Raw genomic sequence first — 286834 nt, forward strand, 5'->3', positions numbered from 1 at the left:
ACAAATTTTGATGGGGTCATACTGGGGTCGGGTGGGCCCTTATAAATCCAACATGACTGGTTCCTTAGAGGGCAGAGACACGAATGGTGGACAGGAGGGGAGGACACCCTGCCACGGTGGGGGCAGAGACCGGAGGGCTCCCGGGGTCAGGCACACGACAGGGACAATTGCCAGCAGTGGCCAGAGGCAGGAACAGGCAAGGAGATGTGCCTCCAGAGCCTCCAGAGGGAGCCGGGCCTGCCCACACCGCCACACTAGACCGCCATCCTCTGGATCTGGGACACGAGGCCTGGCTGCTGCATGAGTACCCCCAACCTGAGGGGCTCTGTTAAAGGACCCGCCGGAAATGAGACCCCCACCGTGGAGACAGTAGACGGTTCGGGGAGAAGTGTGGGCTCTTCTGTCCCTCGGCTTCCAGATCCATGGCTCACTCACGTCCTGGAGAGACGTGCGCTGCTGCTTCCCACCTGCCTCCAAAAATTCCCGTGGGCTTTAAATGCTGGAAGAGGAGAGAGAAAAGCTCCCGACGTACAGACGCCTCTTAGGTAGATGCGGAGGGATCCCCGAGGACTTGGCAATGGGGGGAGGCCCACGTGAACACCGACTCCGCTGCACTCAGATCAGAGAGGTGCGCACCTGCTGGAGGGGACACTCCTTCGTGGGGCTGATTCCTGCGAATCTCCAAGAACGTCAGGACCAGGGCTCGTATGGAAGCCACGGGCGGGTCTGAGAAGAGGCGCTGAAGCAAGTGTAGGAGGCACCTCCCGGGGAGGGAGGTGGACCAGGCCGTGGTGGCGATCAGTCCTCTCCGCCGGGCTGCGCTTTCGGTGTGAGCCGGGCCGCACGGGGCTTTGTAGTCAAGACACCAGGAGGCCGATGTTCGCGGCCAGCTCTGCCTGAGGAGGGCAAGGCGTGCCGGGCACCCTGCAGCCCCCCGGTCTCTGTGTTTCTGGTGGGGAGTGGGTCCGCGGCCCCCGATCCCGAGCGGGCTTCCCACGTAAGCACGGATGGTGCACACCCGGGCGTCCCAGTCTCTGCGGCAGGAAATCTCGTGGCCGACTGATGCTCCGGGCTTCCATGTTTACTCTCGTCTCGTTCTTGTGCCAGTTGGCATGAGTCTGCCCGTTCAGGCCTGACGAAAGTCACATCCGGATGGCCTCTCCCTAGACCTGGTGTCTACACCACCCCAGATGCGGGTCCTCTGGCAGCTCTGCCCCAGGCACTGGGCCCAGCCGCACACAGGCATAGCCTTCTTTTGGTCCCAACAATCCCGTGTATCAGGGACAACGCCCTTGCTCCTCCCCCATTTTAAGATGGAGAAATGGAGGCCCAGACAGATCGATAACTTGCCCGAGGCCACACACAGGTCATCAGCCAAGGCAGGATTGGAATCCTGGTTGGTTTGACTCTAACGCAAGGCCCCTTCGACTTTGCCTCACCAAGAGCTGTCATGTAACCCAGCAGGTGCAAACCCAGGGGACACCGAGAAGGGAGATTCCTGAGCCCACTGCTCTATGGCTTTGCCTTGAACACATGGGTCCTGTTTCCAGCCTTACCCCAGGCAGACCCAGGTAGAAAACATCACCATGGTAACCCTTGTTTCCGAGGGGCAGCATGTTGCTTCTGGAAAACATGACACCTTGGTTCCCAACACTTAGTGCTCCCTGGGTCTGCAGGACGAGTTTAATTGGCACTGCTCACGGTTGGCTCGGTGGCTACGCTTCTCAGCTTTATGTCCCTGATGCGGTATCCAGGAGACCAGGAAACATGATGTGTTTGCTCCTAGAGAAGAGGGAGAAGGGGAGTCGGGTGTGTCGTCTGCATTGGCTCCAGGCTGTCTGATGAGAGGAGCTGGCAGGGCTGGTGCTCTGGCTGGGCTATGGGGACACCTGGGCTGCGTCCCACCTGTGTCCCCCAGGAGGGTCACCTGGGCTGGGTCCCACCTGCGTCCCGGAGGAGGGTTGCCTCTCCTTGTCATCACCTGTTCCATGTGGAAACCTGCATGACCCCCCTCAATTTCCACTGGCCCTGAGGAGACAGAGAAGAGAGGGGTGCCATCGAACACTTGAAAGACAGCTATGGCACACATTGTCAGTCAGCCCACAGGGATTCCCCTTTCTTGCTTCCTGAAAGCGTCTGTCATGATAACCGCTTTCCCTTTTGCCGGGTGCCAGTTCTCCCAGACTCCTTGCAGCCCAGGTGGCCTCAAGACAGAGTGCTGGCCAGGGAGATATTTGGGGACATCTCCTAGGAGGCTTCTGAGGCAATTACTCCCTTCCTAGTAAAAGGACCAGATCCTGGAAAAGAGTGTCTTTCTGCCTCCTGTCAGGCAGGGATCACTCATGTGAGGACGTGCCATTCGCAGCCATCTTGGGATCAGGAGGATTGCAGACACAGCATCTTGACATGACTGGGCTGCAAACTGCCCTGCATCTTTCCATTTCAGGCCTCTTGCCTGGTGACATAATGAAGTACCTCGTATGGTCTGAGCCCTTGCTACTCCCAGTGTGATCCCAGACCAACAGCTTTGTTATCACCTAGGAGAGTGTTAGAAATACAGACGCTCAGGCCTGGCCCCAGACCTAGTGAAAGAGAATATACATTTAAAAAAGATATCCAGGGGCGCCTGGATAGCGCAGTCGTTAAAGCGTCTGCCTTCGGCTCAGGGTGTGATCCCGGCGTTCTGGGATCGAGTCCCACATCGGGCTCCTCCGCTGGGAGCCTGCTTCTTCCTCTCCCACTCCCTGCTGTGTTCCCTCTCTCGCTGGCTGTCTCTCTGTCACATAAATAAATAAAATCTTTAAAAAAATAAATAAATAAAAAATAAAAAAGATATCCAAGTGATTTGTATGTACATAAAAGTGTGAGAAACACTGACCTCAGAGTGGGGGGTGGGGTGGATATAAACATCTTGTAAGAGCTGAGATTTTTCTGGAGATTAATTTTCTTGGTGGTATTTTTGTGTTTATGCCTCTTTGAGCTAGGAACAATGAAATCTTAATTCTGTTAGAAGGCAGGCAAGGCATCCCCATCCCTTTAGCACCTCCTCCCCATCCAGTTGCAGAAATGCGAGGGGTGGGCGGGGCTCACGGGGCCATGATTGATGGCTGTGAGCAAAGGGCCCCTTTGAACTTGGCTTATTGCTCTTAGGGTTCAATCATCCCTCATTTTTTCTAAAGTCTGAGCTTTACACTTAGAATGATTAAAACCTGCGTGTTCAAAAGAGAGCCCTGAGAAGTAAAAAGTGTTGCCTGAGGCCTTTTCCTTTAAAAAGCTTGTTTCCCTTCTCAGACAAGCTGTCAGGATGCTTGGAGGAGGAAACTCAGTGTGGATTTTAGCTTCAAGAAACAGGAGACTTTGTGGAAAAGTGGAGTTCTTTCATGAGGAAGGGTATTTGATTCCTGGAAGTACGCACAGAGAGCTCAAATCCTGTGGAGTTTCTCTCCACAACGTCAGGATTTTAATGTTTGGTTTTGCCCTTGTAACAGGGCTCACGGCTGGAGAAGCACGCTGGCTAATAGTAGGGGGGATGGAGGAAGCTCAGGTTTTCAGGCCATCAGAGAGGATGCTCGGTACCAGCGCGAGAAGGGAGGCACCCCAGCCTCTAGTTCAGCGCCTTCTGCTCCAACCCCCCACACAGAGAAGGAGGTATGAGGCCATGAGGGAACCAGGGCTTTCCAGAGTGTGGAGTCGGGTCCAGAACCCAAGGCCACCTTAGCACCGCCCCCATGCCTGAGTTATCAGGAGAGGAACTTGGAGGCCACCTGGACTCCCCTGTAGTTTGTCAGGGAGGCCAAGGCCCAGAGAAGGGGCATTGCTGGTGCTTCACATTTGGAAGAGGTTCCAACTTTGCTCCTTCTGGCTGCCCCTGCTCTCTCAGAGTCTCCATTCCCTCCTCTGGTTGAGATGACAAGAGGCACCATGTTTACAACCTTCCCCACCCACCTTCCAGGGAGGGGCCTTGACTTGTGGCACTTGCTGCCTGGTCTTCCCCCTGGCGAATGAGGTGATGGGTTCAGATGTTGAAGAAGGAGCCAAGGGAAGGGAGCTGATGAGTGCTTGCAGAGGAAGAGAAAAGATCAGGTCGTGGCCCGAGAACCAGGGAGTGGGAGTATGGGGAGAGAGGGGAGGGGAAATGCCGCTGTGTGCGATATTTGAGGACAGTAGAGAATGTTTTAAAGATATCTTGAGTATCCTGTGATTTAATTCTCCCTTGGGACAAGACATTCAGCCAAGACTTTCATTCCTTTTCATGGCTTATTGGAAGTGTATTTCCATTTTGTTTGGATGCACGTTGGTGGTGATGAAATGGGGCTCAAAGTAGCCTCGATTTACTTGGAAGACATGTAAAATGTGGGTAATACCTCTTCTGTGTGCCTGTTGCCCAGAAACAGAACCCTTACACCAGCCTGAGGCTCCCACACTGCAGGAAGCTGGTGTGCAGCCAAGAAGAGCCACAGACGCTTCTGGAATCTTCTGAGTAATCATCAGTTTCCGACCCATCTGCTCCTGTAGTTACTGATGGACCTTCAGATGGCAGTAAGGCATGGTGGTTCACACCATATGCTCTGGAGTCAGGCAGATATGGCTTCAATTTCTAGACTGCTCCTTGCTGCCTGGTGACTTTGGAAAGTTGAGTTGCTGCCGTTGAGCCTTTGTTTCCTCGTCTGTAAAATGGGGATGATAAAGCTGACCTCACAGGGTTGTTTGGGGGGTTAAATTAAATAATAGATATAAAGGACAGTGCCTAATCCTTGGTAAAAAATTCAGTAATCATTGATGAGGATGATGATGGTAATGGTGATGATTATGATGATGATGGTGGTGGTGAAGATGGTGATGGTGGTGATGATGATGGTGTTGATGATGATGGTGACAATTATGATGATGATATGATGGTGATGATATGGGGGTGATGGTTGTGGTGATGGTGGTGATTATGGTGGTGATGATGATGGTGGTGGTGATGATGGTGATGATGGTGATGTTGATGGTGGTGATGGTGGTGATGGTGACAGTGGTGAAGATGATGATGGTGGTGATGATGGTGGTGAAGATGAAGATGGTGGTGATGATGGTGGTGAAGATGAAGATGGTGGTGATGATGGTGGTGAAGATGAAGATGGTGGTGATGATGGTGGTGAAGATGATGGTGGTGGTGATGATGGTGGTGAAGATGATGATGGTGGTGATGATGGTGGTGAAGATGAAGATGGTGGTGATGATGGTGGTGAAGATGAAGATGGTGGTGATGATGGTGGTGAAGATGATGGTGGTGGTGATGATGATGATGGTGATGATGATGGTGGTGATGATGATGGTGGTGGTGATGGTGATGATGGTGATGTTGATGGTGGTGATGGTGACAGTGGTGAAGATGAAGATGGTGGTGATGATGGTGGTGAAGATGATGGTGGTGGTGATGATGGTGGTGAAGATGATGATGGTGGTGATGATGGTGGTGATGGTGGTGATGGTGGTGATGGTGACAGTGGTGATGGTGATGATGATGATGGTGATGATGGTGGTGATGATGATGATGATGGTAATGATGACACTTGTTTCTCTGGCCAGATCTTTGCTCAGAGTCCCTCCCTGACCCTCTTGCTCACCTTGGCTCCTTTTCCTCCTAACTGCCTTGGGTGGTTCCAGGCCTGGACTGCCATCCCCTGCACCAGCTTGAAAGTGTCTGGCACCTAACTTACCAGCCACAGTGGGAAGTGCAGTTAGGCCATGAAGTGGGGTGAGGGGATCCTTTATCTCCCTGCTGGAGCTGTTGAAGCTGGCCATGGGCTGTCTCCTCAGTTTCTGAGCTGGAACGGGCAGCTGCTGCCTCGCCTGATGGTTCCCACCTGGAGGGGCTTTGTTGGGGCATAGCCCCTCAGTTTCCTGTTCCCAACCAGAGGGCTGCTGCCTCTGCTCGAGGCCCCCGGGCAAGGGGAACGGCCCCAGTTCAAGTCTTTATTCATTGAGAACATAGCTCTCCCCGAGACGGCCATGCTTGAAGCCAGGCGTGTCGAACCTTGTGAATTCTGGCCACCATGTTCATTGCCGCTCCGGGCAGCAGCATTAATAGCTCACAACTACCCGGACTGAGCATGCTCTCTGCATCAGGCTTGGTGGCAGGCCGCTTACCCATTCTCTCCTGCTGCACACGCCCCTCCCTTTAGAGAGAAAGAGACCGAGGAAGTGAAGCTGAGTAACTTGCTAGTAGATGCTGGAACCTGGGCCAAGATGGGCAAACATATACAGAATGGAACAACCGAGAACTTTCTAGCTGGCTTGTGCCTGCCTTACAGTTTTGCCTCAAGAGGGCTTTGGCTGCTTCTTCTAATTTCAGGTAGTGAGGCACTCACCTGACTGCAGCCTGACAGAACGTGATGGCTCAGCACTGGGATCAAGGGGAACGTGAAACAAAGCCCATGTGACACCGAGCCAACAGGGTGCACAGTTGCCAACCTTGTGCACAGAGTGAGGTTTAAGTGAGAGACCGTGCAAGGGAAATCCAGATGCAGGGAGAGAGGTCATGTGTTCCAGGGGACGGGGTCCTGCTCGTTGTCTGCCAGCACGTTTCTTCCTTCTCCTTTGCTAACAGAACCTTACGTTTGCTCAGTACGTTACCCCCGTCCCCTGCTCCAGCATGAACAGAGGAAGATGATTTGCCCTGGCCCCGGAGCAGCCCCAGGTCCCCTGACTCAGGCCGGGGCCTGTCGCCCAGTGTCCCCGCCTGTGCCTAGTTTTGGGGCAACAAGACAGGAGGGGAGTCAGTGGTGGGTGGTCATGGTTTCTGGTCAGAAACGTGTCCTCTCTCTCACGAAGGAGCCTCCAGGGAAGAAGATGGCCCCTTCCTCCTGTGAGCCTTGAATCTTGCTGAGGGTGTCATGGCCTTTCACGGCCTGCCGGGGGGGCGGGCAAGAGAGGGGCCAGCACAGGCCAGCCTGGGGCTCCATCTTGTGAGATAATGATTCATTATTGTTGAAGCCAATTTGAGTTGGGGGTTTCTGTTTTGCGGCCCAAGGCGTCCTGACTGACCCCCAGGCCTGGATGCAGAGTAAGGCAGGTAAGACAGGGCGCTGTGGCCAAGTAGGAGAGAAGAGAAATTGTTGTTAGCCCAGCTGCCCACACAGCTGCCGCCCAGATTTTGGTGTGCCTCCTTCTCTGTCTCTTGAAGTACAAATACGGTGACATCACTTTTTGGCTTTCTTCCTGTTCCCTCTAACAGCTCGTCCGTGTTGAAGTATCCCCTCCTCTTGCAGGATCGGAACACCTGGGATTTATTTAATCCAAAGGCAACCAGTCCGGGGTCCATGCAGACGAGGGGACCTGGACGTGAGGTGGTCAGTGTGGGACTGCTGCCACTTGCTGCCACGTGGTGTTGCTGTTGGAGATTGGCCCTGCTTGTCTGCCCTTGTGGCGCCCTCGCTGTCTGCTCCCCACGCAGGCCACGGCGGGGCCCCGAGCTTGGTTCCAAGGCCATACGCAAGGTGACCGCTAATTTACATCTCCTTGGTCAGCTATTGTCCCTAACGCATAATCACTGTACCAGGCTGGTTTGGTCTCGAGATCTAGTCTCTGCCACAGGTCCCAGCTCCAGGGGACACAGGCACACTGTATTTCGGAGTCGCGCTCTAGGTGTCCTGTTGCTACAGCTCACGGTGCTTTATAGAACTACCCCTCCCGTGTCGGCCTGGGGCCCTGTGGGCCACCAGTCCAGCCCCTCCCTGCTGTGCATTCCTCACAGGGGCCTTGGTCCGTTTCAGACCTGCCGCACTAGGGAAGCGTCTTCACTGACACCGGGTTTTGTTTTTGGTTTTTTTTTTTTAAGATTTTTAAAATTTATTTATTGGGCAGAGAGAGAGAGAGCTCAAGCAGGGGGAGTGGCAGAGGGAGAGGGAAAAGCAGGCTCCCCGTTGAGCAAAGAGCCCGACGTGGGACTTGATCCCAGGACGCTGGGATCATGACCCGAGCCCAAGGCAGACGCTTCACCGACTGAGTCACCCAGGGCGCCCTTGGCACTAACTCTTTTGGGTCCCTGGATGCAATTCCAATGTGGGGGTCCCCCCACAACACCAAGCCATTCTCAGACACCAGCTGGGTGTCCAAGAATTCAGGGGCGCCTGGGTGGCACAGCAGTTAAGCGTGTGCCTTCGGCTCAGGGCGTGATCCCGGCGTTATGGGATCGAGCCCCACAACGGGCTCTTCTGCTGTGAGCCTGCTTCTTCCTCTCCCACTCCCTCTGCCTGTGTTCCCTCTCTCGCTAGCTGTCTCTATCTCTGTCGAATAAATAAATAAAATCTTAAAAAAAAAAAAAAAGAATTCAACTCAGTTTTGGCGCTGTCCACCCGGAGGTAGCATCAGCGTCCACGGGCTCAGGGCTCAGTGTTACAAGACTGCCCCCACCCTTCCCTTCAGAAACTAGATGCAAGCCCCGGGCTGCTACCTGTGATCCTAACCGACTGGTACAGTTTGGAGGTTCCAGTGATCTCCTTACGGTAGCTTAATTTGCTAGAACGGCATGCGGAGCTCAGGGAAACGCTTATGCTTACCAGTCTATCGAAGGATATAATAAAGGATATGAATCAATAGGCAGATGAAGGAATACATAGGATGAGGTCCTGAACACAGGACATCGTGAGGCTCTGGGCCTGGCTTGGTGGCACGTGGAAGCCTTCCAGTTCCCCAAGAAGGAAGCTCTCCAAAGAAGAAAGGCCAAAAGCTGTCCTCTTGGGTTTTGATGGACTACTAGGCAGTCACGATTGGCTAAGGCATTGGCTATTGGCTGATTCAACCTCCAGCCCCTCTCCCCCCTCCCTTTCCCGGAGGTGGGGGCGCTGATCATTCCAACCCTCAAATCATATGGTTGGTCCTCCTTCAACCAGCCCCACCCCTGGGTGGGCTCCAACAGTTACCTTCATTAATAACAAAAAACAAATCACCGATTTCCCCTTTCTGGCTCTGAAGTGTTTTCAGGAACTGTGTGTGAAGACCAAATGTAGCTGAGCAATATGTATTTGGTCATCTGAGTGATTTCCCATGAATCACTCTGTCTTGGCATCTCTTAGTTTACCCCCACGTTTCCTGCGCTTGGAGCTCCGGGTAGAGGCATCAGAGTTCTCAGCCCTCCTGCCCCAGAGGCTCTTGTGTCCCTTGCCAACTGGTCCACTGTGTACGCAGAGCCTTGCATTCAAGGAGGAGAAGCAAACTGAAGCAGGCACTGTCTTAGCCCTGTCAGCAACGAGATCGCAAGGAGCGGAGTGGGGGGCGGGGGGTACCCAGGAGGATGGAGAGTCTGCACAAGGATGCGTATTGAGTTGGCCCCTGCCAAAGGCAGCTAGTTAGTTGCCCAATCCTTCAGCCTTTCTGAACATTCTATGGAACGTGTTTTGGAATTGCTACACCCAGCAAAGTGGGAAACACTCGGCTAGCTCCTGACCCCATTGGCCAAGGGTGTCTCGCAGGGTATTAACTAGCAAGTTGACGGCGAGGGTGCTCGGGTTCACTTAAAGCCCACTCAGAGCTGGTGGGGCAGCAAAGGTGGAGTGAGCAGTGGGCTGAGAGCCCTCTCAAGGGTGCCAAGAGCAGTGGGATACCGCCCCTCACCACGAGAGGATGCTTGGCCTCTTGACCTTGCTCCCGCAAACCAAGCGTGGAGTCTGGACAGAGCCCTGGACGAAGATGATGGGCTTCCCTGTGGCCACCTGTGCCTGGAGAGGCAGCGGGCATGGCCCTTGTGCTGGTCCACCTGCACCTTCCTAAGATTCACATTCTTTAATTGAATCGGGACCTTGTTGCCCTGGTTAAAAAAACAACAACTCAGACTCATCTTCTGGATATGGTCCCGAATCCTGATTTTTCAACTTACTACGGCAGCAGAAGTATTTCTCACGTTATGTCAAACTCTTGTGATTTCGTCATCAGGGGCCACCTGCTGTTCCCCGTGCGGCACACAGTTTGGGAACGGTGCTGCTCCAACCCTCCCCGCCACGTGGTGGGCAGCCTTCCTTAGAAGTTGTCTTCTCTCCCATTTAATGGGTAGACAATGACTATCCTCCTTTTTTTAAAAAAAAAAAGATTTTATTTATTTGAGAGAGAGAGAGAGCACGCGCGAGAGAGCGTGCAAGCAGGGGGAGGGGCAGAGGGAGAGAGAGACTCTCCAGCAGATGCCCCACTGGGCACAGCACGAAACAGGGGGCTTGATCTCACGACCCTGAGATCATGACCTGAGCCTAAACCAAGAGAGTCGGACACTTTGCTGACTGAGCCACCCCGGCGCCCCCATCCTACTTCTGTTTGCTCAGTGTGAGGGGAGCGGGAGGAGTGGGTGAGCACGATCGTCCCTTTCTGCTGAAGTGCGGTTCCCCAGTGTTGCACCTGTTGCTTGCTTCTGAGTTGTGGGGCTGCCTTCCCCCACTGGAGCCGCAAGTCTCTTCTAGCCCCAGAGACCCTTGCGTTTGACCGTTCCCCGGAAGAACCACAGAACACACCGAAAGCGATTACACACACGGTCGTGGTTTATTACAGGCAAAGGACACAGATTAAAACCAGCCAAGGGAGGAGCCATGTGGGCAGAGTCCAGGAGCGTTCCAGCCACGAAGCGCCCAGATGTTCTCTCCCAGGGGAGCCATGGCCTTTCCTTGCAGCAACAGGAATAACACTCCCGTTCGCTGACCAGGGAAGCTCACCTGAGCCTTGGTGCCCGGTGCTTTTATAGCATCTGGGAACGGCGGACCTGGCTGGGTGCTCACGGCTGACCTCGGTCTGCCGTCTCTCTGGAGCCGAGCCGATCACGCAAGGCCCAAAGAAGGCGCCCCCCGTATATCACAGAGTCAGATTATCTGCTGTGGCCCAGGGTCTCCAGATAAGCAGACGCTGTTATCAGGCAGGACATTCCAAGGGTTTGGAGGTCGCCTCCCAGGAGCCGAGGGCAGAGGCCAGATCTCTCTGGACAAGGTTAATCCTAAACGCACAGTCCCTGAGTACACACGTGTCCACGGAGACACGTGTGCGTAGACATCCAGGAATGCAAGTTCCATTAGCTCGGGGTTGTTCAAGGAGTCATTTCCCGAGAAGTTCTCCTTGCCTGCCTTTCTCCTTTGTTTAGTAACAGACACCTCGAGGCTCTCCCTTGTCACCCCCTCCCTCCCACTGGTGGCCAGTCCCTGCCCTACGTTTTTGGGGCCCTCACTGCCTGGTGCCTCAGTCTGTGGGGGCTGCTAGAACATAGTACCACCCACTGGGGGCCCGATGAACAACGAAATTTATTTCGCACCGAGCTGGAGGCTGAGAGTCTCCCATCAGTCAGGTTCTGGCAAGGGTCCTCTCCTCGCATGCGCGCGAGAGAGGCGGGGCCCGAGAGGGGGAGCAGGCAGGCTGGCGGCTCTCACAAGGGCACTAATCCCATCCATGGAGGCTCCACCATGACCTCACCAGACCCACTTCACCTTCCAAGGCCCCACCTCCTCATACCACCACCCCAAGGGGTCGAGTTTCAACACGAGTGGGGTGGGTCGCCAACATTCAGCCCATAACCACTGGGAGCCTCAGTGGTCCACGCTCTCTGTTGCGGTTGCCAAGGTCAAGTTGTCCTCTGGGATATAGCTGGATCCTCAAGCCTGGGCCAGGGACCAGGACATCACGGCAAACCCAGCGTGGGTAAGTTTCCGCCCCCCCCCCCCATCCGCACTCGGATCTGCTGCTTTGCGGATGAAAGATTTATTAGCTCATTACCCAGTGCTGGCGACTTCCTGGGTCGCTCATGGTCTACAGCTGTGAAAGGGCTGTGATCATCAAACATTAAACTATCCAATTAAAATTCACGCCAGGAAATGCCATTGCGAATTGTTTGGGGAGCTTTCTTTTAGTGACTTGTTGGACCCACTCTTTGGATGTCTTTTTTCCCGGCTTTTACCATTAACGGGAAAATTAAAAGCACATGGCAGCTCGCAGGCCTGTTTTGAATTTTCGAATCCCGGCTCCCCAACGGGAGGTCTGCGGGGCCGGTTAGCTCTCGGTCGCGTGCACTTTGAGGCTCTGATGGCCGTCGGAGGCCAGGCCGCTGGGAAGGTGGGTGTGCCGGCCCCAAGGGAGCACCAGGCATCCTGTGCGGGTCCCAGCAAGACGAGCGCTCTCAGGCCTGCTCTGCCCGGCCAGCCGCCCCCCTGGCCAGGGGAGGACTGCGTTCCTTTGGAATGTTCAGGCCCAAGATAAACTAAAGCCGGAGCCACGCGGCTGCTGGAAGCTGCACAGCCCGGTTTGTTTTTACTCTCAGACGGCGCAGCAGAGAGCAAACGGAAGACCTCTGATCTGCAAACGGAAAGCAGGGCTGGGAGGCCAGGGGAAGAGTCTGGGGTTCCCTTGCAGGTCCCCTGTGTGACGCTGGGCACAGATTTTCCCAAGCAAGGCCACTAAGCCAGCAAGGTGTTTCGCGTTGAGTGGGCCTTTTCGGGTGTAGCCTTTATCTGGGTGAGAAGGGGCCAGGGTGGCAGCTAGGCCCGGGAGAGGCGCTGGGCTCCCCAGGGAAGGGTCGTGGATGGGGGGGGCAGCATGTGTTTGTCAAGTCCACTTTCGCAGGGGCTCAAGGCAACACAAGGAGGCCCCGGACGTAGGGGAGCAGACCCGGCATTTGGGAATGTGTGTTTCTGATGCTTCACCCCTTCCCACAGATTATGGGTGGGGTATTTGGACATGAGGGAGGGCTGGCTGGGGGCAGGCTATACATAGGGGTGGTGTATACTCGCCCCCCAAGGAGGGCTGCTGGCCTCCCTGGGCTATCATCAAAGCAGGCGCTCTTGGGTGGCAGGTCATGTGGAGGTAGCCATTTTAGATAAGTTTGTAGAAGCCAGAGGAACATCCCCTGCAGGAGCAGAGACAGGGCGGAGAGGAGCCATGGCCAGGGCTTCGGCTGGAGCACCCACTTCAATGCAGGATCTAAAGGGAAGTGGAACATCTGGTGCAGGGGCAAATGAGGCTTCCTCCAGGGTGGCGTCCTGGCTTTCTTCCTCCTAGACCTATTGTCTGCTCGGTTTTCAGTGTCCCTGGTGTCTGCTCAGGTGCAGGTGCTATTCTATAATTTTTCTTTTGGCAGGGACCCCAGAGACTCTACCCCGTAAAGCCCACAGGGGGGCCAACCAGGAAGGCCCCAGCTCCGTCAGGCTCAGTCAGCCTCGTTCCCTCCAGGGGCTGATCTGCTGGTGCCCCAGCCCATTGGCTTCTCAGAGCCCTGACTGTGTGCATCCCAATCGCAGTCCAGCTTGCATTCTGAGCCATCACCTGTCCTGGTACTGCCTGCCCTGCCCCACCACCCAGGACAGCTTTCTTTCTCAGCTCTTCTGACAAGGACCTCAAGCTGTCTTCTCACTTCAAGCCTGCTGGCTTCTTGAGGATTCTCTGGCCCAGCCTCCTGTCCAGCAGAGGGACCAGCTGCGGGCTGCCTTGGGAGTGTCCCCTGCTCACTCAGGATCACTAGTGGCTTCCCAGGCACCCACTGGGGCGGCCCCATATCCTAGTTACTACTGTTGTGTAACTGACCACCCCAAACTTAGGGGCCTGCAGCGTCTACCTTTTTATGCTTCCAGATCCTGTGGGCCGGGAGTCTGTAAAGAAGTCTGTGGGGATGACTCGTCTCTATTTTCAGTTGTCTGAGAAGATTCAAAGGCTGTGATCCCTTGGGCAGGGTGCTTCACCTCTCCGTGCCTCAGTTTCCCCATCTCTAAAGTGAGGGTGACATCAGTTCTCATGGGGTCACAGGGAAGAGTAAAGGAATTACTGCGAGCAAGGGTTTAGAGTCAGGCCCGGCCAGTGGTAGGTGCTGTGTAAGCCTCTGCTGTTCTGACGGTTTGTGAGGATCGGCTGATTGATTTCTCACAACAACTCTTCAAGGCAGATGCCATTAGCATACCCATTTTATGGATGAGGACACTGAGGCGCAGGGGCATGTTGTGGGTCTAGTATCAGTGGAGGGTGGGGCCCAGGAGGTTGCCAGAGAAGGAACCTAGAGGAGGCCTCAAGGGAGATAAGAGGAGAGACACTGCTTCTTGTTAAGGGAGCAACGTCTGCAAAGGCCCTGGGGTGAGCCAGAGCATCGGGCACAGAAGGCACCGTGTGCGGAGTGTGGCTGAACCTGGAAATCAAGAGAGAGATGACAAGGAGCTGAGAAAGTTGACAGAGGTTTAGCAGGGCCCGCCCTCCACACATGAGCATTTTCTGGGCTCTTATTAGGAGCTGGGCCCTGTACTTCAACTGAGAGGCTCTATCGGTTAGGGCGCATTTGGCTGGGACTCAGGAAACCAGATCGGCAATGACTGAAGGCAGTGAAGGAAGTTTCCTCACATCACAATAAATCTGAAGCCACACAGTACAGAGCTGATGCAGAAGCTTAGAAGCCACTGGGGGCTCCATTCTCTTCCAATCTTTTTGCTATGCCTTGTGGTTATAGTCCAGGAGGCTGCAGTCCTCATGGTTGCAATTTGGTTGTTGCATCTCCAGACATCACATCATGTTCCACGCTCTCTCATGCGTGCGCGTACCGACCCCCCTCACCCGCCCCAACAAAGGCAAAGAGTAAAGGCCAAAACCAAAAGGGAACCAGGCTAGCTGAGTCTATCTCCTTCAAGAAAGCTTTGCAGTAAGCCAGGCCACGTGTGGAGTCAGCCTACTTGCAAGAGAATCAATCGAGGAAGGTGAATAGTTTTATCAGGACTCATTGCCATTTTGTCTACTGCCCTGTACAAAAATGATGTTCTCCAAGTTCTGAAGGAGGGGAGAGTGGATGTTGGGGAGTTCAGGTTGAGGGAAAGAGGCGAACACGTGAACAGATGGTTCCAATCAACCCTGGTCAGTGGGTGATAGAGGGAAGCCGAGGTCACTGGGGGCCCATCAAGAGGTGTCCAGCCCAAGTAGGGCTTCTCAGAGATGGTGGTGTCTGGGTTAAATCTTAGGGACGGTAGGAGCGAGCAGAGACTGCAAGACTGGTCCTTGGAAGACCAGGTTAGCGTTCCCAGGTCCTCGCTGCCCCCCAGTGACTTGCTTTGGCCAGTGGAACATTGCAAACATGGCACAGGCACTGCTGGCCTTGCCCTCTGGCCCTCCCGTGACCCACCATGAGAAGGGCACATCCTGGGTAGCTTCTAAAAACGCAGCGGTCTTGGGGTATATGACCTCTGGGGTCCTTCTGGCCCCGCGATCCTGTCATGCTTTCAAAGCATTATATGCACATATCCGTTACTGGGGTTTCATTGGGAGTCAGTGAAAATAGGGCAATTTTGCCTAATGTGCAGATCTCGGAAGCTAATTTTGACTGTATTAAGTTATTGCAACTTGTTATCGTTGCAACTTTAAACTCCATGAGTTTCGTTCACCACCTCATCTCTGGTTTCCAGAACCGAACCTTGACACTTCGCAGGTTGTCAACAAGTATTTGATGAATGAATGAATGAATGAAGGAATGAATGAATGAATGAATCTTACAGTCCAGAGGAGGAGCTCACAGGTACCTGGAAGACGAAAACCTTGTGGCCAGAGTGGGGGGCGGGGAAGCACAGCGCGGCCGGAGCTGGAACACACAAGAGAGAGATTTGGGCGACGCCCGTTCTGCTGGATGTGTACAACTCACAAACATTCTGGCGTAGGCATAGATTTCCAAGAGGATGTTTACCCATTAGAATGTTTTTGAAATTTATGCATTTCAATTACATTCACTCTATTATGTGAAATTGTTGTTGAAGCCACTATTTCTCTCCGTGCACTAATTAGCAATCAAAATGCTGATGTGTTTTGCCGATTTAACAAAGCCTGGCAACGATGATCTTTGATTCACTGGAAAAAAAATTAATAAGCGTGTGAGATGCTTTCTAATAATCTCCACTACTTAATGAGCTCTGGAAACTTGCCGAAGAACTAGGCAAGCATTCAAGCCTGACTTCCTGGATTGTTTTAAAGTGATATAGTTTTTACAGGTTAGAGGTTTCACTGAATTGAGAAAAATAGCCAATGGGTGGTACCCCCAAATCTTTTGCTGCTAAAACCTTATGGGTGAAGCAGTGGAAAAAGCAACAGATTTGGGGCTTAACTTGGTTCCATTAGCCTCGTCTTCCTCCCCCTCTCTGTAGGTGGTAGGCTTCTTGAGGTCCGCTGAGGTTGCTGGACTGAATCGAGCAGGTGCTCACGGTCATATCTGAACGGATCCGTTAATGAATTGCTATGGGAACTGGAACCCCTAATCCTTAATGAAATTTGTCAAATTCACAGAATGTACACTTCACCTAGATTCATTTGAACATTTGCCATAGTTGATTGCTCTCCCTGTAGGACCGTATCTACATCTGGTTCCTGACTGTAGATACATATTTGCACACACACACACACACACACACACACACACACACACACACGTATCATTTGTAAGTAAGTTCTATTATGACATTTCACACCTAAATTCTGTTTCTTCAGTATGTATCTCTTGAGAACAAAGACACTTTCCTGTATCAACCAATATTTCTGTTACACTGAAAATAATTATTTTAACTATCTGATAAATAAATCCCGGAATGCCGGGATCACGCCCTGAGCCGAAGGCAGACGCCTAATGACTGCGCTGCCCAGGTGCCCCTATCACGTTATGTTTCTTGTACCGAAACCGAGACACACAGCCTCCACCTTTTTTCCCAAACTAACTAAGGCTTTAGAAGGAATTATTTGAACATTATAAAAATAGTTGATCGCCTACTGAAATTTTGGAGAAAAAAATAATGAAGAGCAAAATTACCAATAGTTTTTTTTACCAAAAGAAGTCCTAGTAACCCTTTATTTTCCTCACATCCAGCCCTTTCGCTATGAAGAAGCACGTTGCAATCATGCTATTGGACATAACCGCGATCGCATGTTTATTCAAATCTGTATCATGACAGTTTAAAACATTAGGTCACGGGAACTTTTCAAGGTTATTACCAACCCTTCGTAAAATAATTTTGTAGTGTTCTGACTTTCACAGTTTATTTTGTAATGTGTCCACTGCCGGTGATAAATTCTCTTGGTTTTACGTCTTCACTTCCCTTCCTAAGCAATATTTGTGCTACATTGAGGATTCTGGCTTGACAGCTCTTGCCTTTAAAAACTGAAAAAAATAATTTCCAACTGTCCTCTGGGCTCCCAGGTTTCTGATGAGCAATCTGCTGTTGTTCAATTGCTGCTCCCCTATGTGTAATGCATCATTTCTCAGACTGATTTCAGGAATTTTTCTTTATCTTTGGTTTTCAGCAGTTTAATGATGATGTATCCTAACATGGTTTTATTTGAGCTTATTTTGCCTGAATTTTGCTGAGTTTCTTGAATCTTTAAATTTATGTCTTTTAGCACATTTGAGAATTTAAAAATATTTTGTATTCTTTTCTTTTTTTAATATCACACTCTCTCTGGGTCTCCAATGACATGAATACTAGACCTTGTGGTATTGTCCCAAAGGATTCTGAGACTTTTTTTTTTTCTGATCTTTTTTCTCCCGGTCAGTGGATCATTTCTATTGATCTATCTTCACATTAACCATTCATTCCTTTGTCATCTCCATTCCGTTGTGCTCCTCTAGTGATTAAAAAAAAAAGTTTTTTTTTTTTTTTGGCTGTTGTATTTTTCAGTTTTAAAATCTCCACTTGGTTCTTTCTTATTGGTTCTATTCCTTTGCTGCGAACTTTTGACTTTGTATTTGTTTCAACAGTGTTTTTCCCTACTTCGTGGAGCATGGTTGCCTACTTATGTTAACTCTTTTGTCTGATCGTGCCTCCAACTGGGTCATCTTGCGGTTGGCTTGTCCTGATTGTCTTTTGCCTTGAGAGTTGTTGGGGTTTCCCCGGTTCTTTGTATGCCGCATGATCTCAGATCGTGTCTTGGATAATTTGAATACTATGTCGTGAGACTCCGCGTGCTGTAAAAAGCCTCTGGTAAATGTTGTTTTTTGTGGGTTGGCTGGTTGGTTTTAGTGGGCAACGAACCTGCTTAGGGTGGACCACAAGTCCCCCCCATCTTCTGTGGGCTGCGGTTTCAACGTCAGCTTACGTTTCAAAGCCTTCGCAGTGCTCTTCAGATGCGTCCTGCGTGGGCACCCCGTGGGGTCCGGCCTGGCGTCTGGACTGTGCTCGTACCGCAGTCAAGTTCTGGAAGACTTGTCGCTGCTGCTTTGTGTCAATTCCACACACACACACACACACACACACACACACACACACGTGGTTCAGAGATGAGCCTGGGCTTCATACACACATCCAAGGGATCTCTTGCTCCAGCTTCCTCCACACATTCCAGCTCCCAGGGCCGCCTCTCCTGGTGCCCTGACTGGAAAGCTGGGGCTTTTAGCTTCCTTATAGTCTCACACACACCCCATGCCTGGGTCCACCTTGGGGACAAAGCAGGTAGGAAAGGAAAAAATAGAAAGAAAAAGTCACGGGCATTCTTCCTGCCTCACTTTGAACCCTAGGGACCCCTCTTCCAGCTTCCTCTGGTCAGAGAAAATAGTGTTCTTCGAATTTTAAGCATGACCGCCACGCTGACGGATGCAAAAGGGCTACAGCATCCTGACGGAGGCTCGCTCGGGGCGGGCTGGAGAGGAAAAGGAGAAGACTGTGAAACAGATTGGGGATTCTCCCCACTCTGTACTGCAGGGGCCGCCCTGCTGGTCTCCCACCAGAAAGAGAGGACTTCTCCCAGAATTTATTTTGTCTACATCTGCTGCATGGTTTGGGGATTTGACTGCCTTCATGTCGAAGCCGGAAATACGGGAGGGGACCCCAAGATGCTCACTACTATATTTGTAGTTTTTCAAGTTCTGATTTCTCTCTCCACTCTGCTTTTTCTTATTTATTTTTTAGAGTACTCTGATAGTCGTTCCATATAGTCTACCAAGGTTTTTAGTTGTAATCAGTGGGAGGGATGGAGTGGGGTATACCTCTCAGCCAGAATCAAGGCCTGTAAGATTATTTTTCACGGCTGCATAATATTTCATCGAACACGTGCGTCATGCGTGTTCCTTGAAATTTTCTCCTATTAGGCTTTAGGCCATTTTCATTTGTTTCCATTATTATGAACAGGCCATAGAGAGTCCCTTTTTCTGTGTTAAGAATTATTGTCTTACAGCAGCTATTCAGGAGTAGAATTACTGAGCTCAATAAGGTAAATATTTTTAGACCTTGTGTTTTCTTCCATCTGGATTGCTCTGCCCTATTTCTTCCTGCGAATGGGTCCTTCTTGTCATTCAGCCGTCAATTTAAACGTCACCTCCTCAGGGAGCCCGACTCCTCCATCACCTGCCATATACTCTTGATCACGACGTATGATTTTAATTTCTTCCTGGCTCATTTCACTGTATAAAGTTGTCACATTTGTCATTTCCCTGGTGAGTGTCCCTACTATAATGTCATCCAGTCCAGGGACCTGTCTCTCTCACTCCCTGCTGCTCGCTGGCACCCAGCCCGGTGTCTGGCACACAGTAAGTGCTCAATAAATGTTTATCAAACAGATGATGTAGCTTAGTGTTTAAGCACCTGGGTTCTTGGACTGCCTGGGTTGGAATCCTCGCTCAGAACTCCAAAACTGTTGGGGGTAAGGACGATAATGTATGAGAAGGTCAGTGCCCGGGGCGTGGCAAACATCCAGGGAACGTCTGTGATTACTGTGTGCTAGCCTCGAATTGCTACTTCTGTAAAATGGGGCTACTAATCCTTCTCCCCTCTGCAATGACAAAAAGGGAATGTTAGTGGGAACACATTTGGTTGTTAGGTAAAAAGGGGCCATTAAAATCGGAGGCATTTTGGCTATTATGCATACAAAATAGTAAGAAAATTTCAAATGGATTGTGAAGCCCATTACATCCGTCTGCTTAGAGCGGCCGTTGAAATGAAGGTTCTGTCCGCAGGCTCTCTCCAACTCCCCAGTGTCTTTGCAATGTTTCATTTTGAAAGAAAGTGTTGAAAAAAGTCCACGCGGGTGTAAGAAATGACTGTGTCATTTAATTATTTTAATGACATTAAAAATATTAGTCACTGTAACTTTCCTTCCTGTGGCTGGGTACCTCAAAGTGGTACCTTAATTAGAAATGGAACGAAGGATCTTTTCTAGAGGCTTCTCTCGAGAGATGTTCCAGGGAGACTCAGGACATTCTGAATATTTTGGCATCTGGTGATTGTACAGATGTGTTTTCATCTCCCACTAAGGCCTCTCTGCCTCAAGCTTTTTCTGCCTCCACCCAACCTTGCTCAACTTCAAGAAAGCCTGGCTCAGCCTCCCTCCCCACCCTCCCTCTCCTCACTCCCTCCTGGCTTCTATTTTTTCCATCTCTCCTTTTCCCCACCCCCTTCCTCTCTATCTCCCTCTGGGCCCCAGGGCAGGTGGGAGGCAGCTTGAGCCAGAGCTGGAAGGGGCCCTCGAGGTAATGTAGGCAGATCAAACCAACTTGATGTGCGTTGTATGCCAGGCTCTGAGCTGAGGGTAGTTGAGATCCAAGGTCCCTACCCTTGAGGAGCTCCTGAGTCCATGAAATTAGACGCCTGCTCGTGCATGCGTGCGCGCACACACACACACAGACACACACACACGAAAACTTAACAGAGAGAGCTTAAGGCAGTCTGAGAAAAATGGCCAGCTGCAGTGAGTAGAAACTCCGATGGGACTGGGGGAAGGAGCAGTCCCTGTCATTCCTAGTTGGTGTTGAACCGGGTAGCTTGGTGGCTGGGCTGTCTCAGGCTTACAGACCTGGACTGAGAAGCCCAGAACAACTCAGGGCCTTGTGCACCTTATGGCCTGTCAGTGCAGAGTAGCTTCTGCACCCCCGGACCCCGCCCCTCACCCCATGGGTCCCTTCTCCTCTTCTCCCTTCACCCAGGAAACCCCTGTCACACAAATCATGGCATTTTGCCCCTACCCCTGGGATGCAATTCTGGCTCGATAGTGGCCAACACAGTGCTCCCAGGGCTGGAAATGAGTGATGGCTGAGATGGTCTCCCTCCTGCGGGAATTTGGATTTGCACCCAACTTCAAGCCTGAGAGCAGAACGAGTCCTATGCCCAGTGTCCCTAAATCCACGAGCTTCCAGAGCTGGAGGCTGGCTCCGCAGAGGGCATGGAGAGGGGCTCTGGCCTGGGAACTAGAGCCCCAAAAGGGGGCTCTGGCCTGGGAACTAGAGCCCCAGAAGGGGGCTTTACTGGAAGATTCCAGAAGTCTTCAGGGGGAACTCCAGGGCTGGGGCTGCACACCGGCTTCTGGAGCAACCAGAACTAGAACCGGAGCTGTCTGGGTCTCCTGTAGTCTGCTTAGCTTTCAGAGGAGCACAGACCGAATGTCGACTCTATAAAGAGTCTGAATGACAGTAAGTCAGACACGGTCCCGTCTTCAGGGAGCTGCGGACAAGCAAGGAAGGTTGATGTTACACAAGGCAACAAGCTAATACAAAATGACCAGCATGCTAAGTGCCAGGAAGGATGCAAGCAGCCCGAGGAGATGGAGAACAGTAGGCGGGGCTTATTTTGAAAAGAGGGAGGGAGGCGGTCTCTCTGGGGGATAAAGTGCAAACAGAGGAGGAAGAAGCAGGTGCACGAAGGGCAGGGCAAAGAACATACAGGCAGAGAATCAGTGAGTGCAAAGGCTTGGAGGCAGGAAGACCCCACATTTTTGAGAAAATACAAGAACCTGAGTGCAGGGAGGGTTGGGGAAGAGCCAAGGAAGCATTTGGCGGGAACAGGTCCAATCTCAAATGCCTGAGAAAGGAGTAGCACTTGATTCTTAATGTGATGCGGGTCATTGAAAGGCTTTAAAGCAGGGGGATGGCTTGATCCAATTCTTGCAAAGTGATTCCATGCAGAGCAAACTGGGGGGAACAAGAGTGGGCATCAGAACTGGTTAGGAGGCCATTGAGCAAACTCAGGCTGGAAACAGTGGTGGCCAGGACGGGAGTGTGGATTTTAGAGGACAGGAGGAGAAAACGGACTCATGGTCATTTTGGAAGTTGAGTGGACAGCCATGGCGTGCTGATGGCGGTTGTGCTGGGGGTGTGGAAATAGAGCTGAGTGCCAGGTTTCCGGTTTAAGTCACCATCCGGGAATAGGATGGTGTCATTTACTGAGAAGAGAAAACAAGTTTGGGGGAGCCAATCAAGAATTTGCTTTGGATTTCCGTCTGGGATGTTGACGCAATGTCTAAGTGGAGACGTCCAGGAGGCTGTGGACATACCGACCTGGATTTTGGGGAGCCGCTGGGGCCTGGGGTCTACTTGCGCTATGTGCTGTTTATATCCACAGGAAAGAAGGCAAGCCCCCGGAGAGAGGAGCGGGAGAACTAGAAGAACAAGGGGCCCACCGTGGGCTGTGGGCAAGACGGTCTGAGGTCTCGGCAAAGGACGAGGAGGCAGAGCCGGCTTGGTCAGGGCGGTGGGAGGAGAGCCGAGGAAGTCAGGCATTCAGCATCCAAGATGGGGGAGTATTTGGGAAGCAAGCCACAGTCCCCAGTGTCCAACGTTGCTGAGAGATTGAGGAAGAAGAGGACGGTCATGTCTGGCCACAGGGAGTCCATGGCCGACTTTGGCAAGAGCTGTGTTGACCTTCAATTTGACTATATCCACTTTCCTGGCTTCTCAGTCCACAGAGCAGCTTAGAATCCCTCTGAGCTCACTCGCTTCATCCACAGAATAAGCCACCACCTAATACAACTGCCCCTCTTTCGGGTGGAACCCAGATCCTCAAGGAAGGGGGTGTGTGGTGGTCACCCCGGGGCCGGCAGGTGCAGCCGGGGCCGAGGGCAGCTCCCAGCCTCTGGGGTGCAGGAGGCTGCTGCCTTCTGGGCTGGACCAACGGCTGGAAGGAGGCCCACTGCCTGCGGTTAGACCACTGGTCCCCAGCATCTTCCTGAGCGGAGCGTCAGAGCCTCCTCTCCATGGTCCTGGAGCTGCTGGTCACCATGGAAACAGAAGCTTTGTTCACCACTTCCCCTTCTCTCTCCCTCCTCCTCCCCCCGATCCGGTTTTCCCTTCTTTCCTGTCTTTACAGCCACTCCAGTCTCCCCTCTCCTTTTCCTTCCTAGATTTTTATTCCTCGTTTTCTAATGCGCTTGCCCTGATTTTCTCATTTATTATTTTATTATTCTATTATGTGTAGCTTTGTTAGGCACCTTTCATTCCCTCCGTGGGCTTAAAGTGGTGAATACATGGCTGTGTTCATTTAGACATGTGCGCATACCCATCTACACGCATAAGCACATTCGTGATTCGAGAACCCTGGTGCTCTTTGACCGCACCGGTGCTAGCCCAACAATTACTAGAAAGAGAATAAAGAGTGGGGAACGTGCATTCTAGCCTCGCCATTCTCAAATGCTACTCGGAGTACAGGATTTTCTTTTCGATTTTCCTGAGACCCGTGTTTAGATAAGACAGCTTCTTTGGCATATCCGTGAACAAGTTAAAACAGCCAGGGTTTGATTGCTCCTCTCTTTACAAGCACAGCTATCAGTCATGCTCAGCTAAAAACACCCACAGCGCGTCTTTTATTTTATGCACACACACAACCAATCCAGGTTCTTGCAAGCACACAGCTGCCAAAGTCTATCCACATTAATCAAATCAAGGCTGAGAGCCCAACAACCAGCTCCAGGGACAGTCGTGCAGATCAAGAGCTCCCACCTCTCCAGAGCGGCGCCCGGAGGCTTCTCCATCAGTAGGTGGTCCCCCAGCGCAGCAGGAGTTCCGGACTGCCAGGGAGCTCCCCCAGCGGGCTAGCCCCTTCGTCGGCGGGGCATCCCACCCAGGGAGGCCAGAGGACCAGCGCGACTACCTCCCTCACACCCTGCAGAGCCAGTCGGCGAATGAAACAGCAACAGAACAATTGAGCTGGTGAGCTTGGCTTCAGAGAGACAAAAATAACTCGATGGTCAGCTGGATTGGGAATATTTTTTTAAAAAGATGGTAAGTCCTGGGACTCAAAATGGCCAGAGTGGATCGTTTACAAGGGTCCAGCACCAAACGAGGTCATTGCCCTTCAGCGCTGGGCTGGATCGGGGGTGGGTGTGTTTAACGTCATGCTCCTGACCCCTGGCAGGTGTCCGTCAAGGCGTGAGCCCCAGGGCAAGTGCCCCAGAGGCTGTTAAGAATGAACACAAACTGCCCATGGCCGTCAGCCTACTCTCTCTTTCCCCCTTGAGGACCATCTCCGGAGGGCCAGTCTGCAGGTGTGGCCTGGGGCCTGGGCTTTGCAGCAGGGTCCCGGGGTCCAGCCTTTGCTACCGCTCACGTGATCAGGGGAGATGGGCCTATTTCCTCAACCATGCGGTGAACATGAGAACCCTCCCCGGCAGGGCTGCTGTGGGGTCCGGGTGCTGATGCGAGCCCAGCAGCTGACTCACGGGGGTGGGCAACAACGGTACCCAGGGGCACTCTGGGATGCCTTGGCCTTCACCGTGACCTGGCAGGTGCCTCCTGTGACCTCTACACACCTTTGTGCCACCCTACACACCTCTGACCACCTCTCTGTTTCAGCGGTGCTGACTCTCCCGGTTCCTAAAGGCTCTATGCTTCTCTTTTCTGGGTTCTTGGAACTCCCCCGGGGCCTCAGGGCCTGGATAGCTGGTATTCAGCTGCCGTCCTCAGCTCTGTCGCTGTCCCCTCCCCCACGAGAAGCCCCTGGATGCTCAAAGACCGGAAGAAGAACCCCACCAGGGAGAGGGGCTGCCGTGCCCCCGAGGGTCCCAGCTCTGCCCTGCATTGCAGTTGTCTGCTCCCTTGTCTCCTGGCTCATGAGGCTTTGAGGCCAGGGGTCCCCACACTTAGCACGGGGCCTGGAACATAATAGACTCTCCATAAATATTTGCCAAATGACTTAGTGAATGAAAGAGTCATCACACTAGATATATCAAGGGAAACATAATTCAGGTTCGTTCTGGGCTGAATTGTGTTCCCACAAAAAAGACATGTGGAAGCCCTAACCTCCAGTATCTATGAACGTGACCTTATTTGGAAATAGGGTCTTGGCAGATTTAATCACGTTAAGATGAGGTCATTAGGGTGGGCCTTCACCCCGTGCCGCTGCTGTCCTTATAAGAGGCGGGAGATTAGGACAGAGACTCGGACACACAGAATGCGTGTGACAGCAGAAGGGGACAGACAGGTGAGATGGCTGTGTAGGGCTGGTGGCAGAGATTGGAGCGATGCGGACACACGCGGGGCCGCAGAAGCTGGAGGAGGCAGAAGGGACCCTCCCCTAGAGTCTTTGGAGGAAGCAGCTCTGCAGACACCTTGCGTTTGGACTTCCGGTCCCCGGAACACCGAGAGGACAATTTCGTGTTCTTTGAAACGACCCAGTTCATGGGACTTTGCTATAGCACTCTGGGAGACTGATCCAGGGTCCGTGGTGGGTCAGAGGTGAGGTGCGGTTGGCCGAGAAACTGTTGCTACCTCTATTTTCTATTACAATCTGGCTGTCAGGTTTGATTAATGCTGAGATGGCATTGGAAGGCCTCTACTGGGGGAGGGCACGTGGTCTTGGTCATTCACTCGAAGAAGAACCCAAGTCCAAGGCCGTGGATGCACAGAAGGGGAAGGAGTGAAAGAGCCCAGCCAGGTGTCCCAGGGGAGGCCCTGGCCCAGGCCTCCCACATTAGAGCAAGACACCAGTGCGGTGCAGCTGAGAGAGGACAGGGCTGCCTCGGGAATGAGACAGGCTCGCAGGGCCCGAGGGCGCAGGTTGGCCAATACAGTGGGGTTGGGCTCAGGGGGCGCGTGGCTATCCGAGGCTCACCCCGGTGTTCCAGGCCTGTCTGCAGAGTGGGCCTGTGGTGGTGCTGCCTACTGACCTCTGCATGGCTGTCCTGCGTGGGACCGTCCCTGGACACTGAGGAAGCTCCGACTCCTCCCCTCTATCGTCCAAGAACATGATGGGAGAGAAGCATGTCTATAGTTCTCCACTCATCCCTCGCCTTCTTGGCTGATTTTAAATGAAATCAGAATGACTTGTTGAAAGCTGTTCCTGAGGGAGCTTTTACTGGCTTTCCATTTGAGTCATGCTTTAGACTTAAGCCCAGACTACCAACTTCTGCATGGGGGTACGTCTCAGTAGAGACGCAGCGACGTGTGGTGGAAAGAGAAATACTCCGGGGTCATCGACGAGCCCAGCAAGGAAACATCACTGGATATGAGCAGCCCTGGACAAAGGCATTTAGAACTAAATGCCCAGCGGGGGAAGTCACAAATGGCAGGCACACAAGCTCTGATTTGTTACAAGTGACTGTGCAGAACATAAATTATATAGCTGTTTCTGGGCAGGGCCCCAGTTAATTACTTTATTCAACCCAGATTTGTACTTTGGCAAAAGATGTTCTTAAAAAACAGTTAAGCCTGGTGTGGAGTGCAGTCTGAATTTACAGAAGCAGAATTTGGGAGGTGGAGGGAACTTGCCAAGGGAAAGTCATACCCGCAGGCCCAAAAGACCTGTCACAGGTGGGACGTGGGTCAGTGGCACATTCCCTGGAAGCCTTTCCTGGACGTAGAAACTCGAGGTAGATGGAAAGCAAGTGTCTTGTGATGTAGGCAATGCCTAGATCCTGCTCTTCGGTGAGGGCTTCTTTTTAAAAAAATATGTATTTATTTATTGGAGGTGGGGGCAGAGGGAGAAAGAGAAGCGGACTCCCTGCTGAGCGGGGAGCCCGACTCAGAGCTCCAACCCGGACTCTGGGATCATGACCTCAGCCGAAGGCAGACACTTAACCGACTGAGCCACCCAGGCATCCTGTGTTCACGGTTTTAAATCCTTTTTTTAAAAAACAAAATTAAGGTCATGTACTCTGTATAACAAGGGAGACAAGTCATTTATATGTTTGTCCAAACCCCTAGAACGTACAATACCAGGGGTGAGCCCGGATGCGAACTACAGACTGTGGGGGAGACACATGTATCAGAGTCAGCACAGATTCATCGGTGGTAACAAGCGTACCGCTTTGCTGGGGGTTGTTGATAGCGGGGAAGGCTGTGTGTGCGTGGAGGGGCGGGGGGTATATGGGAATCTCCGTACCTTCCTCTAAATTTTACTGTGAGCCTGAAACTGCTCTTAAAAAAGCAAAGTCTTTAATTGAAAAAGAAAATCCAGGCATAATGTAAGGATGGTGGAATTTACATCTAGTAAAATAAGTGTACAGTGTGGTGAGTTTCAACAAATGTATAACCAGCACCCAAATCAGGGTGTGGAATGTTTCCGTCACAGCAGGACATTCCTGGGCACGTTGTTGCAGTCAGTAATTTCACAGCTGTTTAACCATCAACTTTGAGCATGTGGACAGATTCTGCCAACTCCAGATGCTCTGCAAGCCTCCACTTGGTTGCCTGGCCCTTGTGCAGCTGTCCCTAACACCTTAGCCAGATGGGCCAGGTGGCCCTCGAGACTTCCTCAGAGAGGGCTTCCCCGCCCAATGTTACCTCAAAGAGGACCCCTCTTCTCTCTGTCACCACTCCCTGCCTCCCTCCCCCTGCTTCCCTGCCTCCCTTCCCCCTGTCTCCCTGCCCCCTCCCTCTTGCCTCCTGGCCTCCCTCATCCCCTGCCTCCCTGTCCCTCCTCTTGCTCCCTCCCCTTCTCCCTGTGTCCCTCCTCTATTCCTTGCCCCTCCCTGCCAACCTCTCTCACTTCCTCTCTTTCTTCCTTTTTCTAAGTATTTATCCAAAGCTGTAGGTTTTCTTGATGCATTGGTTTATTTCCTTAACACCTCCCTCTCTCTAGAATATAAGCTCCCCGGGGGCAGTAGAGAGGCCCCTTGTGCACACCCATGCATCCCAGGCCCTCGGGGTCGCGTCCCTCTCTTGGCACCCAGCAGACATGCACGGACCATTTCTGAATGCACGAGTGAACCTAGGGGAGGGGATCTGCGATTCTAGGATGGGAACAGTGGAAGAAACATTTAAAAATTACTCTCCACGTGGGCCAATGCTCTCTGGAGCTCTTAGCTGGTTCCTAAGAGAAAAGTACAGAGGGACCGCTCTGTGTCACCTGCTGTAACCTCTGCAGGGCCCAGGTGGGCTGTGGAGTGGTGGCAGGGAGCCTGAGGTACTGACACCATCCTCCCTCTGCCGCACAGGGGTGGTGAGGACAGCACGGGTGCCCTGCTGAGCTCACCCCAGCAGCGCTGCTTGCTCTGCTGTATGTTCCAAGTAGATGCATTTTCATGATAACATCGTACAAAGCACAGACATTTGAGAAAAAAGATCTGGCTTGAAGAATAGTCTCTCCTAATTACAGAAAGCTGTGTGGTTTGAATGGGAAAGAGTTTTCCATTTGGAGGCCTCTAGAAACAGTCATTGTGATTTGAACCACTTCTTCATTTCCAGCGCGAACGTTAATTACGTTAGCAAATCATTTTGGCGGCTGGAACAGGTATCCCCGCCATCCACGGCCGCCTCTCGTAAACACTCCGTGCCGATGGGAGCCCTCCGGAAACGCAGCTCTCTAAAACGCATATGCATGCACACGCACACACGTGCACACACGCACTCCCAGCGCCTTCTGGCGCTTCGCACAGGTGTCTCCCAGCGTGAAGTTCACTGTGCTGAACTCGTGGGGGCAGAAACTCAAATCCTCAAGGTGAGCTCTAGACCATACAGACATCCACCAGGCAGCTGCTGGGCAGCTGGAAATCTCGGTGGGAGAGAAGGCAGGGGCTGGTTCTGGCGGGGGGGTTGGGGGCAGCCGCATGGAAAGCAGTGCCGGCATCCTCCCTAAGCCCCCCCCCCCCCCCGGGTACTGCGTGGGGGGTGCTCTCCATCATTCTGGCCCATGGTGGCTTGGGACCCTGCTTCCCTCTCCCTTTCTAGAAAATGCACAGGAACAACACGAATTCCTGCACAGATTTCTTATCTTTGGAACGTCCCCAGGTCTTACGGAGCCAAGTTTGGGAGAATTTAGCGCCCATGGGGGAAAATGTAGTATTTATTTATTATTATTATTTTGGTTTGGCATTCCATGGCAGGGGATTTGCAGTGTGAGTTTTATGAAGCGTTACAGCTTCTGGATTTAATTTAAACTTTATTCCGATATTGTGCACACATGGCCAGAGGCTCAGAGACCGCTGAGGGGGGCTGACATGATTTATGGCAGGGATGTTTGGGGAGCGGCAATCGGGCAGACCGCTCAGGATCCTGCGGCGGTCTGAAGACGGGCCATATCTGCTGGAGTGGGGAGGCTACCTCGGGCGGGAGGGGAAGCCAGCCTTGGCTTAGCATCAGCCCGACCTTTGTGAGGTATTTCCCATTTGTGAAGCACCTTTGATTCCATCTCCTTTCTGAGCTTGGTCGGCACTAGTTTCCTATTTTATACATGAGGAGCCTGAGGCTCGGTAAGGTGAAATGATGAGGTTAGCAGGTGGTCTGCCCATGACTCCCTTTCTCATACGTTTCTAAGGAGACTTCTGGAATGAAGTTCAGAGACATAGGAATCTGGAATGGGAGCAGGTGAAGGCGCTGGCAGGGGAGGCTTCCTGCAGCAGGGGGGGTGGGGGGTGGGATATGGGCGAGCAGGAATGTGCAAGAGCCATGGGGACGCTGTGACTTTGTTTCCTATCTGGCCAACACCAGGGCGGGGAGGGGGAAGGGAGAGCTTGGGGAGGTGAGGCTTGGCCAGTGCATGCAGACCAGGGGTCTGGACATCATCTTCCAGATAGCAGGGAAGCACCCAAGCATTTGACTTGGGCACTGACAGAGGCGGAGAAGGCAGACTTTCAGGGAGAGCAGGACGCAGGATGGAGTGGGGTGAGTTTGCGGGGGGAGGCCGGGAGGCAGTGAAATGAGAGAAGTCACTGGCAGGAGGGTCTATGACTCTGCTGACTGGGTGACCTGACGCCGGGGCATACAGAGCCAGAGAAGGGGGTGGCCGGGTGGGAAGAAGGAGGAGCCGTGAACGTGATGGTCTGCAAGCTTGAAGTGGTCCGGCTCCCGGGGCCACGAGGAAGTCTGGAGCTCGGTGTGGTGAGTTGAGCCACTTCTGGGTCATTGGCGTCCTCTGTCCTGGACTGAAAGCTTCAGGAGAACAGTCACATTGCATCGGAAGGTCAGGGACTGAAGGAGGAGCCTCCAGGGTCACCTGCTGAACCGCCTAGTTTGCAGACGGGGCGACCAAGGCTCTGAAAGACGAAGGCAGAGAGAGTGGTGTCCCTAGAACCAAAGTGACTCGGGTCCAGTGCCCTCTCTTTAGACTGCTCTCTCTGGGACCATGTCTTCAGCGTCAAGGTCACACCGTCCGGAAATCTGGAAACACTTGGCTGCAACGCCCAGCGGCCAGGCTGCTGTGTCCCTCATCCTTCTGTCCTGTTCCCTCTTTGCCTTCGTTGGAAGGCCGCGTCACTCCACGTGCCCTTTAGAAGTAGCCCGGCGGAGGGCAGCACGGGCGTTTGAATGCAAGCACCTCAGAAGAGAACTGCAAAGCCCTGCTCTGTCCTGGTCTTAGGGTCACTTCCCTGCACGGCTGCCACCTGCCTGGCCCCGAGCATGGTCACTGGACGCACTCTCAGGGACTCCGGCTTCCCAGGGCCAGCAGGGCGGTGTCTCCACGAGGAAGGTGGAGCAGGGCAGTGCTTGGCGCCCCAGTGGGCAGGCGAGGTGGGGAAATGGGGGAGGGGTGAAAGAACAGGAAGCCAGGATGGGACAAGTGGTGGCGGAGGGGACAGCGCTGGTGTAGGGGGGCAGGGAGCCCAATGTATGAATGCAGAAGAGACACTCAGTTTGGCCAGAGAAGGGCTTCACGAATAAAGAGGTAGGGGTGAATTTGGAAACACAGGTTAAGGCCAGAGTCGGGGAGAGCCTGTGCCAGCCCTTATGGAACCCTGACCCCACGCCAGAAATTGCGCTCAGTGTGGTCACGCCTCAGCGAAGAAGACATATGAAGTTAACAGTGGGGGAGGTGATAATATAATTAAATCCTTCCCAGGCTCTGTTCTCAACACTTCACACATATTAACTCATTTACCAGCCCCCACCAGTCTGTGCGGTGGGGACTATTATTGTCCCCATTTTCCAGAAGGGGAAACCGAGGCACAGAGAGCTGAGGGACCTGCTCCAGGACACAGCTGGTGAGTGACTGAGCCAGCATCTGAACTCAGGCATGGCTCCAGGGCCGACTCTCTCAGCCACTGAACCCGCCCGTCTCTTAGCTACTCACGCATCAGGGCGATCGATCGGGAGAGAATGACCAAGTGTGGTGGGTGCCGTGAAGAAAACGAACAGGATGCAGAACCAGGAAATGAGGGGAGAAGGGTGAGTCCTATCTGAAATAGAATTGTCCAGAAAGGACTCTCTGAGGAAGGGACATTTAAACGGAGCCCTGAATGGGGCGCCTGCTGCCTCCTGGTCTTGGGTCGTGAGTTCCAGCCCCACGCTGGGTGTAGAGATTACTTTAAAAAACACCAACCAAACAAAAAACCGAGTGCTGAAGGATGAAAGGGATAGTACATGTTTAAGAATTATTATTTGGAGGGATTTAACGAATACTGGGGAAGGCTTCATTTGAAAAAGAAAATACTGCATATTGATTTTAGTCGTTGTTTTGCTGTTTTTACTTCACCTCATCAGCCTTATTTTTTTTTTCTCCAAAGAGGGAGCTAACCACTCTACTAGCTGGAGGGGAGTAAACCCACGAAGCTCAATGGGGCAGGTGCAGGTCCTGACCAGGCTGACCCACACCAGAGGCGGAGAACTTCCCAGAAAGTCTCCTATTTTTGTCAGGCTGTAGCTATGTCTGGCAAACCGTGTTTAATTTGGATCTCTGGGGTGTTTAAAAAATTAATTGGTTTGGCTCCAGCTTTCCTCCTTTGAGAACAAGATCCCTTGTAAAATTAAAGTGGCTCTGCCAACGGGGGAATGTTCTCCGCACCTCCGCTCCCCACCGGGGCGCCGCCACTGGGAGAAGGAAAGACTGTGCCCTGGGCTCAGGGGAGGAGTGGCTGTGCACCCGTCCCTGGGAGGGCTCCGACCACGCCAGGTGGGGTGGGGGGAGGGGACCCGAGGACCGGGTACTGATACAGGTGGGGGGATGGGATAGGATAGGAGGGTGTCCCAGGTCTTCAGGCTGCGGCAGGAGGCCGGGAGGGGCCCCTTGGACAAGTCGATGTGGACTTTGAAAGTCAGTTTCAATGCACAACCGTTCGTTGAGCCCCTACTGTCAGCCAGTCCCTGGGATAGACCCTGGAGGGGACACACAGAGCAATCAGGCTCCAGACTCTGCTCTCAAGTTCTTTTCGTGCTGCCATGCAGGTAGCATTTACTGAGCACCTTCTGCATGCAGGAGAGATGCCAACTGCTTTCCAATGTTTTCTCCCTTGGAGGCGATCACCGGGGAGTGAGGAAATCAGTGTTGTGCCTACATGCAATGTCCTGAGGGCCGTGGAAGCCATGTGCAGGAAGCCATGTGCAGGACGCCACGGGAGCCCATGGGGCAGGGGGGGAGTGGGCAGGGGGAGAGGAGCTCCCCACCCGGCAGGGAGGAGGGTTTCCCCAGGTGTGGCACCTAGGAGTGCGGGCAGGAGTTTGCCAGGAAAGGAAGGGCCAGAGAGCAGCCAGGTAGTGGAACGGTGCGCACAAGTGGGGGTAGCCTGTGGGGGGTGATGAAGAGGCAAAGAAGGGCCTGACGTGGGGATCTCTTTCCTCCACTAGGCAGTGATGAGCATGAGCCTTGCTCCGATAGGGCAAGGAAACAACGCCAAGGATCAGCCACAAACTATGTGCCCACCTTTATGCTAAGCGGTCACGTAGATGACAGTGCTAGCGTCTGACCACAGTTCTCTGCTAGGTCAGGATGCAAGTCTGCCACTTCCCAGATGTGCAGACGGACGCAGGGGTGGTGCCGTCCGTCCCTGCCCCGGTCTGACAGCTCGTAAAAGGTTGGGTCAGGACGAGAGGTCCTACCACCCATGTTGGTCTGACCTGGTGGGTGACCTGCCTCTGGTCTGGGCTGCACAGCCCCAGATGGACCAGTCCTGGTTGGGAAACTGCGTTTGCAGGCTGTTTATATATTAAAATATACAATGTAAACACTGCAATACCGACCGCGCCTCGCTCCCACCTCCCGGATGGAGAATGGAAACAAGGACAAGCATACTTTCTGTTTTATCCATTGGACTATGGAAGCTTGGGTTTAAAAAAAGATTTAAGAATTTGATCCAGGTTGTCCCAGTGGCCGCCAACTTTGGTTGGATACACAGAGCATCGCATTTTCGGCCTTGAAAGTCTACCCTCTTAGAAATAGAAATGGATTCTTAGCATAAACGTTGTAACTGGATGTGACAACTTAGCTTCCTTCGCACAAGGAGGGAGCAAAGGGGGTGAAAGGAGAGGGAGTGTTTGCTGCTCCCAAGAGCTCCCCATCTTTTATGCCTGAGCCCCTCCGAAGCGGCGTTTCAGCGCGTGATTTAGGACTTGGAGGGAGTCGGCAGCAAAGCCCAGGTGTGAAGGAAAGATGCCAACACTTCTAAAAAAATGTGTTTCCTGATTGTGCCCCTAAGGGTAGATGTAATTAAGCTGAATTTTAAAAACCACTATGCCTCTGCTTTTGGTGGATGCTCAGTGTTATGATCTTAATCAAGTAATTGTAGCTTGAGAGCAGGGATCTGTTTTTCTCACTGTATGGGGGGTATTTATGCAATTTAGTCCCCCGATGGCAAAAGGGCGTATCACAAATGATTTTCATATACTGTGCTTGCTTACCTGCACAGACAGCCGTTCCTCCCTAGAAGTAATGAGAAAGGTAAGGAAGAATAAAAAGGTCACGCCACGCTACCAAATAATTAATTAATTTGGACTGACTCGAGAAGGTAGTACCGTAAAATTGGTTGGTTTATTTAGCTCAGTGGAAAAGAAAAACAATACCAGTTCAGTCCTGTTTTCCAATGGCAACGTGGATGTTGTTTCTGTGGGGGTACATCCTGAGTTAATGAACTACCCTCTGTTGATGCCAGCATTTGAGCAGGAAAAACCGCTTCTCAGCTGAATTTTTCTTTGTCATTGGGTTCGTCATTTTCTCTTAAACAAATGATGGGCGTTCAAGCTTGGTGGCCGTGTGTTCATGAGGAATGCATCAGGACACATGAGTCTAGTCTGCCTGTCAGATTGGTGTCACCTGTCTCCATGCCCCCCACCCCTGGCAGTGCTTGGGGGTTCCTGTGACCCCCACCTCGTCATCAACACTGGACATGACCCAGCTTTCTCATTTCCATCCGGCGGATGGCTGCCAGTGGATACCTCCTCGTTGAAATGTGAATTTCCCAGATTACTAAGGACTATGCGTCTCCTTATAGATCATTAGCCTTTTGAATTTTCTCTTTATAAGTAGCCTGTTCCTATTCTTTGCTGTTTTTCTCCTTCGTTAGGGATCATGGATGTGATCTTTGGGTCCGATTGAGCTGTTGCTGGGTCACCTCCTAATGTGTTAGCTGCCCGCCCATTTGTGTCCTTTGGGGGGAAAAAAAGGGTTTCTCAACGTAAGCAAGTTCACCAATTATTCCTGTTCTTATTTTTTCCTTGTGGTTTGTACTTTTGAGGTTTTGTTTAAGAAGTTTGTCCCTTCTCTAGGTCCCAAAGATATTTCCCCTCTATTATTTTTATGACCTCACTTTTCACCTTTAGTTCATTCTTCATTTGGAGTTCGCCTCTGTGAGTGGTTAGAGCAGGAACCAGGCTGAGTTTTCTGCCCCCGAGAGCTGGATCTCCCAGGGCCGTACGGGGAGGATTCTACCTGGATTCATAATGTTCTCATGTTGGGCTTCGCTCCCGACGTACTACACGGAACTCGGTACCTAGTCCCTCCCCTTTGCTCCATGAGTCTGTGGCTCAATTTGTGCTCGTACCATGCATTCTATTCCTTTTTCTCTCTTCCCTTTTCTCAGCTCTGGCTTTGTAAGGTGTCCTGATATCTAGTCGGGTAAATGTAGGCTATTTTAGCTATTTTAGGACTTCTTTCTTCCATATATATATTTTAAAATAAGCTTATTGAATTTCTCAAACAATCCAACTGGATTTTTTCTTGCATGTAACTTACTTATAATTATTTAATTTCTAGATTAATTTTTGTGTGTGGCGGTGGGGGGTGGGTGGGGAAGAACTGAATCTCTATAGTTGCTAAGTTGGCCAAGAAAGAGCATGGAGTATCTTGCCATTTGCTCAGGACAACTCCCATGTACTTTATTAAATTTCAAGTCTGCTTCTTTGCAGAGCTCCTGTATTCTTGGTTAGATAAATTCCAAAATAATTCCAGTCATAATTAGCTATTATTGTGAATTTACCTTGTATTATATCTTCTGGTTTGTTATTATTGGTGTAGAGAAATGTTCCTGATTTTTTTTTAATTTGCCTTTTATCAATCAATCTTGCAAAACTATGTTTCATTTTGTTTGATGATTCTAATGGTCTTTCCTGGAGAAATGATCAATTATTAATCTCTAATAATAAAGTTTTTTTCTTTCCTTCTTAAATGTACACATTTCCTGTCCTTTTCTTTCCCTGTAGCATTGCCTACAGCTTCAAGGACCAGAGGAAGCAATTATAATGATGGTGGACATCCGGCCTTGCATCCAGTCTTAAAGAGAATGCATCTGAATTGACTCCATTACTTACCATATTTGCTGTGGATTTTTGATATATAGTCTTTATCAAGATAAGAAAGTTCCCTTTTATTTGTAGTTTGCTAAGGGTTTCTTCCCTAAATAGGTGTTGAATTTTAAGAAATGCTTTTCTGATTCAGACACTTCATTGACAATTCATTGATTCATAGAATCATACAGATGAAGTGACTTGAATGAAGCCCAGATGCATGGGCGGGATTGAGGGGACAAAAAGGGGATACTGAGGCACCAGAGACTAGCGACCTCGGGCTTAAGCCTGCAGGCAGTCATTACTGCTATGGATATTAATCAAGGGAGTCCTCCCTAAAATGGAGTCAGGGGCCGGCAGGGGGTGTACTCACGCCCCACCACTTGTCTGTCCTCAACTGCAAATCCAAAAGGAAGAGACAGACCTTGCCAGGTGGGTACTACTTTGTTACCCAGCAGAGGAAGAAAGTTTTTCCTTCTCCCCTGGCAACACCCCAGCCAATGAGAGATGGCCACAAATCAGCCAAGGAAAAGCCACCATACTTCAAAACTCCAATGGACATTTTGTTTATAAGAGCTCTCCCGACATCCCCTTTTCCTCTATAAAGGAGTATTCCTCTCCTTTGTTCTCTGGACTTGCCTGTGCTTCGGCCATAGCTGATTCCAGATTGTAATTCTCTGCTATTGCTGAATAAACGGATGTTTTGCTGGTGACATAACTGTCAGTTTTATTTTTTAAGGTTAACACCGCCCACTAGCCTGCAAAACCTGGAGCTAAGGGGGGGGCTTCAGGGCAGCAACAAATGTGCAGCCCCACCAGCACCCTTGGGGCCTAAGTAGAGAGGGATGGGGAAGGGTTGTGGGGAAAGGAAAGAAGTACCCAGATAGATCTCTCTCTCTCCTCTCTCCTGCTGGCACCTCCCATCGATCATACCCAATCAGAAACCAGAGGGCAGGGGTACTCAAGCGTGAAGGTCAAGTTCCAGGATGCAGAGGGCTGAGAGGAACAGGGACTGGACAACGTGCAAACTGACAAAAACCAGCACAAAGCTTAGACGCGGTCATATCTGCTAGCTGTCTTGCACATAGTAGGTGGCCAGGAAAGGATGGCTCTCCAGGACCGCTGAGCAGCCTCTGGCCATTTGGAGTCCGGTGTCTCCCCAGGTGTCCATGGCCATGGTTTCTTAACAGTTTCACAACAGCATCTTATGTTTACAAATGGAATCTCTCAAGCCAAAGCCAACTTCCCCAGGTCAAAATGAAAATGAAATCGGAGTAGAGACACCAGTGAGGAAGGGATCTGGGTTGCAGGGGGACCCATGAACTAAGATTAAGGCTCTATCAGAAGATGCCGAATCTACAGAGCATAGGAGTAAGAACAAACATGCTGAAAATTCAATATGAAATGGGTAATTATGTAGTAATGAGACTGAGGACATTACAAAGGACGCTGTCATTTAAACCACCACATCTCAACGCAGTAATGAACGGGAAAAACCCTCCAGCTTCGTAATTATAATCATAGTTGCCATAACAACTTAGTATCTCTCTCTGTGAACATCTATCTCAAGACTGTATTTTTAGCAATGACTGTGCCTGAGCATGTATTTTTCTTTATATAGCAGCTAATTTTTCAAATTACTGATCTTAAAAAAAAAAAAAACACCCCACTATTCCATCTTCATTCTCTCTGGGTGTAAAAGTCTCCAGGATAATTAGGGAAATGAGCAGGTGTGAAAGTCCTTATGAAAAATGCTATAAAAGTATTGATGTCTTGACAACATTTGTTTCAACAGAATGTTCTCTGGACCTATACACTCTGTTGTTCCTTGTCAAGCAGCTTAACATAAATCTTTGCTGTGCAGCTCATAAATATTTGAAAAATTATTAGCTCTGTAAGGTGTTTGAGGATTATTTGACAAGTACAGATTTCTGTTGTGTAACAGAAATTGGCTTAATGGACTCCTGAGTCTCAGAAACGAATGAATGCGTAAATAAACAGGGGCTTACCTTGCTTAACAGAAATGCCCATAACAGATTCCCAGCTGAAGCAAGCAATGGGTTGACTTTAAAGGACACCATTTTAAAAACTCAGAAAAACCAGGCGGGATTCTGAGCTGCCATTTTGGTTTCTAAGTCTGTCCCCAGCTGCTGCACCCTGCTGGAAGGTTTGGTTTTATAGCATGGCACACGTCCAATAAAAGTTAGCACTTTACCAAGCTCCACTTACACTCTCGGGAGATGCCAACAGCCCTTTGTTAGGATCCCAGACTTAAACTAAATAGACAAATTGGTAGATTGAGAACAAAAAGATCTCAGAAAGAAGCACTCTCTGACGATGCTACAAAAATCCTTAGCCAAGATTAGGCAGGCAACGAGAATTTATTGACAAGTTTCTGTCTTTCTTGTACTCTCTTTTTCTGCGGAAGATGTAAAATTAGCAGGTTAGAATAATCACTGGTTTATAAAGGGCTTGTAAACTCTGCCTAAGGGGAAATGAAGAGCGTGCCCTATGGTTTGGGGCCACGGAGAGCCAAGTGTGGGTGAGCCGGTGAACCCGAATCCCACGTGGAGGGATTACGTGGGATCCGTAAGCACTCGGTCCCTCAGTAGGACAGCAGCATTAGAAACGGGGGTCTTGGGGAGAAAGCTCGGTAGCTTCTCCTGTGGGGCGGACAGCAAGTCACAGAGGCCAGAGGCCGGGAGGCCTGCTGAGCACGTGTTCCAACAATCTGGCGCCGGGCTCTGAACAATGGGAACATTGTTCCCATTGCCAGAGGGAGCAGAGGAAGAGGTGAGTTCAAGAAAATGCACCACGAGAAGCACTAGGACTTTCCGAGGTGTCAGACGCAGGAGAAAGTAAAGCGTAAATGGGACACAGTCTGGATCTGGGGGGCTGAAGGCTGAGCGGCGCCCCCGGGGCTGATGATGGCTGGGTTGAGAAGCAGGATGAGGCCTGGGGATGAAGAGCACTTGTAAGCTTGGCCATCCTGTCTTTCTAAACTTCATGAACTGCTGGCTGTGCTCTGCCCATTTCCAGGCGAGCAGCGTGGGAGGGAGGGAGACAAAGACAGCTCCGGGAACCACGCAAGAGGCAAGAGGCAGCTGTGTGTTGGGAGAATTGGCGTCGATGCGATCAATTCTTGTTCTCTTTGTTCTGCTTGCTTTAATGATGTGTCTCTCGGTGGAAAACAAACAAGCAAGCCGTACGGGGGAGAGCAGTGATTAGTGGGATTTGTTTCCTGATTGTAGGGATGTGTAGAGACTCACGTTTGGGTGGGGGCATTCTCGGAACGTTCACCAGACACTGCACAGCACGCGTATGTTATTTTATTTGTCTAAGCGGTGCCAGGAAAGTAAAATGTTTTCAGAACTTATGCGTGTGGGGTTACCAAGAGTCATACGGCCTGACTTGAGTTATTTTATAAAGGTTAGTCTTGCCTGTAGGTAGTTGGCTATGGGTCCTCGCGTGAGGCTGGGCTTCACTTGCCTCCTCTGTAAAATGGGAGGGAGAAGGTCAGTCTCAGGTTTTAACTGTATCAGAATGATGTGAGGAGCTTCTTGGACATGCCCGTGCTCAATCCCACCTCTCCGAAGATTCTGTAAGTCTGGGGTGGGGCCTGGGCCCCTGCATGTTTAGCAGGCTCTGGGGTCTCCGATGGAAGTGGTGCAGGGTGCCACCCTGCCTGGATGGGCTCTAGGCCCCTTGGGGCCAGGATTCTAGACGGTCCTCTTGCTTGTGCTTCATACAGCTGGCTGCAACTTCTGAGTGTACCACTTGCCCCTGAAGCCCTGTTTTGTAGTCGGCTTCGGATGAAAGAGCCCCACATGGGTGAGCCCTGGGGATATATCACAGGTGAGGGTGGGCAAGCATCCACTGGGGGTCATGAACCAGGCCCAGACCAGGCCTACACGGAGAGTGGTGGGAGGGGAAGGGGGCCCTTCTCTGTCACTCTGGAGACCTCTGCTGGCTCTGGAGTCCAGAATTTTCTGCAGGAGCCGGGGTTGTCGATAGTCACGTCCAAGGCTTCCTGGCCCTTGTAGACAGGGCAGGGCCCTGCCCCAGCCTGTAGCTTCCTGTTCTCATTCTGGCCATTCTCTTTGGTCTGCGGCCTGGGACCCCAGAAGACCTGCGCTAAAGGATGGCCTAGTTAGGCGGCCTGTGTGAGGACAATGAGAGAAAACGAGGTGGCGAATGGAGAGGCTGGCGGTAGAGGACGGCAGCTGGCCAGGCCCGAACCCTGCCCACCGTGTGGGCACAAAAGTGAGACTCCAGGGAAATGGGGAGGCCATGCCTGGATGCCTGGACTCAGCTCAGTGGTATCCTGAGATGTCAGGGCCCAAAGGGACTGGGACAGTGATAGCCTGAGTGAGGGTCGAGGCTCTGTCTGTTCCTGGGGTAGGCAGAATGGCCCCTGAAGACCTCCCTAGCAGAATGCTAGGGACCTGTGAATGGGTTACCCAGCAAAATGGATTGTATAGATGTGACTGAAGTTACGTGAAGACACGGGATTATCCTGGATGATCTGGGTGGGCCCATCTAATCACAGGAGCCCTTCCTCCAACCGGAAGGAGGGAAGATGTGGCAAAAGGGGAGGTGAGAGAGATTTGAAGCCATGGGTGTGTGTGTGGGGCAGGGAGCAGTGTGCCAGTGCTGGCTCTGAGGTGTAAGGCCCACATACAAGGACCAGGAAGAAGCTACTAGAACTCATGGAAAGCATGAGTAGGAATGCAGCCAGTCAGGGGGCATCAAGAGCGGTGGTGCCGACAGCCAGCAAGTACTCGGGACCTGGGTGCTCCCACCTGGCAGAACCGAACTGGGCCAGCCCCCGACGGAGCCTGGAAGGGGGTTCTGCCCCAGAGGCTCCCCTGGGGAATGCAGCCTGCTGATTTCAGCCCAGTGACACGGCTCACACATCTAACCTGCAGAGCTGTGAAGATAATAAATAGGGGTTGTTTTAAACCACGAAAACTGCGGGACTTTGTTACAGCAGCAAGAGGAAACCAGTGCAGGCTTCGTTTCCCCAATCCCAGCCTGAAGGACCAAAACAAAGTTGTCCAAGGACGGAAGGTACTTTCTTAAAAGTGAATGAGCTCCCTGCCTCTCCAACTAGAAAACCCTCTGGCAGGAGCCAGCTCTTTGGATGAACCGAATGTCCTCTGTGACTCTAAGGGTAACTCGGCTTTCTCTCTCTGGTCAGACAGAGTCCCTGTCTCAGGAGCTGGGGCCCTCCAGGGTCACCAGGGCCCCGCCTTCACGGAAACATTACTCCTTGGAGCCCTGGGGACCCGGGGTCTCAGGAATTCCTTATTCACAGTTCCTGAAATAGGATCATGGTAAAGTCGAGCGAAAGGTTGGTATGGTCAGTGGAGAACCGTGTCTGGTGTGCAGCCAGGGACAGAGCAGCGGTCAGGAGAGCTGGAGGCTAGGTTCCGCCCCTAATTGGCTTTAGGGCATTGGGCAAATCCTTTCTCGGGGCGGGTCGCGCTTCTCCAACCTGTGAACCCGCTCGAGCTTCCTCCCGGGTGGAAACTCCTTTGAGACTCTGGGGAAGCAGGCGCCCAGCAGGGCAGCTCACCCGGCCGGCGTCGGGGCAGCGGGACGGGGCAAGGGTTGGAGACGGCCGACGGGATGAAGGGGGCCCCAACACCTGCCTCCCGGGGCCGGCCTCCGCGGGGTCAGCGCGGAGAGGGAGGGCAGACGGAAGGGCGGGGCCGGCCCCCTGCGCCCGCCCCGCGCCTCGGCGCGCCCCTGCCCGCCCCCGGCCCGGCCCAGCCCAGCCCAGCCCGGCCCAGCCCCGCGGGCCGGTCACACGCGCCGCCGGCCGGCCGCCTCCAGCGCCCCGTGCGCCGAGCTGCCGTCCCGGCGCCCCTGCCCCGCGCAGCCGCCCGCGCCCGCCGCCCGCCCGGCGCTCCCGGCGCCCGTGACCCTGCCCGGGGCGCGGGGCGGAGCGGGCATGGCCCGCCGGGGGGCCGCCGCGCTGGCACTGGCCCTCGCGCTGCTGGCGGTGGTCCTGGCCGGGGTGGGCGCCCAGGGCGCAGCCCTCCCGGCCCCGGACTACTACGTGCAGGAGACCTGGAGCCGGGAGCCCTACTACGCGCGCCGGCAGCCCGAGCCCGAGCCCTTTTCGCCGCCGCTGCCCGCGGGGACCCGGGACGGGGAGCGGGAGCCGCGCCCGCCCGAGCCTAGGCCGCCCAAGAAGGCGACCAAGCCCAAGAAAGCTCCCAAGAGGGACAAGTTGGCTCAGGAGACGCCTCCACCAGGTAAGTAACTTCGTGCGCGGGGCGGCCCAAGGGGGCGCCCGAGGCTGCGCGCCTCTCCCAGCGGTGGCCCGCTGCTCTGAGCGTACAGCTGGCTTCCAGGCCCGTGTGCCGGCTACACCAGAGCCCTCGAACCCACCCATCGCCCCCCACCCCCCGCGCCTCCCTGGGGACTGTGTCGCGCATCCCTCTGGCCGCTCTGGAACGTCCCGGACCGACACCGGACGGCATCCCCCACAGGTAGAGGCGCAGCAGTGCAGTAGGGAAGCTGCCCGCGGAGCTGGTGGCCCAGGTCTGAAATGGGCTGGGCAAAGCTCTTTCCGCCGGACACCCCTTAAAGTTCCCACAGGGCGTTTTCTTGGGAGTGAATTTACGATTTGGCCACGTGAAGGGCTGGCTGGCTTTGGCACAATGGCCTTCTGGGGCAAAATCTAGCCAGTGTCCCCTCTCAGCTCCCTCCCTCCCACTTTTTGTGGGTCCCTGGAATCCCCCCCCCCCCCCCGCGGCTTGGGGCAGGATGGCAGAGCCTCTGCTGGGAGGCTCCAGTGCCCGTGGAGAGGGGGCGGGCTGCAGATGGTGGGAAAGCCCAGGGGGGGCTGGCAGCCTGCAATGCCCCGCTTCCATCCCTACTCACACCCCTCTCCCATCCGCGCCTCTGCCAGCCCTGTCTTGGCAAATGACTTCCATTCGGTTTCACTCCTTGTGAAGGGGGGACTTTCATCTTAATTGTTCCAAATGTTCTTTGCTCAAATTGCAGAGGGCTGTGGTCCTAGTATTTCAGGGTTGGGGAGTGAGCCGGGTTGTAGCCAAGCTCCCTGGCCTTGTAATGGCCTTCCTTGAAAGGAGATACAAGCTGGTGGCACCGTTACAGGGCTCCTGGCATGGAAGGAATTGCTTTTGTTTGGTTAAACTCTTCAGAAAGTCAGCAGGAGGCAGCGGGAGAGGGGAGGAGGTGGGGACACAGATCTCTTGAATGTGTGGACCGATCCCAGCAGCCCCTCTGCACATGGGCGGAGGTGGGGGGGGTTGTCCTGCCATGCTCCCGGGTGTGAGCGACTGTGCCAGCGGGCAGGCGGTTCTGTGAGTTGTGCAATCCCGAACAGAACCATCCAGAACTTCCAATATCGACTGGAGAATTATGGGAATTCAGATGTGTAAAACCACAGCGGTTTAATAGCAGGAGTATGAAGAGACAGTCGTGATTGTAGGACATCTGCTGGGACTCCGTTAGGAGCTTCCTGTACAACTGTCTCGTCTAATTCTTTCAGTGGCTCTGAGGGGTGGGTGTTCTTTTTATTTTACAGATGAGGAGATGAGGAACCGTAGGCGCTGACAGTTTAAGTAACTTAGTGTCACTTGCTGGCTTGGGAGAGTTGAAAGCCCTTCTGTGCTTATTTTTAACTCAAGGCCTTTTTTGTTTGGTGGTTTGAATCAGATCTGCATGTGTTTTTGGTTTTTAGGATGTGCTGTGTGATTAGCGCAGTGCCGGGCCCGCTGGGTGAGAGACGCGTCTGTGAGGTTCTGGTACTTGCTGGGGGGAGTGCAGGGGGAGTGTGGAAGAAGCCCCGGACTGAGTCTGAAGACCCCAGGTCTGGGGCTCAGCACTCAGCTTCCTGGCACTGGGTGTCTTCATCTGCAAAGGACGCCTGCACCTGCTACCTCTCTTTACTTGGACAGTTGCTGTAAAAGTTTTTCCACGAAAGCTTTGAGTGTGTCAGCTGAGGATTGGGCTAGTCCATCGGTGAGCCGTTATTCATTCCGCAGGTGGTTTCCCAAGAACCTGTCCGACGCCAGGTGCTGGGTGAGGTCCTGGGAGTAGAGAGCCCAGGTCACCCCCTGCCCCTGTAAGTCACATAGAAGTTGGGGGGGGGGCGTTGAAAAAGTGACCACAGTTGTGCTGAGGGCTGGATCGCTAATCCCCAAACTAGAAAAAGGTCCTTGGAAATTCTAGACTCATCTTCGAGGCCTCCTGGGAGAGCTGCCTCCCCAGGCCTGTCACTCTTTCTAAGGACCTGCGTGGGCTTTTAAGAGCCCACCAACTGGGACAGGCAAAGTGGGACATTCATCCCAACTTAAAACTCCTGTCCTCTTTCTCCCCCTGTTTTTGGGTGTTTGGCCAGTGGAACCCTCCTCCCTGGACTCTTACATGCAGGAGACTGGTTTAAGAATGACTCGATCAGAGGAGTCAGTGGTAGTTGTGTTCAGTGAACCTGTGCTGAGAAAATTCATCCCTGCATTGGACTGTCTCACACGCAGGTGGTCATCAGGTCATGGGGAGACATCAGTGGAGGCAGGAACCTTGTACAGCAGCCTGGGGTGTGGAGTGTGGGCTTCCGGACCTGGCTCCACAGGGTCGATGATACACGCTATGTGGCAGGCTCTGCTGGGCTAACCCGGGAGTGAGGGGTTGGATTTAAAGATGGATAAGAAGGCAAACGTGTATGACTAATTTAAAAGTCAATTATGTGCTTTGTCTTTATAGACAATAACCTCATTTTCGGATAGCACTTGTCTTGCGTCAAGATCTGGCTCAAGAGAAGATGGAAGGCAAATGTTCTGTGTGGCGGACTCTGGAAGGAGTCTTGTCTTAATCCCAGAGGAAGGTTTGCTTAAGGAGCCTAGGATACTGGGGACTTGATCTTGGTGTAAGTTTGGCCCTGGCCCGTGGCTCTTCCTTCATGCCACCACAAAAATGTGCAGTGGATGTCCCATGCTGTCATTCTCCTGGAGGTGGCTTGGGCAGCTGAATCCTTCGGTTGATTGAGACCATTGCATTTTTCCAGGAGGGGCTGACAGATTCCCGGAGAAGTAGAGCTCTGAGATGCTCAACAGAGTGGGATCTTCAAAGAATTTTTAGATTCTTTTGTTTTGAAACAATTATAGACTCACAAGCAATTGCAAACATAGTACATTGAGGTCCTGTGTACTCCAATGGTAACGCTTTCTAGAACTGTAGTACGGGATTTCTCTCCCTTGGCAGTATGGACATTTTGTGCCAACTGTGTATGCCGTGGGGGGGGGGGGTTGGGGGGGCGGTCCTGTGCATTGTGCGATGTGTAGCGGCCTCCCTGGTCTTAACCCCCTGGCCTCCAGTAGCACCCTCCTCTTAGCTGTGACCACCAAAAATGTCTCTAGATATTGTCAGATGCCCCCAGTGGGTTGAGGATCGCTGTTCTGTACACTCTCAAAACAGGAAGTTGACATTGGTACGATACTATTAACTAGATTACATACTAAATATTTCCGCAGCTTTTATGTGCACTTGTGTGTGTGTGTGTGTGTGTGTGTAAGTTCTCGCAGTTTTATCACATGTACAGATTCCTGGAACAACTCTTAGCATCAGGATACAGACCTGATCTCTTATTTATTATTAATTAATTAATTAATTTTAATTCTATAGAGAGAACACTAGAGAGAGAACAAGCACGAGTCAGGGGCAGAGGGAGAGGGAGAAGCAGGCTCCCTGCAGAGCAGGGAGCCCGACATGGGTCTTGATCCCAGGCCCCCAGGATCATGGCCTGAACTGCAGGCAGACACTTAACCGACTGAGCCACCCAGGTGCCCCTGAGGACCTCTTTTTTTGAGGTTGAGTGGGCCTCACCGTCGGACAGTTTCTGAGGTCCTCATTGTGAACATCGATTAATCCCGGAATTTCAGAACTTGGAGGAAACCATGTAGTAATTGTGCGCAGATCCTTGTTCACTGTAGGATTCCAACCCCGGGCTGCCCGGTCTCTGCTCACACACGTCCCTCGATGGGCTCTTCCTACCGTGTTCATTGCATGAGCAGTATTGATTGCTAGAGTGTTCTTTCTTGTAGAGACCTGACTACCTGCTTCTTTCTAATTCCATTTATTCAGCGGTTGCTAGGCAAATTCAATAGTTTCTAGGTCTTTGCGGTTGGAATGCTTTGGGACCCAGAGACTGAGTCCCAGGTCGCTGCTTCCATTATCCCAGCATGAGGAATAAAATAGGGACACATTTTTGGCATGTGGGTGGGTTTGCAGTGTACTTACCTTGTATGTCAACTCAAAGTGACAAGCTTGGTTTGTGGCCATACTTTGGTAGAGAATCAAATGGAACAGAGCTGTAACCCATAGGTAGTGTAAGTCGTTTACCTTTTCCCTCCCAAGTGGTAGTATGAAACAGACCCGTTAATCAGACTCCAAAAGGGTGATCTGAAGATTTTTTTTTTCTTCCCCGCAATTGGGCCTTGGGTTGCTTTTGGGTTCCTGCTTGTTTGTTTGTTGCTTTCTTCCAGTAGTGGCAAGAATGTGTCACTGTTTTGAGTATGGGCACGCCCGCATCACACCGTGGGCCTGCTCCATAGTCCTGAGCCCGTGGAATTTGCAGAGTGGGCGGCGAGCCACGTTAGTTTGTATGTCTGTGCCGGGAATCAGCGAGTTTGCGTTTTATCCTGTGTTGTGCCCCAGCCACGGGGGGGAAATAGCCAAAGACTTGTTATTTGAGCCTATGTGGTTGTAAACAAAAGCCCTTTCTGTTGTGTGCTGCAGGCCAGTTGCTGGAAAGGGCCTCACTTTTGAGCTTTGTCTAGTCGCTCTTCAGTGTCTTGTTGTGTTTGGCCTTTGGAAGGAAACGTCTTCTCTTGGGCCAAGCTGGAGCGTGAGGATCGGGAGAGTGTTTTTGTCAATATTTTCACTATTTCACTATGTATTTTAAAAGCAATCACAGTGTTATCAGCACAGGTGAACAAAAAGCAGGAACTCTTTACATCAGGATATTAAACGCTCGCTTGAAGAGTTAAATCCAAAGTGTTTTCCAGATAACTCCCTATAGAAACCTGAGGGAAAGGACGTTTAAAAAAAAAAGGTTGCTTGAGGGGCACCTGGGTGGCTCAGTCGGTTAAGTGTCTGCCTTCAGCTCAGGTCATGATCCTGGGTCCTGGGATGGAGCGCCCCCCCCCCCCCAAAAATCAGGCTCCCTGCTCAGCGGGGAGTCTGCTTCTCCCTCTGCCCCTCAGCCCACTCCTGCTCGCTCGCTCTTTCAAATAAATAAATAAAATCTTTTAAAAAAAAAAAAAGGTCGCTTGATGTGTATCGGCAAGCAGCTTTCTAAGACACCACCTCTCTTTCCAAGATGCTTTCCAAAGTCAGCTATTCATGCTGGCAAGTCCCTGGCCTGTGCCCCTCATTCCAGAAGCCAGCGTCTGTGCGTGGATCATGGAGGGGAGACACTGCCATGTTAGGGGAAGCCGGACTAGGTGCTGTGGTGCCTAAAACCAGCCATCATGTTCTTCAGGGGCCTCAGGCGTCCATGGCTGCCAGATCTCACGGCAGATGGTGCTGTCAGTGCCGGGACAAGGGCAGCCGGGGACCCGGAGGCGGGAGTGTGGAGGGGAGGCTCTCCTTCAGATATCCCCAATGGGGCCGGGGAGGCTTGGCATCTCCAGCCATGGCTCTGGCCTCTGTGGCCTTTTGAGGTCCCTGCCACCATCACTGCCACTCTGGGCTCACGAAACACATGGAATTAGGGTATCTTTGGACGGCCAGGGGGAAGGGCTGGTGTCCATAACCGGCTGGCATCCAGTTGGCTACTCCTCCAGGCATCATAGACGGTCGGAGGGGCGCAAAACACCTCCAGAGTGTTAACTGAAGACTCCAGTGTCCCGGATTTTTATGGCGTGCTCGGTCATGCAAACCACATGTGCTTGTTTGGCAGTCTGTTCAGGATTCAGACAGAGCTGGGACCAGAATCTGGCTCTGCCATTCACGGGCACGCGTGACTTCTCCAAGCCTTGGCTTCCTCACCGTGACACGGGAAGGGTGATAAAGCCTTGCTTCCAGACGTGCGATGGGTCCACCTCCAGCCTCCCGCGTTCAGAGACATGGTTGGGGGCACCTTCTACCCTCTTCCCCAGGGTCCCCAGCTGGGCGGAGTCCTGGGGGGTCCTGCTCTGCACACAGCCTGGGTTGCTGGAGTTCCCTTCTCTGGGTCTTTCTCCTTCCACTTCTTTACTGGAACTTCATGAAGTCCCTTCCCAGATCCATGCCTGCACCTAAGTCAGGCTGCATCTTGGGCTCTTTCCAGATGGAAGCCACACTGAGTCAGGCAAGTGCTGGCGGTGGCTTACCCAGCCCCCTGTGCGTCCGCACCTGCTCCTCTTACTGGCTCTAGAAAAGCAAGGGGCTTCTTACTTGGTTGTAAGTCAGGAAGGTGTCTGCTGCTGCGTAGAGGTTGGGAGGGCAGGCCCTCCCTGGGGCCCTGAGGGAGACCCGAGTCGGCACAGAAGGCTAGCCCAGAGCAGCAGAGGACGGCCAGCTGGTTTCCCAGGGAGGACACAGCTGAGCGGGCAGGGGAAAGCTGTAGATTGTTTGGTTGACTGGTTGATTTTGGTCTGGCCCTGGTAAAAAGTACTTAGAACACTGCACTCGTGCCCCCATCTCCAGCGCAGGCCTTCAAGGTCACCGATGAACGGAGGCAAGCATCTCATCCAATCACTCAGCCTGCCTTTCAGGATCTACCCGCCTGCCCCGATTCCTGTTTCCACCAGTAGCTTGCCTTTCTCCAAACTGGATAAAACACAGGCTGTTCCCTCCTGTGTCATGACCCTCGGCCTGCTCACAGCCGCGTGGAGCACGCATTTCTAACCACTGCTGCTGAGGCCTTCCCGTTCATCTGCAAAGTCCTGCCGGCCCTCGCTCGAGAGAGTTCTCTGCAGGCATGCACGTGTCAAGGTGCTTTAGAAAGCCGTGATTGCTGTCTGGCCTGTGAGTCTGCACTTCTGGGAAGCTCCTGAGAACCCGCTGTGTGTTCGGGGGAGGCCCTTCTTCTCCTGCAGTTTCCTTTAGCAAGAGACAGGAGAGGAGCCTAGGGCCCTGGGCCGAATCCCTCACGAGAGAGAGTGCAGATGCTGTTGGACTGGAATTTCCTGGGGAAAATGCAAATATGCAGCAAAGAATTTTTTCAGTTTCAGGGGGGGGGGGGTTGCTACTGTAAGCTCCTTGTATAGAGAGGGGAAAAAATAGTTTCCTATCAACCCAGAAGCATGGTGTTTATCACCATAGACCAGAACATGTGGCCCGCGTCCGCACTTCGCTCGCTACTTTTAAGGAATTCAGTTTTGTCACGCAGCCCAGATGGAGTTGTTGATTTCCTTCTGTGCACGCTTCTTCCGCTGTACGTTCCCCTTTCATCTCTGCAGACCGTGTGCGGCCTTTCTTGCGGTGAGAGAGGACGGGCCCGGGCAGGGCCTCGCCTTGGAGTCTGATACCCGCTCTGCTGCCTGCTGGTGCTGTCGCAGACCTTGGTGGGTCTCTTCCCGCTCTGTGCCCCAGTGCCCCCATCTGTAAAGTCACGTTCGTTGCAAGCTTCCTGCCCGCTGGGTACTTGCCGAGGTCCAGTGTCACAATCCCCGTGAAGATGCCGCCTTGCAGATGGTGAATCAGGCTCCACGTGTGAGCCGTGAGTCTTCAGCCCCTGGGATGGCGCTTTGTGACGCGCGGGGGCTTGAGGACAGATCCGTGGCGGAAGGAGAGACGCTGTCTTCTGTTTGGTGGTTGCTGCAGGCCCGACACGGCCCTAAGGGCTCGATATACAGTTTATTTCCTCCCCATAACTTCGTGGAAGCAGGTACTTGTCTGGTTGATGAGGGAACGGCTCCTCGAGAGGTGGAGTGGGTCCCCCGAGGACACGCCGTGGTCCGTGCGGTGGCAGAGCCCGGCCGCCTCGGGCTGGGGCTGGGGCTGGGGCTGGGACCGGACCCATCAGGCCGCGATGAGGTGGAAGTGTGCCCCCTGGAGAAGGTGGCAGGGCCTCTGCCTGTGGTCTCTGCTCCTCGCCACCCCCTTGGGGATTCTGTTCCCCACTCAGGGATTCTGTTCCCTACATGTCGGGGGCCTGGGAAGTCAGACTCTCAGGGCTTTGACATCTGCCCCACATCTGGGCCTTTACTGGCTGCGCAGAGCTGCGTGGGGACATATGTGTCACAGGCGTGGATCTGGCACATGGCGGGAGAGGCCGAGGGTGTCACTGCGCCGTGCTCTTTGACTCTTGCTCCTGTGTTGTGATGGAGGCTCCAGGGACGTTGCCCTGGGAGACAGAAGGCTTGCAACCAATGGCTGACTTTTGGGGAGGGCTGGGATAGAACATTCTTTTCCAGAACTTTGGCTTTTTCCTCACATATTTTGTAAAACTTTATTCCCCCTTAACATCTTATCTTTCTGCCAAATCAGACTCCACACTCTTAAAGGTGACGTCGCCAGTTTTTCTGAACAATCAAGATCTTTACAGACCCTTAGTCGGGCCCCTTCAGAAGAGGCCATCTTTGGAGGTCACCGGCCATGACATTCTGATGCACAGAAGTGGGACACATGCTGAGGTGACATCAGGCTGATGTCAGGTGCTCCTGGGTCCTCCGGGTCAGCTGTCTTCCTCTGGCCTTTCTGAACATTTCGGTGTTTCGACTTTCTGGACGTGAGGGGGACATTTACATGAAAAATGAATGCTACTCCCAGCAGGCATCACCCCAGAAGATGATAGAGAGAGCATTACTCTTGGCTGGACCCCATGTGGCCTTTGAATTTTTTGAAGATTTAAGGTTTTCTCGATGAGTCTCTTTTTGGTGTGGGGGGAGGGGGAAGACTGTAGAACAGTCTGAAATGATTCATTCATTGGCACACAGTCCACTAGATGTTTTTGGTATTTCGACTTGCTTTTTAAAGTCCAAGCTAAGTATCCTTCTCCTGCCCCTCCTCTTATTTTTGTCTGTTTGTCGTTCGGTGACTCATGAGTATGTTCGTTCACTCATTCATCACAGCTTGTTATACACCAGACTCCAGAGACAGAGCAGTAAGCAAAACCAGACACCGTCCCTGCCCTCACGAACAGACCAGCACATGTTCCGTGCATGCGATGATGCGGGACAGCACAGGCGTGTGCACCTGCGGTGGGGGCTGCTGGTATCCCGCCCGGGCCCTTTTCCCGCAGGTACACCCATTTCCCAGCCGCTGGGGTCTTGACTGTGATGGCTCATTGCTGATCCCTTCTCTGGAGCATTGCCCCTGGAAGCCTGGTTCGCACTCCCCAGTTGGTCCATCTGTAGCCAGAGGCTAACCAGCAGTAGAAAAGGTGGCTTCTTGTCTCAAGGTGGGGACAATACTGTGTGTAGTTCCCACTGCAGAGCTCCCTATGGGATCAGGCCGAGTCAGCCTCGAGCTGAGAGGGAGGACAGCCTTGCTTTGCTCCTTCCTCTGCCCCATCCTGCTTCTCCCTCCCCTTTCCCTCTAGAGCCCTCCCCCAACTGAACCCCTACATCAAGCTCTGCTTAGAGGCAAGTCGACCTAAGACAGGCGCTATCAGAGCCCATTAAAGGAGGCATTGATTTAGGTGGGGAGTTCAGGAAAGCCAGAAGAGGAGCTATCAGAGCTGCGATTTGCAAGATTAGCAGGAGTTAATTAGAGATGAATGGAAGGGTGCTCCAGGAAGAGGAACAGCACATGAGATGAAGGCTGCGAAGAGGCTGGTGTTTCAGGAGTAGAGAGAGGGAGCTCAGTGTGAGAGGAAGCTGAAGGGGCCAGGGGCATGAGCAGGTAGCTTTCCTAGGCCCTGGTAAGGATCTTTCCAATTGGTGGGAGCATCATTACCCCCCACTCTCACCCCCAGGTACCCAGCCAGGGCCCTTGGAGAGAACTGGAAGGAGGAGCCCAGCATGGTGGGAAATGCTAGCTCTGGGGTCAGAAGTCCGGAGTTCCAGCTCCGTTTTATCAATTAGGTGTGGTGTTACTCTCTGGGCCCCAGAGCGGGTCAAAGTACTACCATAGCGTATTTTTGCAGTCTTAGAATAGTGAAGACATGCAAGTATACATTGTCTTTATTAGGAGTATTTCTTTTTTTTTTAATTTAATTTGATTTTATTTGATTTCAGTTAATTAACATACAGTGTATTATTAGTTTAGAGGTAGAGTTTAGTGATTCATCAGTTGCATATAACACCCAGTGCTCATTACATCACCTGCCCTCCTTAATGCCCATCACCCAGTTACCCCATTCCTCCACTCCCCTCCCCTCCCCTCCCCTCGCCTCCCCTCCCCTCCCCTCCCCTCCCCGCAACCCTCAGTTTGTTTCCTATGGTTAAGAATCTCTTTGGTTTGTCTCCCTCCCTGAAGGAGTGTTTATTTTCCTGGGTGTTCATAATAAGATGCCTTATCTCCTGTAATCTCCAGCAAGCACCTCAGAGTTCGGGTGCCATCGCTGGGGACAGGGGTCGCAGGGGCGGGGGGCAGACACTGCTTTGCAGAAGATGGTTGAGCTCTCACCATCCTGGGAGGACTCTGACATATGTGGAAGTAAAGCATTTCTCTCTCTCCTTCTTTTTAGGTAAAAATAGCAACAGAAAAGGCGTGAGAACCAAGAGCTCTGAGAAGGCTGCCAGTGATGATCACAGCGTTCCCGTGGCCCGTGTCGATGTCAGAGAGGGTAAGTGAGGCTCTGCAGAGACCTCCTGCTGGTTCCATCACCGGCCCACGGAGGGCGGAGGCCCCTGGAGCAGCTGCCAGCTGCAGATCCTCCTGGGGCTGCCTGGGGAGGCCTGCGGCCTGTCTGGCCTCTCCTTTGCCACTATTGTTTGGGGGCACAAACATTCTGAGCCACCCTCTCCCCCGCAGTGCACAATAATCCACAGCCACCTTTTCCCCACTGGCTCAACTGAAGTCATTTCTGAATCTCCTGGAACCCTGGGTTGTTTCCCAGCCCTTTCCCCTCAATCCCAAAACAATCTCATTTCCTTTGTTGTGAGGCCTCACAACTGCCCATGTACATTGCATGTACATTTCTTGTCTCCTAATCAGCCCCCCGAGCCTCTGGAGTCAGAGAGCAAGTCTTCTATTTACAGGCCACATGATGCTAGTCTTGGGGTCTTACTCCCTTGTAAAAATACTAGTCTTTTAATTATTTACCTTAGGATGGTCGAAGCATTACTTCTAGACTCCCGGGCCAATTCTGGCCCATTTCCAATAGCTCTTACTGTGCTTGACTACTAGCATTACGATTATTGTATGTATTATTCTAAGCTCTGGTATCCAGGATCGCACTTCTGCTAATGCTAATAGTAAGCGTTTCTTAAATGCTTCAGACTGTAGCTTAAGGCCGGGCACTGGGCCTCCCGTTTGGTATCTCCCCATGCCTCTCTGCATGCGGTGGACATTATCAGTGTCATCATCACCAGTATCCGTAGTTTATGGATAAGGAGGACGAGACTTGGTAGTATGTGCCATTTGCCTGGGGTTATGTAGCCTCTAACTGGCAGAACAGGGATCTGAACCCAAGATGTTCTAGATCCCCCTAGGCTTTCTGCTCAGCAGTACAGAGGCTTAAATAAACACAGCATTTCACAGATACGCATTTACGGAGGCTGGGGCTGTGGTCAGCTGCTGTGTGAGCCCGTACACCGTGTCACGGCGTCACTTGTCATAAAGGGAATGGTGTGTTCCCTTAGGCAGTGGTTGGGGGCTGTGCTTCCAACCAGACGCTCGCCGTCAGAGTCATCCTAGGGTATGACTAACAGTGCATCCTAAAATCAAAACAAATTCAGCAACAGGGACCTTCTGCAGTCACTTAACAAATGAGCGTTCTATTCCATCTTAAAGCAGGCGGGCCTGTAGGGTACCCACGGCCCCCGGGAGGACCCAGCGCTGCCAGGGGGTTGTGTTGAGGACATGTGTGATGCGGGGCTGTGCCGCTGCTTGTTCACCCTGGTGAGCCCTGGTGACCTTTGGGGTCTCAAGGAGATGGGTGGTAATACGACTCCCAGCTCGGGTGGGCCTTGGGCATGACTTCTGTTCCCTTGTCCCAGCAGGCTGATCCCACCAGCTGTTCCTTCAGGATCTCAGATGCCCCAGGGCAAGGCAGCTCCCAGTGCTGGCCTCCCCTCTCTGGGCTCTTGCTCCCTCCTGCTTGGGCCTCAGGCTCCCTTACTTGTTAATTTTTAAGTACTTTAAACATTTAAAAAATATCTTGTCTAGGTCTTGTTTTTTTTTAGCCTCAGCACAAGGGTTGGTTTGAATTATTTTAGTTATTCATTACCAGAATTGGAAGTTATTAAAATCTGGGGAGGCATTTTCAAAGAGAGTTTTCAAGGCCCATTTCTCTACACACACACACACACACATTTACATGCTAGCCCAGGCACAATTGCTCCCCTGGCCTTAGCCTCAGAGCTCTGTCTGAATGGGCTGGGGTCTCTGGTCTCCAGGGCAGCCACTGTGGCTCTGATTCACTGGGTGCACGACAAGTGATTCTGGTCTACGAAACTTGTTTATACTGCTCTTCCGTTAAAACAAAATTGAGGAACTGGGCATGAGCCGGGAGGGCAGAGACGCTGTGGGGGCTGTGATATGCACTATGGAAGGGAGAGAGAGGACTGTGGCCAGGGAGGTGGCGTGCGTGGAAGCAGGTAGCCACGGCAGTTAGGAACACTGGCCTGGGGTCAGGCGGGGGCGCCTGGGGGGTGGTGCTGGGTGGGACGCGGCCTCAGATATATAGCCGGGCACTCTCAGGGCCCTGTGCTCAGCCTCCTCTCTCTCTCTGCGCGGGTCTCCCTGGGGGCCTTGCTGGAGAGGTGGCAGAATGAAGGGGTCGGGTGGCGGGTTCAGCCACCTACGTCATGCGCAAGGTAGCAGGTGGAACGGACGTCACCTGTGTCGTGTGCAAGGTGGCAGATGGAGGAGATGTGACCCGCTTCGTTTTCAAGGTAGTGGGTGGTGCAGATATTAAACACCCCCCCCCCCCCGTCATGTGAGCGGATGGCATCGCGAGTTTGCGTCAGATGCGGACTCTCCCCGTAGGAACTTTCGCTTCGAGGGAGAGAACACGCACATGGGCTGGGGAGCAGCGTCGGCTCGGGCAAGAATCCAGAATGCATCTTGGATATCGTCCTAAAATAATTGGCCCAGCTGGTTGAATTATTGCTGCAGTTCTTCACCTCCCCTTGGGCCCAGCCCTTTGCCGTGTGACTTTTCAGGTCCCTTCATGAAAGGTGAGAGGCCCTGGACTTTGGGCCGGTCTGTGTGCCTCGCCGCGTCCCGTGGAGTAAGGAGGAGTGCCAGGGTTGCCCATCCTGAGCTGAGGGCTTCAGAGGATTTGCTTGTTCCTATTTGCTTCTCCTCTGGCCTCTGCCTCCTTTTCCCCCCCAGCCAGACAGGCTTGTTTCTCACACCATGTCCTGTGCCGAAACCCATGGCTCACGTGTTTTCTCCAAAGGGAACGGGAAAGCATCTAAGCTGGTGATTGAGAGGACAGCTTTGGATCAGGCTGTACTCTCACTGCCTGTGCGTCTCTGGGCAAGCTCCTAACTTCTCGGTGACTCAGTTTCCTCCCCTGCAAGAGTGGGGAAGAGATCCCTATATAGGATTATTTTGAAGATTCAATAGTGTCCGAAGGGTACAGCACCCGCAGCCCACAGCAAGCTCTCAGCGAGCGTTAGCGATGGTTTTTATTTGGGGTTTTTTTTTTTTTTTTTTTTTTTTTGTGCCTCAGAGAAGTTGGCAGACATTTTTAAAGGATCAGATTGTAAATATATGGTTTATTGGCCAAGAAGCAAAATTGAGGATATTATGTTGTTACTTAAATAACCATTTAAAATGTAACCATTAAAAAAATACCAAACTATTCTTACGTCTTGGGCCATACAGACAGACACAGGTGGTGGCCTGGATCTGGCCATCACAGGGGCTGAGGCTCGCCAGCCCCTGCCATGGAACTTGACTTTTCTGCAAATGCTGCCTCCAGGAAGACTGCCTTGATCACCTCTCTTATTTCCCTGCAAACCCTCCTCAGGGTCCCCAGCCCTTCCTGTCTCACGTCCTCGTGATTCCTACAGGCAGCTCTTCTCCTCTGTGAGGATATGAGTACTCAAAAGTTGGTCTCCTCTGATTCTTCTCAGGACACCCGCAGCCTTGGAATAGCCCTCGACAAGAATGGCAGACTCGTTTACTGAGCACCTGCCCTGTGCTGTCACCAGTGTTCTGGGCTCTAGGGCAGGTATTCCACGTATGTTCCAGTGGATTCTTCATGACCCAGAACAGCAGGGCTAGCCTCCACAGGAAATGCTCTTGGATCTGTAGGAAAGGGACGTGACTTCCCGCCATCATGAAAGTAGAATGGTTTTCCCAAAACGATGCACGTTGGTGAACAAGAGCTCCCTCATGCCTGGGCTGGGTGGGATTTGAGGCCTCAGCCAGGTATCATGCCTGGGGATTGATCTACTGAGTGTGTGTGTGTGTGTGTGTGTGTGTAAGAGAGAGACACTTGACAGTTTTTCATTGTAGCAGAAACAGTTTGGTTTTTCATCCAAGCCCTTGTTGTGAGCCTTTCCCCGGTGTTGCATGGCCAGGCGCCTCTGGGGGGCTCAGCTCTGGTCTCCCCCAGACATCTGGCACAGCTGGCAAGGGCAGGGGAGTGCGTCCTGGCTGACCTGGCAGACGCTATGCTACACGGCCGCATCTGCTCCAGGGGTATCGAGGGGAGGCGAGGGGCCAGAACTGGGACAGGGTCACAGCCCTCTCAGACACACCTTATTTGGGAAGCCTGATGCATGTGGACAGTTGGGACACCAAGGGCTCCTCCACACCTGGCTATCTCCCCCACTTTCCACTGTGTCTCAAACATGCCTAGAAAGTTATTCTTCAGTCTCTAACATGAAATGTGTCTTGTGAGGATTTTCTGGCCTTCCTTTGCAATGGGGAGAGATTTATTTTGTTCTTCCAATGGTTTTGTGGCAGGGCCTTTGCTGGGTTCGATGAGGGGTCCTGGGCTCACTGCTGCCCGCGAGTGTAAACTGAGTTCTGTTAATGCCGTGTGGGCAGTGTGGCGAGCCTGGGGCCACAGGCTGCAGAAGCTTTCGTTTGGAATCCGGGCCACGGTGGACTTGCCGGCATAGAAATTCCTCCCAGACAAGGGGTCGGGGGCCAGAGCTCTGATGTGCTTGGGAGCTCCGCTCATGTCTGTCACCCAGCTGACCCCAGGTGTGGCTCTGGTTGACCAAGGTCACATGAGTCCATTTACAAAGTAGAAATTCTAGCTGCAGCTCCTTTGAGTCCATGCAGCAAAGGTCAGCACACGTGCTGCTTGTTCTTGGGACTTTGTTCACGTGACAATCTGCCTGTCTTCTTTCCATCCTCTCAGCCTTCCTGTGATGAGATCCTCTTCTTTACTTCTACGTCACTGACTCAGGGCTGATTTAGCAGGAAACCGAATTCGCCACATCATACCCTAAAACTTAAAAAAAAATTAGAAACTTAACTCAGAGTGGAAGCTGTTCTAAAATGGATTTCTTTCCTGGCTTTCGAAGCGTTTTGACTATGAAAGTAATGGAGGCACCTTGTAGAAAATGTGGAACACATATAAAAACAAAGAGGGGACTATAACAACGCACAGTCTCATCTTCCAGGGATAACCATAGTCAGCACTTGGAGTCTGGCTCTCCACTCTTGTCACTCCGTGTGTGTGTGTGTGCGCACACATACACGTGTGCACGCTCATGCATCAGGAACAAAATTACAGGTATGTGTGTAGATGACACACGCACTTTCTACAAAACCGTACTCGTCTGGTTTTGTAACCTTCTATTCTCAATGTGCTACTGTTACGTTCTTATGTCATTAAATGCTCTTTTATGACATGATGTGAAATGTTTTCCATTTTGTGATGGAGTCGTAACTGTTCTTCCCAGGCTGTGAGCATTTCTGCACCCCTCCTTCTGTCTCTGTCTGTGTGCTCGCTCGTTCCTTGAGTTCATGCTTCCTGGAGGAGGAACTGCAAAGAGTCATCACTGCTCTCTCGAAAGGTTTATGCCAACTTTTACATTCTTTTTTTTTTTTTTAAGATTTTATTTATTGATTCGACAGAGATAGAGACAGCTAGCGAGAGATGGAACACAAGCAGGGGGAGTGGGAGAGGAAGAAGCAGGCTCATAGCGGAGGAGCCTGATGTGGGGCTCGATCCCACAACGCCGGGATCACGCCCTGAGCCGAAGGCAGACGCTTAACTGCTGTGCCACCCAGGCGCCCCAACTTTTACATTCTTTTGCCCATTTTCTCCTTGTGTGTGTGTGTTGTTTTAAAAGAGCTCCCTATATGTGAGGGACAAGGGACCCTCTGTTTATACATCGCAGTGTAGGGGAGTTAAGAAGTCTGGAACAGCACTGAGTGGAGCTCAAAGCCCAGGCCACTGTTGACTAGCTGTGTGGTCTTGAGTGTGTTATTTAACCTCTTTGTGCCTCAATTTTCTCAAATACAAAACGGGGGTTATAAATGGACATACCCGTAAGATTGGGATAAGTATTTAATAAGATCACTTGAGTAAAGCACTCACAACAGTGACTTGGCCAACGCGTTGCATTGTGGGAACTTCGTATCGGTCATTCGTTTGGGCACTTGACTCATTTTTTAAAGGCCTGTAATAGTGCAGGAACGCAGAATGATCTATTCCTGGAAAGTCTGAAAGAACGAGACCGTAAATTCATTGGAACTAGGCATTTTCCATTGAAGAAGTTCTTTGGTACATCTACTTTCTTTCATGGTTCTTGATCTATCAGATTTTTTATTCTTTTTTTTTTTTTAAAGATTTTTATTTATTTATTTGACAGAGAGAGAGAGAGAGACAGCCAGCGAGAGAGGGAACACAAGCAGGGGGAGTGGGAGAGGAAGAAGCAGGCTCCCAGCAGAGGAGCCTGATGTGGGGCTCGATCCCAGAACGCCGGGATCACGCCCTGAGCCGAAGGCAGACGCTTAACCGCTGTGCCACCCAGGCGCCCCAGATTTTTTATTCTTTTAGTTAATTTTGTTAAGGTTTATTTTGAAGACATCACCACTCTGTTGATGTATTCCTTTTTGCAATTTATGTACTTATGTTTTGTTAGTTTGTCAGCTAGTTTATTTATTTATCTTAGAGAAGTTTTAGATTTTGGATTTTGAAAAAATAAAGGCAGAATACAGGGAGTTCCCCTATATCTCTGCTCCTCCTCTGGGCTCCCTTATTATAATAGCTTCCATTCGTGTGATACTTTGTTACAAGTGATGGGAATTTTGATACGTTCTTCGTTAACTGAAGTCCTTGGTTTACATGAAAGTTCACTCTTTTTGTCGTATGTTCCGAGGGTTTTGACAAACGTGTAATGACACACAGCTACCATTACAGTACCATCCAGAATAGTTTCACTGCCCTAGAAATCCCCGGTGCTCTGCCTACTTATTTCTGTTTCCCTTCCCTGCTCTTCTGACAACCGCTGATCTTTTTACTGTCTTCAGAGGTTTGCCTTTTCCACAATCTCATACGGTTGGAATCACACAGCATCTAGCTTTCTCATTTCTTTCGCTTAGTCATATGCACTCAAAGTTCCTCCATGCCTTTTCATGGCTTGACAGCTCATTTCTTTTTATCACTGAATAATATTCCATTGTCTGCATACATTTGTTTATCCACTCCTGTGTGCAAGGACATCTTGGTTGCTTCCAACTTTTGACAATTATGAATAAAGCTGCTATAAATATTCACAGGCAGGTTTTTGTGTGGCCACGTTTTCAACTCACTTGGGCAGATACTGGGGAGCACAATTACTGGATCATCTGGTAAAAGTATTTTACGTTTTATAAGGGATTTTTTTTGTCTCTTTTTATAGTACCCTCCTCACTAACAAAAAAAAAAAGGTTACTATTGGTTTTTTTTTTTTGTCCTTTCAGTATGCATTCTGAAATCTTTACAAATTTGTTAGCACATCACTGATGTGATTTTCTGTGTAATATTTCACTCTTACTGCTTCACGTAGAATATTTCCTACTTTTATTTGAAATAAGGCGGACATAGAAAAGTTACATAATGTTACATATGTTCTTCTAACAAATATTTGTAAAGCCAGTCCCTGTGTCACCATCACCTGAGTCAAGAGCCTTGTCAATCTTCTCTATCACGTCTTTATCCCTTCCACTCTAGAGGCGAACTCTACCCAATTTTAAAAGATTTTCTTCAGAGCTTTACCACTTACGTTGGTATCTCTAAATAAGTTAGTTTGGCCTGATTTTGAAATTTATATAAATGGAATTCTGCTGTGTATATTCAGTCCTACACACCTTATAATTTCCTGTTAACGTTATATATTTGTGTAGTTCCTTCATTTTCATCACTGGATAGGATTCCATCATCGGACTACACAACAATTTTTTTTATCCATTTCAGTGCCGATGGATGTTTGACTTATTTCCGGTTTTTGTATTTTATGCAAAGCACCACCTTGCAAACTCCTGTGCATACATCCTAACACCCATGGGCTTAAGTGTCTCCATGTATATATACATTTAGATGTGGAGTGGGTGGGTTTAGCTTCACTGTTGAACACATGCTCAGTCATTTTTCTCCTTGGGGGGGGCACGCCATTCTGACTTCCTGTGGGCATTTCGTAGGCTCCAGGCTTCACGTTCTGAATAACTGTTGTATGATCAGACATCAGTGTTTGCCAGTCTGGCTGGTGTATCGTGGTGACTCCCTGTGATTTAATTTGCATTTCCTCATTATTAATGAGGTTCAGCATCTTCTCATAGATTTATTTGTCATTTGAATATCTTTTCTGGTGACATTTCTGTTCTATTTCTTTCCTTATAGATTTATCCATTCTGAGTTTGGATTTTGGTTTTCTAATGTTGGTGGCAAATATGTTCTCTGTTTTTTGCTTTTCATTCTGTGGGGTCCTAATGAACAGAAGTTCTTAATTATAATGTAGCCAAATATATCACTTTTTTTTTTTGGTTGCTACTAGTTGTGACTTGTGTAAGAAATCCCTTCTTACTCCTAAGTCATAAAGATATTTTATATTGTCTTCTAAAGCTCTCTTTCCTTTTTTATTTTCCACAGTTAGGTCTTCAGACACCTGGAATGGATTTTGTTTCAATTTTATTTTTTCCTTAATTGCGTCCCCGCTGTTTTGCAGTGCTGCCTCTGTCTGCTGGGGATTAAGAGTCCCTGTATGTATGACTTTGTTTTCAGGCTTGCTGTTCTTTATTGTTAATTCATTTTTCTACCCATACACGAAATACCTTGCTGTCTTAACTACTATAACATTATAACACATCATGATATCCAGTAGAGCAGGACCTAGTTCTTCTTCAAAAGTTGTGGTTATTCTTGACTCATTGTGTGCACGTGTATGTGTGCACACACATATATTTACACCAGCCAGTCAGGTTCTTCAAATACCTTCAAATACCTTTCCAAAAACTTGTGGAGTTTTGATGACAGTCTCATAGATTCCATAAATCAACTTGGGGAGAATTAACATATTTACAGCATTAAGGCTTCTAATCCATGAACATGGTATATCTCCCCACCTGTTAAATCTTTTTAAATGTCTCCCCATAAATGGATCTTGCCTGTCTTTACTAGATTTATTCTTAGATATTTGCTAGTTTATGATGCTTTTAATTTCAATTTTCTAACTCTTTATTGCTAGTATATGGGAGGACGGTTGATTTTTTCTATGCTGATTTATATCCAGCAACATTGCTAAACTCTTATTAAACAATTATTTATATATTTACTTGGATTTGGGTACAAAATTATAATACATGTTAAATAATGACAATTTTGTTTTTTCTTTCCATTTCTTATACTTTTTACTTATTTTTCTTTACTTCATTTGCAAAGATCCCAGGTTAAAAATTATGGGTCTTTCCATACGTTTTAATTCTGTTTTGGGGTTTGTAGTTTTATTTTTTTAATATTTGGCCTTATTTTCTTTTAAAGATTTGTTTATTTATTTTAGAGAAAGGGAGGGAGAGCACGAGAGAGAGAGAAGAGGGGCAGAGGGAGAGGGAGAGAATCTCAAGCAGACTCCCTGATGAATGTAGAACCTGACATGGGGCTTGATCCTAAGACCCCAAGACTATGACCTGAGCCAAAATTAAGAGTTGCACCCCTAACCAACCGAACCACCCAGGCGCCCCCCCCCCCGCCTTATTTTAAATATTTTGTCTATACATTGGATGAACAATTTCTAGGGAAAATATTTTCCTTGTTATTACATGAAATCACTTTCAAAGGTACATTATTGCTTGGAGTCTTTTGGGTGTTATATCTCAGGTTCTTTTTTGTGGAATTTTGTCCTTCATAGATGGCATATCAGTGTTTATTCGTTACTCATCTTTCAACAAGGCAAAATGCAGCCAGATTTTCTCCACTGGGGGGCAGTTGCAGCCCTTTCTCAGATCTACAGATGTTGACTGGGTCGCCATGCAACCGCCCAGTACAGTTTTCAGTTTCAAGCAGCTCTTTATCTTCTACATATTTTTGCCTCCCTGGGGTGCTGTTTGCTTCCCTGGCTGCAGTTCTTAGATCCTCTTTTCTGATGGGATATGTGGGGGAACCGTAATTACCTTCCTATGCTGTCATCAGTGTTCTTGTCTTTGCCCCACATTGTCCTTCTGTGTGACAATTGTCCCTCCTTCCTGTCCAGTTGTTTTCTGAGAGTTTCTGATCCAAACAGTTCTGGAAAGCTGATGGGGGGTGGGGAGGACAGATGAGCACATGGCCACCTCAGAAGGCCAGATCTGAGCTTTAGCGATGGTGTCCCATTTTCAATTTTCTTGTTGCTGCAGACCCTGGACTTCAAAATGGAGGCACGCAAAAGGGTTGAAGGTTTTCTGTCCCTCCTCTGGTCATCTCCATTTTTTCCCCAGCTGCCTCCATCGGACTCAGCTGTGGGGAATATTCTTGCCCATCTGGCACTAGGTTGAAGCATTGTTGCGAATCTTTCCTTTTGAGAGTCTTGTAGGTTTTTATGTTTGTGTTTGGGGGATGTTGCAAAGGTTTAAACTGGAAGTCCCCGAAGTCTGTGACACTTCTGTACAGCTGGTGATTTTATGAGATACATTAAATCACCTGGAACACGTTGTGAGAAAGTTTTTTTTTTTTTAAGGGATCTTAAAAAAAAAACCAAAAAAAACCCTTTATTTTGAAATAATTAGAGATCCATTAGAAGTTGCAAACAAATGGGTCCCACACACCCTTCACCCTGCCTCTTCCGGTGCTGCCATTTTGCATAACTGTGGTACAGTAACAAGACTTAGAGAGCATGTTCAGATCCCATCCGTTATCCGTGTGTGTGTGTGTGCATTAGTTCTGCGTGCTTGTACCACATCTGCCATTTCGTGGGCATACTGTCACAGGGAGATACAGGGCTGTCCCTTCACCGCGGGGCTTCCTTGTGACATCCCTTTCTAGCCACATCCCCCCTCCCGCAGTCCCTAACTCCTCACAACCTCTAAGCTGCTCTCCTTCTCTATAATTTTGTGTTTTCAAAAATGTTAGATGAAGTAAACCATATGGTATATAACTTTGAGATTGGCTTTTTTCACTCAGCGTAATAATTATCTTTTCCTCTTTCCACATTGGACAAATAGACTTAGTTGGTGTATGAGGTAGATAGTCAGGAAAGGCAGTTTTTTTATTATTACTATTGTTACTACTACTATTGCTACTATTATTATTATTATTGAAGTATAACACACACACAGAAAACTCTAGAAATCTTAAGAGCATAACACATTGGATTGTCATATGAACCACTCACATGTAATGTTAATGCACTATCTTCGCTGTCCTTTAGATAAGAAATCGATGACCAGACCAATGAGGCCCCCCTCCCACCCCGGTTAGTCACTAACCCTGTTCTCTCTCAAGGGTGATCACCCTCAGAGATTACTTTTGCCTGTGTTTGAACTTCATATCCATGGAACTGTACGCTGTGTCTGATGGCTGTCACTTAATAGCGTGGTTATGAGATTTCTCCAGGTTATTGTGTATAGTTATGGTTCATGTATATTCAAGGATTTATAGTATTCTGTGGCATGGCTGTACCACAATTTACTTATTCATTCCCATATTAATGGGCATTTGGGTTGTCTTCAGTGTTCGGCTATCACAAATGCGTATGGGATAATTCGTGCATATAAGTCTTTTGGTGTATGTGCGAGTGTGTTTCTGTTGGGTATCTGCACCTCGGTAGAATTGCTGTGTCACAGGACCTGCACGTTTATATCTTTAGTAAATTCCTAGAGAGTTTTCCAGATCGGTGGTCCCCGTTAACACTTCTCTAGCAGTATTGTTGCTTTGCCTCCTGCCAGTATTTGATATGTGTCTTTTTAATCGTATTCCTGTCAGTGTGTGTGTCCTAGCATCTCGTGGTTTTCATTGGAATTTTCCTGAAGACAAATGACTAATGCTCATTCACCATCAGATTATCTTCTTTCATGAATGCCTGCTCAGATCTTTTGCTCATTGCTTCTCTTATTGATTTATTGGACTTTTTTCCTTTTGTTTGTCTTTCTTAAAAATACTGTGGATGCGAGTCCTTTGTCAGATGTACACACGGCAATATTTTCTCGCGCTTCCTGATTCACCTTTGAACTCTAGTAACACTGTCTTTTGAATAACAGATGTTCTTAAATTTAATACAGACAAATCATCAGTATTTGCCTTTAGTGCTTTTTGTTGTATGTTTAAATTTTTTCTGCCTACTGCAAGATCATAAAGACATTTTCTTATGTTGTCTTCTAGAAAAAGACTTCCTTTTGCACTCATTTATTTCCATTAAAATTCTTGATTTAAATAAAAATACGAAATAAGAGTGCAGGTGGTACTTGGATATGGAAAAATTCACAAAGATAATAGCAGGTGGTTGAGGTTTGAGAAGTGCTATTTTGGAACAATAATTCCTCCTCTTTTGGCCTGATAAGCGATATAGAAAGAACAGAATAACTAGTTTTCCACAGCATGCAGGCTAATTATCAGTTCTGTTGGATCATAAGACGCGTTCATTCATTTCCTTGGGAAATATTGACGACTTTGGGGATTCAGTGATGGACGCTCATGGTTGCTGCCCTGTGAAGTCAACAGTGTGCTTTGTACCTTTGTTAGCCCTGCGGGGGGGGTAGGATGAGAGGGGTGGGTGTCAGTCTTGGTGGCTTTTCAAGTGAGCAGCCACTGATAGACGTCAGAGGCTCTGTGACGCAGGTGCTGTGGGTGCAGTCCGGGCATGAGGCTTCAGCCCACGGACACGGCTCCCTGCGGATTTCCTGTGTGATCCATAGGGCCTGCGCAAGGGGGGCTCTGAGCCTGTGTAGGTTCAAGGGAAGAGACACCAGCCAGATTCTGAGGGTCTCAGAAGAGCACCTGGGAGCCTCAGAGACCGGGGCCCCTCTGCAGCCCTGTCCATCAGAGCCTCTGGGGAGGGCTCTGAACAGCAGTTTTTTAAAGCTCCCCAGGGGATTCGGATTCTGATGTCGGGTCAGGGTGAGGACGCTGTGGGAGGGAGTCCTGCGGTCAGGGAGGTCCTTCCCAAGGGTGGCTGGATAAGGCTGACAGTAACTCCTTTTCCCAAGAGCCTGGGGGTGGGGGGGTGTGCCTCTCTGGGAAGCTGGGCATGTCTGAGACAGCAGGAAGCTGCCTCCACACTCTGATCCGTCAAAGGGAATGCCAGGTTGAGAAAGGTGAAGGGTAGAATGTCAGACGTCCGAGCTGTTCGATTTATGGTGGCAGCGCGGCTGTGCGCTTGTCCCCGCCAGCACTCTGGAGGTCTTGGGGAATTCTTTGCTCTGCTTCCAGCAGACGATCACAGCAGGCCTGATGGCCTGGGACTCGAGCTCCCCTCGGCCAGCTGGTGACGCCTGTCCTGGCTCCACTGCCTTTCTCTGGTGTGACCCCAGACACCAGCACGAAACTCGCATTTGCTTTACCCTCTTGCATTTTGAAGTCAAGCAGGTGACATACCAACCGAGGTTATACGTCCCACGCGATCTTCAAATTTCAGCCTGTGTGCTTCGCTGTTTAACCGCGTAAGACGCCTCCAGTCTTAGTTTGTGTACTTGGAAAACGGGGATGATGACACCCTTCTCTCACGGTCCTTAGGAAGATGAAATCACGAAATGTCTGCAGAGCCTCGGGCTCATGGTGTTTGCCCACACGTTAGTCCCATCGCTCCCCAGATCATTCGTCTTTTAAAATCATTTTCGTGACTTGTCCGTCATGACCACTGCCCCCAGACGGACTGGGGTTTTGGGGGTGGGGTGTTGAGGTTGGTGCTGCAGACCCAGAATTCTAACTTTCGGACGTCACCCTGTAACTCTGGGCCACTGAGGCCTCCCCTGGGGGACCAGTGCCTCGTGCTTGGTCCTCACAGCTGTTTTGTGACGTGGCCACAGCACAGAATTTAAGCATGGGACAGACCGAATGAAGCGCGCATGCGCGCGCGTGTGTGCTTGTCAGAGGGGGGAGGTAGAGCAGGGCGCAGGCCTGGCGGATGGTGCCCGCTCCCCACAGGGCCTTCTCGTAGAGTCATGCTGCCTTGAGGAGCCCAGTGGAGCCATCTTTGGTGACTGTCACCCTCTGTCCTCTGGGTTAGGACATGTCTCCCATCTTTAATACCTTCCCGAAGTCGTCTTTGTCACACCCATTTTCATGTTCTCCTCCCGCAGCTGCTTCCGAGCATTAATCTTTTTCCTTTTAGAAACAACAAAAACTTGATTTGCTGATACAGGGTTTTTTGTGGGTTTGTTCTGTAGGAGGGGCAGGGAGCAGCGCTGCGGGGGGCTCTGTGGCTGCGGTGGGGTCCCTACGGAGTCCCTGGCCGCGGCTTCAGTGCTGGGGCTGAGCCCGGAGGTGGGGGGGGGGGGGGTTGCTGAGCCTTCCCGCGGATTCCCAGCACTCCGTGAGCCTGGCGGTGAGCTCCTCCGTGGACGTTACAGGCTTGGCTGTAATACAAGCTGATTTCAGTTCTGGCTTCTGGCATCTTGACTTTCTGATTGTGGACCTTTAAGTGAGCTTCGAAGCACTTGTTTCTTCTCTGTTTCCTTGCTCACTGGGGCAGCACTCCTGGCCCCTCCGTGAAGTGTCCCGAAGGATGCGGAGGAGCCCTCCCTAGCGGTGTTGGGGCGGAGAGTATTGGGGTGGACAGTTTCTCGGCAGGGCGGGATGTTTCTCTGAGAATTTAAAACCGAAGGAATTCGCACTTCTTGTTCTAACCTTGCACCGCTGGAGGGCTTTGTTTGCAGAGTTCTCTGGGCTTCTTTTAGGGGAAATTGCTGCATGGAGTACTCTTCTCTTCCCATCTGCTGTGTGTGTCTGTGTGTCTGTGTGTCTCTGCTCCTTATTCCAGAAGTTCTTTTCAGTGAGAGTCTCTGGGTCTGGTCAGAAAGGATACATTTTCTAAGTATTACAGCTCTGAAAATGCCCTTAGTCACCTGGGCTGTTGACTGGTAGTGGATTCTAGATTCTCATTTGCTCTTCCTGAGCCCTGGGGTGCACAGGTCGCCAATGACAAGTCTCGTGTTGGTCTGATTATCAGTGTCTTGATCCTCTCCAGTAGTCGGATAAGCCCGGGGCTGGAGCTGGGCTGGTGTGTTTGTCTCCTTTCTACCCTCTCTGCCCTCCCCAAGTTCTGGTTTTGAAGATGCAGAGGCTGATTCATTCTGTGGATTTTGTTTGGCTGCTTTCTGCCCCTGGGGTTATAATGTTAGCAGCAGTCCCCTGTTGTGTCCAAAACCAGGGACCAGCTGAGTCACTGAAATTCTGCAGCTGTCACCTCAAGGAGTGGGAGGCGGTCAGGAGCTTTGGCCTGAGGTCGTGGAGCTGGTGGCCAGATGTGGTCAGCCTGCCATTTCCGGCTCCTTTTCTTTGTGTGACTCTTCGATCTTTGATAGCTTGGGGTGCAGCTGGGGGGAGGAGTGGTCCCCGTGCCCCTCTGTGGGATGCTGCAGGGTGGGGGACCCGAGGTGCTTTTAGTGTTTCAGCAACATGGGACACATGCCTCGCCCACGTAGGTCTGAGGCTTCCAGACTATTCTGTATGTTTTCGATTTCCTACCTGCACCTATCTCACGAGTGGCTAAGTGCACTTGGCAGTGGTTCCTTAATTGTCCTCTGCAGTTTTATTTCCAATGCAGTATTGTTCCACTTTGCGGGCGAACCCCAGGTGGAGGGGCCGTTCATTTTGCTCATGGTGGACGTTGACTAGCCCTGCCCAAAGTCTTGAGGGTGATGTCACAAGGGTAGAAAGCAGAGGGGAAAATGCATCAGGTGGAAATATACTGAAATTCATCAGAGTTAAGGATTTAATATGGACATTGTTATATTCTGTATTTTGAATTAATTTGGAATCTCTAAATCAAAAGGTATTTGTCCCGTCCTTCATTGTCCCGTCCTTCAGTATAGGAAAACCCTTCATTTTTCTAAATGTGGAGACTCCTGTGTCAGACTTTTAGCATAAACCATTAAGATAGGCCTAGGAACTTTTTGTCCAGAATAATGTGGTTTTGACCCGGGATTTTTGCCTCGTCGATCCTTGCATCAAGTCATGTGGGATAGAGAGTTTGTGCTGAACTACTTTATGTGTAAACATTGTATTAATTAAAAAAAAAAGTTGTAAATGTGATTCTGGGAAGGCAGGGAACTCCCTGCTGGTGTAGCGTTTAGTTTCGGCCCAGCCCAGTGGGCATCGTGCACCGCGCCCTGCGTGTGGGGATGTGCGGAATGTGTGCTGAGCTCCATGGCGCGGATGGCCGTGGGGATCGAAGCCAAGCCCATGTGGAGCAGACACGTCGTGGCAGGAAAGGAGTGGAGGAACTCCAAGGAAGGAGAACGTCCAGTGTGGGAGGGGGGCAGAGGGGAATTTCGCGGGTGAAGACGGCACTAGCGCTGTGTCTCCGTGACCCTGCCCAGGCTTCTGCCATCTGAGTGTGCGGGGACAGCGTGCTGAGCAGGAGGAGAAAGTCACTGCAGCCTCGGAGAGCTGCTCCAGCAGTGGGCTGTGGAAGACGGTGGGGACACATCAGGGGAGATATTCACACCCACAGCTGGCCGGGCTTCTGCTGCCAAGCAGGCCTCACGTATGGAAGGTTGTGGAATGGTCTGGTCTCCAGAGACACTCACGGGAGGGGTCCTGAGTTGAAACGTCAAACGTGTGACTTGCCTCCTGCTGGCGGAGCTGGCATCTGTCATTGCAGGGATGAAGCCGTGGGCCTATGCGGATTTTTCAGGGGGAAGGGAAGGACGATTGTCTAGGAGCCGGAGGGGGACAGCTCTGAGCTGCCGGGGAGGAAAAGGCTCCAAGAACCAGGAAGAAGGAAGGGGAGAAACAGGGAAGTATCATGGCCTGGCCCGAATGTTTGTGTCCCCGCACCCCCAGAATTCCTCTGCTGAAATCCTGGCCCCGAAGGTGATGGTCTGAGGAGGCAGGGGCTTTGGCTTCTGTCCGGAGGACAGAGCCCTCGCTGGCAGGATTAGTGTTCTAGTAAGAGCCCTAGAGGGGCCCCTTGCCTCTTCTACCAGGTGCAGTAGAAGCTGTGCTGGGGCCTTCATCATGGGTGTTCCAGCCTGCAGACGCGTGAGCCATAAACCTCTGTGCATAAGCCACCTGCCCTCGGGGTTCCGTTACAGCGGCCCGAGCGGACTAAGACGGGCATGTTCTGGCAACCACGGGGCGCGAGTAGCCAAGAGGGAGTGGACTCGGGGGGACGGAGAGGAGGCCACCAAAGAAGGAGAGCTGCCATGCCTGGGGACAGCAACCAGAGTGCAGAATGCAAAATCCAGAAGGGGATGGGTGGAGGGGAGGGGGATGTGGGGCTGGGCGATGGGGGCAGGTGGCAGGAGAACCCATAGCACCACAGCGTGCAGGGCGGTGCAGGGCGGTGCAGGGCGGTACAGGGAGGTACAGGGCGAGGCAGGGTGGTGTGGGGGTGGGGGGGCCTGCAGGGCTGCACAGGCAGCTCCAGACGCCCCTCCCATTGCACGCGCAGTTGGGAACCACAGACCGGCATCGGGCTTCTTCCAACAGTACCTGACTTTGGTGGGCAGACTGGTGATGCAGGGGCCAGGTCCTCTCTGGGGTCTGCTGGGTGCAGACCCTTGGGAGGGGAGAGGTGGCCAGAAGTGCTATCGGGACCTGTCTGGTCCTCTGGTGGCACACGGTTCCTGGTTTCTGCTGCCTGGGTGATGAGAGCTCTTGGGGCTCCACTCTGCACCTGACCCATGCTCCTGCCTTGGCCCCTTCTGGGAGCTTCCTGCCATGCTCCCACTGATCCCGATTCCTGCTTTAAGTTGACCATTGTTGGTTTCTAACAACCAGAGATGCCTCACCGACCTCCGCGCCTCGGTGACTTTGCCATGGCCTTACTCAGTGTGGGTCTGTCTCTAGTGTCTTTAGTAAGGGCATGGACGACAAACAAAACCAAATTCTCTGAAGATGGTGTCTTCTGATAAGGAAAAAAAAAATCCTTATTAGGATTCAGGGAAGAGGGCGTTTGTGTGCAGGCCGAGTGTGTGTGTGTGTTTATCTGGGCTCCTCACCAAAGGCGTCGTCAGCTGTGCTGCGGACCGAAGGAGTGGCTCTTCTGGCCTGTGCTGTCACATCATCTCAAGAGTGGGCAAGAGCGGACATTGTCCGATGGGCAGTTGACGGCGGTGCTGGCGGTGTGGGACCCCACATTTGCATGGTGTACGTGATGGTCGAGCCCCTCGAGAGGGCAGGCGTTGAGCTTTTGGGTTGGTATTAGATGTGCAATCAGTAAGCACCCCACTTATGGGCACTTTCTTTTCACCCCTTGTGTATCCGGTGGGAGGATGTGTGGAGCTTCAACTTACCAATGTGAGTGGTTTTGATGAATATGCAATTTTATCTGGGTAGTTCCTTTTTTTTTTTAAAGATTTTATTCATTTATTTGAGAGAGAGAGACAGAGCGTGTATGTGTGAGAGAGCCAGCATGAGAGGGGGAGGGGGCAGGGCAGAGGGAAAGGGAGAAGCAGGGTCCCCGCTGAGCAGGGAGGCCGATGTGGGGCTTGATCCCAGGACGCTGGGATCATGACCTGAGCCGAGAGCGGACGCTTCACCGACTGAGCCACCGTGGCGTCCCCGGGTTGTTCCTTTTTGAATTCAGATATTCATGTGCATATGAGATGTTCTCTTTTCCTGGAAGAAATGCTTTGGATAGCAATTATTCTTCCTTATTTAACGAGCAAATAATAGGTGTTCGTGTCGTTCATCTGTCAGTTTGCCTATCTGACAATGTAGATGAGAAGTGGTAGGTGTTACCTCGGTGAAGTCCCCGGAATTCACCACCTGCTGTGTTTTCTGCTAAGAAGGTGGGGCCAGGGGATGTGGACATGTTTGGAACAGCTGTGCAAGAGTTTCACTGAAATGGCAGTGAATTCTCTTTGCATTTCTGATGCCTGCTTATGTGAGAACACTGGGCTTCTGAACGGAGCCCCGGGACATGGGAGGGAGAGACCAGCGCCCTGTTCCCCGTCAGGGTCTGAAACCAAAGCTGGCATTCCTGGCAGAATTGAGATGCAGAACCACTGACCAGCCAGTTTGGTGTCAGGGCCCAGGAGATGTGGATGTTGATGTCTCTGAAGCAGGGCGGGCTGGGACTAGGTGACAAGGAGGAGAGTGGGTAAGAACTGGGGACAGTGGGCAGCATCTCCAGCCGAGGCTGAGTGGCAAGTTGAAGGACATTCTGGAATCTAACCTCCCAGAGAGTATAGGAAGTGATCCTGACCCTCAGTCCCTGCCCTGAATCTGGACCATGGCCTCAGGTGCCCACCAGTGACCACTGGGGCCTGAGAGGCTGGAGGGAAATGGCTCAGAGAGGCGAGTGGCATGGAGAGGAGGTGCTGTCCGTCCTGAGGCCACAGTGGGACCGTGTGGGGGCTCGGGCTCCTGCTCTCTGACAGCCTGGGCCCAGGGGCTGAGCTGCGGAGGGGCAGGTGTGGCTGCTGCTGGGTCAGCATGAACAGGTTCCATGACTAGGCATGGCTGGTGGAGGCAGGCAGCATGGATTTCTGAATACGCATGTAAGAAATATCTTCGCTCAGTCATCAGACACTTGGTCAATTTCCAGTAGGCATGATGGAGAATTACTCTTTTAGCACAAGGAAATGCCACCCATGTATGTCAGACCCCTGTGTCCTCCAGGCCTGGAAAGTGCTCAGGGTAGAGCCTAGTGGGGGAAAGGGCTTACGATAACTAGAGTGCCCTCTGTGAGATCAGCCTTGGGTGGTTAGGGATGCTTGCTGCATGGATCCCTGCTGGCCACATGCCCTGCTCTGGCTGCATGCCCTCCCCATTCATTCTCTGGTGCCCGCTGGACCACACCCTCTGCCCCCGTTCAATGCCTGGTTCCTGCTCCCACGGCCCCCCACCGGAGGCACGGCCCCCTCTGGCAGAATCCAGCTGGAGCGCCATTGCTCATGGGGCCCCCCGAAGCCTCCTGGGGTCTCCTGCAGCATCAGGTGGGTGGCAGTGGCACTGTTACCCCCCTCTTGGTGCTCCTCACCACGCTGGGGACCAATACCTCTGCCTCCCCAGCACGGATGGCTGATGCATGTGTACCAACCCAGGCAGCCACGTGGCTGACGCGGGCAGGGCCAGGGAAGGAGCGTGGCAGTGTTTGAAAGCCCGGAGCCGAGAATCTGGAGGCTAGGATCCGAGATCCAGCTCTGCTGCCGGCAGGGCAGGGATGCCTGGGAAGGCTCACCTCCAGTCTTGGGGCCTCGGCTTCCTCTCTGAGGACTCAAGGGGAGGACTGAATGGTGTCTGGGGCCTGGCGGGTCTGAGTCTCTCTGACAGCATTCCCCGGGCCGACTTACTTACTTTCTTTTTCTTTTCTTTTCTTTTCTTTTCTTTTCTTTTCTTTTCTTTTCTTTTCTTTTCTTTTCTTTTCTTCTCTTCTCTTCTCTTCTCTTCTCTTCTCTTTTCTTTCTGTCTTTTTTTAAAGATTTTATTTATTTGAGTGGGGGGGGAGAGAGCACGAGTGGGGGGAGGGGCACAGGGAGAAGCGCACCCCCCGGCCCCAGACTGACTTTCTTCCCCAGTGGCCCACAGAGCACTGGTGCTGGCTCCTGTCTGCAGCTCCCCCAGCATCCTAAGGGCTTTTCTTCCTGCAGGGGTTTGTCATGGATGGACAGATTCCCCCGTCTCCTCAGGTTCCCCGGGGGCATGCCCATCTCAGCAGTGAGCTGCACAGCTTTTTAAATGTGCCTCTTACATGAGGGATTTCTCACACTTCTAGTAGACACAGATTTTGCTTCTCCTCCAGAGTTTGTGTTTTCTTTTACCAGGGTCAGATTTGAGGAGACAGATAGCATCGTTTGGAGACTTCCAGCCCCAAGGCGGGGAGGGTGGTGAGAACAGCAGCCTGGGAGTCAGGAGGCCTGGGATCCGGCCCCAGAGCTGCTGTTAAAGCTCTTACCCACAGGGACACTGGTCTGGACAGGGAGGCTTGCCAGGGGCCTGCCCAAGTGCCAGCTTCTTATTCCAGGGGCAGCTTGGACCAAACTGTAGCTGGTAGCTGTTCTCAAAACTACCAGTTTTGCCAAGAATGGAAAACAATAGATTTTCTTCTATTTATATTGTCTTGCTCATTAGCATGCATAATACAAAGGCCAGAGTTGCTGAAGCAAAATCAACAAGTTCTGATTAATTTGCAGAGCTCAACCACGGGATCGCTCCGAAATTTCTAACCAATAGCGCTCCCTGGCTGAGTCACACTGTGGAAGGATCCTTAATTGGAAACAGCCTCAGACAGTAGCATGGACAGCGACAGAGAGAAGGAATATCAGAGCACAACAGCCAGAGAGGAAATGCCGACGAGAGAGGCAGTTGCACACTGTTGACGGTTGAGTTGACCGCATATGTCTGGATGCACTGGACATGCCCGAGGGGTGGGGGACAGGGGTTCAGGGTCCAATGGGAAAGCGGGAGGCCAGATTTAGAAAGCCAGAAACTTGCCTTTGAACATCTGTCTTTGTTTTTAACAAGCGTTGTCCTTTCTAGGTTGCCCACCTCTCGGTCTGGAAACCTTAAAAATCACAGACTTCCAGCTTCACGCGTCTACTTCGAAGCGCTATGGCCTCGGGGCCCATCGAGGGAGACTCAACATCCAGGTACCGGCTGCGCAGGAAGGATTCTGATTGCATTGCTAGTTTCTCTGGCAGGAGACGCAGCCCGTGGTTCATTGAGCTTAGGTCGGATAACCCACGCGGCATTTCAAATGCATTAGCTCCACCTTTCCCACCAGGAAGGGCGATGCCTCAGATCCTCATCTTTGAGAGGGAGCCCTGAGATGGGACTCAGGGTCTGTGTCTTCTACAAAGAGCCCTTAGTACAAAGGATGCTGCCGGTACGTGGTCCCAGGTCGGCTGGCCTCCACCTCTTGAGCTCTTGCCCTTTGTGGGATCTGTCTGGACCGGGCAGGAGGAGGGCGCTGAACTCCAGCAAGTATCGGCAGCCAGTGGCTTTTGTCCTCTTCCCCCCAACCAGGGCTTCTCCCCACCACACATACCTCTTCCAGGCTGTTCTGTGGCTCCCCACAGGTCAAACCCTTAGTGGCTCTCTGGGGCCCAGTACCTCGTGTCTTAGCCTCCTCCTCTGAGGCTCAAGGGTCATGTGACCTTGGCCACCACTCCTGTCAAGGTCCTGCTCCAGGAGGGTGAGCTCCTTCTCGCACAATTTATACACCATGGGGTTCTTGACTTCTTGCCTTGCCTCAGGCAGGTCCCCCTGCCTGCAACCCCTTACCCTCCACCCTGCCAGGCAGCATGAGTCCCGCAGCACCCATGATGATCGATTTCTTGGACTGCTCTGACGACTTATCATAAATGCAGGCACGTAGGCCACACACACCTATTCTCTTCTAGTTCCGGAGGACAGAAGCCCCATTGGGCTAAGTCAAGGTGTGGGCAGGGCTGTGTTCCTTCTGGAGCTGGAGGGTTGGGTCCATGTCTTTGCCTTTTCCAGATTCTAGAGGTACCTGCATTCCTTCTAAGCCTCTGGATCCTTCTTCTGCTTCCCTCTTCCACTTTTAAGGAGGCTCATGATGACACTGGACCCTAGTGGATGCTCCGGGATCATCTCCCATCTTAAGCAACCTTATTGACATCTGCAAGCTTCATTTCCTTTTACCAGGTAGCCCCGAGCATTCCCGGGTTCCAGGATTAGTGTTGGCATCTCTGCTGGGGAGGGGACCTTATCCTACCAGCGCAACCATGAGGCCTTTTCCCTCCTGCTCGAGCTCCTGCCGTTCCATCTTTGGGTCCTGCGCTGTCCTGGGTGCGTCTCTGGCATTTTAGCTGTCTTTCCCCAGCTGCTCCATAACTCCGCGTGTGTGTCCCAAACCCCTTCTGCATGCGCGCCATCTCATCTAGCCTCCTGGGGGGAGGTGGTCCTTCATCCTTGAGACGTGGGGCCATGAAGGGTAACAGCTTCTGAGCGGCAGCGCCAACACCTCATGCCCTCGGCGGTCCCCATAAGCACGCTGCAGGCAGCCACTGTGCTGGGAACTGGACGAGGGTGGACGAGGCCCCTGCCCGGGAGCTCACGGGCTCAGACTCCCAGCGTCGGCTCTTCCCTCCTCTCTCAACACTCAGCTGCACCCCATAGACTTTGAAGCCGCTCAACCGGCACCACTTTGCAGGCCAGGATTCCGGTAGAACATTTCCAGAACTAACTTTAATGAAGTCCAAAGTTTGGTTTATATAAGTAGGATTGTTTTTTAATAACAGCTGATGAAAAACATTTGGATGTGTACAACTGGACATTGTGTTTTTCAAGAGGGTGGCATCTCCAAGTTTCACAAGAGTGACCAGTACTAACGTGAGTGCCTGCAGTTCTGTGAACACGGTCCAGGCTTCCGTGGAAGTAAAGTCGGGGCTAGCAGGGCCGAATCCCAGTGGGTGTGGGCCTGTTCCGTGCAGCAGTGAGAGGAGCTGTCAGCTAATGCCTTGCACGCTCTCTCTATAAATGAAGCTATCCTTTATTAAAGAGGAAGTGTCACATTTATCCATGCTTTCAGTCAAAAATTGGAAAGCTTTGTTAGTCCTGAATTTGTTGGTGGGGGTAGGGGGTGGGAGTTGTGTTGCTCCAGTTGGGAATTCTACTCCCAGAGCATGGGGAGGAGTGGTCATAGTGCAGGGGTCCTAGGCGTGTGGAGGTCAGACCTTGGCCTTGACACTTCTAGATTCTGGGGTCTTGGAATTATTGTCTTATGGCTCCAGGCCTTCCCTGCCTCACCAGAGAAGATGGAGTCCTGAGAACTTAGAGGATTTATTGAGCAGTGAAATTAAGTAGTTTATAATTTTAAAACATTTACCGGGTCATTTCACGTCTCTGCTTATAGCTTTCGGTAGCTTCCAGGTTCTCTTGGAGACTCCCAGCCAGCCCTGTGTGACTGGCCCGTCTTAATTCTTGTGGGACACTGTTCCTCCCTAAATGCTCTGACTTGTTTCCTTGGGTGTCATCTGCCCCTCCTTGAGCAGAAGACCCAGGTTAGAAGGGGCTTGGTCTCTCCTCCTCTCCCTTCCTCCCAGCCCAGAACGTCGTCCGGCACACAGGACATGCACAGAGAGGGTCAGGCGAGGACCTGGCTGAAGGGAAGATGGTGGGCGTTCGCTGCCCCGCCTTTCCTGGGCCCCACAGGAGGCCCCCTTGGTGGACAGTCATCCAGTAGGGAGCAGCTGGCTGGGCTGTCCTTAGGTCCTTGTCATCCCTACTTCATCCTTCACCCAAGGGAGGCACAGCCCAGGGAGGAGGCAAGTGCCCTGGCCTGGAAGTGTGGACAGACCCACCCTCCTGACTTCGGGCAAGAGGAAGTAGGAGAGTCATTGAAAACCACTTTAGTGCTGTTTGTCCTTATGGGATTTATGTTTTTTCTTCAATGGTCTATCATTTCCCCAAATGCCCTCTGAACAAAATCTCTGCACCTGCTCTTACACTGTGAATTAGCTGCTTTAACAGGGAGTTGGGGGCCTCCGCCCCGTGGCTGAGGGGGTGTTCAGCACACAGAGTCGAGTGTTGCTTGCAGCTGTGTGAGGGGCCTTGGCACAGCCCCCACGGGGGAATAATGACTAGGTCGGGGCCCCTATTGTGGTTCTTACCTTCCAGAAGCAGCGTCCCGTGAAGCCTGCTTTCACCGCCACAGGTGCTCTAAAATACATCTTCCCACACATACTGTTTGAAATGCGGTTTAAAAACAGCATCTCGTCTCCCTTAGGACTATTCTGTAGGTGTGTCAAGCGAATGGGGTTTGATGTGTGAGAAACACCAAGGTGTCAGAATTAGAAACTGTTCAAACGCTGTCGTTCAGGATGCGAGCGGGGTGGCCCAGCCTTGTGCCGCCCGCCCCAGCGCCCCCCAGGCTCGGCCGTGGTCCATGTGGGGCGCCCAGGGCATGCAGGCTCGGCTGCGGGTCCTGGTTCCGCTGATGACCAGCCGAGCGCCTGTAGGCAAGAGGCTGCCTTGTCGGAGGCTGGGTGTCTCCATCAGAGAATCGAGGCCCCGCCACCAGCACTGCCACCTTCTCAGAATGGGAGGATCCAGCAGAGTGAAGAAAGAGAACGGTCCTCAGCAATGTCCAAATGCCGTACTGGCGCCCGTCAGAATTCATGCACTCCGCCCAGCCCTGAGAAGTGCCCATTATGTGCCGGGAACCGTGCTGGACCGTGGAAGAGCAAAGGCGAGGCGCTCGGTGTACCCTCTTTCCTCAAATGCGGAGGGAGAGCGGACTTGGCTCCAGGCCGAGCGCATTCTGCCCAGTATTTCATTTATGCCACGACAGGAGACAAGCACTATTATTATTATTACCTCTATCTTAGAGAAAACGGACACACAGATTGGTAGAGCAGCTCGGTTAAGATTCCCCAGGAGAGGCAGTTCGCCAATCCCAGTTACTCTCAACCTGGAGCGGCTGCCCCTAAGGACTCCGCAAAACTGCCCCGGAGTCAGCAGACGGGAGTGTCTGCGGTGTGTGGGGCAGGATGATTCGACCGCGTACACCTCTCTCTCTTTTCCGACCGTGATTTCGCACCGATCGACGCACCTGTCCCCCTCACCAAATGATCTTGCAGACCATGTGAATCTTGCTTTTCTGCATATTCCCACACTTGTTTCCGCTGCATCTGCACACAGGTGTGTGCTTAATAGGCGTGTCTGGGCAGGTACGGCGATGCAGGGGTCACGAGGGGGCCGGCTGGCGCGCTGTGGTTCTGCTCTTGCAGATTCGCTTGGCAAGTGCAGGACTGACGTCGTTTTGACCCAGAAGTAGCCCTGGTTCGTGTGCCATCGTTGCCAGTACGTGAATGATCCGTGGGACCCGGTACCAGCCCCTGACCCCAGAGGGCAGCCACGCGGCTGAGTGCGGAGCCTCAGAGGCCCCCCCTCCTGCATGTGGTGCTTGCCACTTGGTGTTCTCTGGCCCACAGGGGTCGTGCGCTCCATTTCCGGGTGCTTGCAGCTCAGTTCCTTTGCCCGAGGGCCGTTGTCCCGGCAGCCAAGCTGCTTCCTCTGTTCCTTCCACCCTCTTCTAGATTGCTGCTTTCAGTTGTAGTCCCCCCCCCCTTTTTTAGAGTCCAGTCCTATCACTGTGGCTATATTTAATTTTTTAAAGCAACTCCTATGTTCTCTTAAGTGTGCCACTGTTTTGTAGAATTTTTTTTTTAAGTCTTCTGATTACATAGATTTTGAGTAGTCTGGCTAGAACTCTTATTTTTTCTGTGACGTCAGTTTTTAGAGTGCACGTTTTGCAGACGGAGCTATAATTGAATTGCATCTGCCACATTATAGCAGAAACACGTTTGTCTTTGTTCTCTTGAGCCGCTCTGACGATATCCTATCTCCAGGGGCTTGTAAACTACACGGCCTTCTTTCTCACGGTCCTGGAGGCTGGGAGGTCCGAGGTCAAGATGCCGGCAGACCGGGTGTCTGGAGAGGGCTGGCTTCCTGGCTCACAGATGGCCACCTTCTTCACCTTCTTCTGTGTCCTCAGGTGGTGGAAAGCACTAGGGGCTCTGGAGCCCTCTTTTATAAGGGCTCTAATCCCACTCACAAAGGCTCCACCCTCATGCCTCCTCACTTCCCTGAGACCCTGCCTCCCCACACCATCACCTTAGTTTTTTAACATACGGACACGCACGGTCTGTCTGCGGCACTCTTCCTCATTTTGAGCAGGAGACTTTGGAAGAATAAAAGCACCTTATTACTCCACTTAAAACCTCTTTTTTTTTTTTTTGCAAGTGGAATTTTACTGATGTTGATTTAAAAATACAAGCTTAGAGGGGTGCCTGGGTGGCACAGCGGTTAAGCGTCTGCCTTCGGCTCAGGGCGTGATCCCGGCGTTCTGGGATCGAGCCCCACATCAGGCTCCTCCGCTAGGAGCCTGCTTCTTCCTCTCCCACTCCCCACGCTTGTGTTCCCTCTCTCGCTGGCTGTCTCTATCTCTGTCGAATAAATAAATAAAATCTTAAAAAAAAAATACAAGCTTAGAGAAGAAACCCAAGTTCACAGTTCTTCATATTGAGGGAAGATAGATCTTCCAAGAATTCGAGGAAGAGATCTAGTTCAGCAGGCTGGCAGAGGCTTATCCTCTCACCTGTGATTGTTCTTCCAGCCTGCCCACGATCCTCTAACACCGACCCACTTGGGAGCACGTGATCTTGTGGACTTCTGCTCCAGGAACAGCCACAGGCAGAATAGAAATGAGCATTTCAAGTCTCAAAGAGAAAGTTTTGGCAATGACCTCTAAAGTCACTCTTGAATCATCCTTTGCCTCTAGTCGGTCTGAGGAGGTGGCTCTGTACTCAGGTGGGTCGTTTAATGGCAGCTCATCACGTGTCCTGTCCTTCCAGAATCTTCTGAAGACCCCAAGAGATTTTCCATGGCTCGTAAAGTAAGCAAGGTGGAGTCCAAGATGGCGCCACTCCCTGAGTGATTTATCCCCCCGTTATGATGTCAGATGCTTCCATCGCCGCAAATCGTTGAGCAAATTAAAGCCACACTTGCCACTTCTGAGGGCTGGGTTTCTATTTCATTCTTGAGACTCCAAAACTATGGTAGGTAGGAGCCTGACATGGATCAGAAGAGCATGGCTGGAACTCAGGATACTACCACGATTCGTGCCTAGAGCTGGGAATGCAAGACAGTCGGTACTCAGATCAGAGTTTTGAAGAAAGAGTTGACATTTTGAGGTCACAAGAACAAACTTGGCTCCCTGCATGAACACCTCCAGATGTCTCTTTGGTGCCTGCTCATGGTCACGTGGCGTTCTGAGGCCCATGTCTTGTCTCGCTGGAGTTTGACCCCCAAGAGAAGTTCACCTCTGGTACCTCTCCGTCGAGGAAATGTCTGGTTATAATGAGAGCATCTGTCCGAGCCATTTCTCAGTACCACTGACACCCACCACAGTGCCTCTTGTTAGTCATGCCATTAAAGGAATCCTCTGGAGCACCTGGATGCTGAGATTAGGATCCAGTTCCAATGTTCGGATAATCTTTTTACCTGAAATGAAGTGTAAGCCTTGAAGACGGCCGAAGCCCGTGGCTTCAGATGCAGACCCTGGGAAGGCGGGAAGATGCTTATAGAACATCGAGCCGGCCTTCATCATGGTGTCTAAGCTGGTGTGCGTGGGCACATCCCGTCGTCTGTCTCCCTGTCTCCTTTGCCCTTGAGACACCTGGGGCTCCACTTTGCCCAAATGTGGGGGCCACCTAGGGCAGCACTCTTTCCTCAGGTGTCACCCCGTGCCTGTCCCGCTCCTGCTTATCAGTGGAGTCGTCTGCACCCAGAGTCCTCCGACCCCACAGCCTGTCTTCTCTGGGTCCCGCTGCTCTGGGTGCTTGGCCTCCGGTCTGTTTCTGGCTGCACAAAACCCTGCCGTACCTCTCCGGGTCCTAGGGGGGGCTGTAAGTGGGCTAAGTGCTGCAGAGACAGAAGTAATCGCGGTGGGGATCGCTTCCAAACCGAGGAATGTCCTGCTTGCTCCGATAAAGGGATTTTGTGCTCTCTCTGGCTTTAAGAAGCAGTCTGGGAGACGGCGTTTGGAGGCCAAAATGCTGGAATTTTGGATGTTTGGATTTTTATGGGAATAACAGGACCAAATATTCTAAATCATGAGTCTCTTGGAAAATTGAAAAGGAGAATTTACCAGAATGATGATAATGCACTGTTCTTATTCTCCAGAAGCTTGCGTCATGAACACCCGAGCAGGAAAAGGGCAAAGAATAGAAGAACAGGGAAACAAAAGGAAGGGGCCCTTTGGGGCTCCCCAGCCTGTGAACCGCAGATTATTAAGAAACCACAGGTCTTTCTGGTTCGGATGCCTATTCTGTTATTTGCTGTGTGAATTTTCTGGACTATTTTATTAAATCTCATTAAATTGATGTTTCATTTCATCTTCAATGTACTTGGAGGGAAACTCTGTTTTGGAGATAAGGAAATTGGAGTCAGAGGTTAAATGACCTGCCCCAACCCCACAGCTAATAAATGCCGAGCTGAGACTCGAATGCAAGGTTTCTGGCCGCATTTTCACCCTTTGTTATCTCCGGTACCCACGAGAAGGTTCGGCGTGTTCTCCAGCTGTGGCCTTGGCTGGCATCCCATCCTGTGACTCATCTCCCTGACTGCTGACTTGAGCGTCCCCCAGTACCTTCCAGGCCCCACCCTGGCAGGGCCCAGAGGAGCCTAAGGGGCGCCAGCAGTCCCGGGCACGGGCCTCGCGTCCATTCGGCTGGCACGAGCAAACTCGGCCTCTGCAAATACTGACTCGTGGGGGTGGGTTGTCTGCGTAGCCACGCGCGGGCCAGCCTGGCTATCTTCTGGACGTGGACAGGTGGGAGGCGGTGTGCTGGGCATTTTACGCCAGGGCTTCCATGAGCACAACACGGCACAGGTGGAGAGGCCTGTGTGAGGAGGGGATGGAGGAGAGGGACAGAGCGAGGAGAAGAGAAAGAAAGGAGATCAGAGCAGATGCTTTGATTGACTGGGAGATCGGTCGATTGATTGATTTCATTAACACAAACCCACCTCTAGTCCTGGGGAAACCGTGAGGAGCAAGAATAGAAATAGTTCTGATATTTTAGCAGATCTTTAGGGAGGATCTGCCATACGCTGCGCCCTGTCTAGCCGCTCGGGATACTTCAGAGACCCCACGGACACAGATCCTTGCCATCTGAAACCTTCCATTCTAGTGGGGGAGGCACGTAAAAGCAGGGAATGTAATAAAATAGAGCTTTTCTAGTGTGTCAGAAGGTGGCGAGTGTTCTGGAAAGAACACACGACAAACTTAGAGCTGGCAGTGGGGGTTAGGAGGGCTAGCTCTCGGGAGGGGGCAGGCTGTCCTTAAAGGTAAGCAAGGGAAGCTTCATTGAGGAGGTGGTACTGAGGCTGAGTTGGCTTGAAGGAGATCATCAGGGAGTCAGGCAGCTGTGGGAGGAGCACTCCAGGCAGTGGGAATGGCTTGAGCAAAGGTCCTGTGGTGACCGCATACATGGTAGCACGGAGGAGCAGAAGGCTGGTGTGGCTGGAGCAGGGTGAGCCTGCGGGGAAGAAGGCTCAGGCCTGGCGGGAGCACTGGAAGGACTTTGCCTTTGGCTTTTATTCTTAAGTCAATTGGGGGAGCGCTGGCAAGTTTTGGGGCACAGGAATGACATCCTGTGATTTCCAGGTGAGAAGGACCAACCCAGTTGTTGTGTTGACTTAGGGGAGCAGTGTGGAAGCAGGGAGGCCTGTTGGGTTGTGGCTTCGGCATCCCAGACCGGAGACGGTGCAGGCTCTGGCTGTGACAGGAGCGGCGGAGGCGGTGGGAGGTGGTGGTGTTTTGGATATTTTGAAAGCAGGATTTTCTGATGGGGCTGGATGACATCCGGATGAGAGGTGTGAGAGAGAAGAAGGGGAGTCAAGGATGCCTCTGGTGTTTTTTGGCCTAGCCCTTTGACAATCTAATGGGGAAGTGAAACTATTAAAAAGAGAGATCAAGGGACGCCCGGGTGGCTCAGTCGGTGAAGCATCTGCCTTCGGCTCAGGTCATGAGCCCGGGTCCTGGGATCGAGTCCCGCATCGGGCTCCCTGCTCAGCGGGGAGCCTGCTTCTCCTTCTGCTTGTGGCTCCTCCTGCTTGTGCTCTCTCTCCCTCTCTGACAAATAAATAAGTGAAGTCTTAAAAAAAAAAAAAAAAGAGCGAAACACCAGTGAAGGCATGACCAGAGCCTGGGATGAGCCTGAGAAGGAAGCACCGTGTTTTCGTTTCCTTGGGCAACAGGAAAAGCCCCACAAACTGGGCAGCTGAAAACAACAGACGTTTATTCTGTCACAATTCTGGAGGCTGGAGGACCAACACTGAAGTGTTAGCAGGGCTGCTCTCCCTCCAAAGCCTCTGGGGACGAGGCAAGGCTCCTTATGTGCCTCCTCCGGCCTCTGGTGGCCCGGGCATCCTGTGGTGTCCCTGGGCTTATAGCTGCACCACTCGCGTCTCCGTCTCCAGGGTCACATGGGGGACTCCGCGTGCCCCTGCATCATCTTCCCTCTATGTGTGTCTGTCTCGGTGTCCAAATTTCCCCTTCTTGTAAGGACACCAGTCATCAGATTTAGGGCCCACCCTACTTCACTGAGCTAATTTCATCGGCCATGACCCCTTTCCCAAATAAGGTCACACTCTGAAGTTGCAGGGGTTAGGACTCGTATATATCTTTAATTGAACCCGTAACACTGCGGTTCTCTATGCTCAGTAAACCTGCCTCAGACTGCAGATCGGGGAGACTTCCCTGTGGGTGGGTCCTTGGGCTAAGACTTGAAGTAGGACGATCACCAAAGAGGTTATCAGACGAAAGGTTGGTGGAGGGGGGCAAGAATTCCAAGTCGAAGGGAATGGTATGTACAAAGGCCCTGTGGTTGTAGGGAACAAGGCAAGATGTTCTCTATCATTACTCATCTAGGAAATACAAGATACACAATGACGTATGGCACATAGGCACCAGAATGGCTTTAAGGAAAAAGGACAGTATGAAGTGTAGGCGAAGAAGGGGGACAACAGGAACTTCTATACAGTGCTAAAAATGTAAAATAGTACAGATTTGGAAATGTTTTTGGAATATCTACTGAAGCTCAACATTCTCATACCTGTTCGTCTAACAAATTCACCCTTATGCCTAAAAGAAACGCATTCTTATGTACACGATAAGGCCGGGACAGGTAGGTTCATGGCATCATTATTCATGATAATCCAAAATGGTAACAAGATACGTGTCCATCAACATACAATGAATGAGTCACGCTATATGCACCCGATGGAATACTTTACACCAGCAAAAAGGAATACGTGCTTGCTATCCGTGATAATATGGATTGATCTCACAGATAGAACATCGAGCATAAGAAGCCAGACACAACAGAGTAGTTATAGTATGTTTCATTTACATAAATTTTTTAAAAAGATTTTATTTATTTATTTGAGAGAGAGTGAGAAAGCGGGAGAGAGAGAGAGAGAGCGTATGAGCAGAGGTGGAGGGGCAGAGGGAGAAGCAGACTCCCCTCTGAGCAGGGAGCCTGTTGTGGAACTCGATCCCAGGACCCCGGGATCATGACCTGAGCCGAAGGCAGACACTTGACCGACTGAGACACCCAGGTGTCCCATGTACATAAAATTAAAAAACAGAAAAACCAATCTCTGGAAATGGAAGTCAGAGTAGAGGTTATCTTTGGCAGGTGATACCGGGAGGTGGCCAAAGGGAGGCCATGGCAAGCTGGTTGTGTTTATACCTTGATCTGGGTGTGGACACATGGGTGAGTGTGCAGTAAAATTTATCGAATCTCGGACTCACGCACTTTTTTGTATATATTTTATTTGTAAAAATTTTATTTCAACTTTTATTGAAACTTGAAATAACAATAAAGTCATATATCTATTCTCTTGCTTTACCATCATATTTCAGAATTACCTTTTCTTTGGTTCTTAATAATTTTAATTCCAGTACACGCATACCTTGGAGATATTGTGGGTTCGGTTCTAGGCCACCTCAATAAAGTGAATGTTGCTGTAAATGGGGGTCAAATGAATTTTTTGGCTTCCCGTTGCATGTAAAAGTTATGTTGACACTATACCATAATCTATTAAGTGGGCAACAGCATTATATCTAAAAAATAAAGTGTATACCTTAATTAAAAAATACTTTATTATTAAAAAATGCTAACCATCATCTGAGCTTTCGGGGAGTCATAATTACTGATCACAGATCACTGAAACAAATACAATAATGAAGAAGTCTGAAATACTGTGAGAATTACCAACATGTGACACAGAGACATGGAATAAGCAAATGTAATTGGAAAAATGTCACCAATAGACTTGTTCGATGCAGGGTTGCCACAAAACTTCAATCTGTAAAAAAACCCACAATATCTGTGACATGCGATAAAGTGAAGCACAATGAAACCGGGTATGCCTGGGCAGGACTACCATTTAGTTACTAAAATGATTTTAATATTTTTACATAACGTAAACATCAGATTCTTTAGGGGAGTAATTTTTAAAAATTTTTAATTGAGGTGTAATTGACATACAACATTACATACTTTCAGGTGTACAATACAATGATAGGATATTCGTACATATTGTTGTTATTTGTATATATTGCGAAATAATCACCATAGTAAGTCTGGTTAATATCCATCCTTATACATAGAAACATTTATTTAATTCAATGAAAACTGTATTAAAAAGCTGGTAAATCATAGGAGGTATATTTGATTTAAACTTTAAAAGTGAATGTTAAGAATATGGTGAATGAAATTAGGTGATGAAGGAGAGGAAGGGGACATAGCAGGGGGTAGAAATGAATTCATTACTGCCTATAGTAGGGAGTCAACAGAGACTTTCTAAGAAAATATAGAATTAAGCATGTTGCACAAAGGTGTGTAAGTTATGTAGTTATTAAATTAACCACTGAAACAAAGACACACCTTTAAAATTTTTAGAGGATAAGAAAGGAAACTGGTGAACATGGGGGGGAAGAGAGAGGCAAACCAGGAAACAGACTCTTAACTAGAGAGAACAAATTGAGGGTTGCTGGAGGGGAGGTGGGCGGGGGGATGGATGACATGGCTGTGGGGATTAGGAGGGCACTTGTGATGAACACCGGGGGATGTGGGGGAAGTGTTGAATCACTAAATTCTACACCTGCTACTAATATCACACTCTATGTTAACTAACTGGAATTTAAATAAAAACTTGAAACAACAACCACAGAAAAACCAGAAACAAACAACCCCCAAAAAGAGTAATAGAGTAAAAAATCACTTATAGTGCCAACAAAAAATAAAGTATTTCAGAGGAAGCATGGACTTAAAACCAAGAAAACAGCTCAGTAGTCAAAGATGAAGCACCAGCAAAAGAAGCAGGAAAAATACAGTATCTGAGAAAAGCTGATGACTCTTGATGACAAAGAACATTCGTCTGTGGGCTAAGTTGACCGCTCACTTGTTAGTAGAAGAAAACTAACTTAGGTTGTATCATAAAGCGAATTCAGCCACAGATGTCAGCAGATAATGAGCCTGGAACAAAGTGAGTCATGCTTGTACCCCCGTGGCTCCGTCTACTGAGTGTGGACTGTGTGCCAGGCACAGTACAGGACTTCCATAGGACTTGTGAAGTCCTTCCTATGCTCTATTTCTGTCCCTATGTTACAGCCCAATGGCGGTATCCAGATAATGAGCCATGGCCAGGACTTGAACTTAGCCCCCATGGGACCCCAGAGGCTGTTCCGTGCTGTGCTGCCTCCCTAGAGTGTAGGAGCAAATCTCTATCTTTATGTGGATTGCTGACAGGTGAATAAATAATTGTTTGAGAATTAAACTAGTTATTCCTTTGAGAGGCGATGTTTCCCGTGTTTTAGTGGAATTGAATTAGAATATTGACGTGAAAATCCTTTACCATCTTTTTCCATTAGTACATTCCTTCCCCTGTCTTTTCTTTTTTTAAACAAGTGGCTTATGGTGTATTTAATAGATTTTACTTTAAGATGTTTTACATTTCAAGCTCTAGGTCTTTGTTGTTTTCCTTGACCAGTGCAAGGACCTATTTAAGATATGATTTTGGGTTTTAAAAATCACTTCAAAAACAATGAATATTTCTTTTCAACCAGCTCTACTGAGGATTGAAGTCTGAACTGGGACAAGATAGTCTGCTGATTTGCAGAAGAATCAGCTGATTTGTACCTGGGCAGTTCAACGGGTTTATCAAAGGTCTATCACAGAGGTTTACCGAAGGAGATATGCTGGGCAGATGATGGCCAGGATGGGAGGTGTGGGAGGGGTGTGGGAGATTAACTGTATTGATCATATGTCACACCTGACATTTTTAGGTAATGCCCCCCTCCAGCGGAGGTACCTCGTTGGTAACATGTAAAGTTTCAGCCCCTGCTTCTAAGATTTTCCTCAAAGATATTTTAAAATAACTAGCACATTATTCTGTTTTTGTCCTAATAGTCCTGGGCTATGTCTGCACAGTGGCAGCTGTAAATCAATTATCCTGGAATTGCTAAAGAGTTATATTCACTTGGATATCGCTTTTTAATTCATTCCAGATGCTTCTGTAGGGAGGCAGCCCATGATTATGAATTACAGTGCAGATCAGTGACTTTACAACAGCATAGTAATTTTGAGATTCATTGTTTTCTTTTCTTTCTTTTTTTCTTTTTAAGATTTTATTTATTTATTTGACAGAGACAGCCAGCGAGAGAGGGAACACAGCAGGGGAGTGGGAGAGGAAGAAGCAGGCTCCCAGCAGAGGAGCCCGATGTGGGACTCGATCCCGGAACACTAGGATCACACCCTGAGCCAAAGGCAGACGCTTAACGACTGCCCTACCCAGGCGCCCCGCGATTCATTGTTTTCTGCATATACTGTAAGGCAGAGCGCTTTTCATGATGCCCAGTGTGTAGCAGGAGCTCTGTCGACACCCGGAAAATGGAAGAGTAAACAAAGCAGGCTTTACGCCAGTCGCCCTCTGGATCCGTGCATGCCTTTCCCTTCGCTTTTTAAAATTCAAATTTATATTAATCAGTTTTGTAAGCAAGTAGTTTGACAAATCAGAGTGTTAAAGGATGATTTAAAAAACCCCAGAGAATGGTGGTTGCCAGGGGCTGGGGAAGGGCAGGTGGGGGCGGGTAGGACAAAGGATACTGACTTTCAATTATAAGGGGAATAAGTTCAGAGGATTTAACGCACAGTGCGTTACTGTGGTTAATTATATGGTACTGTGCACTTGTAAGTTGTTGAGGGCCGATCTTAAGCATTCTCAGCACATAAAAAGTTAACCCGGAGGTAATCGATGTGTTAATTATCTTGATCTTGGTAATCATTTCACAGTGTATATGTACATTGTACACTTAAAGTAGAGCAGATATTTATGCCTGATATAGTTACGTAATATATTAAATACAGAATTATGTTTGTCAATTATTCCTCAATAAAATGGGAAAAAACAAAAACAAAACAAAGGTGCCTTGCCAGAGGACCCCCATACCTACCCACCCCCTGAAGCCATCACATGTTGTAAATGAGGCAACTTACTCCAAACTCCTTTTAATTGTTTCTTTGGGAATTTAAATATTTCTACTTTATTAAGTGGGTGGGGGTAGGGGGAGAGGGAGAGGGAGAGAGAGAATCTTAAGTAGTCTCCACGCCCGGCATAGAGCCCAGTGCGGGGCTCAATCTCATGACTCTGAGATGACGACGTGAGTCGGAACCAAGAGTTGGATGCTTCCCCGACTGAGCCACCCAGGTGCCCCAAATATTTATTTCTAAATAGTATGCACGTATTGATATGTATTGATTTGTAGATTTTTGACTTTTTATTCTGAATTCCTATTATAGGATGAAAGTTTCAGCTCACTGTTATGACCCCTTTACCTTAGCCTCTTTAACCCTTTCAGTAAAATTATATCTCAAATTTTGGTAAATCTACATTAAAGGTTTTCATTATTAGGACTGTGTAAATATGCTTACTACTTGAGCCAAGAAATAGTGCAGTTTTGAGCCAAGAGAGACACACTGTATATCCTTTCTTGACAACTTTTTGTTTTCCTAAAGCTGCTTATATTTTTTTAAAAAAAATTCCCATGCCCTGTAATAGGTCGGGGTCTGTAAAATACCCTTTAATACGATTTTCTATAAGGTCAAACCTGTTCAGTGATTTTTAGTCTCACAGTTGTTTTTTATGTTTCTGTAAGACATTCCTCCAGGAGCCCTTGACCTGCCGTGTTGTGAATGGCTTGCTTTCCAGGTCTTGATACAGCTGTTCTCCTGGGACTATCTCCTCCCTCATTCTGGAAATTCTCTCCTATGTTGGCGCCCTTGATTTTTGGATCTCGTATCTTCTTTTTAGTGTTCTGCCTCATTTTTGCGGAACGCATTCATTTTACAGCTTTATGGAATTGGTGCGTGAGGAATTTTTGGAGAATCTTTGAATCCAAAAACGTCTTTATTTTACCATCGCAATGGACAGTTCGGCCGAGTGTAAAATTCATGGTGAAAAGTCTTTTCCTTCAGGATTTTGAAGTCATTATCCCTCCGTTCTTTGAGCTTCAGATGTTGCTACTAGGAATTCTGGTACTATGCTGGTTCCTTTGGCTTGGTTTTATATGTTTTATTTTTTGTTTCCTCTTTGGAATCTTCTAGAATCTTCTCCATGTGTGATGTTTTGAAGTTTCACAGAGATATGTCTGGGTGTGGGTCTTATTCATCATAGTGGATTCTTAGTGTTTTGGTGACTTAAAACTTACAGATGTGGGACATTATTCGCTTATAGTATTTTTTTTTTGTAACTTCCTTCTCCGCTCTTACTTTTCTTTGATTGCCCATTGTTGCTGGAATGTTCACATTGCAAGAGTTCCTTTTTCCTTTCTAAGAATATCCTTCTTTTGTTTTACGCAAGAGCTTCTTTTTCAAGGGATAGTCATCACAATTTCTTTGAGATTTTCTTCTGTTCCCCATTATATTTTTAGTTTATTTAATTTCTGTTTGTTGGAAGCCTGGTTGCCTTGTGTCCTGGAGCTGGAAGGAGGAGGGGAGCTGGGTGTCTCACTCTTCAATCTGCTGCTACCCACTGACTGAGTTCCCGTGTTTATCTGTCATGTCATCCCTGCCCTCCAGTGTCTGGAGCCCCCAAATGCAGAGCCTTTAGGATTGTTTGTTTTCTTTAAGAGAAAATTTTCAGGTCTTCTGTGGGGTGGGGAGCTCTGTAGACAGAGCTCTGTGGGAATCTATTTTTTTTTTTAAAGGTTTTATTTATTTATTCGACAGAGATAGAGACAGCCAGCGAGAGAGGGAACACAAGCAGGGGAGTGGGAGAGGAAGAAGCAGGCTCCCAGCGGAGGAGCCTGATGTGGGGCTCGATCCCATAACGCCGGAATCACGCCCTGAGCCGAAGGCAGACGTTTAACCGCTGTGCCACCCAGGCGCTCCGGGAATCTATTTTTTTATACAAATTTTGAATCCGTTCCCTGTTTTCAGCCCTGCCTTGCCTTTCAAGCTACCTAGGAGTCTAGTTTCTGAGCTTTTTGAAGCTCTGACTTGCTTCTCACCCGTGTTCCCCTCGTAAGCTCGCATCTCCTTCTCTTGCTGGGTCATTCGGGACGCCTCCATCTGATTTCTGTCTTCATATGTTATACTTTGGAGATGATAAATGTCTCCTAGTTTTGTCAGAGATCAAGGTTGTATTTCTTTATCTTGTTTTCTTTGGGGGGAATTTTTGAGAACAGAGCACAGAGAAATCAACATTTATTCTATCATCTTGAAACAGAAAACTCCCATTTGTTTTTTGTTTTGTTTTAGAGAGAGAGAGATTGGGGGGAAGGGGCAGAGGGAGAGGGAGAGGGAGAGAATCTTAGGCAGGCTTCACACTCAGTGCAGAGCCTGACTCAGGGCTCGATCTCACAACCCCGAGATCACAACCTGAGCTGAAATCAAGAGTTAGTCTTTTAACCATCTGAGCCACCCAGGCACCTCAGAAGAATCCCATTTAATCTAAAATAGATAGTATCAGGTTTTCTTTTTGTCATGGATTTAATAATTTCCACATTTAGCTTAAGCAAAATTTAGTCTGTTAGATACATTTTTTTTAAGGTAAAGAAATGATGAATATGACTTAATTGCCTGGAGAAAATTACATTAATTCTTAATTTATTGAGCCCTGTAGTACAAATTATCATTCCACCTTAGTGCTGTTTTCAGGACTAGCTTATACTCTAAGGAATCCCACTTTTTATTCCATCAACTTCTGATAGAAATTTCTCCATCATTGTGAAGTCTCCCCTGCATTTTTGAACAGAACGGGATGAGTGTACCCGTCTCTTGGTCTCCAAGACGTCGTCCTGGCGTCACGGATTGCGCCATGCTGGACTTCGGTGACACCTCTGGGACTGGCCCCTCCTCTTTCACCAAATCCTTCCAGGCGCTTGCTTTATAAATTCGTAATTGATTTTGCAGAGGCAGCTGTCACTTCCCTGTGAGTCAGCTTCGGAAAGGGCCTTCCAGTCCCCTGACACCTTACTGCATTTAATTGAATGTCTAGTGTGGCTCAGGAAGAGCTGAGATCAGCAGCAGAAACAAAATACCCAGGCTGGCAGAACCAGGAGCCCCCAGTTTAATTCCAAGTCTGAGTCAAGTAGGCTTCGGTCGAATAGCACGGGGCGGGGGGGGGGGGGAGCTCCTCTGCGTTGTGATTCTCTCAGGCTGAGAATCCCAGGCTCTGTGGCAGCTCTGTTCTCGTCTGCGTAGCCATTGACCAGGTAATCTCCATCTTGGCATGGCTGCCATTTTGTCTGAAACCCTTCTTTTTGGGTCGGGGCTGTCCTGTGTGTTGCACGATGGTTAGCAGCACGCATCCCTGGTCTCTGCCCATCAGTCGTTAGTAGCACACACATCTTCCAGCGGGGACAGCCAAAAATGTCTTCAGACATCGCCAACTCTCCCCTGGGGGGCGACATGGTGGATTCTTGTTGAGGACTTTAGACTACAAGTCTCCTCTTTTTGCAGATTTTGTAGCTCTGTTCCGAATATTGTAGAAAATGTGGCAGCTAGTGCCTGGAATAGTATTGTAATACTTTATAATTTTGTAGAATGTGGGATAATTCATAAAGCACCCATGTTTCCATAATTTGCCAAATAGTCATTGTTTTACATATATTGATAACTTTTATCACGTGCTCATTTTTTTTTTTTTTTAGCCCACACACAGTATGCTGGGGCCTGTCGGAAGCCCTGTCAGTACTCTAAGGGAGAAATGAGTGTTGTCCCCATTTTGGCAGATGGGGAAACTGAGGCACAGAGCATTTAGGCAAATTGCCTGGGTTTATACGGGGTGCAAGTGGCGGGACTGGGATTCACACCGAGGCAGGAGGACTTCAGAGCACAAGCTCTTAACCAGCACTTCGTGCAGTGCTTGGTTTCAAGGTGCCAAGACCAAACCACGAGCTGTGCACGTAGACTTTAGCCCGTCTGCCCGTTCTGAGCACCAAGGGGGCAGGACTGCACATGTTTTCCAGCTTTCCATTCCTCTTACCCGGGCCAGTACCTGGCAGATAGTAGAGGCAAGGTGAAGGTTGATTTTAATAAATTAAATAAACACCAGTCTTGTGGGCTGTTTATGCAAAAAGAGGAGCCCAGCAAAAACTCAGTATTACGGTTTCTTGGAAGAAGCTAAATGGTGGAATTGTAAGTGTTGACGTGCTAGACGGTTCTCTGTCACTGGGAGGACCCGGCCTTCGGTGCAGAAATGCAGGGACTGTACCATTAAAACCTCCAGCCGGGGGCAGTGGTCTCCTTGTTGGTGGGAAGTTTTGGGAAATGAGAGCTCCTGTATCAAAGAGTCACCCTCACTTTAACAAAACCCACCGAAGCATGCGTGTGTCCCAGCAGGACACACTTGCACAATTTAGCCTTTCTTGGATGGTTCTCGAAGGCGGAACCTTGTAGCACTGCCAGGTCCTTATCACAGATGCCCCGGACGCCATGAGACCCTGAGGTGCTGGTTAATTGAGAGCTTGAGTTTCTGGAGAATGTTGACTAATGGGTGTTTCTAGTCAGCTTCCCTTGAGATGGTCGTGCTTTCAGGAGATCAAGATATGTGAGTGTTCTGACATTTGCCCTCAAAGCTCTTTCCAGATTGTTTCAGGAGGGGGTGGGAGTGCACGGACTATAGTTTGGTCCTGATATGAGGCTGATGTTCGCTGGTGCAGAGATGGTAGGGCCCTGCTCACGGAAGCCTTGGCCATGTTGTTTGTCTGCTCTAGCCGGACTGTGAGTTTCACATCACTGTTGCCCATTAGAAGGAAGGCTGCCCTAGAATTTGAGCTGAAAGGTGCTCAGAGGGAGGAAAGATGGGCTGGCCTGTCTTTCAAATATCACTTAGACTTTTTTCCTGATTCTGTATTTGTGAAATAGCTATGGGAATAGCCACGGGGTTCGTGTAGAAAGGGTCTTAGTAAATTAGGAAGCTTCACTTAGTTCAGATGTTCTTTCTTTTTCTTTCTTTCTTTCTTTCTTTCTTTCTTTCTTTCTTTCTTTCTTTCTTTCTTTCTTTCTGTTTTTCTTTCGTCAGGGAATCCTCTTTTGAAATGGTGATAATATAGGGAAAATTCCAGAGCAGAAACACCATATACCTTGTAAATTCAGATCAAAAGACTCTTTGATAGCAATAGTAGCCCAAACTCAACACATCAAGTGCCTTAAACACCAGTAAATAAATATTCACTAGATAAACTTACCGTTCAACACTCAGCTCACATAGCACCCCGAACCAGATCTCCCCCAGACCAAGTTAGCCATTATCCTTAAATGCTCCTGTAGCAGTTTGTTCTGTTCCAGAAATAACACAGGCCCCATTGTGTTTCTAATTCATCTGTTTTCATGTCTTTCTTCTTGCCTGGATGGTGAGGTTCTGGGAGGGAACGATTCACCTTTGTATCCCCAGCACCTGGCATGTGTAGGCTGGTATGTAGGAGACGGTCTGTGCCTGCTGGATGCATGAGTAATAGGGGAGCTCATTAAATTTCATCTTCCACACTGGGCAAGAAGAGGACATATCATATTGAAATATTTCCAACTCGTTAATAACAAGCCACTCCATTTTATGATTTAGGATAAGGAGTGTTCAGGGCATGGTGATTTTTTTTTTTTATTTGTCCCCTGCTCATTTTCTTCTACCCACCCCCCACCCCAACCCCTGCAAGTCACATGAAAATATTCATTGATTTTGGGTCTTTCTGAAGAACATTTCTCTTTCTTTCCAGGCAGGTATTAATGAAAATGATTTTTACGATGGGGCGTGGTGTGCAGGAAGGAATGACCTCCATCAGTGGATTGAAGTGGATGCTAGACGTCTGACCAAATTCACTGGTGTCATCACTCAAGGAAGGAACTCACTTTGGCTGTAAGTGTGGGTGGACCTGTGTTTTTCTCGACTCCATGCCTTGGGTCTGATGTTCTAGGGTTTATACAGAGACAGGAAAGATGCAGAGAAGTATCTCGTGATAAGCAATAGAAGGGAAGAAAATTGGAATCTGGACAGGATGCTGGGCGTGCTGTAGACATGAGCATCTCTTGAATGATATTGTCCCCTGTACAAGAACAGAGAGAAGGACCCACATGGCAGGTTGGGCTGAGTAGACAAAGGTGTTATTAAAACAATGCAGTTTAGGCAGGTGGCTGCCATCTTGGATCTGTGATGAATTACTGGTACCCTGACTGGTAGACTGAGCACAGCCTGAGGTGGGAACTCTGAGCAAGCAGTGAGCAATAGGTAACAGGTCCAAGCCACTGTTCTGGAGTAGACGGTATTAATCCTTTAGAATCTGAGGACTGGAAGCTGACAGAGGTTCCCAAATGAAGGACTACCAGAGAAGTAGTAGAAGTGAAGGGTGAGCCAGTGTGAGGCCTGAGAACGAGATGGAGCCCATTTCTCAGAATTGACCTTGGGCCTAGGGTTGGGTCAGTAACAAGATGACCCAGTAGTAATCCTAAGAGAGGTAGTCTCCATCCTGTGGTACACACATACAATGGAATATTATTCAGCCTTAAAAGGGGCGGACATTCTGACACCTGCTACACCATGGATGAGCCTTGAGGACATTACGCTAAGTGGGATACACCAGTCACAAAAGGACAAACGTTGTGTGATCCCAATGTGAGATTCCTTGGTGGCTTCCAGGGCCTGGAGGAGGGGGAATGGGGAGTTATTGTTTAATGGGTGCAGAGTTTGGGGTGATGGAAAGTTCTGGAGCTGGATGGAGGCAATGGTTGCACAAAGATGTGAATGCACTGAATGCCACTGAATAGTACACTTAAAAATGGCTGAAAAGGCATGCAGAGACTGGGCGCTAGGCAAGGCCTAGAAGGGTCCACAGGACCTTGGGTGCTTTCTGAATTTAAGTGAGAATTTTCAATTCCTCTAACATCTGATTACAACTGAGAAGCCAAGGGCACAGATGCCTTCCACGCTGACATAGGAAACTGGCCCAGTTAGCGAAGACCCCTCCTGCCCTGCCTGCCTCACCTTTCTGTCTGTGCCACACTCTCGAATTTCATTTCAGCATTTGCTCATTACCTCTTGGCAGTCGTGTAAAATCTGTCTGTAATTTGTTGATTCGATTAATTTTTAATTCCTGCAAAGGTCAACATTAATAAATAAACCAGGATAAAGGAAGGGAACCTGACATCTGTGCCCACATTTAACTGCCTGTCATTGTCACTATAAAGGGGACTTTCTTACATAGTGACAATTGTCAGGCAGTGACTCATCATCTGTTTTCCTCTGAGCTTTTTTATTGTAAAGATGATATTGTAACATCCAGCAACATTTAAAAACATTACCCATGGTTCCACTGTCCTTAGACAAACATAGTTTTTTTTGGACATATTTGTAATCTTATTACATATGCAATCATGTTATTTTAACTTAAGACTGTATCAAAGCATTTTTCATGCTGTTACTGAGATTTCATAATGATCATTTTTTAATAGCCTGTAATTTACCCAGCCGTGGGCCGGCCACCTTCTCAGTTTTCTGGTATCACATATCATTTTGCAAGAAAGCATTTTCATACTTGTTTCCTCCCTTGAATTATGTCCTTCAAATACATTTCTGGAGCTGGGGTAATGTGCATTTTGACAACATTTGGTTATGTATTTGTGATGTTTTGTGTAGAGCATTTTTTTTCACTTTGCTTTTCATCAGCGCCTATATCTGTGCTCGTAATGATGATTTTCGCTCTGTGGTGTACTTTGTGCTCTAATCAGCTTTATTACCACGACAATTGTTTTCACTGTTTAGTTTCTGAAAGGCAAGAATTTGGGGGAAGAAAATGTTGAATTGCTCAAGGGGAATGGAAACTTGGACAGAAAGATTGGTCTGAGATTATCCATAGGGATGAATGAAGGGATTTTACCTTAATGCTTGGATATTAACCCATCTAACCACTGTCATTAGAGAGCCAGTAGTCGAGTTATTGGAGTAGAAAGACAGAGGAGGGTAGGAATAACACTCACATTCCATTTCATCTAGAGCACAAAAGCATTTTGGGTAAACAAGAAATTGTGATAGGACAGTACCTTTCTTTGACTTAGCCCAGGACAGGAACATCTTAAAGGGAAGACAAGGGATAGAATTGCTTTTAAGAGTCAGGTGGGTTTTGCTTTGTTTTGGTTTTTCGGTCTAAATATATTTCAAGTCCCATTGTTCTTCAAGGACGTTGGAAAGAAATTTGATGAGTTTCAGTTTGTCTTACCTCCTGGAATAGGACTGTCTCCACTAAGAGCTGAAGAAGAAATAGGACAAGGATACATTTTGGTATCTGAACCTTTTTTCCCCCAGAGGCATGAATAATGCTGGAAGCATTGGGATCTGTCCCAGTATGACCAGAAAACATGTCAACCATAGCAACCATCAAATACTAACAGTAATGAAGGCAGCAGGTGTCCCTCATTCCCTCTCCCCGTGACCTTGGCCCCACACTGTTCCCAGGACAGGCATCTACGGTGCTGTGTTTAATATTCCTGTTAACAGGCTTCTGTATTTCTCCCTGCTGGTCTGGGCGTACCTTCATGATAGAGGCAATGCCTGGTGGCCTCGCCCTGTACCAGGCATCTATTAGATGCTCAAGTAATGATTTTTTAATGAACGAATATTGTTAGGAAGTAACAAATTGACAAAGGTTCGTTCACAGGGAATGGTAATGAGTTCATTAATCTGCGAGTGTCGGTGACTGAGAACAAGCTTGCAATGGGAGTCGGGACAGGAGAGGGGCCGTGGAAGATTGAGGAGTGACAATTTCTAGCGATGGACGACAGCACGGACAACAGAGTGCCTTTGGAGTCATGTCACGGCTCTTGACTCTTGTGGGTTATGAGATTTCCCTTCTTGGAACCTCAGTTTGCTGCCTGAAATAAGATAGCTATTCTCTTATCAGGTGAAGATCTGGTGGAGGTCAAATGAATTGTTACAATGTTTTAAAATTACCCTGCACATAGTAAGTGCTCAGTAAATGTTAGTTTCATCCCTCTGCATCTCTTTGGATTTATTTAAAACAGTGGCTTGGAAGCTTTATTTTTAGCCACAGAAACCTTTGGAGGATACAGGAGGCGAGGCTGCCCTGTGCCAATCTGGGGGGTGGAGGGGAGCTTTGCCTGCCTGGCCCTCCCTTCCGCCCATCGTGAAGCAGCCCTGGAGGAAGCCTTCATCCAAGTAGCTCCAGTAACAAGCATACTGAACAGCCCGTGGGCCCTCTGTGCCGCTTACAACCCTGCCAGCTCCTCCAAAGGCCCATGGTGCTTCCTGAATCTTGCTGGGTAAAGGGAAAATGTGGAATTCAAACCAAGACAAGCAAAGGCCGAGTAGGAATTAGAGCTTGATTTTTCTAGTTAAACATGCAGAGCCTACCCTCATCCCAGGGGGTTGCATTTTGGCTGGGAATGTTTTAGGAACGGAAGGGCAAGGGGTTGCTGGCCCTTTGAGGTCGGGGCTAGATGGATATTGCTGTTTATAAAGGCTTCTGTCTGGTTGTTAGAATAGGGGAGCATTTTGGGGTTACAGTACATATATATTTAATGCCTTTCATCTATAGGACTTTCATAGTTAGTATTTGTAAGTGAACAGCCATAATCTTTGTTGTTTCTGACATTCTCTTCGTGTGTTTATGGATTCATTCATCTGTCATTGAGCACTCTGTACTAAGCACTAGGGATACGTGGGGGAGCCAGGAGTGGCCTGCCTGCAGGGAGCTTTCAGTCTGGTGGAAGAATCCAGCATGTTCACAGACCCACTAGCACCTGCAAAGTACCCGCCGATGAGGAATGGGGATAGAGCTGTTAACAGATTTGGGATGTAGGCATGAAGGACCATATGGCAGGTCACAAGGTTTAGCTCAGGTCTGTGACTAGTTCATAATCCAGTCGATGAAAAACTATATAATTCTAGTTTTAATAGTTTTTCTATTTGAAAGTAACAAAATAGAATTATTTTCATGATATTGAATAATTTATATTTTTCACCAGTAGAAATTATCCTTCTCCACTGCACTTCGATTTAGTGAAATGTTAGTATACTAATAAAAGCCAATCTTTAATTTCCCTAATTTCGGAAAGTATATTAGACATATGGGTGTTACAGTTACAACCAATGTGATGATTGAAAAGTTAATTATTCTGCTGGAGGTGAGTAGATGCTATAACAACGTGGGCAAGATACAGGCGATTAAAAATAACCAAATGTTTTAAATTTTATTTGTTAATAAACAAAACGATTCTCATTCTCTTGAGAGTCTATAAATGTGTCCTTAAAGTGAGGTAGCAGTTTGACTGATGGGTTTGTAAGGTGAGGACTGGGAGGTTTCGGCTGGTTGGCTGAATTTTTAAAAAGCAGTCAGGCTCAGTAGAGCCAGAGGAGCCGGGCCCGGCAGTGAGCCAGGCTTGTGACCGAGGACAGGGGGATGGCAGAGCTGGCTTTATATTTGTCCGTGGAAGGCTGTAGGAAAGGTTCTGAGGGTGCGCCTCCCGGTGCCCAGTTCTGATGGTGAAAGAAAGGAGATGAGGTGCCCCAGGGAGAGGCTTGACTCCCCCTTCTGCGCTGGAGACAGCTGTATTCACAGCAGGGGCTGGTGGCCGATGGGGCATATCGCGGAGGGGCTCGGGGGTGGCTGGGAGGAGTGGGACTGACGCTGGTGGGGGAGCTCACCCTGGAAAGGAAGAGGGTCTCCTTGTCCCTTGAGATACTGAAGGTCGGGGAGAAACCCTGAGGTGGATTCACAGCCCTCGCAGCAGAGGGTTGGTCTTACATTCTTACTGGAGCAGGAGGCGGGGTCCTCTGCAGACAGTGGGTGTGGCTGGTTTAGAGGTTGGAAGCTTCTAGCAAGAGGACAGGGAGTGCTCCGCTGGTGTCGGAGCTCATCAAATTGTAATGGTCCCACTTGGCACTGGGGGCACTTTCTCCACTAGGGGGCGGTAGAGTTGGTGGCTGTTTCCCTGGAGGAGGTTCAGGGACAAGGGCATTTTGGGAGCTGGTAGGGCACAGAGCACCTTTCGAAGGAAGGGTGTGAGGTTCCGCTCCAGGGCTGAAGCAAAGGCAGAGGCCCGATTTCCTGGAAGTGAAGGGCAAGTTCAAGGAGCCATTGGGGATGACGAGGCTTTAAAAGTGACACAGGCTTGGCTGGGAGGACAGGGGTCATCTGAAGACTCTACAGGGTCAGTAGAGGTGATGGGCTGGGGGCTGGGGGGCGTGTGAGCGGAGGGTCAGAGAGGAGCGGACGTCTGGAACTCTTGAGGCTGCAGGGTTGGCGCTCCGTGCTGTCCCTGTTGGGAGCATCTGCAGGACACGCGGGACCCCAGCTCAGGAGAGGTGAGGAGGGGGCGCCTGAAGAGACGGTGGAGTCTGGGAAGGAGGGAAACACAGGGGAGAAGAGACAGAGGCGAACAGAGACGCCACTGGACGGTGTTCATCCAGAGATGGGGCTGGAGAGGGGACCTTCCCGGCACCTGCCTGGCCCGGGGTTCCACCCAGTGACTGGACCTCTGGCTCCCCAATGGGAAGTGTTCACCCAGGCCTCCCTTTCTCTTCAGCTCGTCTGGTGTTTTCTGCCTTCCTGGCTTTCTCATCCCCCCCACCCCCGCCTCCCAGAAGGCGCAGCGGCTGCCCACCAGGGCGCAGAGGGCAGGGGTGCCGGGGCTGGGGCCGGGAGCTCGGAGGGACGCCCAGCAGTGCCTGGAGCAGAGCTGGAAGGGAGGCTGGCTGGCACATCACCACTCACCTCCTGTTGAGTGTGTGTGTGTGTGTGTGTGTGTGTGTGTGTGTGTGTTCGGAACGCCTGGTGCTGTGTCTCCTCACTTACTGGCAACACGAGATGTTTGCCACCTGTGGGGGGCTGGGAAGACAGAAGCTTCCAAACTCCTTTCTAACTTCTTTGAAAACTGACAGTTTTGAATTGCTGACTTTGGCACGAAATGCAGGGGTTTTCATGCAAACCTCTGCAAGTTCAAGCAGAAGGCCAGGCATGCAACCATTTCTTCACGGTGTGTTTCCCCAATGCAGGGAGAGTTTGAAATTTAGTAAAACTCTCACTAATGCCCGCATGGCTCGTTCGTGGTTTCCTGGGTGCCAGCGACTGAGAGGGAGGCTCTCAGAAGGTAAAATCCTTGAAATGGAAACAACTCCAGAGCTCCTTCCCGGGGATGGAACTTCTACCTTGCTTTATTCAAGGGTCTTCGTTCCCTAGCTGTGACTCCCCAGGAAACCCTCCAGAAGGTTGCTGGGTACACCCCATCTTTTCTCTCATCTGTTTCCTGGTGGAGGGAGCCCTGCCTGCAGTGGGACCCCTCCCCTGCTTGGCTCACTTCATGCTTCCACCCCTGGACCCACATAGACTTCGTGGATTGCCCCGCTATCTGTCTGACTCATTCCCTTTGCTCCCTGCACCCCTAGCAGGAGCCTCCTCTTTGTTCCATAGATAAAGCAAGCACACTCCTGCCTCAGGGCCTTTGCACTTGCCATTCTGGCTAAAGCTCCACCCTCTTGCATTCAGAGGCTTTTTTCTGACCATTCTTTTGAAACCCACTCTTAATCGCTCTGTGTCCTCACTTGGCTTTATTTGATGACCTATTTATTGTTGGTACTTGTCCTAATATCACTCCCAGGCAGCAGGTAGGACCTAACTCTTATTTGCCACTGAACCCCCAGTGCTACATAGTGCCCTCCAGAGGGAAAGCCTCAGTGACCGCCGCTCCTGCTGCATCATTCAAAACTGTTCAGATCAGGTCCCGACTCTCTCCTATCCAGAGGCTGCCCAGAATGCACCCCAAGTATGGGGGCTCTTGCATGTGCAGACCACTGAGAAGGAACTTTTCACACCCTCTGGGGATGCAGCTCTCGCATGTCTTCGCTGTCCTTCCTTTTCCGATGACCAGGTCCTCAGGTGGTGTGGGAGGGCGGCCAGGAGCACAGATTCCAGGGTGAGACGGGGATTCCAGACTTCCTAGTTGGCATGGCCCTGCCTATGTTTCTGAGCCTTTCTGTGCCTCAGTTTCTTTATCTATAAAATGATGACAATAGTACCTGCCCCGTGAGGTGGCTGAGGGGACTGAATGAGTTAATACACAGCAGGCAGTTAAGATAGTCCTTGGCACGCAGTGAGTGCCCGGTGGCTGCTGATTTCTTGGTATTTCTTCTGGTCTTTTGTAGAAGGTCCTGCTCACGTGCCAGCCCCTGCCCCAACCCCTCTTTCTTCTCCCCAGCCAGCCCTCTTAGGGCCCTCGGACCACGTCCTCTCTGCTTTCTGATGGCCCTCGCTCCTTCTGTGTGGTCTTCGAGTCCTGAACCTGGGGGCAGCCGCCACCAGCCCGGAGTGGGTCGGTGGTCCAGGTGGGCTCCCAGCCCTTCCCAGCCTGTTTCCTGGTCTGTAGGGAGAGGTGACGACTGCCTCTCTCAGCTTGTTATAATGGAAGATGGAAGCAGTAGCACATTGGGGCCACAGCAGAGACTCCGTGGACCGTGGCCAATGTGATTTATAAAGTGGCCTCACCCTCCCTCTTCCTTGGAGCCCCCTCCCCTAGCGCTTCACAGCTTGAACCTCCAGTGCCTCCTCGTCCCCAGAGGGCACCCAGGAAAGACTAGAACTGGATCAGTCACATTGGAGTGAAGAAGTCGAGCCTGACATTTTGTGAAAACGTTCCTGTGACACATCTGTGTGTTGTTGACATTAATTTGGCTGGCAGGAAATTTCTTTAAATAAAACCACGCTGCTTCCCCATACCAGGGTGGCTGAGCTCTCTGCCTTACTGTACGAGGTGCTGTCAGTAACTCTGCCAGGAACATCCCTGTCTTGTCCCCACTGTGGGGATGAAGAAACTGAGGTTTGGAGAACACAGGTAACTTGATTCTCTCTCTCTGCCTCAGAGCGACTGTACCTGTACTTTCTGCTCCCCCCTCCTCCCACTGTTGCTCACGGTGTTCTCCTGCACCTTGAGGCCTCAAGCCCCGTGAATGGACTCGTGGGTGCTTCTGCTTGCAGGGGCTGGGGCCAAAGGGCTTTGCTGGCTGCATCCAGGGCTCACTTACCCTTCGGACACAGCAGGCCCGGTGCCAGGGCCTGGAGACTTTTAGGGGCCTGTGAAAATGTTTAACCTCTTTGAGAAGCTGAATAAAATAGATGAGCTTTTAGATGGAAGAAAATGTTTTAATAGATAATGTTCATATATTCGTCTTTATACTCATGTAGTCAAAAAATGGTTTTTAAAGGAATTTTTTATGGAGGAAGTGGCCTGTGCTCAGCAGAATAGTGGCCTGCCCAGATGTTTATGTCCTAGTCCCAAGAATCTGTGAACGTGCTAGGTTTCATGTCACAGGGGCCTCAAGGTTGCACATGGAATTAAGATTGCTAATCAGCTGACCTTAAAATAGAGAGATGATCCTGGGTTGTCTGGGTGGGCCCAGGGTAGACACAGGGGTCCTTAAAAGTGGAAGGGGGTGGGCACAAGGACAGCTAACGGGACGGCAGCTGTTGCTGGCTTTGGGGCTGGAGGAAGGGGCCCTGAGCTGGGAATGTGGGTGGCTTCTAGAAGCTTCCAGGAGATGCACAGCTCTGCTGACATCTTGACCTCAGGACTTCTGGCCCGCAGAACGGTAAGATAATACATGTATACTATTTAAACCACTAAGTCCGTAGTGACTTTACAGCAGCCATAGAAAACACAGCACCCACAAAGGCAAAAGTTTCTTGGGCCTCCAAAAGTCCTCACGAGGCCTGGCTGCCCCACGGCTTTGCTCTCTGATGCAAGGTCATGCCATGCTAGAGAGCTCCAGCTGCAGGCAGGGACTGCCAGTTAGCTCCATGCTCGACACACGTTTTAACTGAACGGAATTGGGGCCAATTCTCTTCTATTTTTTAGGATTCTTGTGCGCCATTTCTTTGCTTCCTTTTGTCCTGGTCTCTTGAGTGACTTCCAGATTTAAAGGGCTTTAAATATCTTCTTTTTACTTTAAGTTCTCTGCTGTGGAGCCCCTCAACTAGGGGAACTGCCTCATCCTTTACCCAAATTTATTGGACTTGGCCCCCAAAGTGGTATTTTTCCCCTTTTACCCTGGTAGACATTTTTTACTGGAGGTAATGGAAACTGGATAGTATTTCTAAGTTTATAACATTCCCTCCTATGGTCTGCATTTTCGAAAGGCCACGGTAACTGGTCCAAAGTGAAAAATCTAATAAATCAATGGGCTGATCTTTCAGTGCCCAGCATTTGTCTGTACTGGGAATATAGCAGACCCATTTAACCGTGTGACCGATTCCAGCAGAGAGAGGAGGCGGGACGGAGGGAGGGAATAAGGAGGATGCATTTGTGTTCTTGAGTGTTGTGGGTACCACGCCTATTAGAGACAAAAGGCAACACTCCCCCCACCCCCCATACTGTTTCAAGATGCTACAAAAGGCAACTTTAGACCTCTGGGGAGCAGTGGTCTTGCCAGTGTAGCTTGGCCACAGCCAGAATTTGAGCCTGCAAAGCCCTGTCAAGGAGGTGATGGACAGGAAGAGGAAGCTGCCAGCCTCCCCATGGTTCCAGCAGATAATTGGCCTAAACACTGGGAGAGATTGTTGGGCCCTTCCTTCTCTGACTGAAAAGGGGTTTAATGGTGCTTTCCCTGCTTGCATGAGAAAAGTGGACAACACTCAGTGCTAGTTACAGCTGGGGTTGTGGCTTATTCGTGGTCCTTCTGGTTGACTGATTTGCTCGTTTGCCATAGCCAGTGGTGTTTGTTGAAGCAGATGGTGGTTGTTGGTGAGGATTTGGGGGGATTCTGTCCTGTGAGGTGGAAGGAGAGAAGAATCTGACTAGCAAGACCAAGTGTCATGAAACTCCACTGTGGTAGACCCCCAATGGGTGCGTCGGATCTTACCCTGTGTCCACCCGAAATTAGTTCTTTGACTGATGTGAGCTACTCATGTTTTCCCCAGTTATTCCCTTTCTTGTCACTTTGCCTTTTGCTGTACAAAAACTTTGCATTTTTATGTGGCTGATATAATTAGTCTCCGAAGGTTTATGTCATACTTAGAAAGGCATTGTCCCTTCTGAGGATGTAAATAATCTCCCCCATATTTTCTTTGAGCACTTTTATGATTTCGACTTCTACATTGAAGACTTTGAACCATTGTATTTTGGGATGTGTGTTGGCATATGTGTGATAGATCAAATGGCCACTAGGACGTCCCAACATTATTTTTTCCCCCCATATCTTCTCCAACTGCTGTGGCCTGAATGTCCGTGTCCTCTCAGAGTTTGTATGTTAAATCCTAATACCTGATGTGGTAGTGTTTGTGGGTAGAGCCTTTGGAAAGTGATTAGGTCACGAGGGTGAAGCCCCCATGATGGGGATTATAAAAGAGGCCCCACCAAGCTCCCTAAGCCCTTCTGCCATGGGAGGTTGTAAGGAGAATCTGTGACCGCCCGGCACCCTTGAGCTTCTCAGACTTCCCAGCCTCCAGAACTGTGAGAAATGAGTTGCTGTTATTTATAAGCCACTCAGTCTGTGGTGTTTGGTTATAGGAGCCCACAGGGACTCAGAATGCAACTGAAGGGCCTCCAACTTGATATATTCTAAATTCCTGTCTCTCATGGGGTTGATAAATTCTAGATATGTCTTTTCCCAGATTTATGGTTTGCAAATATTTTCTCCTAGTCTGTAGCTTATTTTTTAATCTTTTCCACATTTGCCTTCACATGGTAACCTCTTAGAGAAAAGGTTTTAATTTCAATCAAGTCTATTTTATTGATTTTTTTTTCCTTTATGGGTTGTGTTTTGGGGTCATGTCTAAGAGGTCTTTACGAAGCTCTAGACCCCAAAGACTTTCTTGTATATTATCCTCTAAAGTTTTATAGTTTTACGTTTTACATTTAAATGTATGATCCATTTTGAGTTAATTTTTATATATACTGTGAGGTTTAATGGGGTTTAATGATGTATCTCCTTAAACCTGAGGCTGTATAATTGTGTATAGATATATATTTGCTTCCTCACCAAAGTTGAACAGACTGTCTCTCCACCGTAAAATTGCTTTTGCACCTTTGTTTAAAGTCAGTTGGCCGTGGGGCACCCGGTCTGGCTCGGTTAGTAAAATATGGGATTCTTTTTTTTTTTTTTTTAAAGATTTTATTTATTTATTCGACAGAGATAGAGACAGCCAGCGAGAGAGGGAACACAAGCACAAGCAGGGGGAGTGGGAGAGGAAGAAGCAGGCTCATAGCGGAGGAGCTTGATGTGGGGCTCGATCCCATAACGCCAGGATCACGCCCTGAGCCGAAGGCAGACGCTTAACCGTTGTGCCACCCAGGCGCCCCAAAATATGGGATTCTTGATCTCGGAGTGGTAAGTTTGAGCCCCACATTGGGCATAGAGATTACTTAAACATAAAATCTTTTAAAAAAAATGTTAGTTGGCCATATTTGTGTGGGTTTATTTCTGAGTTCTCTGCTCTGTTCCACTGATACGTGGAATCCATACCCCCTTGTCTTTATTAGTGTAGCTGGTGTACCTAGCTATATAATGTCTTACAACAGGGTAGATGGCTTTTCTCACTTTATTCCTTTTCAAAATTGTTTTAGCGTTTCTAGTTCCTTTGCCTTCCTATATTAATTTTAGATTAATATTGTTTATATCTACAAAAAATCCTAAGAGGATTTAACAGGAATTGCATTAAACCTGTCTACTAACTTGGGGGAGAGTTGACAGCTTCACCATACTGAATCTTCTTATCCACAAACAGGGAATGTTTTCTCATTTATTTAGAATTCTTTGAACTCCCTTGCCAGTGTTTCATGGTTTTGAGTATACAAATCCAGTACCTGTTTTATTAGGTTGACACCTAAGAATTTCCTCTCTTTTGAGCAAATGTGAGTGGTATTGTTTGCTCATATTTTATTTAGGATTTTTGCATCAATATTCATATGTGACATTACGTTAAAGTTTCCTTTCTGTGAGCCGTCTGTTGATTTTTGGTATCAAATCTTCCAAGTGACGCAGGGAAGATTTCCTTGCTTTTTGGTGCTTTGAGTACATCCAGGCATGAGCTTTCAGCGGGGCTGGGGCAGCTCTTGCAAGACTTCCTCTGCCCCAGTGCTCAGGCTGCTAAGATTTTCTGTCTCTTTAGTGGGTTTTGATAAATTCTATTGTCCTAGAAAATTTGTGTTTTGAAATATATTTGATTTGGCAGAATTGTGTAAGGATTCATTTCTTCTGGTCGGTGATTATTTTCTCATGATTTTGAAATATTTGTGCATTTCCTTCTTTTACTTCCCTAGACTATCTAATGCATTGTCTATCTTACCATTTTCCCCTCCTTTTTTTTTTTTTAAAGATTTATTTATTTTGGGGGGGGCACATGAGTGGGGGAGGGGCAGAGGGTGAGAATCTTCAAGCAGACTCCCCACTGAGCGTGGAGCCTGACGCAGGGCTTGATCTCATGACCCTGAGATCACGACCTAAGCAGAAACCAAAAGCTGGATGCTCAACCGACTGAGCCACCCAGACGCCCTTTTCCCTTCCTTTATTAAGAAGAGCATTCCTTGTAATTATTTATTAGTTCTGCAATTTTTCTGTTTCTTGAACTCATTAATTTCTTTAGATCAAGTCTTTCCTTTTGCTTTGTTTAGATTTATTATTCCATTAACTTTCTGAGTTGGATTCTTCATCCATTCATTTCTTTTTCTCCCCCTTATTTAGTGATGTCACTTTGTAAGACCAAGACACCTCGGCTAAGTACTGCTTATCTCTGTCCTGGTGGTGCTGACATATGATGTCTTATTACTGTTATTTTCTAGATGTCCTTTAGTTTCAATTTTCGTTTTCTATTGGATCAAAGATTGTTTAGGAAACTGGTTCACATTTCCTGGGACAAGAAGGTTTTGGAGTTTTAATTTCATTCATGGCTCATTGTGTCAGAGAATATTGTCTCTACTTTCTAATTTCTTGGTATTTGGGAAGTTTCTTTTGAGATCTAAAATGGAAGGACTATTGTTGTTTTCAGACTACAGAACCCATGCATAGCCATTAGATTTACTTTATTAATCATGGTGTTTAATCTCCTTCGTGCTGATCCATCATGGCGGATGTGTCTCCTGTAATTAGTTTCGTTAATGTTGGCGCTATGTTTTAGTGCATAGAGATTCATGACTGCTTACTGCCTTATTGTGAGCTCTATCCTTTGGAATTACGTGGTGTCATGTTTTGGTCTGGCTTAATGCTTTTTTCCCCGCTGAATTCGACATGCAGACTTCACAATTGCAATCTTGGCTTTCTCTGTGTTTGCATTTGCTGATATCTATGTGTCCCTACTTCTGTTTCAACGTTTCTGACTCACTTTGTGTGTTTCTTGTGTATATCCATAGAGTTGTGTTTCCTCTGATGATTAGGAAGGACTGTAATGTAGTTCTCGTGGCTCTTTCTCTGACTACAATTTTCTATAATGCCCCAATGCAGTATCTCTTCAGACACTACCAATGAACACCGTATTATGAACAAATGATTAAATGTGTGTAATTCTCCTTCATATCCTCCCCTCTCCCTCTGCTCCTTCCAATTTTAGCTGACTTGTTACCTGGCTTACTGGTCACCTCTGCATGGTAAATGTTCCTAAGCCTCCACTATCTAATTTATTACTTTTAATATCTTTTAATTGCCCTTCTTCTTGAGCTATTTGGAGCAGATTAAAAACCACCAGGATACTTGGGTCTGAGGTCTCATTCCACCTCTAAGTGAACTGTGAAAGCCTCTGGAACTTTCTATGCCCAGTAGCACCACCTTCCTAAGGAGGCAGTGATCCTGCCAGGTGCTGCCTTCTGTGTATGGGACAGAGAACTGTCCATCCTCTCTGTGACCACAAGCGAGAGACTGGACTTCTTGCTTCTGTTTCCTTATGCAAAATGCGAATAATGATAGTACTGACCTCATAGTGTTGATTAAATGAAATAAAATAAGTATCAGAGCTAGAACTGTGGCTGGCACATAGTTCCTGTCTGGTGGGTGTTCCTGATAATACACAATGATCCCGGTTCCTGGAACCAAAGGAAGCTAGTAGTGGAAAGTGGGCATCCCAGAAGGTGTCCGCACGAGATACCTCTGAGGGCTGTAAGAAAAACCGTGGGGCTCTCCTGCTTCCCAGGAGAGCCCTTTCTGTGGCAAAGATGGCGCACTAGAAATAATGGAGCTTATTTGGGCCGACCTCACAAAACCCAAGTGGCATGGAACCAGAACACAATGAAAACTGACAACAGTCCTAATAAAAAGACCAGCAGCAGCATGTTACATCCGACAGTCAAGTACGTAAAGGGTACTACTTTGAACAGAAGGGTGAAGTTAGCTGGGAAGGGTTGGGGCTGCTGTGTTATGTTTGGGAGACAGGGGTAGATCGGACATCATCGTCAGAAGGTAGGGTGGAGGCTAGCAGCTGCAGACTCCGGCCAGGTGTTGTGGGGACAGAGCTGAAAGCTCTCGCTCAGTATCTTTTGCTTGTTTCTTTTGCGTAAAGATAGTAAATAACTGTGCAACGAACTTCTAAGTTTATCTAACTTCTAAGTTAGAGGTCATGGCCAAACCGAGCAGAGAGGAAGAAGGAGCGTGGGTATCCTTGGAGGTTGGAATCCTTGGCGGCCTGCTGCAGTCAGCTGAGTTAGTGCGGCTTCTGTTTGGCTGCTGTGACTCAGTGGTACAAATATTAACATGCTGGGGAAACCATCATGTATGAGCCACAGTGAATTCTGCCTTCTACTGGCATTATTCCTCTCTCTTCTCTGATGAGTACACGTGCGTGCACACACACACACACATGCACACACGCGCACACACACTGAATATCTGTGTGTAACACATGGTGTGAGAGCTTCTGTGAAACCTAGTCAGGGGATACTCTGTCTTATGAAGTCCATTCTGAATTGTGGTCTCGAGGCACAGTTGAGGTCCAGAAAAATGAGTGTTTTCCCTTCATAGCCCTCAACCCAGAAGCTTCTGGTCTTTCTGGAATTTCTGGTAGGTGTCCAACCATCTCAGCAGAAATTTCCAAACCATGTTTGGTAATTCTGATTTGGGAGAAAGGAGACTTTCAAACAGGAAAAGACACGATTCGCCGGGGTCCGTGTTCTCCCGTGTCGGCTTGGCCTCTCCCACCCATGCTGGCAAGATGGCCGTCGGCGCCATGTCTGGGCGTCCTTCAGCGCTCGAAGCTGTCACATCTCATTACAGAGCAGTCGTGATGAAAGTAGCTACCACATGGCGATCTACTTCAGTCGGATGTGCTGACTCCGTGCCTTACGACGCCCCTGGAAGTCAGAATTCAACAATTCAGTCTTACAGGGGACCGCCCAGGGTTAGTCCACAGCAGAGCGGGTGCCAGGTCTGCAGCCCGTTCCCAGGACGCCGTCCGCTGCAGGAATTGTGGGCAGCAGCTCGGCCTGCTCTCCTGGGACACTCCAGCCGGGCCTGGGAACGTCTCACTCTCCTGGTGTGGATTTGCTCCCTTGATACCATCTTTCCTGCCTGGTAGGAAGGTTCCTATTTTCTTGTTAAAAGAGAGACTTGGTGGGGGGAGACTTTCCATGCGGTGCTAGCTTCAGCCCAGGTGGGGGGAGTGGTTGAGCCCGTGTTTTTTTTCTAAGCATTTTTAAAAGTTAACATCTTTGCTAGGTTTCAGAAAGCCACTGTTTTTCTTCTTTTTAAATAACCTTCTGATCTCCCGTGTTTCTTTAAAGTCTATTTAAAAAAATAACATCAGCACGGCCAACAGACCAGTCAATTGGCAATACATTTAGAACCCAAGGCGGGCAATAGGAAGTAAAAAGCAAAATGTTTTCCAATTTTACTCCTAAAATTCCACTGACTTTCTCTCCAGAGTCCCATAGTAAACTGTGAGCTCTTCAAAGAAAAATAAAAAAGGAATCCTTGTTTTTTAATCCTGCTTTGAATTTATAACTGGGATGTAAATTGGCCTCCATTCTTGCACGCGTTGATGGAAATGACCAACTGGGTGGCGAAATTGAGAAAGTGCCAGAGCACAGCAGACATGAGAAAGAAATATGCGCATTAATTTTTTAATTAAAAAATCATGTGTGTAGTTTTAAAAGTCAAATAATACTACTTAAAATTAAAAACAGTAGCCTCCAGGGGCACCTCAGTGGCTCCATCAGCTAAGCGTCCAAATCTTGATCTCAGCTCAGGTCTTGATCTCAGGGTCATGAGTTCAAGCCCCGAGTTGGGCTCCATGCTGAGTGTGGAGCCTCCTTAAAAAAAAAAAAAAGAAGTAGCCTCTGTCCCATACCCTTGGTCCCGATTCCTGGTGTCCCAAGCCAACTACTGCTGTCTCTTCTATTTTATTTATCATAACGCTTGTTTTTTTGAACAGATGCTTTTAGTTCTCTTGCATGATTGTTTTATTTATTTTATTTATTTTTTAAAGGTTTTATTTACTTATTTGAGAGAGAGGGAGAGAGAGAGTGAGCAGGGGGAAGGGAGGAGGGGGGAAATGAATTTCAAGCAGTCTCCTGGCTGAATACAGAGCCTGATGCAGGGCTCAATCTCATGACCCTGAGATCACGACCTGAGCCGAAATCAAGAGTTGGATACTTAACCAACTGAGCCACCCAGTTGCCTGGAGAATGTCTTTTATTGACCTCCCTCCAACATGCATGCACACGCAGACACACGCAGACACACACACACATTTTCTGTCTCCGTCTCTGTGTCTCTGCCCATCCTCCCAAAGGAGTTATTTTACCAACTTCAGCTAGCTCAGTATTTAATGTTTGCATCAAGGTCGTTGTTGAACTATTATTTATAGCTCGGTCACATGATATACTATAACTATACTAACTTTCCTCTATAGCTTTTTGGCTTTTCCTGGAGGTAATAATCACTTCTTTTTAATGGTTCCTTGGTTTTCTAGGTACCTATTGCCAACTCACTCCAAAGCTTTCTGATAGACCTGAAAATCTCCCCTGAATACACCTATAATACCAGCAGTTGAGTCTTTCCTTGTCCTCCTGGAGATCCCCCTTCTGGAGTCATGTGGCCTCTGCTGGCATTTGAGCTTGTCTGGTCTGCAGGCCCACGGCCGAGCTCTGGCTGGCCAGCGTTCCTGCTGAAATTCTCTTCACCTGTCTCCTGACTTGTATTCTGTGTTTCATAGATCCCGTGTCTCTCGATTTCCCATTTATTTTGGCGGCCTCTGTCTCCTGGGAATGGAGCTTGGGAGGTAAAATTCTGGATTCCTTGAATGTCAGCATAGACATTTTTGTTGAACTTACCCTCAATGGGTAGTTTGGAAATAATTTTCCCTAACAATTTTTTTTTTAAGATTTTATTTATTTATTCGACAGAGATAGAGACAGCCAGCGAGAGAGGGAACACAGGCAGGGGGAGTGGGAGAGGAAGAAGCAGGCTCATAGCGGAAGAGCCTGATGTGGGGCTCGATCCCATAACACCGGGATCACGCCCTGAGCCGAAGGCAGACGCTCAACCGCTGTGCCACCCAGGCGCCCCTTTCCCTAACAATTTTTAACAATTTTATTGAGATAATAGTTCCCATACCATATAATTTACCATATAATTCACGTGTATAATTCACTGGTGTTTAATATATTCATGGAGTTGTGGAATCATCACAGTAACCATTTTGAGAGCATTTTCATCATCCTGAAAAGAAACCTCTTAGTTGTTATCCCTCAAAACGTGGAAACATTTTCCATTGCCTCTTTACCTTCAGTGTTATAATATAGGCATCTGAGGATATTCATACTTGTAATTTTTGAATTATTTTTCCTCAGTAAAGTTTTAGGGTTTTTTCTATATCCCTTGTGCTAAAAACCACTCAATGTGTGCTGTGTAGCTGCCACTTGTCATGACCTGGAAATATGGAAAATCATATTTTTCAGTTTGGGGAAATTCTGATTTTTCTTCTTCTTCTTCTTCCTCCTTCTGCCCCCTCCTCTTCCTCTTGTCTTCCTTCTCCTTTTCTCCTTTCTCCTCCACTTCCTCCTCCTCCTATTCACCTACTCTTCCTCTCCTTCTCCTCCTCCTTCTGCCTCTTCCTCCTCCTCCTCTAACTTTTCCTCTTCTTCCCTCCATTTTCTCCTGCCAATGTTTTTGAAATTACTATTATTTGCATGTTGAATATCTTGCATTATTTATTTCTTTCTGGCTTAAAATGCTGACCAATCTTTACCTTGTTACCTCCTTTTCATCCTCCTCATCTCAGCTCACACACCGCTTCCCAGGAACATCTTCCCCGTCCAGCCCTAGACTAAGTCAGCCCATCCCCACCCCCGCCACTTACAAGCTGTCTGTGTTTCCCCTTTGAATAGTGTCACAGTTGCAGTTCCGTAATTAACTGTGTAATTAGTTATACAATCCCTGTCTTCCCCACCAGACGAAGCTCTCTGGGGCCAGGAACCAGGTTTGCGTTGGGATTCCCTCTGCCCCAGTGCCCGGCACACCCTCCCTCTACCTGCTACTGACAAAAATTTGGTGCACGAGCGAACGAAGGCGGCATCTGTGCTAGGATGAGCAAGGTTTGCGCCGAGTTTGGCACAGTTTGTAAAGACAAGTTTCAGTAAGCAGAACAACAATGTTTACCCTGTCCAGGGGCTGTCCAGACGTTTGGGAGAAAGCCAGTTTCTATCCACTGAACAGCTGTTTATTGCACGAGGCTGTCAGGAGGCTGAGCTGTGTTCCGTGAGGTCCCTACAGTCCCCACCTTCTTCATGGGTCATATGTTTGTTTCTGAGTCTTTCCTGTTATTTAGGCAAATTAACAGAAGCATGTGGAGGAAGCTTGTATCACGTGATACCCACCCCAATTAGGTAAACTGTCATAAGCCCCTGAAAACTCCGTGGCTCAGTTTCCTCACTAATTAATCACCAGTGACACCCCTTCCTCAAAATGGGTTGGAGCAAAGCAAATGAAGAATGACCGTTTTTTTTTTTTTAAGATTTTATTTATTTATTCGATAGAGATAGAGACAGCCAGCGAGAGAGGGAACACAAGCAGGGGGAGTGGGAGAGGAAGAAGCAGGCTCCCAGCAGAAGAGCCCGATGTGGGGCTCGATCCCATAACTACGGGATCACGCCCTGAGCTGAAGGCAGACGCTTAACCGCTGTGCCACCCAGGCGCCCCGACCGTGTTGTTTTTGAAGGGTCAGATTGGGGTTTTTAAACTTAGGTATTGATAGCACCTTGGGCTGGAGACCTCTTTGCTGGGGAGTCTGTCCTGTGCATTTTAGGATGTCCTGCGGCATTCCTGGCCCCTGCCCACTAGAGGGCCCCCTGGTAGCACCCTACTTGGCACCCTAACCCCCAGTCATAATAGTCAGAAATATCTCTAGATGTTGCCAAATGTCCCCTGGGGGGCAAAACAAGCCCTAGTTGAGAAACATTGTGGTACCCATGGACTTGGGGTCTTTTTCCAGTCAGATACGACTGGTGATAGTGTCCAGGGCCAGTTGGCGTTCCCCAGTAGAGGAGAGACACAATCACACAGTTGCTGGAGTGCACAGAAGAGCATATCAAGCGTTGGGCTGGCTTTGGAAGAGTTTTCAGAAGTCTCCCATGGCCAGTACAATGACCTACTTGTTCTTCCCAGTTGGGCTCATGATAGGCACTTCTTTCTGGAAGTGTTTCTAACATTGTGTAGAAACAGAGGCCAGATGTTTTGAGAAACACCAGGTAACTTAAACTATGGTAAGTGGACCATGACGTCAAACATTGATTTGTTGTATTGGAAGGAATTTCCTTAGTGTTTGAACGCTACTATCCACTCTTGGAGAGAGACTGGTGTGTTGGGGTGGGCGGTGACTTAGATTTCTGTGGCTGCCATTTTCTGGCTAAGTCCTCAGCTTCCCACTCATTGCCTAGAATTAGGTAACCATTGTTTATCCTGCTGGGACCAAAATGGTAGGATTTGTTGGGACCCACAAGCCTAGGGAAGGAGAAAAAGGGTCTGGAATGAGTCTATGAATGGAGCCAGAATCGGAATGGGGTTCTTGTGGTACGCGGATGTTCCTCCCACAAGATGTCCATATTCTAATCCCTGGAACATGAGAATATGCTACCTTATTGGCAAAGGGGACTTTGCAGTTGTGATTGAGTGGAGGACTTCGAGATGGAGAGAGGATCCTGAAGCAAGCGGGGGTCCTCCAGAAGCTGGACAAGGCAAAGAAACAGATTCTCTCCTAGGGCCTCCAGAAAGGAACCAGCCTGCTGACACCTTGACCTTAGCCCAGTGATACTTCGGCCCTACAGAACTGTGAGATGATAAATATGTGTTGTTTTAGGCCACCAAATTTGTGGTAGTTCGTTACACCTGCCATAGGAAATTCACATAGCTCTCTTTGGAAGTCAGAACAAGAGTCCATAAAGCCCAAAGCAGGGCACTTAGGAGCAGACGTTCTGGAGCGAGTGCTGATCCTTGTTTCACATGGTAACCCTTGGCCTGCTAGAGCGGTGATTTGTGTCTGTGCATGCGTGTGTATGTGTGTGTGTGCCTGTTTGCACTGCCCAGAATACAGAGCCTTGCAGGATGGAGACATGGCCTACCCTGAGCAGAAACCCAAATCCCAGCTTACCTGGAAGGACTCAGGTCCAACCACTCAGAGCATGACAGATGCACATCTCTATTCCACTTTGGTGCTTACGTATTCTTTGTCTGGTCCTGCTATTATTTATTATTTTATTTTGGGGGGAACATGGGGAAGGGCAGAGGGAGAGGGAGAGAGAAAGAATCTTAAGCAGGCTCCATGCCCAGCCTAGAGATCGACATGGGACTCGATCTCACAACCCTGAGATCATGACCTGAACCAAGATCAAGAGTTATTAATCAACTGTGCCACCCAGATGCCCCATGGTCCTATTATTTTTATCAAGACGTTTGAAAGAAGATGATATTATATTTGTAGTACATCTGTATTTCTGAGTACAAGAGTTGATGCATATATATATGTGCATATATATACATATACATATATATATATACACACACACTATGTATGTATATATATGCTCATTTGGTCTTGACAAATGGCAGACATTACAGTATAGTAATAATGCTGATCTGCCTTTTCCCCGCACTCAGTTTTGCTGGAAAGCATGTTGAAAAGTGTAGGATTTGGGAGACGAGGCTGCGGGGTTTCTTTTGGCTCCTCTCAAAAATCCTTATAATAATGGTAGCGATCTCCGTTTCCTAATCCACCTACTTTCTTCAAGCTGCGGTGGGGAATTTGGCTGCTGGCTGCCCGGGCACTTGACTATCTGCCCTCTGCAGGCTTCGGTTGCTTGGTGGGGCCAATAGGGCTTTCTGACAACAATTCCCCTTGCCTTGCTGTTCCCTGCCTGTTTCCAGGTACACCAGTCTGGACTGGAGGTTGTCTCCCCTTATGACACATACGTTATTGAAGTCAAAAGATATAGCCAACCCACTCCAGGATCTTAATCATAGCTATGTTGTCCCAGCCTCATTGGGTCTATGGACTGAATCACAAAACACAGCCAGCCTCAGTTTCAGTGCTTTGCTCGTGCAGAAGTTACCAGCTTCCTAGCCTGGGCTTATCCTCTCTGCCTTCCCCAGATTTTAGCAAGCTCCTAAATTCATTTTTGAGTAGGACTTCCTTGGGTGACAATTACCAAATCGTACCTTGAGACACACTGTGTGTCTCAGGGACCTTAAGAGCAGGAGTGGAGGTTGTGAACTCCGGCTTCTCTGCTGGAACCTGGGGTCCAAGCACTGTTGGGACTGTCTCTGAGGGTCTTGATTTCGAGCTTCTCTGTGCTTCTGGCTCACTCTTCTCTCTCTGTAGACTGGCCTCTGCTCTCCAGCTACCCGATGGGAAATGGGCCTGCCATCAGCACCCAAGGTCTACAACTTACAATTGCAGCTATGTCTTGGTTTCAAATCCAGAATCCCAGGGAAGAATGTATTGGCCCCATTTGGGTCAAGTGTCAAGTGTAAGCACATCAGCTGGGCACATCGTCAAGGTACTGTAATTGGCCTAGGACCCACCATTAGGCTGTTCAGCTGTGGCCAAGGTGCAGCATCCTGCTGCCTAAAACATCTGCTCCAAAGGTAATCGTGTAGAAGGATATGGTGAAAACGTAACTCCCGAAAATGATAGGGCTGAACACACCAAATAATGCGTTTGGGCAGGTATAATTATATCTGTCAGGCCACTGCTATTTTTGGAACACCTTCAAATACTTGAGATTCTCATCTCTGTATTTTTTGAAAACAACGGACGTTACATAAAATTCGTTAGAAAAGTTTCAGGTATAGATTTCATGTTTAGTTCATGTTTTTAATGTTCAATTTCGTAAGTTTTGAAAGTTATTTTAGCGACCGCACATCATCCTGTGTTTGTGTTTGTAGCAAGTGAGATGATTTGCAAGGATGGAGAAATGCTGACGATAGGGTTAAGATGTAAGCATTTGTGACTGAGAGCAATTGCTATGCATCCAGGCACAGCTCCAGAGAACTTGTGTGAACGCCCCCAACATTGGGTGATTGATCTGGGGGTACTAACATCCTGTAGGTAGAGCCTGGGGAAAAGAGGAGTATGATGAAGACCAAAGGATGGGAGGTGGGAACATCCAGGTGTGGAGAAACAGCAATACGAGCGAGCCGACCCTTTCCTCCTGACCAGCCCAGTTAGCAGCCACGTCCTTCACGAGAAACTTGGCTTGTTCTTCTCAGATCAAGTTAGACCCTGTGTGGGCGGCGGCCTTTTGTAAACCGAAGTGCCATATGAACTCTGAACAGAAAATGCTAGTATAGTTGCTCTTTCAAGAAAAAATTGTATTTATATGAAATTACAAGGGCAAAGATCTTACTTTTTTTTCTTAAAATATGTCTTTTACGAGATGAATGTGGCGTCTTCACCTACGTCTCTTCACAAGAGATAGTTGTGACATTTTCCTGTGCAGAAGCCTATTAGACAGCATTAAATAAAGGTTTTAGCTCTCTCATTATGTAATATTTGATGGATACGGAAGAATCGATGTACTATATATAAACGTAAGGTATAAAGCATTACAGTGAAACCAACACTCATGAACCCACTTATGTCAGTAATACAGAAATTCTCTATGCGCTCTTTCCTGATGCCACCCATGTGCCTCCTCCCAGAAATGGAACCTTTCTCTTTCTGAAGGATTCATCATTCCCTTGCCTTTTAAAAACAGTCTTACCGCTGTGCATCACACATGCAAAAGATTCTCTTTCTTGGGGCGCCTGGGTGGCACAGCGGTTAAGTGTCTGCCTTCGGCTCAGGGCGTGATCCCGGCGTTATGGGATCGAGCCCCATATCAGGCTCTTCTGCTGTGAGCCTGCTTCTTCCTCTCCCACTCCCCCTGCTTGTGTTCCTCTCTCGCTGGCTGTCTCTATCTCTGTCCAATAAATAAATAAAATCTTTAAAAAAAAAATAAAGTACTGATGTATTTAAAAAAAAAAAAGATTCTCTTTCTTGTGTTGACCTTTACAAAAATGATTTTATACTTTAGGTAGCTTTTGGAAATTAGCTTTGTTCACTCAACATTACACTTCAGAGCTCATCCATGTTTTTGCCTGTAGTTGTGATTCATTCATTTGTATTATTTAGCCCTGTGACTATGCCATCTACCCACGCTTCCTTGATGTAGACTGGATTTCTCCCTTTTCAACTTTTCATTATTTTATTTTATTAGTAGTACTATTTTTGCTCTTAAAAATAATGTTGCTCTTTACATTCTTGTATCTGTCTCCTGGAGCACGTGTACAAGGAGATCTCCATGATCTACATTTAGGAGCAGAATGTCTGAGTTGAAAAGTATGCAGATGTGGAGTTGAATAGGAAAATGACAAATTGTTTTCCAGAGTGGTTACCCGAGTAGCCTCTTTCTCCAGCGGTGTTTTTGAGTGCTTCGCGTCCTCCCCGACATTTGGTATTGCCATTCTCCTTAATTTTCAATATAAAGAGTCTGAAGCCATGTCTTTCATCGTAGACCTAACTTGCATTTCCCTACCACTCATAAGGATGAACTTTTCCTATGTTTACTTACCATTTGTGTTATCTTTACCATGAAATACCTGTCATGTTTCTCCTTGTTTACATTGTGGTTTTTTTCTTTGTTTCATTGATTTATAGAATTAAAAAAAACCATATTCTGAATGTTCATCCTTACGTTAGCTAAATGTGCTCAAAATACTTTCTCCCAGCTTAAAGTGTCTCTCGCTGGTTTCTTTCCGATGTCTTTTGAAAAATAAAAGTTTTTAATTTTTTTGGTTTATTTTAAATTTATTTTTAATTTTAATTTTTTAGAGAGAGAAAGAGAGAGAGAGTGCACATGAGCATGCAAATGGGGGCCGGGATAGAGGGAAAGGGAGAAAGAATCTTAAGCAGACTCCATACTCAGCATGGAGCCCCACACAGGGCTCAGTCTCACAACCCTGAGATCATGACCTGAGCCAAGATCAAGAGTTGGAAGCTTAACTAACTGAGCCACCCAGATGTCCCTAAAAGTTTTTAATTTTAATGTAGCTCAATTTATTTGTCTTTTACGGCTAGACTGATCATGTCTTATATATAAGATCCTTCCACGCCTCATGGTTATGGGGTAATTCTCCTATATATTCTTTAGTTTTTTTTAAGTTTTTCAAGTAGTTTATCAATTGAGTAATGATTTTTCTGAAAGATGTGAAACATAAGGCCAAATTTCAATTTCTTTTAATATTAATATCCTTGTTTAGTTAATATCCTTTATATTTATATTTAGTTAATATTTTTAATATCCTTTTTTAGTTTGAGATCATTTATTTAATAGTTCATTTATTTCCCACTGATATGCAAGACATCTTTATCAAGTTTATGTATGTGCATGGGTCGTTTTGGCTCTCAATTTTGTTCCATTTATAAATTTGTCTGTATGTCCATCATTGTCACAATATTTTAATTACTATAGCTCTTTAAAGTAAGTTCTAATATCTTGATAGGACAATTCCCTCCACTATTTCTTCTTTTCTTTTTTTTTTTTTAAAAGATTTTATTTATTTATTTGACAGAGAGAGATAGCCAGCGAGAGAGGGAACACAGCAGGGGAGTGGGAGAGGAAGAAGCAGGCTCCCAGCAGAGAAGCCTGATGTGGGGCTCGATCCCAGAACGCCGGGATCACGCCCTGGGCCGAAGGCAGACGCTTAACGACTGTGCCACCCAGGCACCCCTGTTTCTTCTTTTCATAAAATGTCTTGATTATTTTCCTCCATATAAATTTTAAGATCGGTTTGTCAAATTTCTTTAATATACTGTTGGGATTTTTGGTGAGAACTGACATGTTTACGGTATTTTTCTATCCACACACATGGTATGGATCTCCACTTATTTATAGCCTTTAAAATATCTTTTAATGACGTTCTCTCCATAAATGTCTTCCACATCTTTTGTTCATTTTATCTCTAAGTACCTGATTTTGGGCTGCTGGTGTATAGAACTCTAATGAGTTTCGTATAGTAGCCCTATATCCAGTCACTTTGCTGAACTATCTTAGCAATAATAATTTTCCTAGTTTCTTTTGAGTCTTCTCTGTAGACAGTTAAGTTCTTTAGGATTTACATTTGTTGCTGTTTCTTTCTCATGGAGAATGTAGTCGTGTGTGTTTCACGGTTTTTAAAAATTGTGAGCTCCCGTGTGATTGAATTTAGCAAAACCTCTGAAAGCTTAAACTGAAGACTGCTTTAGAGAGGATTTGTATTTGCTTCTTTGGGGAGCCAAGTAGACACTACTGTTCTGAGACCATGCCAGTCCTCTTTGAGGATCCAGGGAAAAGTCACTGGTTCAACTTCTCTAGCTTTTGTTGTCCTAGGCTTTGCGTTTTGATCCCAGCACCGTTCTGTGCATGTGCGTTTTTCCTTAAGGCAACCCCCTCCCCCCACCCTTCACAGCTCTTTTCTTTTCCTTGGAGATTTCCTTTACTTGCTTGCAAGCCTACTGATGGTTTAAAACATTCCTTTGTTTTAGCGTAACCAGGATCCACTTGTATTGTAGCAGAAGACTTGGCAAGCATTTAGTCTGCCATTTTGGTGGTAGTGGACATTCTCGGTTTTTATTTAAACCAAAGAGGTGTCAGGTAGTAAAACATCTGAATGTGTCCCAGTTGTTTGTTTGTTTGTTTGTTTGTTTTCGTAGCCCCCCCTTCTCTATTTTCCTGATCTGAAGAAAGGCTGAGTTGGTAGGGAATGTGGTAATCTCATACAAGGTTAGTATTTTTGCTTTTTGTTTTGGTTTGGTTGTTATTTTTGTTTTTGTTTCACGTGAGAGAGCTGGTAGAGCCCAGAGGAGAGTCCCCTCCCTCCTTCTGCAGTCCAGGAAGTCTTTGACACAAATACTTCTTTACTTGGGCTGCATTGCTTTGAGTTGAAATCTCCAGCCACAGAGAATTAAATGTCAAGGTGGTTTTGTGATGTGGAAAAATCTCTCCGAGGCAAGCGGAAAAAAGCCACAAAGTGCTGTGAATTTCAAACCTTACCCAAGGATTAAGAGGCCAGGAAACGTGGACATTATAGCTCCAAGAACTTTGAAGCTGGCTTTGTAATAACAATAGATGTGCTTGTAACAAAAAAGTAAAATATGCAGCTTTTGTATGAGATGAGGAGTACGTAGCACTCCCTAGCCTGCCCCCCTTCATTCCTCGAAGCCACGCCCTCTTCCTCTGTACCCCTACCACTGGCCTCATCATAACATTTAATCATACTCTCTTCAGATTTCCAGCTTACCTCCCTGTCTTCCTCATTAACCTCTAAAACCCTTGAGTAAAGAGATCATGTATAATTAACCTTTATTTTTTCCGAGGCTGGCATGATATTTGTAATACAGTAGCTGCAGGGTGAGGAGTAGGACTTAACCCATTCCATAATGTTTTCATGTGGATAGAACTTTCGGGCATCATTCCGTCCTCCTACAGCATTACTGGTTGGCGCAAATACCTCTTCTGTCATCCTGGATGATCAACCCTCTTAATTTTAATTACGATTTAATTAATTAATTCTTAATTTCTTTATGGCTGTGTCAGATTGTTACTATTACTGGGGTACAAAGGGTTAAGCTGGAGGATTAGTCACTTCCCGGAAGTGTCTGGAGGAGCACCTGAATTATGTTTACACTTCAGCTGCAGTCCTGTATGTTGTATAGCATTTGACATTGTCTTCATTATGATAGTGTCATTCTTCTTAAGAGCTGGGGTTTATGGATCAATTACTATGTTTCAGGCATTATACTCAGACCGTACATGCATTACCTCATTCTGAGCATAAGATTGTCACCTGGTTTCACGGCTGGAGCGCAGAGGTCACATCACTCTGATACAGGTCACAGCTAGTAAGTGGAAGAGCTAGCATTTTACTTTGGGCTTCTTGACCTCAAAGCCCGAGGTTTTAACCACTATAGTAATACATCTCTCAATCTGTAAATTAAGATATAACCACCTTGTAGGTATCCTTATTGTTTTCAGAAGGTTTGGCAGTTTGTCAAGTTTATACAGTTAGTAATTGACAAAGCTGGATCTGAGCTAACATGCTTATTAGCACTCCTTTCTCGACTCATACTCTTATTGTACATTTACTAAATGTCATAACAGTAGCTTCAAGTTGTGTGTGAAATTAAACAGTGCCTCAGAAGCCAGTGTAATGAAATTTTTAAAGTACTGAAAGAAATAAATGTCAACCTAGGATTGCCAGCAAGAATATCATTCAAAAACGAAGATGAAATAAAGCCATGTTCAGACAATAAGGACTGAAAACATTTATTGCCAGCATACCTGATTTAAAATAAATATCTCAGGGAGTTCTTCAAGCAGAAAGAAAATGATCCAGATGGAAATATGGAAATGCAAAAATAAATGAAGACTACCAGAAAGGGTGGGGCACCTGGGTGCTCAGTCAAATTTCAGGCTCATGGTTTTGGCTCAGGTCATGATCTCAGGGTTGTGGGATCGAGTTCCACCTTGGCCTCCATGCTCAGCGTGGCTTCTGCTACAGATTCTCTCTCCCTCTCCCTCCCACTCTCTCTGTCTCTCTCAAATAAGTAAAATCTTAAAAAAAAAAAAGATACCAAAAATGGTAAATAAGTAGGCTTATGAATATTAACTGTATGAAACAATAATAATTTGCTACAAACTTTAAAAAAATGTATAGAAGAAAAATGAATTAAATATTAACTATAAATATACTTAATATAGAATTAAAAATTAAAATTGCGTTCCAAAATAATGCAAAAGATAGGAAAATGGACTTAAAGTGTTGGATGGTTCTAGTGTTATCATGGAAATGGTGGAATTATAATTTGAATAAGACTAGTAACTTAAATATACATATTGAAATATTTAGTGTAATCATGAAAAGAATAACATAAGTGTATAACTAGTAAGTTAATAAAGAGAAAATAGAATAATAAGGCTATTTGATTATCAAATAAAAATGCAAAAAAAGAAAGGGATATGAAACAGATGGGTCAAATAGAAAACAAATAGTAAGATGGTAGATATTAATCCAGATATAACACTGATTACATTACCTTTAAATGAACTACAGTCTCCAGGAGAAGAATAATAAGATCATACTGTACTTAAAGAGAAACCTCATAAAACTGAAGTATATGCTATTTACAGGAGACATAGTTTAAATTTAAGGAGACAGACGGTTCACTGTAAAAGAATGGAAAGAAATACATATATCCTAACCAAAATAAAACAGGTTAGCTATCCTAATTTCGGACAAAGTTGACTTTAAGGCAAGAAACATTGATAGAAATAAAAACAGGACATTTTTTAATCATGAAAGAGTCAATCTACTGGTACTATAGGACAGTCTTAAATCTGTATGCACTCAATAACCACTTCGCTTTGTACATATCCATATATGGCAAAGGTTTAGAGAACTAGAAGGAGAAACAGATAAATTCACAGTCAGATTGATATTCTTTTATACACATCCTTCCAAAACCGATAGAATAAGAAAGAAAGGGATAAAGAAAGGGGGGGTAATCAGAAGGGGGAATGAAACATGAGAGACTATGGACTCTGAGAAACAAACTGAGGGCCTCAGAGGGGAGGGGGGTAGGGGAATGGGATAGGCTGGTGATGGGTAGTAAGGAGGGCACGTATTGCATGGTGCACTGGGTGTTATACGCAACTAATGAATCATCGAGCCTTACATTGGAAACCGGGGATGTACTGTATGGTGACTAACATAATATAATAAAAAATCATTAAAAAAAAGAAGAAGAAGCAGACCCAGATTCATTAAGTATACAGAAGATGTGAATAACACAATTAGTACATTCGATCAAAATTTATATGTGGAACATTGTACATAAAAATTACAGAACTGACATTGGTTTCAAGTGCACATGGAACATTAGCCCAGACTGACCACATGCTGAGCCATAAAGGACATCTCAACAAATGTCAAAGGACTGACATGATTCAAAGTTTGTTCTCTGTCCACGATGGAGTTAAACTAGAAATCAATAATAAAAAGATAACTGGAAAAAACCCCAGACCGGAAATTTAAAATTACACTCCTAAATAGTCCATCGTTCAAGGAGAAATTACAACCGGAATTAATATTTTGAACTAAATGATAATGAAGATATGACATATAAAATTATGGCATGTAGGTAAAGCAGTGCTCAGAAAGAACTTGAAGCTTAAATGCATATATTAGGATTGAAGACTGAAAATTAATGGTCACAAGGAACTATACAAAATGAACAGATCAGACCTAAAGAATGTACCAAGAAGAAAACGGTAAAGAGTAGAAATGAATAAAATGCTAGTTTGCACCTTAGGAAATTGCTGCTTGTCAGCAATTTTGGTCTGTAAAAATGGTAGTTTTATATGGGTCATATGGTTCCTAACAAGAGACACGTGGTTTTATATGGTTCCTATAGGAAACAAATAGTAGAGAGGGTAAACAAAGCCAAAAGTTGATTCTTTGAAAAGATTAATAAAATTAATAAACTCTTGGCTGATTAGGAAAAGAGAAAAAAATCAACTATCAATGTCAAAACTGTCAAAGGGGACATCACTAAAAATGCTACGGATGTTATGTTAGGAAGACAATAAAGTCATACTAAGAACAGGTTTATGCCAGTAACATTGAAAAGAGCAGAAATGCAAGAATTCTTCAAAAAGCACAAGTTACTAAAACTGACAGAATAGAATATCAGAATAGTCTAATATCAACTAAAAATATCAATTCATTATCAAATATTGCCCCCCTGCAAAACCTCTTAATCTCAAAAAGTTTGATTGAATTCTTCCAAACATTTAAGAAAGAAATGGCACTTAAAAAACTGCAGAGAATGGAAACAGGGAAGCATTCCCCAACTATGAGTTTGTATAACCTTGATATCGAAATCTGATGAAGACATTACAAAAAGCAAAATTATGGAAAATTTTTTTCATGAGCATAGATAGTAAAAATGCTAAGCAATATATTACTAATTGGGTTCAGCAGTATATTTAAAAAGGGTCACGTATCACCACCAAATGGGGTTTATTCCAGGAATATAAGGTTGAGCCACAATTGTAACCAAACTCTGTAATTCACCACGTAAACAGAACCAAAGAGAAAAATCATATGATCACTCTGATAAATGCAGAAAAGGCATCGAAGAAAATTCTGTGGTCATTTGTGTTTAAAAGAAAAAACTCCTTTAAAGCTGGGAGTAAATAATAACTTCCTTAACCTGAAAAAACATGTGTAAAGAAAACCTGTGGTAGAGTATCGCCAAGCCCCTTGCAGTGAGGGGCCCCAGGGCACATACCCTAGCATCTGCTTGGAGCTTCTGCAGTGGGTCCAGAGTTTGCACGTACTGACTCATTTCAAGAACGGTAAGATTTTATAATGTGAAAAAGAAGCGCCCAAACAATAGGAATTGACATTGTCCTGTTATGTCATTAGAAGGTAGTTGGATAGAAACCAAAAGACTTTATCCAGTGTTTTCTGAACGTGGATATAATATGGAGCTGCAGCAACTATATTACAGCCCAAAGACGACATTCTCTTAGGGCTCTGAGATAACAAGCAAGACAAATGAATGTCTACTGAGGTTGACCCTGGCACAATCAACCAGCGGAGTAAGTCCCAGCAGCTGCAAACATCCAGATTCTCTTGTTATTTGAAAAATAACGAACTCATACTTCGTTAAAATAAAAACAAATAAACAAAGGAGAAAATCTTACGGGAAACATCTTACCCAGTGGTGGAATAAATACCTAAACCTTTCCTTCAATCTCAGGAATCAGACAAGAAAAGCTATTAGTGCCACTTCTTTCAGTGTTGAACTGGAGATCCTAACCAGTGTAACAAATAAGCAAGAAAAAGAAAGAATAGACTTAACATTTGGGAATAAAGAAGCAGAACTGTCATAGGGCTCAGATGACGTTGCCGTGTCCTTAACAACATCCAAGGGAATCCCAGACTATTAGAATTAATTAATGAATTAACAAAATAGCTGTCTATAAAATCAACATACAAAAAGCATTTGTATTTCTACATACCAGCAACAAACAAGGAGAAAATAAAATTTAAAGTAATATCATTTATAAAATCATCAAAAACATCAACTAGTTAGGAATAAATCCAGCAAAAGGTAAGTAAAATAAGACCTGAGTAAGTAAAGGGATATACCATGTTTATGGATTAGGAGATTTAATATTGAAAGATGTTGATTCCCTTAAAACTGACCTATATATTTAGTGCCATTTCAATTAAAATCCAAAAATCCTTGTTTTGGAAATTGACAAGGTGATTCTAAAATTTATATGGGAACACAAAGGGCTAGTGTAGGGAACTGCGAAAAGCAAAAACAAAATGGGAAAATGTACCCTAGCAGATATAAAGACGTACTATAAAGCTGTAGAAATCAAGACAAGATGGGTTTAGCACCAGATAGAAAATAGACCAATGGAAGAGAATAGACTGTCAAGAAACAAGCCTACCCATATATAGCCCCATGATCTATAGCAAATGTGTCACTGATGTGCAGTAGAAAAATAACCACATAAATGGTTCTACCTCTGTAGGTAGTGGCAGTGAAAATGGAGAGAGTTGGGTAGATTCTAGAAAAATGTGGGAGGCGACATTGACAGAACTTGGTCAGCTGGAAGCCCTTAAAGAAAAAAAGGTATCTTGACCCCTCACACCATATAATAGTCAACTCTGTGTGGGCTGCACATCTAAATGTGAGAGGTAAAGCAATAAAGCTTTTAGAAGAACGCCTAGGAGAGTATCTTTATGATCGTGGAATAGGCAAAAATGTACTGAAAAGAGCACAGATACTGAAAACTGTAAAGAAAACAGGTTAATTGGACTATGTAAAGATTAAGACATTCTGTTTATTAAAAAATACCACAAAGATGGGGTGCCCGGGTGGCTCAGTCAGTTAGGCATCTGCCTGCAGCTCAGGTCCTGATCTCAGGGGATCGAGCCCTGCATTGGCTCCCTGCTCAGCGGAGAGTCTGCTTCTCCCTCTGCTCCTACCTCCGCTTGTGCTCTCTCTCTTTCTCTCTCAAATAAATAAATAAAATTTTTAAAAAGATACCACAAAGAGAATGAAAAGGAGGATGCAAACTGGGGAAGGTATTAGCAATCTATATACTCAACAAAAAACTCCTAGCTAGAATATATAAAGAGCTCTTACAAATCAAAATAAGAAAGACAATTTAATTAAAAAGGGGGGAATTTTGAATAAGCATTTCACAGAAGTTGCTTACACTCCAGTGGAATATAAAAACACTATCAGATAATTCTGGAAAGGGGTATAACATTATAAGTGGAATTAAACTATGAAAGAAGGGAACATATAAGAGAAGAAATTGGCCAGATTGGAGGATTAGGCCTGCCTTGTCTGATAAGATTTGAGGTCTGAATGATTTAGAGGCAGACAGGATGGGAGAGGAGGAAGATGAAAACAGTATGTGCAAAGGCCCTGAGGCAAGAGAGTATAATCGTTATCAGGAATTGAAAGAAAGAGCCCAGAAAACAAAAGGTAAACAAGATTATCCTCATAGAACCTGATGAGGTCTTACTACCGAGGAACAGTGATATTTTAAGCAGGTGGTGACACGATCATACTTCATTAGAAAAACCAGTCTCTAACTGCTGGATAGATGGGGAGGCAGAGGGAACGGCTGCAGTCCTGGCCAGAGAGAATGGGCTGGGGTAGTGGCAGTGAAAATGGAGAGAGTTGGGTAGATTCTAGAAAAATGTGGGAGGCGACATTGACAGAACTTGGTGATGGTCTCAGTGGAGGCATGGGGTGGGGGGGTGCAGAGAAAGTACAGTGCCACAGAGGACCCTGGGATTTTGTTCCCCTGGGGGGGGGGATGCCAGTACCTTTTCTGAGGCAGGAGCTCGGTCTGGCCCAGGTCGGGGTGCAGAGCAGGAGCCATGCCTCCATCGGTTGGGGTGGGGTAAATCTGAGATGTTGCTGGGACATGAGAAGTGGTGAGAGGTCAGACAGGCAGAGCAAGGGACGGAGGTCTGCAGTCCAGAGGGGAGGTCAGAACCACGTACACAATGAATTGCCCTTCAAACGTAAGTGCTGGATTTGTCCACGTTTGTTTTAAGTTTGAGAAATTATTTGGTTTTCATTTCTTTGTGTTCCTCCCCTTTTCTTTGGACAGCTTGTTTTAATTTTTCTTTCTACTCCTCCCTTATGGTGTGTGTGTTTCTCATGACCGAGAGGCTTCCTAAGGCCATCGCCTCCATCTCTGTAGGTAGGCTGTGCCCCTCGCCTCGGCAGGCTGCCTTGCCAGATCCCTGTGGGCCTTAGCGGCAGACAGGCAGACAGACAGACAGACAGCAAAAGGGACCGCAGTTGCAAAGTGTTTAGAGATTGTTCGGATGTGGGACATAGGTAGCTATTTAGGGTGAGGGTGTTTTCCAGTGCAGAGGACACGAGCTGTGCCTAGGTGCCTGTCAGAAGACATGCCTGATGCCTCCGGGTCTGCCGGCGTGGGTTCGGCCTTCCCCCTCGCAGGGGGAACCCGTTGTTTGACAGCTCCCAGCGCCTGGCGGGGCTTCAGCCAAAGCTGGTAAGGAGGAGAGCGAAGAGAGAAGGCTCGAGGGGAGGGTTTGTTTCCAAGCACCTCTAAAAGCACCTAGGAATAATTTTCACAAGTCAGTCAGATGAACGAGAATGAAGCGAAGCAGCTCGTCTTTTCTAAAGGAACTTTACTAGGCCGTGCTGCCTCGGAAACTCAGACTGTATGGGATATATCTGGATCCCGAATCCCGGGAGACTTCACAGTAGGACAAGAAGGGCTCCAAGAGCTTCAGCTGGCAGAATGTTCTAAAGGATTACTGAATTGGTGTTTCGTTCCAGTATTTTAAAAATTAAAAAGGATGATGTTCCGTAAGAATCTTCTATATTGGTTAACGATTAATGTTATAAACAGCTGAGGCTTGAGGGACAAATGTGTTTTCCTCATGAGGGTTGTCTGTTGATGTGGCCTGTCAGACTGACCCCCACTCCGGGAAGTCTGTTGATGGCTGTTGTCACCTCAGTGATTTCTGTGCAGTAGGCCGTGATGGCGGGTCTGGCTTCGGGCCCAGCTAGCACCGGATTATCACAAGGCGGGGGGATTGTCTGCACGGCTCTGACAGCCAAGGAGAAGCCCAGTGTCTCTTAGACAGTCAAGCTGTTATTTTTGTGGTTGGTGGCATCTAGTTTGTTATGTCCCCAGATCATTTTCCAAATGAAATTTCTAGACCAACTCGCAGTTTTTACTGAGGTGACTTTTCCGTGTGGCACTGTCTACCGTGTGTATACGCTCGGTATAAAGAAACACGTGTTCCTTGCGACCAGCACGCAGTGCTTACTTGGGACCACACTCTGTCCTAAGCGTTTAAGGAGTATTAAACCACTGGGGGTTCACATTAATCCTTCAAGCTTGGTGATTTTAGGGTCCTCATCTTACAGATGAGTCAACATTGGCATAGATGGGTCGGTCAGCCGGCCGAGGCCACAGGGAGGGTGAGCAGTGGGGCCAGGCTGTGATCCAATGTTGTCCACTGCTGGGACCGAGCGTTGACCCTTGAATGTAGGGGTTAGGGGCACTGACACCCTGTACAGTCGAAAACCTGTGTATAACTTTTGACTGTCCCAAAACTAATAGCCTACTGTTGACCAGCAGGGAGCCTTACCTAAGTTAACGTAGTGGTCACTTAATTCATATTTTGTATATGTATTCTTTTTTTAAAGGTTTTATTTATTTGAGAGAGAGAGTGAGAGAGAGAGGGAGAGAACGAGCAGGGGAGAGGGGCAGAGCAAGAGGGAGAAGCAGGCTCCCCACTGAACAAGGAGCCGGACGTGGGGCTTGAGCCCGGGACCCTGGGATCGTGACCTGAGCTGAAGGCAGACACTTAATCAGCTGAGCCACCCAGGCGCCCCTGTATACTGTATTCTTACGAGAAAGTAAGCTAGAGAAAAGACGCCATTGAGAAAATCGCAAGGAGAGAAAATACATTTATAGTACTGTACTGTATTTATCAAGAAAAACCCACGTATGAGGGGACCTGTGTAGTTCACACCCATTTGCTCGGGGGCCAGCTGCACCTTCCTTAATGCTGCACCTCTAGATAGAAGAGGTGAACAATGTAAAGATTTATTTATTTATTTGAGAGAGAGACTGAAAGGCGGGGGGCGGGGGAGTGGTGGGAGTCGGCAGAGGGAGAGAGAGAGAGTCTTAAGCAGATTCCGCACGGAGCGCAGCTCAGTCCCACGACCCCGAGATCCCGACCTGACCTAAAGCCAAGAGTCAGATGCTCAGCTGACTGCACCACCCAGGCTCCTCAAAGGTGACTATTCTAAAATGTGTGGTTCCAGTGATGTTTTGTTTTCTTTTAGGAGTGACTGGGTGACCTCCTACAAGGTCATGGTGAGCAATGACAGCCACACGTGGGTCACCGTTAAGAACGGATCTGGAGACATGGTGAGTTTCGCGTTCCCCCATCCATGCCCTTGGTGTCTGGCTGTGTGGGTCTCTGCAAAGAGAGGCAACGTGTGCCCCCCAACGTCTGCTGATACTGCGTCAACTCAAACCGATGCTGGATAATGCCCCCTAACCCCCCGTTTAGAGCCAACGTGAAATTCTGAGCTGCTGGGATGTAGTTTCTTCCACAATCCACAGGTCAGCCTCGGGGGTCCTGTGGCACAGGCGGTATGCTGGCACCCCTCACAGCTACTCGGTTGCAGCAGTTCTCCAACTTTCTTTAATAATCCAGCTTTCTGCTCCATGATTCACTCCAGATTAGCCAGTTCTGATCATGTCACACTCATCCTCAGGTTCTCAAGCACAGCCTTCCTCATGGTATCCAGAGCCTTCCACCATCTTTCGGCATCTTTGGTTTCAACCTTCTTTCTCTTTCTTACCCCCTGCGCACACTCCCTCTGTGTTCCCGGAAGAGCGGGCCAGCTGCTCTGTTCCTTCTGAAGCCCACCTCTGGGCTTCTCCAGTCATTCCTGCTGCTTTTCTCTAGAATCCTTCCCATCCCACAGATCTAAAGAGTTTTCCTTCAAGGCCAGTTCAGATGCCACCTGCTCCCTAAAGCTCTGCCTGGTCCTTTCCTTCTTCTGAAATCCCAAAGCTCCGTGGCTATCCCTCTGCCATGGCACTAATAGGTTTCACCCAGATTATCAAAGTATTCCCTCCTCCTCCTCTCTCCGCTACCCCGGTAGATGGGGGCTTCCTGAGGGCAGGCTCCATGCCTGATTCATTTCTCTTTTCCCCTCCATGCCCAGCACACATTGGGTGTTCCTCAGTGAGGTCTTATGGAATGAGTGAATTACTCTTTTATCCCTTGACAACGGAGCCCTAAAAGATTCGCCTCCCCCCCCTTGTGTACAAGTAGATATTTGAAGGAAACAGTGAAAAGGAGATCCCTGTTCTCAACGAGCTGCCCGTCCCCATGGTGGCCCGCTACATCCGCATCAATCCGCGGTCCTGGTTCGACAACGGGAGCATCTGTATGAGGATGGAGATCCTTGGCTGTCCGCTGCCAGGTGAGCCTGCCCTTCTCGACTTGCTGCGGGGGCGGGGGGTGCTGATGGAGAACAGGCGCCTAGCTGAAGTGACCACAAACACACCAAGCAATCTCGTTCTCATGCAAAACAACAACAACAACAAAAACCCGAAAACTACATCTATTGCAGAATATTTCGAAAACCTAGCTAAGCAGAAAGAAACAAAATAAAACCCTCCCCTAATCCCACTCAGAAACACCATGAATATTTGAGGGTAGCCAAGTGACGTGCCAACTGTGGTTTAGCCTACCGGGATTTTAAGATGATGAGCGTTTCGAGGCTGAAAATTCACTCAACGCTACCACTTGGAGGCAAGCAAGCAAAAAAATTAGAGAAAAATTTTCGTAGCATATTTAATTGTCCTTGAGTGCTCCCACTACTCGGAGTAGAGGAGGTGGCTGGAGTTAATTTTAAATGTGACCATGTACCCAGTCTCTTTCTGTTTAAGTCGCTTTGCTTGGGGGCCCGTGTCTTTGGGTAGATGACTCTTTATTTCCCGTGGCCTGCTTTCACACGATGATAGCTGGGTGTGACCTCAGGGTGGCAGGAAGAAGGGGGCTTGAGTTCACGTGTGTGTCATCTGGAGCCCTGCCGGTGTCTGCCTTGGACAGGCTAATCGGGTCTGGCTCATGGCTGGCTCGGCCCGGCCTTTGGGAACTTGTGAGTCTGTGCCTATATGGAGCCTGTAGAAGGCAGCCCCTCCATCCCCACCCCCCCCGCCCCGGGCATCTGCGGGGCAGGAAGCTAGCTCCCAGCACATTCCAAAGGCTCTCCATTAGGGCCTGTAGGCATTTCCACAACCCTGTCCACCCGTGGTCCGTCCTTGGGGAGCAAGGAACACGGCTTTGGGTTATAGCTTTCTTTACCAGTCTTATCTTGTGGGAGAGGGAGGCCTTGTTCCTTTGGGGCTCACCCAGCCCGGGGCGGGGGGGGTGGGGGTGTACCAACAGCTCTGATGCTCCAGGAGCCACTGTAGCCATCAGGCTCTTTCTGTAGCCATCCAACCGTCCCTCCCCCACCATGAACTTACATTTATTGCTTTTCAAAGCACATTTAATGTCATTTATTGCTTTCTCTCAATCCCATCATATCCAAGTTCTTGCTTTGCCAAGTATGAGTTTTTAGAACACAAACTCTGTATTGGTGAGAAACATGGGTCTATCTGCCTACCTCCTCACGCTCACACCAGACAGATTCTTTGTTATATATTTGGACTTACTAGCTTGCAAAACTTTTTTTTTTATGTCATTAAAACTATTAGAGACCATCTGTCTTGTGGATGCATTTATCTAGTCTATAGACAAAAATCCTGTCTTTAATCTGCCTTCCAGTGGGAAGTTAGTGGTTTCCAATATTTTGGTTCCATAAAGAGCCACACAAGGACATCTTTGTTTCTGTGTCATGGTGCGCGTGCATGACTGCTGTGTAAATTACCGGATTATTCAGTTACAGGATGAGTGCTGACATTAGATTATGATAAATCGGGTCACTGGTGCAAAGGGTGTGTGTGTTTTCAAGGCTGATCCAGAGACGATGTTGAAGGCCAGCCTGTTTCGGGACCTGGGCCTCCTTTTGTGGCTGGTTGGTCCTGGAGTGGTCACCACAGGTCCCGCCTGCTGCCACCCAGGGCCTGCTGGGCTGTCCAGAGGACAGAGAGTCTGTGGACACAGACGCAGGCGGGTGTCTGAGAGGCCCTCTTTGTGCCAGGCCAGGAGGCTTGCTCTCCGGTGTCACTCAGCATAGCCTCCGTCTGCTTGCTTGAAAGAGCACGGTCATGGTTTCTCTCTGTGGGCGTGAATTCATCCATTGTTGGTAAAGGGCAAAGGGCAGCCTGTGAGAGTCTCATGAAATAAATATTTCCCTGTGAAATTATTCTTGGTGTGTGTGTGTGTTTGAAGATAGGTCCTTGAGGCCATTTAAACTCCAAGACTGAGTTACAATGTGAATTCCAGGTGGGTTTCAAGTATAGACTTGGAATGGCTCTATTTCCAACCCCAAGTATTTAGGGCCATTTCTCTTCTAGAAGTTACTTAGCAGTCTGCCCAGAGGGGAACTGGCCTTTGTGCGTGCCACCTGGGGGCGGTCACATCTGAGGGACTGGGACGGCACAGGGACCCCCACATCCATGTGCGTGAGTGAACCTTGCTCATTGCCCTGCTGTTGGCACAGTCCCTTTATGCAAGTTAATGAGGCCAAAGACAGAGACGACCCAACCAACTCAGCTGCTCAATCCCAAGGTGACCTCGTGGTCTAAATGCAACTGCCCAGAGTCTTTCTTTCCTGGAACACTTGTTTATGAAAAATCCATTTACCTTTTGCTTCTGCTCTCTTTGTTCTGTGCTTGCCATCTTCCTGAGGACTCTCAGGGCAGGGCAGAGGAAGGTGGTGATTCTTTTCAAGCTTTCATGAGTAATGTGTCCAGAAATTTTTGAACTGGAAAATGAATTACTGCATGCCATGGTCTATTAATAGGATTTTAAAAGCTCAAAAGGAAAGGAAAATGGAGTGTTGTTTATGGTTACAGTTTCAGTTTTGCAAGATGAGAAAGTCCTAGAGATCTGTCTCACAACGACGGGGATATACTTAGCACTATTGAACTGGACTCTTAAAGATGGTTAGGATGCTAACTTAGATATGTATTGTACCACAATTAAAATTTTTTTAATTCAAAAAATGTCTTATTATCCTTTTCTTTTTTCAAATTTGAGCATAGTTGACACACAGTGTCACGTGCGTTTCGGGTGTAGAGCATGGTGGGTACGCTGTGCTCACCACGGGTGGAGCTCCCATCTGTCACCGTAAATGCCGTTGCAGGATCACGGGCTGTCTCCCCTATGCTGTGCCTTTTATTCCCGTGACTTACTCACCGCATAACTGTAAGCCTGGATCTCCCGCTCCCCTTCCCCCGTGTTTGCCCAGCCCCCACCCCCCTCCCCTCTGGCAGCCACCAGTTTGTTCTCTGTACTTAGAGGTCTGATTCTGCTTTTTGTTTGCTTGTTTACACATTTGGTTTTTTTAAGATTCCACATATGAGTGAAATCATATGGTATTTGTCTTTCTCAGTCTGACTTATTTCACTTAACATAATACCCTCTAGGTTGTTCACTATTTAAAAAGTAAAAAAAAACAAGTCGGGGCGCCTGGGTGGCTTAGTTGGTTAAGCGGCTGACTCTTGATTTTGGCTCAGGTCGTGATCCTCAGGGTCCTGGGATCAAGCCCCACGTCGGGCTCCACGCTCAGTGGGGAGACTGCTTGAGATTCTCTCCCTCTCCCTCTGCCTCCCCCACCCCACTCATGTTCTCTTTCTCTCTAAAATAAATACATAAAAGTAAAAAGAAGTCCTCTTCCCCAAATTTGAATGGACTTGCCCATTTTGGATGAGTATGCATAAAGATCTATGCATACCGGAAGCTGGGGAGAGCTTCCTAAGATACACTTTTAATAATGAATAGTTCAGGCTGAGACACACACTGGCCGACTTCGAGGTCACAGAGGTGGTTTTCAGCTCTTTCGCTGTTGTAAACAATACTGCCATGTGTGCTCTCTGTCTCTGAAAAGGACCCCATTATGCCGCACATGATTTCACCACAGGGCAACAGGAGCGTGCGCAGGGGCCCAGGCAGTGACTTTCAGGGCCAGGGATGGCAACGCTTGAGCCCCGGTGCAGCTCAGCAGCTCCTGCTGTGGTGTGATTCCGACCTCCCCGGGGAGAGCGCCACTCCTCGCACCTCGTCTTCCCTGCCGCCGGGTCTGAGCAACCGCCCTCCATCTGCATAGGGCTGAGGTGTCTGGGGTTCTTGGAGCCGGGCAGAGGTCTGGGGGCAGGGGCTTGTTTTCCCTCCAGCACGGAGGAGCTGCTAAGGGCAGATACCCCACAGTCATTCCTGCGGGGGGACCAGGAGCACTGGACACGCAGCATCGCCTTCCTTCCTCCTGATGTGCATGCCCTCGCAGGTATAAATCCCTGAGAAGATATTTCAGTTGCAAGACCACCACCTGTCTTGTTGACCTGTTTCAGCCAGCCCCACCCCCACCCTCATCAATATGGAGAAATCAGGGACGGGATGGATGGGCTCGGATGGGTCAGCAGAGCTGCAAGAGACTTCATCAGTCTAGTCCCTTTGCTGTCTTCCACTTTTCTTCACAAAGGCCACAATCTGAATACCTACCATCCCGTGGAACTGGTCATTATTTTGGGCCCTGGCCTGGGTTTTGAAAAGAGAGGCATCAGAACACAGAGTTGCAGTGGCCCTTATTTTTTCTTGCTTTGCTAAGGGTGACGTGTTCAACCTCTTTTGGATGAAACTAGAAGCGCTCATGGGAAGGGCTGTGTCCCAGCTGCAGACTGCCTTTGCTGTTACTGGTGGCCTGGGCCTTGTGTGATCTGGAAAAAAAAAAAAAGAGAGAGAGAGAAGAATTCATGTCCCTATCGGGGAAGCTGGGTGGACAGAAAGAGCACGAGCTCTGGCCTAGATCAGGTTCACGGTCTACTATCATCCCCCGGCACCTGGGGTCTCGCGAAACTTGTAGAAATGCCCCGTGCCTTGCTTTTCTCATGTCTGAAGTGGAGATAAGAGCTTCCCTGTAGAATTGGGACTAAGTCCTTCCACTCCTGTGTCACGCTTTCCTAAAGCATCCCCGTGAGATGACTCAAGCCCTCCCCGTGTGCCTGTGGAAGGTCCTGAGTCTCCCTTCCTCTCCCGCCCCCCAGTATTTCTGGGGCTACCTGGGGTGGTCTCCTGCACTTGCCAGGGGGTTGCTTTCTGCCTTCTGCTTTCCGTGCCTTCTCCCAGCGCTGCTCCTGGTTGGCTCATCATCCCCGTTCCCCTTGGATTTGAGAGCAACAGTCTCCGAGGATAACTCACATGAAGGCTGACCACTGAGGTTTGGGGATAAAAATGGGGTTTTGCTGCATGTAACCACACAGACCTGACAGTCAACATTTTGTCCCTAAGACTCCTGGTCATCCCAGCAAATGGGATCCATGGCCCGCCGCCATGCTGCTGAGATGGTGCTCTTCAGCCTAGACCTTTCCTCTGCTTTCCGTTTCCTGTCTGGCTCAGTCTTCCTCTGACTTCCTGTCTCTCGGGCTTCTGGGTTGGGAGACGGGAACGATTGGGATTGAAACATCTGTTTCTTTTTTAGACAGAGACCGGGAACTCCCTTCCCCTCCCTCCTCCCACCCTGGCTTGATGGAACCTTGCCTTTCGAAGCCATGAGTTCCACGAGCAGGTCGCTATTGTTCGCCTGGAATGCATGCGGGCTGGGCTCTTTCTTCCTTGTCATTGTTCATCTGCTCTTCCATTCCTGATGCACAGACCCCCAAAGGCTAAGCAAGAGCCATTTGTAGAGTGCCCTTACTTGGTCAGTGCAGAACAAATGTCATTTCCCCCACTTTCCCCTCCCCCCATCTTTTACTGCCCTTGGTTGGACCATTTGGTTCTATGACTAACTCATTTCTAAGGCCAGTAGCCCCCATAGACAGTGGGAGGATGGGAGAGAAGATGTCTCATTTCTTCTCGTCCTGGTTTTGTTTTGTCCTCTGTGTGTAATGTGCAGGCTACTGGTGCTCTTAGACCTGCTGATGGGGATAAGCCTCTACTTTTCGAGAAACCAGAATGCCTCCCTCTCATGTCTCCCCCTTGTGCAGAGGACTCTGAGATTTGGGGATGAGATAGCAGGTCACATGGGGAACCACAGACTTCCCTTCTGCCCTGGGTTCAGGAACATGGCAAGAAGCCTACCTCTTACTGCACCAAAGTAGCTCCATTCAGAAAGGTGGGCGGTCCTCCCCCAGTGGCCTTTGTATCGGGCGTGCCATGAGGGACTGCATTGGGTTGAATAGCGTCCCCCCATTCCTATCCATCAGGGACCTCAGAATGTGATCTTATTTGGAAAGAGGGTCTTTGCAGATGTGATTAAGATCAGGGTGGGCCCTAAATCCAATCACTGGTGTCCTTAGGAAGAGAAAACAGAGAGACAGAGGGACAAGACCATTTGACGACAGGGGCAGAGATTGACATGATATGGCTATAAGCCAAGGTGGCCAGCAGCTTCCAGAAGCTAGGAAGAGGCAAGAAATCTCCTCTCCTTGACCCTTGAGCATGCACAGCTCCCCCCACGCCTTGATCCTTCAGAACTGTGAGAGGGTACTTTGGTCCAAGCTGCCTAGTTTGTGATATTTTGTCCTGGCAGTCCTAGAAAACTAGCACACTGGAGACCCAGAAATGGCATAATGTCCCATAATTGTCCTCAGTCCCGAGGATGTGGCTGGCATTCACCAGCCCCTCCGCCCTACCTCCCTGTCTTCGTTCCGCCATGGAGATAGGGAATAGCATCACAGCATGAAGTGGGCCCCTTCTCAGAGCTCTCCTGGCTCCAGAGAGTGTTATCCTTTTCATAAGTAGTCTTTCCTAGATAACTTGATTGGGGTCTCTGTGCATCCGTCCACCCATTCATTCATTCCTCACTCATGCATTCGTACATCAAAGATGTAAGATGTGCCGTTCTTCTGAGGCAGGGCCCAGGGATTCTGGGAGAAGACAGACACCTTTGCTGCCCCCGGAGCTCTCGCAGTGTAACTGAGGGAGCGTGTCGGCATCCTTTCCCCCAGGGAACCCTTCTCAATTCAGGGGGGCCCAGCGCCTGTCCTCCATGCAACTGAGGGCAACGTGCCCTAGTTGAGTATAAATAAACCTGCGGTTTCTCTTCTTGGTCCAACCACCCCGTGTTGATTATTGGGGAACTGTAAAAAAAACCTCAGCACTCTTGACAACTGTCTTTTCTGAGAGTTCCTCCTGTCAGGCTGCAGCTTGGCCCCAGGACTATCTGGAGAGGCAGTGTCCGCGGAGCGATCCAAGGGGTTGCGGGCTTCTGCGTGCAGCCCAGCGGAGCTGTTATGCGGCAGGAGTATAGGAAGTGGGGGGGAAAGGAAAATAAGCCTGAGTGACGTGCTGCTCCTCGCTTGGAGCCACTTGCAGCTACGGGTTTGATGCTTCCACAGACGGTAGTGACCTGCCATCAACACGGGCTCTGCCAGAGGCCCCAGCTCTCCTCCTGGCTCCTCTTGGAACGACCTTGTCATAAGAACAGGCAGGTGGGGCGTGGGCAGAGGTGACTTCTTGTCACCAGGGGCCCAGCCCTTGGGCGCTCAGTCTGCAGTTGGTACCAGGCCGTCTGCACCCAGGCATCTCTGCTGGGGGTGTTGGGGCTTCGGGAGGGCCCAGGGCTACAGTGGCAGCCCTTCTGGGGAGAGGCTGGCCTTGAGGCAGGCAGAGGGAGAGCTGCTGTCACTCTGTGCCTCTGGTGGCCTTGTCGTCCTCAGACAGCACTCTATGAGGCAGGCAGCCCTTTTTTTAAAATAATGAGGTGAAACTTGTGTAACGTCCAGTGAACATGTTAAAGGTACAGCTCAGTGGTATTTAGTGTATTTGCAACGTGCTGCAAGCACCAGCTCTGTCTGCTTTCCAAGCTTCGTCGTGGACGCGCTTCCAATCCCCTCCACCATCCCTATGACCTCCATCTCTGCCCCTATGGATTGCCTGCTCTGGACGGGAAAGTCAAAGGCGTCGTGAGTCCCCGTCTTGATTGCATGTGAACCTCCTTTCCAGCAAAGGTAGCGTCTCCTCTCCCCACTGAGCACCCGCTCCCGTTGAGCAAGGTCCCCAAAGAAGCAGATAACAAAACAGAACCGTCCAAGAATCTCGGTGTACTCCCCTGAATTTCCAGGGATGCGGTGTGGTCTGGATTTTCACTGTTGTCATGAAAAGAGCCCTGTGGAGGGAGCTGGCAGGTATGTCCACAGTGGTAAGGAGGCTGGAGTGTCCCAGGTTCCTAGCAGTGTCCTAGGGCTGCCGTAAAGAGTGCCCCAACCTGGGTGGTTTGGAGTAATAGAAAGTTATCGTCTCAGTCCTGGAGGCCAGAAGTTGTACCTAGATCAAAGCATCAGCGGGCCTGGCTCCTTCGGGGGCTGTGAGGGAAAATCTGCTCCCTGTCTCTACCCCAGCTTCTGGGCGGTCTGCTGGCAGTCTTTGGGTTCCCTGTCTTGTAGATACATCACCCCATCTGTGCCCTCACCTCCACAGAGCCTTCTCCCTGCATGCTGACCTCTGTGTCTGCACCCCCCTTGCTAGAGACACCAGGCACAATGGGTCAGGGCCCACTCTAATGACCTCATTTTAACTCGCTGACCTCTGTAAAAACCCTTTCTCCAAGTAAGGTCCCATTTGGAAGTGCCTCGTTTAGAACTCCCACATATATTTTTTGGGGGAGGGGACAGAATTCAACCCCAAAAGGTACAATCAGTAGACAGGTTCAGGCAGAGCAGGACTTTAAATGGCTGAATAAGAGAAGAAAAGTTGGGGGGATGGTTTTAGGCTCCACATGCCCCGTCAGGAGTTTGTCCCTGTAACTTAGGTATTCTGGAAGGAATCTGCTGGTGTTCAGCGCATGACATGTGAAAACACACACTCGAAAGGAAGCAGGAGACTGATTGTCCCAAGCTCCATCTGCGTGGATAAAGGCCTCAAACACTGAATCAGGACTTCTGTTTCAAATGCCAGAAGCCCTATTCTAATTAGCTTAATGGGGGGAGGGATTTTGGCTCATATAAGTGAAAATTCCAGGGCTGGATCTGACTCTGACTCTGGCTTCAGGCAAGAACAAGTCTCCGATGTCAGGATCTTCTTGGGGAGTCAGGCCTCTCCTTCTGTCCATCTCACAGACAGGGAGATCAACACCCCAAGCTTATCCCATCACCTGAGCAACTCCGGTGGAAGGAGACTCTTCTCCTACAGCTCTGGGAGGAAAGGCCTCTGATTCCCAGCTTGGATCCTAGGATCTGGGGGTCACCTCTGAGCCAGTGACTATGGGTAGAGGATACGTGTTTTATGGTTGGACCTAGGTCACATACTCATAACTGGGCATGCTGGGCTAGGCAATTTGATCTGGAACATCTGCAAGAGATTCCCCACAGGAAAAGGGGGTCTTTTGCCCACAGAAAGAGGAAGGGGCCAGTGGTTTGACTAACTGCCTGGAATTGCAGACTCTGGGCCCCAAGAGGGCCAGATTTGGCTCCTACTCATCTCTTTACCTGCAGTACTGAGCTTTTAATAGGTTCTCAATAAAATTTTATCTAATCAGAATCAATTGACAAAGAATTATTTGCTCAAAATGTGGTTGTTGGGAAATTGTGAAGAATACTGACCTGTGGTTTTGAGACAGTTCTGGAACTTGTACCCTTGTCCCTAGGCAAATTGATTAGTCTTATGGAAGGCAGAACGTTGCCAAATGTGGAGCTCCTTTGTACTTAGAGTTCTGAGTTTTTCTTCAATCCTTTTTAAGAACCTTGAAGGCATAACTTGTGTTTGAAGACAAAGGGGCTTTAAAGAGTTTTGGAAAGAGGCCTCTGGGACTTGGGGAGTGTTGAGTAGTTCTTAGAGAACATCATAGGGATAAATGAAGTGTAAATTACTGTGAAAACTCTGCTTTATCTTTGCTTTGGAACATACAGCTTTGGAAACCCAAGGGCGGCAGCTTGGGCGTGGTCAGCCCGCGCTCCGAGAAGGAAAGTGCGTGGAACGTGTTTGGGCGCCTGTGCCAAACCTGATGGGCTTCCGCTCTTTCCTGGACAAAATGCCAGCCTGCCTTCCCATTTCCTCCCTTTCAGTGACAGTCCTTGTTTCTCATGGTATTATTGGCAAATGATACTTTTGCGGATATTAAAATCTGGCTTTTGGTGTGTGGGTCTTTATGTGATTTTCATTACACGGAGCCTCAGTTCTCGAGGTGAAAACTGAGTGACCCCTGAGGGTCGGTTACGTGTGGCTGTGTGCAATGAGCCTCGAGGGCCTCGTTCCTACTGGCAGCATGCTCGGTCCTTTAACACGGTGCTCCTCAGACTTGCGAGCCTATGGAGTCAGTGGGGATTGTTTTTCTGGTGGATTCTGATTCAGTAGGTCTGGGCAGGGTCGAACAGGCAGTCAGAGTGCTGGTTTGAGGAACACCTTTGATGGCATGAAGGGGGACCCGCTGTTCCCAATACCACTCGGGGCAAACGCTTATCCCTCTGTCACCCACCACTCTGCCACTGCCTCTGGAATCCCCCTTCAAGCCTCTTGGATCAAACCCACAGCTGCTGTCTCCAGCCTTGCTTACAGGGTGTCTGGGTTAGGAGAGCCAGCTGTCTAAAACACCTCTTCTCTCAGTGTCGGAAGCTGGCCAGGATTTCTGGCTTCATCCCCCAGAGGGAGATGCCCTCGGGCTAACTGTGGGTCAGGTCTGGGGAAAGACCTCCAGACCCACTGAGGGCTCTTCCCCTTTATCCTCCTCCTCACTCTTCTTCCCAAGCCTGTCCTTTCTTCTGAGTGTCCTTTGTTCTTATAATTATATTAACAACAGGGTTTATATGTATTAAAGAAAAAGGTCAACTTATATGAGGAAGAGAATCAAGTCAAGAGCAGACATCTCCTTCCAGACCCCCAAATCCCGGTCCCCATAGGCCACCAGTGTTAAAATACCCTGATCATGGCCTGCTGGGGTGCTCCAGCTCCAACAACAGAAACCCCAGACCCTGGCTTAGTGAGTCAGGGAATTGGACAAGTCACGTGATTGGAAGTAGCTCCTGATGCTGGTGGGGTTCCCTCTGCCCCCTACTCTGGAGAGATTCTCACTCACTCTTCTGTGCCACTAAAGTCCTTCCCTTCAATCTGGACCAGGAAGAATGGCCAGGACGTTGCTGGGCTCTGATTGGTTGACACCAGTCACGCTGGCTCCCTGAGCTGGGATGCGAGGTCTGTTTCCTGGAAGCACTGGGGTGATTCCCAAACCACACAGGGTTTCTGTTAGGAAAGATGGAAGTGGACTGACTGAATGCTGGGTGAGTAACTAATAGTGTGCACCGTATTTCCAGAAGCTTCCATTTATGTATATAGTTGTGATATTCATTTGCTGATTCATTCATTCACTCATTCATTCATTCAGAGCCAACAGTTTGCCAGGCACATAGATTATGCCAACTCATACCAACAGTGAACCAATGAGGGAAGTACCTAAGAAGAAACTAAGGCAGAGACTACTCCAGTGACTTATCCAAGGTCACACAGCACTTATGTAGAAGAGTGGAGATTTGAACCAAGCATTCTGGCTCCAGGCCCCTTTCCAGCACTGGCTGATCCTGACTCCTGAGATGCTTCTCGAAAGTTGGCTCTCTCACCTCTGTGCATATGTTAGAAGCTGGAGATTGGGTTGTGTCTCCATATGACACAGGCAAACAGAGCTACCACAAGTAACCGAATTACGTGAGTGAATTCAAAACCCTATTTCTGTCCCTAGATCCGAATAACTATTATCACCGACGGAATGAAATGACCACCACCGACGACCTGGATTTTAAGCACCACAACTATAAGGAAATGCGCCAGGTAAGTTCCAGATTTCTCAAAGAGCATTCTGCCCTGGGCCCCGAAGAACAGAGTTGTTTGTTTTTGGTTTTGTTTTTTTCCTTTCTAGAAATTAGGATGGTGCTTTGGTATAGGACTCTGAATGATCTGGTTTTCTGAAGCCACACTGAATGCTTGTAGTTTCTAGGTTGAGAATGCCTCCTTGGGGTTCCAGGGACCAGAGGAAGGCTCCCTCTCCAGCAACTGGTTGAAACAGAATTTTCTGGACCCAAACTTTTTTGATTTAATAATAGTTCTTAAGACTCACTGTGTGTGTGAGGCATAACTGACTTGAGGATGTTCGCCATAGGCAGAGTTAAAGAAGAAAAAGGATCTAGAACACCACGGATGAAAGTAACAGCAGGAAGCCTTCACGCAGGACCTGTGTTAATTTACTGTGTTAGCAGTTCACTTGCGTCAACGTGGTCAGCCCTCCTGACTACCCTAGGAGGGCGGGGACTGTTTCCTGACCTTACTGATGGGGAAGCCCGGTCACCAAGGAAATCTAGAACTCCACCCCTTGTTATTCATTCTCTCATTCTCTACCTTGGTTGTATAACAGAATCACCTAGGGAAATTTGGGAAAATATCTGTACTGGAACTCCATCTCAGGCCACTTTTTAAAGCAGAATCCTTAGGAGAAGGGCCTGGAGGTCTAAATTGTTAAAAGCTCTCCTTGGGTTTCTAACGTATGGCAGACGTCAGAACTACTGCCTGATACCTTTATATCTCTTAGTACTTTAGTGCCCTTAGGAGCAAAGTCCATCCCAGCCAAGACTGTCCCCAGATTTAGTAACAGAAACCAAGTAATCCCGAGCTGTGGACAGTGTTTGCATGCTGGGCCCGAAGGGAGAGGGGCCAGCATTTATTAGGACAGACTAAAAGAGCAGTGCCTATGTGGAGTGCTTTGCCTATGAAATCCTGTTCAGCCTTTGCCCCCGGTGTGGTGCTTGGAAAGCTCAGGGGGCGCTGACCAATAAGAAACCCTTGGATACCTGAGAATCTGGTTGAAGAGACAGAATGGAGAGATAGCCTCACGAACACATTTACAGAACAAGGATTCGCCAAGGGCAGATTGGCCAGGCTCAAAGCACGGGCTCACGGGTGCCGAGAGAAGGAGCCAGCCGCCCAGTCCAAGTGCCAGAGACGTCCCTGAGGTTGGAGCCATTAGACTAAGCCCAGAGGCCTCTCCGCCTCATCCCAGGGAATCAACAAACCCAGTTTGTCTCAACGTCATTTAATCTGAGACACGCACACAGAGCTTCCAGACACCTGTCAGCCTAGACCGAGAGGTGGGACATGCTAAGGAGATTGTCTTGCTCTCTTGCTCTTCGGAAATCAGGACAGTGCATCTGGGCCTGAGCTCTGTGAATCGTCCCTGCTGCTCTGCATTCTTTGGCATTCGTAAGACCCTGCTCACCGTTCCATTTTACGGAGCACTTGTGGGTTAATTCAGCTTTGCTCACTGCACATCTCAGGCTATCTTTGCGAGCCCAGAAGCTGGGCAAATATCCACTCAGCTGGTGCAATTAGTGTCAAAAGCAATGAATCTAAATGCATGTAAAATGAGCCACTGCACAGAGACTCTGGGTAGCTGGTGTCTTTAAATAGTTGTTCCGTGTGGCAGACCGGAGTCCTTCCAGAAAAGGAGTGCTAGTGGAGTGTACTTTATTGCCCTGGGCAACTCTGCTCACCATCACTTGGTGATGTAGAGCCAAGGGGACACTTGGAATGGTCGGTGCAGCCCCTGCAGGGGATGGTGGGTGACCCCCAGGTGGAAACTGTTCGGGGGAACAGCTATCAATCTTGAAGGGTGTTCAAGCCGGAAGCGATTTGCCATTTGGATTCCTGGCTCCCAGGGACGAGAAAGAAGCCAGCATTTTTAGCAATTCCCCGTATGGAGTCTGCTGGGTTACTATAGAAATCTTTCTACTTCAGAAAAAAAAAAATGTTAGTTTATCCTAGTATTGAGAGAGACATTTCCAACAAACAAAAAAAAAAAAAAAAAAGAGAGAGAGAGAGAGAGAGAGAAACAGCAGTGGAGCAGGAAGAGAAAAGAGAAAATAGAAAAACATATTGCATGGGAAATGCTAAGAATGTGCGCAGGAAATATTTCTAGAGCACTGACTTAAGGCGCTGTTCTCCTGCAGGGGGAGCCCCAGCGGGTGGGATGGGAAGGGAAGGGGAGGGCAAAGAGCAGGTTGCAGGTCATTGATGTCGCCAGGCAGAGTGAGTCTGTCCCTCTAGGAGTGCTCCAGCCTTCACAGCATGTGACACCCTTTCTAACTTCTGGGTCACCTCTTTGTCTATATACTTCTCCTTCATTTAGGACCACGAGGGCAGAGACTGTCACTTTGTCATAAACCGGTAATGTGTACTAGATAAATATGTACATCGGAGGTCCTTCCAGGGGAGATATTTGGGGGTAGGAGGGAGAAATGACTGGCCCAGTGGGCCTGGTTGGGGAGGGTTTGGGTGCAGATGGGGTCGGCCGTGGTCCAGGGCCTTTGGCCAGCCTTAGGTGGGTGGAGACAGAAGGGAGGGCACTCCAGGCAGCCAAGAGCAAGGGGATGGTGGTAGGAGCAGAATGGCATGCTTCTGGAACAGTCTGCTGGGAGAGGAGGTTTGCCTGCGTGCTGGGAGAAGCTTTTGTCTGGAGTCTGAGGATCAGAGGAGGTTTTTACATGGCACAACAGTGTTTTGGGGAGATCCATCTGGAAGGCATGTGGGGAGTGGACTGGTGGGGACGGCCGCGGTCCCCAGGAGAGCAGCCACCAGGCCTGAAGAGGGATGAGAGAGAGGCAGCTCTGAGGAGGACTGGCTAGTCCTAGGTCCCCTGTTGGAATGAGTTGGGGGAGAGAGAGGGGTCTGGCAAGGTTCTGAGGAGGGTGGGGTACCGTCCACAAAGGGAGGAAAATAAGTGGTTTTGAAGAAAAGGTTCATGATTTGACTTTGGTGTTGGGCATGATGCTGTCAGGGCGCCATGTCCAGGAAGTCGGGTTGGCTGGCCATGAGGTAGGGTGTAATGCAGACATGGGTCGAAGGCGGCCAGCTAAGGGCGTTGTTTCCAGGGCAGTGAAGGCGGGTCAGGGGCACCAGGCTGTGGGGCAGCAGCTGAGCCTGCCCAGGCGGGGGAGGGCGATGGTGGCAAGATGCCAGGGCAGGGCAGCCGGCCTGTGGACCCGGACAAGCCCACCTCCTACCACCCCCCCCCGCCCTCTGAGATTCCTTCTCCACGGGACCAGATGCAGTGCCTGTTTCTCAGGCAAATGAATAAAGCTGGTGGAAGGGGATTTTTTCTCTTCTCCCCCACCCCCTTTTTTTTTTTAAGATTTTTTATTTATTTGAGAGAGAGAGCGCACAAGACAGAGAGCGAGCAGGGGGGAGGAGCAGAGGGAGAGGGAGAAACAGGCTCCAAGCGGAGCAGGGAGCCTGACATGGGGCTCGATCCCAGGACCCTGGGATCATGACCTGAGCCGAAGGCAGACGCCCAACCAACTGAGCCACCCAGGCAGCCCCCCCTCCTCCGCCCGCCGATACCCTTTTTAAAAACATTTTAATTCTTTGGAGAAACCATGTTATGTCAACATCAAATGCAAACCCAAAGTCTAAGGTCAATGTCCCTTGAACCCACTGACCCTTGAAAATCAACCATCTGCATATCCCCCCCATTCCTGTCCAGAGTTTCAGGTTCTGCATTCACAGAGTTCATACGATTTTAATGCGAGGATGGTGATAATTTTGCCTTGCTTCCCTGACTTAATTTTGGATCACAAGCCATATTCCACACTGTCCCCATAGTTGTAATTGTGATGCTGCAGAACTCCCAGGGTGCGGAGGGGGCAGATGGAGCGTGCTCTCCCCGCTGCCTTCCTGCCCTGGAGCACTGGGACATCTCCGGGCTTAGTGCCCCCGGGAAAGGGTGAAACACCACAGCAAGTGCCGTCGTGCCTGTCATCGTAGCGTCCTTTATGCAGAAGTCCCTTCTTGTCTATTACTGGAAGCTGAGCTGCTAGAGGAAGGGGCTCTGTTTCTCTGTCCTGCAGAGGAGGAGGGCAGCAGAGCCCAGGATTCAGTAGATACGAGGTCGGCAAAGTGTATGCGCATCTTGGGGATGAGGAAACAGAGTCTCAATGAGGCTCAGACTCTGCAGACCCAGGCGCTGTGTAGTGATCATTCTCAACCTGGTTTCATTATCACCCCCCCCCTGAGGCTTTTTAGACACTTTCTTAATTATCCTCCACCCATTATATTAAATATTAACGAGTAAATTTGTTGGGTAGGGCTGAGCTTTGGAGGGCCACAAAGCATTGTGGTGTGTGAGGCCTTTCGCCCAGACAACCAGTTTTTGCCTCCTGGGGGGTAATGTTGCCCCCACTGAGAATGCATGCTCTGATGGGGTGCCTGGGTGGCACAGCGGTTAAGCGTCTGCCTTCGGCTCAGGGCGTGATCCCAGTGTTATGGGATCGAGCCCCACGTCAGGCTCCTCTGCTATGAGCCTGCTTCTTCCTCTCCCACTCCCCCTGCTTGTGTTCCCTCTCTCGCTGGCTGTCTCTGTCTCTGTCGAATAAATAAATAAAATCTTAAAAAAAAAAAAAAAAAGAGAGAATGCATGCTCTGAGGCCAGGAAGAAGTTCTAGTCTTTACTGTCATTTTAACCATCAAGACTGCAACTCCAATAAGACATCTTTGACTCTTTTCAGGAATAAGCAAGGTGGACCCCCAGCCAGGTCTTTAATGGGGAGGGTGGCCACTGGAGAAACCCTTCCTGGCATTTCAGAGAGAATTTCTGTCTGTGCAGAGAGAACTGTAAAGAACCTTCATAAAGGAGATTCCTGAAATGCCTGTGTCCTCATTCTCATGTGTAAAGGTGCCCGTGACACCTCAGCACAAGGAGGGAATGTGGGCCGGAGGAAAGTGCTAGGATGGCTGCAGTATGCAGAGGTGACTGGTGAGTCATGGCTGAGGCCATCCCATACCGACAGATGTCTCCATGGCTAAGTGTGCATCCAGCAGAAGGCGGAGTTTGTTCTCCAGTGTCAAGGTCACAATCTCTAACACAGGTGGCATGTTGCTCCTGCAGCTGATTGGATGGAGGAGGAGGGTGGGCATTAAGGGACAGCCAAGCTCCATGCTGAGTGGTTGTGTTTGCTGTGTTTTTAAGGGTGACTCGAGGGGCTGTGCGTGCAGAACTAGTCATTGATCCGAACCAAGGCAGTGGATCACCTTCTGCTCAGGATTTGCTGAGGTCGATGCTGGTAGATGAGGATGACTGCAGTCTGCAGGGACAAGGATGCGGGGCCTCAGATCAGCTGGCGATGGCGCTGCGGCCATTTTCAGAACGGTCGTGATGTGCAGCTGACAAAACAGGCGGCAGAGATGTGCTCATGTCATTGCTTTGCTGCACCTTCAGGGACAGAGAAGAGCCCTGAGTCTGAAGCACCTGGTACCAGCTGGGTGACCGTGGGCAAATCACTCCATGTCTCTCTGAGCCTCAGTCTCCGTATCTGTAGCATGGGGACTGTCACCTCTGCCTTACCTACTTCACCGGGTGGTCATGACAGTGAAATTCAGGGAAGGAGTAGAATGTGTGGCTAATGTAATGGTTGACATCATTAGTGACATTATCTCTGTGTCCCTTGGGAAGATGTGATGCTGTGCGCGTGGTCACACTTCAGCCCTGCAACATGTATGTGTCCCCACCGTGACGGGCCTGGAAGCTACGTTTCCCTCGCGTGCGGTCTCTCCACTGAGGGTGGGTTTCTGCTTTTGCCCTGCTGCGGACGAGAGTCCTTTATCATCAGCCCCCCCTTCCTCTCGAGGGCAGCCTGTGCTCCTGTGACTAGCAGAGCCCTCCTTACCTCCTCTGGCAGCTCGTCTCATCCCCTCAAACCGAAGCTGTCTGTCTAACGAGTTCAACTTCAAACATAAAATTCAGGAAATAACATATATCTAATTTGACTTTCTCATCAAAGCCCCCTTTCCTCACTCTTTCACCATGTGACCCACCATTATCATGGCTTCCCTGCACCCTCTTACTTAGCATCCGTGAATTGGGTCATCAAACGGCTCCCCTCTGTTGCTGCACTGTGAGCTCCAGGAGGGTGGGAGCCGTGTCTTTCCCCAGCCTGACACATCAAAGATGCTCATTAAATTGTGAGAAAAAATTGATATTCAGGAATAAATATTTATTTAGGCAGCGTTATGGAGATCGAAGGCTCAGTCTGTCCCTTAAAGGATCTGTAGTCTTGCGACGCCTGGGTGGCCCAGTCAGTTAAGCGTCTGCCTCTGGCTCAGGTCATGATCCCAGGGTGCTGGGATCGAGGCCCACATCGGGCTCCTTGCTGCGCGGGCAGCCTGCTTCTCCCTGTCTCTCTGCCTGCTGCTCCCCCTGCTTGTGCTCTCTCTCTCTCTCTCTGTGTCAAATGAATAAATAAAATCTTTTAAAAAAAAGGATCTGTAGTCTAGTGAGGAGACAAAAGGAAAACAGGAAACCACAGTAAAAGGGTAAGACCCCAGCCAAAGGAGGTGATAAGCACAACCCGAGGAGAATATTCCAGGCAGAGGGGTTAGCGCTGGTGTTTAGGGAGGGTGAGGGCATGCAGGGGGGCCGTGGGAGGGGAACAGCAGGTGGCTGTCTTGGGAGCTCTGTGCCGTTCATGCACAGCCATCATTGCTTCGAGCCTTAACTTGGTTTCGTTTTTCAGCTGATGAAGGTTGTGAACGAAATGTGCCCTAACATCACCAGAATTTACAACATCGGCAAGAGCCACCAGGGCCTGAAGCTGTATGCCGTGGAGATCTCCGACCACCCTGGGGAGCACGAAGTCGGTGAGGTTGCCCCTCTGTGATCCACCTGTTCCTCCATGCCCGGTGCCTTCTTAAAGAGCCAGGAGATGGCTTACCCCTGTGAGAACATTCCTGAAACAGGCCAGGAGCTGTCCACGCACCACTTGCACACAGACAGGTTCTGCAGATTTTGGTTCTGTGAAGCGCTCTCTTATCTTGTGATATGAGCTGTTGACTTATTTAAGGTAGGGATACCTGCCTTTTCTCCAACTGAACCACATTTATTTATTTATTTTAAAGATTTTATTTATTTATTGGACAGAGATAGAGACAGCCAGCGAGAGAGGGAACACAAGCAGGGGCAGTGGGAGAGGAAGAAGCAGGCTCATAGCAGAGGAGCCTGACGTGGGGCTCGATCCCAGATCGCCGGGATCGCACCCTGAGCCGAAGGCAGATGTTTAACGACTGAGCCACCCAGGCGCCCCTGAACCACATTTAATTCTGTTCTCCAGCTCTGAGGCCACACTTTGGTCACACTGACCAAAGAAAAAAGTGGCCAGAGACGGTTAGGACCAAATCCTTTTATGGAAGGAAATTCTGGACTTCAGGCCTTCATGGCTTAAGTTTTGAGGGAGGTCCCCTAATATTTTTTTATTTCAATTCCATTTTTGAGCATTTCCTATCTTTAGCCGTTTCTTTTTCAGTTACTCCTGAATCCCAGTTCCTTGGATTCTGCTCTGGGTCAGAGGGGTTTCTCTGGTTTTCTTTTCGGGAAATCTATGAGTCCTTTAGAAATCCACCAATTTTTAAGTCTGAGATTTGTCTGCTTCATTCAACTACAAAGTTGTCACTATTTCAGGAGTTCCTCGTAGGAGTTTCTTTGAAAGGGTAAGGACTTTATCTGCAGGTAAAATCACATTTCCTCAAAAGCAGTAGCTTTGCCTGTGAGAGAAGAAGTATTGTCAGCCCCTGCCGGGCACTGATAAGCCCAACGCTGGGAAAGCTGAGCTCGGAGGAGGAAAAACTCAAAGGAGCCCCCTTACAAAATTGTGTCAGTGCCAGTGTCCCTGCTGATCTGTTTCCTGCTTCTATTTACCCATCTTTGTGTCCTTGTAAAGTTTAATAGGACCTTCTTTTGAGAAGAATGATTGCCTCCCAAAAGAGAAAAATCATGGCTTGTGTTTAATTTGTAAATTTTAAACCTTACGCACTGTGTTCCTTTCTCCCTTCTTGCTGAATAAGAATAAACATGATTACCCAGGGGCTGGTATCGCTGAAGATTTTCTACACATTTTCTTATATGCCTATTTGGGAATTTTAAAAAAGTGTAGTGATATAATTTGGGGGCCTATTTGAAAGAAGAGATGCGGTAAAATTGTAGGTTGATACTACTTACTACTCAGATTTTTTTTTTCCTAAATGGTAAGGGCTGGGGCGCCTGGGTGGCTCAGTCATTTAAGCGTCTGCCTTCGGCTCGGGGCGTGATCCCAGGGTTCTGGGATCAAGCCCCGCATCGGGCTCCCTGCTCCGCTGGGAGCCTGCTTCTTCCTCTCCTACGCCCCCTGCTTGTGTTCCCTCTCTCGCCTGCTGTCTCTCTCTCCGTCAAATAAATAAATAAAATGTTTTTAAAAAAATGGTAAGGGCTGTTCTGCTAGAAGCATCGATAAGAACCTGTGTTTTTTCCCGTCTTTGAGTAAAGGCGAGCCGGAGTTCCACTACATCGCCGGGGCCCACGGCAACGAGGTGCTGGGCCGGGAGCTGACCCTTCTGCTGATGCAGTTTCTGTGCCAAGAGTACTTGGCCCACAACGCACGCATCGTCCATCTGGTGGAGGAGACCCGGATTCACATCCTCCCCTCCCTCAACCCCGACGGCTACGAGAAGGCCTACGAAGGGGTAAGGATGCCACTCCCCTCGCCCAGGGCAGCAGTTAGGCCCCCGCCGCAGAGCACGCTGGGCCTTGAGTCGATTTCAGTCTCATATCACTGGCTTCCCTGTCAGTGTCTCTCTGCTGAGACAGGGAAGCTCACAGGGTTCATGAGAGACGCAAAGCAGGAGTTGAGAACCGTGGGCAGTGGAGAGGTGGACTTGCCAACAAACTGGAAAAAATGAACACGAAGGAGTAATACAGATTGCATTTTCAATGATTACAATAGGACAGAATAAAAATAACAACATTGATGGAGCACATAATCAAGGCGGCCCTTTAATTCGATTGTTGCCTATAATCCTCTCAGTGCTCTGAGAAGAGTTGTTTTGATTATTCCGATACATCATTTACATTTCATGTTCTGCTTACGATGTCGACTTTGTGTAGGTTACAGTTATGTGTAGACTATTACTAGTATTATCTGGGAATAAAGTGGAAAACTGTACTTGGTACCTATCACATGCAAGCCTTAGAATATAGAATTATGGTTGTGTTTGTGGGTACAGTGTTGGTTGGGGATTTTCAGTGCCCAATTTGCAAGGTCCCTTGGTCAGGGTTTGTGAGCCAGACTCGTGGACACGGCAGGGAGAGTGCATTAGCCAGGTGATGGTTGATTTTGCAATGTTGGGCTCTTGGATTCGTTCCTACTCAGAGTTTCATCTGACTAGTCTAGAAGCTCTCTGGGGGTGGGGGGTAGAAGGGAAGGGATGTAATACTTCTTGAACATGGCCATGTGTCTGGGGCGAGGCTCTACATTCCTTCTTGGGGTGATTTGGTGATATAACCCACCACCCACCAAGCAGTACTAGAAGATGCTTCAGTGTTCCCTTCTGGGTGCTGTCTTTGGACCAGAGGACCTGTGAGGCTTAGAGACACACCCGGGTGGGGATGGTGGGCGTGGAGATGGGGACATCTTGTGTGAGAGAAGTCTGGAAGCCTGCGGGTCCCTCACCTTTGGAATTGTCTCCCAGGGCTCAGAGCTGGGTGGCTGGTCCCTGGGGCGCTGGACCCATGATGGCATCGACATCAACAACAACTTCCCCGACCTAAACACACTGCTCTGGGAGGCAGAGGACCGAAAGAACATTGCAAGGAAAGTTCCCAATCACTATATTGCAATCCCTGAGTGGTTTCTGTCTGAAAATGCCACGGTGAGTAAAAATACCCCATCATCTGCAGAGCAGTGGAAGGCCAAAGTTAACACCCGCTGGTATTTGCGGCGGATCTGACATTTAAGAACAAGACAAAACCATTTTTTTTCTTTCATGTTTTCTCCCAGAGTGGGGAAGTGTGCTAGATAATAACTACCTTTAACGTTGATATTTGCAGATATTCTTCATAAAAGAGAAATCATTGAATTAGATTTCTTTACAACCACACAGGGCTTTAAAAACAACAACAACAGGGACACCTGGGTGGCACAGCGGTTAAGCGTCTGTCTTCGGCTCAGGGCATGATCCCGGCGTTATGGGATCGAGCCCCACATCAGGCTCCTCCGCTATGAGCCTGCTTCTTCCTTTCCCACTCCCCCTGCTTGTGTTCCCTCTCTCGCTGGCTGTCTCTATCTCTGTCAAATAAATAAATAAAATCTTTAAAAAAATAAAAAATAAATAAAAAAAATAAATAAAAACAACAACAACAACAACAACAAAAAGCCGAAAACCCTGCCCCTGAATTCTGTGGCGTCATTACTATCCTATTATCTGCAGCCTTGGCAGTGCTATGGAATTGCTATGAAATTGTCCTTAGACCTTACCAATTGCTTGAGAGACCTTAATTTTATTTTAATAAGTCCCCACAGATTATGTATGTGTGTAGTGCTTCTTTGGAAAGAAAAAAAAATCATTGAATGAGAAATGTTTCCCCCCAATTTTCCCGTCTTCTTTTGTAGAGTGTGTTGGAGAAAGAATTTTCAGAAAATTTTGCACACCTTTCATTGCCTCTTCTACGCATAGCCGCCTACCTCTACCCCTGACCTCTGATTGTGTTTGTCCTTCAGGAGGGCTGCCTTGCTTGCTTATGTGAGTTAGGGTTAGGTTCAGTGGGAACAATGGAAAAACCAAAATAACAGCCTAATGAGGACCGTAAAGGCAGATGATAGAAGCCCGGCCCGCCAGAAGCCCCGTGAGCATCAAGAACCAATGACTCATCTGTCTTTCTGCCTCCGCCATGTTAGCACGTGACTTCCATTCTCAAGATCAAAATCCAAGATGGCAGCGGGTGCTCCAACTGTCATGTCTGTGAAGGAAGAGGGGAGCAAGAGTTAAGAAAAAAACAAAAAAGAAAAAAGAAGGCCCTCCTTTTAGACAACGCGGTTAATTTTAAGAGTCGTTCCTAGAGTTCCTCCATAATGCTTATGCTTCAATCTCATTGGCCAGAATTTAGTCAAAACATGCTATCAACCCACTGCGGGGAAGGCTGGAAAATGCTGTGTTTTAGACAAGCACATTGCAAGCTCAAGAAAAACAAAAATAAAAATAACTTGCTTCTGTTCCTGAGGAATCAAGGAAGAAATGAGGAATGGATAGAAAGCAACTCCCCCGCTCTGTCTTGGGGCTCCAGCCCGCTGCATGGGTGGGCACCACTTACTGGAGGAAGGCCAGCACAATTGCCTCATTTAGGGATGTGCAGGATGGTGTTATCCAGGCCCTCAAGAAGCAACCAGTGAAGTGGTATAGACAGACAGTGGCAGTATCTGTGGTTAGGGGGCCCACGGGTAGCTTATGGGGGTAAAGAGTTCAAGGCCATGGAGTCTTTTGTGTTCTCTCTCAGATTTCCTAATTCCATCCTATACAATCCCCCCTACACCCACATACACTTTTCTTTCAAACTAATGTACTGGGGCGCCTGGGTGGCACAGCGGTTAAGTGTCTGCCTTCGGCTCAGGGCGTGATCCCGGCGTTCTGGGATCGAGCCCCACATCAGGCTCCTCCGGTATGAGCCTGCTTCTTCCTCTCCCACTCCCCCTGCTTGTGTTCCCTCTCTCACTGGCTGTCTCTATCTTTGTCAAATAAATAAATAAAATCTTTTAAAAAAAACAAAAAAACCCCTAACGTTCTAATGACGACTGGTAAAGCTGAGAATTCAAGTGATGTAATTTGGGAACTCTTGGACCAGAATTGGAATATGGTTGCCAGCGTTCTTGGCCCTGAGGCTATGAGAAATAAGGAATTATTCAGCATAGTCATAGAAAGTCCTTGACTATCAGTCTTTGCTTTAAGACTAGAATTTAGCTTTCTGAGCTGCTTGCTTTTGGGAAACACACGGGGAATCTCACAGATCTGCCACCACCAATATCTTTTTCAGTTGTGCTTATGTTAGGTAAGAAGTCAGCAAAGAAAACGACTTGAAAAGCGGTCAACAGGCTTGACGTAGGAATCTGTAAGAATTCTACAACCACTAGGCAGGTAATAATATAGTGTATAATATAAAAAAAACTATAATATAGTTTTCAAAAATTGATGATGTCTGGGCTGTAAAGGAAATCTCAACCAGTTTCAGAGAATAGGAGACCATCGTGCTCTCACCAACATACTGTCCAACCAGAAGATAGTAATAAGGTTAATGAAAATATCACCACGTCTTTAAGAAAATTAAAAAAAAAACACATACTTCTAAATAACGAGTCAACAAAAAAGATTGTACTGGCAAGTAAAAAATAGTTAGAACCCAACAGTAATGAAAACGTTACATATCAAAATCTGCGGTGTGCCACAAAAACTCATGTGCTTTCAGGAATTTTATACTTTTCAATGATTATATTCCAAAGAAGAAAGGCTAAAAATTAGCTAAAGAAACTAGCACGCAAATAACAGAAGAGCCCCCCCCCCAATGTATAAAGATCGTGATTGAAAATCAGAGCAGAAACCAGTGAAATGATAGAAACACCAAGAAGAAAAATATGAAAAGGGATTTGTCTGTAGAAAGAATCATTTGGTAGGATTTAATAATCACTCCCAGTAAAATCTCTTAGTGAAATTTTATAATACAGATAACTAGTTTCAGGGTGAAGAAGGCTATTTTAAATGACATTAATCATAAAATAAAAGATTAATAAACTCAACTGCATCGAAATAAGAAAGCTTGCTCATCAAAATTTTTAAAACCGTAAGAGAGAAGCTAAAAACCGAGAGAAATTATTTGCAAATTAGGTAATTGGAAAAGAATTAAAACTTTAAAATACACAGAGAATAACAAATAAGAAAAATATAAATGGCCCAATAGAAAAATGGGAAAAAGAATAGGAAGAGGCAATTTGTGGAAGAGGAAACATGGTTAATAAACATGAAAATATGTTCAGCCTTCCTAGTACTAAGGAATGCAAATAAGAGAACAGTTTACACCCACTGGTTGGCAAATTAAGAAGTCTGACGGTAGGTAGCTGAGCGTTGGAGAGGGTATGGGGCCAGGGGGTCTCTCAGGCATGGTGGGTGCAAGTGTAAATTAGCACCGTGACTTCGGAAAATAATTTGACTATCTTGTAAAGTGAAATATGTGTATTTCCTATGACTCTGCCGTCCCACTTCTGGTGATTTATGCAAGATAAATTTCAGCACATGTATGCCAGAAGAAAGCTCAAACAACACTGTTCGGTACAGCAAAAAATGGAAAATTACCTGTATGCCCACCATCACAAGGACAGATTAGACGATGACATCCTCATACCAGAGTGGAAAGGGCTGAGCTACAGCTTTAGGCAATAATCCAGACGTGCCTTGGAAACATGAATCGAGAGAAACAAATGGCAGAAGACAACAGTCAGTGTGGTTACCCCCTTTTTAAAAGATCAAAAGCAAGTAAAACCAAATAATATATTCTTAAGCATACACATATAGGATAAAACAAAAAGAATGAGAAGCATGTCATTGAGGATACGTTACCTCTGAGTGGGAAGCAGGAGGATGGGGCAGAGGGAATCACGTATTATGCAGAAATTGTCCGTAAGATCTGGTTTGGGGCGTGGATGGTGGGTTTACGGGTGTTTATTGTATCAACGTAGAGAAGAGGACAAGCATGGACCAGCAATGATACTGTGTAATGAGCCAAGTGCTACATGGAGTCCCATCCAGAGCCCTGATGTGTTTAGGAACAAAAACCTTAATGAATCCTATCAAGTCAGTTTCATTCCTCAATCAGCTTTCTGTACTGCGTAGCTAAGCCATTTCCAGTGTTTATTTCTTTACCATTATCAAATTTTATTCTGCTGGAATTCTCTTCACAGGAATCAGTAACTTAGGATAAATTTTTGAATTCATATCAGTATTGACCATGTCAGGCTTTCTAATTTTTGCTTCTAACATTGTCAGTTCCTCCCTCCCTTCCTCCCTCCCTCTCTCTCTCTTTCTTTCTTTCAACTTTTTACCATAAAAAAAATGCCAGTCATACAGAATTGGAGCAAAAGCTTTCAGGGCCCCCGTGTGCTCATTTCAATTTCAACACCTGTCCGTTCACGTACCATCTGCATCTGTACCCACTTTCTCCTCCTCTCCAGAATTACTGAGGCAAATCCCAGGAGTGGTGTCATTTCATTTGCAAATATTTCAGTAAGTATTTCTAAAAGCTCAGAGTCTCTTTTAAAACCGTGAACAGTTACCATTATCATATCAAGCTCAATTATTTCTTAGTATTATAAAATATCCAGTCAGGGTTCACATTTGCCCTATTATCATTCTCCCTCTCATAGGTGTTTTTTTTTTTTTAAGATTTATTTATTTGTTTTGGAGAGACAGAGCGGGCAAGGGGCAGAGAGAGAGGGAGAGAGAGAATCTCAAGCAGTCTCCGCACTGAGTGCAGAGCCCGGGGGGTGGGGGGGCTCAGTCTCACAACCCATGAGATCACGACCTGAGCCGAACTCAAGAGTTGGCTGCTTACCCGACTAGCCAGCCAGGCGCCCCTCCTGTGGTTTAGCCAACTCAAGCTTCCTCATTGTGATCAGGTGTGTTGACTTTCCAGTTTCCTTTAACCTTTAGTTTTCTCCTGTTTCACTTCCTGCCTTTATCCTTGAAATTTTGCTGTCGTTCAGCTCATTGCTTATCTTGTAACAACTAGGCTATCAGCGACTAGATCATCTTGTCGCATTTTCCACTGTCTGGGTGCTGCCAGCCGTATACTTACCATGTCATGTAACCTGTGCTTCTGTGTTTCCTATAAATTGGCAACGAGATGTAGACCAGCCTAGGCTCCATGGAACAGGGGTGGCAAGTGACAGCCTGTAGGTGGGCTACTCCCGCCCAGGCTTGTTGGTATAAATGGTGCTTTATTGGAATGCAGCCCTGTTCATCTGCATATTGTCTCTGGTGCGTTCCCTGCTACAAGGACAGCGTTGGGTAGCTGGGACAGAGACCGCAGGGCCCTCAAAACCTAAAGTATTTCCCATCTGGTCCTTTGCAGAGAAAGGCTGCCAGCCCCTGGGTGATGAGAGGCTCGGTCCTCTTCCTGGTTGATATTTTTCTTTGAGGTGTATATTCTTCTCTTGGGAGATACATTGTGTTGGTTCTCGCTCCTTCTCTGCTCTTTGGAGCCAGGGATGAACATGCCTGGTCCATTGATTCATTGGTGTTGCCAAATGTTGTTAGGCTAACTCTGTCTTTCCCTCTGGGCGTTAACTAAAATATTCCTACAAAAAAGAAACTTCCCTAGATTTCTCTTTCTTTATCCATGATTTGCACCAAGTCCAGTTTTCCTCGGACCGATTTTGAAACTCTGCATTTTTGCTACAAGTATTCCATAAATCGGTTGCTCTTTCAACTCTGTCGCTGTTTGGAAAGTAGGGAGAGAAAGCAGTTTCCTTCCTGTTGTATTCATCAAAGCCTGTTTAAATCTGCCGTGCTCGCAGGTGGCGGTGGAGACCAGGGCTGTCATAGCCTGGATGGAAAAAATTCCCTTTGTACTGGGCGGCAACCTGCAGGGGGGCGAGCTGGTGGTGGCGTACCCCTACGACATGGTGCGGTCCTTGTGGAAGACGCAGGAGCCCAGCCCCACGCCCGACGACCACGTGTTCCGCTGGCTGGCCTACTCTTATGCCTCCACGCACCGCCTCATGACCGATGCCAGGCGGAGGGTGTGTCACACAGAGGACTTCCAGAAAGAGGACGGGACTGTCAATGGGGCCTCCTGGCACACTGTCGCCGGAAGTAAGTCTCTGATGGCCTTGCTGTCGCTGTGGAGCTCAATGTAATGGACGGCGGGGACAGGGGGGGACCCAGCCTGCCCTTATCATCTGTCATGGGGATAGTAGCGACTGCAGTCGGCCTTTGACAGGGTGCCAGCGCTCCTGACTCCTGCACAGACTCCTCCTTAATCCTTCTGATAGTCTTGGGGGGATGTGGCTACTCCCTGTTTCATGAACGAGATCACCAGGGCTTGGAGGTCTGGAGGGATCTCTCCAAGCAAGAGGGGGCAGAGCCAGGTCTGTTTGGCTCTGTGGTCTGCTCTTAGCACCAAGCTGTTTGGATTCTGTAGGGTCCGAGATGGGTAAATATAGACTTGGAAGGAAGTATCAGACCAAAAAGCTGGGGCCAGGTGTTTTCACCCAGAGCTGTGCCCATCATGGGAACATCCCATGCTGTAGGTCCCCAGAAGGGCCGGCATTGATCCCATGCTCAGGTGTGAAGTGACTCCAAGCTGCAGGTGTGTCCTGAGGCCCGACTCATAGTGAACACCATTTCACACACCGCCCCTCTGCCAGACGTTGGTGGCCTGGCCTCCCAGGCAGAACAGGGCGTTTGGTCGAAGCCCGCCTGTGTGCGATGCGGGGAATATGCGGTTTTGCGCCTGGCATCCACGCAAGACCAGAGAGGGCTCCAGCAGGGACTTTGGGAATTCCTTCACAGCAGCCACGGAGGACCCCAGGGTCCCATTTCAGGATAAGCTTTCTTTGCTGTGTCCGGGCTGTGCTGGCCCAGGGCTCCCAGACGAGGAGGGATGAGGATGTCACATTCCCTAAGGTCCCTCAGCTTTGGGATGGCAAGACCCCAAGCATAATGCTCATTGCTTATTTTCTTGACTTTGTGGGGGTTGTCGAACCACTTTTGAATTTGAAAAATGTTCCATGTCAGCTAGACCTAGATTCACATTCCAGTTCATCACTCAGATGCTGTATGACCCCAGGGGAGTTCCTTGACCTCTCTGAACCCCATATTTTCCGTTTGTGAAATGGGCACGATGGTAACGATGAAGATGGTGAGCCCTTTGGGACTGTCGTGAGGCTCACGTGGGTGGCAGGTGTGGGGTGTTTTTTTGTCTAGCTTACCAGGGAAGCGCACAGCTGGGACCCCCTCCCCTGTCCACCTTCTCCCCCTCCCTGTAGTATGCTCACCATCACCCCTCCTGCTCTCTGTTTCCCTAATTAATTGTCATATCATTTTCCTCTGCTAGATTCAGGCTTCATGTGCTTTTCAGGTATGTGTCTGTGCTTGGGAAGAGAAACTCAAAAAGTAGTGAATAGATTTGTTCCTGTGGCCATGTTTTAACATGTACAGAAAGCTTGCCATTTTCTTCTGGATTCCCTACCCAGCAGAGATGTTTATATGCCGTTGTAGTTTTGCCCTGCATAAAATTAAAAAAGAATGGCAAATCCCTGTCGATCTAGAGAATTTTCTCATGGCCAAAAACCATTCTCGCTTCTCAATTCTGCCCTGAAATCCCGCAACAGCCTTAACGTGAAAGATCTGTTTGTTTGTCGCGGCTGCTGCGACTACCTCAGGTCCAGACCCAGCCGGATTCGCCAGTGCCAGGTCAACAGTCACGTTTTGAAAAGTTGGCTGCCACATAATCACATAGGCAGCATTTGATTTTTTCCTATCAATTATATTTTCCATTATTTCAGGGACTTCTGTGGCAGAGCCGTGCGGCGGCTCGAACCTTCTTAATCATTCTTCCTCCCGGCGGTGTGAGGAAGTGTGCGGATGCCTCTCTTTGTAGATTAATGAAATGTGACTTCTAATTTCCTTCCCTCCCCCTCCAACTCCGCTCCATCTTTCTGTTCGGTTCTTGCTCGCTCATTAGCAGTGACTGACAGGCATTAGTTAATGGAGATGGGGCCGTCGAGAGCAGGCTTCGAGAAGGCTCAAAACACACATCATTTGTAGCGTGTGCGTTTCAACTCCAGAGTGACGCCAGGCCCCCTTGGCTCCCGGGCTGCCATCCCGCGTCCTCTGCCCACGATGACGCGCACGGGCCTTAAGGCAGTTGCAGCTCCGTGCCCCACGCAGAAGCCGTGACGGTAGGACGCTAGGCCAGGAGAGCAGAGAGGAACGTCTCGTCCACCCAGCTGGGACCTGGGGTGTGTGGGGGTCTGTCTGGGTCACGTCACAGGTCCCTGCCCCACATCGTGCTTTTGAAGCTGTTCTTCACCAAATATTCTCGGCTCCCACCATTTGCTGCCAGGCCAGAAGTCAGCAGCAAAGCTAGCCTGACTCAAGCTTTTCCACCCTTCTCCTGGCTTCTCAGCCTCTCACCGACTCGTCGGCACTTCTAGTGCTTTGAAGACACGTTGCAAGGTGGCAGGCCCACTCTACAGTTTCATGCGTAGCATTGATTTATTTCTGTGCCAACAAGGCCTAAAAGGTTGGGAGTAATGAAAATGTTGTGTGCACAGACATCCAGTCCTGTCATCATGTCCTGCCTGTGCTCACTAGCGGCCATGGTGTCTGTCGGCCACGCCGTGCCCGCTTGTGATTCCTCCTTCGGGTTCAAGTGGATGCATTGACGCGGGGTTTTGACCAACCTTCTCCAACCAGACCAGGCCCCTGTGAAGGATGTTCCATTAACGTGACAGGGTCCCACCCCTTCCATCCCTCAGCTCTCTGCCTCTGTCTTCTCACAAATGTGGTCCAAGGCCAATCTGGTGACATGTGTGTAGTTCAAATCTGGAATCCGCCAGAGAGAGTGGCTGTATGTTTTGTATCATTTTGCCCATGCCTTTCGTGATTAGGCAGATCGATGCGGAATTGCTGCTGCCCCCCAAAGCCGTGACTTTCAATCAGGCCTCTATACTGAGCAGTGCATCACTGAGCGTGATGGCGAGGTAGGCAAGAGGGAGGGAAGACGCGTGGTGAGGACCGAGGCTGGTTATGTAGGAGGACCTGCTCCTTTGCTCAGTCACCACAGAGAAAACCCAGTGCACCCCACTCTGCTCTTTTAGCCTGGACCCTCGGAACCCGAGGGGGCTCGTGGAGGGGCCTCCTGCCAGGCACGTGCTTCCTGTGGTCACGCACAGCATAGCTGCACCGTGTTCTTGCTAATCACCCTATTCCCCCAAAATAAAAATGTCAGGAAGAACTTCATGCCACCTAACATTCGTTTCTTTCCTTCACAAATATTGGGTGCTGTAGTGGGTTGAATGGTGCCCACCTCTGAAAAAAAAATCTATCTGTTTCCTAATCTCTGCTGCCTGTGAATGTAACCTTATGTGAAAAATGGGTCTTTGCAGGTGTAATTAGACAAGATTGGGCGTGTTCAGGGTAGTATGGCTGTAGACATTGCAGGTGTAATTAAATTAAGGGTCTCAAGGTGAGGTCGTCCTGGGTTACCCAGATGGGCCCTAAGATCATTGACAAATGTACTTATAAGGGACAGAGGAGGAGAGACACACACAGAGGAGAAGGCCAGGTGAAGACAGAGGGAGAGGTTAGAGCAACATGGCCACAAACTCTGGGCGCTACCAGAAGCTAGAGAAGGTGAGAAAGTTTCCTCCGCTGGAGCCTCTGGAGGGAGCACAGTGCTGCCAACACCTCGATTTCAGACTTCCAGCCTCTAGAACTATGGGAGGATACATTTCTGTTGTTTAAGCCCCCCAGTTTATGGTCATTCGTAACAGCAGCCCTAGGATGTTCACGCAGGGCCCGACTCCACGCCAGGCTGGGCGCTCCACGGCCTGTTGCAGTAGTGTCAGGATGTTCGAGATCCATCTGCTGTCAGGCTCTGTGGGTGAGTGCGTTTGCCCTGCGGCCCCCAAGCAGCCAAGCCCTGGAGATAAGAGCAAGGTCTTGGCATCACACACACCTAGGTTCAAACCCCGACTCTGGCCCTTTTCAGACACATGGGTCTGGATACATTTCTTAGCTGTTCTCTACCTCTATTTTCTTAGTTGTGAAATTGTGCTCTGCTGCCTCCCTCTCTGCTGAGCTTGTGTTCTGTGGGTGCAGAGCGCTAAGGACAGGTGCTGGCTCATGGATGGCACTCAGCGGAGGGCGGTCGGGGTAGCTCCTGGTAAGAATTAGAACGGAACACTATTCCAGAACTGTAGCTGAGAGAGCGTAACTATAGAGAGAAACTTAATCAAACACTTAGAATCCATACTGTTAATTCTCAGTAATTTTATTCTAAAAATAGTACATTAAACCAAGTTTAATAAGCAGAACTTTATCTGAAAAGCACCTATTTCAGTCTTCCTTTTATCAGAGGTGTTTCCGTATACACCTGCCTTGCCCTGAAACCATTCTGGCTGCATCCTCTCTCCCTCCCCCACCCCCTCCCCTCATCTTTGCTGTAATTCATTCGTGGTTTACAGTAGATACTGGACACCTCCTTGTTCAAGTGAGGTCTTCTGGATCCCGTTCTTGAACATTCTCCCTGTCTCCCTCCTGCCCCCTTGGAAAACTGTTTGGTGACAGTGTCGTCTGATTGGCTTGGCAGGTCTCAACGATTTCAGCTACCTTCACACCAACTGCTTCGAGCTGTCCATCTATGTGGGCTGTGATAAGTATCCGCACGAGAGCGAGCTGCCCGAGGAGTGGGAGAATAATCGAGAATCCTTAATCGTGTTCATGGAGCAGGTATGGCACGAGCACGCATCCGGGTGGGGCTGGCAAAGGAATGGGGCCGATTAGGGGGCTGAAAGTCTGAGACCAGGTTAGTGCTGTCATGCTGGGCCGGCCCCAAATAGTGCTGGAGGGACCATCGTCTGTCTGCACTCGATTCAGCCCCACAAAGTGAGCCGCAAAGCCTTGTTGATACACTGGGTCATGGTGAGTATGACCGGATGCTGCCCTGGGGGGAGAGGGTGACATGGTCCGAGCCAGCGTGCCCAGGCCCCTTATGCTAGTCTGCTAGGGTCGCATAAAAACATAGACACCCGGGGGGCTCAAGCAACAGAAATTACAGTTCTGGAGGCAGGAAGTCCAAGGTCAAGGTGTCGGCAGGTTGGTTTCATTCGGGGGAGCCTCCTTGGCTGGCAGATGGCCATCTGCTCCCCGTGTCCTCACGTGGTCTTTCCTTCATGCACACATGCTCCTGGTGTCTCTGGGGGTCCACGTTTCCTCTTATAAGGGAGTCAGATTGGATCAGAGCCCATCCGAATGACCTCATTTTAACTTCATCACCTGATTAAAGACACAGTCTCCAGATACGGTCATGTTCTAAGGTCCCAGGAGTAAGGACTTCACCATGGGGATTTTTGGAGGACGCCATGGTGTCCACCACGGCTGTGATCAGAGGCCCTGCTGCAGGTGTGGGAGGCTCCTGGGTTCCGCTTGCAGCTGGTGAGGAAGCCCTGCTGGGTCCACAAGGAACCTCCTTCGCCTTCCCTTCCTCCTGCTCTCAAGGACACGCCCATCCAGGAGCATCGAGTAAACCAATCCTAGTTCGGTGCTACAGCGAATCCAATAACATCCATGCCCCGCTAAGGAACAGACTAACGGGAAGCCAGAGGAATAACAAAGGAACCCTGGGCCTCAATTATGCGACTCTGCCGTGACTCCCATCCATTAGGAAGTGTGGTCCTGAGGCTTTCAGGATCGTGCGCGGAGGCCACGCCTTCCACGGGTTGTTGTAGATGAATCAGAAGAAACTTTCAGGCAATGGCTCAACTGACAGCTTCCTGGTCTCTGTACCTTCACCTCCACTGACCTTGGCAGAGGTCAGCCCTGGCACCTAATGCCCCAGTCTGCCCCACGAGGGTCCCCGGAGACTCTGTGCAGCCCCCAGTACACTTCCCTGGCACAGCTGGTATGAACCTGTTCTTCCCTCTTGGGAAGCTCTGAGCATGCTCTCTGTCCGCACCTTGGAATTTTGTGAGGGCAAGCTCTTTTTCATTTCATCTATGAAAAGAGAAAAGTCTCTGGTCATTCTAAAGTAATCCCATGTCGCCAAGTCACCTGCTATGGATAAAATGCTTAGGCACGGTAATACATATAGTGTCATAGGAAATAATGGTATGCCACCTGGGATTGTCACGTTGTTCTATGGATGGGGAAACTGAGGCACGACGTTCAGAGTGCTGTATGTTGCGTGACACAGCTCATCAGCGGAAGGGCCCTGTGGATTGAGTTGTAGTTTATAGGAATGCCTTTGACTCTTTTCTTTTCTCTCTGACTCTTAAGTCGTTGGGTCTACATCTTAGGTCCATAGAGTTCAGGAAAGTCATCACAAATGTGCCTATAAAAAATTAAATTCCATTTTTACTGGGTGTGCTTGATACGAACCACCTCAGATGCTAATATATTTTAAGCCTCTGGGATATCTGAATTCTGATGGAAGCCTTCCCAGTACGCGGACCCAAAAGGAAGACAGAAATTTACACACCAGATCCAGGCACAGCCAGGGAGCTTTCGAGCCAGATAAGGCTTGGAGAGAGTTCCGGGTGGTGCCGGGGTGGCGTTCGGCTTACAGCCCCCTTCACTGTGCGCACCGGGTGGAGTGCGTCATGAGCTCACCCCGTTTCTTGTCATGTTTGCTGAGCAGGTCCATCGCGGCATCAAAGGCGTGGTGAGGGACTTCCATGGAAAAGGAATCCCGAGTGCCGTTATCTCTGTGGAAGGCGTTAATCATGACATCCGAACAGGTAACCGCGAGCATCGATGAACTCTCGGTAGGGAATGCCTGTTTTTTCGAACTGTTTTACTTCGGTTTAAATCACACGTCGAGCACCAGAAACTTCTTACGGAGAGTTGAATTATCCTCAGACTCCCCATGGAGACCCTGGAAAGCAAGGTTTTCTACCTGTGCTTTGTGGTTTCTCCCTTATTCAGTTGAAAACCAAAGGCGCAGGGAGGTGAAAGGACCCGCTGGTGGTTTAAGAGGCAGGTGGGGCCCGGGTTCGAGTGTCTGGCTCCCAGCCCCGGGCGCTGCTGGGAAACCCATGTACGTTTCCCTTGTGCCCAGAACCGTCGTCACCCGGGATGGTGCTCGGAGTGTCCAGCGCCACATGAGGAAGCAGTGGTCTTGACTGTGACAGGGGACATGGGCAGCATGAGGCAATGACAGGTACATGGGGAAGAGAATTAGCCAGACGCCTAAAGCAGGTTGTCTGCAGGGGTTCTGGTGCAGATGGTGTGTCCAGGGGCCTGTTGACACCCACGCACAGAGGATTCAGCCGCCAGGAGACTCTCTGGAGCATTGTGTCACAGCCGTGGGCGGATGGCTTTGCTTTGGTGTTGGCTGCAGTGAGCGGGGCGTTGGGTCCTGTGTTGGTTTCCAGTGGGTGTTGTGACGAATGACCACAGACTTAAAAAGTCAGGAATGTATTCTCTCACAGTTCTGGAGGCCGGAGGTGTGAAATCCTGGTGTCAGCAGGGCAGTGCTCCCTCCGGAGCCCCCAGGGAGGACCCTTCCTTGGCTCTTGTAGCTTCCCTGGCCACATCACTCCACTTCTGCCTCCATCTCTGTGGCCTCCTCCTGTGTCTCCTCTCTGTCTCTTATAAGGACACCTGTCATTGGATTTAGGGCCCACCCAGGTCATACAGGATGATCTCATCTGGAGACCCTTAGTTATATCTGCAAAGATAATTTTCCCAAACAAGGTCACATTCCTAGGGTCTGGGTAGTAGATGTGGGCTTCTGGGAGCTGTCATTCAGCCTACTCCAGGTCTCACGTGGGCACAGAGCAGACTCAGCAGCAGGAGAGGGGAAAGCATGATGGCCACAAGAAAGACCTATTAGCCCTTCGACACCCTCGAACAACTGGGAGAAACAGGATATGAGGCCGATACGGCGAGTGTTTAATGCGGCCTGACCTGGACCTGTTGGTTCAAAGAGCTTACACTGGATGGGGCAGCCAGTGGCCTGGGGCTGAGGGGGTTCCCAGGACGTGTGACTGTCGGATTTAAAACGGGGGCAATCCAGGGAAACTGGGCCAAGTCCGTCTTGCTCCTGTGCTCCCCACGTGTTATCACCTATACGGCCTGTGATGGCTGAAGTGATCCCCGGGTGCAGACGAGGAGCAGAGCCTGAGCCTTGGTTCTGCCCCCTGCCCCCACTCTGTCAGCACGCAGATGCAGAACCTATGCCCACTCGGCGCCACCTCGGCTGCTAGCCGGTCTCAGCCGCAGCCCCTGCTGGGGTCACTGTGGTCCCCCCCAGGGGCCATATGGGATTGGGCTGCCACTTACCTCCCAAACCGCTTCTTCTGGGGCGACCATCTCTCTCGGTTTGCCCAGGACTGTCCATCTAAAACTGAACATCACGAGTCCTGGTTTGGGTGGAGCAGGAATAACTTCTCCCCTGTGCTTCTGCCCCCCTCTGACACCCCTGCAGGCTCCTTCCTAGAGGACTCAGGCCACACACCGGGGGTCCTCGCTCTAGTGCCTCCTGCCGCCTGAACCTCCTTCCCTTGAGAATCCCTTGGTTCCTTCCTCATTGTTCAGATGTCACTATGTCAACAAGGCCAAGCACGGTGACCGCCTTTTCTAACACTGCACACCTGCCCCGACCGCCTGCCGATTCCTCTCGGCCTCCCCCCTTCTCCTCCCATCACGCCTCCACACCTGACATCTGGGAGGAGAAGCTGGGACCTACGGTCCTTCTGGTGTTTCTGCCCCTCCCCCATGGGCTCCTAGACCAGGGATCCTTGACCCTTTTGTGCCTTAATGAAGTACAGGCCCACTGCCTGGCATTCAGTAGGTGCTTAATAAATATTTGTTGAATGAATGAATGAGTTCAAATGAATGAATGGACATGACATGATGTTGCTGGGGGTGCGCGCAGAGGGGCTGAGTCTGAATTTGAGCCAGGGGCTAGGGACTGCGAATGCGGTGCCCCTGCCCTTAACCCCCATGCTGTCCCTCCTGAGGGGACGGGAGCCTCTTCTCCAGACTGTTCACATACAGTAACAGACCCGGTCCTTCCGACAAGCGATCTCATTTGACCTTCAAGGAAATAGAGCCTCTGGGACGGTAGGAGGGGGTAGGCTGGGCTTCAGACTTCACCCACGTGATCTTCAGTGCCAGGCTGACACGACTGCCTACTGACATGCCCCGTACGGAAGGCCAGTAATCGTTTAAGTGGGTGGATTATAGCTGACACACCATAAAAGATTAGCCCGCTGTGTAAAGCCATGACGCACCTTCGCGTTTTCTGAACCTGCCTGCTGTTTGTCCTTGAGGACCTCACAGCCACTGCCCGGGAGCTTTCCCACCGCACACATGGCATTCGGTACATAGCAGCCCTTCACCTGCGACCGCAGGACTGTGCGTTCATTCACGGACTCATTCACTCGCTCGACAGATGCAGGTTCTGAACTTGTGACGGATGGGATCGCCACGGGGTGCTGGCGACCGTCACGAATAGAAGGGGCTGCTGTTTCTGGCTCCGCGTAGGACTTGTATTTTAAATATTGCTAACAAGCTCCTATAAAAGAAGGATTCACAAAAGAGCCTAGAACATTCTTGGGACTATTAGTGCTTTGTACACCATGTGAGAAAACAGGAAGGTTGTAAAGGCGGTGGGAGAGAAAGGGTCCCCCGGGCCCCACAAGCCAGAAGAGAGTGCTGTGTCTAATGAGCTCGGAACCTCAAGGCCCTGTGATCACGGAGGCGGTGTGGGTGAGCCGATGGGAGCCACCTCCCCCTCTCCCTTTAGTTCCCCCCTAAAATAATTTCCCAGTGTATTCTCATGATACATAAACCCCGTACTTTACATGTGGTTCCTTATCGTACTTATTTCGGCGTCTTTCAGTGCTCAGCATGTGCTCTGAATTTGCCTTGATCTCTCTCCGAGGCTTCTGTGATCTGACAAGTTTTCTTTCAGGAGGGATTTTGCATCCAGTCCACAGGGGAACTGAAGTCTAAGGAGAGAGCAGCTAGTCCGAGTCCTTCTTTCTAAATGCATGCAAATACGTTGGCCAAACACCTGGCTCGGAATGCACCGTGACTGTCCTCTGTTTGGTGGACACTCACCTGACCGGCTACCGAATGGACATTTGTGAGATCTGGGTTGTCCCTCTGTCCACCGTGCTGAGCGACCCCAGCTGCATACCCACCTCCCCCTGCAGCCCCACAGAACATTCACCCTTAAACAAGGACCTGGTCACCCTGTGGGGTAGTAACCTAACATGCTGACCCCTGAGGTGGATGATTCTAGACTTTACTGGTGGTCAGGGGAAGAAGCCGAGATTACAAGAGCCTTGGGAAGAAGTGTGGGGAAAGCCTAACCAAGAGCTGCTGGGGGAGAGGGTGCATTGCCAGGCCCGTGAGGGCATCAGGCTCTCCACGTTTCAGAAGCGCACACTTGCAGATTGCAGAGCTGACACCCCTCATTCTCATTCTGTGAACCTGCACAAATTCCGGATCGTTCCATTCATTCTTCGAACGCGTCCTACAGAGCACTTCCTGCGTGCGGGCCTAGCTACTGTGGCGAAGGAGACGGATATGGCCGCTCACCTCAGAGAGTAGACATTCTAGCGGGGCAGGTCTACAAACAATTACACAGGAAGACTTAAAAGCTAATTGCAGACTAGGGTGAGAGCCAAGGAAGAAAGAATTTGGATAATCTGTAGGAACCAGGGGGAAAGCCAAGGAAGTCTCCCTCTCCAAAGGGTGAATTGCATCGTGAGGCCCAGGCCGGCTGACGGCACGACAGAGAAGACTCGATGGGCTCTTGCCTTCTGGAAAGCATGAGGTGACATTTTATTTCATTGAAAAGCTCGCATTTTTACCAAAGGAAGACGCAGGGCACAGCGCCGAGGAACCGGGGAGCCAGCTGCCTGTGCTGTGTGGACCCCGACCCCTGACACCGAGGCGTGTTTACCAGGGAGCCCCCCATGTACGTGTGGCAGACAGCTGCCTACGGAGTTCATTTTTCATGTGTTCTCATGAGCTCACTCGCTTGCGTGGGGGCGTCTCAGATGAATGAAGATGGTGACTTGGACCTGATGCTTCAGAGCGTCCTCCGTGTGTCTGGGGAGCTAGTCACACACACACAGCGCTGCCCCTGTCCCTCAGAAGACTTCAGAGCTCGTGTCCGCAAGGGAGCCTTGCCCGGGGGCCTCCTTACCCCTTTCCTCTTTCTCTTCCGACACCAAAGCCTCACACCGAGTGGGGCACTCAGGTTGCCCTGAGAGAGCGAGCCGAGCCTGCCGCTGGGGGGGCCTGCTGGTGGCGGGCCGTGTGACCTCGTGCCGGACATCGTGCCTCCCTGGGCATCAGGTTTCTCACGTGGAAAGGGGACTCATCATACAACCGGCCTCAGAAGTTTGCCTGGAGATTCAGCAGATCAGTGCCTGCCTCGACCTCCTGGGCACCACGTCCTTCACGGGGCAGGTGGGGGGGTGTCGCTGCTGACCCCTTTTTTGCCTCAAAGCCTCTTTTAGGTCAGGGGTCTAAGGGTCCTCAGCAGGTTGTAGGCTCCTGGGAGGAGAGCCTTAGCCTGGAACCCTTCTCGGCAACGGAGACGGAGCCCAGAGCTAAGAGTGGACGTGGGGTCCGTGACGTGTCTGTTGGGTGGCTGAGCAGCAGAGCCACGGGGAGCCCCCCCCCAGGTCAGGGAATGCAGATACCAGGCCTCCTCCCAGATCCTTTGGCCCTGGTCCCCTGGAGTCTTTTATTTCTCTTTTCCGAAGTGAAGAGCCCCACCTCTTAAAAGAATTACTCTTCTGTATTTATCGCCAGGCTAAGGGAGGCCAGGAAGCCAGGTGCTGATGGCTTTTCAAGATGGCATTTTGTGGTGAGGGCACAGCATTTGGAAGCTCGCGTTCATAATGAATGGTGTGTATTGTCGCAGAGGAAGGAGCGTGAGTGATCATTTCTCCGTCTCCACTCGTGTGTGAACACTGCAGGGAGCCTACCCCCCAACCCTCTGCCTGTTAAAACCATTTAGGGGGCTTCCAAAGAGGAAAACATTCAAAATGCAGTAAGAATTTGGAAAAAAAAAAAAAAAAAGAATTTGCCTCTGCAGAGGCTCGAATTCCACGAGGCCAGCCTGAGTGTCTCTCTGGCTGGGAGGCCAGTCCTGGAATAGCCGGGCTGGTGGTATCTGCCTTAGAAGAGAACTGCTCTGAATTCCCCTCCTTTCTCTTCACAGCCAGCGATGGGGATTACTGGCGCCTCCTGAACCCCGGAGAGTATGTGGTCACAGCCAAGGCGGAAGGGTTCACCTCCTCCACCAAGAACTGCATGGTCGGCTATGACATGGGGGCCACTCAGTGCGACTTCACACTCAGCAAAACCAACCTGGCGAGGATCAGGGAGATCATGGAAAAGTTCGGGAAGCAGCCCATCAGCCTGCCAGCCAGGCGGCTGAAGCTGCGGGGGCGGAAGAGACGACAGCGCGGGTGACCTCCCAACACTTAAGACCTGTCCCGGACCCCTGCAAATTAAACCACCACCACCCCCCACCCCCCGTCGTAACTCCATAGAGGACTCGCTCTCTGTTGTTTTCTCTGTAATTCCAGAAGGCCTGGGAGAATGTGTGTATTGCAAGGCTGTTCCCGAGGGGAGGGCTGAAAGCTTAGGATATTTTTATTGTCTTTGTTCCATTTATCCAAATAGGTCGGACAGATCAACAGAGAAAGGCTGGTAAGAGTGAGAATTCAGAACTCAACCTGGGAATTAGAGACAGAGAGGGGGCTTGCCAGCTCAGGGCCTCCCAGCTGCACAGGAAGCATTGGCTTCCCCACCCCCCACTTGCTTGCGTGACAGCAAGAGTTCCAAGTTCCCTGTGCGTTTGCATTTTGCATGGCTGCAATTGCAGCACTCCCGGGCCTTGCAGTCCCAGAAGTTACCATTTGAGATGCTCACAGGCATTCTGAGAGAATCCACCCTCTCTGGCCCCGGGACATTGCAAGCTGCCGCAGATTAATACCACACTCTGTCGACAATAAAGACATTACCAAGTGAGCATCAGGGAGCCTCTTGAACCCGCTAGTCCCCCTTTCCACAAAGGGCTGTGTTTATAAAAGGAGAAAAATGCTGAGCTAGTTCACCGGTGATTGGTGGGCAGCTGGAGGGCAGGGTCCACACAGCACCGGGTGCTGCCTGGACAGGGGCAAGTGGGAGGTGCTGCCCTCCCAAAGGGAGTCGATCACTCCACCTGGCTCCCCTCTTTGACCTGCAAGAACTTGAGAAGAGCCAGAAGGAAGCTGACTTGCACCCCTCTCTCTGCTCAAGATGTCCCTCCTTTCATAGAAATGAGCGCTCATAAGTTGGCCTAACATCCTCAAGGGAGTTATTTTTGATGTGTGGGATGTCAGACCTTCCAATTAGGCCAAATGTGATGAAAAGCTCTTAGAATTATCTGTGGAATATTGGTTTGGGAGGGGTGATACAAGAGAACAGTTTGTCTTCTTTTTATTAACGTTGCTGTCTCACTGACTTGGGGAGAGTGAGAAAAATAAAGCAAGCTAATGGTGAGATCCTTCCAGCGTGTGGTTTTCGTGGGCAGACTCGCAGCCAGCCAAATGCCATGCCCCACTGCCTCTCCCTGAGGTCGGTCCTTCCAGAGGCGGTGCCAGCCTGGGGAGGGGTATCCTGTGCCCTTACCAAGCTTGGTACTGCTGCTGACAGCTGTGTGTCCCCTGCCTCCTTCCCAGGAGAGCCACGTGCCTGGGTAAAACCATCCTGATGCTGGGGATCCACTAGTGACTGCTGGGGATGCCAGCGAGCAGCTTTCCAGAAAAGATCCTTATGCAACTTTCTGACAGTCTACACCAGAGATGGCAAACTTGCCTTATAAAGAATCAGATGGTAAAGATTGCAGGCTTTGCAGCCAGTTTCCGCCCTGGGTACTCAGCTCTCCTGTGGTAGCACAGAAGCAGATAGGCATTCAGTGCACAAAAGAGCAAGCATGGCTATGTTTCAATAAAACTTTATTTACAAAAACACATGGTAGTAGGATTTGAACCCCAGGCTGGGGCACAGCTCGCTGACCCCTCTTCCGAATCAGTGCTATACAGTAGCACTTCCTGCGATGATGGAAACGTTCTATTCCGTGCGCTCTAACGCAGCAGTCACTGGCCACGCGTGCGTGGCTAGCGAGTGCTGGAAACGTGGCTTGTGCAGCTGGGGGCCAGGATTTCTGGTGGTATATCATTTACATTAATTTAAATTTCGCTTGTAATAGCCCTGTTCGCCCGTGCAGCTCTCCATCTGGCCCACGGTAGGTAGCGCCTGGCGTTATCAGAGGGGGTGGGCGGGGACGTCAGTAACACCCCGGCGGTGGTGAACCAGGGCTACCATTCCGAAGGGCTGTCGCCGTTCCAAGGGCCTCAGCAGACCGGATTTGTCAGGGCCCTGCACTTGGTGCCAGCGTGACTCAGTCTTCCTGCTGGCGACCAGCGCTGTCCCCTTGGGTGACAGGACACAGCCTGAGTGTCCACACCAAGCTCTGCCATCTGCAGGCCTGCCATTGGTGCTAACCCACCAACCGGCATCCTGGGCTTGCAGGCCAGTGCTGTGGGCTCTGGGCTTGTGCCGTTCCCGGCGTGTGGCCTTGGACCCGGCAGCCTCTCTCTACTCTCCCATTGGTTCCTGCAACGTAAAGCTGTGGCCTTGATGGGCCCCAAAGGCCAGGCTGGCTGTGGTGTCCCCTGATTTCTGGTGGAGAACAGACCCTGGATTCCTCACGCTCTGTTCCATTGGAGCAGGTTCTGGACTCGGGCCTTCCAGTGGGCGCTCTGCACCTCTGTGATAGGAGCCACTGCTCCTCTCTAAGCCTTCAAGCCCCGAACGCCTTTCCTGACCTAGTGTCTGGAGCTTCTCTGCTATCTGGTTTCTACCTGCTTTCAGCCAGAATTACCCCTCCTGGATCTTGCTCCCGGGCTCAGCATGGGCCTCTGCATATCTCTCCCCAGGCTGAAAACCCTCCTGCCTCTCTCTCAAGACCTGTCTGAGATGCTGCCTCCTACAGGAAGCCTTCCACACTCTCCTGACCTGGACATGTTTCAATGGGCCTGCAGAGCCCTCAGGGCCTCTCAGAGGGACAGCTCTGCATCCTTTTCCACTGGAAAATTTTCTTCTGGTTCTCTCTGCCTTTGGACTGGAAGCTCTGCAAGGGCAGGAACGATGCCCCCTGATACCTGCTCCGCTGGGGCTGTCTTGGCTCCGTCCTCCCAGCAGGTGCTCCACAAACACGTATGGAGGTGAACGGCCTTCTGCCACGTGGCGCTTTGCTTTTAGGATTCCCTTATAAGCTAAGAAAATGTGACTCCAGAAATTGAAAATTCGCCGCTTGAATTTCGTGTCTTTACCTTGTCAGTGAGGTCTGGTATTTCGCTGAGTGGAACGACACGTCTAGAAAACGTATAGGCTTTGCTTTCTATCTGGGTGTTTTTCGCCAGCATAAACTCAACACAAAACCTCTGTTTCTGGCAGATAATCCTCCGTCTGTTTATCCTGTCGTCCTACTCAAGGCCAGTGGGGGGCACAGCCACGCGGCTCTTGTTAACGCTCGCTATGTTTTGTGTTGAAGGGCACTTAAGGAGCTGCCCCAAATCTTCTGCAGCCATCACAGCTCATTTTCTGTGACTGTAACAGGAAACCGCAGGATTTCTTCAGTCTTGGTCTCACAAAGCCCTTAGGAACCGCTTTAGAACGACATCAAGCTATTGACGTATACGGTGGCCCCGTGGTAGCAAGGATGCTGCTTGGATGTGGGGTTTTAGGTGGCCGGGCCCGAAGAGGGTCTCACGTGTGCAGCTTCTGAATTGGCTCTGGTGGTCCCCCCTGCCTGGAGGAGCTCAAGCCCCCATGCCACTCTGTGTCGGTGTCCTCCTACTAGCGGTTAGCATAGCTGCCACCGGCAAAGCCACACTCGGCAGGAAATGGCCAGAAAGCTGCAGAGACTAGTTCCCCACGGCCCGATTCTGCAGCTGAGCTCTGAGAACCAGGACAACCTCTCCCGAGGCCGTGGGAGCTCTTCCTCCTGCCTGTCTATCCCCTGCCACGTAAACACAGCCCCCGCTTCCCAGCCAAGGCACAAGGAGTCCAGGGAAACCTAGACAAAAGGAACGAGGGGACAGACATATGGGGCACAGAGGAGAATGACAGAATCTTTAGAGCTGAGGGAGGCCTCGAGATGAATGTGTCCGAGGGCGGCAACCAGATTTCCTCTTGTAAGCTGACTGATCTATCGGTAGTAGTTGCTTGGAGCTCTGTGTTAAGAAGGGTTCTGAGGCAGAGTCCTGGCTCAGTGGGATCGAATGGTGTAACTTCTCCGGGCACGGAAAGGGCTGGCAGCCCTGTTCGTTCTCATCCCCAAACTAGTTCCAGTCCTCGTGGGGTTAGAGGGAGGAAAACTGAGGTCCAGGGAGAGGCCTCAAGTGTCCAGAGCTGTGTTTCAGTCTGTGACAGAGGCAGGACTCAGGGCAATGCTCCTTCCTGTGTCCTAGGAGAAAACTCGAATTCGATCCCGGAGCAGCCAGCCCCAGGGCTGTGCCTCTTGGCCGAGTTTCTCAAAAACAGATCAAGCTCCCAGGCAGTGATGGAAGCCTTGGGAGCCCCAGGTGCGTTTCAGAAATCAGAGGACAAAAGATGGGAATCCTTGTTTGATCAGCTGACCCGGGAGACCGTTAGCGAGGAGCTCAGGACATGTGTGCCGCAGGCCCACCTCTGCAGGCTTTCTTTACCTCCTAGCTCCCTGTCTGCTTCAGGTGACCTAACAGCGAGGCGCTGTCCCGACTCCCCGGCCTTGTTTGGTTTCAGGTTGGAGACGCTCATGTGGGTACAGCTTCTGTGTTCTTGGCGGCCTGTTCTGAGCAGCCGGAGCTCAGCACCATGCCGGGGTTTCTTGTCCTCTCTCACGAGAGCAAACCCCACAGAGGAAGAAGGGGACAGGGACCCCCCTCACGCTCCCGAGTGCCGCCGTTAGTGGGCTCTGTCCACGCCCCATCCGCTTGTGGATCCACGACCTGTGCATCCACGACCAGCAGTCAGCTCCGCCTGACCCAGCCACAGGCCGTCAGATAGCAAAGTGTAGCGAGAGCCTTGTCTTTGGAGTCAGGAAGGCTGGGTTGTAGTCCCAGCCCTGCGTCCTACTCCCTGCACAGCCTTATCACCTCTGAGTCTCGGTCTTCTCATCGGCAGAGTGGGTGTAACAGGGCTGCACACACGTCTGGAACGAGGGTCCCCATCGTGAGCATTTAGGCCAGGAGCTGGCACACTGCCAGCGCCAAGATGCAGACAAGAGACCAAATGTGTATCTTTGGGTACTGTGTTCCCAGCACGAGCAATGTGACTTTTCATCCCCACAGCTGCATTAGAGGCAAATATTATTTATTTTTCAAATGAGGAAACAGGCCTAGGGCTTGCCTAGGTATAGGTAGCCAGATCATCTCCTTTGATTTTTTTATGTTAATCTCTCTGATGGAATCACTCTGATCAACTTAATCTGTTCTCGAGACCTGCACCAGCTGAGCGGTGAGGAAGGAAGAGGGGAGCCGAAGAGACGGACCCCAAGAGCTACAGAAGAGACCTCTTTGCCATGCGGAGCCCTTATGCTCTTGCTTTCAGACTCCCCAGATGGGCCGGGGGTCACAACAAAGCCCACTGTCCTCTGGATGTCAACCCGTTCTAGTTCTGGCAAGCCCAAAGCCTCGAGGACACCAGGATCTGACTCTGTGTCTCTGCTGGCTCATACGAAACACGCTGCTCAGGGTCTGGGGGATTCGCTTGGGCAAGAAGAGGAGGGAGAGGAAGTTTCCATGGCACCCCTACGCCTGTGGAGGAAGGAAAGGGCCCACCAAACACTCACCTCCTTAGGGAGCAGTGGGAGCCAGAGGGGAGGGACGGAGCATTGGGTTTGAATGGACTTAAGTGTGTCCCAGGGTCGCCTCTTACCATCTGAGTGACAAGGAGCCTCATCTGTAAGATGGGCCGAGTAACCCCTGCCCTGCAGGGATTTGTTGTGGAGATTCAGACAATGCTAATAAATTCATAGCGCTTGGAACCTTTGGCATTGAAAAGATCTAGAAATAAAAATGGGCAATCTTTAGAGAAAAGTACAGCCACTTCTGAAAACAGTCTGGCAGTTTCACGAAATGTTCAATGTGCAGTTACCACGTGACCCGGCCATTCTACTCCTAGGTCCACACCCAAGAGAAGTGAAAACATAGGCCCGCAAGGAACTGGTCCGGGATTGTTCACAGCAGCCCTTGTCACAGTAGTCAAAAGGAGAAGACAATCCAAATGGCCATCTACTTACCAATGGGTAAGTGAAACGTAACAAGCCACACAATGGAATATTATTCAGCCAGAAAAAGGACTGAGGCCATTACAACGTGGATGAACTTGGCGCTAAGTCAAAAGAGCTGGGCACAAAAGACCACATGTTGTGTGATTACGTTTATGCAAACTGTCCAGAAGAGGCAAATCCGTAGAGACAGAACCGTGGTTGCCCAGGACTGGGGGGATTGGGAGACTGGGGTGGCGTAGTGGCTAAGGGGGATGGGGTTTCCTTTGGGGGTAACGGAATGTTCTAGAACTGTGCACAACTCTGAACAACCACTGAGTTGTATACTTGGAATGAGTGATTTGCCCACTGCAGGTTATATCTCATGAAAGCTCTTTTTTCCAAAAAGCGTGGCCACACCGAATCAATAAGCACCATTTTCAAATATGACCTTCTAGGCAAGACCTTTGTTGCATAACCGACTTTTCCAATTATATCCTAGTAACAAGGAGGACAAGTTCCTCTCAAACCTCTACAGATAACGACGCAAGCACACAAAGTCGGGAGACTCAGTTGGAATTTCTGAATTCAGGTACTAAAACCCAAACCACATGAAAACTCCAAGTTTGTCCTTCGTTAGTGCCTGTGTGTTCCGGAATCCACGGACACTTTACTCGAGGGCAGGCATCAGGGCTCATCGAGGAAGGACTAGCTTAATAATACTAAGAGGTGATTAACATGCAGGGCATTCTCTGTCCTCTTCAAATGTATCCAGAAATAAACATTTAAAAAATTCTCAGGTGCCATTTCCCCTACAGGAAACATTCGTGGTTCTAATAACGAATAAGAAAAGACATGCCATTTTTAGTAAATCAAAATGATTAAACCAGTCTCATCTGCCAAAGAGTTACCTTAATTACATGGATTCCTCAAATGCTTTGAAGTTAGTTCCAGTAACATAGTAGAAGTATTAGAAGTTTAATGTTCTTATTTTCTAACAATTTTAGGAAATAATCTCTGTAAGTATTTATTTCTGTAAGCCAACCAGATCCTCACTTCTTTAATTTAAGAGACTTTGTACTTGAATTTATGAATACCCTCTGGAGGAAAGAAAACACCAAATACACAATGAACGGTAGAATTCTTTCGAATTACAGACACACAGACACGAATGTCCCTAGAGGAGGACCTACAGCTTCGACTCTGCCATTTTAACCACCTTTTATAAAAAGTCACAGATCCAAATATCAAAGATATTTTTGTTTTCTTTCCTGGTAGGCACACGATTCTTAGTTGATATGACCTGAAAGTAGACAAATGGACACACGAAAGACTGCTTATAGGTGAGCTCCTACTTTCCACCGCCAGTAATGGCCTTTCTAGGCACTGGGCTGCCCTCAAATTTCGGGGTTCATTTTGCTTGTGCTTGTAGAGCCAGACTGTCTAGGAGCACATCCCCCCTGGAGCATCCCCTCCTCCATGAGTGAGGGGTGTGCACGTGTAAATATTCCCGTTCCTTTGACCCTGATCAGGACTTTTCTGAGTGGACCCTACATTGTCCCAGAGCTCTCGGTGGGACCGGTGAAAGTTGCCCTTGGTGGGACATGGCTTAATTTAACATCACATCCTACCTTAGGTCCTTCTCCTGATCCGAGGTCTCCATGTCCCTGCCAGGTTTTCCTGGACTCATTTCCCAGTAAATCTCCCTTTTATACAAATTCGCTTTTCAGAAGCTGCGTCCGGAGAGACCCCCGTCAGTTTCTACCTAATATCCGCTTCATGTTTAGTAGATGAACCTGGGTACGTTCAGGGGTTATTTTATATGGACAAGAAAAAGTCTCCGTTTCTAAACTGTCCTTGTGGGGAGGGGTGGCACCACGCTATAAAAAAGTTCTGGATAAGAAGATGTGAAAATTCTAAGAAGTGTGAATAAGAAGAAGGCGTACCTTTTTTGATCCTTTCTCCTTCTGTCAGCCTGGAACAGAGGCATGAAGGCTGGCACCCCAGCAGCCATCCTTGATACTGACCTTGAAGATAAGAAACCAAGAATTGAGGCTGGCAGAGCCCGGAGCCAGGAGATACCCAAGTGCCACCTATCAGTCCCCAGCTGTCTCCCTCTCGATGTTTCCAACCTCATGTCAGCCACGGGGAGAGGGGGTTTTACGTTATACACTGCAGGTCTTCATCCTAATTGACGTAAAGCTCAATTTCAGGTCCCTCTGATGCAAAAGTCAGCATCTCCAACTCAGAAGCAATGCTGAACTCAGGAACATTTTTGCATATATTTTTCTAATTTAGTCTGTCTCCAAGCTTTAGAAACCAAAAGCCAAAATGCTAAACTGTGACTAAAAAGAAGAACCGTGTTGCTGGGGTATTTTCAGCTCGTGTTCAGATGTTCGTTTTGCACGGAGGTCCTTTCTGAACATCCCCACCGAGTCGCCTGCTATTTCTAATGTTCCTCAAGCTGTCGCTGGACAGCGCCTCCTCCCGCAGCACCATTGTTAGGGATTATAGAGCAAGAATGTGGCTCTTCAGTGCGCCGACCTCGTGGAGCTGGAACGCTGCTGCGCTCACACATTTGGGTGGGAACTTTCAGCATGAGGAATCCTTATCCGTGACCCCGGGTCATTTTGTACTCGCAGAGAATATAAGCGCCATGTTTCAAAACTTTGCTTCACACCTTGTAGCTGATCAATAAAGAAAGAACTTTCCAAGATACTTCTTTTTTTTTAAGATTTTATTTATTTATTTATTTATTTATTTATTTATTTATTTATTTATTTGACAGAGAGCAAGGACAAGCAGGGGGATCTGCAGAAGGTGAAGCAGGCTCCGCACTGAGCAGGGAGCCTGATGGGGGGCTTGATCCCAGATCCTGGGATCATGACCTGAGCCGAAGGCAGATGCTTAACTGACTGAGCCACCCAGGCGCCCCTCTTTTGGTTAACAGAAAGGTCGTGAGCTGCCAAGGGCGTTTGCTTGTGTGTTCAGTTGCTTCATCAGGGATCGAATTGCCTGTGTTCTCTTAAAACCCCAGGAAAGCAACGTGTCCCGTTTTGTAGGGCATACGTTTTGAGTCAGGTGGTGGAGGGGAGTGAGGCACTGAATGTACACATGGACCACAGCCAGACCAGATATAAAAGTAGAATTCTGACCTACAATCTGTAGAATCCAGCCCAGGAAACCAGCCTGCTGTCTGCGAGTCAGACTTGTAGGAAGTTAGACTTCTATCTCTTGTCGTCACGCAGGATCAAACATTAAAGCCCCGAAGCCATCACCACAAAGTGGCCAGGACGTGATCAGTAACTGTCCTCACCTGTGAAATGGGCCAGCAAAGGTCACCATGTAGTGTCTCTTTATTTTTTTATTTTTTATTTTTAAAGATTATTTATTTATTTATCTGACAGAGAGACAGCCAGCGAGAGAGGGAACACAAGCAGGGGGAGTGGGAGAGGAAGAAGCAGGCTCCTAGCAGAGCAGGGAGCCCGATGTGGGGCTCGATCCCAGAACCCTGGGATCACGCCCTGGGCCAAAGGCAGACGCTTAGCAACTGAGCCACCCAGGCGCCCCAGCGTCTCTTTAATGATCTGTAAGGAGGCGGTGATACAAATCGTCCTGCCTGGTGCTGACACAGAACAGGCGTGCAGGAAGTGAAGAATCCTTCTGCGTTGCTAAAGTCACTTCCTAAAAATCAATTCTATTACTTTCAGACTCCTTTCTTTTCTTTATTTTTTAGGAACACTGGGTAAATAATTTTTTTTCCCATTTACATGCAGTTTGCCATTTACAGAGGATTTGCATGTCCATTATTTTATCTATCCTTCCCAGCAACCCCCTGGGTTCTGATCAGCTCTGTGATGCAGCTGGGGAAGTGAGGCTGGAGCAGACGCTGGTAGACCAGTTGCCTCACTAGCAAGGGCTGTGCAGGCAGAGTTAGGCAAAGGCTCTTATCCGCCCTGTCCCTGTTAGCACCAAGAGCCAAACCAAGCATGTTTGCTTAACTTCTGGGAGTATGTTCTTAGGATTTACAGCCTGCGAATATGGAATGTGGACCCTGATTCAGAATAGATCTTCCTTCCATGATGCTCCCAACTCCTGGGCTTCCTCCACATGCAGCCCTCCAGTCGCTTCTTAGGACCTCGTTCTAGTTCACTCTCTGGTCTGTTGTGCTGACACTCTGTTATCAATGCAACAGGCACCATTCGAGTTGGAAATGGGATACTGGTGCTCTTGGCCAGGAGGTGCAGAGATGTCCGGGTCCTTCTGTGTCACTCACCTCTTCCCCATCCCTAGAGGGTCCATGAGAAGGGGTGCAATCATGCCACAGGAGTCATGGCCACTTTTTCAAGATCTGAGCCAGTGACGGCTCCTGTGGTCACAAACCAAGCCCTGCCCCACCCCCAATGGCAGTGCTGAACCAGTGATTTTAGCAGGGCTCAGTGCCCTGTGCAATGAACAGGGAATCCAAGTGAGGGCCTGCCTAGGTCTGCGTGGGGGCTCAAGAGGGAAAGAGAATAGAGGTTTGTGCCTTTAAACGTGTAACCCCACCCAGGGCAAAAACACAGACTTGTGATCGTCATGTATTCTGGCCAAGCAACAACCAGCTCAGCCCTCAGGAGCGACCGGGGAACAAGGAAAGGGGAAAGTTTGGGGTACACTTTGAACTGGAAGAGACCAAAGGATCTGCTGTAGCTCCTGGGATGGGTTATAGCTAAGATGTAAAGCCATCCTACACAGAAATGGAACCCGACAGTTCCAACCACCATGTGGATTATCTTACCTTCTTCTCTGAAGAAACTCTGTCCTGCCTGTAGCAATTTATTGTGGATTCCCTTGAAACGAAGGTTTGTCATAGGATGAACTTTGTTATCAAAAGCCTTTATCAAGCATCTGCCAGGGGCCCATATTGGGAGGCCCTATGGCCTTACGATGGAAAAGACCCCAGCCTGGCTGTTGGAACACAGGCTAAAACAGGGCAGCCAATATCCTTTGATGGCCTTCCTAAAGACTGGCCAGTTCTCTCTGGTGACTTGGGGTGGTGTTGGGCAGGGAAGGTGACCTTCAGCTGCATTTGGAAGATAAACCAGAGATCGCCTGGCAGACCAGGAGACAAAGAGCAGGACTCTTGGGGAGAGGGGACAGTCTACAGTGGCACAAAGACGACCAAGGTGTATTGTATTTGAGGCATTGTGAAAGGACCCCACATTCGAGGGAGACAACCATCAGGTAAGGGAAGGCCGAGCATGACCAAGAGGAGAGTAGGGGCGGGATCGTGCCAGGCTCAGGTGCTGGGTTAGGTTTTAAGCAGGACGCTGTGGGTGCCTGGGGGAGGACTCAGCAAAGGGCACGCAACCGATTCCAGGAAATAGAAGAGAGCAGGAACACGGCTTCTCACTGAGAAGTAATGGGGCAATTTTGGTGAATGGTTACTTCAGTCTAAAAATATCCCCCTTAAAAACCTTCCTTTTAATAAATGGAATGGAAAAATTGTTCAGTTCTTAAAAAAGAAAGATAAATAGGCTTTTTTTTTTTTAAATCAAGAAACTGCAGCATTTCATTGCAAACCTGAGTTTGGCAAATCTGGTACCTTTGCAACCACTTCTCACACAGTAGCCTGCCCTGTGCTGTTTGCCAGGACCGCGGTGAAACTGGGGAAGATGGGTGTGATTATTGTCATTTTATCGATGGGGAAATGAAGCTTGGGAGTGGTCAGGAACTTGCCGAAGTTTATCCAAAAGCAGAAATTTTGAGAGGACAGCCTTTGGTAATAAGATGGATACTTGAAAAGTTTGCAAGATGGGAATTTGGGGCAGGAAACGTCCACAATGGAATATTTTGTCTAATGGTGTGCCTTGGTTTGGGTTCTGTGGAGGTGAAGTCCGGGATGAACACTTGGGTGCAGGGAGTTTATTTGGGGGTTGATGCCAGGAAGCACGAGTGAAGGAGGCAGGAAAGGGTCTCTGGGAAGAAGCCACATGAGGCCACTGCTGTAGGCAATGGTGGCCCACGCCCCCAGGGACTTTGAGAAGCATGTGACAGCCTCCTGCTTGTGTCCACCTGCGGGACAGGAAACTGGAGCTGGTGTGAAGCCTGGTGGGCTCCTGGGTGTCCGAGGAGGGCCTGTGTGTGAGAAGCAAGCAGCACAGAGCCTGGAAGGGGACACTTCCAGCAGGAGGTGCGTGTGAAGGTCTTTGGCAGGTGGACCTGGGGGCGTGGGCGTGAGCCGTCAAATGCGTCCGTGACCCCAGAAATGCACAGGGGACAGGTGGGTGCAGGAAACTGATCCATGCACGCGATGGCTGAGTGGAAGATGCTCCGAATTCACACCTCAGTGCCCTGGACTGGGGAAGACCCGGGTGATCTCTGTCCCCTCATCAACCTGACACAGTGTTGATTATAAGGAATCAAAACCTCTGGTAAGTAGAAGGCAAGAAATGAAGGGAAAGTGTGGCCGAACACTTCTATTTGTTGCCTCATTCACATAACCAAGGTTCACTGAAACCTCCTGTTTGCTGGGCACTGTGCTGGGGCTCAGGGGGTACAGCAGGGAAGGAAGGCAGAAGGTCCCTGTCCTCACGATGTCCTGGTGTTTCAACTCACCTGGGTTCTCTGTGGATGCAGAGAAGCTGGGATGTGAACTTGCAGGGGGAGGGAATCAGGTGAGGCGGCTCCTTGTCAAAGGTAGTGACGTTCCTGGCTACTTGAAGTCATCCAGGGAAAAGATGTGGGCAAAGGCCTGTAGGGTGTGGATTCTGGAGGGAGATGTGAGGCTGGGAGTCAATCTCAAGTCTTCCTGATGGGGTCAGGAGGCGAAGGGATTAGGAGGAGATGGGGGCCCTTTCACTGCAGGGGAATAAGATGTTCTAGGGAAAAAATACACCCTCCAGCCCTGCGAGGTCCAGCTAAGTTGATGGATCAGGTGGTCATTTCTTCACACATGTGGTTGAGCGACCCTGAAGACGGCTATAGATCAAGGAGGAGCAGTCTTTCGCCATTTCTTTTGTTCTATATTTTAGGAAGAAAGTTTTGACAGCAGCAGGAAGGATGGCATTGGTGGGGGTGGGGAGCGGGGGAAAGACTGCGGGGAATGAGGAGCCAATTGGAAGCTATTCTCCCAGTCCCCGTGAGAGATGATAAAAGTCTGGAGCAGAGCCGGAGCCATGGCAGGAAGTGACATCACATTTTGGACATTCTAGGGCTTGCTCAGAGGGATTCTCTGCTTCACGTTCCGATGGAAACGTCAAGTCTCGAGTCCAATGCATCTAACTTGCCCTATCGGTACTTAAAAATCTTGAAGCTCGGCGTGGCCTCTGGTGTCTCCAAGCCAATCCCTCTTTCCCCCCATCAGGTAGGACGGATGCCAAAGCCATGACTCCCCAAGGGCTCGGGATCAGCGAGGCTACCATTGATCATCCCCGTCCTTCCCACTCATGTCCAGACCACAGTTCTTTGAGTTGAGCGGATGAAATCCACTGGCTTTAGCCAAAAACACCAGGAGGCTGTTACCACATTTTAAAAGCTGCCTTCAGGCAGGATTCTCTTCCACTCTTCAAAACCTTGAGCAAAACCCGCTCTCCCTCCCCTTTGGACTAATGGGAAGAAAACGTGAATCATCATATTCTCAGAAGAAGAACATATGCTACCATTGTATTAATTGGCTATGCTTTCTGGAGACGAAAGCATGGTATTTTTCTGTACGTTGGGAACAGATTTAAAAGGGTGCCAATTTTTCCAGTACAGTGGATCGGTCCCATGTGGGGCAGCCAACAAGAGGATCTAATGAGCGGTATAGTCCTTGCCTGTTCAAATATCTCTACATCCCATGCGTCACGTAGCGTTTCCCACACAAAACAACTAATATCCTTCCGGAAAAGCAATGTGCCTTCTGCGGGAAGGAAAACGCTGTTGACAGTAGCTGTGTCCTAAAAGAAAATGACGTGTTCTCCTGGGGACACGTCAAGCTCCTGAAAAATTAGCGGTATCGGCTCACACATTTAAGTTACCAACTACCAATCACCCCACTCAGCATAGATGCCAGAGGCTGGTTCACATTCTTGCTCCTGACACGCATTCTGGGTTTCACATTTAATCGGGCGATTGAAAAATGATGGTAGGCGAGAGAAATGTGAGGTTCTTTCTAGGGGTGCCCTTCTGTGGGCACACTTGCCAATTCCCAGCCTCCACACCATGAGGGGTGGCCCTCCCAAAGCCCAAAACTCCTAGAGGACTAGGTGTTCGCGGGAGTGGTTTCCACACATCCCCATGCTCTTCCCAAAGGGTGAGTTCACCTGTTTGCCCGGCAGGCTCCCAGGCCAGGCAGTGGTTCGGGAGAGGAGAAGCCAAGCTGCTTTCATTCAGGCTGACTCGGGACAGGGGTGGCGGTCGAGTGAGCCAGGCCAGGAACAGGTGGATCAGTAGCGGGTGTGCCCAGCCTGGAATTACCGAGCACCCTGTACAAACGGAGCTCAGCAGGACCAGATCTGCTGACTTCTCAAGAAACAATGGAAATCAGGATTTTTTTTCTTTTTTCTTTTATTATTATGATATGCATTTTGGGGGGGAATGTATCTGTTGGTCATGAATTCAAATAAAAATAACGTCTGGGGCCAGATTTGGTTTGTGGGCATGAGTTTGTGACTTCTGATCAGAAACAACTCTGTTAATATTTCCTTTCCTTTTTCCTCCTTCCTGCCCCACATCCGGAGAAACAGTGCATGGGAACTAAGCCTCTAAAACCATAGTATAAGTCTAGGAAACAAGGGCATCTTCATTTAAACTTTTAGGGTCTGATTTAATCTTTACAAAGCATTTAACTCAATTACGATTTAAGCCAATCCCCGAAACATTGTTGCTGGAAATATGAACGGTAAGAGAACATGAGACTACCAAGATGATTTGGGTTTTTTAAAATTAACTTTTAGGGGAACAAGTCACTTTTGTCGCTAAGGAATTCAAATAAAGGATCTTCTGTGTTCAAACCTGTTTGTAACCCCTACTATCTGCTGATCCTTAGTAGGAAGAGCAATATTCTTCATTTCTTGGGATTTCTCTCTCTCTCTCTCTCTCTCTTTTTTTTTTTTTTTTGCCTTTTCTGACCTAGAAAAGCTCAGTGAGATAGTACATGTGACTTCCATCTGATCTCTCCTGGTGGGGAGGTTCCCTGGGTCCAGGAAAGGAAGTAGGAGAGAGGCCTCTCCCAGAACTGTGGTTCCGGTACCAAATATGATTCTGAGGGAAAGGGACAGGGGTGGGGAGATGGCTACCCCAAACAGGCTGACAATGGAGAAAGGTCTGGGATATTGGGAGTGGAGGTGGGGTACAAGTGGGGGAGGGAGGGAGTGCTGGTTATTGGGGGTGGAGAAGAGGAGAGTGATAGAAAAGCAACTGAAATGGGCTTTAGATACAAGGGAATTTATTAACTAATGCAAATGAAACTTTAGAAGTATGTGGACATCAGGCATGGCTGTATCTGGGCACAGATGAGATCATGGGGCACCTGTCTCCAACTCTTGTGTTGCTTCATGGTGGGAGGGTTCTCAACATGTATTATTAGAGATAAATCTTAGTAGTGCCAGACTTCCATTCTACCAGCTTAACAACACCAGGAGAGGAGAGCGCTTCTTTCCTGATAATTCCGGGAAAGTCTTCAGATTGACCAGGATTCTCCAAACTTGGGTTGTGTCTAGGAAGAAGGCAGTTTTCTTTTAGCTTCACACTAAATACTTCTGAAACCAGATGCATGGGTTTTTTCCACACCAACCAGTTCTCCAACACCAGCTGGGTGTCCTACAATCCAATTCGGTTCTAACACTATCAACCTGGAGTTCGTGTTAGATCCAACAAATTAAAGGCCCAAACCCACAAGGCAACCTCACTCAGATGCCAATACCAAGTCAACTTAACTTCTGACCGATTGGCTATAAATTGAGGTTTCCATGACTTCCTCCTTGGGTTTGATGGTTTGCTAGAATGGCTGACAGAATGCAGAGAAACATTTACTTACATTTACTGGCTTATGACGTCATAAAGGATGTGATGAACGATGCAGATAAACAGCCAGATGAAGAGATACGTAGGGAGAGGTCCAGGGGGGGTCCTGAGTGCAGGAACTTCTGTCCCCATGGAGTTGGGGTACAGTCTCCTCCCAGTACATGAACACCTTCACCCACCTGGAAGGCCCCTAAAACGTGTGCTCTTGGGGTTTTTGTGGAGGCTTCATCAAGGGGATGTGACCAATTATTAATTAAATTTCCAGCCCCTCCCCCCTCTCCCAAGAATGGCGGGAGGGGCTGGAAATTCCAAGCTTCTAATCACAGCTTGGCCTCTTTGTAAAATCCATATCCAGGAGCCCACTCAGAGTCACCTCATCAGAACAAAAGACATTCTATCACCCAGCAAACTCTGAGGGATTTAGGAGCCCTGTGTCAGGATCTGGGGTTCAAAACCAATTATTAGTAGGAACTGGGGGCAGAGACCAAAATAGATGGTTCTTAAAAAATGTTTAATCTTTTCTCATTGAAGTGTAATTAACAGCCAGTGTCACATTAGTTTCAGGTGTACAACGTCATCACGCAACAGTTCTGTACGTTCCTCCGCTCACACATAAGTGTGCTCACCATCTGTCACTGAACAGCATTCTTGTAATCATCGACTACATTCCTTATGCTAACTTCACATCTTCGTGACTTATTTTATAACTGGAAGTTTGTACCTCTGTTTCCCCCATTCCACCCCCCCACCTCCCCCCTGGCAACCACCAGTTTGTTCTCTGTCGGTAAGAATCAGTGTTTTTTTTGTTTCTTTGTTCATTGGTTTTGGTTTTTCAGATTCTACATTATAAGTGAAATCATATGGGGTCTTTCTCTGTCTGACTTCTTTCACTTAGTGTAATACCCTTTAGGTCCATCCACGTTGTTCGTTTCTTACTCTTTTCCAGATCGCATGCCCATCTCTGACCCAGTTTCTTTGGCACAGGGGATGAGGTGTTCCCGGGGCCATGCCTGGGTCATGTGTCCACCTCCCGGGCTGGGAAGGGGGGTCATGTCTATCCTAAGAACAGAATGGGAGAATGGGGGAGAGGGTGGTTCTACAAAGGAAACCAGGGTGCTCTTCTCAGAAAAGGGGGATCGTCTGGCTGCAAAAGCAACATATTAGCTCCGTGAAAACAGGGACTCCCGCTGTTTTGTTGACCAATATGTCACTGGTGCCGTGTGTTCACTCTGTTGCAGACACGACTGGGAGCGGGAACGTGGTGATCTGGTCCTTGCTGCAAGTTCTCGTAAGGGATCTTACACAACAAGGCCCTCTCTGTTCCCTTCAAGCACTAGATTGTCTCTGAGTCTGGTTAATAAGATTCCACAAGCCTCCCAGGGAAATTTGCTTCCTCCCTGCTGGGTGTACCCCACGCCGGTACCCGATATGTGTGTGGCGGGAGTATGTGGACTGAGCCCCAAGTTAACTGCACTTGCTAGAGTAGACGAGCCCCCCTGTGGGGTCTACATGAATAGCACCTGTGGGCAGATGGCACACCCCCCCCCATTTGCTCTCTGCTTGCTCTGCCGTGACCTGGGGAAGGCTCTTTCCCTTGGACATTTAATGGCCCTAAAGGATTTGCCATCTTGGATGAGAGGCAGCTGGGACATGGGGCTCCTGGATGTGAATGGAGCAAGCCCAGAAGACACATTTCTTTGCTTCTGGTTGTGCCTGCAGCCTCCGTTTACAGATGCATTTATTTGCTCGTATTTTCCAAATCCCAGCAATCGACTCATGCACCTTTGCATCGCTGGTTGACTGTACTTCCTGAGTCTGTGTCTGAGGAAATGAGAAGAAATCCTTGGATCTGTAACAATACATTTCTGCCATCAAAACTCAGGCTGTGGGTTTTCTTTTTTAACTAAGAATTTCTGTCTCAAACTGTACTTTGTAATGTCAAGAGGACTCTAACTCGGGGGTGGGGTATAGAAGGACCCGAACAAGGACTTTATTTGAAGATCTAGTAAAGGACAAAAGCACAGTTGTGAGTGGAAATGTAGGTCATTCTGTCCTCCATCCACCTGCTGATTTCTCATCTCCTGACCCTGAACATGACCAGGGCAGAGTCAGGCTAAGAAACTGGGGATGCGGCTTTGCACAGTCCCTGTGGGAAGGTCTTGGTAGTATCAAGGAACGCCTGGAGTCAGGTAATCTAGGGTAGGGAGATCAGGCATTGCCTCTGCCTTAGAACCAGCTGACCCCCAGGGGAGCTTGGAGCTCAGATAGTTTTGGGTTACTGAGGACAGTCTGGGCACCATGTTTGTTTTCAACAAAAATCCACAGTCCTAGAGAGAGCACACTTGCAGTGACAGCACGCTGGGCCAGAGTTCTCAGGAGCACATGGGCCTCACTCGAGGTTCTCCTGTAGCGTCTGCTGCTGAGCACCCAGAGGTCACTACCCCTTGCCATGTCCTTGACTGGCTTGAAATGGGTGCAGGAGAAAGCAGACCCATACTGTATCCACACTGTCACTCCCCACACCTGCTCCCTCCACTCCTGCCTTCCCGCCTACTGCCCCGCCTGCTACAGTGCTAATCAGGGCTGTGTCTGCATGACCCCCGGGGTGCACTGGTTTATACCAGTGTCTTTTCTCCCATTGATGGCCCAGACCTCCCTGAGGTACAGCGGAACAGTTGCGTTTGAATCTGGATTCACCACTTAGTAAGTCTGAGACCCTAACCTCTCCAGGGTAAACCGTTTTCAGCTTCTAAAATGGGGATTGATCATAATACCAACATTACAGGGCTATTAAAAGATTGAATATGATAATGTTTATAAAGTGCTTGACACATGCAAAATAGTTCTTAGTACCTATGAGCTCTTCTCTAAGAAACATTTACCTACGAAAATCCATCAGTGTTGGTGTCATGCTGATTAAAACGGTGTCTACAAAAGCAGCAGTGCTCATAGAGGAAGGCTCCCTCACCCCTTCACCTCCTGTCATGTTTATGCACAACGCCTCCTGACATTTCTAGACCAAGAGAATTGCTCACTTTTCCCTTCCCTTCTACCAGGGCTCCATCTGAGTCCACTTTGTCCTCTCAGAATGGCCCTGATGCTTATTTTAACCTTGGTTCTTGTGTGCAGGAGCCGTGTGGAGAGGGCTTCGGTGGGCATGATACCATCACGGGTCCCAGCCAAGTCTTACCTCGCAGCTCTCGTGGCCTCGACCTGGAGAGCTGGTCTTCTCCACCGGCCGACACGTGAGGGTGCTAAGCACCTGCAAAGGAGGGACCACCTTTGGAGTCTGGGCTGGAAACCATTTTTCTAACGCAAAGCTCACCCTCTCCTCCTAAGAGGCTGAAAGGGTTATCATTTCACAGGTTCCGGAGGATAGAATGTTGAGTCTGTTGATGGAGTTCTTAAGTTTCTTTTCCCCCCCTCAAACATGTGTGTCTTCTTTTTTTCTTCTCTTTTTGGATTTTGAAAATGTTTCAGAGAGTTTCACCCTCTCTGAATTACTGGAAAGTGCTTTAAAGGGTTGACCCCATTTTCTAAAGAGGAAATTGAGACACAGTACATTCCAAGGAAATGCCAGAGGGAAACTGTGTAAGACTATGCAGTTTTGAGGGACGCCTGGGTGGCTCTGTAGGTTGTCTGACTTCGGTTCAGGTCATGATCTCAGGGTCCTGGGATCGAGCCCTGCGTCAGGGTGCCCACTCAGCAGGGAGTCTGGTTCTCCCTCTTCCTCTGCCCTTCCCGCTGCCCATGCTCTCTCTCCCTCTGTTCCTCAAATAAATACATGCAATCTTTAAAAAGAAAAAGGAGAATGCTGTTTAAAATGCCCCACAGTCAGGTTCGGGTCTGGATCCTCACATCCTGGAAGAGTCACCTTAAGCAAATCACTTGGTCTTCATGAGACTCAACATACTCACTTATGAAAGCCAATAAAATTAGCTTCAACATTTTTATTCTCTTAAACTTGTCTTCTGAAGAGCAGTTTTTAATTTTATGAAGTCTGGTTTATCCATTTGTTGTGTGATGGATCACGACTTTGGTTTTGTATTAAAAAATATTTACCTAACCTGAGCTCACAAATATTTTCTCCTCTGTCTTCTTTTTCTTCTTCTTTTTAAATATTATATTAAAAAATAAAATCTTTTTATTCTCCTCTGTCTTCTTCTATGAGTCTTATGGTTTTAGGTTTTATATTTAGGTCTGTGATCCAGTCCTGGGAGAAAAATCTTCGCAAAGTTTCCATCTGACAAAGATTATGTATTCCAAATATATTTTTAAAAAACCCTCAAAACTCAACAAGAAAAAGACCTAAACAGCCCAATTAAAGAAATAGACAAAAAAGTTGAACAAGCTTTATTAAAGAAGATATAGGGAGGGCAAATCAGCACACACACAAAAAATATAATGAACTTCATAGTCATTAGAGAAATGCAAATTGAAACCACAATGAGAAACCATGACACACCTATGAGAATGACTAAAATAAAAAACCAACTGTACTAAGTGTCAGTGAGGATGTGGAGGACCTAGAATTCTCATACGCTGCTCACAGGAGTGTAAAATGGTACAATTACTTCGGAAACAGTTTGGTCATTTCTTGAGAAGTTACACTTAGACTTACTAACGAATCCAGCAATTCCACTCATAGCTATTGACCCAGGAGAAATGAAAGCATACGTTCATACAAAGATGGGTAGATAAATGTTCATCGTAGCTTTGTTTGGAATATCCCCAAACTGGAAACAACCTGAATGCCCATCAACAAGTGAATGGATAAAGAAGACTGTGGTACACCCATGCCATGGCATACTACCTATTGGTAATACATAACCAACTGGGTGAACCTCAAGGTCATTATGTGAGTGGAAAAAACCAAGCTCGAGAAGTTACATACGGTATGATCTTGCTTATATACCAATCATGAAATCGCAAGAAGAGACGTGATAGACACTTGCCCACTGGGGCTTTTCCTTTTCGAACACTAGCTCTTGGAGCTCATTCACCACCCGGTGAAGCTCGGGCCCCATGAAGCAGCCCCAGCGGAGCTCCCGGCCAACAGCCAGCATCACCTGCCATCTTGGACGTTCCAGCCCAGTAGAAGCCCAGGAAGGCTGCAGCCCAACCGTCATCACAGGGGGCAGAAGAACTTCCCCTTTGATCCCAGGCCAATCACCAAATTGTGAGAGATAATGATATGGTTGTTGCCTTAAGCCTTTAAGTTTTGGGGTGGTTTTTTGTATAACAATAGAGAACCCAAATAGGTTCCTACATCCTACTCGCTTAGTGATCCTGGTCTCAAGCCTGTTTATAAGCAATTCCTGTGAATGTCCTGGAGTCACCCCACATAGGACTGACTTGAGCCAGTGTCCATCCATGAACTAGTATGACCACAGCCAAGGAAGGTGCCGGTCAACTAGACCTGGGTCATACATCCAGCCCTGGATCTGGAATGGAGTCAGCTCTCAAACAGTGCTGCCCAGCTTCCCCAGTGGGGAAGACCCTTTCCCAAGGGAAGACCAAGGTATGGTTTCCAGAAGAAGGGCATTGGGTACGGGCAGAGCAGACCGAAAGCAAGAGCCCAGCCTGCTACAGCTCGACCACGGAGGACTCCCAGAAGAGGGAGGACATGAATGAATCTGGGGATCCGAGAGGGTTGACATAACTACAGGAGATTCATCTTTGTGCAGATCACGGGAGATAATTTTAGGTGAAGCATTTCACCTAGTGTCTGGCACATAGTAAGTGCTCAAGTCTTGATAGTTGTTATTTTTTGGTATGTGTTATCATCACTAAACTGTAGCTGTAAATTTTTAAGATACCCTTTCCTCTGCAGACATTAGCCCATATTTGGTCCCAGCACTGGCCGTATTTACATAGAAGTACATTTGGCTTTATTTGAAGGACTCTCCCCAGACTACGAGGCCCCAGTAATCAGAGGCAGAGAAGTGTTGCGCTTGTCTATTTGAAAAGCTGTTGTCTTATTAACTCTTAGCCCCAGGGACCGGACTCCACTCTGTAGCTCCTCATTTAGGAGACAAATAACTCAGCCTGGCCTAGTCCTGTCTGGTTTCAAGGTTTCCATGGAGACGGGGATGGAGACAGAGGTAGCTTTGGAAGCCCTGACACCTTCTCTTGTAGCCAGGAGCCCAGCAGTCCTGCGGGCTCTTCTGTGCGATCAGAGATAGGTTGCGAGGGGTGTGCGTGTGTGCACGTGTGTGCGTGTGTGCACAAGTGTGTGTATGTTAGAGACTTGCCCTTATGTAGCCACGTGTGCACAGGGGATCCTTACCTATGAGAGACAAAGTACTCCTGGAAGTCACAGCGGAGAGCCACCACTCATGCCCTGGATGATGTAAGAGAAATCTCCCGGCTGGCTGAGCACAAAGCCTCCCATGAACGGGGCCCCGCTGCTGAAGACTAGCTGGCTACTTGGCGCCTAGCATTTGTTAACCTTTAAGATCGGAGGTTGAACTGCACCCTCGTTCCAGCTATGTGAATGTCCCTGGCTTGGGTGCCTGCCCTTGGTCTGCTGCAGAGGCGAAGGTGGGAGCTGTGACTTCGGAGTGTTGGAGCCTGGACTTCTTGCTGTCGCAGGCGGCACGTGGCTTGGGAGCGGAGATGAAAAGGAGGAGGTGTCTGTGTGTGCCTGGCATATGCGCCCCATGTAGGAATCTATGTCTGTTGTTTCCCTGCAAAACTTTTCCTGCACACCTACTGTTCGCCTGGCGCGGTTCCGCCCGCTGCTAAGTAAGATGCGGCCCTTTGCCTTAAGAAGCACACAGTCTGCATGGCGAGGTAGACAAGCAAACCAGGAATTGGAGCCCACGGGCTACAAACTGCTGGAGAGCCGAGAATAGAGCCACCCCCATGCCCCCGGGGACCACTGTTTGCAGAGACCTGCTTAGCTCCCTATCTGCTGAGACTGGCACCTTCTAACCACCCAGAGAATGGTGTATGAACCTTCTTCCAGACCCCACCGGCTGTCGGAGGGATCTGCCATGTGACCCGCCATGTGACCCGCCATCCTCCCCTGACACGTCTCCTCCCGCCTATGATTTGCTGACTCAAGCCTGTAACGCCCCCCCCAACACACCCTTTTCCTAACCTAGATTGAGTGTGTTTCCTGAAACTTGCAGCCCCCCCAAAATTCAACTAACCCAGGACATGACTTGTGACCTGGTTCCTAGACAAGGCAGCGCTTGTCATCTGGGGAAACGGGGAAGAGCTCCTCAAAGAGGAGACCAGAGAGGAGGACAGCGTGGAGGCGTCTGGCCAGGATTGCCGAGGGTGACCAGGGTGGGCTGTCAGGGAGGGCTGGGGAATGCATTAATGCTGGACTGTGGAGCCTCGTAATCAGCCATCAAATCGGGATTCACAGGTGTCTGCCTAGACGGCAGTTGTGGAAGCTTTGAACTTTATTTTATTTTATTTTATTTTATTTATTTTTAAGATTTTATCTGTTTATTTGAGAGAGAGAAAGAGAGGGAGGGAGAGAGCACAGGCAAGGGAAGTGACAGGCAGAGGGCAGTAGGCTCCCCACTGAGCAGAGAGCCCAACGCAGAGCTGGATCCCAGGACCTCAGCCGAAGGCAGATGCTTAACCCACTGAGCCCCCCAGGCACCCCTCTGAACTATTTTATTTTATTTTAATTTTTTAAAAAGATTTTATTTATTTATTCGACAGAGAGAGAGACAGCCAGTGAGAGAGGGAACACAAGCAGGGGGAGTGGGAGAGGAAGAAGCAGGCTCATAGTGGAGGAGCCCGATGTGGGACTCGATCCCGGAACGCCGGGATCACGCCCTGAGCCAAAGGCAGACGCTTAACTGCTGAGCCCCCCAGGCGCCTCTCTGAACTATTTTAAAAGGCTACGCCAATATCCAGGTAGTACCATTGCATCACATACTTATTGCTATGCATGTGGGGGGTTGGGGGCTGGGCTCAGATCTCAACCCCTTCTGTCCTCTAACTAGACTCGGCCCCAGTACACGGGGGAGTCCAAAGTCACCGGACATCCCACTGACATGCTGCTTCACCATCCCGCACTCCATGAGCCGAGCCCCTGACCTCTCCTCACCCAACGTGTCGTCCCTGCCACATCAGGTTGGTGGAAATTCCGTCCTTCTGTTGTCCTGGGTGAAAACCCTGGAGTCCTTCAACTTGACCCCCTCCTTCTTGCACACCCCCAGCCAATTCCTCAGTCCGACACATTGGTGCTACTCTCCAAATCTTTCCAGACGGGTCGGGTAAACATCGCTTTGCTTCTAGCCATGCTTGCTGTGGACAGTGACTGTTCCCGTTGACCATATTCCGTTGGGACCAAGAGCATCTTTCGGGGGTGGCCGTGTGGGCATCTCAGAGCGTATCATATTGTGAAAATGGAAGAGCAGCCCTCAAGGAAGATCCACTTGAGCTGCTGATCGTTGACATTAAAAGAAGGGAGGAAAAAAAACAACAAGCAAGCACGCTCGACCAATTTAGCCTTGTTAAACGCACCATAAGAACGGAGTGTGGGAGGGAGCACTTTATCAGCTGCCCGACTGCTTGTCATTGACAAGGCGCCTGTTGCTAACACGTCGTGGAGAAAGTCACTTCGAAGAGTACAACTGTTGGGTAAATAATAAGATGTTTCCTTGAATCTTATAGGTCGTGTGGGGCGAGTTTCGAAGAAGCTGAAAATTGCCCAAAAAGGTGGAGTTGCAGCTTTTTCTGTTTGTTTGTTTTTTTCATGACTTCTTGAGGGGCCATGGAAGGTTCCCAAGTCCTCCTTCCGTTTTCCAATGTTTTATCAAAGGGGTATGAGATAGATGGATAAGTGTTTGCATCCACTCGGCCGGGCCAGAGCTGCCAGCTACTTAGCCAAACGCTGGTCTATGTGTGGTTGTCAAGGGCTTTTGTAGATGCTCTTAACATCTCAATCAACGGACCCGTCAATAAAGGAGATTCTTGTCCTCAGTAATGTGGGGGTTGGGGTGGGGTGGGGGGGACTCATCCAGTCAGTTGAAGGCCTTGAGAGCCAAAATTGAGGTTTCCCAGAAAAGCAATTCTGTCGGAAGACGGCCTGAGTTTCCAGCCTGCCAGCCTTAAGAATTTCAGACCTGCTAGCCCCCATAATCACATGAGCTAATTCCTTAAAATAAATCTCTTACTATAGTTAGTTCTGCTTCCCTAGAGAACCCTGACTGATACGCATTTAAAAAAAAATTTTTTTTTGCTTTTAAGTAGTTTTAAGGCAAGAATCTGAAAGCGAAGTGACTTAAACACGGCGCATACCACCCCCTCCCCAGTCTATGAGGCTGAAGAGGAGGTCTCCCCGAAGTGAGGGATTGGGAAACAGGGGCATTAGGCTTTCTTAGTTTATTGTCAACCTTATTTAGGGTTTGGAGAGAGTGGCCTCTTCTCTCATTCTTTTGCGGGAGGGAGCCCTGCCCCAGCTCCCATTCTTGGCTCTGTCTTCTGTGTTCTGACTTTCACCTCCAGCCTGCTCCCCGAATCACACTGGCACCGTTTCCGCAGACCCCTCACTCCTCGGGCCAAGGTTACTGAGATGGCCAGGTCTTTCTGGTCCTTTCTGCCATATTTCTCTCCTTCTCGAAACTTCTCCCGCCTTGGTCTCTGTGGCACCCCCAGCTCCCTCCTCCTCTCTCCTGTCTTCCCTGGGTCCCATCACCTGGGGATCCAGCTGGGTCTTCTCTGGGTCTCCCTCTGAGCACACAGTTGCTGAGTGATCCCTTCATTTATACAGTTTCAACCACCACCTGGATCTGATGGTTCCCAATTCTCTTCTCCAACCGAGAACCTTCTCTCCTTTTTCAAGTCATCTCACCAGCTGTGCCCTGGACGTCCCCACCGGAACACCCCCAGCATCTTGGACTAGACATATCGCCAGCAGACCCATCATCCCACCCCGTGTTCCTGATCTCAGTGGGCAGAATTTCTCTCCACCAGCCGCCAAGCCAGTGTCTCCCTGATCACAAGTCAGTCACTTTTGTTCATGTCCTATTTCCTCACGGGCAATACAAATGCTTCCACTTTATTTGGGCGAGTGGAATTGTTTGACCCGAGGCATGAGGTGCCTGCTTTCTGTAATGGCCCAATGGGCTTCCTCTGCCCGCAGATGACACTTGAAGTAGGCATGTGTGCCCCTGTGTTTTTAATCAAAGAGCAAAATAATAACCAGGGGCAGTCGAGAAGCACAGTTGATGTGTTTGCAGTGCTTCTGATCAGTTCCCAGCCGTAGGGAGCTGGAAGGCATCCTAGGGAGCGAGAGGGCCAGGGCGTGTTCTGGAGAGCAGCAGAGAACAGAACTCGGGGGGACTTCAGGCTTGGAGAGGACACAGTGTGTCCTGCCTACAATGGGAGGGGTTGTGAGATGCTCAGGTTGGTGCTGTAGACGGTCGCTCCAAGATCCAGGTGGGGAAGGATTAGAAGGGCCAGAATGGTGGGGCGCCTGGGTGGCATAGCGGTTAAGCGTCTGCCTTCGGCTCAGGGCGTGATCCCGGTGTTGTGGGATCAAGCCCCACATCAGGCTCCTCTGCTATGAGCCTGCTTCTTCCTCTCCCACTCCCCCTGCTTGTGTTCCCTCTCTCGCTGGCTGTCTCTATCTCTGTCGAATAAATAAATAAAAAATCTTTAAAAAAAAAAAAAAGGGCCAGAATGGAGCCCAGATTCCCTCTGGGGAGTTAGCGGCTCTGGGGTGGAACCCCCCAAGAATGATTTGTGCAGCCTCCACCTGGCCAGCCTGGCAGCCGGAGACATGCCGTCCTCGCTGGGGCAGCCTGGCTCCCCTCTGGGCGGCTCTGATGCAGGGGCGCTGCCAGGTGAGGGGACTCCCCGAAGTCACACGTCGTCATCGGGCTCTGAAGCCACCACTCTTTGCACTGCAGCAGCTGTGCTAACGTCATGCGTCCAGCCCACGCAGCGTCTCTAACAGAAGTCCTCGCAACTCTTTTCCTCTGTGGGTTTCCAGAGCCGCCCATGCCCCCAGGCTACTGATGTGGGTCAGAATGAACCTTCCCGTTTACCAGTTCGTAGAGCTCGTTCCCATGCCTCAACCACCCAGAACTCACCACAACCTCATGAGCTGAGCTGGGCAAGCCTGGGGCAGGATCTCCAAATCCTTGGCGGTCCCCCCGGCGGGGGGGGGGGGGGGGGCTCAGAGATGGGGGATGGGGACCATGGCCAAGGTCACAGGAGACTCAAACCCACAGGCTCCTCTCACTGACCCTCACTGTCTCTTCCAGAGAGGCTGCCCTGGAAGGCTAGAAGTTTCAGAGACCCCAAAGAGTCTGTCCTTCCACTCCAGAAAATGTGCAGAGTTTCCCAGACATTGGAGACTAAGCAGGGCATTAATGTAAGTGGATCACCTGCTGTGTTCCAACACTTTCCAGAGGGCGCTCACTCAATCCTCCTAACACTTTAAGTACCACAATTGCCATTTTACTGGGGGTGGCTCTCACAGGCTAAGGGCACATAGCAATGCGTGGATTCTGTACCAGGTCATTCTGATTCCAAAAGCCATGATGTTTTCTCTCCTCTATGCTGGACGAGAAGCGAAGCAGGATTCCGGGTTGAAAAAGCAATCCACACCTGCTCTGTGAAAGTCCAGTGGTTAGAGCCCTCCAGTGCCCTGGTTAGGTTTGCGGCTGGCTGGATTAGCGTGGGTGCAGCTGGCGGGAGAGGCAGGGAGGGAGTGTGCAAGCCAACTGTCCCTGGCTGGCGTTCAGGGACCTGCGGCCCTGAGAGCAGGTGCCAGAACCCTTCCCTGACCAAGAGGAGACAGGAGGTCAGCCCAGAGTCGTCAGGAGTGGGGGAAGAACGTCGGCGTCAGTACCCGGTAAGGTCAGCAAACAAAGAGCTGCAGGCTGGTCCAGAAACGCTCCATGCCTTGCTTTGATTACCATTTGTCTGAGCTGGGCTTCATTTCCGCGTTTCCTTCAGTGTCGACCCCATCTGTGGCTCTGTTCGCCCGAGCCCCCCTCTCCCCCCCCCCCGCTAGAGACACACACACTGTTATCCGACTCCCACGCACCTTCCTTGTTCTCTCTTTGGGTTTAATTTCCCTGCGAGCCTCTGCCTCAAGCTGGCTCACACACGTGCAATCGGGAGGACACACCTAATAAGATAGGAGCAGACTTCTGACCCGGGCAGCTATTTTTTTTTTTTTTTAATGAGATAAACAGGGAAAAACGTCAAAGGGGATCTCCACACTGCTCCAGGGGCAATAGCGCATGTCTGGGGGTTGTGACCCTGGGTACTTAGGCTTATTTATTTATTTATTGTCTTGTTTATTTATTTATTTATCTATTTTAGAGAAAGAGCGTGGGGGGCGGGGGTGTGGAGGGGCAGAGGGAGAGAGTCCCAAGCAGACTGCCTGCTAAGCATGGAGCCCAACGTGGGGCCCGATCTCATGACCCTGAGATCATAACCTGAGCTGAAAGCAAGAGTCGGTCACTTAACTGACTGAGCCACCCAGGGGCTATGGTCCTTGGGCTTTCTGACCTTGCCTGAGATGTGTGACTCCATCTGGTCCGCTGGAGACCCACTGGCCCGTGCTCCCAGGCCTACAGTCCCTCCTGGTCATGGTCCACAGACCAGTACTGAAAAAACCACCAAGGGTTGCGGCAGAGCTCTAACCTTTCCTGCCCAAGCACATGATGGGGTCATGACTGGGACTGTGGAAACTGCAAGCATCATGTGTCACGACGGGTAGTGTGTCTCGGAATACAGCGTTCTCGGCAACGCCTAACATCTGCAGAGCTCAAGAGGCAGCGGAAGATTCTGTCATGAGAGTGCCCCTCACACGGTGTTGCTAATAATGGAAATTCAATTACAGAAGCATTTATTTAGTACCTGCTGCGTACCTGGCTCTGTGCTGAGCACTGGGGATATAGACATGTGTAAGATGTAGCCTCTTCCTTTAAATCTCGTGGAGAGAATCAGAGAATAAAATAATGGTGATATGATGAACGCCCCTGACATCCTCCCGAGCTTTAGATCAAATTAACAAAAAAAAGGGGTGGGTAGATCAAGGCTGTGATTTTTCTTGGACCAACGCCTATTTCCAGTATGTTCTTCCTCCCCAAGAGTGACAGTCTCCTTGCTCTCTTCCCACAGCTAGCACCCGGTGCAGGGGTCAGAGGACCCGACCCAGCCTCTTCCTCAGGCACTGCTGGGAACGGCTCAGGCCACGGGCCCCAAAGTGGCCACACACTGGAGCCATCTGGGTTGCTCACTGCCGGTGTTGATGCCAGGCCCTCGGCAGAGGTTGTGATGGTGCAGGTTTGGGATTGGTCCCAGGAGTCGGGTTTGCAGTGATCGATCCAGGCAATTGTGAGGACCGTCAGGCTTGGGAACCACTAACCTAGGGCCCGAGGATGGCTCTGCCACCTCCAGCTGCTGCCGCTGGCAAGCACGTCTTGCCCTCTCTGGAAGATCTCAGGGTTAACTGAAAGAGGTCTGATGAAAAATTTCACACCAGGGGTAAATGACAAAATCACACGCTAAGCTGGGGATTCTTAAACTGGGTTCCGTAGACAGAAGTCCGTTTATGAAGCTGGACGGAAACGTGCATCTTCAGGGCGCCAGGATGGCTCAGTCAGTTACGTGTCTAACTCTCGATTTCAGCTCAGGTCAGGATCTCAGGTTTATGAGATTGAGCCCTGCGCTGGGCTCCGCATTCAGCAGGGAGTCTGCTTGAGATTCTCTCTCTCCCTCTTCCTCTGCCCTTCCCCCCCACAAATAAATCAATCTTAAAAAAAAAAAAAGAAAATTGCAACTTCATTTTCACTAACCTCCAGCTGAAATTCAGCAGCACCTTCAATTATAAATGCAGATAGGGTGTTGGCCTGCCTGTGACTTTGCCACCAGTGGAAATCACAGGTGTCTTCGTGTCACTTTATAGTTGTTGCAAATACTTGCAATACTGTCGAGGCTCATCTTTTAAAATGATGGTAATTCCTAGACTGTCACTAGAACTTAACATTCAATATATTAATAACAAAGCACATACATTGCTATATTGCAAACATATTTAAAAAATATTTTGGAAAGTACATTTTAATAGAATTTGTTAACTTTGAGATCTTCTGTATTTTACTTCTTTTTTTTTTTTTTACTTAAAAAAATGTTAGGATTTGTAGGAGGGGCCCACAGAGTTCACAGACTGTGAATAAGTCCATGGCACACCATAAGGTTAAAACCCCTCCTTTAAAGGAAGACTTAGTAGGGATGAATTTCCTCTTATTAGGAGAATTTTGGGCAGTGTGGAAAAGTGTAGAATTTTTGATTATGGTCAAAGCAGACATTTTGTGTATTGTTCAAGATTTTCTGGAGGCTGGGGGCATGTGGGTGGCTCAGTTGGTTAAGCATCTGCCTTCGTCTCAGGTCATGATCCCAGAGTCCTGGGATGGAGTCCCCTATGTTATAGGGGCTCCCTGCTCAGTGGGGAGTCTGCTTGTCCCTCTCCCTCTGCCCCTCCCCCCTGCTTGTGCTTTCTCTCCTCTCTAATAAATAAAATCTTAAAAAAGAAAAAGATTTCCAGGAGCTAGAGGGAATCTTAGGGGTTTATAGCTTTACTGGTTGTTGAATTAACCTTATTCAGCTTAAATTTATACCTAATAAAATGCCCCCATTTTTTCTGTGGGCTCATTGTTTTAAAATTGTGGCAAAAAAATACATCAACTTCACCATTTAACCAATGTTTTTAAGGGAGAGAGAGACAGAGAGAGCGCAAGCGAGTGAGCGAGGCGGGGTGGGGGGGGGGCAGAGGGAGAGAGAGAGAATCCTACGCAGGCTTCATACCCAGCGTGGATCCCAACATGGGCCTCGATCTCACAACCCTGAGATCATGACCTAAGCTGAGATCAAGAGTCAGACGCTCAACTGACTGAACACCCCGAGGCACCCCACCATTTAACCATTTTTAAGTGCACACAGTTCAGCTGTGTTAAGCAAATGCACACTGCGGTAAAACACATCCATCCGAAGCCGGGCGGTTGGGTGAGTTCTAACAAACGTAGGAGCCTTTGGTGCAGCCAAATACTCTTAAGGAGCCTTTGGTGTAGCAAAATACACAACATTCCTATCACTCCCAAATGTGCTTTTGTGTCTCTTTATAAGCCCCACTACCCCAAACCCAGCTCACCTGGTCACTGGAGACAGGGTTTGTCTTTTTTTTTTTTTTTTTTTGACCATTTCATATCAATGGCGTCCTACAGAATATACCACAATTTTTTACTCATGTGTTGGTGGGTGTTCGAGATGTTTCCAGTTTGGGGTTTGTGACAAATGAAGATTCTATAAACACGTGTGCACAGGTCTTTCTGCAGACACGTGTTTTCATTTCTCCTGGGAAATACTGAGGAGTGGAATTCCTGGATCCAGTCCTAAGTGTCAGTTTACCTTTATAGGAAAGTGCCAGACTGCTTTCCAAAGTGGTTGTGTCACGGTGTGTTCCCGCTAGTGACGGATGGGACTTCAGTTGTTCCAGTCCTCCTGACACTCGGTATTTCTAAGCTTTAATTCCAGCCACTCCCTGGGTAGTGGGATCTCATGCGGTTTTAATTTGCACTTTCCTGGTGGCTCATGATGTCGAGCACCTTTCTGTGTGCTTGTTGGCGTGTGCCTGGCTCTCCTTCGGAAGTGTCTATCTGAAACTTTTGCCCCTTGTTATTGGGTTGTCTTATATATTCTGGGTACGATTCTTTTTTTTTTTAAAGATTTTATTTATTTATTCGACAGAGAGAGAGACAGCCAGCGAGAGATGGAGCACAAACACGGGGAGTGGGAGAGGAAGAAGCAGGCTCCCAGCAGAGGAGCCCGATGTGGGGCTCGATCCCAGAACGCCGGGATCACGCCCTGAGCCGAAGGCAGACGCTTAACGACTGCGCCACCCAGGCGCCCCATGGGTACGATTCTTTTGCGAGACACATGTATTGAAAATATTCTCTGTTGTGTAGCTTGCTTGTCTTTTCACTTTCTTACTGGTCTTTTTACCATGAAGCGATCTAATTCATCGACTTTTTGCAGTCATGCTTTTTCATCAAAGACATCTTGGCCTGCCCCCCAGGTGCAAGGCTTTTCTCTTACGTGTTCTTCTGAAAACTGCATGGTTTTAGTCTTTACAACATTTGGGTGCAGGATACATCTTAAGTCAAGCTCCGTGCCCGGGCTGAGGGTTGGGTCCGGGTTATTCTTCCTTTCTGCGTGGGAATATCCAGACACTCCAGTACTATCTGGCTGCAAAGACTATCCTTTCTCCTACTGAGCTGCTTTAGCAACTTGGTCAGAATCAATCAACCGTATACATGTGGGTCTATTTCCAGACTCTCTGTTCTTCTCCATTGATTTATATGCCTGATTTACAGCACAGCTTTATTTTTGAAGACGAGAAATCTGGAGCTGAGAGAGGCAAGAGACGTGTATGTAATGAAAGCAGATTAAGTTAGAGGCTTGGGATGGAACGTGCCTCTTGTTCACATTCATCGTTAACGCTTGCTGGAAGTCAACAAAGAGGGAAATAGTAAATAGTAGCGTGGATATTGACGCTGAAGGAGAAGGCTTCCCTGGGAGCCCACCAGCCTGACTGTGGGGGCCCTGCAGAAGTGAGAGGCCGGTGGAGCTGGAGGCGGCTCCCCACATGGCACGCATGGGACCTTCCGTGAGCCGTTCCAACCCTGTAGGTTCCTGTGTGAGTCAGGGTTCTCTAGAGACACAGAATCAACAGGTTGGAGATACACACGCACATGCACATAGATATATAAATTTATTATAGGAATTGGCTCATGCAATCATGGAGGCCGAGAAGTCCTCTCATCTGCCCTCCAAAAGCTGGAGACCCAGGAAAGCCATCGTCCAAGTCCCTGAGAAGCAGGATAGCCAAGGGCAGGAGCAGATCAATACCCTGGATCAAACAGTCTGGGCAGAAGGGGCACATCCTTCCTCCTCCTTTTTGTTCTATTCAGGACCTCAAGAGACTGAGTGAGGCCCACCCTCACTAGGAGGATACATTGTTTTACTGAGCCCCCTTGATTCAAGTGCTAATTTCGTCTGGAAATGTCTTCACAGACACACCCAGAAATAAGGTTCAGCCAAATACCTGGGCACCCCATGATCCAGTCAAGTTGACCAATGAAAGTAACCATCACAATTCCTCAACTGTAAGATCGTTATAAGAAATAAAACCAAGGGGCGCCTGGGTGGCACAGCGGTTAAGCGTCTGCCTTCGGCTCAGGGCATGATCCCGGCGTTGCGGGATCGAGCCCCACATCAGGCTCTTCCGCTATGAGCCTGCTTCTTCCTCTCCCACTCCCCCTGCTTGTGTTCCCTCTCTCACTGGCTGTCTCTATCTCCGTCGAATAAATATAAAAATCTTTAAAAAAAAAAAAAAAGAAATAAAACCAAGCTCGTAGGACTATTAGGACGTTGACGAAGGTGGTGCTGTGGAAGGATTTAACACAGCGTCTGGAACACATAGGTTCTCAGGACCTGAAACTCTTCAACCCTTAGTCAGCATGAGGGCCTTTCCTCCTGTAGCCAAAACCAGAGATATCCCCTGGTGGTGACGAGGCTCCCGTTGGCTGGGACATCCCACTGCCAGGACATTGGCATTCCCTCCTCTTTCTTCCTTGTTCCTCTGGGGGCTAGGCTGGAACCCACACGCCACTCCCCTGAGGCCACCCCAGCCCTCCTCCGGGCAGCTGGGTGCTCGGCTTAGCTCCGCAGGGCAGGAAGAGGCCCAATCTGAGCAGCGGCCTGGACCCCACCCAGAGAGGATGTCTGTGGGGCTCACCCCAAGCTCGCCTAGGCAGAGGATGCCTCCTGCGTTGTGGCCATTCTGGAGGCGTCTGTGGGCCCAGCGAGGTCAGGGCAAAGTTGCACAGTATCTGCGAGGGGTGGGGGATGCGTCTCCCAGGGACAGGCAGTCAGTCCCTGGGCAAGTGTGTTTGGGAGGGGGTGGCTGCTATGGGCTTGGGTGAGTCAAGAAGGGACCCCAAAAGATGAGGCCCTACCCCTCAGAAGGCTGTGTGAGGGCCGGGGCATCTGGGGAGTGGAGATGGGAGAGAAGATAGAATACAATACAGGAAGATAGGAGAGAAAAGAAGTATAAACGTATGCCCCGCCGTGGAGTTACGTAAAGCCAGCGTTTCTGACAATTAACTCATACGTGAAAAAATGTGTTCACACCAGGTCATCAAAGTGTGGACAAGATTTTATAACAGGAGGCTTTATTGGACAGAATCACAATATATACTCCCCCCTCCCGTATTAACTATCGATTCTATCATAAAAATATATTACAACATTTGATATGTTTTCACAAAACACAAGCCGTTGTAAACAGAGCAGGCAACATCGGCCTTGGATTCAAAAATCTCGAGTCCCGTTGCGACAGAGAAACAGTGTTGGCAAGTGTATTACATGAAAGGTAATATTGCCGCATTGGGAGGGCTCCTAGTAACGTGTGCGTGTGTTTAATGAAGCTATAGTTAACAAATTAGGAGAAAATAAACTTAAAGCTACATGGTAACAAACATTAGAGGCTGCTAAAATTTTGCTTCATTTTTTTTTTTAATACTCAATATGCAGCTGTTTTGAGTTCGTGAACACGGACCCATACGCGTATACTCGTGGGCGCACGGAATCACGGCGCACGAGTTCATGGGCGCCTTTGCTCCAACATAAACATACCCATTTTCCTATAGGTCTGACATTAGGGATAGAACGTGGTACAGGAGCCAGATCACTTTGTCTCCGGGAATGAAATCTCTTCTCTTTGTCTAAATCCTGGTTTCCAAAAGTATTTTTCGAGTGTCCAAATATAAAGTACACTTCCACGTGGAATGCTAAACGAGGGGGCACGCGCCTTAGGTTTCTTTAACGTGGGCTCCCTTTCGTCCTCTACTGGCCTGTTCTCTGGATGCCCCAAGCTACAGACGGTGTAAGTCCCCCACCCCGCTTTGCACAGACAGCAAAAAATACTGAAATCTATGAAAACTCAAGGTAGGCCGAGAATTTGATTTTGGTGCTTTCATGGTGTGGAGTTTCCAAAGAGTTCTAAGGGTAAAATCTAACAAGTGTCTCTCACTTAAGAGAAGTGATGGTTCTCCCACTGGGCACCGAGCAGGGTAAAGCCTCTATCTGGGAGACGGGCATGCTCCATTAGGAGGGCGGACAGGGAGGCTGACCTCCACAAGACACAACAGAGGGATAGATTTATGTCCTCCCAGGAGCTGTCTCACCAAAATGGATAACACACGTCCAAATGGCAAGGGTTTCAATCTCTTCCCCCAAATGAGCCTACAAATGTAAAGACTGGCCTATTCCAGTATTTAGAAAAATGCCCCGTGTGGCAACGAGGGTAAGGCAAGGTACCTTTATGAGCTGTCATTGGACTGCCAACGCTGTTCGCGACCTGCAATTAACTGGGTTTCCCCTGGGGAAACCCTGATGGGCTTGGCGAGACACGACCCTCATTACCTGTCCCTCAGATGTTCCAGAAGAGGTTATATTTACATGCTTGTTGTAAAACAGGATTGTTGAGGTTTGGAATGATTTCAGTTTTCAGGGGAACTTGGCATTTTAAGGTTTTTAGAACATGAGGTTTGGTTACAAGTAATTCAAGCCAGGATTTGGTATTAAATGACTTGTAGGCAAGGCAAGGGCAGGCTGAGCCGCGGGGGGCTGGGTGTTTGGTGTTTTAGCCGGGCATGAGCCATCGCTTTGCTCTGGTCACCAGGAAGTGGGGCAGCTCGGATGAAGCCATCAGTGGCGCGCCATCGTGATGGCGTCTGAAGCTCTCCCCAACACCCTCCCTCTGGAAGGCTGGGCTGTTCCTGAGGCCAGGGCCTTGACGGTGATGATCAGAGTGGGATTTTGTGTCCAAATACAGACTTGGGGTTCTTTGAAACTATCAAAACATGGGCTTGAGTTTCTCTTGCGTACGTGCAACGGCTCTTCTCCACTAGGGGAGAAGTAAGATGGCGACTACAGAGTCACAGGCCCGGGGGAAGAAGGACTCAGGAAATGCCACGACTCCGTCTTCCTAAGAGCACAAGCATTCCCAAAGGTGCGCACGGTCACCGGAGTCTACAATCCAAATTATTTTAAAAATCCTTAAATATGAGTACGTGATAAACTACAGCATGGCTAAGATTGAGTAGATTCTTAATGATGGACCTTGAAATGCTAGAGACGTCTTGACATGACACTCTGCGTGAGCCGATTGTACAAAGCCTGGTGACGGTGTGGGTGTGAAGGGGGTGTGGCTGAACTGCCACGTGGCATGAGGACAACTTTCGCAAACATGGTTGTTCTTGTTGTGCGAATTCTTCCAGTTGTCCCCGGGGGTACATGGTAGTGCCCATTAGGACCCTCCAGGGATACTGCATATGTCCACTCACTACTGAAGACGGACCTTTGTTCCCACTCATGTATGTTGTCAGGGAGGTGCCCTGGCCAAGTGTGGTTGGTTTCTGAAGAATGAATTATGCCCGCCTCCCGCTCACTGGTAAATGTAGATGCCTCTCTAAGTAAAGGCAATGCGTTTTGGTCCTTCCTTCCTCCCTTCCTTCTTCCTTCCTTCCTTCCTTCCTCCTTCCTTCCTTCCTTCCTTCCTTCCTTCCTTCCTTCCTTCCTTCCTCCCTTCCTTCCTCCTTCCTTCCTCCTTCCTTCCTTCCTCCTTCCTTCCTTCCTTCCTTCCGCCTTCCTTCCTTCCTCCTTCCTTCTTTCCTCCTTCCTTCCTTCCTTCCTCCTTCCTTCCTTCCTTCCTTCCTTCCTTCCTTCCTTCCTCCCTCCCTCCTTTCCTCCTTCCTTCCTTCCTTCCTTCCTTCCTTCCTTCCTTCCTTCCTCCTTCCTTCCTTCCTTCCTTCCTTCCTTCTTCCTTCCTTCCTTCCTTCCTTCCTTCCTTCCTTCCTTCCTTCCTTTCTTCCTTCCTCCCTCCCTTCCTCCTTCCTTCCTTCCTTCCTTCCTTCCTTCCTCCCTCCCTTCCTCCTTCCTTCCTTCCTTCCTTCCTTCCTTCCTTCCTTCCTTCCATCTTGCCGTCCTTCCTTTGTTCTTCTCTTCCTTTTCTTTTTTCGGTGGCTAAATGCAGGTAGATTTCCCCCCACATTTTCTCTAAGAGATCTCATTTCAGTCCTCCTAACTTCAAGACTTGGATCATCTCCCATGGGCCACATATCACAGTCACTCTCTCGGGAGGCACTCTGTCTCCTCGGGGCTCACCTGACACCAATCCTGGGCACACACTAAGCTCTGAGCCCATAAGACTCCTTACCGTGCACGTTCGCCTCTCCTCTGTGTCTTTCCTATGTTCTTCCCTACTATATGTCCTGGGCGAATGTTACTGCCTCTAAAAAGCCTTCCAGAACCCTCCTTCCCCACTGGCCAAGTGCTTCAGCCCTCTTCCTGCAGTCCCTGGCAATGTGCTCACCTCTCCTGGGCAGCCCCGTCTTACACTGTAGTTTCCTGTCTCCCCCAGAGGCTGACACAGTGCAGGGCTGGGCACACAGAAGGGGCTCAGGGAACATCTGAGGAATGACAGGCACATCTTTCTGCAGTTCTGGGCTGGAGCCTGCAGCTGCCACGTGTCACTCCCCAACGGCTCCAGGACTCTGCTTTCCTGGACCTCCCCACCCCCGAGACCCCTGCTTCATCCGTGACGTCTAGGTCAGGCTGCCCAAAGCCACGTGTCCCAGCCACTTCCCTGTCCCGATACAGATTCCCCGGGAAGATGAGCAATTTCATGCCCTGTATCTGTGGAAGGAGGCACAAGGAGGCCTCTGGCGTCATGGCTCTGTGGGAACTGGGGAGGCAACAGCAAGCCTGAGTTTCCCGCCTCTCTTCCTTCCTCCGGGCCACGGCTTCGGCCAGCAGCAGAGCAAAGGCAGCTGGCCAAGGGCTGGGCTAGCTCTTCTGGGGCTACAAGGCCAGTTGGTCTTGAGAGAAAGTGGGAGCCTGCTGGGAACGTAGAGAGGCTTGCCAAGCACACTGCTCTCAGCCAAGTTTCTCCTCTGAACCCCTAAAAGCAAACCAGGGAGGCCACCTCCACCCAACCTCTCTTCATGGCTGGCTCAGCCCGGGGTCCTAGGCCAATACCAGGGTCTCCCACGGAGAACCCTCTGGCTTCAGGGCAGTGCTGTCTTGTTCTGATGTCATAAGGGCTACTGGCCCAGAGTTTCAGGAAAATTCAGGCTGACAGTGGATCCTCAGACACCTAACACATCTCGTCAGATAGATTTCTTGGAGATGAAAAGGGCCTGGGACCCATAAATCCCGGGTCCAGGGGCTTCTGCTCAGCCCCTCCCCCTGAACTCCCCTAGAGAAAGAGAAGTCCAGAGGAATCCTTTCCAAGCAAGTGGTGGCCGTGGGATGGGAGGGCCCCAGGGCCCGGCTGGTGGGTGTGGGTGTCAGCACAGAGGCTGGGGGCAAGGTGTTCTCTGCTGATGATGGAAAGACGCCTGCTGTGCCTTCAGCTGGGTACAGCGGGGGACTGCCCTTTGGCACTAGCCTACCCTTCTGGGAGACCGTGGCCTGTTTTGCATCGCCCCTCACATGTCTCTAACTGCCGCCCCGGGATGGACAGATCTTCCCAGAGGTCTGAAAAGGAGATGCTAGTATGTACGTCCTAGGGTTATGGTGAGAACTCAGGGAAACACGACCCGAAACACTCAGCCCGGTGCTGGCTTGTGGGCCTCGCTCAGTACACACAAGCTGTTAGGACTGTGGACCACGGTCACGAGGAGGAGCTGCTCCCGGGGGGACCTGGCCGGCTCAGCCTTGCTGGATGAAGTGGGGAACCAAAAACAGACCCAGACCCAGGGGTCGGCATCCGCCACCGTCTCCCTCCGGCCCGGCCTCAGCCTGGCTCCTCTCCTGGGGAGCGAGGCTGCATGGGAAGGGCGGTGGGCTGGCTGTGGTTCGTGGCAGAGGGGCCAGACGCCACCGGCTCCCACAGCCAGGCTCCCAGGCAGAGGTGGAGTCCAGACCCAAGCAGGTGTCCCTGTGGGACCCTCTGAGCACCAGCTTCCTGCTCTCTAACCAAGTGTCCCGGCCCCAAGTGAGGCGACACCCCACAGACACCCACGCTTTCCTCTCGGGAGCCCCGCGGAATGGAATGAGGCTGCTTTGCAAATACCTTTGGAGGGGAGGATGGCAGCTGTTCCACCGGAGTCTCTGAAGACGGGTTTTTAGACTTTCATGGAGTGAGCGCTTTGTTGCTCTGAGAGCGAAATGACTCAGCCGTTCAATGAGGCTGGAGATAGAACTATCTGGAGATGTGGGCAAAGATACAGGACAAAACAGAGATATTTAGAAAGATCCAGCTTTCTGTGGAGTTTATCCAGGTGGCCAAGATCCCCTTTCTCAGGGAAGAGTTGGGAAGCCACCCGCAGCTGTCACCCGGGCACAGATGGTTGAAAATGCAGAATCCCAGGTCCTGCCTAGACCTCCTCGCACCAATCTCCAAGGAGGGGGTACGGGAACCTGCATTTTAAACACGCTCCCTTGGTGATTCTTGTGGAGAGTGAAGTTCAAGAGCCAAAGGCTGTTTCAGATGCTTTAAACCTTCCAGAAAGGCAGTGGGAGCCACAAATCTACCCAGGATCTCGCTCTTCCCTGTGGTGTCCACGGTCCAAAGGAAAGGAAACGATGCAAGGGGTTTCTGGCACTTGATAAAATATCCTCATTAAAACCATAAGCCATCTGGGTTATCCTGCATTTGGGTTAAATTCTAGAAATGCACGGCCACAGGCCACACCCCAGACATCATCTACCTGCCTCCACGTGGGCACAGCCTGTTCTGTCTGTCTTCTCTCAGAAAGAAAGGCACCATGAAAAAGAAAACTAATTTCAGAAACACAAGGAGAGAGGTTTATTGCTCAGGGTGACAGGAGACTGAGCTGAATCCTAGAAGGCATGGACCGCTGGCATCAGGTGGCTCAAGTCAACTTCCCTCACGATCCAGCCGCTTTCTCCGTAAAAACAGGCTGGCTCTCCGCGGCACGCCTTTGGGAAGTCAGCTGACCACGAGATACCATGACCCTCACCTGAGCTGGTGGTTCTTTGGGGGGGGGGGGGTCCTAGGGCTCTGACGTCCTCTCTTTCAAAAAGTATGAGAAAAACCTGGAGTAGTTGCAGAGTGACTGAAAAAGCCACCAGGGCCGGGGATTAAATTTACATTTCTGATTGTGTAGGGCTAGAAACAGAGCCCTGCGTGGGGGGCCAGGAATTGGATGCCCCCCCCCCCCAGGCTAGGCTTCAGTTCCAAGCTTCCTGAAACGCTTTCCCACCTGATTCAGGCTTCCACCGGAGTTTGGGCTTACACATCGAGCCTCACGCTACACTGAAGTCAAGTGAGTATTCCCAGGCCAATGATGTTGCTGTTTCTAAGTATTTTACCTGAGAAACCCATGTTACGTTGGATAAACTAAATTACCAAATGAGGTAGATAATTCACCTGGGAATAACGAAGCCAGGGGAAAATCTCATAGACTGGGCACAGATGATCACCGACGTTCATGTGAAGGTCATGACGGCAGAGTCGGTGCTGACCGCTAAGGTAATGTTTTTCTTCTTGCTTCTCCTTGGCTTTTAATGCCTGTCTGAACAATAGTGAAAACTCCCCCTTGGCTGACTTATCTGGGCTTTTGTCTACATGATGCCAATATAACTGGCTTTCTTTTTCTTTTTTTTTTTTAGCAGTCCTAGGGGCTTGGCAAAAATTATGATGTGTATCTTCTTTAAGATGTGTGGTGGTGTGGGTGACAGATCTTTTGTTTCTTTCTTAGCTCAAGAAGAGGTAGAAGAGATCTAGTTGCTTCTGGGAGTATAATAGGTTGTCTGTCTACACAGAACAAGCAGAAGGAGGACTTGACACAGTCATTCCCTGACATTGATGAAAACACATTTTGCTGCTTGAACTTGACTGTCGACTGGCCCCATCTACTAGGTCCCTACTCCTCTGTCGCCCGATTTTGAGAATATCTGTGTGCAAAGGGAGACTGTTGGATTCAGTTGGGCATATCTTCTTGACTCTATACTTTTGGTGTTGGGACAAGCAGGGTGGGAGTGAATGGCTGCTTCTCATTAGGAAAGTTCCACAAAAATGAATGTCTGCTGTGATTCAAATTCGATTCACACGGATATGCTCTGAATCAGAGCGCGTTTTCGGGAACACACGGAGTCACGTCTGGGCCGTGGTACGCTGGTAGGTGCTGAGCAACCAGCTCTCAGTGGAGCGGAAGTCCTGGTTCTAGACTTTGCTGATTTTCTTGCCTGAATATTCCCATCACGGCTGATTTCAAGCTACCAACGTGATGTCCCTGAACACCGGACTGGGGAGGAATGTGGCCCACGGGCTCCTCCAGGCAGGTGTAAGCACACCTCCAACTATAACTGACAGGTGCCCAGGCCTGGGAAGCTACGTCTGTCCCTGTTCTAGTCTCCATGAAACCCTTGAAAGGAGGCAAGACTGGGCCAGGCTCAGTTATCTCTTTTCTAAATGGAGAGCAAAGTTAAATAAGGCAACATCTTTTCAAGGAGACGGGCACGACACTTCTCTGTCTTTCCATACTGGGGCCCCCTGGCAGTAAAAATTGTCAGATTCTTCCCAGTTGGTCCCTGCTGGACCATGTCCTCCACCCCCTCCCCCCCGCACTTCCAAAGTTAGGACACACAGAACTGGAAAGAGACAATGAGCTATCAGAGTCTGTGGCTCCCCGTCCTTTCTATGCCGGAGGCATCAGAACACAGGACCGAGAAATACTGTTCTTAGCATTCACACTTCATCCAAAATGATAAAGATGGATGGGTAGAAAGCACAGCCCACTCACCTTGGCTTCCGTAACTCAAGATGGGGCTGCTAATGGGTTGGCATAGGTACTGAAGTTATCATTTTTGATAAAAATGTCACCCTCCCTTCATCAACACAGGGCACTTTCTTGATCACCTGGGACAGCCTCGACCTTTTGTTGATAGACTCATGGAGACTAGATGTGGACCCACTAGGACCATGGAACCCAGTGCCTTAGAACCAACGCTCGAACCCTGCTCAGGTCAGTTCTTGCGGGTGCCTCTCACAGGATGTGCGGGTGAGATGTGTGAGACAAGGTGAAAGGCCTCCTACAAATTCAGTCGTAACCAGGGGTGGGGGCACCAGGCTGCCACCTTCCTCCTGCCTCTCCTTGGCTCCAACAGTTATGATGTGTGAATCAGAAGAAGGTGACTTCAAGGTCAGACCTCCAAGAACATTAATACATGTATTGCCTGCCTATTTAAACCATTTTCATGCTAAGATTGTCTACACACACGAACGTTAGCTTTTGCGGGAAAGTGGGGGACCAGATTTAATCCAACAGAACCATTTCTAAGACCGCTGCTCGGCAACAATGGGGTAGCCGCTAGTTGTTAAACGTTTTCCCCTTGGGCTCAGGGTCCCAAGAGTCCCAGCAGAGCACAGTTTAGTGAGTACCAGCTGGATAATATTTGGGTTAAAGCAGCCACCACTACCATGTGGAGAAGAGTAGCCATGCTGGACATAAGGCCGAATGGCCACTGCCAACCTCACTTTCAGCATGACTGATGTCCCCTGGAGACCACCACTATTCTTCAGCATGGATCCCAATGCCTAGTGGCTAGGAAGCAGGTGGACGCCATGCTTCCCCACCTGCCACCAGCACTGTGTGTCCTTGATCATGACTGGACTCAGCGTCACTCCTGGGGAGTATCTGGGGAGTCCAGGAGCTCCAAGGGGCTTCTCCAAAAGAAAAGCCCAGAGTGCATAACCACGGTCGTCCTTTGGTGCAAAGGAGGGACAGTCCAAGCTCTGCCCTCAAGGAACCGGGAAGCAGACTTCAGAGCCCCTGCGAGCCAGGGAACCGTCCTGGAATCTGGCTGGCCGGCCAGGTGGGTGGCAGCTGGAGGTGTCCACCCGGGACCCCGAGCCCTCCCTCCCCGCTTCTCACCAACTGTGCCATTCCTCGGTGTCCAGCAAGAGCGGCGTCCTTCACTCCGAGACCGGCAGAATGTTCTGGCTGTGGGAGTCGCCCATGAGGCCCGAGGAGCGGAGGGAGCGCCTGTGCAGAATCCTGTTCAGAATCTCTTTGCAGCTTTTGCGGTACTGGTGTCGCAGTAAGGAGTACACGAAGGGGTCCGACGCGGCCTTGCTGTAGGCCAAGCACTTGGACAGCACCCCCCAGTGGGAGCCGATGGGCACCGAGGAGGACAGCTCCACCAGCCTGCGGAGACACAGGAGCCCGTTACCCAGAGCCCAGCCCCCTCCCCGGCCAAGCCGCAGCTTCTCTGGGACTGCCTCCTAGACAGCACCTTACAGCAACAGCAGGACTGGACGGTGCAGCAGGCCCTCAGTTCACCCCAGCTCCTGGAGTAACAACGCACTTCACACGTGTGACCGTGGAACCCGGCGAGATGTGACTGTCTCCAATTCACGCGTGAGGCAATAGAGGTCCAAGGAGGTTGAGTAATTTGCCTAAGGTCACACGGCCAGTAAACTGTAGAGGCAGGATTTGAACCCAGGTCTGTCTGACTCTGGAACCCAGGCTTACCTAAGAAATAGGCTAGTGGCTAAGAGTGGCCTGGCTGCTGGCTCCAGCTCTGCTGCTGTCGTGCTATGTGACCCTGGGCAAGTCATTTCCCTTCCTCGGGCCTGTAGGTTTTATATGAAAAAGGAGGAGGTTGAATAAGATCATCTCTACGACTAGAAGAGACTGATTCTTTGCGTCAAATCCAGCTCTGCCCTCCTAAGAAGGCTGCCTGGGAGGGAGGGCTGAGATTAATTTTGCAACCGTTCTGCAAAGCTCAGAGTACGTCCTGCATCAGGAAGAAGCCGCAGGTGACAAAGGCCTCTTCCCAGGGTTGCAATTCTGGTGGCCCTTGGCCACAACAGCAGCCAGGGTCCCCTCGAGTGCCCTCATGATACGTGGGAGATACAGCCCATGTCTCAAAGGGGCATTTTTCTGAAAGTCCCCCAGTGCCCATCGAACAGCTCCATTCAGTGGGGCTAACACCAGGCTGTGAGGAAGTGAAGGCCTTCCTCTGTGTCAATGGAATTCCCCCCCCCGCCCAAATCAAGCCTCTTACTCTTTCTCAAGAGTGTCCAGCACCGGTGACCATATTTGGACCTCATCCAGCATGGATATAAGGTAGAAAAGGCCACAGCTTGGAGATCCTGAGTTACCCTCTCCCTGCCCACTGCCAAATGAGGAAACGGAGGCCCAGAGAGGAGAAGGGGTTGCCCAGCATCACACAGCAGGGAGTGAGAGAGGAAGGTCCGGCACCTGCTGTCTAACTGGGATCTGGCACCTGTCTTCCCCTGGGGCAGGGCTGTCTGCAGGATGGCAGGCAGCCGTGGTCCTCAGTGTGGTGGGCTGCCCAGGTGAGGCCCCAGAAAGGACTGAGCTCGGGTGGTCACTCTGCGTGGCCAACCTGAATGCTTTCCCTGACTCTCTTTGGGCCGAGGTTGTGAGGACAAGCTTATGAAGGGAAGGAGGAGAAAGCTGGTAGGGTTCAAACCTCCATTGCCATGCCTCCCCACTTTATAAAATATTTTATTTCTTTATTTGCCAGAGAGAGTGAGAAAGAGAGCGCACAAGCAGGGGGAGCAGCAGACAGAGGGAGAAGCAGACTCCCCACTGAGCAAGGAGCCTGACGCAGGACTCGATCCCAGGACCCCGGGATCATGACAGGAGCCAGAGACAGACACTTAATTTACTGAGCCACCCAAATGTCCCTTTTTGAACAGACCCTTAATGAACCCATTCTGAAACCCTCCCATTTGGCTTCCTGTTTCGAGAACCATGGGCTACCCTTGCCCTCTGACCTCGTGGGAGAATGTGGCCTCATTTCTGCTCATGTCCTTGTTAGCCTGAATGAGGAATGGAGCTGTTAGCATTTAGGAAAGCTGCACTTTTAAGAAACCTATTTTGGGAAGTGATGACTTTAAGGGGACAAAAACTCTGAATTTAGAATTCACACCTGATAATAACAACGAAATAGCTGAATGCCAACACATTGTTGCTATGTGATGCCGAACGGCTTTTCCAAAACGTCTGCTCTCCTCTGTGTCACTAAATTCAGTCTTAGCGTTCTTGGCTCTCCCGAGAGGACTTATTAAAAGAGCCAAATATCATTAAACCATCCAGCAAGATCAACATCATTATTTGCACGTTCTGTAGATTTCACAGTTTAATAAAGTGATTCGGGACCATGTAAGATTTCACCGCTAGATAATTAAGAGATAAAATCTATTTCATTTGATTCTCAGAGATTTTATGTAAAGTCTCAATTCTCTGCCGGGTTCAGTAACGATAATTCCCCGTTGCGTGTCTCCTTTGGGCAAAGTACTTGATGTGCACAGTCTCTCCTCTTACAATTATCCTGTAGCGCGGGCATCATTCCCATTTCACAGACCTGGAAATCCAGGCTCAGAGAGCCAGCGGCTCCTACGTGGAAACCCGGTTCCACCACCTGCAGCCCGAGTGCTGACTAAAGGGACTCAGATCCAGCACCGCAGACGGGACAAGATGAGCTCTCCATCTCTCCCAGCCCGAGAACCCCTTCTCCACGGTTCCGCGCTGCCCGGAACGTTGTCACTTGCCCCTGACCACAGCACACTCAATGACTCCTGCTCTGAAAAGCCAGTAAGTGGCCTTCATCAGGGCCTCCAGGCAAAGAGATGTGCTGGATGAGCACAGGCCTGGACGCGGCTCTGGTGGGGCACCACCCCCTCCCATGCTCGCATGTGACCGGCAGACCCACTCCCTGCACCTCCTGAGCACGTGGCCCCTGCCCCACGCCGTGCACCTGCTGTGACCGGCTTTGCGCCAACGTAGCTCTGACAGTTCTAAGTCCCCATTTGTTCGAGGGGACCGAGAAGGGGCCGGGATTTCCACATTGCCACGACGGCTGCTTTCTCATTCTAGATCTGGGCAGGGCTACCAGGCGGCCCCCTCCAGATGACCCTGTATAGAGGGAACCCTCCAGCCCGTGTTATGCCAGATCTAGCTCCGCTCAGCCCCTCCGAGCCCCCTCCCCTCCAGGAAAGGGGCATTACTGTTCTGATCAGTCTTATTCTCTGTGAGGGCAAGGTCACTGTGTGCTGAAGGTTCCTGCTGCTGTGCCTCTTCTCTCTTTAGTGAAAAGGAAAAGCATGTGGTGGATGATTGAACTCCCCTCTCCTGCCCTGGACGGCTCTGACCTGAGAGCCCCGAGTTTAGGGATTATTGGGCTCAGGTGTTCATAAAGCAGGACTTCGTTTCCCTTTGTTCTATCACCTGCTGTGGGTTGAACTGTCTCCCTGAAATCCCTACGTTGAAGTCCTAACCCTCAGTACTTCAGAGTGGGACCTTATTTGGAAGTGGAGTTGTTGCAAACGAAATCAGTGAGGATGGGGTCAGCCTGGAGTTGGGTAGGCCACTAACCAATATGACCGGTGTCCCTATAAAGGGGGTACTTTGGCCACAGAGTCACACAGAGAGAAGGCCATAGGGAGAGGGAGGTAGAGAGACTGGGGGATGCTTCTAGAAGCCAAGGAATGTCAAAGACTGACAGCAGACACCAGAAGTCAGGGGAGGGCCCTGGAACAAGTTTTGCCTCATCCCCGGCCTCAGAAGGAGCCAACCTTGCCAGCACCTTGATCTTGGATTTCTAGCCTCCCGAACTGAGACAACACACTTCTGTTGTTTAAGCCACTCAGGGGTAGCTTGTTCCGACAGCACTGGGAGACGAATACACACCCAGTGAGGAAGCCCCTGGGGCGGCAGGGGGCGGTTAGGCAGGGCCGGCTGTCTGTGACTATAATAACACAACAGGGTACCAAGCCCCGCTCTGTTCCCAGAGCTGTGTGTGCGGCAAGGTGGAGCCCAGGGTTTGCAGAAGCATTGGACACTGCCTCTTCTTCGACATGCAGGAAGCAGAGCTCCTTGCCGCCCATCCCTGACCTTCCATTAAGCACCAAAGTGACTCTCCATGCCTTTACTGCCTGGGATACAAACCAGGAAAACCTCTGCCAGCGGGCTCTGCTCGGGGGGGGGGGGGGGGGGGAGGCGGGAAATGTTTATGCTTCTGTGCTCCAAGTGCACACGGGCCTGCCCCCGACGGCCCTGACACAGCTCCCCGCTCAAATCCCCCAGCGTGGGAGGCCACACTCTGGGTCCGCAGGGCAGACTGGGGAGGGGGAAGAGGGGCAGGAGGCTGCATTTCCAGCACGCCAGGTGATTCTGCCACAGGTGGTTCAGGGATGTGCTGCGAGTACCCGGGGGTGTCCGAGCGCTGCCAGGATGGGGGCAGGTGTGAAATGCCGCAGGATGGGGCCTGTGCACACATAGGAAGCAGAGCCCAGGCATGGATATTCTTCTGACTCAGGGTGACGCACAGCAGATCCCCACAGACCCCCTCCCTGCGCCTCACTCCGCCAGTCCGCGGTGCCTGGCCCCACCTCTGCACCCCTCTGCCCTGCATTCACTGGGGGGATTCTTCCAGGGAGCCATGCTCCACTGTCTTGGCAGGAGGCCCCTGATCTGGGTCACTGGCAGGTCCCTGCACGAGCTGTTACCGCAGAGGGCTGATGAGGCCCAGAAGCCCCCGCCCCCTCACCCTTCACCCCCAGGTCTCATCTCCACCCGGCAGCCTGGCAGTTCTGCCTGAAGGGAGGATGGGGGTACCTTTGCCAGAACTCCAAGACATTCTCTGAACCTCCAGAGAGACCAGTGTCTCCATTCTGCTCGACAATGAGAATCTCCAAGGAAACGAAATTCTGGGGGGAGGACAGGACCAGTAATAGCAGCAGCTGTGGACCCAGCTCCCCTTCCAGCTCCCCCGGGGCTCAAGGCTTTGACGGCCGCTTCACATTGTCTCAAGCCCCTGACAGAGGCCCCTCTACTGCCCAGAGGAGGAACCATGGCACGGTGGCGTGCCAAGGCCACACGGCCTGGATGTGGAAAAACCAGGAGTTGAAGCCTGGGCTGTGGGCACCAGCGAGCACGTGCCTGTCTGGTGCCGGGATGCCCCTCCCAGCTCCTCGACCCCGTTCCAGGGTACAAAGGCCTGTACCTTCAACTCTTGCACGTAAAGCAGTAAATTAGTGCCCTCTCTGTACACCTTCAGTACCTCCTTCCTCTCTACTCCCCCCGCTGCCGTGCACACACCCTGTACACACACACACACACACACACACACACACACACACACTCGCTGTGCACCAAAGGCGACATGGGCCACAGAACATTCTTTGGGAAGCCAGCCTGACGTCTTCCCAAGACTCCTGGAGAACTTGGCTTCTGTATTTGGAGACCTGTAAGTAATAAGCTGACACTTTACATTTTCACGAGATATTAGACTAGAAGACATTTTATTAAAAGAATATTAACACTGGACAACCACCTGCTTATTGAACCCCTCTGCCATCTACATAATTCCGTGACTTTGAAAAGCCAGAACAATGTGCTGTCAGGTCCACTAATGCTTCAAAGCCGCACTCTGGTGATTTGGGACAACCGTAATTATCCGTAAGCATATGTCGCTGCAGAGATAATAGCCTTACTAATGCTTCTAGACATGTGAATTTGAATTCAGAAAAATTTAATTAGAGCTTTTGGTTGAGGATCTGTTGTGGATCTTCAGACCCTGCTCAAACATTTGGAAAAAGCCAAATGTGACCCATCAGGGCTCTAAGGACCTGGGAGCCACCGGGAGTGTGTGTCAGAAGGTAGCCACTCCCCTTAAGAGTGAAGGTGGAGATTTCCAAGTGGCTCTTTGGTTGGGACAGTTGGTGCAACTGTCGTCCTGAAAGGTATTTGCTGCACGGCCCGCGCTGTGCCAGCCAAGTCTATGGATGGCTCCCGCTGCCCGAGCTGATGGCCTCTGGGCCCTACTCCAGGTCTACCCAAGCTGCGGTCAGCCAGGTGGTCAGAGGTGACCCCATGCAAACCCACCACTTCTACCTGCCTTTCCCCATAGGGGTCGGGTGCTGTGTCTGGGCTCACCCGGACCTGCTTGGGCGTAGGAATTTGAATGGGCTTCTACCCCGTAGATGGGCGTCTCTGTAGTTCCCGTTGCCTGGTCCCCAGGCTTTGGAGATACAGCATGGCTGCAAGGTTAAATTATTGCCAATAGGCTTGACACTGACCTTTAACCCTTAATCCTGCCAGTTGTTACTCCTGTGACCTTAGGTAACTCATCTCACCTCTGAACCTCTGTAAGACAAGGATTCTAGTACTTACCTTGCAGGAGAGCTGTACTAAGTGCAATCAGGTACGTACTGGTAACCCCGAGGTGCGTTACAGGTATCCCATGATAGGTGACAGGTGCGGCTATCAAGACTTTGAGTTCTCCAAGAAGGGGAGCTTGAGAACCTATTTGAAGACCTGAATGGTTCTTGACCCAAGAATGATGCCTTCCTATCTAAGAAAGTTATCAGGGAGATGGGAATAGATGGGGACCCCCCCCCCCAGCCAGCCAGATCTTTCCTGATCAACTCAAAAAGGTGGCAGAGGTCACAGCAGAAGCCCCTTCTCTTTTCCAGCATTCCAATTCTGCCAGCTCCCAGCATTCACCACGGCGGTCCTGACATGGACCCGCCCTCTTGCACACGTCCCCATCTGTAAGGCTGTATGGGTGCAAGTGGAAAACAGACCATGTGGATAGACAGTCACTGCAGAGTGGGGGCAAATACTAGCTTCCCAGCTGGCAGCTCAATGATGGGTTTAGGTGACACCTGGATAGCTGGCTCCCACTCATCCCCCAAACTGCATCTTTCTGCGTCTGAGTGGGTCACAGCACACAGTACCTTCCTACTTCCTTCTGGAAGGAGGGCGGGAACCCCTGTGTTCTCAGAGGAGAAGCAGAGCAGTGCAGCACGAGGGCCTTGCACGGGCAGACTGGAGCTGGAACCCCAGCTGAGTCAATGACTGGATCGGGCGAGCCTAGAACCTGTCTTAGCCTCAGTATCCTCACCTCAAAATGAGGGTGAGACGTAGGCAGGGAGGGTGGCGCAGGTCTGGGCACAGAGGTGGGGCTCAACAGGATTCGTTCTGGAGTCAGAGCTGGTTCTTAGCTTTTCCTCTCCGAATTCCACATGGTCAGCCAGTTGCTGCCTCGGGGGTTTTGACCGTCATTTCCGTGCATGGGAGCGAGGCAGAGAGCAAAGAGTTGGTGCCGTACCCAGAGAGTCGCCGGGGCCGCTCCGTGGCTGGCCGAGACCGGGCTCAGGCTGCCCAGCAACCTTTGCCTCGTGAGCACAATGATCTTTGCAATTCCTTCCCTCTCTGTGCCTCAGTTCCCCCATCTGCAGGGTGTCGCTCACAGGGCTTGCCCAGCCCAGCCCTTGGGAGCAGCGCAGGGTGCAGGAGGATAACATGAAAGTGGCCGGAAGGCACAGCCATGTCAGGTCCGGCTAACCTGGTCCCAGAACGTAACTCTTAGCTCCCACAAGCCCACCTCTGCCCGACACGCTGCCTCCTGGGGCTTGTTAACCCTCATGAACCCAGGAGCCCTACACACCTCAGGGACCTGACCCCTGGCAGGGACCCCACTGGCCTCATATTCTGGTTGCTACTTTAGGGCCCCGCTGCCGCTGAGCTCAAGTCACTGGAACCCTCATCAACCAAGCACCTGGCAGGTCAGAGAGACACAGCTGCCTACTGCCCCCAGGAGAGCTTGTGTTGTTTGACCAAGGAGGTAACCTCCTTCTCCCTGAGCTCGGGAACTCTCCAGGGCCCACCCCTGCCCTGTTCCCAGAGTTTCGGCCTGTCCCAGGGCAGGGTGGCTCTCCACAAGGCCTGCTGAGGGGCGGCCGGCTGGCCTGAGTCCAGGAGCACCTGTGTGATGGTTAGTGTCACGTGTCAGCTTGACTGGCCACGGATGCCTAGATTAAACCTTCCAGTGAATCTGTGGGGGTGTTTCCAAATGCGCTTAGCGGTTGAATCAGCAGACTCAGTAAAGCAGGTTGCCCTCCCAGCTGGGTGGGCCTCAGCCGATCTGTTGAAGACGTGAATAGAGCCGGAGTCAGAGGAGAGAGGAATTCGCCCCTTTTTTTTCTTGCCTCACTGATTGAGCTGGGATATCTGGTCTCAGCTTCTCCAGCTCTTGGGCCACGACTTAGACCATCAGCTCTCCCAGTGGCTGGGCCTGCAGATTCAAACTGAGTCACACACCAGCTTTCCAGAGTTCCCGGCTTACAGAGGGTAGATTGGGGGACTTCTCACACTCTCTCTGCTATCCTACGATCTGTCCCTCGATCTCCCTATGTAGCTATCCTACGTGTCTGTTTCTCTGGAGAATCCCAATACCACGTGGTCATTTGACAAGGTTGTCTCTCCCCGTGGGTAAGAGGGTTCAGGGGAAGGGAGTCAGGGAGCAATCTGCATGCCAGACATTTTAATGCCACAGCCACAGACGTGCGTGAGAAAGCAGGGGAGAGGTGGGGTCTGCGAAGACCCACCAAGCTTTCTGAGAGTCTGAAGAGCTGGTAGGCAGCCTACTGAGGCTGGAGGCCCAGCTCCACCATGGACTTGGTGTGAGAGTCTAGGCAATGCAATGGTCCCTACAACCCAGGCTCGTTTCCTCATCAGTGAAGTGTGTGTGTACATGCGTGTGTGTGAGTGTGCATGTGTGTGAGAGTGAGTGTGTGAACTGGACCTGTGGTTCTCAACACCACTCAGGATTAGAATGCCCTGGGAGATTTGAAACCACCAATGCCAGGCGCCACACCGGGGCTGCTAACTAAACTGGTCCAGTGTGAGGTCTGCGTGGGGTTCGGGGGCTCAAGCTCTCCAGATAATGCTAATGTGAAGCCAAGTTTGCAAACCACACAGCCTGCGCCTCGTCTTCTCAGGCAGGGGAGGCGTTCACTCACTGCCCTTTCCCACCGCTCCCGGCCTGGCTTCACGGTGCCCCTCGGCAGGCGCTCAGCTGCCACCAGCCGTGGGTACCCGCTGGCCCGCAAGGCGCAACCAGCTTGCGCTCCCTGGATGGGAGACCACGAAGGGACCGTCCCTTCCAATACCCCCGGCTCTAGGTTCTCCGCAAGGAATCACTTCCTGCAAGAGGTTAAATCCTCAACTACACTTCGGGAGTGGGGTCTGTCTTCAGCTCCTTCTGAGGTGGGAGGTCAAGTGGACACTTGGAAACCCGGCTGGGAAGAGCAGGAGAATCCGTCACCACCAGAAGCGACCGGCATTCCAGTGTTGGTGGCAACGGACAGAGCTGAGCGCCGTGCCTGGTTACCTGATGGGCTCCCTGCACCCAGTGTGTGGTTCCTGGCCGGGCTCTAAGCAGGATGGGAGAGTTTGGGGCAGGTTCTCTGGGGGTGAGTATGAGAGCAAATCCTGCCCCAGCCCACCCTGTTTGGCAGTGTGGACCCCGTGGCTGTGAAAGTGTGGTTCTGATGTGACCCGGGCCACACCCAGGAGACCCCTGGAGCCCACAGAACTCCCTCCATGTGAAGAGCATGCTGGCCTATGCCCGGGGCGTGTGCCTGGGGCCTCCCGTGACCATAAACACTACACACCTCATCAGAACCTCTTCTCATGTCGTGTGGGGATGGGACAGGTGGTTCCAAGAGGGGTATAATTTCATGGGGACTAACTATGTGCCAGCCACAAACTTGCCTCCCTGCCACCCTTGTTGGGGCCTGATGTCCCCCCATTCAAGCCGTCCAAGAGCCCCTGCCTCGGTGCACCTGAGGTGGAGGGAGACAGTGACTTGGCCACTCCATGTATGCTCCCAGATAAACTCTGATATGGAGCAGGACCCTGGACAGGGAAGCAAGTGAGGCAGAGTGTCCTGAGCACTCATGCAGCATAGCAGGACTGGGGGTCCCGGGGGTTCCTGGTCAGCGAAGGACGGTGATATGAGAAGCTAAAGGGCAAGGGAAGAGGGTGCTGGGAGGAAGGGCATCAGCACACCTCATACCCCAGACTCTCTGACTACAGACCAGTGCTGTCCAATAGGAAGAGAAGGCAAGCCACAGGTGTGAAAAGATACAGGTGAAATTAAATTTAATTGTATAGTTTATTTAATCCAAGGTATCACTATTCTTGATGGAATCAATATAAAGTGTGTGTGCATATACATATTTTATATGTATTACTGATTATATTATTGATAATAATTGATTATATGTAATTATTGATTATTGATTATACAATATTGTTAATATTATTAATATATTATATTGAATATATATATTTGGTCATGCTAAGCCATGGAAACTCAGTGTGCGTTTTCTACCTACAGAGCATCTCAATTCAGACAGGCCATGTTCAAGTGCTCTAAACTTGGGTAATGGGTAAACACCATGCAGGGCTCTAAACCCGGCTCATGCTGTCCCTTCTGCTTGGATCGTCCCTCCAGCATAGCCAAACCCACTTCACAAGGCTGGTCCAGAAAGCTCCAGCCAGGAGAGCTCCCTCCGGCCTCAGAACCATTGGACCCTGTCCCTATCAGATGACATGATATAGTGCTCTGTCCGGGTGAGAGGCCCATATCTACGGGGTCAGTGTCTCCACAGAGGGGGTCTCTGGCAGGACCTCCTTCTGCAGGGTCTTTTTTATGCTCTGCACAGAGAAGGTGCTGGAGAAATGTGTGCCGAAATGAAATGAGGGAATGTCTGCATATTTTATGAGGTTTGCTTAGGATGGTTCCTTTGCTCACCTAAGAAAGCCAAGACAGGAGCTGGGTGGGCTGGTGGCAGTGGGGGAAAGAGAGTCTCTTCAATACAGGGTGTTGGGTAAAGTGGACGGCCACATGCAGAAGAATGAAACTGGACCACTTTCTTACACCGCCCACAAAAATAAACTCAAAATGGATTACAGACCTAAATGTCAGACCTGAAGCCATAAAACTTCTAAAAGAAAACACAGGCAGTAATTTCTCTGACATCAGCCGTAAAAACACTTTTCTAGATCTGTCTCCTCAGGCAAGGGAAACAAAAGCAAAATTAAACTATTGGAACTACACCAAAATAAAAAGCTTCTGCACAGCAAAGGAAACCATCAACAAAGTGACAAGGCAACCTACGGAATGGGAGAAGATATTTGTAAGTGACATATCCGAAAAAGGGTTCATATTCAACATGTATAAAGAACTTACACAACTCAACACAGAAAGAACAAATAATCCAATTAAAAGATGGGCAGAGGACCTTGAACAGGCATTTTTCCGAGGAAGACAGACAGATGGGCAAAAGACACATGAGAAGCTCAACATCACTCATCGTCAGGGAAATGCAAATCAAAACCACGATGAGATACCACCTCACACCTGTCAGAATGGCTAGAATCAATACCACGGGAAATAACAAGTGTTGGCGAAGATGTGGAGAAACGGGAACCCTCGTGCACTGTTGGTGGGGATGCGAATTGGGGCAGCCACCGTGGAAAACAGTGTGGAAATGCCTCAAAAAATCAAAAATAGAATTACCATATGATCCAGTAATTGCACTACTGGGGCTATATCCCAAAGAAAATAATACCAATTTGGAAAGATATATGAACACTTCTTTTCATAGTAGCATTATTTATAATAGTCAAGATATGGAAGCAACCCAAGTGTCCACTGACTGAGGAATGGATAAAAAAGATGTGATACACACACACACACACACACACACACACACACACCCCGTGGAATATTACTCAGCCATAAAAAGAACGGAATCTTGCCATTTGCAACAACATGGATGGAGCTAAAGCGTATAATGCTACGTGAGACAAGTCAGGGAAAGAAAGAAAAATACCATATGATTTCACTCGTATGTGGAATTTAAGAAACAAAAAAGAAACAAAGAAAAAAAGAGACAGACAAAAACAACAACTCTTAAATACAGAGAACAAAGTGGTGGTCGCCAGAGGGGAGCGGTGGGCGGGGGATGGGTGAAATAGAAAGAAGGGGTCAAGAGTACGCTTGTCTCAATGAGCACCAAGTAATGCACAGAAGTGTTGAATCACTGAATTATACACCGGAAACTAATATAACACCGTATGTCATTTATACTTCAATAAAAAAAATTAAAATTTACCAGCACCCCCAAAAAAGAAAGTCAAGCCAGGAGCTGGTCGCTGGTGGTAGTGAGTGTGGGGGTGGCTTCGCCAGACTATTTGGATGTATGAGGTTTTCCGGGCATAGCTTTTTCTCCTTGCTAAGTTGCCATTCGTCCCCATAAAAGATGAATGGTTTTGCGAATATTTTTAAAAACCCCAAATGCATCAAATCCATTTGGAGGGAACATATTACATTGTGAATCTACCATCAATTTTACTGAAACGTTATTTTCTGGGCACCATTAGAGGAACCAAGCTATAATCAGAAAAAAAGGAAAATTTTGTTGGGAAATGAGATTAAGCCAGAGAAAAATCCAATAGTTTAGAGCTGGAACCACATTACCTATTCTCCTCCGAGGGTTCAAGTTCCTGTCATTAGCCCACAGGTCCCCTTTCCTGTGGGACCTAAGAGGAGAACTGTCTGCCTGCCCTCCCCTCCCACTGCCTCCTTCCTGGTTGGATTGAGTCCCCTCACTGCACGCACCAGCCAGTCGTAGTACGAGGGAGGGAGTGCCAACCACAGACGTCATCCACGTCAGGCCTGTGCTGCCCACGCTCCCCACGCTCAAAGCCCTTCAGTCCTCAAAACAGCCCAAAGAGGCAGGCACTGCTCACTTCGATGGGAGGCTGGAGGCTCAGAGAGGTGATACCGCTGGCCCAGGGTCACACAGCAGGAAGAAGTACAGCTGTGGTTTGAACCCAGGTGGGCACATTCCAGAGCCCATGCTGGTCACCACCCTGGGGCCCTACCCTGGGACAGCAACAGAAACCCACTTGCCTCTGCCTGGGCTTCATGTCCGCTGGAAAACCTGATCTATGCAAGCTCTGGCGTCCTGGCTGGGTGTGGCGTGTCTAGACCACGGGTTCTCACCCAGGGGGAGGCTGATCCCCAGGGCAGTGTCTGAAGACATTTCTAGTCGTGAACGCGGAGCAGGAGGGAAGTAGAGGCGAGTCATGGGTAGAAGACACAGGGCTGCTAACAGCCTCCAATGCACAGAGCAGCCCCACCACAAAGGGGATCCCACTCAAATTGTCAGTAGTGGGGAGGTCTAGTCACCGGCTCTAGAAGTAAGAACTGATGGCTCTGCTCTGCCCAGGTCAGACCTATCCAGGGACCTGCAGGCTGTCCCAGGTCCAACGTGCAAAGCAAGATTTCCCCCAGAGGAAGCGGCTGTGAAAAGACAATGGAAGACTCTCCAAGAGGAGTAAAGCCAGGGGCTGCCCTGGGCGAGCAGGGCCCCTAGGAGGAGGGGCTGAAGAAAGTGGGGATTTCTCCAGGGAACCAGATGTCAGCTCAGCATAGGGATGCACGGGAGGAACCGGGAGGCCTGGCTACGGTGGGTTCCTCCTCCCCAGAGCATGCAAGCCCGCCCCGGGGGACAGCAAGGCAGGGGGTCCCTTCCCCCTGCCAGCCGAGGACAGCGCATGGCGTGGGACGCTGGGATACTGGGCTGTGTCCTCTTCAATTTCTCTCTCTCTCTCTCTCTCTCTCTCTCTCTCACACACACACACACACACAGACACACACACACCCTGCACAAATCCTACTTCCCAGGCTCAACATCCACTTCCTAATTAAACATCACAACGTCCCCTTTCATTATCAACTTCCCAAACAGCTAAGCCCGGCCGGATACAGAGTTGTGGGTTTTTTTTCCCATCCAGTGTGCAAAACTGATGGGATGGTAATTTTTGCCTGGCTACAGCATGAGAGAAATCCTGCAGCTAGAGCAGGTTGGCTTTGGGAACGCACAGCCCCACGGCCAGCGAGCTGCGCCTCGGAGCACGGGGTGGGTGGGGGGGCTGCAGATGGGAACAAAGGTGGCCGGCTCACAGCGCCTGCACGAACAGCGGGAGGTCCCCAGAGCGGCGGGACAGACAGGCCTACCCGGCTGGGCACGGAGCAGGATCCCTGCGCCCTGTGCCGATGGCATGTGGTGCCCGCTGTCGACCAGGGTGTCCAGGCGGAGGACGCCCGGGGGACGGGGCCACACCGTGCTCCGTGGGCAATAGGAGCCCAACGAGAGCAGGGTGTTTCCTCTGTCCATTGTTCCCCTTTCCTTTCCCTTCAGGCCACTTAGGGCTGGGGCCGAGGCTGCAGGGTTAGACGATGTGATTTGGGAGTCTTTCCCATTCCTTCTGGTTCTGAAGGCTGAAGAGAAAAAGCAGGCATCCTCCTTCTCACCAAACCTGTCCAGTTCACGGTCACCCCCAGCACACCGTCTGGAAACATGTGTCCGAGAGAGGCCGGTGACTGCTCCAGGTCATGCGGGCCCTGCTTTGTCCCCTAAAGCCCCGGTCCCGCCAGTGAGGCTCACCTGGTGATCACGTAGGGCGCGAAGCACACGAGGAAGGTCCCTATGAAGGTGCTGATCTTCTTGGTGGCCCGCTGCCGTCTCCTCTTCTGCTCCTCCAGACAGCGCTCCCGCACGCTGCGCGAGAGACGGGAGGATGACTTGTTATGAATGAACACAGGCCGGGCCTTGAGTGCAGGGACTCAGGGAGGGGCCAGAGAGACCTGAGGTCAAGTCCCAGCCATCAGCATGTGACCTTGGACACGCATGGCATCGCTAAGCCTCAGGGTCATCATCTGTGAAATGTGCATAGTAGTATAATAAAATGCCACCAAGGGCTCTTTCGAGAATTAAATGCAAAAAGCACACAGATGCACGAGATGAGTTCAATACATAAAGCAGATAAAGCCGTTAGCACAGTGCCCAAGTGCAAATAAGTATAAATTTGCATTATTACTGCCCATGAAATTCACCGACCACTTGCTATATGCCAGCGCCAGAGTCTACATTCTCTGAGTGCTATCTGTGATGCTTGTCTTTACCAATATTCATCCTGCCAGGTGTGTTCCACCTTCCACGTGGGTTTCGCCTGCCCTGTGTTACCGTGAAGAGTACGAGCTCAGTGAAGCCAAACAGTTTGCTCAGCTGGTCAATGGAGACAGGACTGGAACCCTTGTCCGTGTTTCTCAAAGCTGGTCCTTTCTACCTGGGCTGACCTGGACTCTTCCTTTCCTCCACGCCTTCAGTCCCGGGTCTTCCATCCCAAAGCCTCAGCCCTGCCTGGAGCTATAGGCCCTACCTTAGGGGGTCACAGGGAGAAGTCACTGGGTTCCTTCAGGGACCAAGCTCAGTGAAGCTAAGAGACTGTCAGGTCTCTGAGAAATCAGGGACACAGCTTCGAGGATGGAATCAGGAGCTTGCTGCCTAGGCTTCTAACCACACCCTGGTCGTGACTCCCCTGGCCCCAGGGACTTTCGAGAACTGACATCTCGTGCCAACGGAGAGATGTGGTTTGTGCCGCCCACTTCCTGCAGCCACAGAGTGATTCATGAGCACCAGTGAGCTGTCTGTCACCACCGTCAGAGAACGCGAAGAGCCATCCGGCCGTTAGGTCTTACATGCTCCGTCCCATGGGATTCCATGTGGGCAGTTGTTCTGCCCACATATTTATTTTTTTTTAAAGATTTTAATTATTTATTTGAGAGAAAGAGAGTGAGCATGAGTTGGGGGGAAGGTCAGAGGGAGAGGGAGAAGCAGACTCCCCACTGAACAGGGAGCCTGATGTGGGGCTTGATCCCAGGACCCTGAGATCATGACCTGAACCAAAGGCAGACCCTTAACTGACTGAGCCACCCAGGTGCCCCATCTACTGTTTATTTTTAGAGCTACCCTATGTCCCAGCAATTGCACTGCTGGGTATTTACCCCAAAGATACAGATGTAGTGAAAAGAAGGGCCATATGCACCCCAATGTTCATAACAGCAGTGTCCACAATAGCCAAACCGTGGAAGGAGCCGAAATGCCCTTCAACAGATGACTGGATTAAGAAGATGTGGTCCATATACACAATGGAATATTACTCAGCCATCAGAAAGGAAAATTACCCAACATTTGCATCAACATGGATGGAACTGGAGGAGATTATGCTAAGTGAAGTGAGTCAAGCAGAGAAAGACAATTATCATATGGTCTCACTTATTTGTGGAACATAAGGAACAGCAGAGAGATGGGTAGGAGAAGGAAGAGAAAAATGAAGGGGGGGGGAACAGAGGTAGAGATGAACCATGAGAGACTATGGACCCCGGGGAAACAAACTGAGGGTTTTGGAGGGGAGAGGGGTGGGGGGATGGGCAGCCTGGTGAAGGGTATTAAGGAGGGCACGTATTGCATGGAGCCATGGGTGTCATATGCAAACGAGGAATCATGGAACACTACATCAAAAGCTAATGATGTATTGTGTGGTGACTAACATCATAATTAAAAAAATAAAATAAATCACGTCATTCCAAAATGAACAAGGAGGAAGACCTTAGACAGAGTTGCCCAGGAAGTGGAGATAACCTGGCCAAAGTAGGCCCTGACTATAGAGCCCTGGCCCCAGAATTAGGCCAGTCTGTTCAGGGAAAGCAAGGAGCAGAGAGAACGTGCATGAGCCAGGTTCACACGCAGCATGAATGCCAGGGCGGCCTCCCCTTCCTTCCACAAACACTGAATCAAAACTCTTCTTCACCGTATTTCCGATCACAGATGGACGATTCCACGTTAGATTGGATTGAAGGCCCCTGAAATTCTTGCAGGACTTTTTCCCCTTGCCTGGGAATGTAGAGTTGGGAACTGGAGTTTGGTTTGGTACGAACAGGTTTCACACTGGCTGGAAAAGGATTGCTATCAAATCACATTACTAATTAATTTCTAATAACTAATATTAGTAACAATCCACATTTCTCGAGGCTTTAACCCGTTGCATTTTAGACACTTTGATGGAGGTTCCTGAGCCTCAGTTTATTTGATGCTCACATCGCTATACATTGAGGATTGATACAACTATAATCTTTTTTTTTTTTTTCAGATAAGCAGATGAGGCCCAGAGGGGTTTAGTAAGTTGCTCAAGATCACACAGCTGGTGAGTAGTGGTGCTAGGATGACCAGCTTGTCCTGGGTAATCAGGGCTGTCCTGGAAAGTCTCGCCTGGAGACTGGACTGGAAACCCCCCCCTCCATCGAGAGCAAACGAGGACAGTCGGTTGCCCCAGGTGATGGCAGGATCTGAACCCAGGTCATCTGACTCTGGAAGCTTGAGTGTCATCTCCCAACTAGTAGGGATCTTCACAAGCCCCTTGGGATGCACCAGGGCGTCATCTTATCCAGAAAATCTGAAGAACACAGCCGACGGGGCAGGAGGACTGGGGGACTTTGCCTGAGGTCACAGAGCAAGAGTCAGTCTTAATCTCCTAGCTCCTCATTTATACTCGGGTCTCTGCAGTCTTCTACGAACGTCCTCTGGCTCTTGTAACATGTGCGTGATATGGGTGGGCGCGGAGAGAAGTCACAGGTCCCCACCTGGGAGGTCTGGGTACCATGAAGTAATTGATTCATTTTTGTCTGCCCAAGACTGTCCTGGTTTCAAAACTCAAACTCCTGTGTCCTCAGAGAGCCCCGTCAGTACTCGGCAAACCAGGACAGTGGTCACCCTAGGGCACAGTAAGTTTGGTATATTCTCTATAACACAGGCCCATTTGTTTTAGCATTGAAATATTTCCCCCAAACATTCATGTAATTGACTTGAGAAATGGTGGAGATTTGGGACACGAGCTGGGTGTCCTGAGCCATCATGGTACACTCACCCCATGAGAGGAGTAGGGCATGCTAGGCATCCCCTAAAATGAGCACCACATCAAGGGTACCCCAAAGAAACCGATGGTGGCACTGGGGCTGGGCCCTCCTCCCATCTGTGATCCTGACGATATGGTCCATTTCTGGATGCTTCAGAATAACCCCAATGAATGAAGGAGTTCTGAGTTAGGTGTCCTAGGCCCAGCTCTGCCCTCATTGCTGTGTGGCCTTGGGGAAGTCACTCAGTCTCTCTGAATCCTGCTCCTCATTTATCCAAGGGGAATTTCATAATGGCTATAACTAGAGCTACCATTTATCAGGGACAGAAATGACTCATCAGCTAGCTAGCAAGCTCTTGAGGAGTGAGGAGCGTCCTCCGACACCCCCAGGAGGGACTGCACTCACTGCTGCGAGCTGAGGACCTAGTTGTCTCCCCTCTCCCCACCGCACCAGATAGTCCTTCCTTAACGACGTGAGGAATACTTAAAAGCAGCTATCGGTAAAAGCTTCGGAAGGATAAACAGGCATATTTCAGTGACCCTAAAGGAATAAAATGGACACTGTACAGGCTGGAATGATCAACGTCACTGCTGTGCACTGTAAAAATCTATGGGGAATAATTCTCTCTGTTCTTGCAAAGCTTCATACAACAGGAAACATTAAATGGCAAGCACTCTGCAGACACAGTATTTCTGTGGGTGTCCGCAGTTCAAAGCTCGATATCTGACATCCAGAAAACACCCAATCAAGTCCATGTGGTATGAAGTGATGAACCCTTAAAAAGACGTCTTAGAAAATTAAGTCTCGATCATTTTTTTAAGTGACCTCCTCAAAAGAGATGATGGTAGAAACCTGTTCTGACACCGGTTTTTTTAAATGAGCCTTAAAAATCTTGAGCCGATTGGACAAAGCAAGGCCGTGAAAGCTTCCACTAGCCTGGAGCCCTTTCTCGTTAATAGTGTGGTAGTAAGCGTGTGGCCCCAGAGCCCGCTGTCTGGGTTCAAATCCAGGCTTCACCACTTAATTGCTGTGTGGCTCTAGGCAAGTTACACAACCACTCTGTTCATCAGCGTCCTCATCTCTAAAATGACAATTCTAAGAGTACGTATCTCCTAGGGTCTTAGTGAGATTAACATCCAAAAAGTACCTAGGACAGCGCCTGACTCAGTAAGCACTCAGTAAATGCTAACCACGATTATTATCCATTCAACATGTTTATTGAACGATTACCACGTTCCAGTACTATCTTGAACTCCAAAACCACAGGGCTCCCCCCCCCCCACTACACAAGTTTTCTCTCTGCCCTAGGCAATTATGACAGAGAGAGAGACAGAGAGTCAGAAACGGCTGTAACCAGGGGCTATGCCGGAGGAGGTCGGAGCTGAATCTTGACTCTCGTGCTGGCTCTGTGACCCTCTCTGGCCTCCAGGAACCCAGTGGATACTGTCTTAACAGCCCCTGGTATTGCTGCAGGTGTCTGAGGCGGATGCCGTGTCTGGGTTAGCAACCACATGGGCTTAGTCATGTCTCTGCTCTGGGACAGACTGGCTGGACCCCACGGTCACACGGTCATGTGTAGTATGGGAAACGCCCTCATCCACCCAACCCAGCTCACAGATGGAGAAAACGAGGCTCAGAGAAGAGAGGAACGTGCCCCGCCCCGGCCCCAGAGAGTGAGATGCTGGCAGAGTCAACACCCAGTTACTGACTCCCGGTCTGGTGTTCCTGGTCAGGAAACACACGGCTGCTTCCCCGAACTCCTGCGAGAGGACGGGTCCATCCTCCCTGCCCAGAGCTCCCCCAGTTTAGAGGTAAGGCAGGGAGATGGCAGGAGAAGGAGGACAAGGCAGCAGGGCACCCCCCTTGTTTATCGTTATTGGGAAGCACAGTATGAGAGCATCTCGCCTGTGCCCAGAACAACAGAATAAAAGCACTCTGCACTCGCTCTCATTTTTGTTCCCCACCATAGCTTTGCAAAACTGAGCTCCTTGAAATCTGGTAGCCCTGTGAGCTGTTGTTTTATTTATTTGCAGATGAGGGCACAGAGGGCCAGTGGGGTTTATGCCATGCCCAGGGTGGCACAATGAGTTCAGGACAGAACCGGGACTCCTGACTCCAAGATCTGGGGTGTTTCCCCCAGATCCTACTCCTCTCCATAGGATCACAGAGCAATAAGCAAGCTGCGTCTAGCCACATGAATGCATTCTCCGGATTGTTCTGGGCACAGCGGTAGCAGCTGGAGTCTTCAGACTTGTACGCTGACTCTGCAGTGCAGAGGGTGAGAGGCCCCAAATCTCTCTGTCCAGCAATCTTCTCCCAGAGTACAAGTGAGTGGATCAGTGTGGGGCTTCCCACCGCTTCTTTGTGACAAAGAGATGGGCTTTCTGGCATCGTGACATGTGCGGCCAGAGAGATGTTCCCCAGTAGGCATCAATAAATGGCGGAATGAACAGAGAAGGCCAGGAATATCTGAAGTGAATAAACGAGGCAATCACAGCCAAAATCTTCCAGTCCCAGACACCGCCATGCCCAACACAATGGTCTGGCCCTGAATGGTCCCCAGATGACCGCAGTCGGTCCTGAGCGCATGCTCCAAGTACTCCCAGGGCAATCCAGATTGTTTGCTGGCTTTTAAAAGAACAAAACAAAAGGCCAGGGAACAGGCTGACCGGTGATGGAGCAGACCTTGGGTCTGGGGTCAGGACGCTAGTGTGAAAAGTCCTGTCCTCAGATCTCAGAAGAGGGGGCCCTGTCCTGGGTCCTGGATAGTGAGGGGACCACGCCCCTCCCCCCAAGAAATCAAGACTTCATGTGCCCACCCAGAGCCCACATCATCCACTCTGGATCAAGCTCCAAGTACCTGGAACCCAGGATTCCCTGCCCAGATGCCCCGTTCCTGCTTGCAGAATGTGAGCAGGCACCCTCCCCAGGCCCATAGCCGAGAGGGTGGAAAATGCCGCAGGTATGCTCGGCTTAGGGTTTGAGGGGTGGAGGCTCCTCGCGGTGCTGGGTAGAGCCAGGGGTGGGGAGGAGAGGCCGGGGCCGTGTGCTTGGAGCTGAGCTGTCAGCTCTCCCCACCATGGACGAGGCTGAACTCCAAGGAGCCCGAGAATTCTAAATTTGAACCCAGCCCTGCAGAGGGTTATAAATGTATACTTGTCAAGGTAGGAGGATAGAACATATTTCATTTAACAGTTTGTAAGTTTAATTTAGAACTTCTAAATATTTATATAGATGGTTTGTGAGCCTCTATTTGCACTTTTGTCCCACCTAGAAATCTTAGGGGCAGAACTGGGCACAAGTTTTGGCTTGAGCCACATTCTCGATCTGTTAAATTAGGCAAGTGCCCTGCCCTCCTTCCCTGGGTCTCCCAGTTTCCTCACTTGTAAAACCAGTGGCACAGTGAGGTTTACCTCCATGGGCCCTTCCATCTCCTATGCCACAGCTTGGACGCCCTCCAGGGCCAGCCCCTTAGCCAATCCTCCGCAGACCCTGGTCACAAAGATGAGTGCGCTTCACCAACTGTGAGGTCACTGACCCGTCCTGGCGAGCGGCGGCCCTCAGCTGGACTGGGGGAGCAGGGATGCCCCGGCACCCTACCTTTGCCCCACGTCAGGTGAAAGCCCACGCCACCGACAACACCAGAGAGAGGACCCCCCTCCCCACTCGTCCGGAGCTGTGGTTTGGGAGAACAGAACCAAGCAAACAGAGCAATTGGAGGACCAGGTGGGTAATAAATATTAGGAATTCCTAATTGCTTTACCAATGTCACAACTTGCAAAACCACCACAGGAAGACGGAATGTGGGGAATGTCTCTCAGGACAGATTTAGTTTAAAACAGAGGGCCCCTGATCTTTTGGCAGTGTTGAAACAGAGGAGCCCAGCCTGCCACTCACGGCGGCGTTAAGCACTCTGTGGGAAAAGCAGGCCCCACCAGGGAGCTTTCTGACAAACGTCACCTTGGGCCTCAGGGAACTCCAAACGGGCCCCTTCTAATTAAGTCCCAGGAGGCCATTAGTGTGGTGGCTGTTAAGGAAACTTCCAGCAAGCGAAGACTCCACCTGCTGCCCTGGCTGTCCCGATAAGGACGCCTGGCTTCTGCTGATCCCCCAGTTCCCTTGGCTGTCAGCACCAAACCAGCCCAGGAGGCTTGGCTGATCTTTCTGGAGCCTTCGTGCCTAGGGCTTGGAGGTTCGAGGGGCAGCCTTCTCCGTCAGACCGAGCTAGCTCTGCAGTTTCTCATTTGTGGAGAGGAAGAGTTTGGAGCTGCCGGGAAAGAAGGCTGTGGATCAGCTGTGAGGAAGCTGGTGCCCTCCTGTGTGGCCATCACCCACCCTCTCGCTCTGGGGACCTGTCTCCGCACAGAAGGCAGGTGGGGTTCCCTGAAGGGACAGTGCTGTCACATGTGCCTGCTACGCTATAACCTCAGGCCGGCGCTCGGCCAGTGGGGCCTGTCTGAACTGGCTGAGGGCCACCGCTGCCCCAGAAGCCCTTCCTCTCCCCAGCCAGGGCCTCATGACACTGGGAATCAGGGCTCCCGAGAGCAGCCCGGGGCTTCAAAGAGGTCAAGCTTCCCCCAGAGGGGAAAAGAGGGAGCATGCTAGCCTGGAGTCAGTGACAGATTTGCAAGAGTGGAAACGGCCCTATATCCTAAATGGGCTAAAAAGGAGCCATGGCCCCTCCAGTTCTGGAACGGGGAAGGACAGCAGGGATGGGATTTACACCGGTCTGAATAAGGACGGATTCCTTTCCTGGCTCAACGCCTTCTCTGCTTAGACTCGTGGTGGGAGGGCCCGCAGTAGGAATCGTTCTAGTCCCGGTTGTTCAACACTCCCTCAGCTTCTAAAAGAGCCCCAGTCAAGTCCTAGGGATGCACCGTGTAAAGTGAGAGCCTCACGCCCGGGAGACGGGAAGGGGAGTAGCTCTGCAGTTGTGGCTGCCGTACATTTCCGTAAGCGACACTGAACCGTGAACAGACACGTGCAGTGAGTCAGCCCGGGCTCTTTGTGGTCAGTGTGCGTGCATGTCACCTGCGACGTGTGCACGTGCGGCGACCCGTCTGTTAGACGTGCAGTTTACACACGAGCATATGCAATGCATGCAGCTCACACATTCACACACATGGGTTCAGAGGCCCGGTGTCTCTGTGCTATCGGTCATGCACATGTAAATACCGTACATGGGGAAGCCTCTGTGGCTGGAAGCTTTGGCCCGGCAGGGAATGAGGAAGGGCCATTCCGAAGTGAAACGATGAACACACACGTGCATGCCATTGCAATGTGCAGACACAGTGAAGTTTAAGGGCTCTTCTTTCTATTGCTCATGGGCAGAAACAACGCACATTGAAGGAAACTTTGCTCAGACTGACACCTCCGGTCTGTCCCCCTCAGCCTTGAGCTTACTTCTCCTTGGGTGGGGAGGGGCATTCACACCCTAAGGACCCAGCTCCCTCACTGCCCCCCCTTAGGAGCTCTCTGTCTACCTCACTTTCTGCGCCATCTGGAAGCCAAAGCCCCCGGATTCAGGGTCCTGGGTGACAGAGGGGAAACCGGCTCTTCCCTGGAATGATGAAATATAAAATGGCAGAGTCCTCAGAGACACCTCCAGCTCTTTCCCCCCTTGGGTTCCTAATCTCATAAGGAAAGCCAAGGTGAGCTCAGGACACCTCAGCTAAGAGTTTCCTCCTTCCTTCCCCGAGATGCTCCAGGGGATGGCAGGAGTTCCTAGGGAGTAGCCGCACCTGAAATGCCCACCCCAACCTGCCTTCTGAGACAGTGGCCAGATGAGGGTGGAGGTGGTGTGGGCAGGTTTTTCCCAGGAGCCTTGTGGGTGACACTCTCCCTCTGCAGGGGCCTCCGGCCTCCGAGTCTGGGAGACGCAGGGCAGTGCCGTTTGGGAAGAGCAGGAAGAGACCCCTCCAGTTCCCTCAGAGCCCTTCAGATGCTCGTTTAAGGATCTCCAGAGGAGGGTGCAGCCCGAGGACTCACACACACACAGGATCAGGAGACAGAGGCATCGCCAGACACAGAGAAAGGAAAGACCCAGAAGAGCTGGACGTTCCCACTTGAAGAGCTCTCCACGGGCTCCCCAAGCATCTAAGCCACACTCTCAGGGCCTGATTAGAACCTTTTAAAGGACTCAAGCACTGAACAGAGATCACTGCCTTCTCGCCTGCTGTTTAAAGGGAAATCGACAAACACATCAAAGAAGTATCGGAAGTCCAACAAAGTTCGGACTCTCCTTTCTACCCCGAGGCTTCAAAAAACGTACAGACCGTTTCACCCACGTTTTTGGCGGCCCTGCTTTGTGGATGCTCTAGGCACCTGTCTCAAGACCGGCAGCACTGGTCCCTCCCCCCCACCTGTGTTTTCCAAAGAAAGAATGGAGGCTCCGTGCGTGGCAAAGGGGCCTGCCCGAGGCCGCACGCTGGGGCCACCTTCCTCCCCAAGAGCCCTCCTGGAACCGAGTCCCCCTCCCGCGGCACCCCCCGCCCAAGTCCTCCCCGCCCCCTCCCTCACCTGGGGTGGATGTCCACGAGCAGCACGAGCGTCTGCATGGTGATCACGTCGATGCGCTTGCAGTGGAAGCGAGCCACCTTGAGCACCTTGAGGTACGTGCAGCAGAGCACGACGAAGGACAGCAGGAAGCTGAGCGCGTGGAAGGCGCCCGTGAAGACGGCGAAGCGCAGGCGCTCGTCGGGCCGCCGGCTGCACAGCGTGCACGACGCGTACAGCTGGTGGAAGCCGAGCCAGGACAGGGCGAGCGCGGCGGCGGGGAAGGCGAGCGCGTGCAACCACGTGTAGGCCACCATGAGCGCGGCGTCGCGGAGGCGCATCTTGGCGCGGTAGCTCAGCGGGAAGACCACGGCCACCCAGCGGTCGATGCTGAGCGCGGCCATGCTGAGCATGGAGTTGGTGGCCAGGAAGGTGTCAAGGAAGGCGGCCAGGCGGCACAGGCGGTCCCCGGCGGGCTGCCGCTGCGCCACGACGCCGGCCAGCGTGAGTGGCATGTTGAGCACGGTGCACAGCAGGTTGCCGCACGTGAGGTTGAGGGTGAAGAGCGCCGGCGCCTGGCGGCGGATGTCGGCGCTGTGCAGCAGGCACAGCAGCACCAGCGCGTTGGACAGCAGCGAGACGCCCATCGTGCCCACCAGCAGCCCCGCCAGGCCCGCGTCCCACGAGTTCATGGTGCGCGCCCGCCGCGGCGCTCAGGGCCCGCCACCCCGCGCCGCCATGGCGCCCCCGCCGCCGCTCAGCCCCGCGCCGCCGCCGCCCCGCGCCCCCCCGGCCCCCGCCGCCATGAGCCCCCGCGCCCGCGCCCCGGAGCTGGCTGCCCGGCGCCCGCCCGCCGCCCTCACCCCATCCCTCTACCCGCGGTCTGCCGCCGCCGCCGCCGCGCGCGCCCGCCGCCGGCTCCCGGCTCTCTCGTCCTGCCCTCTCCCTGCTCGCTCTCCCTTTCTGCTTTCCCCTCCACTTTCTCGCTCTCTCCCGCCCGCTCCCTCTGCCTCTCCCTCCTGGCTGCGCTTCTCTTCCCTCTCTCCCACTGCTGTTCTCTCCGTCTGTCTCGCCCACCCCCAATTTTCTCCGCCCCTCCGGTTCTTCCCCCTCTTCGCCTCTCCTCTCCCTCTCTGGAATCTGGCTGCTTCTATCACAGAAATCCCCGCTGATGCGCACACACACGCTCTCGCACCGAGAGAGAGAACCGGCCCTGAAGGCTCAGGTGCAGGGTGATTGGCTTCTTGCCGCTCCCCCGCCCCTCCAGCCCTCCCCTCTGTGTGTCCAAGACAGGCTGAGTCAAGGACGTCTGTCTGAGAAAAGGGACGGATGCCTGGGCACCTTCACGCCTCAGTGCCACCTGTCCCAGCCTGAGCACCAGCCCAGCCAGACCTTGACTTGGAGGTCCTACCCACCTGTGCGGGTGGAGGGGCCCAGGGCTGATGTGCTCCTCCCTCTCCAGGGAGCTAGGGGAACTCAGAGAGGCTGAGAGCGGAAGGAACCCGAATTTCTCCATCCTGCATGACCAAGGGCCTGGCTCCAGGGCACCTGCGGTGCTCCTGGGGGTGTTCAGTTCTCCAGGTTCCCTTCCCACCACCTTTCAGCTGGAGCTTCTCAAGTCTGCTGGGGGGATGCTGTCACATCCTCTGGGCATCCCCCTCAGCGAGGAGAGGCCTGTGTCCGACCCTGAGCACTCACAGTTGGGCCAGCCTCAGCAGCGCCATGGTGTGGCTCAGCATTCCCAGCCTGAGTTCCAGCTGCTGCCATCGCCAGCCACACACACCATCTGCCCTGGGTCTGGTGAGACAGCAAGTACCAGTTAATGAAGGACCTAGATGGCATAATGTGCCGAAGCTCTTCAGAGAAAGGGGAGGAGGGTGGGTGGCCTGGCTTGGTGGCAGCCTCAGGGACTCTGGGCATCCAAGGTGTAAGCCTACCTTCAGGAAAGTGCATAGAGACAGTGGCCCTTCTGTCCTTTTACCAAGACCCTGCAGGGAAGGTGTGTGGACCAGAGCTTCCCACCCCCACCCTGAGAGCCTGACTGAACATTAACCAGCACATCATGGCCTTCCCAGGACCCTGCTCAAGTCACTAACCTTGTGGAGCCTCAGTTTCCTTCTTTCCCTTTCAGAGCTCTGGTGAGCAGTAACTATGATGGTGTGTGTGCAGAGCCTTGCCTCCCAGGGGAAGAAACGGAGCCGAATGCCGGTTGTCTCCGCATCCCTTGGCCCCCTCACAGGGCCCACAGAATTCAGGGTTGAATACACGTCTTCATGAGATTCTTGGTGTGTGACCTCAGAGTGGGGTGTTCACCTGTGCGTCTCCCCTGCTCCCAAAGACTGTCCCCCCCCCCCCACAGCCCCTGGCTTGAGATAGGTGTCCGTGCACTGCTGTAGAGTAAATAAATCAAGGAATACATTTCTGGGGGTACCAGTGGGTCCACGATTCTCACACTTTGATGTTTCTCAGACTCACCTGATAAACTTGGGGTACTGGTGAAAGACTGAGATTCCTGAGTCGTACTTGGTGTTTCCAAATCAGCAGGTCGGGGGCTCTGCATTGTCAGTGGGCTCCTTAGGTAACTCCGGTGAGGGTGATCTGTGAGGATGCCCGAGGAGCATGCTCAATGAGAAGTGGGCCGGTGCGCCGGCTGGAGGTCTGCTCATCACCCCCGGCACGTCCTCCAGCAATGGCCTGACGTTCTGGCCTGGAGGCACATGCCAAAGCGACACCAGTGTGTGTAGGAAGCACGACGTCAAGAGCTAACTAATACCCTCATAGCACTTCGGCATTTACAGAACACCTCCAAACATTGTCACACTGTATTTAGTCCCTGCAACAATGACCAGAAAAGGACACTGAAGCTCAAAGAACATGCATGGGCGAGCTGGTAAGGGCGGAAGCCGGGAGCAGTGGCTCCCTAGATTGGCCCTTTCTGCACACTCCCAGGGTCTTCCATCACCTTCTCAAGCAGGGGTCCTTGGTGGGGAACTTGAAGGTATCTCAACTTAGCAAATTAAAATGATGTCAGTGACTATGTAACCAGGTCTAAGAGCAATAAGCCAGTGAACGTGCACACACGTGCACACACATGCACACACACACACACGCATGCACACACATCATTTTGAAGATCATTTGCCTTCTGAATTCTTAAAGGCAACATTGAAAGGTTAAAATGATGAGAAAGACACTCAGAATATTTTAACTCCGTTTCCTAAAGAACAGAGTTCATTTTCTTCTGGTTGTGAACAATATTTTCTGTTCCTAGGGGGGCTGAAGGAGGACTGGCTTCCCTGGTGACCAGGTCCCCAGCCTCCATGGCTTCAGTCAAGCTGGGCCTCCCTCGATGCAGGTGCTGACAGAGCCCCAGACACCAGCAGGAAGTTCATAGTCACCAAGGAAGGGAGATGCCTGTTCCTGTCCAGGCCTGGATGCTGGGTCCCCACTGCCTCTTGTGAGTGGACTCGCACCTGGGACATCTGATCAGGGGGCATGAGCTGTAAGTTCTTGGAGCCTGTCCTCAGGGGGCCACAGTGTGGCCAGATCTGTATGTCTGCATACTTCTCTGAGCTGGAGAGAAAGGATGGGATGTTCATGACAGCATTAACATGAGTCATTAAATGCTGTAACTGGGCCCCGTGGGTATGTTCACAAACAGAACTGTCTCATCCCTTCAGATCATTGAATCTAGTTCTACATAGAGGCAGGCACATGCACCCATGGCTGGGAATCTTTGCCACAACCTCCTGCATAAGTATCATGAGTCTGTCTTGATAAGCAAAGGAGCCAAGACCCAGAAAGACCCACGATGTGTTCAAGGTCACTCCAGGTGGGCATCAATAGATAGGGCAGAATGAATTAAGATGACAGGGCCAGGATTAGAATCCTTACCTATTGGACATTAAAACCCATGCCTTTCCAATTATGACACTTTATTTATCACACAGTTTGTCACATGTGAAAAAAATTTTTTTAAAATTTGTCACATGTATGCTTGAATACACACACCCACACCCACATATTCTCACAATGAGAGGTGGTCCTTTCCACTGCTATCTTTAAGAAGAGGTGAAGGATTTAGATAAGCTGAACAGAAACCAAAATGTCACCAATGCTCTGAGAAAGGTCTCACTGAAGTGCCACGGCCACAGAGGGCACTTCCTTTAAGAAATCAGAGGATTCAGGATTTTTGCAAGTGGAGAAGGGCCTAGGAGCTGGGGGGAGGGAGTTACTTGAGCAAACGCCTGGAGGCCAAAGTCTGGTGCTTATTTGTGGTTCTGAAGAGAAGATGGCCTATAGAATGGATGGAAAGAAAGGTGGTGGCAAACCCTGGATGTCAGCCCAATGCCAGGCTGTGGACAGAAAGGTTGGTCCCTTTTAGATATGACTTCCAGGACCTGGAGCACCCAACCATCCTGGGAATACATCCCTGGCAGCTCTCCACCTGAGCCCACCATCAGGTCTCCATCTTCAAAGCACTTACACACCTGCTAACTCATGCCACCCTGTTGAACCCTGGGGAGTCTAGGAGTAACACAGAGACACTCTTGTTGCACAGATAAGGAAATAAATCCTAGAGGTGACATTCCTCACCTAAGAACATGTGGCTGATAAGTGGCAGAGCAGGGCCTGGAACCCAGTATCCTGACTCACTATCTAGAGCCCTCTCTACTGCTGGCTTCTGCCCATTCCCGCAGTGGTACCTCTATGGTGGCACCTCCCCAGGTAGGCTGTTTATGCATACTCCCTGGCCCAGCCTTCAAGCCGGGCAAGCAGAAGCAACTGAACAGAGTTTTCCCAACAGGACCATCAGGCCTCTGGCTTACTTGCCTATTAGCAGGGAGGAGACGAATTGGCTGTCTGGACAGGGTCTTTGCCACTCCTGAGTCTCCATGGCTGCCCCAGGACCCATAGACCAGGCATAGAAGGAAGTGGGCTCAGCAGAAGGAAGAGGAAGCCTATTGCCTGGCAATCTTAGCTGGTGATCTCCTGGAAGAGATGAGTCTAATGGGACTCATAATGCTAAGAACATTTATCAAAGGTGGGTGATGATCCAGACATTCTGCCTACCCAATCTCATTTGATCTTCACAGCAACCCTATATGAGAGAAGCTATAGTTACCACCACCATACAGATGAGGAAGCTGAGGTTTTAAAAGTTAATCAGTGTATCCAGGGTGTCAGTTAAGAAAGGAAGGGATGTGAACACTATTCATGTAACCACTGAGACTCTGTTCTGCTGCCCAGATTTGGTGTCTTCTGATGATATTCATCAACCATCACTCCCATTCTGCTCTCCTCTGACTTCCTTCCCAAGCTGGATCTTTAGGGTGAGCATCAGCTGGGTGCTGTAAGAAGTCAGTGTGTGACACATGTAAGCTTGAGAGCTCCTTGTGGGTCAGACCTTCTGCTGAGCACTTTACATTCATTATCCAACTTAGAGCTCAGAGGATAGGAATCGCCATCCCACTTGTGGGTGAGATGATAGGGTCTTGTAGCTATGTAGCTTGCCCAAGGTCTTACAGATAGTTGTGGTAAGTCTGAGATTGCAATGCTGATCCCCTCCCTGCCCCCCGGCCCAGGGCTTTGCCATCTATACCACAGTTGCCCCCCCCCCCAGCTGGGTGGACAGAAGCAGCTACCATCCAGCTGGAGTCTGCCTGGCCAAAATATAGAGCCATCTCTCTCCACTGGAACTCACTGTGCCCACACAGCCAGCCAGTGAGGTTTGCACTTTGCCTTGAAAATCCATTAAACCTGCCCATGGCAATAGCAGCCTCTTTATTTGCAACCCATACTGGCTCCAGGAGGACAGAAGTGTGTGATTGATCTTCCTGAGTGTTAGACTGTGAGGCACTGAACCGGTCCATGAACAATGGCTTCTCTGAGTTTGGACCGACTTCTAAGGATGTCTGGCTTCTGTTCATTTCCTGTCTCTGAGCCGCAGTGGAGCAGTGGAGCTTGTCTTATATCCCCAGGACTAGAATCTTCAGCAAGGGCTGTTTCTCCCAGTTTCTTGTCCTGCTTCTGTCCCTACTCCCCCACAATAGCTGACGGGTGGTTTAGCAGGGGTCCTGAGCAGTGGGAAGGCTCTGGGCTCTTGCCCAGGATTGAGTTCCGGACTGATCAGCACTGAGACAGTGGACAGCTCCTCTCCTCCCAGCCACTTCCTGCTCTCTGATCTTTTTCAAGGAACACTGGGTATGGAAGCCCAGAGCTGGCCTCCTGGTACTATGTCTTTTGAGTTCCTAAACCAGGTCTTTAAAACAAGCCAGATTCAACTACCATTTATTGAGCAAATTCTAGGCTGTTGTCTTCCATTCAGTATACTCAGAAACTGAGGCTCATGGCCGGCCACACATCTAGTGAGGGGTGACATTCAGGTCTATTGTATTCCAAAGCTCATGCTTTTAATCACTGAACTATACTGCTCTATCATTTTGGAAACCATGTCTTCCACTCTCTCTGTCCATCAACAGCTCCTGTAACATTTACAATGCCGAACACATGCCAGGCTGCTCCCTGTCCTATAAGTGGCCTGATTTGACCTGACTCCACTAAGTTTCCTGAGGACTGTTCCCATGATCTGTACCTCTGTGTTCTATGTTGAGGGGTCTGAAGGGGAGGCATGCTTTACTGGTGATTGTAAAGTTCTCCCAGTCTTGTCCCCACTCCAGGACTGGGACCGTAGTCACATGATATCCTCAGCAAACTATGGCAGGAGCCCTGGTCTGAGTACCACTTTCCAGTACTTTCCAGTGGGAATGAGCCCATCTTTCTGATGGGAAAGAGACCTTGGGCCGACAGAGTCATGCAGCAGATAGTACCCTAAACTGGAAGACAGGAGTTCAGGATTCCGGTCTAGTCACTGCCCTAACTGACCATATGCCTTTGGGGAGTTCTTTCCCCTCTGGTAGCTCAGATTCCCCATCTGTGAAATGAAGTGGGTGGATGAGGCAATCTCACTTGTGAATTTAGGCTGCTTAAAGATGCCACATCAGGGATTTGATACAGGGAGAAGGAAAAGGAAAGGGGGTGTGGGAGCAGAGACAGGCATTGTGGGGCCTTCCTTCCCCATCTGTCTGGAACTCAACCCCTTCCACTACAGTGGCAGCTGAAGTCCATGCACGACTTTAGCTTAAAGGTCTGTATGGGGGCGTGTGTGTGTGGGAGGATTCATTCCCCTCTGACTGTGTTCTGGTCAGAACAATCATGGGGCTCATCTTTCTGCCCTCACCACACCTAAGGGGACTGTGTATGTGTATCAGGCCCTATCCTGTATATGATTCAGGAGAAGAGCCTGCTTGTGGGTCTGCTGGGAGCAGAGGTTTGTGTGTGTGTGTGTGTGTGTGTGTGTGTGTGTGTGTGTGTGTGTGAGAGAGAGAGAGAGAGAGAGAGAGAGAGAGAGGGGAAAGAAAGAAGAAAGAAGAAAAGAAAGAAAGAAAGAAAGAAAGAAAGAAAGAAAGAAAGGGAGAAAGAAAGAAAGAAAGAAAGAAAGAAAGAAAGAAAGAAAGAAGAAAGAAAGAAAGAAAGAAAGAAAGAAAGAAAGAAAGAAAGAAAGAAAGAAAGTTGGAAAGAAAGAAAGAAAGAAAGAAAGAAAGAAAGAAAGAAAGAAAGAAGAAAGAAAGAAAGAAAGTTGGAAAGAAAGAAAGAAAGAAAGTTGGAAAGAAAGAAAGAAAGTTGGAAAGGGAGAGGGAATGAGTCAGACCGGCTAGAGACATGAAAATGATCTTTTTTCATGGTTTGGGAACAAGGGAAACTGAGGCAGATGCAGATCTCCTACTAAATGACCCAACTTTTGGGGGTCCTTAGCAAGATTTAGAAAGCAGAAAAAAATTTTATTTTGCATGGATTCTGAAGGGCACTTTATGGAAAACCAAACTATTTGTTCAAGGAGGAGAGATAAGGGATGGAGGTGTTACAGAAAGGAGTGTGCCTCTCTTAGACCCAAGGCTGATCATGCATTCTCAATTACCACTTGTTAACATCAGAAGTCACTGTCTGAACCAGATGTTGTAGCTTTGGTACTTAGGGACCCCACCAAATGATGTCATACTGGCCTGGCTTAACCAGATGGGAATGGAAGGCTTCATCCCCTCTTCTGCTCTCCCATTGGGGTGGCAGTTCAGAAGCCAGTTAGATTGTGGGAGTCTTTCTCTTCTGTCTGCTGTGACTCTGATATTGGAACCTCCTTTTTTCTTGTGCAGATTCATTTTTTTTTCTTACCAAGGTTTGATCTACATAGTGTAAGATACAAATATGCCATTGATGAGTTCTGTAGCATTCATGAAATTTACACACTCATTAAGATTCAGAATGTGTCTATCACCCTAGAAAGTTCCTTCACACCCCTTCCCAGTCAGTCTACCCCTGACCCCAGCTAACTTCTGTCCTGCTTTCTATCATAATAGATTAATTTTGCAAAGAGCTAGAACTTCATATGAACGAAAATTTACATGTGTCCTCTTTTAGATCAACTTTATTGTCTTACATTTTGTCTTATTACACTCAGCATATTTTTTAGGTTTATCCATGCTGTCATGTATTTAAGTAGTTCATTCCTTTGTGTTGTTGGGTAGAAATGGAGTGTATGAATGTACAACAGTTTGATTAGATATTGTCCTATTAGTGGACATTTGTTTTATATACAAGTGGGGGATATTCTGAATAAAACTACTATGGACATTCTTGCACTCATTTTTTTTTTTTAGTATACATATGTTTTAGTTCTCTTTAGTAAATACCTACGTTTATATTTAACTTTTATGAGGAAGTGCCAAACAGTTTGCCAAAGTGTCTGTACAATTTTGCAGTGCAACCAACATTAAAATAGGCTGTTTGTCTTTTTCTTATTGAGTCGTAGGAGTTTTAAAATCTATTTTGGATATAAGTCATTTATTAGATTTATCTGTTGCAATGACTCTCCCAATCTGCAGCTTGTCTACTTCTTTTCTTAATGGTGTCCTTGATGATACATAAATTTTAGAATTGGCTGGACAATTTATTTTCGTTTTTAAATGCTGGACTTTGGACTGGGATGGCAATGAATCCCTAGATAGTTTGGGGAAAATGTCATCCTTTGTATTTTCTCCTTTATAATGTTAATCTAGTGAAATACATTAACTTTCTCATGATGAGCCAACTCCACATTCCCAGTTGGCCCTTCTTTTCCCTAAGATTTCAAGGTTTTGTTGCTTCTGTGTTTTTGAGGAATATCTGCCTATGGTTTTATTTTCCTCTGCTGGTTTTGTCCGGTTTTGGTATCAGGATTATCCTTCCTCATGGAAAGACTTGTGAAATGTTCCCTTTATAAAAAGCTGTCATACTGTTTTGCAAAATGGTTATGATATTTTTACATTGTTATCTGAAACATATGAGAGCTTCAGTTTCTCTGCATGCCTCCTAGCTCTTAGTATTGCTGGTTTCAAAAAGTATCCATTCTAATAGTGTGTAGTGGTATCTCACTGTGGTTTTAATTCACACTTCCACATTGAATAATTACATTGATCATCTTTTCATTCCTTATTTACCTTTGGCAAAATGTTTGTTCAGATTTTGCTCTTTTTAAATTGGAGTTTTGTTTCTGATTGTTGTGTTTTGAGACTCTTTTATAAATTCCAGATACAAGTCCTCTGTTAAATATGTTGATTCACAAGTATTTTTTTCCTAATCTGTGGTTCATCTCTTAGCCAATGTGTTTCATATAGCAAACATTTAACTTTGATAAAGTACCAATTCTCATTTTTTCCTCTTATGGATCATGCATTTGTTGTTTTAAGAACCCTTTGTCTAACCCAAAGTCAGAGACTTTTCTCATATGCTGTAAAGTTGTAAAAATTTATGTTTTATGTTAGGTATGTAATTCATTTTAGTTAATTTTTTTATGAGGTGTGAGGGATAAGTCAAGATTCATTCTTTTGCATATGGATATCCAACTGCTCCAGCACCCATGTGTTCAAAAGACCATCCTCTCTTCATTGACTTGGCTTTGCAATTCAGTATATTTCCACTTATTTGTGGGTTTTATTTTGGACACCCTATTCTCTTTCACTGATGTCTGTATCTGTCCTTTCACCAATGTCACATCGTGTCAATTCCTGTAGCTTAATTATAAGTCTTGAAATAAACTATGGTGACTCCCCTTTGTTGTTCTTGCTTCTCTAAATTGTTCAGACTAATCTGTTTACTTTTCCTTCCCATACAGATATGGGTATTGCTTTGTCGATATCTATAAAACAATCCTATTCAGATTTTGATTGGCAATGTGTTGAATCTATAGAATATTCAGAGGGAATAATATCCTAGAAATACTGAGTCTTCTAATTCATAAACATGATACGTCTCTCTAGATCTCTGATTTCCTTCATTAGTGCTACTGAGTTTTCAGATACAGGTACTGAAAATATCTTATTATATTTATATCTAAACTAATTTACACCTGAGTTCATATTTTGATGCTATGTAAATTGTGCCAGGTTTCTATTTTAATTTTACATTATTCATTGCTTTTAGATGGATAGATAGATATAGAGAGAGAGAGAAAGAGAATTGATTTTGTATATTGGCTTTGAGAACTTGCTAAATTCCTTTATTGTTTCCAGGAGATTTTCTGCAGATTCCATGGTATTTCCTATGTAAGCAAACATGCCATCTATAATATACATGCCTTTTATTTATTTTTGGTTGTCTTATCTCACTGGTTTGGACTTACACCATGATAGGGGTGGTGAAATTGAGCACCCTCGCCCTGTTCCCAGTCTGAGGTGGAAACATTTAGTCTTTACCATCCATTGTGGTTACCTGTAAGCAGTTTGTAGATGCTCTATCTCAGGCTAAATGCGTTCCTTTTTATTTCTAGATTACCAGTGGTGTGGATTATGAATAGATGTTGAATTTTGTCAAATCTTATTGCTGCATCTATGGAAATGACCATCTAGCTTTTTCCTTTAATCTCAATATAGCAAATTATATTGATTTTCAAATGTTGAACCAACCTTGCTTTCCTAGGGGGGAAAAAACCACTTGTTTTGATGTGCTATCCTTCTTATATATTGCTGAATTCCTTTTGCTTATGTTTTTTGGGGGATTTTTGTATCTATATTCATGAAGGATACTGGTCTACATTTTTTTCCTGGTGATGTATTTGCCTAGTTTTGGTATCAGTGTAATACGAGCCTCAGAAAATCAACTGGGAGGTGTTTCTTCTCTTCAAACTTCTGAAAGATATTATATAGAACTGATATTATTTATTTCCCAAATGGGAGAATTCACCAATGAAGCTCTCTGGGCATGTGGTTTTCTTTGTTGGAAAGTTTTAAAGTGTGTATTCAATTTATTTAATAGAAAGAGGGATGATTCAGGTACTTTGTATATGTCATCTCATGCACCTCTCCCAGTGCTCCGCGAGGGGGTGGGAGAGAGGCAGCCTAGGTGGGCAGAGGGGGTGCGGAAGAAAGCAGCAAGATTAGAATCTTTCTAGAACTTGTGGATGGGAGGTGCTTGTGCAGTTCAGGCTAAACCCTCTATGAAAACTAGATGCAAAAAGTGTCTGTCCCCACTCTGGAGGCCACAGTATGGGGGAGCTGGGCTGCACTGATCAGACAGGACCACCATAATAACATAAAATTGAAAGTGAAAGAAAAGAATTTGGGGGCCAAACACAGCAGCTGGGGACAAGCATCCTTCAAGCCAGGCTGAGATAACTTGGACTTCATATTGCTAAGCAGCTCCTGGATCCCAGAAGAAAGGCTCAGGGCTGAGGCAGGTGGGCCACACAGGCTGCCAGGGTCTCCTATATCACACTCAGAAGATTTTCCAAATACTGGCTTTCTAGTTATTGCATTCTCTAATAAGATTAAGGATTACTAAGACCACAGCAAGTATTGCTTTCACCTCAATTGCCTAGCAAAAGACAGTCTGGCATTGTTACACCCATTTTACAGATGCCCTGGTATTTGAACATCCATCTGCTCTTCCCACCATGTCGATATCACCTCCTGAGAGAGCTTGATCTAAAGTGCCTCCAGCAACACCTGATCCGGGGTAATGCTGGTGTATCGGCCAGGTTTGGGGTGGGGAGCAGCCCAGGGAAGTGGGCTTCAGGAGAGAGCAGCGTTCTTGGTAAAGTCTGTCCATGCTTTTAGAGAAGACTTGCATGCCTTTGCCAACACTGAGTCCTCTGGTCAAGCCAGCACAGAGCTCCAACGGAAGGTTTCTATTTTTTGGGAGGGGGGGTTATGTAGCAAGAGCCTCATGGTTATTGTTGGCAACCCACTGTCTTTCCTCGAGCACCTGGTCCCATAGTTTCATGTCCAAATTGCTGGGGAGGTGAGTCTGGATTTTGAATGATCCAATGTCCCTTAAGCATCTCCAGCCCCCTCCCCTTCAGACTACTCACACTTAAGTCCTTCATGAGGCAAGACTGTATCATCAGAGTCACGGTCATCAAAGGCTAACAGGAACCTAAGAATAATCTATGGCAGCCCCAGAATTTTACAGATGGTAATTGAAAGCCTGGAGACGGTTACATAACACTGGGACCTAGACCCAGACTCTCCAACCCTGCCCCCCAGCCAGGAATGTAACTCGCCTTACTTCCATTTTACAAAAGAAAAGGCAGCACATTAAGTGAATTGATTCCCCAAACCCCATCCTAGCCCCACAGCCGCTGGAAGATTTGGAACAAGAGCCCCATTTCTCATGTAGATAGTATAACTTACTTGCCCTCAAAAGGAAGCCCTCAGGAATGCCAAGACAGTGAGATGTGCATCAGAGTGGCTGCCAATCAGATGTCTCATAAATAGGGACCCTCAAAGGTTAACATCGATGGATGAAGAGGGTTTGGCCAGGAAGGGCCTGGGTCTAGCCGAGTCTTCTCTTCCTTTTGAGTCCCTGTCCTCCTGGGTGGTTCACCTCAGGGAATGTTAGCAGCAGTGAAGGACTCTTTCAGGAATGGACAATGTGACTGCAGACATAGGCCAGAAGGGCCTGTCTCCTCAATGCGACCCTGGAGGCAACCAGGAAGTGATGTTGTCCTGGCTGAGATGGTCCCAGGCCCTGAGAAGAACTCACCTGGCTGCAGCCCAGGAAAACTGGCCTTGAGACAAGTTCCTGGCTTCTTGTGGACACCCAACCTCCTCGTATCTCTTGCCAGACCCTCTCTCCTTTCTGTCTGCTATGCATCCAGCATTCAGACTCCCCAACTCCTACACTGGGTGATTCCATGTGATTTTGTCATTCTACTCCACAGAACATAGTTCTCCCCATTTCACAGACAGAGTTTGGGAGAACTGGCCCAAGTTTTCCAGTAAGAATTGGCAGGTCCAGCATTAGGACCAGGGCTATTTCGTTTCAAAACCCACATTCTTGGGGCCCTTGGGGGGCTCAGTAAGTTGAGCGTCTGACTCTGTTTCAGCTCAGGTCATGATCTCAGGGTTGTGAGATGGAGCCCCGTGTCCAGCTCCGTGCTCAGCAGGAAGCGTGCTGGAGATTATCTCTCTCCCTCTTCCTCCGCCCCTCCCCCCACTTCTGCTCTTTAAATAAATAATAAATAAAGAAATACATAAAATCCTTAAAAAATATTCAAAACCCACATTCTTTTCCAAGTGGCCTCTAGGCTGGGCCACCTCTTTTGTCAATTAAAAGAGGGAATGGGAATGGTCAGCGTGTGAATTCAGGAGAGCAGGCTCACGGCCGCTGGTTACTTCCTTCCACCACTTCTGGGAGTTTTCCACTCACTCTGTCCATGCTCAGGTCAGTTGTGTCCAGGTGGACTCAAAGGTGGTTTCAGACATTACATCCTCTCCATTGTGAGTATGGTGCCCACAACAGAATAGCAGGCCAGTCTGATGGTCCTGAAATCCTGCAAAACCACCCTGGGCTGTCCCCCACCCCATCACCACAGCTTCCAGCTATGGGAACCCAAAAGGGCCAAAGCCCTAGCATTGAATCACACAATGCTTGAGCCAAGACCCAGGGCCTGGGTTCCCCTGGGATGGGCTGTGTTTTTGGTAAGGCTCAGTATATAAACCCATGGGGAAGTCAGGAGGCTCTTTTCTTCTGGAAGGGACTGAGCTCATACGGGTAGGCTGGGGTGAGGTTCCTCAAGACGGGAGAATGGAGGAGAATCTTGAAAGGCTTGCCCTGTAGGAGTGTTTGATTGTCCCTTAAGAAGTTCACAGTTAGTTTTCATTGATTATTTAGGACATCAGCTCTGTGTTCATAAGCTAAGTCTAAGAAGTCATCATAAAGCAATTACATTCACTTTCCCGTGTGGCATCAGCTCACTCATTCTTCCCTTCAGCACAGTACACAGGGTCTCTGGACCTCACCGAAGGCACAGGACAAGGGCTCTCCAATCCTGGCCCTCGAGGCTACTACCTGCAAACAGTAGGTGCTCGCTAAGGATGTGCTGGCTGACCAAGGACCCGACAGGTAACATCTGAGCTAAGTCCTGAACTTGAATCAGGAGGAAGAGCAACTTTGGTAGAAGGAAGGGTTTATGCACATGCACTGTGAGAACACCTGAAGCCTGCAGGAGATCTCTAGCCCCTGAGCTGGAAAGACCACACTAGTTTTTCTTTAGCCTTGTTTCAGATTAAGGTGCAGATGCCACGAACCACGAACGAATGCCACGAGCAGAGACTCTGATCCTGTTGGAATGGAGGCCGCCTGTTGGGACAAGGTTCAGTGGTGTGGGCAATGTGTCACGTGGCGGTGCCCTGGAGACATGAGCCCCCCTGATCAGACGGTGACCCCAACCCCTCCCCCCATTCCTCGCTGGCCTGGGAGAGGCTCCCCGTTCCTTCATCATGCCATACTGGTCTTTCATGTGAAATATGGTTAGACACGTCCTGAAGAGCTGACAGGAGCTGAATTTAGAGAGCACCTGTCACCACCAACACCTGAGAAACAAAACCCAGGACGACTTAGCACATTGTTGTTTTTGATGATTGTGTGGCTATTTCTGAATATTCAGCTGGGGCCCACAGGATGCTGTCTTTGTTTGTGTTTAATTACACACACACACACACACACACACATACACACACACACACACTCTTCTTTGTTTTCTTTCCCGTAGCAACAAGAGAGCATACATTAAAACCCAAGGCTGTAGCATCAGACCTTACCATCCCTGATGTTTCTCTTTTTTGTAATTCTGGTCACAGTTGGAATTATTTGTTCAATTTTCTCCTTTTCCATCCAAAAAAAGAAAATCTGTCCCAAGAGAACAGGCATATAGCCGGTTCTTTTAGGAAGAGTGTTGTGTTTTTAACGGGCAGAAACCCAATGTGAACTAGTTTAGGAAAAAAAGAGATCTATTGGAAAGAAACTGGGGTGGCCCCTAACCGTGATCTGGAGACTGTCTGTGCCTCACAGACACCTGTGAGCAGCCCCAGGAGCACTGTCCTCCACCTTCTGTCCCCATTTGTCACCCTGCTTCTCTCCATATCAGCTTTCTTCTCTGTGCTGGTTTCATTTGTCTGGTAGACAATGTGGTGACTGAAGACCTATAAACCCCCCATGTTATCAATTTACCTCCAAAGGGGACCCCAGCCCCTTCTGTTAGTTGGACATGAACAAATCCCAGGGAAGGGCTCTGAGTGGCCGAGCTGGGTCAGGTGCTCACACCCGAGCCGTGGGCATCACTGCTTTCGGTCAAGAATGCTGTCAGAGAAGAGAGATTAGTTCTCAGTTGGAAAGCTGTGCCAATTCGTTGTCATCTTTGTGCTTTGTGCTTGTATGTGGACAAAATAACAAATGAGCCTTCTTCCAGGGGCTGAAAGGAGATTCCAGAGTGTAAGGTACATTTGCCCCCAGTTTAGCTAAAAGCAGATCAGTCAAAGGTGATTTTACAACCAGGATCAGCCACAGCGCCCGGGGCATGGCAATGGCAGGGGTGAAGAGGGCACTAAGTTTACCTTTCAAGGAGGGAAAGGAGGTGTAACAGCGTGACCTGGGGTTTTTTTGTGGGGACTTGGTGTAGCTGAACTCCTTGGGGACTTGAGACACCTGTGCCGGCAGGGGTGGCTGCCAACAGGAGGGGATAGCATTTTAAGAAGCAAAAAGTGTGGCCTAAGATGGGCCACACCCCTCATAGAGGTGTTGGGGGTCCAATGCAGGCCCGAGGACCAAGGAAGCTCCCTGGTAGCTGCCATGCACCCCATTCTGCTCCCTGTCCCCCATTTTTCCACTTCCCACTGGTGGGGGGCGCAGGCTATTATGAAGCATGAAGAGCAATCCATAAAGGAATTAAAAACCATGGCAGTCCTGGGAAAACATCTAAGGGCAGTAAAATTGAGGGCATGTTTATGGCTGGGCTGTTTGTTCTGCATCTTTGAATGCCTGCCTATGAGTAGGGAAAGTTCCAGAAGGCTGCTTCAGACTTTGGCTGAAGAAAAAATCATGGCTTAGATGGTGCTTTCTATATGTCAGGCATTGTTCTCAGTACTTTATCTATAGTAACTCATTTAAAGCTCAAAGAACTGCACACAGTAAATGTGATTAGAGTCTCCACCTGTACAGGGTTGATGAGGGTCTCCCCCAAGTGCATGTCCATGCTGAAATTCAGAATGTGACCTTCTCTGGAAAGAAGGCCTTGGCAGAGGTAACTAGTCAAGAGGAGGTCCTGCCGGATTAGAGTGAGCCCCAAATCCCATGTCTGGTGTCCCCATAAGGAGAGGGAAGTTTGGGCCCAGACACACAGACATGGAGGAAAGACAGTCATGTGGAAACGGAAGCAAAGATTTCAGCGATGTCGCCACAAGCCGAGGACACTAAGGAACGCTGGCAACGATCAGAAGCTGGACGAGGCAAGCAGGGGTCCTCCGCCGAGTGTGTGGATGTAACAGGCTCTGCCAACACCTTGAGTGCAAATGCCTGGCCTCCGAAACTGTGAGAGAACACACGCCCCACATGCTGTTAGAGCATCCTAGGGAAGGAATGCCCCACTGGACGCAGGACTAAACCACGCCATGGAGAGGTGAGCCTGACCCAAAGCCACCACCAGAGAGGGACAGAGGCACGAAGTGTGAGGGAGGCTGGGGCAGGGACTCAGGCCCCGGAGCAGGCCACAGGGGATGCAGCCATGCAAGCCCCTCCTTCGTTCCGGGCCACCCTGGCCCCTGCTCTGGGCCACCAGGTGGCAGAGTCTCCTTGGCACCACTCTGCCCGCGTGGCTTTGCTTCTGGCATGGGGTGACTGCAGTCAGACCCTCGGGTGCTGTCCCTTCCCTGAGGCTGCTCCCACGCATTGTGGCAAGTCCACATCCTGCCTGGGCTTCCTTCCACCCCACCTCCTTTCCCTTTGCACAGAAGCCCCTCCTGGACCTGGAGGCTCCCGGGCTCCCAGGCATCAGAAGGACTGACCAGCACATGCGTGGCCGCCATTCATGCCACTGGCCGGCTTGACTTTCCCACACTCAGAGCTTTCTCAACTTTCCCGAAATCCAAAAAAATCTTCAGGATCGGCTTTTTGCTATTTTTTCTAGCTCCTCATGATGACAGTAAGAGGCTTGCGTCAACATTTGGAAAGAAGGAAAGAGCTGACCACGCCTCCCTCCTCCAGGCAGAGGTGGAAACATTTCTGGGTATTTCTTTCTCATCCTTTCCTAGGCTTCTTTTTGCTCTTTTGCTTTCCTCGATGGGGATGATATTGTCGGTTGCCCTTGTTACTTAATGTTATAACAAATCCGTCCCACATCTTGACTTCCTGAGGTGGCCGCTTGAATTGCCACTGTCTACCTGAGTCTCCTTCACACGCCAGACGATTGGAGGCGTTTTAATTTTTCAGAATTATAAAGTGTTGCAACAAGCACCCCAGTTTTCATATTAAGATTCCTTTTTTTAAAGAAAACTTTACGGCGGTGGAATTCACGTGTGCAGACATCTTCAGGGGTCCCGATGTTCACGGTCAGATTACTCCCACGATGGAGGTAGCGAGCGCGAGCCCACCAGAGCCTCTTCTCACTCAGCGGGCTCTTCTTTCTCTTTCCCGTGCTTAGTAATTTGATGGAGAGAGAGTTGGTTCCTGGTTCCAATTTGCATTTCCTTGATTACTAATGAGGGTGAACATTTTCAAATGTACTAGTCATTTACATTTCCTTGTTCTTGGATTTTTCTATTCCTGTCACGGCCCCAGGTCTCCATTCTTCCCTAGGTGTGTTCTCATCAGACCAGGGGAATGCTTCCCTTGGGGTTATTAACCCTTTGTCTGCCGTGCCTACGTAGAAATACTGACCAAGGGATACCTGGGTGGTGCAGTTGGTTAAGGCTTGGACTCCTGATTTCAGTTCAGGTTGTGATCTTAGGGTTATGAGATCGAGCCCTGTGTTGGGCTCCCTGCTCAGTGTGGAGTCTGCTTGGGATTCTTTCTCCCTCTGCCCCTCCCCACCCCTGCTAGCACATGTGTGCGCATTCTCTCTCTCTCTCTCTCAGAAGGAGAAGGAGGAGGAGGGGGAGGAAGAAAGGAAAGAAGAAAGAAGAAAGAAGAAAGAAAGAAGAAGAAAGAAAAAGAAAGGAAGAAAGAAAGAAAGAAAGAAAGAAAGAAAGAAGAAAGAAAGAAAGAAAGAAAGAAAGAAAGAAAAAGAAAGAAGGGGGAGGGAGGGAGGGAGGGAGGGAGAAAGGAAGGAAAGAGGAAAGAAAGATTGCCCAAATTGTTTGGCTTTTAAATGAATCCTTCATTGTTCTAGAAGCTCTGTAGGAACACCCACGGCATATTGTTTTGTCCGTAGGTCCCTGTTACTTGGCAAAGTGACAGACTTGCTGAAGAGACCAGGCCAGTCACCGCCGCCGCCCCCCCCCCCCCTGCCCGGCCCGGCCCCGCCCCGGCCCCGCCCCTGCATGTGCATTATGGAAAAGGGGAAATGTAGTCAAGCAAAAGTAAAAATGAAAAGTTATCACATTCCTACCACACAGAGCTTTCCACCACTAACACCTCAGTGCATATCCTTCCTTTTTTACTTCACCCAAATGAGATCATTCTGCACATAATGTTTTATAATCCGATTGTTTTCAGTAAATAATCTCTACTTTGCTGTTGGTTTTGGAACATTTTTACACCATCCAGTCCCCAGACCATATTCTAATTTCCCTGATTGACCCAGCCACGTTCCCTAGAGCTGGCTCGTTCACAGCAGCATCTGATGCAGGACCTCTCAGAGCATATTGCTCTGTCCCCAGGTCCCTGCTACATCAGCAAAGTCCCAATAAAGTGACAGACTTGTGGAGGACACCGGGTCAAGACCCCTGCAGACAAACCCACCAGCTGGATTTGTCCAGCTGCTTCCTTACGGTGTCCTTAACTTATTCCCCTCCCCCGCATCCCCCGGAACTGGTTTTTCCCCTTTAATTTTGTTTAGTGCTTCTTAACAAACACAGCTATTTTCTTCTTTGATTTCATCCCTCCTCCCACCCCGGGTTGTGACAGCCTTTCTCTGTATCTTCTGGTCCCTTCCTATGCAGGTCAGATGCTGTCATCCAGCCCCTTCTGGAATCTGGAGGGATCGTTGCATTATCGTAGCATTTGAACCACTTAGGAAGGAAGGGCATTAGCCGTCCTGAAACTCATTACAATGCCCTGGTGGGATGCCGAGCTGGCTGCAGGCTGAGGGATGCTGGGAGGCACCCGTCTCGGGCAGGGAGTCTTCCTCCAGAGAGAGTCGAAAGCATACATTTTACACATTTCTCTAATTTTAGGGATTATCTTGCCTCAGCCACCTGCCTCAAAATCAAAAATATCCCAGTCCTCGAGCATTCAATCTGCTTTAGCTGCACAGACCCTTCCACGAGGGCAGTGGGTCTTTTCCTGGGAACTGTGTGCTCCGAGGAGCAATTACTCACAGGGTCTGTTCCAAAGAAGAAGCTTGGCATAGAAAGTGGCAGGGAGAGGGGGGAGAGGAAGCTGGGCGGGGTGGGGGGGAGAGAAGTACAGATGGCATCCCCAGCTCTCAGTCCCCCGTGCTCTCTGCAGCACCAGCGGCAAAGCCCGGAGACACGGAGGCCAGGCTGGGACCTCCCGAGCCCACGCCCACGCGGCTCATCCCTCCAGGTTCCAACTTCCACTGTTCAGTTGCTCCATGGGCACGATAATGTCTACATTTCAGGAACAGGAATCCTGTTAGGCACAGACAGCGAGGACGCTGGGTAGTCAGGTGCCTGGGCAGCCGGTCCTCCATCCGCTCTGCTGGTGCCGATGTCCACGGAACCAACGGTGCCAGTCGATGGGTCTGTGAGGCGAGAAGCCAGCTCTGCCCGGCTGCACAGGGCGCGTGCTCCATGGTGCTGGGCCTTTCAAGACCCAGATTACAGGGACGGTCTCATCCAGTGACCACAACGCTGTCACAGTTCTTTGTGTTGCCCTCCCTGCCGTCACAGACGAGGTGCCAGTGTCCGAAGACATCTTTGATTGTGGCCCTCTGGGCCCCTCCATCCTTCCTTCTTGGGCCCCTTCCTTTCCCTCTTCCCTTCCTCTGGGGGAGACTCTGTTCCTGGGGCTACTGCAGCATCAGAAATAGAACAAAGGAAAGCAGCTAATTCTGTGAACTGTGACAAGCCCTGGATACTAGGAGTGGCCTCGCGCCAAAGTGTCAGTGCTTTCTGAGTGTCCGATGTCCCCCAGCTTCTCAGGGGGCACCAAGGGGGAGCAGAATGTGACTGGGCCAGGCATTCAGTAGTCATTCACTCGTTCTGCAAATCCACGGTCCTTGCCAGGCCAACACTGCTCCTGGGGACTTAGGAGCAGAGGCTGTCCTTAATTCCCAGCAGCTCACGGTCTGGTGTGAGACAGGCAGCTGGAGTGCAATCTAGACTAGAAAATTCTGTGAAGGACACCAGGAGGTTTCTTGGGGGTATGACAGGTCACGGTGACCTGAGAGTGGGGGGCAGTTCACCTGGTGAGCAGGGGCATGGACAAGGGAGTTCAAAAACAAGGGCCGTGCAGGGGTGTGGTAGGAGTGCTAGGGAACAAGGAAGAGGGCCCCATGGCTACTCCCAAGGGGATGAGGCATTAGGGATGCACTGGAGGGGTGAGAGTCAGTGGGTCACACAGGCTTCTAGACGTAGCTGAGACTCTGCGCTGAAGGCAGTGGGGCGGTGAGCAGGTGTAAGCGGCAATGGGTGGTCAGGGCTGTGCTGTGTGTGGGATGACAGGAGGAGGGACCTGTGCTCAGCATTCCATGCAGCAGTGGGAAGTGCTCCCTCTGAGGAAGTCTGAGAATTCTGAAGAACACGAGCATTGACGGAAGATTAGGAATACCCATGTTTTGGTCCCAGCAAATCCCTTCAGCTCAGCCTGCTTCATTTTGCTTACCTGTAAAATGGGTGTAATGCAGACATTTTTGTCCATATGCACGAAGACCAGTGTCTAGGAGTGGTCATTGCAATGTCATTCAAAATATAAAAAAATGGAAGCAATCTAGATGTCCGTCGCTGGAGAAGTGGTAAAATAGAGATCAACCACACAAGGGAGCACTCTAAAGGCCTTTACAGTGAGGCCATTGATTTAGAAGTTTCCCCAAGACATATTGTTGAGATCAGTTCTCAGAATAATATATAGTTTGCGTATTAAAATATATATACCCAAGAACATGCATGTAAAAGCATAGCAAAAGGGCTGCAAGAATGCTCCAAAACCGTCCTGGAGGCAGTCTGGGTAGAGAGAGGCATTAGGCTGGGGGGCTGATGAGGACCTTCCTTGCCCGTTACTACACACTCATATATTCTTTGCTTCTCTTGTAACAAGGTCCATTAATGTTACCTATGTAAAAACACTGAATCCATGGCACTGGGGAGCATAAATTCGGAAAGGGGGTGGTGGGTTCTCCGCAGTGAAGTAGGGGTTACAGGGCTCATGGAGGGGTGGGGTGCAGTGCATGACGGGGCCGTCCACCCCCACTTCCACCAGGGGGCAGCAGAGGGCACGGACAGGCACTTGCACTCAGGGAGTTTGGGTGATGGGAACTCAGCTCAGGGACCTGCCCTGGGTGACCTCACCTCCCCACCTCTCAGTTCCCTCATCGGTTACACAGCAACAATAAGCCAGGACCCCCAGTTTGGGGGATGATCCGATAAGGTCATTTATATGCAAATCATAAACAGGCATAAGTAGGAAGACAGCCATGACACGATCAGAAGGTGAGGAGCGCGCACATGGGGGGTTGGGGGTAGGGTGAGGGGGGGGGTCAGCGTTTACCAGCACAATCGCATCATTAGGCACTGCTGTCTTCATCTGATGGATGAAAACAAGGCTCCCTAACTTTCCTAGGGTTGTGTGGCTGGTAACTGGCAGAATGTCACCCAGGTCTGCAGGCTGGACCCCTCCTCTTTCTGCCTCCATGGCAATACCTGTTTGCAGTGTGCTGGGTGATGGGGTCTAGATGCCAGGATCCCGGGGAGTCACCCATGCCAGGCGCCTCTGAAGTGGGTGTTCAGTAGAGGGGTCTCCTGTCGCTCGGGCATGCCAGCCCACTGGCACTGCTTCCCCGATCCTCACCCTGGGGCTGGAAGACAGAACGCTGACTCCCCAGGATAGAGAACCATCCCACAGAAAACTCTCCCCACTGCCCTCTGCCCCCACTTGCCACACCCCAATCCAGACTCACCCTTGAGCTTGCCACCCCACAGCAGCTATGGGCAGCACCTGCCTTTCGAAAGCACAATGTATGCTGTCCGATGTGCTAAATACAGAAGAGCATTCTGGCTCCCTGGGGTCCTGTTCCGGGGCACTGGCGCTGAGCAAAGGGGTTGGGAAGGCACTGGAAAGGCTCGGGCCCGAGAGGGGTCTTTGGATTGGACGTTGGCTACCCAAGGGGAAAATATGCCCGCACCACCCCACCATGTCGGTTGCTTAAGAGAAGGAGTGATTTCTCTGTCCTTATTTATCCAGAATGTTAATTAGTGGCCTGATGTTCAGGCCTAATGAGTTCGTTTCTCTCCCTTCCACCCCCAGGAACCAAAAAGGTGTGGAAAAGCCGTAGGCCTGAGGTCTTGGCCGAAGGCCAGCTCCCCTGGCAGCTCTGTGGAATAATTCTGCTGCTGGGTCGTGGGCTGCGCCTTCCAAAGGCTCTTTGTATCTGCGCTTTTCCTCTTTTTACCTGAAAATGGCTGGAAATCTCTGGATGAAAGAACAAAAAGGTCTAGAGGCCGCCTCCAGGTCTATGAAGGGAGAGCTGATGGGGCAGGAGGGACAAGTGACATTTTAGCATTTCAAACTCTCCTCTGCAAATCCTTGTGGCTTTTAAAGTAGGGAGCCCCCCCCACCCCACTTGCAGTGCCTCACTCTGGCCCATTACCCCCCAGATGCTTATTTCACTGCCCAGTGAAGCCCCTGACCCAGTATCCCATGAGACCCTGGACCTGGTTTCTCCCACGTAGTTTTGCTTATTTCCATCCCTTCCAAACTCCTGGCACTCTAAACTCCTGATCTGTGTTTCTTAACCGGGTCTGAGATTTCTCTACAGTCATTGTGTGCGTGCACGTGCGCGACAAACACACAATTTCTAGGGAGGCCATCGAACAACCTATTTCTTCCCTAGAATGTCAATGTCACCACATGTGTTCGCAATCCCGTCTGGGCCAGGTGAGCGCCAGAGGATGTCAGGGCACCTGTGTAGATGGTTTCTTGGACAGAACTCAGGTGGGGTAGCACCTGGCACCGGGTCGTGCCGGTGTTTGAGAACTGGACTCTTTCCAGCCCTGGTGTGAGAGGCTCTTGCCAGGAAACCGGGCCCAGTGTGAGGAGTCCTCTCCGTGTGCACCAACCTTCAACGACAATAGTAAATACGTTTTGTTCGCCATCCCAGCGGTCATCAGATTAGACATCCATTTAATTTCCCGGCTTGAATAATTCCCCAACGCTAACTATCTTCAATGGGGCACCACGTTAAAATTGGCATTTACGGATTGTTCAGGGAAAGTTTCGGTTTTATGCAGAGGCTCCGTGTCCAGCACTAGAAAACAGAGCCGCCGGATACCACACCTTTGTTTTTTAGGCATTCTGGGCATGTGTTGTCTTTCTTTTTTTAATAGTTTTATTGAGATACAAAAAACATACTGTATAATTCATCCACTTAAATTTATGATCACGTTTTTTGGTATATCCAGGGCTGTTCAACCATCAACATCTAGTTTTGGAGGCTTTTGGTCCCTGCTCACCTCACACAGCTAAGAAACCCCATTTTCACCATACTCATCAACAGTGACTCCCACCCGTGCCCCACCCCACTGCACCGCGGCCTAGCCAATCACTAACTTCTTTTCTGTCTGCAAGGATTTGCCTCGCCTCTACGGACACGTCATATAAACGGAATCAGACAGTAGGAGTCTCCTGTGACTAATTTGTTTCACTTGACGTGTTTTTAAGTTCATTCATGTAGCGGATGTCAGGACGGTGTTCCTTTTATGGCCCAATGATATCCCATTGTAGGGCTAGGCGGCTGTGTGCATACGATCTACTCAGTGGATGGAGGAACACGTTTCGTGTATCCATCAAACAGTTAAAGAACATTTGGAAATTTCCACTTGCTGGCCATTAGGAACTGCTGCTATAAGCATTCACGGGCCCATTTTTATGTTCTTTTGGTCATATACCTAGGAGTGGAACGGCTGGGTCCTATGGTCACTCCGTGCTTAGCATGTTTTGAAACTGTCAAACTGGTTTCCAAAGCAGTCCCACCAGCAGTGCGTGAGCGTTCCAATCCCTCCTTCTCCTCGCCAACACGTGTTATTATCCAGCTGCCGAGTGTAGCTATCCTGGCGGTTTCTCACCGTGGTGTCGACGTGCATTTCTCTGACAGCCGAGGAAGTAGGGCTTCGTCTCACTTACCTGCTGGCCATTTGCACACCTCCTACGGAGCAATGTCTATTCAAATGTTCGCCTGTTTTTTTAATTGGGTATTTGCCTTTTTATATTGAGTGGCAAGAGTTCTTGCTATATTCTGGACACCAGTCCTTTATCAGATATATGATCTGAAAATAATTCCTCCCATTCTATGGGTCCATAAATTAAAGTTGCATTGAATACAGACACGAGACGGCATCTTTCTACTTTTAAATTCCGAATCGGATGTTTAGTTTCAGGAAAACAATATCATCTGTCACATCAAACTAGGATAATTTAAGTGTGATTGGTTTTACAGTTTTATTTCTATTTTAGCTGTGAATCTGCTTTATTTCCCTAGTCGTGTAAAAGTTACCTACGAAATTAATATGTAGTTTTGTATTTTAGTACATTTCAGTAACATTAGAATGAGAGAATTACATAAGAATTGTGGTTGGCTCCATTGGTTGACCATCCGACTCTTGCTTTCTGCTCAGGTCAAGATCTCGGAGTGGCGAGATCAAGCCCGAGTCAGGCTCCAAGCATGGAGCCTGCTTAAGGTTCTCTCTCTCCCTCTGCCCCTCCCCCCAACTCTCTCTCAAAAAAAAAAAAAAGGAATAAGAATTGCTTAGATGAACACTTTCTTTTAAATATCAGCTCTTTTGTATTATTACTACTTGCATTATTGCCAAGTGAATTAAGTCAGGCTAAGAAAGACAAATACTATATGATTTCACTCATATGTGGAATCTGAAAAAAACAAAGGAATAAACATACAAAAGAAAAGCAGAATCAGACCTATAAATACAGAGAACAGACTGGTGGGTGCCAGAGGGGAGGGGGTGGGAGGCTGAACCGAAAGGGGGAAGGGGAGGAGGAGGTCCAGGCTTCCAGGTATGAAATGAATAAGTCGCAGGAATAAAAGGCACAGCCCCGGGAATGCAGTCCATGATCCCGCAGTCGGGTTGCATGGTGACGGATGGGAGTTCCACTTGCGGTGAGCACAGCATGATGCACAGGGAAGTTGAATCACTGTGCTGTACACCTGAAGCTAATGTTACATTGTGTGTCAATGATACTCAAACACTGCCTTAGCCTGTAGATTCCATGAGGCTAGCGGCATCTGCCTGGCTCACCATTATATTCCCGGAGCTAAGCACCATTGTAGGTGGCACATAAAGTGCACTCACTAAGTAATAAAGGAGTGAACTGATCATGACCCCTAATGTCAGGGCATGACCCTGAGGCTTTTGGAGCAGCTCTCCTCTGTTGGGTACCTGTCACCAGTCCCCGATGATACTACTTTGACCGGTCCTTCTATCCCCAGCACTTGGGCAAGAACACCATATTTCAACCACCACGGAGCTGGTCCAGTTCTGACCCAGGCTCTGCCAGGAAGAGTAGAAACTAACCTTAACTGGGCTCTTCCTAGATCCCATGCCTTTCTGCATCATCCTGGCTACGACCCTACAAGGGAGTTATTAGTGTCTTACTTTGCCAACGGGGAGACCAAGGCCAGAAGAGGTGAAATCCACCCCCCACACAAGGTCACTCCCGCTAGTGAGGGGTGGAGCTGGGACTCCACGTCAGACAAAATGATTTAAAAACCCCACTCTTGTGGCGCCTGGGTGGTTACCGCTTAACAGCGGTTAAGCGTCTGCCTTCAGCTCAGGGCGTGATCCCGGCGTTATGGGATCAAGCCCCACCTCAGGCTCCTCTGCTATGAGCCTGCTTCTTCCTCTCCCACTCCTCCTGCTTGTGTTCCCTCTCTTGCTGGCTGTCTCTATCTCTGTCAAATAAATAAATAAAATCTTTAAAAAAAATAAAATAAAAAAAATAAAAAAATAAAAAACCCCACTCTTGCCTCTTTGTCCTGCTGCCCCCAGAGAGCGATGAGTTCTGTCCACTATTTGAGCTATTTGCAGGTTTGCTTTGAGTGACTTCGAGCCTGGAATCCATCACAAAGGCCTATCGGCCTTGACTCCAACAGAGTTTGTAGCCAGAAGTCTCTGTTGCATGCTCTCTTTGGAGGAAAGCTGGCTTGCCAGTAAGACCTGAGAGGTCTGGGGTCTTTCCAGTGTCACCAATTCCATGGCATGTGTCCAACTGCATGAGTGGGGAGGAAGCCCACACTGAGAGCGGTCTGCCTGTGGCTCTCATTTCTCTCTCTATGCCAGAGGCTTGCTGGTGAACCACAATGCCATCATTTCATCCTTTGCTTCAGAAAGCTTTGCACTGCCACATGGAGCCAACTCAACTGTCGCTCTATGTTCTCCTAAAGAGTTTTCCCCGGGGGGTGGGAGCCATCTGACCCAGCAGTGCCATTTAAGGAGGTCAGTGCAGAGCCTCATATCAGACTAGAGATCAAGGAAATCCAGAAAAAGCCTCCTAATATTTAATGCTGGCCCATGCTGTGTGCTCAGCAATCAGAGGATATGAATTGGAGGGACTGCATGGCCAACCTAATTAAGTTTGTAGAAACTGGCTGTTAAAGCAGCTGAAACTTGCGTCATTAGGAGTAAAAACCCGACCAATGGATCCCTGAGTTTTGCATGGGCCCAATCTCTTCTAAAAGAACTCGGCATTCATTTCTGAGAGGAGACTGCCAGGAGCAAGGAGGGAGGGATAGCCTTGGATTCTGCACCTGTCACTCTCTCTCTACTGACAGGCAAAGCCACAGAAGGCTCAAATCATGGCAACAAAGCCCTAGGCAAGGACACTGGCCTCCTCCCTGGCTGGTCACTCATCCCACCTCCAGTCCTGTCGGACAGCAAGAAAAAAGCTGCAGCCGTGGTTCTCAGACTCCAGCCAGCCCGGCCTCACCTGGACCACAGACGCGGAGGAGATGCTGTGGTGTGTGCCCCACACACCTCCTGGGGATGCACCCAGCTTCCGGTCTGAGTAGAAGCAAAGTAACCCTTCAGAAGTCCTCTAATTTGCAGGCAAAGACCATAAGGAAGCTCTTGGAAATAACCTTCGTAGTCCATTTTTCTGTGGCCGACTGAACTGTTTGATTCCATTCTTTGCCCAGCGCAGGCAAATGCTTCTTTTTCCTTCCTGGCTTTCAATTATTTTCCATTTTAAATGTCAGGGAAAAATACCAACTTTGTGCACTGTTCGGACTCCTCAAATAGTTTGTGTTTGATTTGCGCCCAATTTTGCCATAGCTCTTCGGACAGAAAACACTGGGTTGGACCTGTAAAAATTTAGCCAATTTTACTTGCAGCACTGAGGCAGATCCTCGATGTGCAAACAATTGACAGACTGTTTCCATCTTCATTAGGCTGTTTGTTTTTGTCATCAGAGGCAAAAGTCCCAGAGCACGTGGGCCGAAGTGGATGGAGAGCTCGTTCCAGCCTAGAGGTGTTCGAGGACACCTTCCTGCTGTATTTATTTCCCTTGAATGGGTCTCATCTTTAAATGGATTTTTCATAAGAGGAGAGGAAAAATGAGGTTTTCACAAACTGAAGGGACACACGTTTTGATAGTATTTTTTAAAGAAATTTTTAAGTCTGTGCCTGTATAGGATTAACGCAGGCTGCTCATGACCGTATTGGTAAACCCACTGTGGCTCTGGAGGGACCTTTGACAGGTAATAAATGCCCTTCATAGAATGTTCCAGTCTCCGGGGACCTGAGGCATGACTGTGCAGGGGGGATTTTAGGCATCGTGATATGTTTTGCCATAATCCGTAATGAAGTACCTACTAGGCATTATGCTTGGAGCTCGAGGTATCCATTTGGATCGGATGCTATTTATGATCTCAGGGAGCTTGGAGAAAGGATATGGGACGTGTATCTGGGTCACTGTAGTATGGGTGGGGCGGTTTCATTGCATCAGTACCTATAGAACCTATAGGAGCCCCAGAGAAATTTCATTTCAACCAAGGTTTGGGAAAAGCCTTCATGAGAGAGGTGGCTTTCCAACTGGGCTTTAAAGGAAAGGCAAGAATTCAACAGTATGAAGAGGGGGCAAGGCTGAGGGCTCTGTATGGAGAGAGACAAAAGTAGGAAGGTCTGGATGTGTTCAGAGGGAAGGAGATAAGCTCTGAGTGACTGGATTTGTAGGAAATTGACGAGCCAAGGGAGAAAAATCACAGAGGCCAGGAGGTTCTAGGGGCATGAGGGGAACAGCGGTGGCCCTAGGACAGGGGTAACAGGAGGAAGACAAGGCAGGTTCAGAGAACGGTTGGGGCCACGTGTGGCAGGCGCACTGAGTGATGAGGCAGCCCCCACTGACTCTACTTCCATCATGAGGGTCATTGGCCCATGGATCGCAGCTGAGATGGGGACAAATGTCAAGCTGTTCTGAGTGCTCCTAGGAGTCGGAAGATAGTTGTCCTCTCACTAACTGTCTGGATGGGGATGCATAAGCCAGCACGAGAGCTTTGAGAATTGTTTGAGCAAATTATGAGCGTTCTGCTCTATCCTCAGCCACGATGTGGGGGCCAGAAAATGTGGAACCTCAGGAAAGCTAACCTTGGCTTCAGCAGGGGAGGAATCTTGATACCTCGCCACTCACCTTCCAAGTAGTCTTCTACTCAAATGACCCTAGTCATCCAGGGAAACAATCTCACCCCACACTGAGCTGGTCACATTCCAGACACCTCAGGCCCCACTGGGACTTCCTTCCTCATATTAGAAAAGGATGACGCACAAGGGATGCTGACAAAGGCAAGGATATGTCAAAAGTGGCGAAGAGAAAACTGAAGCTATCTTTGACACTCTTCCCCCTGCCTGGTTTCTCCTTCTGGGGGTGAACCACATATCTCATTCTTCAGTCCCTGAGGCTCAGAAAGACACTGAAATGAGATGAGTCACCAGTAGTACTGGTTTTCACTGGGAAGCTTGTCGTGTGCAGTCACATCACGTACATAAAAGTTGATTAGAGACTCCACTCTGCCCCACAGCTGCAAGTTAAAGTCTTCAGAACATGAGCCCAGAAAGGGCAGGGCTTTTCTCTGACCATCTGTCTGGACATTAGAATCACAGACTATTGGACCCTCAGGCTGAAGAGTTCATCCAGTGTAGCATCTCCCAGTAGGGGGGAGGGAACAGACTCTCAAGTGTTCCTCAAATTGCTGGTCATCATTTTTGCTCAAACGCTTCCAGCAGTGAGTAATTTAGTGAATGAGTCACCCAGGATGGGGCTAACCTGACGCAAAGTCAAACCACAGTTCAAGCTTATGTGTTTCCAAAGCTACCTATCCAAGTAAATGATTGCAATTTTGATCTCCATTCATACAGTTGGAGGTTCAGCTGACCCAGCCTAAGTTTGTAGCTGGAGAGGCCAAGGGCATTGGAGAGATGAGTAATCCTACAGTGCGGTTTCTTGATGGACACAGTTGACCAGAGCTGCTCTGGTTCGGAACTTCATCATCTCAAGCCGGATATATACAGTACTCTCCTGATTTCCTTCCTTTCCCTTGTCCCTTCTATTCCTGACCTCTGCCCACAACATCAGTAGATTGTGTCCCTCCTCCTCTAGAAGCTTAAATCTGTCCTGCCCCCTGCCCCACTGTCCATACAATGGAGTCCAAACTCCCCAGCATGGTATTTGTGGCTTCAACGCAAGAACCCCAAGGCCCAGCTTCATCTCCCCATCCAGCCTCCCCTCCTTCCAACCCAGGCACTGGTCCTGTGTTACATTCACATAAAATCACCTGTTCACTAACTAATAATCTCATGTACATCTCTGTAATTCCACAAGTCTTGTCCTTCTGTCCCCTGGTGATCGTTCAAGACCCAACTCAAATGTCCCTTTTGTTTTAAAGTCTTCCTCACCCCTTCAGCCCCTCAGTCCAGGATCTCCTTCCCTGGGCCCCTTCTCTGGGCTGCACCACACTGAGCTTCACACTCTGGATGCACCCATCCTTACACTGCTGGTGTTTGTTGCATCTCTGCGTCTTCTGCTGAGATGTGCCCTTTGAATATTAAGTCATGTCATGTTCATTTTTATGTCCTCAGTTCAGTGCCTGGCAGAGTCAGGGATTAGTATACATTGATTGAATCCGTGAATAAATAAATAAGTGCATGAATATGGGTTCAATGTGTGTTTGTGGAGCTACCAGGCAAAGGTCGGTAAGTGCTCCTTATTACCAATACCGACAGCAGGTAGTGCTTGGCCCCCCAGTAGTCAGTAAAGGGAATTAGACACAGCCTTTTCTGTCAAGGAGTCTAGTTAAGAAGACAAGACATAAATATTTAAAGAGTGATGATCTTGACCAAGGCTAGTTTCTGTCCTGTATCTCTTTTGAAGTTAAAGCAGTCTAGAAAAACTGCAAACATGCAAAACTCAGCCTGGCCCATTTACCTGGTAGGTGTTAAAGCCATGTCTGATCCTTCTGTGAAGGCCGCCTGGGGCCAGCAGGTCTGTGGGATGAGTCTTTACCTTGGAGAGCCTTAGCAATGACCATACACGTTCTCTATCTTTTTTGGTCTCATTTTAGCCTCACAAAAATCAGGAAGGTGGTAGTATTACTATTTCCACTTAGCAAAGAATCCATGAACAACTATAGCAAAAGCCTTTAAAGCGAGTCACATGGGGGCGTCCCTTCCCCCAGGTCATTTGTGTTTCCTTACTTCATCTGATGACCCCTGAGCCCCTGTTCCGTGCCATGCACTGTGATAGGTGCCAAGAACACAGACAGACACGGGCCCTGGCTCTTCTCCTGGTGGGAGATCTAGCTAAGTATGACACGTGCAAGAGTGACACAAGTCTAAATGCCACCTGCCCCTCCCAAAATACTGAAGCAGGTGCTGTGTCTTTCATTCATTTTTTTCTTTCATGAGAACTTTTATGGGGACATAACACTGGATGGTAACATTCAATCACTCTGACCCCTTCTTTCTTTTCAGCTGTGCTGAAAGCTCCCCAAGGATAGACTGGATCTTACAAGTCTTTGGACTTGTCACTGAATTTATGTAATGTCCACCAGTCCATGTTGTGGGCTCTGTCAACGTGGTAGCTTTGGGTCCTAACTCATGAGGATGTGAGAGCAACTCCACTGTTCTCCTACTGTGTGACTTGGCCAAGTTGTACCTGTTCTCTGGGCTTCAGTATATTCATCTGTGAAATGGAGATAATTGTCTCGTCCCAAAGAGGAGATGTACAGAGATTTCAAAAACAGTGAGTTACTATTCTGCAGCATCTTTATTTTCAAACTTAGGGTTGCAAAAGGGGGCTTTGGGGCACTGGTTATCCACTGGGATGCACAGTTCCCCTCTTTCCACTCTCCTCCCCAACCTCCAACCCTCCATCTGCTACTTGTTGAGAGGGACTGTCGCTGTGGTCTACTCTACTGGTATCCAAGCTGCTGGGAGTATTGGTGGGTCAGTGGTGAACTGCAAGCTTGAGACCCACAGATTGAAGAAATGATTGAATGCCTTTGTCTGGGAAATGCCAGGATTCACCTGATATATCCGACCTTGCTTCAGGCTCTGATGAGCCCAGAGACAAGCTCCTACCAGTTATACATCTATACTCAGAAACTCGTCATTTTGTCAGGTCAGAACCACCTGGTCACTGAAATATCAGTTAAATGTCATCAGTGGGGGAAACTAACGAAGATGGCTTTTTGGTGGAAGGGCAGTCAGTTCACTCTGAGTCTACACTCGCACCCAGTGTAAAAGGCAGGTGGATTTTAGGGAGTCGTGTTTGACTGAATGTTGTAACTGAGCTGGGGCAACTGTGTCCAGCCCTACTGGTCAATTGCCCAAAGAACTCCTAAATTCCAGAGAAACCGTGGGCGCTTCTGAGTCGGCGTAGAACAGTTTTACTTCCTCTGGGATTTTCCTCAGTCTTGTTTTTCCGGATGCTACCATCCGAAGCGAAAATAACATTTCTTTCGGAACTCCTGCCAAGCCAGTGTATTCCTAAGATCCCCTGGGAGATATTGCAGTTTCCGCTGGCTCTGGGCATGCAGCGTTCTGTTTGAAACCTCTCTCTTGAGTGGGAGGTTGGTGGGCCAGTGTCTTGGCCCTGGGCTTTGTTTTCAGTTTCTTTGCCTGATCCCCAGCTCTCCCCCAACCAGGAATCTCTCTACCAACTGTGACAGGTGAGGGGACAGAGAGGGAACACTGAGATCCTGATTCCTCTGACTTCTGTGCTATGCTCCTTCTACCCTACTCATGGCCTAGGTCCCCGTGCCGACAGGTTCACGTTCATGCGGTATTCTCTCTACCTGTAATGCTGCTTCCACCTTGTTCTCCCCCACCTTCCACCCCTGATAAACACGTCAGCTCAAGGGTGGCCTATCTTCTTAATTCTTTGTTGAACATCCCAGCCCTGAAGAGGGGGCAGAACTCACCTCTCTCCTTACCTTGAGAGACACCTGACACGTTGCTGGTTTCCCTGTTTACAGTAGCGCTCTTCTACTGAGAGAAAGGACGAAAGGAGCTCCTCTGCTGTGCAAGATGCAGAACGTGTCCCAGAACCCCTGAGGTAAAGAATCCACATGTGCTGCTCACAGACCTGACCACACACAATTGTGGCCACACTGGTTGGTCTCAGGGGATCCACTCCAAGCCCTCTTTTTCTACCTGCAGAATAAGGTGGGAGCACCAGGTGATTTAAAAGGTCTTCTCCAGGTGCTTTCTGTGAGTCTCCTAAGGGGAATTTCTCCGTGAAGCTACTTTGGGTTTCTCCCCCAGAAGCACCTACTTCTGAGCTGTTGTGTTCAGTGGACTCCAGAGTGGGCACGCTACCTGGCAGGACCACATCTCCAGAGGACACATTGGTGACATCTGACATACACCCCATGCCCAAGCCCTGAGTCACCTTATCCAGGGAGCCAGGCATCCTCGTGCCATCAGTTGGAGGAAATCTGATCCAGGAAACAACACAATAAACCATCACGGCTTTCGTGGTGGTTCAACATTATGTTTTCAGGATTCATCCACCTCGTTGCATGCAGCCCTACTCCTTCATTTTAGCTGCTATGTGTTACCCAGTCATGTGACTATTCCAGCGTATCCATTCTTCCATCAAGGTGCACTGAGGCGCTTTCCATTTTTTTCCGCATTGAGCAAGGTTTCAGTAGGTGAACATCCTTGTCCTTGCCCACGCACAGATGTTTTCCAAAGTTACTGCAACTTCTGCTTCCTTTAGCTATGCTCCACATATAGAAAAAAATGAAGACTTTTTCAACCTGATGGATGGATTTTTATTCTTTTGGTTTTTGTTCTATTATCTATTTTGAGACTATATGACTGGATACATACCAATTTAGAATTGTTATTTCTTCTCAGGGAACTTTTTCTTTTGCCGTCATACATTGACCTTCTTTATCCTTAATGCCTTTTTTTGGTCTTTAATTTTGTTTAAAACTAATGTAGCTACTCCAGTTCTCTTTTTTATGATTATTTGCCTGGTAAATATATATGTATTCTCTTATCCTCTTACTTTCACTTTTTCTTTTTGTAACCTATATTTTATTTCCCACTAAAGATTCCTTAATAGTTAAAAAAAAAACAACAACTTAAGAATCTCATTGAATCATTCCACTCAGTCACAACACTCGGCTGATATGGAGGGAAAACCTTATATAGTCTTTTTCCATTTAGCTTATGTAAGCACTTTGGCTACACGCTGCTCTTCTAGAGTGATTTTTCTTTACCCGGGAGAAAAACTTTATTAAAAAAGTCCATTTCTTTAAAATGGTGGTGATTCTTTAAAAAGCACTGGTAAGAGAGACAAATATGGGAACAATTAAGTTTTAATTACCATGAACACAAAAACTCCACATTATGGAGCATTATAGAACATTCAAATAAAAAATTATGAAACTATGTAAGTGCCTATAACAAGAGCATCTTTTCTACTTTACTAACCAATTTTGAGGAGATTAAAAATCAAAATCAAGCATTTCTGTACATTTCAGATTTATGAAAAAGCAAAACAGCAATTCTGATTATGTGAGCATCTATTACAAGGAAGACATTTTGAATTATGAAAACAGAATTACAAATAAATTCAAATGCTTCAATGTTTTAAAGATGTAAGTAATTTACCCTTTCCTCAAACATTTTTAGAGAAATGTAATGTTTTGTTTTTAAAAATTCAGTTCAGTGTTTTGACTTACCTCCTTTTTTGGTAAAAGACAAAAAATCCTGAAGGTAAGTATTACATTCATATCAGCTACAAAATAAAGTTCAAACTTAACCAATGCACGACAGTTTTAAAAACATATGAATCTAAGATTTTGTAGGAAAAGAGAATAGAAAATCAAAGTAAAAGTTAAAACTACACCATACAAAATATCATGGATTTTCTATGGAGGAAATGAATATTTTAAACTAAATATTCTGAATTTAAAAGAAACTTCTAGGAATTTGAAACTTAAACTGTAGAAGTAGTAGATATGTTTGCTCTCCTAAGCATCTTTTAAAAAGTAGAAACAAAACCAAATGAACCAAACAGCACTGCGGCATTCACATGCAATGGTAGACATTGTCCTATAGATACATTTTCAACTTTTATCTGCATTAATCTGTCCATTCTTACTTAAAACCCCCACTCCAAAAGCTCTTCATACAAATGGGAAAACATGAGGTAAACGTCTCACACTTACATGAAAGCATTTAATATTACTTAGATATTCCTCACACCTAGAACAATGCTTAAATAAATCCCCCACAAATAATGATTATTGTCCTGAAACCTATCTGAACCAAATACACAGATCAGGCATCACAGTCGTCTAAAAATGGCAATGATGTTCTTCAGTAGTGTTACAAAATAATCATGACTACTTTTTCTGCAGAAAATGTTTTGCCAGCAGTATTGCTCCATTATGGATTAAATGAGGCACTGAGCTACAGTAAAATCACCTGCAATCCATTCAAAATTGCCATGGTGCACCTCTTGAGGAAATAACCTATAATTAGTCTCCAGTTCTGCTGCCTCCAGTTCCTTCCTGCAGGATTATGCTTCCACCCGAGCTCATTTTGTTAGAGCTTGAAGAATTCCCATTAGCATTTTTTGGATTGTCTCAGCTTCTGCTTTGTGTGGAAACATCCCATTTCCCATTTATGTTTGAAAGATTTTTCACTGGGTATAAAATTCTCGATGGCTAGTTTTCATTTTATCCTTTACAACATATTCAAGATATCATTTTCACTGCCTTCTGGGTTCCTGTTTACTGCTGGGGAGTCAGTCATTACTGTTATTTTTCTTTTCCCTCTTTGAAAGCAATGGGTCTTTTTTCTCTAACTGCTTTTGATATTTTCTCTTTGTTTTAATTTGTCAGCAGTTACACCATGATGTGCTTAAGTAAGTCTTTATTTGTCTTTATTCTATTTGGGGTTTGGCAACCTTCTTGGGACTGTAGATTAATGTCTTCCATCAATTTGGGGCTAGTCTCAGACATCCTCTTTCAGATATCGCTTCTACCTCATTTCCTCTCCATCTTCTGGGATTCTAGTCATATGTATGTTACAGCATGTCTCTCATGCTCTGTTTTTTATCATTAGTTATTTTATTTAGTATTACATTTAGTACTATTTTATAATATTTCCTAATAAAAATTTGCTAAATACTTGGAAGTTAACACATTTTTAAATAACCTATGGATTAAAGAATACATGGCAAGAGAAATTACTAAATATTTTGAACATGATGAAGATTAAAATATCAAAAATGTGGGATTTAACAAAAGCAGTGTTTATGGAGACATTTATAGCTTTAAATATATATAATAGAAAAGAAAAAATGTCTCAAATTAACAATCTAAGGTTCCGAAACAACGACAATAAAGTAAGCCTAAAATAAGTCAGAGGAAGGAAACAATCAAGTTAAGAGAACTCAGTAAAATAGAAAACAAACTAGCAATAGCAAGAATCAATGAAACCCAAGATAGCCTTTTAAAAAAATTGACGATTGGTAAACCTCAAATTAGACTGATCAGAAAGAAAAGTGAGAAGACCAGATTTCCAGAATCAGAAAGTGAAAAGTTGACATCACTACGGATGCTACAGACACGATCAGCCACTAAGAGAATTTTTAAACAACTTTATGTCGATATATTGACAACACAGATGAAATGGATATATTCAATGAAAGACAGAAATTACCAAAATAAATTCAAGAAGAACTAGAAAATCTGAGTCAATATCTATTAAGGAAATTAAATTCATATTTTAGAATCTTTCCACAAAGAAAATTCCAATCACAGATGTCTTCACTAATGATTTTTTTGAACAGTTCAGAAAGAGATAATGCCAACTCCACACAAATTTTTCAGAAAACAGAGTGGAGGGAACACATCCCAGCTTGACAGATAAAGGCATGATGCCAAAGCAGAAACAAAAATATCACCAGAATCTGATAGACCAGTATCTCTCATGTGTTCCTCAGGCACTAACATCTTTGACGAATAATAGCAAGTCAAATCCAGCAATTTATAAAGAAAGATAGTACATGATGACTAAGTGGCATTTATCCAAGGAAGCGAGGTTAGGTGAACATCTGGAAGCCAATGTTATTCACTATATTAACAAACTGAAAAAGGAAAACAATATGATTATCACAATAGATGCTCAAAAAATCATTTGTGAAAATATAACATCTATTTGTGATTAAAAAAAAAAAAACTCTCGGAAAACTAGGAATAGAAGGGGAGTTCCTTAACCTGATAACTTCTTTTTTAAAAATCTAGTTAACATCACATTTAATAGTGAAGGACTGAATGCTTTCTAAGATTGGGACTAAAACAAGAATGTATGTTCTCATACTGTTCATTCAACATTGCACTAGCGGCCCTAGCTAGTGCAATAGGGCAAGGAAGAAAAAAAACCTTAAATTAGCTTGGAAATGAAGAAGTAAAATTGCTTTCATTTATCAATGATATGATCATGTTTATACAAAACTCTTATCTATAGAACATTTATACATCTTATCTATAAAAAAAGTTACTATAACTCACAACATAGCTACAAAATACAAGTCAATATATTAAAAATTAATTATATTTTTTATACTAGCAAAAAAGTAGTGTTCTATATACTAGCAACAGATAGCTGGAAATTTAAAAATTCAAATACCACTTACATGGTATTAGCCTCAAAAAATATAAAATACTTTGGGATAAGTTTATGACAATATCTGCATGACCTGTACATTAAAATCTATAAAACATCAATGAGGCAAATGAAATAAATAACCTAAACAATAGCCTAAATAAATAATCTAAATGAACACAGATGAAATGGATACATTCATTGAAAGACAGAAATTACCAAATAAATGACCAAATAAATAAATGGGAAAATATATCATGCTTGTGGATCAGATGACTCCATATTGTTAAGTCATTAATTCTCCAAAAATTAATCTTTAGATGCCAATCTTAGCCAAAATATGAGCACCATTTTTGTAGGTATCAGCAATATAAATCAATAACTATCAAATCAATTGAATTTATAATTAAAATCTCTCCACAGAGGGAACTCTAGGTCCAGATGTCTTTACTGATGATGTTCTTAAACACAGAAGGAATTCCAACTTATTGGAAAAGTGAAGGACCTAGAATAGCCAAAGTAGAAAAAAGAACAGAGAGAGACACTTGATTTCTAGGTTCACTATAAAGCTTCAATAATCAAATAATCAAGATACTGTGGTATTGACATAAGCATAAATAGAATAGAGATTTCAGAAATACATCTACGTATATGTGATCAACTGAAGTCTGACAAGGTTTGCAGGGTTTTTCAAGGAGGAAAGGATCATCTTTTCAATACATTGTGTGGGAAAAACGAACTTTGACTTTTACTCATGCCATGCACAAAGATTCAACTTGAAATAGATCATTTGACCTAGATTTAATAGCAACCACAATACACCTTCTACAAAAGAAGAAAGAAGAAGAAGAAGAAGAAGAAGAAGAAGAAGAAGAAGAAGAAGAAGAAGAAGAAGGAGGAGGAGGAGGAGGAGGAGGAGGAGGAGGAGGAGGACGAGGACGAGGAGGAGGACGAGGAGGGAAGAAGGAGAAGAAGAGGAGGAGGAGGAAGAAGAAATATCTACCACCTTGGAGTAGGCAAACGTTTCTTAAACAAAATAGACAAAAAAACACAAACCATTAGAAAAAATGGATGGAGTGGAGTTCATCAAAATTAAAAACTCTTTCTAGAGATATCTTAAGAAAATAAATAAAGCAAGCCACATACTGGAGAAAATTTTTATGATTATATTTCTGACAAAATTCTTGTATCCACAACACTTATAACTTAATAATAATAAAACACAACCCCCAATTTTTTAATGGGTGTAAGATTAAAAGGACAGTTCACAAGAAAAAATTATATGAATGGCTAATTGGCCATGAAACAGGGGTTATAGCCTTTGTTAGGGAGACCCGAATTAAACCACACTGAAATGCCACTTTACGTTGATGCAAAGGAGAAAGGAAAGACTGTCTATCAAGAGCGGCCAAGGGTGTGGAACAGTTGTAGCTCTCGTACACTGCTCGTGGGGATGGACTAGGGTGCAGCCACTTTGGGACTCAATGTAGCAGTTTCCTAAAAAAACTGAAAAATACACTTATCATAGGACCCAGCCATTCTACCCCTAGGTATTTAGCTAAAGGAAATGATAGCTTAGGTCCAACAGATGATTCAACACAATGTTCTTGGCAGTTTTATTCAGAATAGCCTGAACCCAGAAACATTGCCAATGTCCATCCACAGCTAGATGGATAAGCACATTGTGACCTATTTAAGCAATGGAATATTACTAAGGAATAAACATGGCATTAACCACTGATCCACAGCAACATGGATGAATCTCGAAAACATGGCGCCAAAGAAGAGAAGCCAAAGAGCACAACTGTATGATTCTCTTTATCTGAAACTCTAGAAAAAACAGGTCAACTCTGTGGTGACAGCAAGCCCATCCATGGCCGGCTGGGGCTGGGGTTTGAATGAAATGGTTTTGGAAAGCTCACATATATATCTTGATCGGAGTGGTGGTTGCCTGGATATATACATTTGTCAAAAATCATCGAACTTTATACTTAGAGTGGATGCATTTGGTTTTCATAAATTGTACTTCAGTAAAATTGATTTTAAAATACGCATTATGGGGGCGCCTGGGTGGCACAGCGGTTAAGCGTCTGCCTTCGGCTCAGGGCGTGATCCCGGCGTTCTGGGATCGAGCCCCACATCAGGCTCCTCCACTAGGAGCCTGCTTCTTCCTCTCCCACTCCCCCTGCTTGTGTTCCCTCTCTCGCTGGCTGTCTCTCTCTCTGTCAAATAAATAAATAAAATCTTAAAATAAATAAATAAATAAATAAATAAATAAATAAATAAATAAATAAATAAATAAAATACGCATTATGAGTCTCTTGCTAATAAAAGAAATTCAATTTTACCAATGAGAAATGAAGGTACTGGGGGGTTGCTTAAATGCACAAGGTCGCAGAGCTAAGAAGTGCTGAAACTGGGACTGAAAACGTCATTTGTCTCTCTCGAACGCCTACAGTGTTAGTCTGTATGCTACCACTGCCTGCTGACGTGTCTGTCATATAAAAACAGCAATACAGTAATAATACTTCCCTAGAGCCATGGAGTGAGATTTAATTTTCCAATTCCTCTCGCACTGGGTACTCACTGGATTCTTCCCACAGCTGAGTGAGATGTAGGTTTCCCTGTATATACTCACCCATTTTATAGATGAGAAAACCGCAAAGGCCGTGGTGCTGGCCCAGGGCTGAGGCAGAGCTGGACACTGAGCCAGAGCTCAAGGCTTCACAGGTCTCCTGCTCTTCCAACCAGCCTCCACCTCCCCCTGTGGACCTGCCGTGGGTGCTGACCCGAACTTGAGCTAGCCCCATGCAGCAGAGCGTTCTGGTTTGCGTCCCTTGCTCCTGTCACCCCACCTGGAGAACAGGGGGAAACTGCCCTGTGCCTTCAGCCCCTCCTGATCCTGTGGTCCCCACTGTGTCTGGAAGATGACACCTAAGTCACCCAGGCACTGACCGATGGGTTGACACTTTCCCCCAATGCCGGCCTTTGGAGGATTTTATCTTAGAGGGCAAATGGTGCTAAGTCATAAAAGAGGTGCAGGTTTTAATTTTTTAAAGTATTTCAAAAAAAACACCTTAATTATATAAACAATCCATCTTCCTTAGGGGAGAAAATTCAACTACACAATCAGGAAGAAAACAAGACTCCCCCAAATGTACCCAGAGACGCCTATTATTAAACTGTCACAAATGTCCAAATCCCTTCTGTGCATTTATCCAATGTACATAGATAACAAAAGTGGTACCCACTGCACCATGTTTTTCCTTGGGGGAAGTTTAACGGGACAGAGACAGAGAAGGGGAGAGGAGGTGGGAGAGGAGGGGAGCGGCGGGGAGAAGGAGGAAAAGAATACACAGAACTGGAGAAACCGCCCCTCCCGCCTCCTTCAACCGTTTCTGTAAATGGAGCACTCCGCCCGCCTAAACTCTGAAATAAAACTGGAGTGAGAGACGAGAGCAACGGGGGTACCCCAAAGAAGGAAAAACGTCTTGGAGGAGAGGACATTTGGAAAATGGGCGATGGAGACTTTCCTATATTTGTACTATTTTCTCTTTTTACAGCAAAAATCTGTGTAGCAAGTATTTGTCTACTTCTATAAAATAAACAAAACGAAAAGGAAAGTGAGATGCTTTTGCAGGTCTCCGTCCCTTCTTCCCCGGGGGGCTCTAGATGGGCTTCTGGGGCCCCAGGGCTGCAGTCACGTGCCCAGACCTGGGCTCGGATCCACTGGGTCCCCAGCACCCCGAACAAGCTCCTGGGGTGTGTCAGCTTAGAGCCTCCCTGCGGGGGCCCCCTGTCCTCGGGGTCTTTGCAACCATGCGGATGAAGAAGCCAAGGGAACTAAGGGGTGTTTGGTGTCCCCAGAAGGCCCGGGGAGAGTGGGTCTCCTGGCCTTTCCCCTTCCCTGAAACTGGTTCCTTGGGGGCAGTCACTGTGTACCTTAAAACAAGTGAGGGATGCCTGGTGGCTCAGTCAGATGAGCCTCCGACTCTTGGTTTCAGCTCAGGGCCTGGTCTCGTGGGTCGGGGAATGGAGCCCTGATGCTGGGCTCGGCGCTCAGCGGGAGTCAGCTTGGGTACTCTCTCCCCGACCCTTCCCCCGCGTGCACTCTCTCTCTCTCAAATAAATAAATCTTAAAACAAAACAAACAAAACAAAACAAAACAAAACCCACCACAAGTGAACAGCAAAGCAAAGTTCTCGAGGAGTTCCAGAAGGGCTGCGTAAAGGACACATTTCCACTGGGGCCGGTCACCCGTGGATCTTATGATCAGCGTGTTTCCAGCTGAGACTGAAATAAGCTTCAAGAAGCCTGAGTCTTGTTTCACAGGCCAGTCAACCGGGTCAGCTGAGAGCTTTAGAAAGCTAGGCAAACACAGAATCGACGTTCCCCCTCCCCAGAGCAGCCTCTTTCTTCATTTGTACAACAAACATTCCTTCGTGGCCTCCTCGGAGCGCCTGACGGAAACAGACATGGTTCCGTCTCCCAGGCTGCTTGCAGGCCCAGGACAGAAGCACGTGAACCTCAGGGCCACGGAACAGACCGTTGGGGGATCAGCAGGATGCGTTTGGGGTTTCAAGCAAGGGTGGCGTGCCCCGAGAGCGAGCGAGTGGCTCCCACGAGCTCTCCTGGCAGGTCAGGAGCAGAACCCACGTCCCAGCATCTCTCACAGTTCCTTGTGGGCCTGACTGGGAGCCCCTGTCCCGCAGGCAGCCTCGCATCTGGCTTGGCTCCATCGCCTGCGCGGTGGTCCCAATCAGAGACATAAGGTGGTCCTGTTTTAATGATTTGCTTAGTTATGACCAAGGCCTTGGCACTCCAGGTGTGGTCCCTGGGCCGCAGACTCAGCATCACCTGGGAGCCAGTTAGAAATGCAGGACCTCAGGCCTCACCCCTAAACCACTGAGTGAGAACCTGCATTTTAGCTCAATCCTCAGGTGATGTCGTTTGAGCTAAGGTTTGGGAGCCCTGGGTCAGGGCCAATCAATGCACTTGGTGTCCTCTTTCCTGGGAGCTAGGCATACGGAGAACAGAGTGGACTCCTCAACTTAGGACAGTGGTTCTCAACAGGGGGTGATTTTGCCCCCCAGGGGATATTTTTGGTTATCACAAGACGGGAAGGGGTACTGGCGTCTAGTGGGCAGAGGGCAGGGATACTGCTTACAGTGCACAGGCAATCCTTTATAGCAAAGAAGCTTCTAGATGCAAATGTCAACTGCACCACAACCGAGAAACCCCAGTTTAGGATTCAAAGATTAACAGGCCAGGCTGGAGGACATCTTTGAGCTCTGCCATCATGCCCCAGGGTCATGGATCTCAGTTGTCTCCCGTCCACAGATGGCTAGAGGGGACAGCGAGCTGCTATCAAGAAAGAGCTCTATGGTCCAATAGATTGGATTAGAATCCAGCTTGGCCACTCACTTGCTGGATGACAATTAACACTGAGCCTCCTCCCCCTTTCTACATAATGGGGACAATACCCAATTCTCAGGACCATGCAGCATAGCAGAGAAAGACCCAGTCTCTCCAGCCTGAGATACAAGGTTATAACCTCTGCTCTGGCCCTTATTGAGCCTCAGTGCTCCCATCTGTGGAATGGGACCACATCTTCGGCTCCTAAGGGAGATTTGGGGTGATTATGATGTATCAGTGTGGGTTCATCTCTTATAAAAATGTACCAGTCTGGTGGGGGTTGTAGACAGTAGGGAAAGCTGCGGGGGGCGGGGGATGGAAACTCTCCAAACCTTTCACTCGGTTTTGTTAAGAACTTAAAACTGTTCTAAAAAATAAAGTCTATTAAAAAAAGAAATACTCTATAGAACATTTAGTGAAGTATGCAGGGCACAGACTAAGCGTTCAATAAATGTTACCTATTGTTGTGACTAAAATTACTGACAGGATTAAGTGAGATCTTTTTTTGCGCAGCAGTGTGCCTGGGATATACGAGGAGTTAGGGAAATGAGGCATCCTGGTTCTGTCGGGTTTTGCCAGGGCATCGTCCCAGGATCTCCTAGGACTGCTCCCTGGTTAAAACAGCCCACTTATCCTGGGTGGATGGAAGTTCCCAGGAACTTAAAATGGCAAGTGGCGGGCTTGTATATCTTCGTGCGTACCCACATGTGTGTGCCCCCCCCCCCAGTGTTTGAAACACCTGCTAGAGCCCTGAGATCAGCTCTCGGGGTGCAGCCCTCACAGTCACGTGCATTCAGATAGCCCTGGTCAGTGGTAGGGGTGAGTTCAGGGCAGGAAGGGAGAGGCACAGGGGGTGGGCAAATTCCAGGGAGAACAGCCAGCTCAGCAGCTCAAAGGTGGAGCTCGGAAGCACGAGCCCAAACTGGGCATTAGCTCAGGGGCTCTGGGGCTGAAGGGTCTGCCATCTTTCCCTCTCCACATTGCAGACTTGACATGTAGGGACATCGTATTTCATCCTTCACAGTAGTCATGATGAACTTAAAAGGGGCTCCCGTCTCCTGTTTGACTTGGGGCAAGCCTTTCCAGCTGCCCAGTTTAACCCCCGCTATTGTGGGAGGCCCGAGACTACAGGGACAAAGGGCTCCCTGAAGGCCAGGCTGTGGGTTCGAGATGAGCTGGTTAGCCAGGCTGCTGGCCCTGCGCCGTGCCCACCACAACTTCACACGCTCTCCTACTCCCAACTGTCATCAAAGCTCCGTTAGCTGCTTCATTGTGTATTTTGGTAAGAATCTAATTATATGCAAACAGCTGTCTTTCTGGAACCATAGTGGCCTCTCCTGATTTTCTGTCTTTTATAAATGTGTTGCACGCCCAAGTGAACATCAGCTTGGTGGGTATGCCACTGAACGGCCTGCCCGCCACGTGCCGTGGGACCGTCTCTGCTAGAATGCAGCTGGGCCACATTTAGGCAGCCTGAATCCTGTGTGATGAGTGGGATGGTGTCCAAAGAGGAAATAATTGTGGCACAGAGGCTTGGGGAACACCAATCATTCCAAAATCACCTTTTTGGGGGGAAAAAAGTGCTTGTCAGTGCTGAAGACATTCACATTTTGCTTTGGTAATAAGATGCTGTGAAAGATTGAATTGTGTCCACCAGGAGGAGATGTTGAAGTCCTGCCCCCTGGTGCCTGTGAAGTGACCTTCCTTGCAAATCCCGTCTTACCAGATGTTAAAGTCATAACGGAGTAGGGGGGATCCAAATCTGATGTGACCAGTGTCCCTACAAGAAGAGAAGAGCCACAGAGAGGCACAGAGCATAGACACAGAGAAGAGAAGGCTGTGTGAAGACACAGAGACACACAGAGGGAAGACCGTGTGAACAGAGATTCCAGAAGTGAGGTAAGCATTGGGAAAAGTCATTCAAAACAAGGGCTGGGAGGACACTGAGGACACAAGGCCTACGTGCTTCTCCAATTTCAATTTTGGGAACACCACGGACTTCTGACTTTTCTCCTTTGCAACTTGACCTCATTTGCACCCCCAGCTCGTACCTCGCCCACCTCCTGGAACACGTCCTTCTACTTTGGACTGCGACCGAGATAATGTAGCATCTGTTGGCTGAAGAGCCAATCGTGTGCTACGCAGTCAGTTAAACTCTGCCAGCACCAGTCAGAATTCCTTCAAAACAAGTTATGTAAGCTTGTGGGTTTTGCCTTTATAATCCCGCGTTCCTCATGCAATTCAGAGCGCGACTTCAGTTTCTGTCCACTCTGTGGCTCCCGGATCGCAACCTCCTGATGGCAGGAGACAGGACCGTCTTCTTCCCAGCCCAGGGCCGTTCCCTGATAGAACCCAATTACTTTTGGTTGCTTCACAGCCTCTACTTCTTGGTCGATAGGGGCTATGTGGAGGCAGAGGCCGAGATTGGGGCGATGCCGCCACAAGCCAAGGGATGCCTGGGGCTTCTAGAAGCTGAAAGAGGCAGGAATGGAGCCTCCTCTAGAAGCGGCTAAGAAGCATGGCCCCACTGACGCTTTGCTTTCGGACGTCTCACCTTTAGGACCTGAGAGAACAAATGTGTATTGAAGCCATCCAGCTCGTGGTATTGTGGTACGGCACCGCGAGTGGAGGAGGGTGGACTCGACGATGCAAAGCGTTTTTGAGAGGACTGGGCTCTAGCAAGGAACTGCCCTGGGCCGGGAAGAAGATGGTCCTGCCATCCAGAGGCTGGTCCAGGTGAGCACAGCTGGACCAGGGCTGACTCACCACGGCCTAAACAGCAGAGCCAACTGATCCGGTCTCTTTCTGGGTTGGGATAATACCCATGGCCTCTCCTCTCTTTCCTCATCCTGGCAAGTTCAAGTCCAGGTTCTGGAGCCTATTGGGCCAGGCCCTCTGAGCCCCATCCTTGCCTTGTGTTCTCTGCGCCAATCACGCTGAGCCCCCTCCCCTCCCTGGCAGGCCATGCACTTTTCCTTCTGACCTTTGCCTGGAATGCCTTTCCTTCTACTGCTCATGTCTTTCATGAACTTGTCCTTTTAAACCAGAACAAATGATTCTCAGCGATGGCTAACATCACAAGGGAGGAAACGGCCATTATGGGCTCTCTACGGGAAACACACAACACTCCTTGTGAAGCGGTCTTGCCAAAAAAAATAATAAAATACCCAAAAAACAAAACAAAATAAAAACCCAAACAGAATGAAACCAGAATCTGACAAAAGCTCTAGTTCTAACTACCAATTTGACAGAAAAAAACAAGCTTCTGAATCCACAGGGATTCGATTAGCAAAACCCAGATAATGGAAAACTCTAGGACAAATTACATGGATGAGCTCTTCAATAAAGTACTTGCAAGGGGGAAAGCCACCTACCAATTATGATGCACGAAACTTATCGAGAGCTCAAGTCAAATTGTAAGAATTTAAAAAAATGTATACCAAGAAATGTAAATTTTGGACATTTGATGATAATGGAACTATTGTAAGCTCTGGTTCATGAATATGCCCCAAGGTTTGAAACACCCCTGTGGACCCCTGAAATCCAGCTCTGACAAGCAGCCCTGCCACCTCGGATGAGCTCAGGACCATGAGCAGACTGTGAGGCCCCCGCATGTGCCTTGATTAAAACATAATAGGTGTCTGGGGAGGGGGGAAGGAGTTCCTAACTTTGGGAGACACATGCTGACATATTTACGGATGAACTGACACCCTGTCTCTAACCCAGAGAGGTAGCTGAGGGACGAGCAGCAGGATCTTCTTGAATGGGTTTCCTGCTTATCTCATGGGGCTGTCCCCGAGAGCTCCCCCTCGTCCTGCACGGCGGGGAGCTGGGTGGCCCACTTGACTCCCCATCGCCACCACCCCTGAGGGCCAGCAGAGTGACAGACAGACTTCACTTTCTGCCATCTGTCTCTGGCCATGTTTTATTTTCCATTGCTGGCCACCTCTCTCCTCTCGACTGGATTTTGAGGACACAGACACAACTCAAACAACCGAACTCTACTTGGCTGCATTAATAAGTAATGAAGGGCAGCCTCCAGACGGAGGACTAAAAATGGAAAATGGAAGGGATGAGACCAACCAGACAGAGGCTCTGAACCTGCTTTAAAAACCATTCGGGGTGCTGGGCTTCACAGTCACACCCATCCAGCTTCCATCTGGGGCTACGCTAATGTCTGGGGCACTCGACCAGCTCTTCTTCCAGCATCCTTGCCTCCAACTGTGCCTCCTCCTTCTGGGTCACCTTGCTGTGGAGACAAACTACTGAGTTGCTTGATCATTTCTTCTTTCTGCTGGCCAAGGCTGTCAGCCCAATCGGGGTGTGTGTGTGTGTGTGTGTGTGTGTGTGTGTGTGAACTCATTTGGCTTCAGGGTAACTTCCGGGTCTAGGTGACAGTGCTTTCCTCTTGATCTCCAAGTAGACGCGAGATTAATTGTCTTCTAGATTAGATTTCACAGAAGCAAGGGCTTGGAGTTTTGTGCAGAGCTGGAGCTAAGCTATGATGCTTTTGGGGGACAGAGAAGAATCCCAGCTACCCCCATGCCCACCCTTGCATGGTGTGTCAGAACTACCATGAAAGCTGACATTTGGTGGTAGTCCTGTGGTTCTCACAGGCAGGACATAGACTGAAAGAGAGCTGGATAGGTTAAAGTGGTTTCCCAGGAATGACTGAGAAATCACTCTCCTTTGGCTGTCATGTTAACTTAAGTGTTCCATAGACAGCTTTCCTGCTTACCAAAAATGGTTATAATAAAACTCAGAAGTAAGCTACTCTGTATGATGACAGGGCTTATTGTGATCGTGGAAATGCAAAACACAAAAGATGCAGGAAAACAGAACCCAGGATTTGGAGTCAGAAAACAGCAAAGACCTCATTTTGTCACTTACAAGCCTGGAACAACTCTCTTATTCCTCTCTCAGTTTCCTCACCTGCAATGAGATTCCTGGCACGGGTTTATCATGTCGAGAAGATACAGCAACATAAATTACGGTGTCTCATACACTCTAAAGTCTTCGTCATCACCACCATTATCAGTCCTGTTGGCATCACCACCGTCAGCTGCACCCTTGTTCTTCCTTCTGTGTGGTCATTCACACTGTCGTCTGCATTGTGACCAGCATCGAGGTCATTGTCAGCAGAGCTGTCACGGCTGTGACCCTCGTCCACCATCATCATCTTGTGCATTTTCAGTACTTGCTCCAGTCACCTCTGTCATCATTGTCCTTGTCACCACTCCCTTCCTCATCACCCTCACCATCTTCACCCCCCATCCAACCACCCCAACCAAGGGTGGGTCGGTCTGCAGGTTGGCCCCCTCCTCCCTACTGAAAGTTTTCCATAAACCAAACAGCCACACAGTGAGGCTTGAAGAGTCCTATTTGTGTTCATTGGTATGGAGTACTGGTTTTTGTAAAAAACATTCCGTTCCTGCTCATGCTGAGTGAAAATAGCCAATCTCAAAAAGCTATATCCTGTATGATTCCATTCATATCACTTTCTCAAAATAGCAAAATTATAAATGTGGAGAACAGATTAGTGGTTGCTGGGAGTTAGGGAGGAGAGTGGGACTGGTTCTAAAGGTGTGACTATAGGGAGCCTTGTTCGTGAAGAATTCTGTATCTTGACTGTGACGGTGGTTACGCAAATCCACGTGTGAGGTACAATTGCGCAAAACCACACACGTCTA

The 286834-nt window shown here is 49.2% G+C and overlaps 2 protein-coding genes across 2 annotated transcripts; one reads left to right on the forward strand and one right to left on the reverse strand.

The window, feature by feature from the left end:
- The first annotated feature begins 41492 nt into the window (after positions 1 to 41492).
- On the forward strand, positions 41493 to 171980 carry CPXM2 (carboxypeptidase X, M14 family member 2). The gene is made up of 14 exons (XM_045809333.2): positions 41493 to 41835; positions 52167 to 52265; positions 73656 to 73765; positions 93931 to 94070; positions 130084 to 130168; positions 131088 to 131238; positions 142591 to 142679; positions 149405 to 149528; positions 151186 to 151382; positions 152388 to 152567; positions 158252 to 158549; positions 163054 to 163193; positions 165100 to 165199; positions 170653 to 171980. The coding sequence occupies exons 1-14, from the start codon at positions 41529 to 41531 to the stop codon at positions 170904 to 170906; spliced, it is 2274 nt and encodes a 757-aa protein (XP_045665289.1). The 5' UTR covers positions 41493 to 41528; the 3' UTR covers positions 170907 to 171980.
- Positions 171981 to 213689: 41709 nt separating this feature from the next.
- GPR26 (G protein-coupled receptor 26) lies at positions 213690 to 238591 on the reverse strand. Its single transcript, XM_045809341.2, has 3 exons — positions 237919 to 238591; positions 228092 to 228205; positions 213690 to 213953 (listed from the first exon to the last, which is right to left on the reverse strand). The coding sequence occupies exons 1-3, from the start codon at positions 238584 to 238586 to the stop codon at positions 213722 to 213724; spliced, it is 1014 nt and encodes a 337-aa protein (XP_045665297.1). The 5' UTR covers positions 238587 to 238591; the 3' UTR covers positions 213690 to 213721.
- Between the last annotated feature and the right edge of the window lie 48243 nt (positions 238592 to 286834).

Source organism: Ursus americanus, chromosome 6 (genome assembly GCF_024610735.1).
Source record: "Ursus americanus isolate L20-20 chromosome 6, mUrsAme1.1.p, whole genome shotgun sequence".
NCBI classification, from domain to species: domain Eukaryota; kingdom Metazoa; phylum Chordata; class Mammalia; order Carnivora; family Ursidae; genus Ursus; species Ursus americanus.

Coding starts and splice junctions, on each gene's coding strand:
- CPXM2 (XM_045809333.2), top strand. CDS start 41,529: ATGGCCCGCCGGGGGGCCGCCGCGCTGGCACTGGCCCTCGCGCTGCTG. Junction 149,529..151,185: donor CCCTGGGGAGCACGAAGTCG/GTGAGGTTGCCC, acceptor CTTTGAGTAAAG/GCGAGCCGGAGTTCCACTAC. Junction 151,383..152,387: donor ACGAGAAGGCCTACGAAGGG/GTAAGGATGCCA, acceptor ATTGTCTCCCAG/GGCTCAGAGCTGGGTGGCTG.
- GPR26 (XM_045809341.2), bottom strand. CDS start 238,586: ATGAACTCGTGGGACGCGGGCCTGGCGGGGCTGCTGGTGGGCACGATG. Junction 228,206..237,918: donor CTCGTGGACATCCACCCCAG/GTGAGGGAGGGG, acceptor TCTCTCGCGCAG/CGTGCGGGAGCGCTGTCTGG. Junction 213,954..228,091: donor GCGCCCTACGTGATCACCAG/GTGAGCCTCACT, acceptor GTGTCTCCGCAG/GCTGGTGGAGCTGTCCTCCT.